General features: G+C 37.3%; 1 protein-coding gene across 2 annotated transcripts; it reads right to left on the reverse strand.

Annotated features, from left to right (window-relative positions):
* Window positions 1–97,592: 97,592 nt before the first annotated feature.
* COL21A1 (collagen type XXI alpha 1 chain) lies at window positions 97,593–225,046 on the reverse strand. Of its 2 annotated transcripts, XM_029243161.1 has the most exons (29): window positions 224,953–225,046; window positions 219,335–219,886; window positions 204,697–204,865; window positions 204,389–204,605; window positions 201,223–201,396; window positions 200,062–200,139; window positions 198,116–198,124; window positions 197,734–197,817; window positions 190,310–190,372; window positions 176,885–176,938; window positions 176,740–176,793; window positions 164,939–164,992; window positions 164,370–164,421; window positions 163,747–163,802; window positions 163,569–163,622; window positions 146,357–146,410; window positions 118,189–118,233; window positions 116,009–116,062; window positions 114,345–114,398; window positions 111,437–111,490; window positions 109,758–109,829; window positions 108,040–108,075; window positions 105,270–105,314; window positions 102,559–102,591; window positions 101,830–101,976; window positions 101,686–101,740; window positions 100,979–101,179; window positions 100,092–100,169; window positions 97,593–98,753 (listed from the first exon to the last, which is right to left on the reverse strand). In XM_029243161.1, the coding sequence occupies exons 1-29, from the start codon at window positions 225,038–225,040 to the stop codon at window positions 98,566–98,568; spliced, it is 2,874 nt and encodes a 957-aa protein (XP_029098994.1). In that variant the 5' UTR covers window positions 225,041–225,046; the 3' UTR covers window positions 97,593–98,565. The 2 variants fall into 2 exon arrangements, with proteins under 2 accessions (XP_029098994.1, XP_029098993.1); XM_029243160.1 differs by lacking the exon at window positions 198,116–198,124.
* Window positions 225,047–288,358: the final 63,312 nt, after the last annotated feature.

Consider the following 288,358-nt stretch of genomic DNA (forward strand, 5'->3'; position numbering starts at 1 on the left):
AAGAGGTTTATAATCTATGAATTTCACTACTAGGTATAGACTAAAAAGAAATGCCTACACACATACACTGAGAGACAAGATGGAAATGTTGATAGTAGCGTTATTTGCAATAGCTTTAAACTAATAATGACTCAAATTTCCATCAATGAAAGAATGTGGCTTACTCACATGATGTCATGCTATACCAAAAATTAACAATTGTAGTTATGTCCAACACTATAGGTGAATCCACCAAAACAATGTTCAGTGAGAGAAGACAAAAACAAAATATATATTGTGTAATTCCATTTATATAAAGTCAAAAAATATAATTAAGCAAAGTTAACCTATGAAGTTAGAATTCAGAATAATAGTTACCTTTGAGGAGGAGAGTAGAGATTGAATAGAAGTAGATTTGCAATGAGATAAGCTTCAGGCCCCTCACTTGCATGGGCCCCTTTCAAGGTCCTAAGGAAACATGATCAATGTGCTCACGTGATCATATGTTTTTGTAAAATGTTTAAAAGAAGCACACTTAACTGCAGTTGGTTAAGACTGATGGCTCATTCCTGTCCAAATTCCGGTCTGTCACATTTCCCCTTTCATTGGATGCCTTAAGAGAGGTAATGGGCATTCAGGGATCCGTCTAAAAGGCGGTTGAGTTGGCTATTCATTTAGTTTGACACTAGTGTCAAACTCGACTGCCTAGTGTCTAGTATATTTATTTAGTTTACAATTACTTCTGTGTACAGTTAAGTTATTGCTACCATTCCCGTGCAGGACTGGCTTCCAGGAATACTTCTATCACTCAACATGTTGACTCCTTAGCTTTGTGACCTAACGGTGTAGAGCCAGAGGTCATATGACAATATAAGTGTATCCTACAGTGCTAGGGTCTGGAAATATTTGAGTAATGGAGAAGAAACAAGGTAAAATGAACAGAGCCAGAATTTAGTCCAGGGAAACTCTTCCAATCATGATGTATAAAATTATAGGCAGAGAATTTATTTCTCAGTGATGTCTAGTCAAAACAGAAGTCATCTCTCAACAGAAATATACCAGATAATGCAACATAAACAGTATAAAGCCACCACAAATAGGTTTTTCCTTTTGTGCTGGGAATTAAAAGAAATAGAATTTATTAAAATTCTCAGATTTAGGAAACTGAATAAATCCCAAGCAGAATTTAAAAGAAAAAAAAAGGAAAGAAAACCCACTATTAGAAACATTGTGGTCAAAATAAACCAAACTTAAAAGCAGTGAGAAGGAAATGAAAGATTACTTACAAAGGAAAAAAAAAAACTAAACTTGCAGCTGAACTGTTCAACAGCAACACAGGAAATAATAAAATAGTGGAATCCCTTCAAATTTGGGGAGAAATGTCTCTCATATCTCAGTGCACAATTGTGTTTCCAACAAAACTGTTTTTCAAGAACAATGATAAAAAGACTTTTCATACAGAAACAGAGTTTTATGAAAAAAAATTCTTAAGAGTGATTCAAAAAGAAAAGAAAGGATTTCAGCAGGAAGGGTTGAGATACAGGGAGGAATGAGCAGAGAAACTGGTAAAAGTGTGAATATATACAAATAAGCCTTACCTATGAGGAAGAAAGAAAAGAAAAGAAAGAAAGAAAGAAAGAAAAAAAGAAAGAAAGAAAGAAAGAAAGAGAAGGAAAGAAAGAAACTCACATTAGATAATATCCTGAGAGAGTAAAGATGTTGATTCACTTTAAAATTCATTATTTTAGGCTGCATATTATAATTTCTAGGATACTGATTAAAAGAATAGAGAGCAAATAAATCAGCTCTAAACTAGAAAGAGAAAAAGGTGAAATAGGGGGGCCAAAAAGAAAATTTAATCTAAAAGATCACAAGAAAGAAGAAGAAAAATAGGAGTGAAAAGGAGAGAGCGATAGAGAAAAGGGAAGAAAGAGAGAAGAAAGGAAGGAAATGAAAGAAGAAGGGAGGGAGGGAGCTGTTCAAGGACAGGCCATACAGGTCACAGAGGAGATGTGCTAGAATTCAGAAACCACTCTGGATTGAAAGTCAGAGATGAAAAAAATTTCAACTGGCAGATACCAAGTGTTGGCTTCACAAGGAGGCAAGAGCTACTGTGGTGAAGATGTCACAATAGAAACAGGTCAGGAAAAAGAATGGTGTTCACCAAAAATTCTTTGGGTCTCCTCTGCTACTAATTCACGTTCCAGTCTCCTAATTACTGACAGTGCTCGACCTCAGAGTCACCCTGGGGTCACGGTTTTCAGAGCATCCTTGGAAGTTTCTCGTGGTCCCTTCATGGTCACCCATTGATGTATGAGACCTCCTATCCAACAAAATCTTAGATCGTAAATTGAAGCTATCAACCATAGATAATAACTCTACAGACCTCAGTTTCCACCAGCCCCAACACTTGCATTACATGGGATTTAAAATCAGAAGATTATTTTGAAAAATGGGAGGCAATTTCTTGAAGTATTTTTAAGGAAAACATATTTTTAGAAGGTTCCAAATTAGACAAGTAAATGAAACTGGAAAAGAATTATTCTCTTGTCTTCTTTTCTCTTTTCTATATTAAAGAGAGACAAATGATTAACATTTTTAGTTATAATTTGGGGTCAAATTCTGAGCTTTTGTAATTGTATGAAAAAAAGGAGAGAATATATTAGCAAAATATATCAGAGACAAATGATCAGATATCATAAAATATTAAGGCTTTATAAATTGATAAAGATACAAATATACCCTATAGGAAAATGTATAAATGATATGAGTAAGTAATTCTTTACAGAAATATAGATGGGCACTAAACATGATAAAATGTTATTTTCAGTAGTAACTGAAATGCAGACTAAAATGGGATATCACTCTCAAGGATCACATTTGATTAATAGAAATATACAATATTATCCAGCTACTATTTCTCATAATTACAGTTTATCATATATAAGGGTGTTTTATGTGATTAAAATAAATATGATTGAATTATGATTTATTTAACATTTTTAGTTTATGAAATCTCTTTGAAACTAAGCTCATTTCCAATTGCTTACTCTTCAACACCTGAAACTCTACATATCAAAAACTAAATTCATCTTTCCACCAAGTAGTCTCTACCCACCACTTTCTCCATCTCAGTTGATAGATACGCTATCCTCCCAGTTCTTTGGTCAAAAACCTTCCCATCATTCTTTATTTCACTCCCTTATCCAAAATGAAAAGAAATTCTGTTGGCTCTCCCTTCAAAATCTATCTTGGACTGACAATTTCTCATCACCTTCACTGCTGGTGGGATGTTCCAAGTCACCATCATTTCTCGTTAGTATAATTGCAGTAGCCTCTTATCTGGTCTCTCTGTTCTACTCTTGTACCTCTGCAGCCTGGTACCAACAAAGCAGCCAGAGTGAAATTCTTAAAATGTAAGTCAGATCAAATCACTGTTCTGCTCAAAACCCTTCCCTGGCTCCCCATTTCACTCACATTCAAAAGCAAAGTCCTTATAATTGCTTTTGTATTAGTCAGAGTAAGTAATGATAGTTTCCTGTTTAAAAAAGAAATCTTGAGGGCATAAGTGTCACAATGTGATGTAGGTTGGTTGGCTCTCCTAGATGTCTGTCCTCCCAAGGGTGACTCAGGAACCTAGTCTCCTTCCGTCATGTGACTCTGCTGTTCCCTAAGGCCATCTTGGAGCACTCTGCTGGATCTCCTCCACCCAACTGGCCAGTAAGACACACAGACAGAGACAGAGTCAGTTAGAGGAGGTGAGAGTGAACTTGCTGAGAATATGACTGTAGGGTTTAAGGGCCACTTTTAGAAGAGGTGTAAGTCACTTCTGCCCACATTCTGTTGGTAAGAATTCATTTTGTGTCCCCTCCCAGGCTACAGGGAAAAATAATCTAGCTATGTGTCCATGGGGATGGGGCACCAGCTCTTTCCTCTGCCTGGATCACTGTTCCTCAAAGTATCAAGATGATGAAATTTTTCATCTTCTTCAAGTGTTTGCCCAAATGTCACCTTCTTACCAAGAGCTTTCAGACCATCCAATTTATAGTTGCAACCTGTTATTCCAAACACCTTTTCCCTACTTTACTTTTTCATTTTTCCAAAGCATATATGTATATCATTTCCTAATACAATTTACCTATTTATTATGGTCACTGCATGACAACATATGATATAATCTCCACCAGGGCATAGATCTGTGTATGTTAAGTACTTTGACATACCTTCTTTTTTTGTTGTTATGGACCATTTGTAAAGTCTTTATTGAATTTGTTACAATATTGCTTCTGTTTTATGTTTTGGTTTTTTGGCCACGAGGCATGTGGGATCTTAGCTCCCCAACCAGGGATTGAACCTGCAACCCCTGCATTGGAAGGCGAAGTCTTAACCACTGGACCCCCAGGGAAGTTCCTGGTGTATCTTCTAGAACAGTGCTTGGCACAGAATAGGTACTCAGTAACTAGTTTGCAATAAGTATTATAAAAATGGTTATGATCTCAAGGCTATCATCTTTGATTTTAAGCTTAAGCTCCTATATGTCAGTTCTCAGAGGTGTGATCTTTTATTTTTTTATTTATTTTTGTGTGTGTGTGTGTGTGGTACGCGGGCCTCTCACTGTTGTGGCCTCTCCCGTTGCAGAGCACAGGCTCCGGACGCGCAGGCTCAGCGGTCATGGTTCACGGGCCCAGCCGCTCCGCGGCATGTGGAATCTTCCCGGACCAGGGCACGAACCCGTGTCCCCTGCACCGGCAGGTAGACTCTCAACCACTGCGCCACCAGGGAAGCCCTCAGAGGTGTGATCTTTTAAACATAACTAGTTAAAATTTTATATATTGTTTCCTATGGAAAACAATTCTCTTTACTTATTATTTCTCATTTTTTAATGATTTCTGCTTACTCATTTCTGCTTTTATGCTTCTGAAAATTACCATATTTTCTTATTTTTTAATGTTTTCTAAGTTTTTATTTCAGTATTTAATTATCTGTTAGTCACTTATTTTCATTCTTGTATAATTCCTCCATCCATTACTCTTTCTCAATCCCTGATATGCTATCAACAATATCGTCTGATATTTTAGACTCAGTTTATTATTGTTATTTTTCAGTGTATTTCACATTTTTAGCATTCTCACAACATTTGCATTTTGTACATAATCACAATAATTTTCATTTTTAATAACATTTATTGTCTTCTTTCTAACTTTACTAGCAATGCATGTTCATTGTAGACAACTAGCAATATAAAAAAAACATAAGATAAAAAGAGTCACCCATAATCCCCACCCCCTAGAGATAACAACCATTAACATTTTGATGCATTTCTTCCCGGTGTCTAAATATTATTTTTGATTGAAGTATAATTGACCTACACCTATATTATTTCCAGGTGCACAACATAGTAATTTGATATTTCAAAATATTACAAAATGGTCACCATGATAAGTCTAGCTGCCATCCATCACTATAGAAAGATACTGCAATTGACTATATTCCTACTGCTGTACATTTCATTCCCATGACTCAATTATTTTGTAACCTTGTATCTCTTAATCTCCCTCACCTATTCTCACCTCCCCCACCCTCTCCCATCTGGCAACCACCTGTTAGTTCTCTGTATTTATGAGTGTGTTTCTGTTTTGTTATCTTTGTTCATTTGTTTTGCTTTATAGATTGAACAGGTAAGTGAAATAATACAGTATTTGTCTTTCTCTGTTTGACTTATTTCACTTAGCATAATATCCTCTAGGTCCATACATGTTGTCCAAATGGCAAGATGTCAATCTTATTTATGGCTGAGTAATGTTCCACATCTTTATCCATTCAGCTATGGGTGGGCACTTAGGTTACATCCATATCTTGGCTATTGTAACTAATGCTGCAATGAATGCTGGGTTCATATATATTTTCAAATTAGTGTTTTTGTTTTCTTTGGAAAAACACCCAGAAGTGGAATTGTTGGATCATATGGCAGGTCTATTTTTAATTTTTTGTGGAATCTCCATGCTGTTTTCCATAGTGGCTCAATTTGCATTCCCACCAACAGTACACAAGGGTTCCCTTTTCTCCAAATCCTTGCTAACACGTTATTTGTTGCCTTTTTGATAACAGCCATCCTGGTGTGATGTGATATCTCACTGTAATTTTGATTTGAATTTCCCTGATGATTAGTGATGTTCAGCATTTTTTTCATGGGTCTGTGGCCATCTGTACATCTTTGGGAAAAGATAATTACAATGATTTAAACTTCATTTTACTTTTTTCTTTCAATTTTCACTGCTTACTTTTTACAAAAAGATGTATCTATAATTTAAATAAATACCAGTTCAGCTGGTAGAGAAATCCTAGATCACAAGTTTTCCCTTAAAAATATATTGTTCCACTATCTCCTTGTATTTAAAGTGTTGTAGATTTTGGGTTGAGCTGGCTTAACTTTCTTTGAAGCTGATAGTTTTATTTCATCCCCTGACCAAATGCTATAGGACTGTTTCTCTGATTTCCAAATTCAAATATTTCACTAGATTTTACCTTGATGTTAGCCCCTTTTCATTAGTATTTTTCTTGTTCCGGGAAAGACTTGTCAATGTATAGATTCAAGTCCATCTTTGGCTCACAATATGATCTTCCTTATTTCTCTATTGTTTATTACCTTCTTTTTTAATATTATTTTTTATGAGAGCAACAATCTATATTAAAGTTCGGCTCTCAGTTCATAGTTTTAATCCCTACCTGCCAGATCTTTCATGGAAATTTAATTGCCTTCATTAGATTGATCTCAGACTATAATCTTTATAGTTTTTAATGCAGGTTTTAATTAGGTTATTGCATGCTTGATTTTCTTAGATCACACAGATAATTCCCTTTGTATTTCTACCTGTTTCTAAGCAGGTTCTCACGCTTTCTCCATTCATTTTATTAGCTTTTTGTCTTTCATTACTTTGAAAGTTATGTTATCAGCATAAATCTGTAAATAAGGTTCCTATCTTAGTGGCAGATCTACAGTTACCTGGGGTCTGTGGGTCCTTAGCTGCAGGTCCTTTTAAATGCCTTAAATTTCAGTGGTGAGAGTCCAAGTGGAGTGTATCTTTCTCTCCTAAGGGTGCTCTCACCTTCTGAAGGAGTTTTCCAGAATTCTCTATGCTAACCTACTTCATCAAAAGGGAAAATTTCAAATTTGGCTTTTAGAGATCCCATCAATCTATACCATATCAAGCATAAATTCCTGAAATGTTATGGACAAACTTACAGTATTTTTTCCTAGCTGCCAGCATTAATTCTGGATTCCTCTATTATTCTGTCATTACAATCAGAATGTAAGAGGTGAAACTAGAAATCAGTGTTCAGAGAATCATTTTATCTGAAAGTCCTTCAAATAGGTTTTCACTTAAATGTTTTGCAGAGCAGGGAAGAGTAAAGTTAAATTTACAGGGAGTTCATGTCATTGACATTGGTCTTTTTCTCTTACCTTATACCTCCAGCATCAAAAAAGACCAGTGTCACCACAAATTAGTTATATTTAGTGGTATTGGCCCCCTCTTGGCTAAATTTTTCACTCATAAAATTTGGGAAATCAGCCCATCTAAATAAGCTTAAGCTCTCCTGCTTGTCATGATGATATTAAGAATGAGCCCCACAAATATTTATTAATAGTTGACAGGCAAGTCTGGCTGCTTTCACTGATGACAAGGGAATTAACCTCCTCAAAGTCAGGTAGGATCATTGCCTACTTCCATTGTTCTCTGCTATAGACTCGCGATAATCTAAGATCTTTACTTGATTAATTAGCCATTTTTTCCTTCATTCAAACATTTCCCAACATAATTCATAGAAGCTACCTCTGCCTGAATGAATCTCAGTTTTCAGTAGTGTGTCATACACCTTCGGACACAAAGAAAACAAAGTGATAACTGTAATGACCTCAAATTATGTGACTTTTTCATCTGTGCAGCTCTAGAATCAAGTGTAACATCAGACTCCTTTCGAATGCTCTGTAACTACCCAGAATCTACATGGCCACAGTTGCTTCCCATCATTAACTGTACCAAAGACATAGTCAATTCCATTCTTCTTGAAAGTTCTACCTCCTCAGTGTCCTCAAACGCACTTTAAGAGAGGGAGGAAAATTTTCCCACCCAAGGTCTAACCGTGATTCCACAAAAACAGTCATTTTGTTTTTTCTTTAGTTTATACCCATATGGTGCTTAGGAACATTTTTAAATTTTAAAAGAAAAAAAGGGGGATAACTTTAGTTTGAATGAAAATGAACTTAACGATCATTAACTATAAAGAAAAAGTCAAGGACCTATTGAAATCCTTTCTCCCAACCTACAAACAACTTTTAAAAAAGACTAATTTAATTTAATTTTTTTCTTTTCCATTATGGTCTTTCACAGGTTATTGAATATAGTTCCCTGTGTCATACAGTAAGACCTTGTTGTTTATCCATGCTATATATAATAGTTTGCATCTGCTAATCCCAAACTCCCAATCCTTCTCTCCCCCACTCCCCCCTTGGTAACCACAACTCTGTTCCTTATGTCTGTGAGTCTGTTTCTGTTTCATAGATAAATTCATTTGTGTAAAAAGACTAATTTTAGAATACTTCCCATTGTGTTATAAACTGAAAATGTTTATATTCATGCAAATAAACTGCATTAGCCATTAATGATAGTTTTAATTCCAACTGAACATGATAATATCTATGAGGCTTGGATGGTGGAAAAAAATTAGTCATTGTATCATATTATATGTACACAGAATCTTTATTTCTAGATAGCCTCAAACTGTAAAACTGGGTCAGGACAGAGAAAATAAGTTATTAACAAGCACAGTATTCTTGAACAGGGATATATAAACAGGTTTACTGATATAAGTAGACTCGCAGTACCAGCAGTTACTTTATTTTCCACTTTAGTCCCTTAGTATCTCATGCCAGAATGGTGTTTTGAAGTCCTGTGCTTTCATTTTGAAGAATCTTTACCAAAAAGTCATGAAAGGACTAGCTTTGAATCTGTCAGAATCAAATCTTTCATGAAAGTTCTAATCTTATACTATCATAAAATTCTAATCTTATTTTACACTTTCATTTACATATTACGTATCCTGTGCAAAATATGGAAGACACCATGGACAGAGTCAATAGGCCAGTGTTGTGCTAAGAAATGTTCAAAACCAGTTTTCTGGGGAGAGGAGGGGAGGGAAGCTCTGATGTGTATTGTCTGCCAATTGTTATGGTGTAAATATTTCCAGATCTATCTTTCAGCTAGGGTTCTGGATGAAAAATAGATGCCAACAATTAGATTAAATATTTGGAATGGGAAAAATGAGCCAAAGGCCAATTTCCTCCACTGGAAATCTATGTTGTAAGGGCGTGAGAAGTTCCTGCAAATGATGCCACTGTTCCCTCTCCAGTTGCTGGGAGCCCACAGTCTACTGTGGTGGCAGCTCCCTAATCCCAGGATCCCAGTTCCCTTGAGGTCTTCAGGAGCTTTGTAGTGCCCACAGAAATCTTAGAGGAAGCAGGAGAAGATTCTGGTGAGTCAATTCTGTGATGCTGTGAGAGTTTTTCCTGAAGGACCAGCGTAGGGTCCAACCCTTCAGCCCTTCCATGCATTGTGTGAATCCTTAATTCTCTCTGTTAAGCTCTTTATGCTTAAAATTTGCCACACAGGACTTCCCTGGTAGTCCAGGTTAAGGCTCTGTGCTCCCAGTTTAGGGGGCCTGGGTTCGAACTCTGATCAGGGAACTAGATGCCGCATGCTGCAACTAAGAGTCTGCATGCCACAACTAAATATCCTACATGTCACAACTAAGACCCAGTGCAGCCAAATAAATAAATATTTTTTAATATAAATTTTTTTTTTATTTGCCACACAAACTGGATTTCTTGTAGGATCCCATTTAGGACTTGAAATTCTTAACTCCGCAGATCTGGCCATATCCTCTCCTCAATTCTCTTGATGGCAACTCCAATATTCATTTGTGAAGTCTTCTTAGACAAAGGTTTCCTTTCCCTTCTCTAAAGTTCCATTACTTCCTGTCTGTTTGCTCTTATGTTACAGGAATCCCAGCTAGGTATAAATCCTTCTCATTTTAGGATTTAGAGAAGTTCAGGACAGATGAGGTAGGCACAATAATACATCTGCATAAAGACAATAATCTGTGGGAGGACATTAATCTAAGGGAAGTGAGGGTGGCACACAAGATTGGGCCAATATCAACACACTCATTATTAGAGGATCCCAGTGATTTCTGATACAGACTTCCTTTCCTACCCCTGAGGATTTATGTCTGATCCCAGGGAGAGAGGGAGCTACCAGAAAGCAAAGATAAATGACTGCATCACTGAAATTCTGAGTATTATTGGTGTACACACCATAAAGGTAGAGAGAAAGAATTTTCCATATTTTTGGTAACACACCATAGCTGTAGAGCCTGAGGACCATCAGCTCTCCCAGCACGGGAAGGGTTTCCACAGCTCACAGAGAAACTGCCGCTGTGCCAGCTCTTCATCACTGAATTTTCAGTAGGGAGGTTGAACAGCGGGGTTGGCAGACCCATGAAAATCCTGTAGGTGGTATCAATGTCTTTGCTACTCTTCTAGTTTGGGCGGTGAGGGGAGCAAAGCCATCCCAAGGCAGAAAATGAGTATCGTATCTTTTAGGATGAAAAGAGGCAACAAGGATAAAATAGATCATCGACAAGTACCTATTGTATAGCACAGGGAGCTCTACTCAATATTCTGTAATAACCTATACAGGAAAAGAATCTGAAAAAGAATGGATATATGTATATGTATAACTGATTCACTTTGCTGTACACCTGAAACTAACACAATATATTGTAAATCAACTATACTGTGATATAAAATTAAAATTTTAAAAAGAAAATAAGAAAAAAAAAAGAAGAGGCAACACGGTGTACACACGCACACACAAATGAAGCTTTTGTTGGCATTCAGTAGCTCTAGTGATTCACCAATAGTTTTTTTGAGCACATGTAACCAAATCATTTCAGGAGAAAAAAAAAAATGGCAGATGGTTACTGTACCCAAAACACCCTATTCTTAGATGGTGTTTAGCCCCCTAAGGAGTCCTATAAATAGTTTTAGTGTTGGAGAATATAGTCTAAGAAATAATGTTTTTGAAAAATATGATCCTGTATTTACTTCCAGTTTTTTGTGACTTGGCATTAAGATTAAACAAGTAATGGGTATCCTGTGGTGACATGAATATCTATTATCTTCCTATCTCATTGAGCCTATACCTTCAGGCTTAGTTATGAATTCCACTCAGTACCTAGCACAGTGCCTCATACAACATAGGTAAGAAAGATGTGTGGTAAATGAGTGAATACCTTTTACTTTTACACATTTTCTTTTCTACCAAACACTCACAAACATACATAAACCTTTCCAACACTATAACTTACATTAATTCAAATTCGACTAATGTAGAAATTGTAAGAACAGGATTTAATATTTGTCCTGAACAAACCCATAGAACTTTCAAATTTATTTTCTGATTTAAAATCACAATACTTTTCTCAGGTAGTAAAAGTAGTGATTGTTAGTTTCACACTATAAATGAAAATTTGGTATCAATCGTTTATTTTTTCTCAGTTTATTTAGTTATTTCACCCTGGAATAGAACTAGAGAAAAAAATTAAATTAAATAACTTGACAATAAGTTTTGTGCTAATTTCTCTAAAATATGGTATGTTCTTGAATGTCCACAATACTTCTGATTATGGTTTCTTTTGAAAAATATTTAGAGGGGTTAAAATGATTTTAAAATGTGTAATTATGGATGTAGCAGAAAGTCCTTTTTTCCTTTGGTAGATTAATTAGAGCTCCTTTTTGGAAAATAAAAAGGTGAGTAAATACATCAGCAATTCCAATGCGTGTCTTCAAATACTAGCGCTGCTGATTTCAAAAGAAGCAAATGGTACCATATTTTGCCTTTATGCTCTCAAGAGAGAGCAATCTCATATAAGACCTGTCTACCTTGAAGACCACCTAATGTTTTACAGCTACGGTGTCGAAAGAAAAACATGACAAAAACATGGCCTGAGGCAGTACCACTTTTTGAAAAAAATGTCCCTAAATCACAACGCATATCCTACACTTGACCAAATTTGCATGCTTTCTATATTTGCCAGTAACAGTAGCCATTTAATACTATGGGAAAATGTATACACACATATATACACACATTTCTCCTTAAAATCACGTCCTATGAAATTCTTAAAAATAATATTCACCACAGATGGACTTCTGATGAGGTTTGAGTCACAGGGACAGAAAAATCTGCTAATCTCCTATCAGGCAGAGTTAAATAACAGTGTTACTAGAGACTCTGATGATTTGGGAGGAAAATTTAATAATGACATAAATCAAATGTAAAAATAATCCTCTAAGGAAACTTACTTCATTTGGGAGAAAAATAAAGTTTCACCAGTAACCATAGTGAGTTGATATTATTGCCGTTGTTTTTATAAGTTGTTGCCATGACTTTTTTGACTTTGGGGCTAGATTTTACTTCAAATACAACAGATGGCAACGATTACATTTCTGCAACTTTTTTTTTTCTTGAAAAACTAAACAGAGCACAATAAAATAAACAGTCATACACACTAGAGAGTTTCATTTTGTTTCACATTTTATTAAAACTAAAAGTGAATAAAGTAACTCAAACCAAATATAAAATGAGACCTCCATGTATCCCAAACTTTACCCACAAATTTTAAAATATTAAAATATCCTATTTTTTACTTCTTTCATGGTTTCAAGCAAACTAAAATAAAATGGAACAAAAATATTGTAAGGAAGAAAGTTTGCAACATCAATGGCTCAAATCGGAAGCAAATGTTGAAAGCCTAGGAGAAAGTTCCTCTGTATCTGTCTCACTTGCTACAAAATTTTAGAAACCGGAATTTGATAGAATTAAAATCTGAAAAAAAGAATCTTATAATGGAATTTTTATTCCAAAGATATTCAAATTTATTTCTTAGTATTATGTGATATCTGTTGATACCCTGAATTTTCCTTATCATGGCCTCTCCAAAAAAAGAAAATTCGGGTAATTTTTTAAATTCAAACTAAACCTTAAAAAAAAAGCCAAATTATGATTACTGTTCACAGGGCATATTTTTAAATTAATTCTATAAGGATTATTTAATCAAAATGGCATAGTTGATGGGAAATGTGCTCTAATGAACAGAGCACTTAATTTGAAGTTAGGGACCAGATTTTGTTTCCAGATATTTAAAATATTGATGTGTGTCCTTGGGTAAATCATTAAACTTTCATTCTTTATTTTTCCCTTTCTGATAAATGAAGATAATAAATTCTCTGATAAGATAGAATTTGTAAATTATGCTCAAATATTGATATAATTAGATCAGGACTTTAATGCATCATAATAATATCAATGTTGAAACTCTTAGTCATTTCATTGGCATAGATAAAAGTATTTCTTCAATAGCATGTGGAATGGTTTCTCAAGTGCCAAATTGCCTTTTTAATGATCTCATCGTGATTTCATCCTTTGGTTAAGAGCTTGAGAATTTAATGAAATAAAGTATTCTGATTAGGCAATACCCAAAGTATTTGCCTATAAAATTTTTATTTTAAAAACAAATCCTGCAGAAATTCAGCAAAATTACTAAAGAAGACCAGCAAAACCAATCTTAGTAATGCTTAAAGATCTAATCCTTCTAGTAAGAATAACTGACACCACAGATCAATACTTAATTACTAAGTATTACAGACCCAAGGCTACTGATCTGAGAACAAATAGACTGAAGTTTCATATTCAAGATATGTTTCCTGACTATAAAAATAATACTTGATGGGTACTTCCCTGGTGGTCCAGTGGTTAAGACTTCACCTTCCAATGCAGGGGTTGAGGGTTCAATTCCTGGTCAGGGAGCTAAGATCCCACATGTCACGGGGCCAAAAAACCAAAACATAAAACAGAAGCAATGTTGTAACAAATTCAATAAAGACTTTAAAAATGGTCCACATCAAAAAAATATTTTAAAAAATAATAACTTGATGATTTTTAAAATTCAGAAAAACAGAAAGAGTAAAAGAATATAATAAGCATGCATAATGTTCCAAAACAAACTGTTATATTTTTACTATATATCCTTTCAAGATTTTTTTCTATGCATGTTCAGGAAGCCCTCTATTTACATATGTTTCTTTCCTGGAAATGTATTTAAAAGTTAGAGGTCTAAAATAATCAAATTTTAAAATAGTACATGTAAATAAATCAGGTTATATTCACAAAGAATTAAATTCACACATGCACAAGTGTATGCCACACACATCACAAAGCCTCCTTATTACAGTTCAGATGGGCACAGGTAGACGAGAAGATCACAGCACACAGAGATCTCCAGGAAGACCCATGCCCTCTTGTCCAGAGCTGGCCTCTTCCCTCCCTCAATCCTTCGGCAGGGCCAGAAGCAGGAACTCCTCAACCTCCCAGCCTGGATAAGCTGAGTGCCTGGATGGGTGGCGGGGAGAAGGGGCTGGTCTTCCCTTGCACACAGTCTGACCTGATGAGTCTCAGCCAGCCCTGCACGCTGTGACCGTCAACATGAGTGTCCCAACTTGGCTGCCTGTATGCAAAAAACCCAAGGCCATCTGCCACTCAGCCTACCCTCATCCTGCCCTGACTCCACCATGCAGGAATCATGTACAGTAGGAGCAAAGTTTGAGTCATCTCTTCAGATAGTCATGAGCTTCATGGAGCTCCCTTAGCAAACAAGATGGGAGCGTCAAAGATAAGGGCAGCCCAGAAGGCTGGGTCAGGGTTCTTCTGCAAGACATGGGGATAGCAGGACCACAGACCAGCCAAAACATACTATCAATGCTGTGGCAATCTGCCCTTTCCTGGCACCCTACTATGGAAGAACTCGAAAGCATTCTGCAAAAATCAACTCTGTACATTACTCGTAATGTAATTACGTGTACATTAATCATATGAACTTGTATGCTGTAGAAATGTCATATAATAGGTTTGTATACTGATATATTTATACATATATATACATATATATGTAGGCATATGTTTAATGATAACACTGGACTATGTGAGCTTACTTTTTTTTAATATTTGTTTCCCCATGTTGCTCATTGTATTGTTACTCTCACTTACATTAAGAATTTTATCTTTGCAGGGTGTGGAGAAAAGGGAACCCTCCTACATTGTTGGTGGGACTGTAAATCGGTGCAGCCACTACAGAGAACAGTATTTAGGTTCCTTAAAAAACTAAAAGTAGAACTACCATATGATCCTACAATCATACTCCTGGGCATATATCAGAGAAAACTCTAATTCGAAAAGATACATGCACCTCAATGTTCACACCAGCACTATTTACAGTAGCCAAGACATGGCAACAACCTAAATGTCCATTGACAGATGAATGGATAAAGAAGATGTGGTATATATACAATGGAATATTACTCAGCCATAAAAAGAATGAAATAATGCCATTTGCAGCAACATGGATAGACCTAGAGATTATCATACTAAGTGAAGTCAGACAGAGAAAGACAAATACCATATGATATCATGTATAAGTGGAACCTAAAATATGATACAAATGAACTTATTTATAAAACAGAAACAGACTTATAGACATGGAAAACAAATTCATGGTTACCAAAGGAGAAAGGAGGTGGAAAAATTAAGAGTTTTGGATTAACATATACACATTACTATATGTAAAATAGATAAACAACAAGGTCCTACTGTATAGCACAGGGAACTATATTCGGTATCTTGTAATAAACCATGATGGAAAAGAATGTGAAAAAGAATATATATATGAATATACACACACACACACGTATGTGTAGATACATATATATATATATATATATATAAACTGAATCACTTTGCTGTATACCAGAAACTAACACAACATTGTAAATCAAATATAGTTTTTTTTATCTTTGCATCATGGCATCCAGGGGGAATTTTATTCCTACAGGTGAAAAGGAAAAAATCACATTTTTAAAAAGCCAGGAGAGCTACTGGAGGGAGATGAAAGTGCCCACCTAAATATTCCTGATGTAACATCCTAGGCCATGGTGGGGCAGAATGGTTGCAAAACTATTTCCAAAAGGATTGCACAGGAACACCTGTTGGAATTTGGAGTTAGGAAATCCAGGGTGAGGTCAGGATCTTTCCAGCTCTTAATGGACATAAGATCTTGGAAATGACACTTAGGTTCTCCTTTCCTCTGTTTCCTTAAGACTTTTTTGTGGATTAAATCAGTCTTTAATCCACTCCTTCCTCAATACTTTAAAAATGCATGTGAGAATAGAATTCATTGATGGAGACAAAACAGGCCAGGAAAAGAATGAAGCTAGGAATGGGCAGAGGGTAAACAGATACAAGTCCACAAATGATCTCTGGGGAAATGTAGCCAGAGAGATGGTTGAGGCGACCCTGAAGTGGAGGGAGAAAAGGGTTTCAGGAAGGAGAGAGGATGTCTCAGAGAAGTCAGGAATGAGAACACAGAAAATCATCTGTTGTCATTTTAGTTTAGTCAAGAGAGAAGCTTGATGGCAGCGGAGGTGGCAATCATACACAACTCTTTTCAGAATCTTGAAAGTGAAGGAAAGAAAAGGGATGGTGTCTGTTAGCCAACTGAAATCTATAGTTTTCTTCTGAAGAGTGGAAGGGGATCTGGGATCTTCACTTAATTTATTAGTCATTTCCTCCTTTATTCAAATATTTCCCAACAGAATTCATAGAAAGTGCACCAACCTGCATGAAGCTCCATTGTTAAACAGTTATGTCAATCACACTCAGAGCTCTAAGTACATAAAGGATGATAGTAAACTCCTCAAAGGTATGTGACTTATTCATCTCTGCAGCTCCAGAAACTATTATAGTGCCATTTTTGGCACCTAACAAATGCTTAGGGCTCAGCATCATTGAAGATCCTTTATGTCACTGTGCTTAGAAAAGCTCAAAGAAGGGTTTGGAGGTTGTTTATTTTGTTTTTATTTTAGGAAGATAGCAATTTAACTTGCTTATGTACAACAATGAAACAACAAAGAGAAACGTGAAAGTGAAACAACCAAGAAAAACATACAGAAGAAAGGGAGAGATTGCTGAGAGACTAAAGATCACCAAAGAGGTGACAGAGGATGGGATCTGGGACCCAGATAGAAGAAGAATTCTTTTCACAGAAGGGTGCGGCGGTGATGGAGATAAGAATGTATGCAGATGCAGACAAGGGTCTCTGTGACTGAGTGGGAAGAGTGGAGGAGGGTGACAGGAAGGAATTTGAAGGAGTCTCAGTCCATGAAGTAGGCAGGTTATCTGCTGAGTGTGAGAGGAGGAAGGGGCACAGTCTGACTCCAGTGGAGCTTCAATGGCTTGGAATAGTTGTTGAGGGTGATAAACTGTTTGAGATCAGGAAGTGAAAGGACCTTCTACATTAAGAAGCCAGAGAGGGATTTTCCTGGTGGTCCAGTGGTTAAGACTTTGCCTTCCAATGCAGGGGGTGCGGGTTCGATCCCTGGTCAGGGAGCTAAGCTTCCCCGTGCCTTACGGCCAAAAAACCGAAACATAAAACAAAAGCAATATTGCAACAAATTCAATAAAGACTTTAAAAATGGTCTACATCAGAAAAAAAATCTTTAAAAAAAAGAAGCCAGAGACATGTGCTAACTTAGGCTCTTAATACTATATATGTAAATGTGGTCACACGACATAATATAAATGCATCTGAAATGAGAAACCAAGTTTATTAATTTAAATACATGAAGACTTCTAAATTGTACAAGAAAGGAAAAAAAACTAAAATAGTAAATTTGTAAAACCTGTGAGTATACAAATCATAAAAGAAAAAATGGAAACAAATACTGCGAAATCAAATAATATGTGTCAAGAATCAAATGTCACCATTTCTGTCTTTCAAATCAGCAAGTGGTTTTCTTCTATAAAATGTACCACATGAGTGATATATGTTCATCTAATTTAAAAAGTTAATAATGGAAAGACCCTGAAGAAAAATCAATTCAAAATCACTTGAAATTCAAACATAGGGAGATATTCACTGTTTAAATTTTGCTATATCTGCTTTCAAGTTTTTCCTACGCACACACATACATAAATGTGTGCCCACATTTAGAAATATACAGAAGTATCACATATATTTTCCCAAAACTTGCTTCTTTCACTTAATGTACCACAAATATCTTTTCATGTTAATAAATATTCACACAATTATTGTTAATAGCCATTTATTATCACAATGTAAAAACAAAATCTATTTAACAAAACCTCTTTTGGATATTTTAATTGTTACAATTCATTCCTACTACAAAGAATCCTTCAAGGAACAGTTTCCTACATAACATCTTGGCGCATCTGTGTAATTATTTCCTAAGGGAAAAAATTTTTTAAGTGAAATTTCTAAGTCAATGATTTTGCCCATTAAACCCTTTGAAACAAGTATCCTCCAGAAAAGTTATGACAGTTTCTGCCCTAAGAGCAGTGAGTGGAGTTCTTCATTTCCCTACATCCATGCCAGTACTGGATATGGTCCTTTAATCCTTGCCAAGCTAATAAACAAAATATGCTGTTACTTAATTTGCGTTTCTTTAAAAACAAATGAGATTGTAATATTTTAACTCCTTTTAATGATCATATGTATTCTTCCTTTCTAAATTGCTAATTAACATCCTTTGTCTACATAAGGTAAATATTTTTAATGGTGATAATATTCAGTGCCAACATCACCAACTATTGGTAAAGTTGTAAGTTCAATCATTGTTGCCTTAGCTATGCCTCATATGCTGTTTAACCCATTCATTAAATTTTCACCTTCAAAAATTTCATGTTATAGATGTTCCTTTAATGCTTTTTTATTCTTGCTGGTTATTTTATTTCTTTCCTTCCTGATTTTCTATTTTATCTTTGCTTTCTTCAAATAGTTCATAATTTAGATTATTAGGTCCTCAACAATAGAAATTGCTGTTGCTGCCCCTTACTTTCTGTGTCAGTAGTTTGTTTCATTTTACATTTGGTTTCTTTTGAATGTGAGCTTCTCTTGATGCAAAAAGAGCTTGAATTCAGGGAGGAAGGAAGAAAATGGGCATTTTGTAATAAACGACAAGACACAATTTGTCACTTCTTTTTGTTAGGAATTGTCTGAATTTATGTAACTTAGAGAAGTGCTCACTGCTCTTCCTTTGTTTCAAATGGAGAATCTCCCTCAGCAGGTTTGTGAATGGAAGTGACTACGGATGCTGGTACCCCAGGCCCCTGATGAGGTACCCTGTGCCCCTGCCACGCTCCTCAAGACACTGCCTCCTCTCCATTTCCAGATTCTAGAAATTTCTATAAGCTTATCAGGCATGTTTCCTCAGGGCAAAGGCAATGCCTGCATGTCAACTCACAATAATTTCATCAGTATTTTTCTTAAGTCTGTGAACCCACCATATAATTTCAGGGTTCATGCCTCCAAATTTTCCCCCGACTCCGAATTAGTTGGAAAACCATTCAAACTAAGGGTTGGAAAACCCTCTGTTTTTTGGACTTCAAACAGTAAGAGATAAAATTGACAGAGGTTTTGAGAAACAAGTCTTAACCAATTACTCTTTAAACCTGGTGCAACGATCCTATTAAAAGCGTGACTTCTGAGCACCCATTAAGTGATGAAGAAGGTGGGTAAGGGAACAAAGAAGTAAACCAGCTTGAGAATTAGGTATAAAAGAGAACTCTGAGTGTGGTGATGGGCAGATGGAAAGGGCTGGAAGCAAAGAGCTCAGAAGCCCACAGAGTTTTTGAGCAAAATGTGCTATCTAAACAACCAAGAGTCCAGATGATGAAAAAAAAAAGTGATTGATTGATACTTAAAGGTTCCTAAGGGACACTAAACTTTCACTGCCTTTAAAAACTAGGGCAGGTTATAAAGGTATATGGCCACATTTAAAACAGCCATTTCAGACATTGGCACAGAGGATGTGGATAAGGAAAATCAATACAGAGGGCAAAGGAAAGAGGCACCAAAAATACTGGATAAGAGATTCTATCCTACAGAACAGAATAGGAGATCAACCCACCTTACAAAGAGAGCTTTCTACACAGGATTTCAGTACTGCTGTGGACCAGTGACTTCCGGAGGACTTCCTTCCTCCCCTTTTCCAAGTAAGAGCCTTACTGAGTTTATCCTTTCTTGATCACTACTGTTCATCAGGTGTGGGGAGTGAGGAGCGGGAGGGATGACTTGCTATGTTAGCGTGTAGATTAAAGGATCAAGAGGAGGCAGGTGTGGTCTTGATGGAAAGGACCACAGAGCCTCATGGACCTGGGCTGATGCAGTGACTGCCTGGGATTCCACACTGTCCCCCTGGAGGAGGGGGTGAGTGTGGTCTTCGTGGCAGAGGGGAACCTGCCTGAGCTTTGGTGTCCAGAAGACAGACAGTGGCAGCCTAGCCCATACGCATGCATTGCTATCTACTCCCCAGCCTTCCTTCACAGAGGGACTTTCGTGAAAAAGTTTTATCACCTCTTGAGAGAGAAGGCACACCCTTGCCCATGTATGTGGAATTGATGTATGCTGCTTCTAAGCCTAATCCCAAGTGTCTCTTGAACCTCCTCGCCTTTATCTTCATGTCTGGACCAAAGGCTTCTAGGATGGAGTCACTGCTGGATGGAGGCCCAGTCCCTGAGTGACCGTTGTTAAGACAGCCACTCAACCGGCCTCAGACTGCAACGAGAAATAAACCACTAAGATTTGGCATAGGTGAGGATGTTATTTACTCTGAATAACACAAAGCAGATTGTTTGGCCGCTCCCAAACCAGGTCGTACCCTATAACTGAACCAATGAAGTGCGATCTACTGTAGACACTAAACTTTTAGAAGAATGTTTCTGGGGGGGCAAAAGTGAATGCAAAAAAGGCAGTAACGGACTTACAACTTCCTCCCATCATTTGTGTGTTAAACGCAAATGATGTATCAGCCCTAGAGTAGGAGAAGCAAGGTGGGGAACGTGGGGGCAACCATGGAACACAGGATGGCTGTCCTGGACTTAACATGGAATAGGTGCTCTTTTTTTCTAAAAGTCAGCTCATGCTTTGAGAGGAAAGGCAGGTCCATGGATGATATATTGATACTGGCTGGGACAGGCTAATGGTATGTAGGAGGCCACCTCAACATCCAGGAACTTCTGAGCTGGAGCAGACATTAGAGAAACAAGGCAACCAGTGTAGATGCTGCTACATTCTGGAAACTTCAGGATTTACAAAGACCTATGTGGGGTGCCCCGGGAGGCATCTGCACCATTATTTGACCACACGATGGTGAAAATGGAAAGTTTTGGAGACATAATAATAAAGAAGAGCTGTGGAAACTTCCTAAGTCTCCTCTCTTGAGGATGGCTTGTGGTTTCAAAGTTACAAATGTATCCATTTGGACTCATGGCAGCCTTATACTAAGTCCTTTACTGTGTGGTATGCCAAACACCCTAATCTGGCAAGAGCTGAAATTTGTACACACTAACGCAGATATACAAAAGAAAAAAAAATGCACTTTTAAAATTCAAAGATGATGTCATCTTTCTCAAGTTTCCATTTCTACTCAGTGGATTAAAAAACTCTTTCAAATATTTTCAAGGAACCTTGGTCCTTTTAGGCTCAACAGACTCTTTGGGGTATTAGTAACTCAGATTTTTTCATTATACAAACTCATTGAGTTTTTAATTATTCCCTTCCTCATTCTTCCTATTTCCCTCCCAAGAGAACCTATGGTTTCAGGGGGTTAAGTTACCTTCCCCTGCAATCACGCTTAACCCAATGAGTCACTGAGAATTTTCTGCCAGTATCTGCTGCGAGGTGCTTGGTCCCACCTGCTTTATTTGGTCTCTGTGCTAGCATCAGCTGAGCTGCCATAGAATGAAGACAAATTTTCGGCAGCCCCCTTATATAATCTGGTTCTTCTAAGCACTTCTGTGTCAGCTGGCAGAACACACGGAGCTTCTGGGTGGCTGGGACACCATGTTCAGTTTGTGAGGCTGTGAGACTACCATCTCAGCCTGAACCTAGACATCTGCCTCAACCAGTTCCAATATATTGTCCTGCCTCATCATTCTCAAGCCATACTGAGTAGAGAGCTTGGAATTACCCAAGGTCTATCCAGAGATGAGCGGCAACCTTGCTTCACCAGCATTGTCCTCTACCTTGTCTCCTCCCCCAGGGAGAGGAAGCTCAGACCCTCAATTCTAGTCCCTGACTTAATCCCCACCCTCCCTCTCTTTCTCTCCAGCTCCACCACCCCGCAGGGGACAGGATTTCCATTTTCCATGCCTGTAAGATAAGAATTTACCTGATGATATATTCTTCTTAGATGCAAAAAAGCCTCAGTGCAGAATAGCTTGAGGGGTTGCAGAAGAAACAAGGTAACGAAAGCTGAGGGCTCACCCTCCCTGGAGGAAGGGACTTCATGGTTCCATAGTGAATTTGGGGAGCAAGGCAAACACTGGTAGTATCTTTCCAAGGAAAATGGATACCTACTTTCCCACGTTCATAGAGGTGGAGTGAACGAATTGTAAAGTCCCAAACTGAGAGGCTACTCTGAGCAGCTTATAAGAAGACTCAGTAAAAGAGGTCAGATGCAGAGTCTACAGCGTTAAGACAAATGAAAGTGGGACAGCTGGAAGAAACACCTGACTAAATTGTCAAAGAAATTATTTTCTTACACATGATATCTAACGGCAATAAATCCTTTATGAGGAAAAAGAACCCACTATACACCCTTTTATAATTTTGGAGGATTTAATAAAAATTATATAAATATAGGGCATGGGTTCAGTAATTCTCAGTGTATCTAGAAGCCTTCAAAAATATAAGGTAAATCTCCTCTATAAATATTTTTATAGATAAATACTTGAATTGGGTAAGTATATCTGAAAATGAGAGTCAAAATTCTGGTAGCCAGTGGACCAAAACCAGGTAAATAGTACCCCCTAAAATTGTCTTAACCCTCAGTTCTCTCCAACCATTTGGACCTCAATTTTTCTCAAAAAAAAAAAAAAAAACCTGCCTCGGGGTCTTTGCACATCCTGTTCCCTTTGACTGAAAAAGTCCTCCACCCCACGTATCACAGAGTTCCCATGCTCCATTCACTCAGGTTTCTGCTCAAATGTTAGCCCATTAGAAAAGCATTTTTGGACCAAATTTTATAAAAATAGTACCTCCTTTCAGTCTTTACCTTCTTGCCTCCTTTATTTTTCTTCAAAGCTTCTATCATTACCTAATGTAATAGATATGTATGTATCTGCATACTATTTTACCTAATAGAATTAGAATCTGTACAACCAAAAACTGTATGACTTTGATGAAAGAAATTGAAGAAGACAGAAATCAATAGAAAGGTGTTCCATGCTCATAGATTGGAAGAATTAATATTGTTAAAATGTCCATACTACCCAAAGAAATCTATAAATTTAATGCAATCTCTATCAAAATCTGAATGTAGTTTTTCACAGAAATAGAACAATCTTAAAATGTGTATGGAACAATGAAAGACCTCAAATAGCCACAGCAGTCTTGAGAAAGAAGAAAAAATTTGAAAGTATGGGGGCTCCCTAATTGCCAACTATATTACAAAGCTACAGAGATCAAAACAGTATGCTACTGGCATAAAAACAGACACATAGGTCAATGGAACAGAATAGAGAGTCCAGAAATAAACTTAGAATTCTAGAATTGTAAATAATGGTAATTACCTGCATATCATAACTTGGGACTAATAGTACTTTTTCAGTTTCCAAAAGTGTTTTTGTGAGGATCAAATAAGGTAATAAATGTTAAGTTTTTCTGAAAATGTTATTTTGGTTAGTGGAAAATATTGCATAAATGTAATATTATTTAGGTTAAGGATATATGGTAAAAGTGACTTAGTAAGATAAATAACAGCTAATAAATGATATAGAATACAAACAGATTTGGGAGTCCCTGAATAATCCATATTATGTATCAGCACTTACCGGATTATCTATCCTTTTCCTTTACTTATCAGGATACAACCTTCATTAACATCTCCTTCTACTTTCTTCTCTTTCTCAGTATGACAGGTAGACTTTGAATTATTTCCTAGATTATATATTCCCCAAACCACTTCCATAAAAATGTGTCTCATATGTAAAAGCAAAACCGGAAATATATTCTACTAAATATTATGACTTCTAAATTTAATTAAACCATGTTGGAGAACATAGGAAATCTTTATAGATCACAAATTTTAAGAGGAAACAAAAACCCTATTTATGGAGGGACACAGGAAGGTTTTGTACTTGGGAAGGCCCCACAGGGTCCTGCTCGGTCTCATGCCTCCTTGAATTAGTACAACTAAGCAAAAGCAATTGAATACAAAGTAAAAGTAAAAGAAACTGATCCAGTATGGAGTCAGATTTGTTCTTCCCAATTACACATTGAGTTTCTGCAATGGACCAGGCATTGTAATAGGCAATAGAGAAACAAGGATATTCCCTGTCCTCAAGGATCTTCCCTTCTGGTTTGTGAGGAAATATATAAACTCCATGAAGCCAGACATTTTTGACTGTTTTTTACTACTGAAATCCATGGCCCTAGATTAGTTCCTGGTTCATAATTTTCAGAAGGACTGGAGCAGAGTAGAGATAAGAATGACTCTCATAGTTATAGCAGCTTGGAAATCCTGAACAGAAGCCAGTCTGACAAGATAGAAAACTGTCTGACTGGCAGGGTCTTGGTGTTCCGGCCAAGTGTCAGGCCTGAGCCTTCAAGGTGGGAGAGCCAAATCCAGGACATTGGACCACCAGAGACCTTCCAGGCCCACATAAAATCAATCAGCAACAGCTCTCCCAGAGATCTCCATCTCAACACTAAGACCCAGCTCCACCCCAAGGCCAGCAAGCTCCAGTACTAGATGCTCCATGCCAAACAACTAGCAAGGAACACAACCCCACCCACTAGCAGAGAGGCTGCCTAAAGTCATACTAAGTTCACAGACACACCAAAACACACCATCGGATGAAGTCCTGCCCACCAGAGGGAAAAGATCCAGCCCCACCCACCAGAACACAGGCACCAGCCCCCCCACCAGGAATCCTAAACAAGACACTGAACCAAACTTACCCACTGGGGGAAAACACCAGAAATAAGAGGAACTATGAACCTGCAGCCTGCAAAAAGGAGACCCCAAACACAGTAAGTTAAACAAAATGAGAAGACAGAGAAATATGCAGCAGATGAAGGAACAAGGTAAAAACCGACCAGACCAAACAAATGAAGAGGAAATAGGCAGTCTACCTGAAAAGTAATTCAGAGTAATGATAGTAAAGATGATCCAAAAATCTCAGAAATAGAGCGGAGAAAATTCAAGAAATGTTTAACAAGGACCTAGAAGAACTAAACAGTAAACAAACAGTGATGAACAACACAATAAGTGAAATTAAAAATTCTCTAGACAGAATCAATAGCAGAATAACTGAGGCAGAAGAACTGATAACTGACATGGAAGATAGAATAGCGGAAATAACTGCCACAGAGCAGAATAAAGAAAAAAGAATGAAAAGAATTGAGGACAGTCTCAGAGACCTCTGGGACTACAGTCAATGAGCCAACATTCAAATAATAGGGGTCCCAGAAGAAGAAGAGAAAGAGAAGGGTCTGAGAAAATATTTGAAGAGATTATAGTTGAAAACCTCCCTAACATGGGAAAGGAAATAGTCAGTCAAGTCCAGGAAGCACAGAGAGTCCCATACAGGATAAATCCAAGGAGAAACACACCAAGACACATATTAATCAAACTATCAAAAATTAAATACAAAGAAAAAATATTAAAAGCAGCAAGGGAAAAGCAACAGATAACATACAAGGGAATCCCCATAAGGTTACCAGCTGATCTTTCAGCAGAAACTTCAAGCCAGAAGGGAGTGGCAGGACATAGTTAAAGTGATGAGAGGGAAAATCCTACAACCAAGGTTACTCCACCCAGCAAGGATCTCATTCAGATTCAACAGAGATATTAAAACCTTTACAGACAAGCAAGAGTTAAGAGAATTCAGCACCACCAATCCAGCTTTACAACAAATGCTAAAGGAACTTCCCTAGCCAGGAGACATAAGAGGAGGAAAAGACCTACAAAAACACACCCAAATGGGACTTCCCCGGTGGTGCAGTTGGTAAGAATCTGCCTGCCAATGCAGCGGACATGGGTTCGAGCCTAGGTGAAGGAAGATCCCACAGGCAGCAGAGCAACTAAGCCCGTGTGCCACAACTACTGAGCCTCTGCAGTAGAGCCCATGAGCCACAACTACTGAGCCCATGTGTGACAACTACTGAATCCCACAAGCCTAGAGCCCATGCTCCACAGCAAGAAAAGCCACCACAATGAGAAGCCCACACACTGCAATGAAGAGCAGCCCCTGCTCACCGCAACTAGAGAAAGCCCACGTGCAGCAATGAAGACCCAATATAGCCAAAAATAAATAAATAAATAATAAAAAATAATTAGTATAAAAAAACCAAAAACAATTAAGAAAATGGTAATAGGAACATACATATCAATAATCACCTTAAATGTAAATCGATTAAATGCTCCAACCAAAAGACACAGACTGGCTGAATGGATACAAAAACAAGACCCGTATATATGCTGTCTACAAGAGACCCACTTCAGAACTAGGGACACATACAGGTTGAGAGTGAGGGGATGGAAGAAAATATTCCATGCAAATGGAAATCAAAAGAAAGCTGGAGTAGCAATACTCATATCAGACAAAATAGACTTTAAAATAAACGACTATTCCAAGAGACAAAGAAGGACACTACATAATGATCAAGGGATCAATCGAAGAAGAAGATGTAACAATTGTAAATATTTATGCACCCAACATAGGAGCATCTCAATACACAAGGCAAATGTTAACAGCCATAAAAGGGGAAATTGACAGTAACACAATCATAGTAGGGAACTTTAACACCACACTTTCACCAATGGACAAATCATCCAAAAAGAAAATAAATAAGGCAACACAATGACACATTCAACCACATGGATTTAATTGATATTTATAGGACATTCCATCCAAAAACAACAGAATACATTTTCTTCTCAAGGGCTCATGGAACATTCTCCAGGATAGATCATATCTTGGGTCACAAATCAAGCCTTGGTAAATTTAATAAAATTGGAATCAAATCAAGTATCTTTTCTGACCACAATACTATGAGACTAGATATCAATTACAGGAAAAAAACTGTAAAAAATACAAACACATGGAGGCTAAACAATATGCTACTAAATAACCAAGAGATCACTGAAGAAATCAAAGAGGAAATTGAAAAATACCTAGAAACAAATGACAATGAAAACACGATGACACAAAACATATGGGATCAATTTACATTCCCACAAATACTGCAAGAGTGTTCCCTTTTCTCCACACCCTCTCCAGCATTTATTGTTTCTAGATTTTTTGATGATGGCCATTCTGACCAGTGTGAGATGATATCTCATTGTAGTTTTGATTTGCATTTCTCTAATGATTAATGATGTTGAGCATCCTTTCATGTGTTTGTTGGCAATCTGTATATCTTCTTTGGAGAAATGTCTATTTAGGTCTTCTGCCCACTTTTGGATTGGGTTGTTTGTTTTTTTGTTATTGAGCTGCATGAACTGCTTGTAAATCTTGGAGATTAATCCTTTGTCAGTTGCTTCATTTGAAAATATTTTCTCCCATTCTGAGGGTTGTCTTTTGGTCTTGTTTATGGTTTCCTTTGCTGTGCAAAAGCTTTTAAGTTTCATTAGGTCCCATTTATTTATTTTTGTTTTTATTTCCATTTCTCTAGGAGGTGGGTCAAAAAGGATCATGCTGTGATTTATGTCATAGAGTGTTCTGCCTATGTTTTCCTCTAAGAGTTTGATACTGTCTGGCCTTACATTTAGGTCTTTAATCCATTTTGAGTTTATTTTTGTGTATGGTGTTAGGGAGTGTTCTAATTTTCATACTTTTAAAGGTACCTGTTCAGTTTTCCCAGCACCACTTATTGAAGAGGCTGTCTTTTCTCCACTGTATATTCTTGCCTCCTTTATCAAAGATGAGGTGACCATATGTGCGTGGGTTTAACTCTGGGCTTTCTATCCTGTTCCATTGATCTATATTTCTGTTTCTGTGCCCGTACCATACTGTCTTGATTACTGTAGCTTTGTAGTATAGCCTGATTCCTCCAGCTCCATTTTTCATATGGAGACCAGTATGGAGGTTCCTTAAAACACTAAAAAACGAGCTACCATATGACCCAGCAATCCCACTACTGGGCATATACCCTAAGAATGCCATAATTCAAAAAAAGTCATGTACCAAAATGTTCATTGCAGCTCTATTTACAATAGCCAGGACATGGCAGCAACCTAAGTGTCCATCACTGGATGAATGGATACAGAAGATGTGGCACATATATACAATGGAATATTACTCAGCCATAAAAAGAAACGAAATTGAGTTACTTGTAGTGAGGTGGATGGACCTAGAGTCTGTCATAGAGTGAAGTAAGTCAGAAAGAGAAAAACAAATACTGTATGCTAATACATATATATGGAATCTAAGGGAAAAAAAAGGTCATGAAGAACCTAGGGGTAAGATGGGAATAAAGACACAGACCTACTAGAGAATGGACTTGAGGATAGGGGGAGGGGGAGGGGTAAGCTGTGACAAAGTGAGAGAGTGGCATGGACATATATACACTACCAAACATAAAGTAAATAGCAAGTGGGAAGCAGCCGCATAGCACAGGGAGATAAGCTCGGTGGTTTGTGACCACCTAGAGGGGTGGGATACGGAGGGTGGGAGGGAGGGAGACACAAGTGGGAAGAGATATGGGAACATATGTATATGTATAACTGATTCACTTTGTTATAAAGCAGAAACTAACACACCATTGTAAAGCAATTATACTCCAATAAAGATGTTAAAAAAAGAAAAAAGAAAAACATATGGGATGTAGCAAAAGTAGTTCTAAGAGAAAAGTTTATAGCAATACAATCCTACCTCAGGAAACAAAAAAAATCTCAAATAAACAACCTAACTTTACACCTAAAGCAATTAGAGAAAGGAGAACAAAAAAAAATCCAAAGTTAGCAGAAGGAAAGAAATCATAAAGATCAGATCAGAAATAAATGAAAAAGAAATGATGGAAACAATTGTAAAGATCAATAAAACTAAAGGCTGATTCTTTGAGAAGATAAAAAAAAATTGATAAACCATTAGCCAGACTCACCAAGAATAAAAGGGAGAGGACTCACATTAACAGAATTAGAAATGAAAAAGGAGAAGTAACAACTGACTCTGCAGAAATACAAAAGATCATGAGAGATTACTACAAGAAACTCTATGCCAATAAAATGGACAACCTGGAAGAAATGGACACATTCTTAGAACAGTACAACCTTCCAAGAGTGAACCAGAAAGAAAAAGAAAATATGAACAGACCAATCACAAGCACTGAAATTGAGACTGTGATTAAAAATCTTCCAACACACAAAAGCCCAGGACCAGATGGTTTCACAGGTGAATTCTACCAAACTTTTAGAGAAGAGTTAACACCTATCCTTCTCAAACTCTTCCAAAATATAGCAGAGGAAGGAACACTCCCAAACTCATTCTACAAGGCCACCTTCACCCTGATATGAAAACTAGACAAATATGTCACAAAAAAGAAACCTGCAGGCCAATATCACTGAGGAAAATAGATGCAAAAATCCTCAATAAAATACTAGCAAACAGAATCCAAGAGCACATTAAAAGGATCATACACCATGATTAAGTGGGGTTTATCTCCGGAATGCAGTGGTTCTTCAATATATGCAAATCAATCAATGTGATACACCATATTAACAAATTGAAGGAGAAAAACCATATGATAATTTCAATAGATGCAGAAAAAGCTTTCAACAAAATTCAACAGGCATTTATGATAAAAACTCTCCAGAAAGTGCACATAGAGGGAACCTACCTCAACATAATAAAGGCCATATATGACAAACCCACTGCCAACATCCTTCTCAATGGTGAAAACCTGAAACCATTTCCTCTAGGATCAGGAACAAGACAAGGGTGCCACTCTTAGCACTATTATTCAACATAGTTTTGGAAGTTTTAGCCAAAAATAAGAGAAGAAAAAGAAATAAAAGGATTTCAAATCGGAAAAGAAGAATTAAAACTATCACTCTTTGCAGATGACATGATAATATACATAGAGAATCCTAAAGATGCTACCAGAAAATTACTAGAGTGAATTTGGTAAAGTAGCAGGGTACAAATTTAATGCATAGAAATCTCTTGCATTCCTATACACTAACGATGAAGAATCTGAAGGAGAAATTAAGGAACCACTCCCATTTACCACTGCAACAAAAAGAGTAAAATACCTAGGAATAAACCTACCTAAGGAGACAAAAGACCTGTATGAAGAAAACTATAAGACACTGATGAAAGAAATTAAATATGATACAAACAGATGGCGAGATATACCATGTTCTTGGATTGGAAGAATCAATATTGTGAAAATGACTATACTACCCAAAGCAATCTACAGATTCAATATAATCCCTATCAAACTGCCAATAGTATTTTTCACAGAACTAGAACAAAAAATTTCACAATTTGTATGGAAACACAAAAGATCTGAATATCCAAAACAATCTTCAGAAAGAAAAATGGAGCTGGAGAAATCAGGCTCCCTGACTTCAGACTATACTACAAAGCTACAGTAATCAAGACAGTATGGTAGCAGTACAAAAACAGACAGATAGATCAATGGAACAGGATAGAAAGCCCAAAGATAATCCTACGCACATATGGTCACCTTATCTTTAATAAAGGAGGCAAGAATATACAATGGAGAAAAGACAGCCTCTTCAATAAGTGGTGCTGGGAAAGCTGGACCGCTACATGTAAAAGAATGAAATTAGAACACTTCTTAACATCATACACAAAAATAAACTCAAAATGGATTAGAGACCTGAATGTAAGGCCAGACACTATAAAACTCTCAGAGGAAAACATAGGCAGAACACATTATGACACAAATCACAGCATGATCTTTTTTGACCCACCTCCTAGAGAAATGGAAGTAAAAACAAAAATAAAAAAATGGGACCTAATGAGACTTAAAACTTTTGCACAGCAAAGGAAACCATAAACAAGACCAAAAGACAACCCTCAGAATGGGAGAAAATATTTTCAAATGAAGCAACTGACAAAGGATTAATCTCCAAAATTTACAAGTAGCTCATGCAGCTCTACATCAAAAAAAAAAAAAAACAATGCAATCCAAAAATGGGCAGAAGACCTAAATAGACATTTCTCCAAAGAAGACATACAGATTGCCAACACATGAAAGGATACTCAACATCACTAATCATTAGAGAAATGCAAATCAAAACTACAATGAGATATCACCTCACACCAGGCAGAATGGCCATCATCAAAAAATCTAGAAACAATAAATGCTGGAGAGGGTGTGGAGAAAAGGGAACCCTCTCGCACTGTTGGTGGGAATGTAAATTGATACAGCCACTATGGAGAACAGTATGGAAGTTCCTCAAAAAACTAAAAATAGAACTACCATACGATCCAGCAATCCCACTACTTGGCATATACCCTGAGAAAACCATAAATCAAAAAGAGACATGTACCACAAGTTCAATTGCAGCACTATTTACAATAGCCAGGACATGGAATCAACCTAAGTGTCCATTGACCAATGAATGGATAAAGAAGATATGGCATGTATATATAATGGATTATTACTTAGCCATACAAAGAAACGAAATTGAGTTATTTGTAGTGAGATGGATGGACCTAGAGTCTGTCATACAGAGTGAAGTGAGTCAGAAAGAGAAAGCAAATACAGTATGCTAACACATATATATGGAATCTAAAAAAAGAAAAAAATGGTTCTGATAAACCTAGGGGAAGGACAGGAATGAAGACGCAGACGTACAGAATGGACTTGAGAACATGGGGAGGGGAAAGGGTAAGCTGGAACGAAGTGAGAGAGTGTCATGGACATATATACACTACCAAATGTAAAATGGATAGCTAGTGAGAAGCAGCTGCCATAGCACAGGGAGATCAGCTCGGTGCTTTGTGACCACCTAGAAGGGTGGGATAGGGAGGGTGGGAGGGAGGCACAACCAGGAGAGGATATGGGGATATATATATATATACATATAGCTGATTCATTTTGTTATACAGCAGAAACTAACACAACACTGTAAAGCAATTATACTCCAATAAAGATGTTAAAAAAAACACCTACTTATAACTAATGACAAAGAAATGCTCAAAATATTAACAATGATATTGAACTCTAGTGCAATGAAAGAAAGAATAGACTAAAATATCAGCTATGACAACACATTAAAGTGAGAAACACTCTACCTCATACATGACTTCATAGGTGACTCCCCAGGGTTGGAAGCAACCCCTAAAACTTGAATAACTTTTCTAAACTTTTCTGCATCTTCACATCACCCTTAACACTTCTTATTTTATATTTAGGTAAACATTTTTCCTTCTCTGGTCTTCCTATCTTTTGAACACACTGGCCTCTTCCCAGAATACATAACTAACAGCTGTAAAATCCATTCTAGTATCATTTATGGCTTTGAATTCAAGCCCATAAAGCCAAGAAACCTAAAAGTAGACTATTATTTCTTAGAAATACAGGCTTACTCATACAAAAAGGTAGTATGAGTAGCACAACCTGTGATAATGGATGCCAATGATCTAAAATAAAAAGTGAATATTTTGTCCTAGCATTGTTTTTACAACCACTACCTGGTATTCTAGTTAGGGACTATTGGGCCAATCAACAAGGTGTTTAATGGGCTTAGTGAAGTGCCAATTATGTGATAAAATGCACCTGGTGGAAAAGCTTCTCCAGACCCTCCTTCCTCCCAGGCAGACACACAAGCCTTGAGCTCATGCATTTGGATCTAATATTATTTTACTAAATGATCAATTTATCTTTTGCTTGTTATTTTTTCTCTTTACAAAGTTAGCACATGTTTATTGTAGAAAAGGCAAATTATATCAAAAGTATTGCATATCAATACAATATTAAAAGATGAATATCCTCATCTCTAAAATAGAGGTTGTTATGGGACCTGCTTCAAAGGTAGCTGAGAGGATTCAGTGAGTTAAAACATATAAAGCACTTTCAACAGTGTCTAGAGTTTAATAATTGTTCAATAAATGTTAATTGTCATAAATATTGTTAATATTACTGTTAATATCATTACATCTGGAGTACCTAAGATGGTTCCTGAACAAAATAGGCACTTAAGAAACGTTCAGTAAATTCACCATTGAATGAAAAATGGGCTGGTCATGAGCCATTTGGTTCTTTATTAATGATGATAATTCCCTATTCTGCCCTGCAGATAGGTTCATCTGTACCATTTTTCTAGATTTCACATATATGTGTTAATATATGATATTTGTTTTTCTCTTTCTGACTTACTTTACTCTGTATGACAGACTCTAGGTCCATCCACGTCTCTACAAATGACCCAGTTTCGTCCCTTACACAGACATAGAGAACGAATGTATGGACACGGCGGGTGGGGGGTGGGATGAACTGGGAGATTGGGATTGACATATATACACTACCATGTGTAAAACAGATAGCTAGTGGGAATCTGCTGTACAGCACAGGGATCTCAGCTCGGTGATCTGTGGTGACCTAGATGGGTGGGATGGGGGGAAGGAGGGGATAAATGTATATTTATAGCTGATTCACTTCGTTGTACAGCAGAAACTAATACAACATTGTAAAGCAACTATATCCCAATAAAAAAAATAATGATAATTCCCAAGAGTGTCAGGATGGGCCCCAGATTGGTGCAGAACTCTGACCATCTAGAGGTCGAGTTTTAGCAAATCAGTTTTTAGTTCTGTACACGTGTGTTCTAAGATGGTTTCAGTGATTCTCAAGGCATCCCGGAAACTGAGGTGATACTTGAATACTGGGTGCTTGCTCAGAATGCAATTGAGAATTAGCAAGATTTAGTAAAGGACCTACTCAGGGCGCCATTCCTGCTCTGTGACCTCATAGCTGGGTGGGTCTGAAGATCTTACACCCGATGAATCTGTTTCCTTACATGTAAAATAATGGAGGTAATACCAGAGATTCAAAGTGCTGGGATTATAGTGGGTGCTCAAGAAAAGTCTGTTTACTTCTTTTAATTCCACCATAGAAATTAATAACTCTCATCCCTAAACAGGTAGGGACCAGGCAGAGGCAGAATGGATCTGTTACAGTCACACTCTGTCAAGCTTCTCAACTGTGAGACAAGGGAAAAGTGTCTAATTCAATCCAGTCACAAGAACACTTGATTAAACCAAGCCTCCAGTGCCAAGAGGGATGTCTTCAGTGCCAGGATGCCAAGGCTCACACTGAAGTTGCCAAAACGCACCCACCTCACACTATTATATTTAAAATAGATAACCAACAAGGACCTACTGTATAGCACGGGGAACTCTATTCAACATTCTGTAACAACCTAAATGGGGAAAGAACTTGAAAAAGAATAGATACATGTATAACTGAATCACTTTGCTGTACACCTGAAACTAACACGACACTGTTAATCAAATATACCACAATATAAAATTTAAAAAAATTCTAATTAAAAAGATTTTTAAATGCATGGACTATAGTCAGTGATGAATGTGCAATAGCAAAAATAATAAAAGTTTAAAATTTTTTTAAAAAAGCAATGCACCCACCTCCTTCTCAGCCTGGGCTGCCTGGGAGCATCTTCATGTCAGACCTCTGCTGATCCTGGGTCACTGCTAAACGCCCACCTCTCTGACCATCTTTCCTCTTCCTGTATGGTCACTTCTACACTGTTAGGTACAATCCATTTTCCACCATCCTCTTCACAATCAACTACGGTCGATCCTTGAACAACACAGGTTTGAACTGTACCGGATCCAGTGATACACACTTTTTTTTTTTTTTTTTGACTAAATACATACTATAGGACTACACCTTCCACAGTTGGTTGAATCTGAGGATGTAGAAGGAGTTCATATGGAGGGCCAACTGTAAAGTTACATGTGGATTTTGGAATGTGCTGGGGTTGGCACCCCTAACCCCCCTGTTGTTCAAGGGTCAACCGTATTTGTTTACTGGAGACCTTCATTCTATTTAAACCAAACGCATCTTCACTGACAGCCCTCCCCACCATGCTCTGCACCTGCATTCTTTAAGGAAAACCTGGCTCTCCCCAGACATAGTTCCTGCCACAGCCTCCCTGGGGGGTGACTTCCTTTCCACACCCTAGTCCTTCGCTGCTCCCTGTTCACCTACAAATCTCTGCTCCTATGAAGCTTACAGCTCCTTTCCCGGTCATCTGATTCCTGGTCCCAAATTCTCCCAGATATTTTGCCATCAAACTCCTAGTACTCCTTCCTTCCTACCTTCCAAGTGCAGAGTTCGCCACACTGTAAATGTGAGGAGGAAAAAAAGGAAAGGAAGGAGCGGGAAGCCTGGCCCTCTGGAGCAGCTGGGGTCTGGAGATATTCCCAGAGGTCTTTGAAAACGTATCAGACCTGTACGGGCCTTGATCAAACCCAGCAGGAGAGATCAGCAACACCGTAAAGATTTAGGATATGAACCCAAAAAAAGTCTATTAGGATAGTTAATTATAGGTACTTTATTTGGCAAACAGTGGTATCACTTTTATCATGCTCACAGTGTGATAAATGCTACTCCAAGTTTCTTACATGTATTAATCAATTCGATTCTTACAACCATACAAGGCAACCATACTCGTATGATACTCATTTTTCAGAGAAGAACTGAAGGCAAGGGGAGATGACATAACCTGCTCAGGTCACACTGGCAGGGGGAGGGTTTGAATCTAGGCGGTCTGACTCTGCAGCCCATGCTCCTCGCTGCTGTGCCCATATGTCTCTTTTAAGGACATCCATTCACATAGAATCACTATCCATTACTGATTTGCACAGCTCTGTGTAGAAATTGTTTTTTATTTCATATTTGTTTATAACATGAGCTGAACAAAACACACACAAACACACACACACACACACACACACACACACAAATCAAGAACCAGCTTAGAACTGCAATGGTGGTGAAAGCATCATTTTTCATACTCAGAGCAGCCAGGAGTTAAAGTAAGGAGTGTCTAAGAACAAGGATGAAGTATTCAGCAGGGAGCTGGGGCTGGTCACTTACTTTCCTAGCAGGTAACATACTAAGTATATGGTATTATTAATATTTAGAGCCCTCTAAGAGCTGTGCTCAGATGCACACTCGACCCTTCTCTCCTCCCTGCTTGTGAGCCAAGGCATGAGACATGAGTACTCTTAGAAAGCCAACAAGTACACAGTCTTTCCAAGCAACTAGTCCAACTTGTAAGATTCTACATTACTTTTTCTTCAGTTCAAATCTCTCTCTGTATTGCTACAAATGATGTAGAGGTACTATTTCAAAGAAATGGCATTTGACCAAATTTCTACCTTTGAATTTTTAGAAAGCTTATCCAATTTTTTTTCCAGACCCACATTTAATGACTGATTAAATGGAAGATGCTCCATATTTACAGCAGATTTGTAAAATCTGTATTGCATTCATAATTGCCTTTAAATTGTCTTTCTGGAGTTAATGGAAGATATTCTGTTCTTCAAATGCTTGTTGATATGCTACAGTTTTGTAGCAAAACTACTAAAGATTTTGGAGATTATAAAGCACTTCTTATAATTTCTCAGGGTCACTTTACACAGCCTGTGGCTCAGTCAGTATAAACTTACCCACTGCCTGACCATTCACAAATTTAATAGTAACATCCATGGCATATTGCATCGAATAATTTTTGAGAAAGCACTGGAAAGCTGAAAATAGATCTTTAAAAATAAATACTTCTCTAGTGAAATAAACATTAAATACACGAAGAGATGAAAAACATAACTGATTTGTAACTTCAAAATATCTATCACATAGGGAGTATTGCATGATTTTTGTCTGCCTTCTTTTCAGAAAATATTTTTCTTTTTTTCTAAATCTTTTTTTAGTTTCCAAAACTTTGGACTTCTCTCTTACCGTGTGCACTCTCACAAGGGTCCTGTGGAGACCCATAAAAACATGTTCTTGTACCCCAGATGGCCCTCTTTTTTTTTTTCATTTTTTAGAGGCAGTACTACTTTTTTTTTAAATTTTATTTGTCTACTAGCTCCCTAGGTTATTTCAACATTTTCATGGCTTTATTTATTTATTTACTTTTATAAACTTATTTATTTTATTTATTTTATTTTTGGCTGTGTTGGGTCTTCGCTGCTGCGCAGGGGCTCTCTCTAGTTGCGGTGATCAGGGGCTACTCTTTGTTGCGGTGCGTGGGCTTCTCATTGCGGTGGCCTCACCTGTCGCGGAGCACGGGCTCTAGGCATGTGAGCTCAGTAGTTGTGGCTCACAGACTCTAGAGCGCAGGCTCAGCGGTTGTGGTGCACGGGCCTAGTTGCTCCGCGGCATGTGGGATCTTCCCGGACCAGGGCTTGAACCCGTGTCCCCTGCACTGGCAGGCGGATTCTTCACCACTGAGCCACCAGGGAATCCCCGAGGCAGTACTACTTAATAGCAGATGGTTAGCAGTTCCTCTACTGAGCGGACTGTTTTTGGTGTTTGAGAATATAATTCTCCAAGGATCCATGCTTAAAGAGAAACATAATAGCTACCTATGTGTATTTTAGTGGTAAATTCTGTATTAGCTGAAGTCTGAAGAGTGTTTATTAATGAACATCCAAGGAATACTCAGTTTAGAAGCTGTACACACCCACACCCACACCCACACTTTAATCCATGACATTAATTAGATTTGTCAATAATTTTTTACATATGGAAGAGATTAAGAAATACATTTTAAACTGTGAGTTAAAACAGGGCCAGATCTTAGCAAAACCAATATTCTCAAACAGCTTCAAAGCCTCAGCCCAGGCCTAGGTAACCACGGGTCCAGTCACTGACTCTCTTTTTAACGTGGCAACAGGACTGGGCTGGTGTACAGGATTCTTGTCCCAGGGCATATCACATAACCAGCATCAGTAACCTGTTTTCTTTAATCACCTACCTGCCATCATCCGTAGATGGCAGTATAGCTAAGTGCCCATCATGGACTGAATTGTGTCCCCCCCAAATTCATATGTGGAAGTCCTACCCACCCAGGACCTCAGAATGTGACTGGATTTGGAAGTAATTAAGAGAAAATGAGGTCCCTCCAGTAGTCCCTAATCCAATATGATCGGCATCCTTGTATGAAGAGATTAGGGTACAGATATCAGAGAGCACAGAGGGAAGACCGTGTGAGGACACAGGAAGAAGATGGTCATCTCCAAGCCAAGGAGAGAGGCCTCAGAAGAAACCAACCCTGCCAACACCTTGATCTCAGACTTCCAGCCTCCAGAACCGTGAGAAAATCCATTTCTGTTGTGTAAGCTACCCAGTTTGTGGTACTTTGTTAAAGATGTAGGTCTGCTTCCCTGGACTCCAAGCCCAAAGCATCACATGACCAGTCTTATTCCCTATTTTCTTTAATCACCTACCCAGCTAGTCATCTGTAGAAGGCAACACAGTTAAGCTAGCTTTGAGCCCTTAGCATACACTTGGCTTCAGACAACAGGAACTAATTGATTAAGAGGAATCACAAAACTATTTTTGAAAATCAAAGGCTAAGTTCTCTCTTCAGTAGTTAAGAATTTCACATCACCCTGGTTAAAAACCACATGAAGGGGAAAACAAGAAAAAGAATTCATCTTATTTCCAGTGAACATATTGTCAACAGTAATACTGGCAACATTTTCATTTTCATCTCTGTTTTCTATTTCTTAAAGATTATTTGTTCTCTAGTCTTGATGAGTACCTTGTGTGGGAGAGTCTCTTGTCTTAATCGTGCCTTCTTGCACCTCATGTGTCTACTGCAATCCCATCAGTAACAGCTAAGATGCTTGTTCTAATAACTCTGTCTTTGAAAAAGAAACTTCAGCTCTTCAATTACTAAGAAAATATCTTCAGAATTGCATGGGATTGTAAAGGCTGTTTTAGCACTGTGAAGTCAAATCTGTCTCATTTACCCATCTACAGTTGCTTAGTATAATCTATTCCCAAGATCATGAAAAGAAAGTGTGTAAATCCATAAATACTTAGTGCTTTGTAAGTTATAGTGAAAAGTGGTTCAGTGAATCATGAGAGACCCCTACTGACCTTTTCAGGTATTATGAGAAATCCATCACTAGACTAACCCTTCTCTGCATGTCCTGGTGCTTGTGAGTGTTTATATAAATCAAGGGCACTTGAGATCTTGAGATCAGTGGTCGTGTCTGATTTATCTTTGTTTCCTAGTGACTACTACAGAGCCCAGTAACTATTAGCAGCCCAGTAATATCCATTTAGCAATATTGAGTTGGACTGGCTAGAAGTGAACTGTTTACAAGTAAGAGGCTCCCCACTGAGAAGAGGTTAAATGCAAGGGAATTTATAGAAAGGATAGGGGAAACTCTCACAATTCCAAGAGTGGGACCAGAGTTGGGTCTTAGATACAAATGGAAGCTGGCATCTGAATGCAGTCAGGGCTCTCTGTCCATCTCTCTGCTTGGTTCCTCTCTGGTCATCTCTTTCATTTCTTCCCTATTCACTTCCCCAGTCCATACAAAAAACTACAGGGAGACCAGCAGAAACGTTTTAAATGTTGCAGTTTTTCACTCTGTTTGGAAAGCCTGCTTTGATTGGTACCTGGTCCAGATTCTCTATTGGGGTTTAAGCAGAGGAAGCTGCAAGCCTCAGAAGAAAATGAAGAGCAGACTTTCCCATTGGAGTCCATTCTGTAGAAGAATGAATGAATGAATGAATGAACAAATAGCTGTCAGCACCAGAATATTAAAACAACCTGAGAATACAAAAAGTATAAAAGGACCAATACTGACTCTCTCTGTCAGATGGCTGTGAAGGGTTAATGTAGTCAAGTAATTTAGCAAAGGATATATTATCAAAGTGGCGGAAAAATTTGTTAGTAATGGAAAGTGCCAGAAACACTGAAGAAACTCAAGTCTCATTCATAAACAATGATTTGATGGGGAAGCTGAACTGCATAAAAATTCTTAAAGTGTGAACATTCTTTTTCTTTCCAAAAAAAAAACTGACAGAAAACTTCAGGGTTCGCGGCATGGCAACCTTGGTGCTCCTTGTGAGCTCTGGGTTGGGGAAGCCAGGGGGTGAGGGGGTTACCTACCAAACCTGGGTTCGCTGGGTGTCACGGGTGGACGCTTGGGTCTGAGACAGAGGTGCCCCAAGAGCAGAACTGACAGGTCTGGAGCAGGGAGTTTCAGTGACCCGTTTGTAAGCGATCGCGGAACTGCGCAGGCGCACAAGGCACCGGCTGGTCCTCGGTCTTGGGTGCCACGTTACCCATCACGTCCTGGCACAGGGTGTGCGCTCGCCTCCTACACAGATGCACGCGTGCCACCTCTAGAGGCGCCCGCTTTCTGCTTTTGCCTCCTTTAGATAATAAGCCCCAAGTAGGGCAGCCAACTGTGTTTTGCTCAGTAGATGAATGACAGAATTTCTCACATACAGATCCAGCCTGGATAATAGTTGGTGCACTGATAAAACATCCATATATGCCCCATCTTCACATTCGTTGGGAGTCCCGTCCTGGCTTCCTTTTAAGAGTTATCTGGGGTCTGTAATGTCATCTCTACTCAGTAAAATACACTAATTAGGCAGACCTGGGACTGTGGGTAAGAGCAGGCCGGGATCAACCGCAAACAGTAGGGATCTCTTTGGTGTGATGGAAATGCTCCCAAACTGGATTGTGCTGATGGCTGTGCTGTAATTTTACTAAAAATCGTTGTGCACTTAAAATAGGTAAATTTTACAGTACATAAATTATCTCAGTAAAGGTGTTTAAAAATATTTTTTAAAAAAGGTTTTATATATAGAATGGATAAATAACAAGGTCCTACTGTATAGCACAGAAAACTATATTCAATATCCTATGATAAACCACAGTGGAAAAGAATATTTTAAAAGGAATGTATATATAAATATGTATAACTGAATTACTTTGTTGTACAGCAGAAATTAACACAACATTGTAACTCAACTATACTTCAGTAAAAAAAAAATACTTTTTAAATAAAAAAATTAAAATGTGCTTAATAGCCAAAAAAAAATAAAAAGAAAGAAAAGCTGACAGAGATTTATTTCAAATGTGCACTGACTACACATTTGGAATATTGGAAAATTCCAATATTTGAATTCCAATATTGGAATATTGGAAAACAGAGCAAAAATCCCCTTTCTGTTGGACATCTGATAAGTTTGCTTTAGTTTTATGTGCATTGTCACTGTTTTTCCCCCCAAGCAGAATTAGCCTGATTGGGTGTGGATTTCATGATTTTTTGCACAGGATTTCTCCCTCTGTCACAAATCTTTGAGGCATGGCTTCTAGAAGTTTTCTGAAGAATTAAAACAATATTTCAGCATCATCCCATCTCCTGCTGCATAGGTTCTCAGTAAATATTTGTTGAAGACATGAATCTCCTCTGCTTACTTTCTCAACTCTCTGGCAGCAAACTCTGCAGTTTTCTGATCATTTCTGAAGTGGAAAAAGAAGGGGGTGGCTAGTGAAGTGTAAAGAGCCGAAAATGAGAAGGTTTATATGATTTTGAAAGTCAGGGAATTCTATGATAAAATTCTAAATGGCTATGGGTTGGATATTTGGTCTGCGCTTTAGATCAAATTAGGTTTTCTGGGAAGCGCTGACGTCATATGATGGATACCTATAGGCTTCGATGATTCTACAGCAGCTGAGTGATTCCCTAATGTTCCTGTCCATCACCTAGAACTAGCAAATGTTCAAGCCACAGACTTGTGTCAGCAGAGACCAAATCATCAGAAAATAGCTCAGTTCTTTAAAATCTTTGATAGCCTGATAATTTCCAAGAATTTCTAGAAAATAAGGTAATGAAATAACCACTGGGAAATTTCCAAAGACCAACATGCCAACTAGCCCTCATCCTAATGAAATGTACATGAGATGTCTGCAAGGTTGACAAAAAAATACCATCACTTGGTCTGCGTTCTCCATTTTTCCTGTGTATTCGTAGATTGACTGTGATAAGGTAAAAATATACCTCCCTCCTCCCCTCCTTCACCTTCTCCTGGAGTTCTTGCTTTATTTCTATTTCTACTTAGTTCTAGCTCTATTTCTCCTCCTCATCTTCCACACAATGGTCGCTTTAACCAAATAATCTCTCATTTAGTCAAGAAAAATCCTGGATCATGATTTGCATTTTCCTTGTTTTTACTGAATAATAGAATTGAGGTATTACAAATCCTACTGGTTTATCCTGTAGAGCTGAAGCATTATTAGTAAGGGGCATGATTTGTTTATGTAGAGATAGAGTTCACTCCACTTCCTCTGTCTGATTCATCTGGAAACTGGGAATTCAATAACCCTTCTCTGACTAAAGCTTACATGGTTCTACCAACACAATTCAAAACAGGCATTAGGTTTATAGATCCTATATAATAAATTTTAGTTCTTAGTTTCCAAATCCCATGAACCATCCAAATAAACTTTAGATGATTTGCTTAAATGTTCCCTTTCAGAGTATTTATTTAAAGTGTACAAGAGCTAATGTGCTATGTTATACTTGATTAATGCCCAGTTAAACATTCCAAATTATAAATTTGGCATATTTACCCAGGAGTTAATTTTCCTTATAAAATAAGGTATAGAGTCTTTATTTCAGTCATTTTTCATGCATTTTATCTTTGAATTATATTATAAAACTGCACCATTGCTACTGAAGATGCACTGAGCTGTTAAATTTCCATTACACAACCATAGATGAAGTCACTATTAACATTCAGCTTAAACTCTCAGCTTCAACAGACTTACCAATTACTCATTTTTATTTTGCATTTTCTCAGGATGCTACTGATTTATTCTTCTTCAAAGGGGATTTTAAACGATTTTCATTCCATTCACCATATCTACTCAATATTGTACTGATAATCTAATAGGCTTAGGTATTGTCTTTACTTGCTTTGTTCTCCTATGTAAACATAAGACTTCAGGGCATGTTGATTTATTTGATAATACATTTTAAGTGCCTTATTAATTTAAGCTGCCGATTTTTTCCCTTCATTTAGAACTAATCCCAAATGAATCAGACCTACATTCAAACATTCATATTGTATATTAGGACTCAGGAAAGGTGTTATATAAGGAGACTACCACTATCTCTTACCTTGATAACCAAAAAAAAGGATGATATTCTCAAATGACTTAATTAAATCTTTTGAATGTAGGTTTAATTAATTTCCTAGGATAACTTCCATGCCCTTGGGTGATTTATTATTGGTTTCAGGTTTCATCTAAATATTATAATTAAAGCTAAGCTCACTAGTTTATAAAGCTCACTAATTTATAAAGTCATACAATTTAATTACTAAATTAGGAACTTTAATACATACAATTTCAAACCAAAGTGTCTTCTAAAATTCTTGCTCTTTTTTTCAACTCTGTACATTCTTTAAAAACTACTTTCTAAATGTTAAAAAAAATATTTTTATCATTTCAATAGACATATGTTGTAGAATTGGCTTCTGAGATAGTTTTTGTGATTAAATCTAGTCTGCTTCAGTTTTCCACAGTCCATCTGCATGTTTTGAACAATACAAACAATCTCACCACGGGGGACTCTGAAGAAGAGGGTGTGGAGTAAGTCCATCTATTTGGATGCAGCTGAAAGTAAAGAAAAGTAAATGGGACAAGTTGTCTCACTCCCTAACAGTTCACTTCTGGACACAAGAAAAGAAATTCTCCCAATATTTGTATTGCTTCTCAGATTGGATGTGGCTGACTCAACTTGGGCTAAGACATTTTTAGTAATCTGAGAATTCACAGAAGTCACAGGAAAATCATTGTGTATTTGATAGGATGAGGGTTAGAAGCTTGGGCCAATTGCATTGAATATTTACATTTCCAAGCACAGGTCCTTCCACACAGAAATTGAGAAAACAGAAACAAGGGAGGAAATCAAGATGGCAGCGTAGGAGGTTGTGGAGCTCACCTCCCACGGTGAACACATCAAAACCACATCAAGCATACATGTGGAGCAATACTCACTGGAAACTACCTGGAGACTGGCGGAAAGACTCTTATACAACCAAGGCTGTAAGAAGGATCCACACACAATCTGATAGGAAAGGAAAAGAAGCAATCAGGTGGGGGAGGGGACAGAGAAGAGGAAGATTACATGGGCAGAGACCAGCCCCAGGGCGTAAACAGTTCAAGCTGCATATTGGAGACCCCAGCCCTGGGGTCCAACACTGGGAAGATGAGTCCTCTTGGCTGGTGGGAGGGCCAACAGGACTAACAAGAGGGTTGTGGGAAGTCTGGATTCCTCTCAGGAAGAATGTGCACAGGTTTGCTTACTCCCAAAACAGGGCAGAAAGGGTGGAATGAAACTGACAAAAAAAAGTCACTGGCAGTCCCACGACTGCCCTGGCAGACACCCCAGCCTGAACCTAGCAACTGCTCGGACCCCACGAGATTCACGATGCAGCTTCACACTGGGGCAAGGGTTGCAGTGGCCAAGGAGAGAGAAGGGCTGTGAGGCACAAAGGGGACTCAGACCTGGGGTTGGGGGGAACATTACTGCTGCTAAAACATGCAGCACCTCAGAAGCACTCCGGGTGGCTAACTGCAGCTGGTCCAACACAGCCCGTGCCCAGACCCCCACTGAGTACCCACACCAGCCCCACTTGCTCCAGCACTGCTCCCCTCTGGGGCCAGGGTACCGGTTCTGGGAGCAGGGAGAGCACACAAGGGAATGGATCTGGCTCAGACCTGACCCTCAGGGTTTCTGCTCCAGCAACTTGGGACCTGACCCTCCCTCGTTATGGCAGTGATGGCCACTGAGCAGAAGAGTGAGCCCAGCTCACACCTGGCTCTGGCCCTCACCAAACAACAAGGGAATAAACTAAAAGAAGAAAAGAACAGATGAGAACTACAAAAACAACCAGAAAACACGTAAAGAAATGGCAGTAGGTACATACTTACCTAGCTATAATCACTTTAAATAGACTAAATGCTTCAAGCAGAAGACATGGCATCCCAGTTAATTTCATATTCACCCTAAAATGATGGAGAACCACTAAAGGATCTTTAAAAAATATTCCCTTTTGGGCTTCCCTGGTGGCGCAGTGGTTGAGCGTCCGCCTGCTGATGCAGGGGACACGGGTTCGTGCCCTGGTCCAGGAAGATCCCACATGCCGCGGAGTGGCTGGGCCCGTGAGCCATGGCCGCTGAGCCTGCGCGTCCGGAGCCTGTGCTCCGCAACGGGAGAGGCCACAACAGTGAGAGGCCCGCGTACCAACAACAACAACAAAAAGATATTCCCTTTTTAATATCCCTTTTGAATATTACTTATGCAATATATATGTATAAAAATACATCCTTCAGCACCTAGACCCACCTTCCAGGTATTTTTTTTTTTTTTTTTTTGGCCACACCCCATGGCAGGTGGATCTTAGTTCCCAGACCAGGGATCAAATCCGTGCCCCCTGCAGTGGAAGTGTGGAGTCCTAACCATTGGACTGCCAGGGAATTCCCCAGAAATGTTTCTTACACATCCATCCATAAAGAGATTGAGTTAAGCAGAATTTTGGAGTAAACACTAATATAGATCTTGTTATATACCAGATGCTGTTCAAAGTAAGGTATATTTATTAACCCACATAATTCTTACAACAGCCTTATTAGGAAGTTACTATTATCATTTCCATTTTACAAAGAAACTGAGGCCCAGAAAGACTAACCAATTTGCCCAGAGTCATAGAACTAGTAAGGGGTAGAGTTAGGCTTTGAACCCAGCCAGTACAGCTCCACGATCTATGCTGTTAACCACTAGGCTACATTGTCTCCAATACTTACATGAGTTTGCATGTATGCATGCAAAAAACATGAAATAAATATTCTAACACAACTGACTCGTACTCTACATTTTACTCTGAACCTTGTTCTTTGAATTAGTAACATACCTTACGTAGTTCCTTGTCAACACATTTTGATCTACTTTATTCTTAAGGACTCACAGTATTCCATTATGTTAACGTTCCAAACTATACTGAAACATATCTATATTGATTAATATTAACATTCCTTACAGGTTTCCATCTCAGAAATAATGCTGCAACAAAACTAATAGCAGAGGAATTGTTCAAAGGAAATATTTATTTTTAATATTCAAAATATGGCACAATCGCCTGTTTATAAATAGAGAAGTTCAACAGCCCTCCCATCTGTACCTGTTAACCCCACATTCCCATCAGTGGTGAGTTTTCATCAAATTTTGTTTTTAAATTTTCTGCCCATCTGATAAGTAAAAAGTGATCCCTACAGTATTTTTTAAATAGCCTGATGTGATGAAACATGTGTTTGAGAAAGATCATGATGAGGCAGCACAGAGGTTAGCTTGGTCACACCAAGATTCAAGACAGAAAGGACAGATAGGAGACAATGACAACAAACTGTGTAAGAGACGAGCATGACTTACACAGGGCACTGCCATGAATGTACTGGGAGGAATAAACCAGAGGAAAGGCCCTATCAGAAAGGCCAGCTGTTGAAGTAGATCAACAGACCTTAGTTCATCATATTTAATATTGTGTTAAAATGGGCGAGAAAGAGGAAGGATTTAAGAATGTTATTTCTTAAATAACAGTTATTTAAGAAAACAGCTGTTCTAGGAAACACAGAAGAACACAAAGATTTGGGGGCTTGCCAGAGGAAATGGGATGACAAAAGGTCCCTTACAAATTAAAGATTCTATTATTTACTTAGAGAAACTACCTTCATCTGTTGCAGGGACTATTTTAGAATATTCATATATATTTGACGTCACTTAACGAATCATTGAATTTTGCAGAGATATGAAGACCTTTATATCAAATTACCTAGCACATTTGTAAAACCAACTGTACCATGCCAGAACATTCTTTGAGTATTCTGCCATCTAGTAAATATCAATCACTGGTGCAACTTGGCCTGTAAACTGCTCCTTCAGAACAAAGAAACTGGAATTTTATGCCTTCTCATCATGCATCTTTTCAGTTTCCACATCATAGAAAAATAAGCTGAAAATGCCTCACATTTTTGGCAAAATCTAATCTCATAATTATTAAATTCTTAAACATAGAGGAAAGAATGAAAGCATAGAACCTATCAGCTTAATCCCAAGTTTTGACCTTGGGATCATCTTGAAAATGAGTTTCATTAAAGTCAGGGAGGGAGTTATTGTGAATTTCCTCTACATTATGCTGTCTCCTTCCATGTAGAAAAATGACAACAAAAGCACAAAAATAAAACAAACCTTTACTCATTAGCAACTTTCTTCTTTGTAATAAATATACTTAAGTAAGCAATTTTCATCCATTCCTTGAACTATGCTTAATAATATTATCAAAACTTTATCATCTGTGAGACGTCCCTGGTGTCGCAGTGGTTAAGAATCTGCCTGCCATTGCAGGGGACACGTGTTTGATCCCTGGCCCGGGAAGATCCCACATGCCGCGGAGCAACTAAGCCCATGTGCCAGAACTACTGAGTCTGCGCTCTAGAGCCTGGAAGCCACAATAACTGAAGCCCGTGCCCCTACAGTCCGTGCTCCGCAACAAGAGAAACCACTGCAATGAAAAGCCCGCACACCGCAACAGAGTAGCCCCCGCTTACCACAACTAGAGAAAGCCAGCATGCAGCAACAAAGATCCAACGCAGCCAAAAAATATAAATAAATTAATTAATTAAAATTTTTAAAAAATTTATCATCTGAAAAATTACCCTATGTGACACGTTATAGATTGTATTTGAATGTTATAGAAGTATTTTATGAAAAATTTGTTTCCTCTATATTTTTATGAAAACTTCCCTGATTTCTCCTGAGTTGATTGCTTGTTTTGTTGATTGCTAATACATATTACTTATCAAACTTTATACATATACATATTTTAATTGTTTTTTGAAAGCCTATCTCCCCAAAGAACCTTTCAATTTCTTGATTGAACAATGTCATATACAGTTTTATATCCCCTCTAACTCTCATGATGTATATAGTACCTATCAGTTTTCAATAAACATTAATGAATGAATGATTTGAAATGATTGAAAGAATTAATGGCAAATGTTTGAAGTTTCATTAATTTTAATTCAAATTATATTAATATGTAATTTAAAATAAGCAATCACTGCACTCAGCTTCCTTCATGAAGCCTAGAAGAGTCAGACTGGACATATTGTCCAAGTACCTGTGGTGCACTAAAATATAGATGTACACTCATTAGACTTATTGTATGTCGGTAGACAAAAATCCTCCTTTGAAATTTGTTCTCATAGGTCATGGCAATATTTCCAGGCTTGTCAACTTCTTTCCCTTGGCAGCTTTCTGTGGTCCACTTTTGAAGTTGGATGCTGAAATGCTCCCAAAGGGAGTATGCCTTATGGATATCTTTATTCTGCATGATTATATGCCAGCAGAATGTATAAACTTGAGCTATCTTGGAGTGTCAACTGAAATGGTTCCCAAGAGAGTATTTCATTGCCTTATGGATGACCATGGATGAAACCTCAAAATTATGAAGTTTGTCCTAAGAATTTAGTTGATATTAGTAACGTGCATTAGTTGCAAGTCCTCTGAATCCATCTACATGTCTAACCTCTAATTTTACTCTAGCCAAGCTAATTCTAAGGAGTTCAGATAAGGGCCCCATCTATTTTTGTGGTTTTTTGAAAGTGTTGTTACCAACTTCTATTCCTTTGGGCAGCATTCCTTTGCATTTTTCTTTTCATTTTAGCACCTCTGCTTTTTAAAAACAAACCTGAGCACTTTGGGGGGATCATTAATTGTATTTGTGTATTTCACAGTGCATGATCCCCTATCTTGTGGTATGAAAGCTGCAGAAAGAGAAGAAAAGCACTATTTCTCTTAAGAAACTTAGCCGATTGTAAAATTTATGCCTGATCTCTAAAATATATATTTTCCAAACCTACTGTCTCTTGGACAGCTCTGTGTCTCAGAAAATTTAGAGATGATAGAAGTAATCTTCCTGTTCAGAGTCCCATCAGCGTATCTTGACTGGTGAGCTCGGGAAAAGGAATTAAGCACACATTTTTCCCCTTCTGGGGCCTCTCTCCTTCTCCTTCTCTTTGACAATGGCTTTTCCTCAAGAAACACACATTTCTGCTCCATCAAGCGGTGATGTTGTAGGGTCCACTCCATCGTCACCGAAACCGGGGTGGGTGGGGAATGGAGCTGCAGTCATCCAACTCTGGCTATGCATAATAACTTAAATTTAGAATGAAATACTCAAAAATGCCACTTGGCCCCAGGTTCCAGCCATAGTTGGGATCTAAATTAAATTTTGTCTGTAATAAGCAGATATAGTGATAGGCATTTGCTGGATACTTGTGTCTTAGTTCTCAATTAATTCTGAAATTTAAAGGTAAACGGTGTAACATTACTAAACCCCTCAGATGCCAATATATATTGGTAATTATGCTTTCTTTTTTCAACTATTGCTACTGACCTAGCTTTTCTCTTCATAATTTTCATGAGGTACCTGATCTGTGAAATACACTGCCTACATTAGGATCTTCAATAGAAAAAGCTTGAAAAGTTGTAAAAAGAACCAATCAGCAAATACCGTCAGCCTTCTGCACCTACAGTTTCTGTGTCTGCAGATTCAACCAACTGTGGATCAAAAATATTTTGTTTTGTTTTGTTTTGTTTTGTTTTGTTGCTGCACCACACAGCTTGCAGGACCTTAGTTCCCCGACCAGGGATTGAACCCAGGCCCCTGGCAGTGGAAGCACTGAGCCCTAACCACTGGACAACCAGAGGATTCCCCAAAATAGGTTTTTTTAAAAGTTCCGAAAAGCAAAACTTAGAGTTTGCTGAGCAAGCAACTATTTACGTAACATTTACACTGTATTTACAATTACTTACATAATATTTACATTGTATTTTCAACTATTTACATTGTATTAGGTATTATAAGTAATCTAGAGATGATTTAGAGTATATGGGAGGATATGCATAGGTTATATGCAAATATTACACCATTTTATACAAAGGATTGGGTGTCTGAGGATTTTGGTGTCTTGGGGGGTCCTGGAACCAATTCCCGTACAGATACTGAGGGACAACTGTAACAGGGAAATAAGAAGACTCACAAAGTTTGTTTGTTTGTAAGCAACACATTTAAAATAATTATATGAAAGTGATTAAAGGTAATTTTTTAAAAGATTCATACATAATACTTAAGTAAAAGGAGTCATAATAATATGAGAGTGAACACATTAAAAAGAAAAAGAGCTTTCTCTTTCAGAAAAACCTGAGATAAAAGAATTCTCTCAAGAGGACCCTGAGAACATGGAAGAATTCATGGATTTAATGAATCACCAGATTCTAAAAACATTAAATTATACCTGGCAATTCAGACTCCAGAACGAATTGCTCAGTCAAGCCATTACCTCAAGGCTTCTTGGATGAACACAGGCTTGTAGGACAGTACAAAGATTACCTCTGGTATCCAAGTGTTCTCCAGACAGAAGACATCCTTGTGCCATAGAATCAGACTTAATACTGATTCAGTAGGTGAGCCCAGACAAGACCCTTTTCTCTTTCAATCCACCTATTGTGGATTTAATAGAGAAAACGCTAGATGCTAGAGTGACTGGGAATCAAAACCTGAGAATTAAGGAGCTCATCCATCAGTTAGCTAAAGAGGCCCCTCTTTGGGTCCTGATCCAACCCTGACTCTTTTTGTCAATTACCATAATTCTTCAGCAGCACCCTGCCATTTCCCGTGCCTCTTTTCGCTAGGAAAACTTTAGCCTTCTGTGCCTTCCCTGAGTTCCAAAGAGAAAATTTAATCAGAGAAGTGAGAAAATGCAGAAACAAAGGAAAACAGTCAAGGAAGACATAAAACAAAGTCAAGGACATTTAGTTCCTCCTCAAGGGCTGTAGATAATATTTTGAGCCATATATTCTGAGATAATATTCCAAGCTGTTTTGCAGGTACCAAAACCCCCACCAGGTGGAAGAAATTAAATGCATGCTGACCACAAACATGCAGACCCCAGACTGGTTGGAATCAGACGGTTGATATTGTTGACTTCCAATTACCTCACCACCAACCAATCAGAGAATTATGCACAAGCTGATAATGCACACACCCTTCAACCCTCTCCCTCACCCCGTCTTTAAGAACTTTTCCTGAAAGCCAATGGGGAGTCGGGTCTTTTGAGCATCAGTGGCCCATACTCCTTGCTTGGCACCCTGCAATAAATGCTGCACTTTCCTCCACCACAACCATGTGTCAGTAGGTTGGCTTTACTGTGCATGGGCAAGTGGACCCAAGTTTTGTTCTGTAATAGAAGGAGGTATCTCACTGACCACAGGTGAGCCTGTAGACAAATGCTGTGTAAGACCCACCTAAGACTATAAGACAGACCCAACGGATGTCAGGAAACCAAACCAGTAGCCTAGAAAAGGTGAGAATAGTTTCCTACTATGGAACAAAAAGAAGCCAACATAGGATAAACGCAAAAGTAGGCATTAGAATGAAAATGCCGAAGAGAATAAGGACATGTTTAGAGACGCTGGTCATTTTCACTTTGTGAGATCAGAGAATCCATCCTAGTAATCTAGGAAGCCACCCAGGAACTGAGTACTGAGGAAGGTTCAGCCATAAGTATCAACAAAGATACCCCTACAGACTTAGAGGATTGGCTACAAAGTAGATCCACCAGGTCTTAGAGCCTTTGATAGTGGAGATTTTCCATACACCACTGGCTGCCCTGGCTGACTAACATCAGCCTGACCTCATTTCTGTGAAGAGGCCTTAGAGTTGACAATGCTTGCTTCTTGGAAAGTGTAAGGAAGGTCAGGAACCTGTCTTGCATGTGTGTGTGTTGTAACGAGATTTTAGCTATAGCTTTTCTACATAAAACAGCGGATTTTAAAACTTAGAAAATGAAGAACATTGATACAAATTAAAAATTCAGCAAAATATAAATACAAACAAATTTTTTTTACTAACTTTTACATTAGCACAATCGATGTGATCCCTACACCAGCAACATTGGTATCACCAGGGAATCTTTGAGAAATGCCAATTCTTCTTCTATACCCCAGACCTACTGAATTAGAAAGTCTGCTGGGAGAGGGGGTGGCAATAAGGGTCACAAGCCCTCCAGGTGATTCTGATAAACACTGATGTTTGAGAGCCACTGGGATAGACTATAAAGAAATATATTAACCTCCAAGCCATTTTTTAAAGAATCTCATTCACAGTTGATGTAATAAACAGATGTTGGGAATTTAAAGTAAAAGATGTCAAAACCTTATATGGTCACATGGTAATGACTGATGCATTTGATATTACTTACAGGTGGGAGTTGAAAAGTGAATATTTGTAATTGATGTCATGAAGTTTTTATGAAACTAGAATATTTTCTTTAATCTCTTAAATGTACTCTAACTAGGAAATAATAGAACCAGTGTTATATCGTATTATATTGTATTTTATTGTTTATTATTTCAGCTCATCTACTCTTGTAAGGAAGTCAATAAAATTTTCAAAGTTTCCCTTAATGAAACTAAACTAAATGAGGAAAAAAATCAAGTACAAACTCCTTGTGTTTAAGAAGAAAATGTCGGGCTTAAGAAGAACATAGAGCGGGAGGCAGCCAGCTGGAATGACCCACATACTGAGTTCAGTGAACAAACCAAATTAAATCAGAAATCTCAGACATCTAACTTCTAGCACACAATATGAGTGAAATTAATCTGAATAATTGCACTTTACTGATGATGGAGCTTGTTACTGATTCTGAATCTCAAGGCATATCTGATAAGAAAGGAAATGGATGGAGATGAAATAAATTCAGCCAACTAGCAGACCAGTGGTGTGAGGAAATTGAAAATGATGGATGCCTCACAGATAAACACTGTAGTAACAAGAGTTGAAGATAGAGGCTATTGACAACCCCAGCTGAATGATGAGCTGTCATGTAGGGGTGAACTGAAAAACAGATAATTTGGCAAATGACATTTTTCCCTGAAGATGAGCAAAGTTTGATGAAAAAATAAATATAAAAGCTTGCCATGGGAAGTGGAGATCCTTACAGGAAACCCAGGAACAAACTGACGTGTGAAATAAACTGAATTAAGAAGAGCATATGCTAGACGGGAGGTGGCAGGTTGTAAGATACAGAGAAGAGCAGACTTAAAAGCTAAGAATTTAAGAAATAGAGGGTGAATTGCAGAAGATGAAGCGATCCTAATGAAACTGTATCGCTCCCCTCTGAAGACAATCAATGACCATGGCTCAGTGCTTCTCACAGCTCTTAAAGTGGGGGGCCTTTAAGGAAGGAAGCCTGTGAATTTCCATTCCAGCTCATGTACCTTAATTGCCAAATGATATAAAACTAAGTGCCATGAAAATATAATGCTTTTCAATAAATTTTAAGCAAAAACAAAAGAAATCCCCCACACCAAACTGTTACCCGTTATTAGCCAATTATTAAGGACGGCTGGTATAAAGAAAGACCTTGTGAATAAATCTGATAGATTTAAAAATAAATATTTATTTTAAAATAAGTATTTGAACCAATATCTAAATCTATCATATTTATTCACAAGAGGCATAAATAATGATAATTCTTAAAAGAAAACAAAAGCTTGATGATAATAATAGAAAAGTCCCCAATAGGAAGGAAGGGAGTAAAAGGGAGAGAAGTAGAAAAGGAAATAAATTTAGATTTAGTGAGAAGAAAATATCTCTCTGAAGGGGTAAGAGGAGATCTGATTGTAGCTCTTGCTTTTATCACCAAATCTAAAGGACCTGAGCCACAAGGCGACGACCAGACCTTCCCTTCCCACCAGAGCAGACAGTAGAACACAGACTTCTACTAGAACAGAGACTTGGAAAACTTCTTACAAAATTTCAAAAGACAAAGGATAAATGAGGTACTGTGCATATGTTTAATCATTCATATTGCTATTATGCTAGGTCACCACTTTTTTAAAATTTTGTCATCTTTTCTGTCAATATTTTTCTAAGCATAGCTATACTGGAACCACGCTATGCTTTTGTGTATATGATATCAGTGACATATCTTTTTTTATACAATTTTTAGAAGTTACACTGCATTTACAGTTATTACAAACTATTGTCTATATTCCCCATGTTGTACAATACATCCTTGTAGCCTATCTTACACCCAATAGTTTGTACCTCCCTCCTCCCCACTGCTATATTCCTCCTCCCACTGGTAACAAACCACTAGTTTATTCTCTGTATCTGTGAGTCTCTTTTTTTTTTAATATTCACTAGTTTGTTGTATTTTTTAGATTCTACCTATAAGCAATAACATACAGTATTTGTTTTTCTCTGTCTGACTTACTTCACTTAGCATAATGTCCTCCAAGTCCATCCATGTTGCTGCAAATGGCAAAATTTTGTTCTTTTTTATGGCTGAGTAATATGTTTGTGTATATATATATATATATACCACATCTTCTTTATCCATTCATCTGTTGATGGACACTTAGGTTGCTTCCATCCTTGGCAATTATAAATAATGCTGCTATGAACATTGGGGTGCATATATCTTTTCAAACTAGTGTTGTTGCTTTTTTTCAGACATATACCCGGGAGGGTCATATGGTAGTTCTACTTTTAGTTTTTTGAGAAAACTTCATACCGTTTTCCACAGTGGCTGCACCAACCTACATTCCCACCAACAGTGTACAAGGGTTCCCTTTTCTCCACATCCTTGCCAACATGTGTTATTTGTGCTCTTTTTGATGATGGCCATTCTGACAGGTGTGAGGTAATATCTCATTGTGGTTTCGATTTGCATTTCCCTGATGATTAATGATGTTGAGCATCACTGAGAAGTCCTTTATTAGATATATGATATATGATTTGCAAATATTTTCTCCCAGTCTGTGGGTTGTCTTTCCACTTTGTAGATAATGTGAAGCACAAATTTCTAATTTTGATGAAGTCCAACCTGTTTTTCTTTTATGGCTTATACTTTTGGTTTCTAAGACATCATTGACTAATCCAAGATCATGAAGATTTGTGTCTATGTTTTCTTCCATGAGTTTTATGTTTTAACTCTTGCACTTTGTTCGTTGATTCATTCTGAGTTGTTTTGCATCTGGTGTGAATATAGGGTCCAAATGAATTCTTCTGAATGTGGACATCTAATTCCAGCACCATTTGTGGAAAAGAGTATTTTCCCCTGTGAATTGTCTAGGTACTTTGTTGAAAATCAATTGACTACTAATGTAAGGGTGTATTTCTGGGCTTTCAATTATATTTTATTGATCTGCATGTCCATTTTAACAATATTGAGTCTTCTGATCTATGAACACAGATGCTTTCCCATTTATTTAGATCTTCTTTAAGTTTTTCCATTTTATTTTGTAGTTCTTTAGTGTACAAGTCTCAAACTTCTTTTGATAAATTTATTCCCATGTAATTTTATTCTTTTTGAATAAAATTGGAATTGCTTTCTTAATTTCATTTTCAGATTGTTCATTGATAATGTATAGACATGCAATCGATTTTTACATATTGATCTTGTATCCTACAATCCTGCTGAACTCGTTTGTTTTCACTTCACAACATTTCGATGTGGTTAGCTTTTCAAGTTAGTTCATATATACCTTTTTAATTCCCATTTTAAGAGTGGCACAGTATTCCACATTATGATATAACAAAATGCATGTATTCACCTCCCTATTGGTAGGCACTTATATTGAGTTTTCCTTTTTTGTTTAACTATCATAAAAATACTGAGATGAAAACTCTTCATCATACCTCTAACTACTCACACAGGTTCAAAGAATCTTAAAAACAGAATTGGCTGCTTATAGTATATATTTATCTAAAATTTATCAAATGCCACAAAATTGCCCCTCCAAAGGGTCCATATTTTTCCATCATCAAAAAAAAAGCTAGATTTATTAAAGATGAACAACAAAACAACCAACAGTTCCTCATAATGGTTCTTTAACTTTGATAAAAAGAGTTCCTTTCCAATAAAGCAGCAAGACTCCTCTTGTGATTGTCAGATTAACTTGGGGCTAAGTGTAGACATCCAGCAGAACTCCTGGGGGAAGCATCTTCCTTCCCCAGACAATTTTAACCACAAATAACAGAGAGGAACTAAGAGGATTTACCATGGTTTGTTCAATCAATCAATCAATTATACATGCTGTGAAGCTTTGACATTTTTGCTTACGGATCCCCAGAGGAATGTGGTTTACTAGGTCTCAGAAAGGGTAGCACGTGTTTGGAAAGCAGAAACACATGCAAACTGGTTAGAACCATATACTCAATGAGTACTTCTCTAAATAAATGATCACTCAAGTTTGTATATTCCTAAAGCACTGATATACAAACATAGATATAGCATCTCTATGAATATTGGCATGAAACAGTCAACCAGATACCCCCTTGCTGCTGCCAGAGGGGTATATTATAATCATAATCCAAAGGAAGTGTGAAGGTGGTGCCCCCCACCACGAGGTCCTTGTTAGGTTACATCCCAACTTCTCAAGAGCTTTTAAGTACTTCTCCATCACCTCCAAATGCAGGGGCCCTTGGCCATGAAGGAAAGGATGAAGACCAGAGGCCAGATGCCCATACCTTGGAGCAACACTGCCTTATTCTATTTATGTATTTATTTATTTTCTTAAATTACATAAAGTTGATTTACAATATTATATTAGTTTCAGGTGTACAACATAGTGATTCAATATTTGTACAAATTATACTCCATTTAAAGTTATTACAAAAGTCTTATTCTCTTTACATAGTGAAACTGTCCACCAGCAGTGTGCAGAGAAGAAAGAATGGAAACAAGATCTTCAATAGAAATGACTTAATAAAAACTATTCTCTAAGTAAGCATATTATAAAAGGTGGAGGTCTTTCTGCCTTACTAACATGTTCTCAGAAGCAAGAAGTCAACTGAAAATATGACCCCTGTATAAGATGACCAACAGAGCCTGGAAAATGAGAAATGTAGGCCATCCCAGACCATAAACTATAACTTTAGCCACAAGATACAAGATAAGGTTAATGAATGATTTTTTAGACAGAAAACTAGTTGACAGTAAAATCCAGGGTACAGGATTTCTAGTTGATAGGAATGTATTTGGAGCTAAGGTAACACTAGAGTAAAATCTGAACTACTATTTGTCAAGATTCCTTGTCTCAGAGATTTAAAAAAAAAATTCTTTTTCCAGTTTTTCTCTCACCCCCAAAGCATGTATCTACTAAGCAATTCCTATATGGAATCTCTGGGCAAAACAATAATGGTGATAATGGTTAATAAATAGACCAATAGCCTTGAAATGCTACATTTTTAATACCCCAAAAAAATTATAGTGACTGTCTCTAGATTTGGGGAGGAGGTGTCCTGTGTCATTTATCTATTTTGACCTTTTTAAAATTACCATGCCAGATAATGACTTTTGTATTATAATATCTTGTATTCATATTTTAAGAGGTTCCTGTTTTTTAGGTGTAGCATTCCAGCTTCTCGACCATTCTTTCATGTTTATTTTTTCTGATAAATCTTAAAACTGAAAATGGTTTTCTCCCCTAATCTCTTGGAATTGGTTCTGGGATTCTCTGAATATTGTTTAAACAACTCCACCAGTTACTTATTTTGTCTGATTTTATTTTAACACAATTTCAATAACTATGAGATTTTTTTGCAAGAAAACAGCAATAAATGGAAAAATAAGTATAATGAGAAAATTCAGAACGTCAAACATCTCGTCAACAAAGATACACGGAACTTTCCTTACTAGGGAGCCTTGGGGTAAACTGAAAAACCAAAAAAAAAAAAAACCAAACAAACAAACACTGCATTGTAACCACCAGAGGGCAGTGCACTCTAAGTAATGGACCCTAGCGCTCTTAAGATGAAGTCCTATTTCATTTATCTTGAAGATCAAATTTACATAAGAATAACATTAGACTACAAGTTTACTTGAAACTCGGTAATAATTACAAAACCTACTCCTGATATTAGCAGTATAACATTTATTTAGCATATTTAAAGAAGTATAGTCACCAGTGAATTATTATATTAATTGGTGAGATGCTCCTTCATAGACATATTGGGGAAGACCTCCATGAAACTGGAAGACCTCTGTGAAACGGGAAGTGGCTGTGTATGCATGAAAGCCACGTGGATACAGAAACTGTCCTGTCCACCCAGCTGTTTCTTCTGTACATGCATTAAGGTCCAGTTTATAGTGACAATTCAATAAATGTTTGATGAAGAAAAAAATTAAATGATCATAGTTTCAGCCCTACTCAGTTGGTACTCTCCTCAGGCTCCTGTCCTGGGCCCTGCACTTTTCATTTTAGAAGAGTTTTGGATTTACAGAAAAAAAATGTAAGCTAGTACGGAGAGATCTCATACCATCCGCACCCAATTTTCTCTATTTTTAAATATCTTAAGATCAGTGTGATATAATTGTTATAATTAATAAGGTTACATTGATACATTATTACTAGCTAAAATTTATACTTTATTCATATTTCCTTAGTTGTTACCGGATGTCATTTTTCTGTCCCAGGGCCCCATCCAGGATACCACGTGACAAATATTTATGTCCCCTCAGGCTCCTGGAGGCTCTGACAGTTTCTCTGTCCTTGTGTTTGATGACAGTTGTGAGTAGCACTTGTCAGCTACTCTGTAAAATGTCACTCAGTTTGGGTTTGTCTGATGTTGTTCTCATGATGAGACTGAGGTTATGGGTTTTAGGAGGAGATATAAAGTTTTCAATACAAAATCTCGTGGACGGAAGGGCAAGCTGGCCTTGGGCAAAGTTGGAGAGTGAGTAGAATCCCTGTTTTCTCACTTCATAGAATCACCCTCACTTCACCCTTCTCAAAATCCACACACACCTCCCCCACTTTCCAGCATGAGCACCCAGAGCTGGCTCCACCCGCTTTGCATGCCTCTCGCATTCTTCTCCGAGGGACGCTTCCGCTGCCTCCCGCTCTCCCTCTCACTCTGTGCATCCAGGCTCACTGGCTCACCTTCAGATCCTAGACTCCAGAGCTGTCACACCTGCCATTCTCTGCCTGGAGATTTCTCACAACACATCCCAGAACCCTTGATGCCCACCTGACCCCATTCCACACCCCATTTACCTGTACGTACCTCCCATTCATTCTTCAGGTCTCCAGCAAATGTCAACTTCCTCGAGAAGACCATCTGCCACCTCTGGCCAGAGCCTAGCTCTCAGAAAGCCAGATCCTTTGACTCTTAGAGCAGCTTGAGCTGTTCACAGCATCTGTCTCCGATTGCGATCAGGCACCCTGCAATTCTGTGATTCATGCTTACTCCCTCCTGTAAGCTACATGAGGGAGGGCCGAAAATATGTCTGTTTTCTTCACCCAATGTCGTCAGTGCCTTGCAGGAACGGTGGACACTCACTACATCTCTGATAGAGGGAGGAAGGGAGATGGGAAGACCATGGCAGATGCCGGATTTGTCCTTTGACTTGACTTGATTCAGCCACCATCTGGGATCTTCAAGATTGCAGCAGTGTAACTTGACAGATGACACCTCTGTTTTGGGCTGGGCATCCAGTGGGACAGGAAAGGATGCTGTTTACTAAGGGGAGAGAATGGACAATTTGAAGCACAAGGGGAAAGGGAGAAGGAATCAAGTGTTCCTAGTTCCACATGTTAAATGTGGAAGGCCTAATAAAGTGATTGTCTACAAGCAAGGAGCCCAAAGATAATTATTCAGGTAACTCGCCCAGGATCGTACACAGCTGGTACATATTCTAGTATTTGAAGTTCAGTACTTTTTCCAAAGTGAATTTGGAGGGGACTTCAGAAATTATCTTATTCATCTTGTATCCATACCAGAGAATTAGCCTACTCATTGCCAAAGACAGATTCAATCTTCTCTGTATCATTCTGGATACTTGAAGAGCAGTATTACCAACAATAAAAGCAAAAACAAAGTATGATCAAGTGGAAATCTTTCTTAAATTTGCCTAATGTTAAGGGTCACTTAGCACTTTCTAAGTTCACGATTGACTCAGTCAAGTGGAATTGTGTTGCAAGAATTTGCGTGTCTTCAGGGGGGAATTCACTAACAAGGGTAACTGGTCTAAATATAACTTTGATTGGGTCCTAGAACAGAAAAAGGACATTAACAGAGCAACTGCTGAAACCCAAATAGAGCCTGTAGTTTAGTTATTAGCACTACCCCAATGTTTATTTCTTCATTCTGATGAATGTACAATGGTTGTGTAGATGTTAGGGAAGGAGAGTGAAGGACATGCAGGAACTTGCTGAAATACCTTTGCAACTTTTGTGTAAATCTGACATTATTCCAAAATGATAAGTTATATAAAAACAACAAAAGGATACTGATGTATCTCACGGACCCAAGTGGTTGAAATGCCTCCCAAGGAACTGGAACCATAAAAGAAGAATTAAATAGAGATGGTCATACACAAAATGTTCACCTCACCAGCAACTGAAGAAACACAAATCAACAGGAGATAAAATGTGTTTCCTATGAAATCAGCGGATATAAAGATAACCAATATTGAGTAGATTTGGGGAAAATGATCCTTTATGCACTGTGAGGGATATTCATTGTAACACGCTCTTTTTATGGCAGCTAATAGAAAACTCATCTCAACTGAGACATGAGGGAATATTTTGGCTCAGGTGTCTGAAAGTCCAAAGTCAAGCAAGGCCTGGCTCCAACGAATAAAAATTTGCCTTCTTTCTGCCTCTCCTCTCTGCTTTCTGTGATGTCCACTTTACCCAAAGTTGACTCCCCATATACCACAAGACTTCCAGCAATTCCCACAGCTGTATTCTTCCTCCTTTCCATCAAGGAACAAAGAGAATGATTTTCCCAATAGTCCTGAGAAAGTACATATTTCTCATCTCAATGCCCTGAGTTAAGTCTCGGGTCCATCCCTGAGCCATTCACTCTGGCCAGAAGGATGGCTTCACAGATGGAGCCAATCTCTCCAAACCTGCTGGATGAGGATACCAGAGGGAAGGTCCATCAAAGGAAATGGACAATACAATTTCCATGAGGGTAGAGTATCCATTAATTTCATTTTTATGGAAGCCTTTTTAAAATAAGGAATTTCAAACCAATCCAACTTTTTAATTTATTTCCAGTAATCAAATTTGTACAAAAAAAAGGAATCATGCACAAGAGATGTTCTGGTAATTTTATGCATAAAAAACTCAAAACAATCTAAATTCACAGCAATAGTATGTTTGTTATATAAGTTACAATGCACTACTTAAAGGACTTTTTGCTGTATAAAAATCCATAATCATTCAGTATGGTTGACTGCTCAAAATCCATGAACTGAACCCATCACTTCCAGAGGGGTGCAGCCTTCATTTACAAGGCATCAAGGCAGCCCAGTCTTCCCATGAGTGACTTAATTACTTTTGGAGCAAGGGACTATTACATGACAGAGGCCAATGACAGCCCAATGCTTGACTGCAGGTATTTTCTACAAAAAAGGAAAGTAATTAGAAATAATATCATGCATAAACATGTTAAAATTCCTAACCAGATTCTTTTATGTTTTATTATTAATATCTTTTATGACTTTCTCAAATTTTAAACTTTTATTAAGCTGTAATCTCAAAGAAGATTTGGAGAATAAACATAAATGTTTTTATTTTTTAAAGACTCTGAAACACTCTCCAAAACCAAGGTCCATAGAACAATGGCAGTAAAATGTCTTCAGTATTGTTTTTAAATTCTTCTGCAAAATATCCTATCAATACTGCTCAGGTTAAACATAGGTATATAGAGTTGACACTCATAGCTCAGTACTAAGAAATTCAATGAGCAGAAGGTTTTGAAGATCTTCTAATGCCCAATACCAATCACAGTGCCCAAGTGGAAATTAAAACTGAAAAAAAGTTTCACTCTGGCAGCCAAAAATCACAAAGTCTCCTTTACTGCTGTAACACAATATTCTATTTGCCAACAAAATGTACAACTGCTTGGCATTATAAAAATTACCATTTAAGATCACGGAATAGAATAAACTAACAAGCTAAAACTCAGGTAACTAATTGCTAACAATCCACTAGGATGAATGTCAGTCCTGTCCTGGCCTTAATCTTCAGGAATTTACACTCTGAGACAGTTGAAGTTAATCTGGACTTTGAGCCTGGAATTAGCAAATTCTGTTATTTATAGTCTTCTACACTAAAATATATTTACTGTAACACTAGTAAACTAAACACTTCAGCATCTTTTGGGACTTCCCTGGCGGTCCAGTGGCTAAGACTCTGTGTTTCCACTGCAGGGGGCTCAGGTTCAACCCCTGGTGGGGGAACTAAGATTCCATATGCCGTGGGGCAAAAAACTTCAGTATCTTTAATGTGCAGTGTCCTTTTTCAAGGCCCTTGAAGGTTCTCTAGTCACACAGACCTCTTCCCCATCACACCTCTCCTTACACTGCGTCGTGTTGCAGGGGCATGTACATTCTGAGAATCTGGCTGAGAGGATGTACAGCTGGGTGTCCCTTTAGTTTTGGTTGATGGGTTATCTTCATGTGGGTTGCAGTCACTCTCATGTAGAGTTAAATACTCGTTAACCATCTCAGTGTATGAATGGTGTCCAGGAACTAACCCCCTCCTCCAACTCACCCAGCATCAAAGCACAAGGGTGAAAGACACAAAAGGATACAAAAATGTCCTATGGCATCTGGCACTGGAAATATGTGGGTAATAAAGGGGAAACAAAATGATTCAGCTCCTCTGTGATCTGATGAGTGGATTTCAGATCAATTCACGCATAATCTAATCTAATTAAATGGCACTCCGTTTTAAATTATTCCCATAAAAAATTTTCAAAGCATATCATCTTAATAACACACACTCAAGAGAAAAAGGAAGGCTTAGAGTTCTGTTCCTAGTATGAATGTATAGTCTGTCTCATTAAAAGGTAAAATAATGGTGATCTAACGATTATGTGCCAAGAAGCTACTGTAAATTATTTTTACTGCACAAGAGGAATATTGAAATGTAGGTTTACATCCTTGTCCTAAAGGTATGTTATGCCTTAAGATATTAACTAGTGCTAATAAGAAGACATTCTTCACAACAAGACACTTAAAAGCAAACATACAGAATAAGAAGATAAAACTACTGTGAAGATGTCTCTGAAGATGTCTGAAAATGTTTTTGATATTAGTAAATTTTTTTAATGTTTAAAATATATTACCTCAATATCTTAACTTATATGGTTATAAAGCACACAGTGTGTTAATATTTCTAGTTAACATTTATATTATTCCAGGCAGTGTCCTAAGCACTTTACATGTAAAGACTAATTCTCAAAACAAAGCTATGAGGGGGTATTATTGTCCCATTTTACAGAAGAGGAAACTGAGTACCTTGCCTTGCTTGGGAGCACACGGCTAGTACAAGATGGAACTGAATTTGAACACAACTCCTTTCCTTACTAGTATTAACCTTCCCCTTTCCTGTCCCCCATCTCCTCCCATAGCACTTTTCACCTTCTGGAACAAGAAACAAAAGTAATAATGACAAGTGATGAAATCAGTAAAAAGTATTCTGACGATGAAAAGGAAGTTTTAATTTTAAAAGATTAGATCACCCAGAGTCCAGGCTGATACGGACAAATTCCTTTACCATCTTTCTTCCCCATGTGGGTAAATTTCTTCTAGCCTTCCAAGGGACATGCTTTATCTTAAGACTTTCGTTTACACTCCATTCTTTTCATGGACCCAGTCTCCTATCCCCACTCGGATATAACACTCAAGATGCCGGAATATTGAGACCAACATCCGTGCCCGGAGCATCACGCTCTGCCTTTGTTTCTGGCTCCTCCGTACTTCCCTTACTTTCTTTTGAGCGCCTCTAGCCCCATGAAAAAAATTCTGTTTCTAGCATTTCTAGGTGTCTTACTAGGAGGATTTTCAGGCTTTCTATTCAAAAACTTGTGAGAAACCCCCGACTTGTGTGTCCCTTCATCTCCGTCATCCACGGGGTCCCTACAAGAGACGTGGTACCTCCTCTCCTACGCTTTCAGGGCATCCCCGCATCTCACTCACCCTTTCCCAGACAGAGGTATTTGTTTTTCTCCTTTCCTGAGGAAGGGCAGAATGGCTGACGGGGAACATGAATTTGGGGAGAGAAGAATGGAAAAATATCGATTTTGAAATGTTAAAATTGTAACTCTTGTGGTGGAGGCTAACTAAATGCTGTCTGGACCTGCTTCCTCTTCCTGGGCGGTCACGAAGGTGAAACTTCCCAGTCATCTTTTGCTTTAAGTGGAGACCGACCGTCCGGGTAGTTTCCAGCCAATGGGATGTGGAAGGAGGAGGAGGACCACACCCTCAGGCCTGCCGTGCAATCTTCCAGTGATGTACCCCACACCCCGCTCCTCTTTTGTGAATGTTGGCGCTTCCCAGCGGAAGAAACCTGAACCCCTGAGTTAGTGACGGCAGGAAAGCCACAAAAGCGCTGCGTCACCCTCATGAGATTGGATGTCGGCAAAGAATGAACTTTTATTGTGCTAAGTAACTGAGTTTGGGGGGTTGCTGGCTTTAATTATCCAGACCAATATATTCCCATCACAGTTATCTGAAACATCATTTTAAGCTGAAATGCTCAAATATTTGGTAAGTCCAAAAAGTGACTTTGGTAAGTCCAAAAATTGTGACTCATTAGAGTCACAATTATGTTCATGATTAAACTGAAAAATGCATTTGTAGAGTCTTATCTGTAAGTTTAGGTATAAGTTTGAATTGCCTGATTGTTTATTTCAAGCAACACATCAAAATATTGATGATAATATTCCTGGTAGCTGTACATTTATGCAATAGCAACCCCCAAAATGTTCATTTATAAAAAATAATAATGGCTTCCTGGAATCTAAATGAAACGCTAAAAACCTGAGTCAATACCAGAGAAAGCAGAGAAGGGAACCCCAACCCACCTGGGTTTTAGGCTGGCCAAAGTGTATGGCTGTGGGGAGGCCTCTCTGTATTTTCTAGAAAATGCTGTCAGATGCATACAACCAAGGTCTGTGTCAGACTAATGTTTCTAACAAATGCTTATTGTCTATGAAGGTACATATATGTGTATGTTTTAACAAAACCAAAATGTTTAAAATTGAATTCACCCTTCATAACATGGTCATATATTATAATATCTAGAATTAATTAGCTCTGGAAAAACCTATTTATGGATAAGAATGAGTTAGAATTCCAAATACAAACTACAAACCTCATTTAGTTGTTTTCATGTATCATGAGGACATGGCAGTTGTTGGAAGCTATGTCACATCTTGACATTGCTGACAGTTGTATTTTATTCTTTTGCAAAGCTTTCATAGGTTATTTAATAATGTAAGAGGATTTTCTAATTAGGAGGGAATTTAAAGAATGCAGAAACAAAGGAGAAAGAGGGGAGGGATAAATTAGGAGTTTGGGTTAACAGATACATACTACTATATATAAAACAGATAATCAACAAGGACCTACTGTATAGCAGAGGGAACTATATTCAATACCTTGTAATAAGCTGCAGTGGAAAAGAATCCAAAAAAGAATACATTCATATGCACAGCTGAATCACTTTGCTGTACACCTGAAATTAACACAACATTGTAAATCAGCTATACTTTAGAAAACTAAATAAATTAATAAATGGCTGCAGAAACAAAGCACAGCTAAATTAATTACCTTGCGCACAGCCTTAGAGAAGCTGGTGGCAAATCTGAGAACAGACTCTAATTCTTCTCCATTTCTCTCCTGCTTTATGTCTCATTATAAAGATCTTCTTATTCTGAAATAAATCTAAAAAATTTTTAAATAATTTTGTGTTCTGCTTTTTGAAACTTATATGTACATAATTTTCATGCTTGAGAACAACTTTCCAGCATCAAAATACCTTGTATATTTTCTACTTTTGTGATTTTCTAAATAAAAATATCAAATAAGAATTCCCTTAAACATATTCTTGTAGAAAACTCTGTCTCATTTCCTAATAGAATCCCAGAGTATATAAAATCTTTAATTTCAGTGAAGAGGTTTCTGGTTGTTCTTACTCTTTTTATTGTAAAAAGTGTCACAATTTAATATTAGGATGAAATGTGAGTTTCCAAATGAACAAGAAACAAGCTGGATTTTGCAAGCCAACTTGTGGAAGTCCTTTTTGATGAGAGTTTCAAGTTAGAATCCTCAAATCTCACTCACACTCAGAAGCTGTATAATTGTCATCTGAATATAATTTTCCTACAGTTCAATAAACTGCAAATTGTTTGGCTGCAGAATAAATGACTTCAGCTATTTTAGTATTAAATCAACATATGTTTAAATCATTTTCAAGATTCTGTTGATGAGGCTAGCCAAGCAATGGAAATACCTTCAATATGAAAGAAATGAATGTTTCTGGGTTTAAACTTACTATTTCATGGGCTAAATTAATTTGCAACATCAAATATTAGTAGTTTAATAGATCAGTTGAAAGATTTTTATCAGATAGGATTCACCTCCTTTGTTTCCCTGGTCTCTCAGGGACCACTGTCTTTTCTTGTCTGATATGCAGTATCTTGAAAACTTGTTTCATACATTTTGTCTATATTTTTCTTATTGTTGTTTTGGGGAGGGGGTGATAAATATGGTCCCTATTATTCATTCTCTGCTAGAAGCAAAGTGATTGAACTGATTTTAACAAGGAAGGATTCATGAAATATTTTTGGAAGAAGGAAAGCCTTATGTTGAGATAATTGTAGATGCTGACACTCCAGGCTTTGTGGAATAGCATGGAAAATAATGAATAAAATTTAACTGATTTACTGTTTAACCCAAGCACAGGAAAATGGATTTAGTCTGCTCTAGAAATGGGGAAATTGACCATCTTACTTATCAGACAGCTTAGGGTAATTTTTTCAGCAGAAACAAAGAAAACCCTCAAAGTCCACTTACTGCTCCATGACAAGACCCAGGCTGACTGAGCGCCCTCCATCTGGGACATAGCTAGTCTGATGGCAGAGGTAAATCTGAAGGCACTGAAAGAGCAAAATGTTTTATAGCTTCTGCTCAGGTATGGCTCACAGGATATTTATCCATATTTTATTGACCAAAACTAGTCCCATGTCTGGATATAGGTCCCTGTAAAGAGCGCCCCCACTTGTAAGTTTCCTGAATATTTTCAACAATTGTAAAATCTACCATGCTCAATAAAAATTAAACTAGTGGTTCTCAATCTCCTTTGAATTCTGATGACATCTTCCCAGAAAAAAAAAATATATATATGTAACAAACATGAATACTTTTCATATAATATCCTAGGCCTTGTGAAATCCCTGAACTGTCCCCAAGGACCAGAGGCCAGAGACTCTAGGTTAAGAGCCCCTGATTACATAGCTTTGATGTCTATAGCTTTAGGGCAAGGAGAAATCTTAGTCAGTTTACCATAAATTTTATAGAATTGAAAGTTCATATTTTGAGAAAACCAGAATGTACTTTAATTCTGTTGACTATAAACACAAATCTGTTTGTAAACATATCAAAATATTCCATAGAGTGAATATACATGAATGTATTAAACATTTGTAATACATGAAAATTACAAAGTCTTTGAATCTACCATGATTTATACTCCACTTTCAGAAATCTTAGTTGAGTCATTTTAACAAAACTGTTTATTAGACTGAAACCAGTCTGCTAAACTTCATCTGAACTTTTAACTCAGTCATTTGATCAGGCCTGTGAGACTAACAAAACACCTGTTGGTCAAGCAGTGTTACTTCTGTTTCTTTTAAGAAATCTGGCCAGATTTGTCAGGCTGTGAGCCTACACTTGCTCCATTAAAAGTCAGAGAAGAACTCAAAGAAGTATTATTTCATTTCTCTTTTGAAGAACAGAAGAGAATAAACCAAGAAGAAGAAACACCAAGAAAGCCCAAAGAGTAAATGATTTCTGTTTAGGACACAATTTTATCCATCTAATTTGGTATGTAAGATCTGTATTTTTGTTGTTTATACTGATAATCATGATAAAGTACATAAAAATGTGTAAGAAAATACTTTGGTTTAAGAAAAGAATATTATTTTTATATTTGTAATATTTAGCTAGATTCAGGTAGTTTAAAAATTATAATTTTGTATTTAAAAACAATTAAAACCACAAAGATTTTCTTAGGGTTATTTTTAGCATAAGGCAAGACTCAAATAAGATACAGTAAGAAGACTGAAAGACCACTGTAATAATCAATCCCAACATTCAAAATAGAAAAATTCTAGGAGTGTTGAGTTACAAAGGAACTATTTTCAAAAGGGCAGGCAGAGGGTAAAGGAAGCACAGGAACATTACAGCACTTAGAGTTTAATAAAAAGAAGCTCAAAAACAGCAGTGAGAGGACACGGAGCCCAGGACCAGAGTCTTGTAGGGAAATCTACCTGGGGAAGGGAAATGACCTTTGGTGGAAAGTCACCATCATCTCAAGATGAACCCCCAGGGAGGAAGGGGTCAATGCCTGCCTCACTGCCTGCCTCCCTCTGATCTGCTGGGGCTCCTGTTGGTAAAACCAGCTCAAAGAAGCCAGAAGTCAAGGAAACCATTGACGCTGGGAGTAGATCTCAAGGAGGATAAGGGGCTTCCCTGGTGGCGCAGTGGTTGGGAGTCCGCCTGCTGATGCAGGGGACGCGGGTTCGGGCCCCGGTCCGGGAGGATCCCACATGCCATGGAGCAGCTGTGCCCGTGAGCCATGGTTGCTGAGCCTGCACGTCCGGAGCCTGTGCTCCGCAACGGGGGAGACCACAACAGTGAGAGGCCCGTGTACCGCAAAAAAAAAAAAAAAGGAGGAAAGGGGAGGAATCTGCCCTAAAGTACGTAAGTACAGAATTGGACAGTTTTGAGAAAATTAAATATTATGATCATTTGAGTGGATTACACTCTAGATCAGTCTTTTAATTGAAAATAGCATTAAATCTTGCTTCATCATTATTTTCCTCCACTCTTCCCATGGGGGTGGTGAGGAAGGAGAACAGGCTTCCACAGAGTCTCAACAGTCTACAAACTCCTTGAGGCAGGTATCACATCTTATAAATCTTTCTATCCTAAGCTACAGCATGTATTTAGCACACAATAAATATTTACTAAATTAGTTGACTGAATAAGTGAGCAAATCATGTTTAAGTGGGAAGGGATTGATGTAAATAAATCCCAACTGTGAAAGTGGAAATCTATATAACACAGATTGTTAGTCCTAAAATGCAACTCCTCGGGTGGTTTCTCATAAACTTACGTGAAACTGAGATATTTTAATTCTGTGACACTCTGACCTATGTTTCAAAATTATTCCTTTAGGTAATCCCATGCAATTCTCTGTATATCTACTCATACAAAAGGCCCTATGTTTCCAATTTATTTTATGGTGAGATGGCTCTCAAATATATCATTACAAATTCTGCCAGTTTTCTTTGGGTGATATATGGTAACATATTCATCTCTAACTGAAAACAGGATGATTTGTTGGAATGAATCAGGACACACTTAGGCCACCCCAGAGAAATAAATCTCAACACTTTCAGGAGAGCCAGGGGAGCATTTTTCTTTTGGTCTCAACTAGGCTCACCCAGAGAGTGATCCTCTTTAAACAGCAAAACTAAAATCAAAGTCCCATAGAGACCTAAAATGTATAGCCAAATCCATTTCCAAATCAGTTCTCACTTGACTGGAAATGCTACTGCCTGTGTAACTCACTCTCAGAAAGCCCATATCCTCGGGCTAATTATGAAGTCATTCTTCTCTGTCCTTCCCTTTTCCTCCTTTTTTCTCCTATACCAGTGTTACCAAGTTTAAACTCTTTCTGCTCACTGCACAACAGGCCAATAAACCGGGAGACAAGTTGTTGGAGCAATGAATAGGGACTTTATATGGAAAGCCAGCGACCAAGAGGATGGCAGACTAATGTCCTAGAGAACCATCTTCCAGGAGTTAGAATTCAGGCTTCTTTTATACTAAAAGGGGAGGGAGTGTGGCTGGTTGTTGCAAACTTCTGGTGTCAGAATCCCTTGTTCTTGCATCTGTCCCCATAGGTCAGGTCATGATGTTCCTGTAAACCTCTAACAAGACAAATGTTATTCTCTGATCTGCAACTTTTTATCTCTATATGAATGGAAAATTGTTACCTTTAAAGGTCAGAGTCTTGAGAATGGGCTATCCTGTATATTTCAGGCTATAGGCAACATTCTTTTATAAAAGGTGCTGAGCCAGCATGACAGGCAACAGAGGACAAAGGTTAAAGTAAAAGAAACAGATCCAACATGGAGTCAGATTTGTTCTTCTCTATTATACCAGGAGACATCTATAATGTTTCATAGATGTCCCCAAGTGACATAGATAATTATACAAAGAAGGAAGGAGGGCAAGATGTAAACATACAATTTGCCAATTTATAGACTTTCTGATGGAACCTGAGGGGTTTTTGTTCAAAGTTTATGCATTCTACCTTGAATGTAGGCACCACAAAAATATCAAAAATCTAGTAGATGGTGGAGGAAGAAATTGAAGAAAGAGGAGGAGAACAGAGAGAAGAATGGAGGGAAGAGGGGAGGGAGAGAGAGAGAGAGACTTCTACTTATCCGTTCGTAATTCTTGAGTCAAACTCTTTACATCAAAGTGACAAAGAAAAAATAGAGAAAATGTGTAAGAGAGACATTGTGTGTCACCCCAAATCTTCCAGAACCTTAGATAGATCATGGTCATATTTTGATGGACTTTATACTACAGAGGAAAAGGACTAGAAAGGAAAAGGGGCTTTTATAATATAGGAACATTGTATTGACTTGGGTGAAGTTTAATATGAAGATAAAGCAATTTAGGGAAAAGATGTGACCTCCATATAAAGAAAGGTCACAGGTTTTGGAGTCACTATGTAGGTTTCAGTTGTGGCTATGACTCCAAGTTTGTCTTTTGACAAAGAAAAACATGATTCTGATCAGTTACACAATTAAGTATCCATAAGATGAACTAAAAACAGTTACTGAGAAGAAACTTCTCTTGAAACGGAGAGAATTTCTTCTGCGGTTGCTCAGTAAGAAGATATTATGTGATGCAGAGGAAGAAAAACTAAACAATAAATAGGAGGTATTGGTAGATATAACCCATAAGAATATTTCCAACTCCTCCAGAGTGTTCCAAGAACTCTGAGGTCTATTGGGTTACTTCTTTAAATCAAAGCATTCATATTTGGAAGGCTGCTTTCAACAATCAGCCAGCATACAGCTAACAGTCTTACAAAGCATTTCGGTACAGTTCATTATCAAAGGGTACATTTTGACAACTAGTTTTTCTTAGTGGTCACAACATGAAATTATAAGGTTTAAAGCTAGACATTCGTTGGATGATTGAGGCTTTAATGGTGGGCATTTAATGACATAACTTTTTTAACTTTATTTTTTTAATGTTTTCAAACATGCAAATGTCTTGGGATTTGTCAGATGCTAAGATGGGTAGAACCTAGTAGGAAAATGGAGGAAACACAATGAGAATGTCAAAGTAGAAAAAGAACTAGATAACACAGATTCTGCTGAGCCATGGTAAGAAATTGTATTTTAGTCTCAGAGCAACATGAAGCAATTAAAAAGTTTAAAGCAGAGGGATATATGGCCTGAATTATTATTTCTATATTGTTTTCGCAGTCTACTGGTTCATGTGCTAAACTACAGATTTTCTAAGGGCAGTGGAAGGAACTTGATCCTTGTTTGTTTTTTTTTTTAATCCCCAATCATCTAAAATAATGCCTGATATATGGGACTTGCTGAAGTAACTAAATACTTTTGTGGTTGATTGATAGTACTTATGGGGCATGTGGTAGACACAGCCCCCCATGATCTCTGCCTCCTGGTGCTCATACCCTCTGTAATCCTCTTAATTTGAGTGTAGACAGAGCCTGTGACTTGTTTCTAACCAACAAAATTTCCATTTGAGGTGGAAACTCATTTCCATGCTTAAGTTAGCAAGTTCCATCTTGCTAGCGGACTATGTAGCTTTTCTGTCTACTTTGGTGGATCAAGATGTTATGTTGGAGAGATCCACATGACAAGGTATCACCAACAGCCAGCTAGGTACTGAGACCTTCAACCCAACAGCCCTTAATCTGTCAGTTTCTCCTTCCTCAGTCAAGCCTTTGGATGAGACCCCAGCCCTGGCTGACATCTTGACTGCAGCCTCATGACAGACTCTGAAGCAGAGAACCCAGTGAAACCTTGCCCAGACTCCTGACCCACAGAAACTGTACAATAATATATGTATATTGTTTTAAGCCTATACATTTGTAGCAATTTATTATAGGACAATAGATAACATAGTACTACAAGGAGGGGGCACTCAATTCACATTAATTCATTCGGCTCTGAAGATGTCTTTTCCTTGCAGGTGTGGGTGTTCAGGGGCTGTATTTGGGCTAAGACAGCAGGCACTCTGGCCACAATATTAGTTAATCCATGGGTCATTTCCTGAGCTGAACTGGGCCATTTGGAATCTGTCTCCCAAGAATTTGACAGTTGGAAAAGAAAGATAATGGCACTTTACCACTGCCACTCTAGAGTAAAGGTTGAAATAAGATATTAATTGCTGAAGGTACAAGTCAATAAATTATATTTCTGTCAATGGTAATGGCAAGGTGGGTGAATTTCAAATAATGTCCTACAGATTTAGACAAAAAACTTGAATTTACACAACCTTTTAAATCATAATTCAGGTGTGAAAATATAATGTTAAAAATTTTTAGTCCCATAAACGTAGCCCTTCATTTTATATGAAGGGAACTGAGTTAGATTTGTAGACAATATTATTTTTTTGTCAACAATTTTCATTGTGGAAACTTGGGAATACAGAATTCCATCCTTAATCATGGGACTGTGGTTAAAGAAAACAATAAGTGATAAGAATTTAAGCTGGAAGTGGAGGAAGATTAAAATTACTTGTAATTTTGAAAGAATAATATGGAAAATGCAGAGGTATCTTCTTTCAGGAAATGGAAACTAAAGGAAGGATAAAGTGTGATAAAAATCCATTGTTCTATTTGTAAAATAAATAGATTAGACAGAATGTATTCCTAACCTCTTTTGAAGTTATAACTGTTAAGGACCCTACGAAGAACTCACTATAAGGAAAAATAACAAAACTGAAAAAATGAAAGTGAGAAAACTCCCTTATCTATACTGCTGCCACTCCATCCTCCACCAGAAGAGGGCAGCACTAAGGAACAGGATGGAAGACGCAACACAGTAAGCCTTCTCACTGAATACCATAAATAAACCAGGTTAAAAGAAAGATGCTTGGATCCAAGAAAAACTCAGCTAAAACATTTAGAACGTTATTTGTGGGCATAATGCAAAGGTATAAGTTTGAATTATTATTTACTATGATTTATAATTAATCCTGCATCATCCATCAACACAGTTACTAATACATGAAAATCACCAGCAATCTAATGAGGCCTTAAATTAATATCAGTTTCCTTTCTAAAAGAAGCAGTATTCTTGGTTCACAGGGAGGCATAAAGTGATACTCAAAACGTCAATGTTAATTCAAGGCACAAGGAGGTAGCAGTCCCTCTGACTCTGGAGGCTGTAATCTGAGCAGCATGGCATTCCTGGCTGGGTGATGAGAGCATGGAAATTTGAATAGCCACTTTCCTTGTCTTAAATGTGTACGCATTATCACAAGAGATGGAGAAACTGACTTGTAAAGTTGAAATAAGATGCAAGATTGTTTTTCTGTGTGGTCTTTCTTCTTGAAGTCTAATTCAAACTATTTGCAAAGTCTACCGAAAACATAGACAAGAACAATGGTGGAATTAAATTATTTCAACCTCTTCTGTTTTTACCCCTCAGGCTGTACACAGACGTAACCACCAAAATCTAAATTGTGCCCTTAATTGTGGAAAGGATGCCTTACAAAAAGTCTCATGTGTGGATTTATGGTAGAATTTGACCCAATATCCTATCTTAGGTGGACCCAGTTTTGTTTGTTTGTCACATTTTTCTGGTTCAACAGCCATTGCCTTAACTGTCATTTGTTGGCATATCTGTTAGTATATTCTGGAAAAAAAGCTAGAATTATGCAACACATTTTGAAAATAGGAGATATTAAGAATTTATTCAGTTCAGACATATTTTTCTATAGTGTATGGGCATGTATATATTTTAATCATCACTAGCTCATGTTTATGCAAAAACATTTTGCCTGTCAGTAAAGGTCATAGGGTACCCAGTTATTTAAGGGGTCTGTTGTTAAAATAACTCAAGAAGAGAAACATAATTCAAGAACAAAATTATTCAAGTGTCATATAATTCAAGTGTAAAAACTGGGAGGCAGAATTCTAAACTTTATTTTTTATCAATGAAATAATTGTGCTTGAGAATAATGTGATACAACAAAGGTAGTTTGATTTATAGAAAACATTCATAGAGCCTGAAATAAAACATCTAAATCATTTGTATAACAGTGAAAATTGCAGTGTAGTAAATATAAAGATACTGGACTACAGTACAAAAGACAAGGAATTAGACTAGATCTGGCTTCAGCTCAAGTATTAATTCCAAATAACAGGAACCACTTGGAACATTTTGTTGAGAATGAGTTATGGACCATAGCTGGGTTCAGTAAAACAAATACTGATGCTGAATCCAGCCTCTGTACAGTGACACCAAATCAAATCCTGGAGACAGAGTTTTGGGTGAAGTAGAAAAGAATAGTTTTATTGCTTTTCCAGGCAAAGGGGGCCACAGCAGGCTAATGCCCTCAAAACTGTGTGGCCCAACCTGGAGGGGGAATTGAGACATTTTAGAGTAATGGTTCAAAGAGGGTGTGGTCAGCTTGTGGACATTCTTCTGATTGGTTGGTGGTGAGGTATGTGGGAGTCAGCATCATCAACCTTCTGGTTCCAGCTGGTCTGGGGTCTACATTCTTGTTGGATGCATACAGTTAACTTCTCCCACCTGCTGAGGGTTTCAGTACAGTAAGTCCCCTACATACAAACCTTAAAGTTGAGAACTTTCAAAGATGCTAACGTGTGTTTGCATGTCCAACCACATAAGTTAGTTCATGTGTCTGGCATTATCTGTAAAAGTTGGGTACATAGGCTAACTTTGCTGGACTTATGAACAAATTGGACTTACAAATGCACTCTCCGAATGGAACTTGTTCGTATGTAGGGGACTTAATGTATTTGCAAAATAGCTCAAAGATATTGTTATCTGTATCCCTTGAGGGGGAACCAGGACCCTGCCCCAAGGCTGCACTATTGTTTCTTGACTGCTCCTTCCTTGTTTCTGTATCCCCTCCCTTCCCTGATTAGCAACTGTTTGAATCTGCCCTTTGGAACTCAGGGAAGATCATGGAGGCTGAATGAAGCCTATCTCCTACAAATAAGAAACGGGGGACACAGAAAGAATTTTGTGCCTAGGAACCCCACAGGGTCCTGCTTGGTTTCAAACTAATTAGCAATTTCTACCACAGATAGGTATCGGAAGAAGTATGTTTATGGGTGGAGGGAGGGAGTCCTGAATGTGTGGCATCTCTATCCTAAGCAACATTGCCCACAGGTGATCAGCTCTGTGATTTTCCCCATGTCTTTTTTTCAGTTTCACTAGCTGTAAAACAACAGTGTTGGATGATCTTATATCTAAATTTTTTTTCAGTTTTATCATTTTAAGTCTGTGCAAAGTATACCCATGCATATTAAGGAATCAACACTTAAGAGTATTAAGAATATGAAAACATTGTAAATATATAACCCAACATGATGTTTTTTCTTCGAAAAATTGAGTGAGAAGACATAATTCAGGATGGTCATAAAATCTGATTGAAAAGCCTGTTAAGAGTTTTGCTTACTGGGAACATTACAATCATCCTCCATATATGGGTGTACAAAAACAAAATGTCAACGTGTTTCAAGAAGAAATCATTGTTTATTGTTTTCACATCAGTAGCTAGAATAATTCCATAAAGAAGTCTCATGACTTAACAACATGAAAGGTTGAGCACAGTTTAGAGATCTGCCTAAGTGTTTACCTACTCCTCCAGCTATTAAGGATTATATGCCATGTGTAACATGTTTGGAAGACATTATTAACCACAGATACAGATCCATCAATATTCTGTTTATGTACAATTTTAAAAAGGAGGAAAAACATGCTCTCAAGATATGACAGGAGGGGGCTTCCCTGGTGGCGCAGTGGTTGAGAGTCCGCCTGCCGATGCAGGGGGCACGGGTTCATGCCCCAGTCCAGGAAGATCTCACATGCCGCGGAGCGGCTGGGCCCATGAGCCATGGCCGCTGAGCCTGTGCGTCCGGAGCCTGTGCTCCGCAACAGGAGAGGCCACAACAGTGAGGGGCCCGTGTACTGCAGAAAAAAAAAAAAAGATATGACAGGAAAGAAAGGCTGTAGTGATTATGGTAAGACGTCTTAATATGGAGTGTTTTAAATCAAACCTGAATCCTTGGTATCTTGATCTGTGTTAACCCATACCTGAAATTATGACTCCAACTTAAGCCCCAACCTATTGAAACCTTACTGGTAAAATGGAGGTGATGGGGGCGGTTGCCTCTATTACTTTGATCTTCTTTTTTCTAGTTCTTTTACAGAGGAAAGGAGTAGAAGATGTGGAAATAACCACATTTTTCTACCTAGAAACCGTTTTATTCAAAAATGGTTCTAAGATTCAGAAAGAAAACCAGAAATATTGAAAGAGAGAATCTGTGCTAAATGCACCAAATGATTTGTAAAACAGCTGTAATTCTGCTCCAGCAAACGATTGTTTTTATTTAAGCATAGATGGCAATCTGGATTAGTTAGTTGGAGAAAATAATTTAGACATACCGTCGCCAAGGTAACTTTTTCTCATTTGGACAAGATGTTTACAAGTTCTAACATGTAAGAAGGAAACAATCTTCCCCTCTCTTCATTCTTTGTTGTGAAAAGATAAGTGAGAACATGCAATTGAAAGGTGAATTTAAAACCAACCACATAGACCAGAAAAAGACATGTGGCAGACAGCTAAGTTTTCTCACAAAGAGGGTTAGTAAATAATGGCAAGAGATCCAGTGAGGAGGGTTATAAAATCTGTAACTTATTTTTCTCTTAAGTCTTAAATAGGTTGCTTCTCAGATAAAGTCCTTGAGCCCACACAGCCAGACAAGGCATATTCTCTGTAGTTATTCTGACTCTAAAATGCAGAATTTCTCCTCTCAAGGAAGATTAAATGGTAACCGATAGTATTTGTAGATTTTTGAGCAATGAAGAAAATTGTACATAGGTATTGATGTCTTATTAAATCATTCTTTGTACGCAGTTTTCAAAAAGTCCCTTCAGAAAAAATGGCTGGTTTTCATCAAAATCTATTCCTTCTTTATTCCTCAGCAAGAAAGTTGAAGCTGGGCTCATTGCTGGGCTGGAAAGACACTTCCCAGATGCCCTTCCAGTCTTCTCTAGCGATGGGCATCCATTCTTTCTGGTCTGCGTCTTGTTTTAACCTTGCAAGTTCATGGTCTTTTCTTCCCTCCTGTGAGCTGGAGTGGACACACCTGTGATCCAGTGTGCACTGTGCCAGTGAAGACAGAGCCTTGTAGGAATAAGGCCCTGCGTGATTCTGTGGAGCAGAGCTTCCCCAACAACCTGGACTGTTTCTCTAAGGATTCTTGTGTGAGAGGAATAAATTAATTTTTCTTTAAGCTGTGGCATTTTGTTCTAGCTCTTTGTTGTAGCAACTGAAGTTTTACATTACAAGATTTTCTGCAGGTATTTTTATACGTATTGAGCAATATCATATATATGATAAAACAGTGACCACCCCCATACCCTTCATTCTTATAATCAATGAAACATTACCAATATGGTTATGGTTCCTTTGTGCTCTTTACCAGTCAAAATTCTTCCTTTACCCAACCTCTGAAGTAACTATCAAGTAATCCTGAATTTGATGTTTATTATTCCTAGATACGTCTTTATAGTTTTACTAAACATGTCTGTTAAATTAAACAGTATATAGATTTATTTGCATTTTATAATATTATATAAATAGTATCCTCATCAGCTGAGAATCTTAGTTTCAAATGCAAAAGAATCTACTTAGGTTCATTTAAGAGGAAAGGAATTAAGGTTGAAAATTAAGTAGTTCATAGAATCCTCCAGAATTCTCAAAAATGCAGAAACTACATTGTGAAACTACACAATCCAACCACATCACTTAACTTGCTTTAATGAAAACATCAATGTTTCTAAGCAACACCTGTGATACTGTGGGATCTAGAGAAAATACTTTTTGTGTTTCTGCATCTTTTGGGCTTCCTGAATACATTTTGCTGAAAACTTGGAATCCTGGGATATTATGGTGAGAGACTTCCTGAAAGATTGACCTAACCCCGAAGGTATACGTTTACATTTCAAGAGAAAATGAGGCTCAGGACCTTGGAGGCATCTGTAGGTCGTTAAAAGTCAGAGAGATACACAAGGCTCATGCGGCCCCCTGGAGAGATGTGTGTACATTCCAGAAGGTTACAGTGAGAACCTAGGGTCCTCCCCATCCCATCTCCACAGAACAGAGGTTTCTCTCCCTCCTTTCAGGGAAGGCAGCTGCCCTGTGTATAAGGAGAGAGTCCACTCCACTCACCAATGGAGTGTCCAGCTGCTTATGGAGGAGGATTTTCCATCTGGCTCCCATCACATCACCTCATGGGTAAGGACTGAAGTGAGAGAGAATCACACTTGTATTAATGGTAAGGTAATAAACATGAAATCTGTCTCTGATCAAAAATACCTCATGTACACATTCAGAATTAATAAAGATGACTATTAAAATCTCAACAAGTGCCTGAGACTAGATTCTGGAAAGTCCAGCACTACTTCCCACAGAACACTGTACATAGATGCTGTACTAATCTGATGCCTTAGGTCCAGTTATTGGGGAAAACCCTTGGTCAAAGATTTTGGTGCAGGAAGTTTATTGGGAAATACACTAGGGAGCAGCCCCTATGAGAGAGTGAGTGCAGTCATACTGAGCAGAGAGAGAAGTTGAACTGTAATAAAGTAGCAGCAGAAACCTCACTCCATCCCTTAGGGAGCTCTGGGCATTCTGAACTGTCCCAGATTCAGACCAAGAGATTAGACCTTTAGAATCAACCAGTCATCACATACAAAGCTGTCTCTCAGGAGGGGGATTTGGCTGCCCACTGTGGGTAATTCCTGGAGACAGAGTCGGCTGACAGCTATCAGCAGCAACATCCTGGCCACTTGTGTTATTACTGAGTCCAAGCTCATACTGCTGGCTGCACAAGAGGCCAATAAATGAAGAGGTGAGTTGTTGGGGCAAGGAATAGTGACTTTATTTGGAAAGCCAGCAGACCGAGAAGATGGGGGACTAGTGTCCCAAAGACCCATCTTGCCCAGGTTTGGATTCTAGTCTCTTTTATAGAACAAAGAGGGGGAGGTGAGGAGGTAAAGTAGAAAAGGCAATAAGTTGTTGCAAACATTTTCTGGTTCCAACCAGACTCTGGAGGGGATGCGTTAATTTCTTCTTTCCTGCAGCCATTCACAGGAGGGCTGGTCAGGATGCTTCCTGTGAGCTAAACAAAGGTATTTTAGCTTAATACTCAGGCATGGGAGACAGGGTTCCCTGAGATGGGACATTATGTATACTTCAAGCTATAGGCAACATCCCTTTAGTGATTAAATTGTAGCAAAAGCAATAGTATACAAATCTTAAAGTAAAAGAAAGGGATCCAGTATGGAGTCAGATTTGTCTGTCCCTGTTACACTTGGAGACTTAGTCTTCAAGGGTGGGATCTGATCACTTCTTCTTCACATTGCTCACTTCTGAATCCAAGGTCCGCATGGGCGTGTCTGATGGGAGGAAATTTTCAGAAGTATGGTAGTCAGGAAAGGCATACCTAAATCCAAATGTGTATTCCATTAAAGACAAAGTGCTTTCCTGTCCCTGATAGAAGGTGTCATTATACTCAGCCTGCCCTCAGTTGACAGCCAGTCCTCCATGTTTTGCGTAGGGCAGGGTGGAGGTGGCAGGGACAGGAAGGAGAGGGTTGGCGTCAGGGTTGGGTGCTGCTGCTGGAAACCTAGGCACTTAGCAGTGCCAGTGGCCTGGCCAGCTTTTATGGAGGAACATCTGCACTGAACGATGAGACCACCATGTTAAAAAATATGAATAATAATTTCAGATGGATGATGAGAGCAGACACAGACATGACATAGGGAAATAAAATAAGGTTTACTTATCTAGTAAAGTTTACTCATCTTGCCATAGAAAGAAGTTAGTGCCATCAGAATATTGCCAAGAAATCAGTAACATCATCTTTTAACAGATTTCAGTATGAATTTGCATGATCTCCTAAAAACGGGAATAATTGCAGGTGAAAACTCTGATTGAGAGTTGAGCCAAACTTCCTGAAAGCTCAAATGCTCCCCTTTATCCCAATGTCATATATTTAAACCTGGAAAAGCTCTTCACATAGGCTAGTCTGGATATGTACCAGGAACTGCATCATCTGAGCCAGTCAGACTTCATTAGTGTGGGTGCTACACAGTATAAAACAAGATCATAGAATAGAGCAGAGTTCAATCAGAGGGTTCATTGTCACCTTTTTCACTCATCACCTTTGACCTCCCTGGTTCTCTCCCAAAATGAGAGCTAAGAAACAATGATTATTATTAAGAAGCAAAGATTACGTCTGGGTGTCATGGTACCAGATCCTACTCCTGTTGAACTTGAAGTGGTACGGCTGTCTCTGCAGGGGAAAAGGCAACTCTTTCTGGTTCAATTATTGAAATGAGGGTGAGGAAGATGTATTTTGCAGATCAATAGCTGCATATCAAGTACCAGGGGCTCTGTCAATTTACTCTGGTAAAAGGACTACATCTTTGGTGGAATCCGCACTTGATTAAGCTTATATTCAAACCCTTATTCTCCAAGGCCCAAGTACAACAAGGATAATCACACCTACATCTTTCAAGTTTTGATAGAGCATCTAATCTCTGGGATTCCCCAGGGACACAATATTTCTTCAGTTTATATTTTGGTGGGAAACTAATATTCCAGTATTTACCACTTGACTCCATAACAGTCTTCAAGCCATTTTGGAAATTGGCTGATTATGTCTAATACGATATACTTAGGAAATAGAATGAATAATGGAAAGCTGTGTTTTCACATCTGACTGGCCCACAGTGATGGTCCTGAGCCAAAATTCCACTTATCACCTAACCTCTGCTCCCTTTTAGCCCATCATGACTGGTGAACCAAAAAGATGTTCTGGGTATCGGTGTCAGTTTTCTTTTGTTGATGTAAAAAATGATCACATATTTAGATGCCTAAAACAGTGCAAATTTATAATCTCTCAGTTTAGTAGGGTAGAATTATGACAGAGGTCTCAACAGGTTAAAATCTAGATGTCACTTCCAGGCTCTATTCAGTTGTTGGCAGAGTTGAGTTTCATGCACTTATTGAACTGAGGTCCCCAGGTCCTTGCTGGCTTTCATGCAGGGGTCACTCCCACCTTCTAGAGTCCACCTGCACTCTCTGGCTCATGACCCCCTTCATTTTCAAAGCCAGAAATGGCCAGTCAACACTTCTTATACTTTGACTCTCTCTGACACCCCCTCTGAAGCAGCCCTCTCCTGTCATCCTCTTGTGGTGGTATCACAGTGTACTTTCTCAAGGATGACTGATTTTTTTCATTACAGAAGCTCTGGGTTTTTGAACTAACTATGGGTTGGGAAACTGGTAAGATGTCAAGCCTACATTATGTGGCTAAATTGAGTTAGACTATTGGAAAGTAGCACAATATAAACTTGGCTAAAGCAAATCTCTAATTCTAATAAGGTTTTAAAACATCAGTTTCCTGTAATAAAGCAATACCTTAAAATGTTTATAATTTGTAGTAATTTAAGTGAGTTGCAAACTTTGTCTTACATGAGGGCTGTATGGTATCAAATACAGAAAGATAAGACTGTAAGCTATTTAAAATTTGGTGCATATATATATATATATAATACTATATGGTGTGTATGTGTGTGTGTACATGTGTGTGTTAATATAGGAATAACAAGCAACAGGTACGACAGAGGACACAGAAAATGTGTTTAGTGTCATATGCAAAGTGAATAAAGTAATGTCATGTAAAAAGGTAGTATGGTTCACATGAAAGAACAATTGTTATTATTTGTATATTGACAAACCAAATATTTTGGTAAAGTTAATGTTTATTAGAATATACATTCAGGAGTATACAGTAGATTTCTAAACTAAGCAAGAAATTTATTTCTCTGTCGTCTTGTAACAGTCTGGCCATGAATGGTCCAAAGCCGGTATGAAAAATCTGTTTCACCAAGTCATCTGTTGGTCTGCTGTCTCTAGCATATTGGCCTGATCTACATAGTCTGAGGACTTGCGATTATGTCCACATTCCAAGAAACGGGATAGAGGAAGGTGACAGAGAGGGCAAGTTCTTCCCCTGTGTGAGCACAACCTACAAATAGCCCCTGGTCACTTCTGAGCACATCCCAGGGGGCAGAGCTTGGTCACATGGCCACACAGAACCACAAGAAAGGCTGTGGGGTATAAGTGGACAGTAAGACCTGCATTTATGAAGCACCTACTTAGTTACTATATAAGCCCTTGATGTGGAGTTTTATTTCTTTTCTTTTAATCGTCACAAGGAAGGTCCATATAACAATTGGTTTGTCTGGAGTCACAAAGTTGAAAAATTAGTACGAGCACTCAAGTTCCCTGATTCCTGGTTCTTTTCTCTTTTTGCTCTAGCCCACATTGGTGGCAATGTGATGATTTTGGAGCCTAGGGCAGAAGAGGTGTATACACACACTACAGTGTAATCTCAAGTTCCAGGAAATCCAACATGAAATTAGAACACCATTTGAGATGTCTTTAGACTATTCCCTTGAGAAGAATAATAAAAATGGAAGGCCCCTTGATCTACAAATGATGTTTAACCTGAAGATTTTTGCAACTAAATTCCACACGAGGGAATGAGCTTCTCTAAGTTTCAGGACCAGCTGCTGACTGGATGATGCCAACTAAATCATCATGAAAATGAAATTGTGCATTTTCAGCCTTTGTCTTGGGCTTTCTCTACAACACAAGACCCTTTAACAAAATTCCTGCTGAGATCCTTGATCCCAAAGATTTCCCTCCTCGGTGCAAATTAAGTTTCCCTTTAAGCAGCTCTTTCCATTTTTGATTAGTGGGATGTTTAACAACGGCAACAAATACTTTATTAGCATCATGATACAGAAAGAACAATGGTCCAGAGAGTCATTTTTGGGGAGCATGGTGCAGCTTAGGAGTTGAATTGGGACAAAGATGACAGTTTATAAAAGTGATGTTGGATTTTAAATATCTTTAAAAAAAAAAAAAGCCTTGAGCAACAGCAGTTTACTAAGCTTGCATCTTTCATAAGGACAGAAAATTTAGCCAAACATCAAGGGTCAAAAACTCACCTGGGAAAGGTTGGTAAAAGAGAAATGGAAAGCTCATGGCTCTGAGTAGGAAAGGTGATGTTACAAACACGTTCAGAAGCAAATCGTCCTGGTGACAGAGCTCTATCATCTTAGGTGCCTTCAGATGTAGAAATGCATCATACTTCCCAGTGGCTCCTTTCTCTACTTTGAAAAAGAGAAGAGAGAAGGGAGTGGCAAAGTGCTAGCAAGCTGGGACAAATTCCTTTCCAGGGAAGGAACTGTCTCCTCTGACATCTCATTGCACTTGGATGGCCCTTAACTCTCGTGGCAGAAGGGAATGTACGTAACTAGAAGCAAAGACAAGATTTCTCCTGCTGTAGCTACTCATCATTCCACTTCATGGGAGCAATTTCTTCTTTTGCAACCCTTTCCCCTCAAGTAGCAATTATCAAAAGTGGTGAGCGGGATTAGAAATTCTACCAGGGACACGAAGGGCTTGATCTGAGCACAAAACCATGGAACATCTCATGCCCCCTGGCTCTTCCGAGTTTACTGGCCTCTCATGCAAGATGCAGAAATAGACTGAGGAGATTTTGTGATCTCTAACACAGATCCAAAAGTGTTTTTAGGAGGGGGAAAAATTGGATGATTTTGTCATGAGCAAAGCACACTGGAAATCTTCAGATACACAAATGACTACACAAAAATCTTTGCCTACTGTGGTTTTACATTTTGAGGTAAAACGTAAGTTCAGAATTCATCTTCAGAGGACGGACATGATCTTCATCCCATCCTTCCACCCCAAAAGCTCTTCAGTGGAGAGCAGCTGTGTGGGCAAAGGGTGAAGTGGCTGAAGCTGAGATGCTGTGACATTATCGAGATGTTTCTTATTCCAGTGCCTCCTTTCTTTTTAGGAAATAGGAGACCCCCTTCTCTGTCAATGATTAGATGAATCATTTTGTCTGGAAGAAACATCTCCCCTCCCGGACAAACACAAAAAAAGAGGGAGAAGGGGGTGGGGAGGAAGCCGTGGGGGCAGGGCTGTCTCAGGGGAAACACACCTGGTTAGTCTCTGCCACCTGGCCCAGGTAGGGGTGGAGTGGCCAGAGGACAGCCAGGGCCAGCTGGCCCCTCCTCTGTTCTCACAGGCAACTCCTGGCAGCCTTAAAAAGCTTAAGTTCTTGGTTATTTTGGAGGCAATGCTTTTGAAGGCCATGGCGATGCAGATACTCAAAGTGAACCTCGTTGAGAGACCTCCCACGCTGTTTGCACATCTGTCTTCTGCGGCAGGAAATCCTCTGGGCTCTGCACCATGCCTGCGCAGCAACGGGGATTTCTATCTCAGCTGAGCTGGCAACCCTGGCTCATCTCCCCAGTCATCTCGTTGGGCTCCATGGGCTGGGGATTGTCATATTACGTGTAAAGTGCAGTGAGCACAGGTACCCTCTGAAAACTCCTTTCCTTCCGCTCTTCCTCCTTCCCTCCCTCCCTCCCTCCCTCCCTCCCTCCCTTCCTTCCTTCCTTCCTTCCTTCCTTCCTTCCTTCCTTCCTTCCTTCCTTTCTCCTTCCTTCCTTCTTCCCCCCCACCCCAATCATTGTCTTGGCATCCACCCCCTGAGTTTGGAGCATCTCTAATTGGTCTGTGGTTTCAGGTTCATTCAGGTTCCTTCTGGCAAACCTGATACATAGATTTCTGGGTTTAAACTTGAAGCTGAACTTGTTGAAGGAGCTCTCAACAGCCCCCTGCCAGACTTGGCTGTTGTCAGAGGGAGAGGGTGGGGTCACACCACAGGGCAAATCCTGCTGGTCACTCACCTGTCTCAGCTGCCCTTGGTGAGGTTACCTCCGTGAGGTTACCCTTACTAATGTTCTTGAGAAATCAGGGGCTGCCCACATGGTTCTCCTCTTCAGCAGATAGGGTAGCTGAGAGGCACTGCAGCATGTTGGACTTAATGTTGACCTTGGAGTCGTGTCCCAGGGTCATCTTAAAATTTGAAAAAACTGGTAAAAAACTTGGTCCAAATCACCTTAAAAGAAAATCACTTCCAAAGCCCACTTGATGAACTGATCTTCATAATGGAGTCAAAACAATGTAATAGCAAACTAAATTTTAAAAATGAGAAAAATGAAAATAAAAGATAAAGGGAAAAGTGAGAAAAAGAATAAAGATAAAAATTTTTAAATTAAGAATAAAAGAATAAAGTGAGGAGAAAAAAGAGTAAAGGAAAACCACAAACTAATAATAATAAAACAGACAAGAGGGGCTTCCCTGGTGGCGCAGTGGTTGAGAGTCCGCCTGCCGATGCAGGGGACATGGGTTCGTGCCCTGGTCCGGGAAGATCCCACATGCTGCGGAGCGGCTGGGCCCGTGAGCCATGGCCGCTGCGCCTGCGCGTCCGGAGCCTGTGCTCCATAACGGGAGAGGCCACAACAGTGAGAGGCCCGCGTACTGGAAGAAAAAAAAAAAACAGACAAGAAACCCACCATGCCAAGGAGGAGACAACCTGACTTGAATCAAAGTCCCTCAGATCATCAAAAACCAGTTAGAAGGATAACACACCTAGTCCTAACCACGGCCTTAAAACAGGGGCTTGGAATTCCATAACAATGGTCTAGAAAGGAGCAGGGAATGGGCCTTTCAAGCCTGGGATAATCCACAATGGTTTTCTCATATTTTGGTCTCAAGGACACTTTACTCTTAAAAAATCAAGGATCTCAAAGATTTTTTGGTTTATGTGGGTTGTAGATATCAGTATCTCCTTTATTGGAAATTAAAACCTATAGGATGCTTCAGTGGTATTTTCATTTCTAGATTGAAAATCTGTAATAATTTTTGGCTCTCAAAGAGCTCATGATATCTATACTTAATATTTTCCATTTTTTTCTCTGTAAACTCTGAGTGATTGGTGTCAAAATGATGCCAACATTTAACTGGCATCATGATGCCATATGAGAATGTTGTGTTGCAGAAGGTGCATGACTGACATCCATAAAGCTGAAGGAAAGACAGCTTTCATCATAGTTTCATTTTTTATTTACAGATTTGCCAGTTGATTTGGAATAGATTACTCCTTTCCAAGAGCCAAAGAGCTCGCTATGTATGTACATTTCAGTATCTTTAAATATAGAGTTTACAGCTGTAGGTTGGGAAAGCAAGTCTTCTACACTTTCTTCTTTAAATGGACAATCCATCATGCCCCACATCCCTTTTATTCAGCATGGGTAGCAGGGTCATGGACATGGCACCGGTACCTCAAGGGAGGGAACCAAGATGCTCCTACATGATTTTTTTTACAACTGTTTATTGACGTATAATCTAGATTCAGAAAGGTGCACAAATCATCAGTACAGCTTGATAGCTGTTCACACATAAAACTCCCTATTCAACCAGCATCCAGGTCAAGAAATAGAAATAGAACGATACCAGCTCCCCAGCTTGCCCCAGCCTCCTTCTCAGTCACATCCTCCCCAAGAGTATCCACCATGCTGTTAACAGAATGGACGATTAATTTTTAAACTTTACACAAATAGAATCACACAGCATTAAGTCCTTTATGTCTGTTTCCTTTGCTCAATATTTTTGTGAGATTTAGCTATACTGTTTACTTGGCTATTCTAAATGCTGTGTAGTAGCCCATTTTGTGACTGTAATGCAATTTGTTTATCTATTCAACTGTTCCTGGGCATTTGAGTGGTTCTCAGTTTGAGGATATTAAGAATAATACTGCTCTAAACATTCTTGTCCAGCTTTTTCAGTTTGCACAGCTGTTCTTTTTTGTTGGATATATACCTAGCAATGGAATTGCTAGTTTATAAGGATGCATATTTTTAATTTTAATAGATACCACAGTTTATACCAATTTAAACACCCAACACCAGTGTGTGAGAGTTGTTTCCTCTCTAATACCTAGTATTGCCTGCCTTTCTAATTTTAACCTTTCTGCATATGTGTCCTGATGTAGCATTGTGGTTTTAATGTTTGATGTCTAATGAAGCAGAGAATCTTTGCATGTTCCAATTGGCCATTTCCTCTCTGTGAAGGGCCTGTTCAAATCTTTTGCCCATTTTTGTGTTGGGTTGCCTGCCTTTTTTTCCCTCTTGGTTGGAAATGTTCTTTATATGCATTGGATATGCACTCTTTGTCAGATGTAATCTTGCATGCGTTTCCTCTCCTCCCCACCCACCCCTGGTAACTCTTCAATGCCACCTCCTACTAATTTACCTGTTACTTGCTCCTGTCCAGCCACTGGACTTCCTGTTTCTGGAATATGACAGGCCCACCTCCACCTCAGGGCTCTGCACGAACCCCTCCTTCTGCCCAGAACGTCCTTCCCCAGAAATCCACACAGCTCCCTTCTTCAAATCTTTGCTTCAAGGTCACCTTAGTGAGGCCTCCCCGATCTCCCTACTTGGTCTTGGAACACCTCTTACCCATCCCATCACCCCCATTCATTGCCTTTTACTTTTTAAAAAAGCTTTGTATTATAGAAATTTTCAAACATATACAAAATGAGAAGGAATAGTATAAATACTCTCCCTCATGTATCTGTTATCCAACATCAATAAGTACCAACTCTTATAATTCTTTTTTATTTATCCATAAATACTTCAGTTTGCATTTTTAAATAAGTACTTTAAAAAAATCACAGACACCAGGACATCGCCAAATTTAACACATCAACAGTATTGTGTAATACCAGTCTGTATTCAAATTTACCAGTTGTCTCAAAGACATTTTGTTTCAGTTATGTTTGAATAAAGGTCCAAACAAGGTTTGAAAAACTAATCAATGACTACTTTTTTACCATTTATTCTAGGCTTCAAGATCTATTCATTGTATCTTTTAATTTTATTTCAAAAACCTGAGAGATTATATGCTTTTCAGAGGAATTGTGAGTACATGTTCTGGAAAAGCAGAAGCCAAAGTAAAAATTAGTTGCAAATATGATCTTTCTTCAATATCATGATTATCCAGACTATTTATTGGAATGCAGAGCTACAGATGATGTGCCAAGATTCTCAATTCTTGAAAATCCAAGTGAAAAAATAATTGTAATCCCCAGAGTGGATAGCTTCAAAGTTCATACAAATGTGCTGTAGTGTGAAAAATATGTCAATAAAAATAATCAAATATGCTCTAATCTTCATATTAAGAAAGAACAGTGTAATGAAGTTCACAATTGGGAAACATGACTATTTCAAGAAATTAACTTGCATGCATTAAAAGATATGTATTAAATTCTTATTGTTCAAATCCAAGGTCTACATTATGTGCAGCTATTCAAAGGCTATTAAAACTAATAAAATGTTTATTGATATTGCCTTAGACTGCCTTAGACATAGATTTACACAAGATTTTTAAAGGTTATTTTGATATGGGCACAGAGTAAGGCAGCAGAGATGAGAAGAAAGAAAATACATTACACTGAGAATTAAGAGATTAAAGCATTGGCATATTCTCTATTTTTAACCAGATACTTTATATTCATGACGTTGACAATTATTTGCCTCAGCATCCTTCTCTAAAATGAGTTTAAAATCCTCACCCTATTGTTTTCATAGGGGGTAAACTTTCTTTGTAAAGAAAACTTCTCTAAAGATACCAGTAACATTTTCCTTCCAAACATATCATTTTTTTTGACAAGCTGTTTTCAACAAATACAAGTGTTTTCTAACTTACTCCTTTTCTTTCCTTTTCTTTGCAAAAACTATAGATACGCACATTTAATTTTGAATTGAAAAGAAAATCTCGTAATGTTGAGTTTTCAGTACATGGTGCGTTTGGTGGCTATAAACATTGAGGGAAACATGGCCTTCCATATTGGAGTAAGGTCTTTCTTCCCAGCTGCGGCCACATCCAAGTGGATTTCACCATTCTCTCCACACACCAATTGAAATACAGTGTTGTGGAGTTGCAGCAACTTTAGAGACACCCAGTGTCCTCATTTCAAAGTTCAGCCAGCTCCACTGAAATCCACAAACAGGATGGTACTTCACTTGACTTTCCAAAGTACTTCCATATAAATGTTTCTCTCTCCCTTCTTTCTTTCACAGTCAATTTTCTCTCTTCTTCTAATACCTAAGAGAAATGAAAGCATCTCCATCCAGACTTATAAATGAATATTCATAGCAGTGTGACTCAGAAGAGTCCCACACTGGAAATAACCCAACTTTCTATAAACAGGTGAATGAATAATTGAAATGTAATCATACAAAGGAATAGTATTCAGCAACAATAAAGGGAATAAACTATTGGTAGATACAGCATCATGGATGAATCTCAAAAATGTTATGCTTAATGAAAGAAGCCAGAAACAAAAGAATATGTAGTGTATGATTCTGTGTATATGGAACTCTAGAAAGTAAAATTCTCAATCAATAGTGTCAGAAAGCAGATCAGGGGTTAATGCAGCCAGAAGAGGGGTAAATTATCTAGAGAAAGGCTCAAGAAAATGTTTTGGGGGTGATGCAAATGTTCTATAGTTTAACTGTGATGATGGTTTCACAGGCACATACGTTTGTCAAAACCTATCAAAATATAGACTTAAAAACAGATGTATGTTATTGTATGTAAATTATCCCTCAATCAAGTTGTTTTTAAAGTTAGCCTATTATATTTATTAAATACATACAGTAAACAAAATCAAGTTTTAGTTTATATTTTGGACTTTAGGAAGAAAAGAAGAGAAAAGAGAAAGGCAGGAGATAAAAAAATAGAATACAGATCAATTTCAGGCAGGTTTGAAATTGTGAAATGAGGGGAGAGTGAAATAGTTATTTGATTTGTTTATTTCTATTTGAGGGTCTTTTGTGTACTCAGAAATACAAAACCATTGCAATTATTTTTGCCCTCAGAATTTTCTTTCCCCTGAGTAATATTATGCACAAATTTCATTTCATAGGCTTTCATGCAGATTTTCATATAAATACATATATTGGGGAAATAATGTTTCTTTGCCAATTTCTAACACAGAAATTACATAATACTAGGCATAAAAAGTTATGTGGTTAAATACTTATTTTAAATTCCATGCCTAAAGACCAGAATCTCTAAATTCAACAAGCTCTTCTAATTTCATCAGCAGTTAGTCTTGTGGAATTCAGAATTTGGCACCAGAAAACCACATTATTCCACTGACAATTAGATAACGTGGTCACGTCCTTAGAAAGCAGCAACATTAAACTTCAGAAAAAATGAAACTAGAAATTATGATTTTCCTTAACAGCATGTGTATTTTTTTCCTATTATCCACCATCCCCTCCTTTTCCCCAAGCTGACTAATTTTCTATCTAGTGTTCAATGTTTTCAAGGCATTTAATTAGCTTGAATGCTTAAAATTCTTCAGAGCCTTATTTTCCTATTGACTTTAAAACAATATGGGATTTGGGTATGTTAACAAAGACATCACAGTGCTTTTTGCTTTTCACAAAATTTAAAATGGAAAAAAATATGTTCAAGTACATTTTTTGTTATCTAGATACAGCACGTTTCACTCAAATAATAAAAACCAGTTTCACCAGAAGCACAGAAGAAAGTAAGTACTCTACTTCCAAGGAGTTATTTAATGAATGAATTGAATGAGTAAATAGATGAAATAGGAGAAATAGTGGCAATTATCAACAACAATGAGGTTTGATTCCACACAATCTTAGTTATGTCAGATGCATTTATTCAGGAAAAAATGTTACCACCTCTTCCAGGAACTGTGCAGCATTGCCCATTGGCACTGCTGACAAGGGACCACAGAAGCCACAATCTGGACTGCAGGCAGCCTGTTTAGTTAGTGTAAAAGAGAGCAGTTCCCTAGCTGGCTAGGGCAACAGGGGTGTTACCAATGGTTTTGCTGGCATTAAAGTAGCAAGGGTGAAAAACAGGAATTCTGTTCTACACATTCACAGTTGCGTGATGGCAGGTTATTCCTAGGAAGCCTGTTTCATAAGCCCTCACCTTCTTGGGGTCACCGAGGACATGGTGGGTAGATTCTGGGAGTTTTCCATGATTTTAGTAGGACTAATACTGAAACCAAGCAGGACCCTCTGGGGCTCCTGGGCACTGAAGCCTTTCTGTGTTTGGTGTTTGCGGAGAATAGGCTTCAGCCTCCATGACCTTCCCTGAGTTCCAAAGGGCAGATTCAAACAGTTGCTAATCAGGGACGGGAGGGGGATGCAGAGACAAGGGAGGAGCAGTCAAGAAACAATAGTGCAGCCTTGGAGCAGGGTTCTGGTTCCACCTTAAGGGATACACATAATAATATCTTTGAGCTCTTATGCAGAACTAAAGCCCCTACCAAATGGAAGATGTTAACTACTTGATTCCAGAAAGAAGGTCACAGTTTGATAACCTCAAGGACCACAGCTCATCAGGAGACCACCTGAGGCCAGGTTTAAGGAATACAAGCCCTGCACACACCCTGATCCTTATTAGCAACCCTGCCCTTGAACCATTGCTATTAAACTCCTCACCAAATCCCCCCCAGGTTGGGACACAGTTTCTGAGGGCACCAGACCGTTGTGTCCCCCTTTGCCTGGCAAATCAATAAAGCTATTCTTTCCTACTTCACCCAAAACTCTTTGATTTCAATTCAGCACTGGTGCACAGAGGCCAAGTTTTGGGCATCAATATGTTGATGTTCTTTTCCCCTATCCCCTCTGCCTCTGTCTTATCCTTTTATCCTCAGGGCCACTGGAACGGCATTTAATTAGCTTTTCCACTTCCAATCTTGTCTGGTTTCATCTATTCTCAGTGCAGCCAGAGTGTTTTATCTGCAATGCACACCTCTTCCTGCTATTTCCTCATTACAATCTTGAAAGATTCTTTGGTATCTGCTTTCTCCTTCCCCAGCCCTTTTCCCATTCCCTATATCTCTACTCTTATCTTTTGCCACCCTCAACACCAGCTATCCAAAACCTAAAAATATAGAATGACTATCACTCCCATGGAGCTGTGTTCTCTGGTTGGAAGCCTCGAAGGCAAGGCAGTGATCCCAAAATGTCTGGTGGAACCTCAGCAAGGGAATTTTTTAAAGCTCTCCTGGTGATTCTAATGTACAGCCAGGGTTAAAAAACACAGTAACTTAAACCCTTTGTTTTAAAGATTAAAAAAACAAATTCAGGGAAGTTATCAGATTTATCCAAGGTCACATATCACAGACCACTCCTTAACTTTTTTTTCTTTTGTCAAAATGACTTATTTCAAAATTTCACTTTAAATTTCACTGTATAAGATCTATAGATACTTTTCAAATTTGATTTAATATTATTTTGAAATGGCAACTGAACTGGGGACACGACAGAAAAACCTTGTTGCTGCTTGTCATTCTCGCTTATTCAGAATGACACTCCAGTCAGCTACTTTAAGTTGTCCTTTTGAAATCTATTTACTCAAAATTTCTCTGTGAAACCTACCTTGGGGAAGGCAGAACCCAGGCATAATTTAGTGAGTAGGAACAGTAACGTTCCTTATTTCAAATGTGTTATGCGGGGCAAAATAAGATTCTATATGTAGCTTTTAAGATAAAATTTTGTTAAAACCTTTGCAACTCCATTTTACTAAAGTACAGGTTTATTCCTGGTCTTTGTAAACTACAGACAGACTGTTCATTTGAATTTCCCTCTGTCTCCCCATCATGCCTCAGAGCCTTCGGAGATTAGGCTCTCAGTGTCTCAGCCACAGAGTGGGTACTTCGCTGTGTTGACAGCTTACACCATGTACTGTACCAGACCATACGATGTGCGGTTTGACTCTTCACTGTAATAACAATAAGGACAGTTTTCTACCTGCCTCAGACACAACACAGCTGAATAGCAGCTAAGGGGCTGGATCTACAACTGAGGAATCCCAGGAGGGAGCTTCAGAACAGCTTCCTGACAATAAAGTTACCACTCTGAAGCTATAATCAAAGGTCCTAGCCAGAGCACTTTAAGTCAATAAACTAAATCATACCAAGGTAAAGCAGATAGGCAAGATATCAAAATATAAATGGCTTCATGAACTCTGGCTTAGGTGTTCAATTTATAAAACCCTTGTGATTTTTTTTCTCCTTTGGAATAATTAAGGTTTTAAGGATATAAATCTAACTATGCATACAAAACTGAGAAAATGTTCAGGCTAAATATACACAGTGATAGTTTATATGATTAATATAATGAGAGGAAGTTATCATAGCTTATTTCTGTGTATGTGGGTATATATGTATTTTGCTGCCCTCTACTGGGGATAAAAAGAATGATATGCAGCTCCATCTCAATTGAAAATCTCTTCATGATGGAAATGAAACAATTACCCGGTAAAGTTCTAAGAACCAAGGATAAAATACAGTTGATATAAATATAGCTAATAGAATAAAATACAGATAAAATAACTAAAGACTATAAACCCCAGGGGTTTGCTGATTTTTTTCCCACCTAAATTGTTCCCACTTTACGTTTTAGACCAGGATGAATCAAAATCTGGTCAAGAGAGCCTTTACTGAGAATTGTTGTTATCCTTAAGACTCAGTGTTTCATTCTTAATGGCATTGAATCAAATTAACTTTATCAGTGTTAGTTGCACAGATATAAAATGTTTTGAATAAGTTTTTTAAATATTTCATCTCAAAATTTGCTAATCTCACATTTTCTGTGTGGCTCTGGTAGATGATCAGAATTTATTCTATGGATTAATATTTTTGTTTTATCTCATTGAATCCTCATAATCCTAATCCTTACTATTAGGTAAGTATTATTAATATTCCTTATTTAATATATGAAGAGACTGAGGCACAAAAAGATAAATACATTTTCTGAAGGCTCCTACTGGAAAAAAACAGTGGGAATTTGAACACAGGCAACCTCACTATGGAAGCCATGCCCTTTTAACTACGCTAAAAGGCCTTGCATGTAAGATGCTGGTACACCATTATGGTGAAAATGTATTTGCAGGACAAAACCATTCACCTTTTCATTCTTAAACATCAGTGTTTTATGAGTTAGTCTCGAATTTGTACAAGGCAAAAATATGTTAGGACACATATACCATGATAAATTACAGAAATATTTCATCTTGAGTTACCAATTTTAAAAGCAGATACTGAAAGTAAATACGATTTATATTCCCTAGTGATTCCTCTGTGCATTAGTGACTAATCGAATCTTGGAGACAGAGTTTTGGGTGAAGTAGAAAAAAATAGCTTTATTGCTTCGCCAGGTAAAGGGGGACACAACAGGCTCATGCTCTGAAAAACTATGTGTCCCAACCTGGGAGGATTTGGTGAGGAGTTTTATAGCAATGATTCAAAGGTGGGGTTGCTGATAAGATTAGGGTGTGTGCAGGCCCTGTACGCCTTTAAACTGGCCAGGTGATCTCCTAATCTTGATAAGCTTCTCTGGTTCCTTTCATCTGGCCTCAGGTGGTTTCTTGGCTGCTCTTCCCTTGTCTCTGTATCCCCCTCCCTTCCCTGATTAGCAACTGCTCAAATCTGCCCTTTGAGACACAGGGAAGGTTGTGGAGGCTGGAAGCTGTTCCCTACAAACAAGAAATAAGGAACACGGAAAGGCTTCCGTGCCCAGAAGCCCCACAGGGTCCCACTCGGTTTCACTAGTTTTTGTTCTCAGTTCTCCAGGCCTTTTCTAATCCCCTAGACTTTGCTCATTTTTATTCACTTGACATGACTTGGTGGGCTGCTAATGTCTCCTGGCCTTTCAAATCTCAGTTTATAACTATTGCTTTAGGGAAGCTTTCCCCACACTCATCTGTTTTATGACTTGGGCTCCCACACAAAACACCACACATGGGGTGGCCTACACAATAGAAATGGATTTGCTTTTAGTTCTAGAGGCCAGAAGTGCAAGATCAGGGTGGGTGATCTTCCTGGCTCTTTTTTTTTAATGCAATTTTTAAAAATTGAAGTATAGTTGATTTGCAATGTTGTGTTAGTTTCAGGTGTACAGCAAAGTGATTCAGCTATACGTATGAATCTATTCTTTTTCAGATTCTTTTCCATTATAGGTTATTACAGGGTATTGAATATAGTTCCCTGTACAATACAGGACGGCCTTGTTTGTTATTATTTTATATACAGTCGTATGTGTATATGTTACTCCCAAACTCCTAATTTATCCCTCCCCCAACCTTTCCACTTTGGTAACTATAAGTTTGTTTTCTATGTCTGTGAATCTATTTTTTTTTTTTTTTTTGCTGTACCTGGGCCTCTCACTGTTGTGGCCTCCCCCGTTGCGGAGCACAGGCTCCGGACTCACAGGCCCAGCCACTCCGCGGCATGTGGGATCCTCCCGGACCAGGGCACGAACCTGCATCCACCGCTTTGGCAGGCGGACTCCCAACCACTGCGCCACCAGGGAAGCCCTCTATTTCTCTTTTGAAATGAGTTCATTTGTATCATTTTTGTCTTTCTGTGTCTGGCTTACTTTACTTAGTATGATAATTCCCGGCTCTTAAATCATCGCCTTATCACTGTGTGCTCACGTGGTCTTTTGTCATATGTGTGCATGTGGAGAAAGAGGGATTTCCCTCTTCCTCCTTTTATAAAGCCACCAATCATATAGGATTAGTACGCCATCCTTACGACCTATTTAACCTTAATCACAGTCTAAAAGCCCTACCTCCAAACAGGATCCCATGAGGGTTAAGGCTTCAATATATGAATTTGGGAGGAACACAATTTAGTCCATAGCATCACCCTATACATTTCTATAGCACTTCCTCCTTTCTTAGAATGTATAGCAATCACATGTTTTCCTACCTGTGCCTCATTAGACATGAGTGTCCTCAGACCAGACCACATGACTATGTCACCATTGTATCCCTGGCCCAGTCCCAGGCATTACATGGCCATGTGAAACAGAGCAGGACCCTGTGGGGCTCCTGGGCATGGAAGTCTTTCTGTCCCCCATCTCTTATTTGTAGGGAATAGACTCCAGCCTCCATGACCTTCCCTGAATTCCAAAGGACAGGTTCAAACAGTTGCTAATCAGGGAAGGGAGGGGGATGCAGAGACAAGGGAGGAGCAGTCAAGAAACAATAGTGCAGCCTTGGGGCAGGGTCACCTTAAGAGATACACATAATAATGTCTTTGAGCTCTTTACAGAACTAAAACTCCCAATAAATGGGATATGTCAGCATTCTTCATTCCAGAGAAGACCCCCTAAGGCCAGATTAAAGCAACCAGAGAAGCTCATCAAGAGGCCAGATTAAAGGAGTGTAGGCCCTGCACACACCCTAATCTTATCAGCAACCCCACCTTTGAATCATTGCTATAAAACTCCTCACTAAATCCTCCCAAGTTGGGACACATAGTTTTTCAGGGCATGAGCCTGTTGTGTCCGCCTTTCCCTGGCAAAGCAATAAAGCTATTTTTTTCTACTTCATCCAAAACTCTGTCTCTGAGATTCGATTTGGCACCAGTGCATAGAGACCAAGTTTTCAGCATCACATGTGCTCAAAGGTGGTCGAATGAACAAGGGGCAGAAGGAAGTTCCTATTCTGCCCCTTCACCAGGTCTACCAGGAAATGCTGTAATTACCAGGAGTAAGTTGGTCAGGTCTAACAAATATCTGGGGCTTTGCTGGAGACAGAACATCAAAACAAGCCTTAAGCTAATTCAGCTGCTTAATGTATGGGCTTCAGTCGCCTCCAAGGTTCTCATCAAAGTCACAGAAGGACACGTCATCAGTTAAGCTAAACTCTGATGACCAGCCATTCCTGGGCCAGGGAGCAGATGCTGTACCCATCCAGGTGAGGAGCACCCAACCCAATTTCTAAGTTCTTATTTCATATGAATCAGTGATTTAAAAATAAGGTAAATAATTTAATAAATTATACCCATTGAATAAATGACCATGTCAAATGGATAATATACTCAAGAATCAGTTAAAATTAAGTATAAAAAAAGACACTGCATTCAGGCCTGTACAAAACTTTATTGTACTTTGAATAATAAGCAAAGTAAAAAAATTTAGAGCATGATAAAGATGGAATATCTCAAATTATGTTCCTTACAAAAGCATTAAATACAGTACACAAAGACTGTTTATAATATTTTAAAGTCTGCTAAAAATATCAAGACATCCTAGGATTTGTGGAGTTACCTTTCCTGTCAACTAGAGCATTGATTCCCACTAGCTTTGCTATAATAAAAGTTAACATATATGAATGTACACATGTAATAACTGAAATGGAAAATGAAGGCATGCAACAAACATTCCAATTACTAAGCAAGTATGAAGAAGAAAGTCTTTTTGGTATTTCTGAACTTACAATTCCTTTGAACATATCGACCAGGTCCAGTGAAACTTTTTTTCCAGAATGTTCAGAGGTGATATTCAAAACACTGAACAACCCCAACAGTCCATCACCACTGTCTGGTAAGCACAGACACTGGAGTAAGGGCTGATATGGCAATACGGTCTGTTCCCAAACCGAATATCAGCCCTGATCTCATCTCCCATGTCCAGATGCACATTTGGACTAATGTAGAAGTGTGAGCTATGAGCTATGAAACATGAAATTCACACAGACAGGAAGTTGAACTCAAATACTCTGCCGCATGGAGGCTGAATGTGAAATTTTTCACAGTGACTGAAACTGACTGGCTGACAGGCAATGGTGTTTTTTTATATTTGACTTTGACTAAAATGAATGGACTTACAAGAAACCCTTGAGATTTAGTTAATGCTACTAATCTAAAGGCTCTGAAGAACTGAGGAGCCTTTAAAATCGGTATATGTGACCTTTTCTATATTTTTCCTTAAGGAAAGAAACAATAATAAAAACACCGAGGTACATGAGTTTCTTTTCAAGGGATTACTGTTGTTATCTTCCTGAGATGCAAAGACCACAAAAGAAAAGCACCATGCCTAGGCTGCTGAATGAGGCATCAGACACTAATAGTTTGGTCCTTTTCTAAAGGGATCTCTTCTGACAATGACACTAAAACACAGTGATGGATCACAGATGCCCGGGGGTCCTGGCTGCCCTTGGATTCCAGGTTTTCCGTGGTCTCCGTCTTTGCCGGGGAGACCTGGGTCTCCTGGAGGACCTTCTTTGCTTATTCCAGGGGGGCCCTCTGGACCTAGGATGGGACATTAGCAATACATGAACAGATGAGTTTGGTTTTGTTGCTGACACAGCTGAATCTGCAAAACATGTAAACTGGTAAAAAGACTCCCTTGAAACTTTTACGTATTTGCACTAAGGTGAAAAGAGGAGGTATCCTCTTGCTAATTCTATACACCTTCCATTTTGAAAAGAACTATCCAAAAGTAATTTTTGTACAACTAGGCCAAGCTATGTTAATATGCAATCATGCTGCTGGTGAAGACACAGAGCTAACATTCTAATATTTCAATTTGTGGATTGTCCAAACTATTTCTTCCTCTCAGCTTATCTTTTGCCAATATTATTATAAATTAGTAGGTAATATATCAGTAAGCTAAAACTCTAATAAAGCCACTTTTGTGCCATATTTGTAGTCAAAATGACTATTTCCATTATATATATATATCTATATATATATCTATATATTTTAGTTTCCACAATGAAATACATTGTCATTACCATAGTATACTAGTAATCAATACACAGAGGTATTATAACACTAATTTGTGAACCATAACTTAGTTCAATTAGCATGTTCAAAAAAAGAAAAATTAACTCAAGATATTGGCCTTTTAAAGTTGATGACCCAAAATAACAAAAACAAAATATTTAGGTTTAGGGATGGAGCAGAGTGGACTGGGCACTTTCTACCACTAATACTTCCTGCTACTACTACTAATAAACATTTATTCAGCACTAAACTACAGTTGTAGGTATTGTTCAAAATGCTTTACATACAAAGTATTAAATCATTTGATCCACCCAAAAGCCTTGAGCAGTAATAACATCTAAAATAATAATGATAGTACACATTTATTGAAAACATAACTTTTTCATGCACCGTTCTGATAGCATGACATGTATTAATTCATTTAATCTTCCACCAATGTCATGATGCAAAAGACATCTCATCACTATTTTACAAATGAGGAAACTGACACACGGAGAAGTTAAATAATGCAGCTAGCAGAGGCTGGCTTACAAGTCCATCTCAGCATTATTCTGCTTCCCTGCGAATCATAAAGATTAAAGGTGATATACACTAGGTAAGCCTGGGCGACTTGGAACCATCTGAGAACTATTCTAAGGAGTGGTATTCTAAGGAGTCTAAATGATAAGTGAGAGAGAATCCTGAATGATTAATGGATATAATATAGGATAAAACTTCTAGCAGTTAGAGCTCAATGTGTTGAATGTGAATCACTCAAAAAAGGAAACGAAAGTCTTGGTTTCAAATCTTTGGACAGAGATTTATGATGATTTTCTTAACGTAAAATGTGCAGCAACACTTATGAGCATCATCAGTTCATACCTGGGGGACCAGGAGGACCTTGTACTCCAGGGTACCCAAGCCCTTGGCTCCCCTTTGCCCCATTTCGTCCTGGTAAGCCTGCAGAGTGTCAGAGAGGGGAGTAAGCTTACTTTTCCCATAAAATCATTTCCTCCTAGATTGTTTCTTTCAAAGCTGTTAATACACACATTAAAAGAAAAATAAATCTTTAAAAATTAGCCAGCCACCTATTTATTATTATTAACAGGACACAGAATTTTTGAAGTGAAACTTTATAAAATGATCAGTGGTCTAGAAAAACTTAATGAAGATTAAATATTAAGAAAGGAAAATGGTTTGGAATTATTAGCTCTTTTTGTTACTCATAGTTGTTCTTTTATTACTTTGATGAAACATCTAAATTGTTCCTATAATATTAAATTAAAAGGAAAGAATTATCAACCAACGTTTCACATAAATATTCAAAAACAAAGAGCAGTAAGTTGTGGGCTATTAGGAAGTTTGGTCGCAAAACATCATTTTTCTTATAGAAATTTATAGAAAACAATTTTGAATATGGTTACAGAAGTTACCAAAGTCAAAATAAAGGAAATGGTGTCTGTGATGTTCTATTTAAAGACCTAATTAGACTCAAGCAAAATTTCTAAGTACATTGTCAACATTTTCTGATTTACAGGTTCACATGCTTCATAACGTTGACCTCTCTCTTGACTTTAGGATATTCTTTCATGAAATAGAATGACTGTTCTTTAACTCAGTTGACAAATTATTTAAAGACTTAGGGATAGAAAAATTTTTTGTCTTCAAGAAAACAAACAGGAACTCTTGCCTGTTAAATAAGTTTAGGATGTGAATACAAAAAATACCCTTTTCTGTTATTTATTTGCTTACACATACAAACTAAGTACCTTTTAATCCTTTGGCACCTGGGCGTCCTGGAGCTCCCATTAATCCAGGAACACCATCTCTTCCTGGCAAACCAGGGAATCCTTGGGGACCTTCTGGGCCCATGGGACCAGGTGGCCCAGGAATACCAGGAGAGCCATGCTGGGACTGGCAGTGATCACAACTCTGAATTCTTCCACTTTGAAGTAAGACAGGTAGCTGGGCTTAAAAGCAAAGAAACCCATCCCTTATGTTTAAATGGTGAATGGGCATTAATAATATCACTCATATTTTTTCTAAATTTACAGATACATATCTCTTGGCCAATAATTTCACTTCTAGAAATTTAACTATGGAAATATCCATTGCTCTGTGCAATAATTTTATTGTGGCAATTGCTTCAAGTAAGGGAAAAAAGGAAGTGCCCCTCTAAAAGAAACTGGTAAATTAAATTATAGACATCATATTTTGAATAAAATTACCAGAATTATGTCAGGGAAGAAAATTTAATCAATGGTGAAATAATGATAAATTGCTTTATTAAAAAGGTTACAAAGGGTACATATAATATTTTACCTTTATAAAAATACTTATCTGGAAAATAAAAACGAGAGGTTGATAAATGTCCTTTATTTTCTTCATCTTACTTATATCTTTTATAATTTCTACAAAGAATTTGTATTACTTTTGAAATCTGAAAGTTATTAAAATCTCTATGTTGGAGACTTACCTCTTAATACATCAGTGCAAACTTGTCGAATAAACTGTTCTGAAAATTCTCTCCCCTGCATCAAATTATTAAGGGTTATAACATTGACATACCAAGTAAAAAGCAACAGAAATATGAAAACTGTGAAAGAAGCAGAATACATACGGGCTTCCCATCTAGTCCTGGGGGTCCCTGAGGACCTGCTTCCCCGGGTTGCCCCTGGGGACCCGTAGGCCCCATCAGACCATTCACTCCAGATTCTCCTTTGGGTCCAGTGGCACCTCTGGCACCAGGCTCTCCCTTTTCACCTCTCTAAAAACAAAAGAAATCTTCAAAATTTCTATTTAAATATTTCAGGAGGTATAAATGCATCATAAAAGCCTTAAGGATATGGATATGAAAATATATAAACATATAACTAAGTTATATAGGAAATTGTTGGGAAACACCGTAATTGATCAGGAAGGAAATTTCATATTATATTAAACTGTCATTTATCCATCCATCCAACCCTACAAATAACCACTACCTAGTACATATATTGATTAAGCAATATGCATAGTGCCAGAGATACAATGATGAACGTGACACAGTCTTGTCCCCAAGGAGTTTAAATCCTAGAGAGATAGATGTAGAAATACACAATATTCTTCATTGAGAAACATGCAGAAAAAAATTAGCTCCTAATTTAGAAGAAGAATCAATATTACTGGCAAATATGTAACATTTCATACCTAATTCAGTGAATCTACATATTCTGAAAATCTCTATTTAGGAACTACTAAAGAACATGAAAGATATTTTCTGTTTGTGATGTCAATAGCTAGATTTATACAGTATTAAAAATCAAGCCATGAGGACTGAACAGACAGCATAATACATGAAGAAACATACCTCTCCTTTTGTACCATGATGGCCTTGAATTCCCTTTGAAAATTAATAGGGAAAAAATAAATAAATAAGTAAATGTGCAAGCTACAGTACTAGCAATGTGGCATGCACCCTTTACCACACATTTAATCAAACTTTAGTTTTCAGTTTGGATCTATGTTCATCGGTGATATTGGCATGTAGTTTTCTTTCTTTGTAACATCTTTATCTGGTTTTGGTATCAGGGTGATGGTGGCCTTGTAGAGTGAGTTTGGGAGTGTTCCTCCCTCTGCTATATTTGTAGTGAGGTGGATGGACCTAGAGTCTGTCATACAGAGTGAAGTAAGTCAGAAGGAGAAAAACAAATACCGTATGCTAACACGTATATACGGAATCTAAGAAAAAGGAAATGCTCATGAAGAACCTAGGGGCAAGACAGGAATAAAGACGCAGACCTACTAGAGAATGGACTTGAGTATATGGGGAGGGGGAAGGGTAAGCTGGGACAAAGTGAGAGAGTGGCATGGACATATATACATTACCAAACGTAAAATAGATAGCTAGTGGGAAGCAGCCACATAGCACAGGGAGATCAGCTCGGTGCTTTGTGACCACCTAGAGGGGTGGGATAGGGAGGGTGGGAAGGGGAAACAAGAGGGAGGAGATATGGGGATATATGTGTATGTATAGCTGATTCACTTTGCTATAAAGCAGAAACTAACACACCATTGTAAAGCAATTATACTCCAATAAAGATGTATAAAAAAAATCGATCAGCAAGTAAAACACTCTCTGTAAGGCCATTCTTTAAATATGGAAGTTTCTGAAGAAATGCAGGGGTTTCTACCAGACAGAATATTACAAATGGAGCCAGAGTAAGAGGAAAGATAAAATAGTAAGCTCTCTGGACTAGAACCAAATGAGAGCTAAAACTGAAAACAGCTGTCATCTGAGAATCCACTAGGATGATTTCATGAGGGAAACATTCTCTTGGACACCATTCACAATGTGAACGCCAGAAAAATCACACACGTGCAGCCCTTGGTAGGATGACAGTTAACTAGGACTTTGTTTACTTTGAGAGATTGGGACAACTATTCAGCTGTTGAGAGGCAATGGCTGTTCTGCTCCCCCGCCCCTACCCCGCCCCCTGCCATTCTCCCTGTAGACTCAGTTCCTGGTGGTGGAAAACGCAGCTTCCAACACACCCAGGACAGAAGCTTTCTAGGGAACCCAAATCCTGCCTTGGGGGAGCAGACTTCCTCTTTTCCTTGAGAAGTGAGATAAAAGAAAACAAGTTAGGGGAAACTTGCAGAGAGTGTCATCTGTCAATCAGTGAGCTAACCAAGTTGTGAACTCAAAATCCAAAGAAAATATCCTTCTATCAGAGAGTTACTGTGAATAACAATTTGGGGTAAAAGGCCTGGGTTGCGGAGGGTGATGGATGAAGGGGTGAGGGTCCTCCTATGAGTAGAGCTGTTTAAAGATGCTGTGTGATTAACTCAGGGAAACAGAGCAGGTCAGAGGGGAATAGGGACAGAGCTGATTGTCACCCAGTGGTGTGAGTGGAGTGAAGGGACAGGAAAAGGAAGACCTTTTGTATTGCACATAACTGTACGTAGGCAAACTCTGTCCATTTCTCCTTTCAGTGATTCTTGCTCTGAAGTTCACTTCTAAGTTCTCAACTTTTTGACATGTAACACTCACCCTCCATCTTACACAGCCTTGGGGCCATGTACTTTCAAAGACTGCCCCCCACACCAATGGTCTCCCCCATTCCTCCAAGTGAGGGACCCAGAGACCCCTGTCCTTGGAGACATCACCTCACAGTTTTATCCCCCTACCTCCAGAGTCAGTGTAATCACTGAATCTTTCTCCCACCCACACTCCCTAATCAGTTGGATGCTTTTCTTTTTTTTTTTCTTTTTTTTGTGGTACGCGGGCCTCCCACTGCTGTGGCCTCTCCTGTTGCAGAGCACAGGCTCCGGACGCGCAGGCTCAGCGGCCATGGCTCACAGGCCCAGCCGCTCCGCGGCATGTGGGATCTTCCCGGACCGGGGCACGAACCCGTGTCCCCTGCATTGGCAGGCAGACTCTCAACCACTGCGCCACCAGGGAAGCCCAGCTGGATGCTTTTATTTGTCCAATATGGCTCTGACTGAACCTACATGCCACTTGGCAATCTCACCAAAACATGGCTTCATGAGGAGAGTTTAGTCAAGGAAGAAGCAAGGCAATCTTATTATGTATCTACTGCACAACACAGTTCCTCAAGATGGCATTTTAATTCATCTCTAGTGTAGTAAATTATATCTTTGAACAAACTAGAGGGAAACAAGGACATTCCTTCACTATGTATGGCCTCAACTACTCACATTTCAAGGAGAAAATCAAAACTCAACAGTAGGTACAGAGATGCTGCCATGTATGGCTGCCTTGGGCCAATACTACTCCAAGAAATGGGTGGAACTGTCTACCTTTAGTCATTTATTTGGTCAGAAGAAAGCATTGAAAATCAAGTTTCACAGCCACTGAGAGTATCAGCATGGGAAAATGAAAATATAAATCAAAAGATTAAAGTTGTGATCACCATCACCACTAGAATTCTCATCCTTGGGCACTTAGAATGCAGGCTACATCTCCCCTTCTCCCCACCCATTTTTATTTGCAAGTAACCCTCTCTCAGTATTGTTCATTATGTGATTCATTATTTCATTTTCCATAAAAAAAAATACCTGTGGCCCTGGAATCCCTGGTCTTCCATTCTCTCCCTTTTGACCCTTTAAAATTGAATAAATGTTATTCATTAGTTTGCACACATATGATGCAATCACATATACAACACAAACTATGTACTGTGCTGTCATCTAGAAGAAAGGTCACAAGAGCAGTGATGCAAATATGTAAAATGATGTAAGAGAAGAAAAAAGAAGTGAGAGGAACGTCAACCGAATCTTACAGCTAAAATGGATAAAGACAAGGAACAAACTACTGACTTTGGGGAACATGTAAATAATGTTAGACAGTTGAGGATGTTCTGCTGAGTCCATGTTCACAGCATGAAAATAATTTAAAAATCCAGTGGCTGTGGTCATTTTCTTAATTTCAATGACATTATTCATGTTCGGTGTTGATTATACACATGACGGCAAGAATATCACTTGAAGGACATTTTTAAATTAAAAATATACTGTAAAATACATTTTGAATGAAAATCTTTAAGTTAGGACAAATAGAGAAAAAAATTAATAAAGATATAAACACATTTGTCCATTCAATTAATATTTTGGGACATCCTCCTTGTATAAGACATTGGGCCAGACCCTGAAACTCTAGTATTTCATCCCTATGTTGAACAGGATAATTAGCAGTTTCTAGCAAAACATACACCTAGATATACAATCAATTAAAGATCTAGTGACTGAAATTGTAAATCACTCCTGCATAGAGGTTTTTTCATTTACTTACTTACATCAATGAATTCCCAGGGGCCCTATTTGCTGTAGGGACACTGTTGCAGTGTCCCCATGTTGCCTTCAAGTTGCTTACTATGTGGTGCAAAAGCTAAGCAATTAATCTCTTTAATAAGCAGTTAAATTCTAAATTTCAAAGTGCTAAGATACTAAACCTTAACTGTTCTCAACACATGAACAAACTAACGTGACATGATAAAGGTGTTAGCTAACCTTACAGTAGTAATCATATTGCAATATATAAATTGCACCTTGTACACCTTAAACTTACACAATGGTATATGTTAATTATATCACCTTAAACTTGTACACCTTAAACTCGTACACCTTAAACTTACACCTTGTACACCTTAAACTTATACATTATTATATATTAACATTGTGCCATGTATACCTTAAACTTATACAATGTTGTATGTTAATTATATCAATAAAAATATATACAGCTAAATTCTATTGGAATTCTATTTAAAAAAGAATAATGAAAATACTGTCGATAAGGATGCAGTGTATAATTATATATCTGGAACGGATACTATTGGGACATACAGTGGGGCATCTGATAAAGAGGGTAGGAAAAATGACTCCACCTTGAGTGCAGCCCTCAGGGATGTGTAAGTGGTACCCAACTGGAGAAGACGGGGGTGTGGCAGGGAGAGAAGACACAGGACAGAGGTGTATAATTTCTTCCAGCTAAAGCAGCAGGGCAGGAGCAGATAATAGTGGGTAGACTGGCAAAGAGATAAGACTAAAGAAGATTCAGTCCAACAAGGAGGCACTTTATGGGCTGGACTTTATCTTGAAATGTGTGTGGAGCATCACTGAAGGACTCCTAAGCAGTTGTGTAACTTAGTTACTGATGCTGGTAAAAGTGTGGGGGGAAGGTGTGGACTGAACTCAAGGAGACTAGTTAGGATATTACAGTCACCCAGGACCCATGACAAGAAATGAATGGTCAGGACAGTGGGATGGGGGGGAAGGGGCTTAGTTCAAGTTTCATTGTCTGAAACAGTGTTCAGACTGTGACCTTAGCAGATTTTGATGCTATTATTACCTAAATTTGAAATTTCCTTTTATGCCACCAGATATTCTGGAGCTTTCAAAGTTCTGCGAATTTTGCAAAGTGTTTTACGTAGCAAGACTCAGCCACTATAGCTGAACTTTTTTTTTTTTTGGCCACACCGCACAGCATGTGGGGATCTTAGTTCCCGACCAGGGATAAAACCTGTGCTCCCTGCATTGGGAGCACAGATTCTTAACCACTGGACCATCAGGGAAGCCCCTATAGCTGAGCTTTGTAATCTTAAAAACATCATTAAAGTACTGTCTGGACACTTGATTTGTAATTGATGATTGGAAAAGTCTTACATTTCTAGAGCTTAAAAGACTGAAAGACCAACAGATATAGTTTATTCCTGATCAGTGTGTCACTGATTCAGCTAGCGGCGTCCTACTCACGGGTCAGGGTTCAGTTAATGAAAAAACCATCTGAGGGCTACTCGGACTGAGGTGAAACTGTCCTCATCTCCCAAAGCTGTAGCATATTTCTCCTCTTTGCCTTTGTTGCTAAGCCACCCAAAAACCAAACGTCCTTCTAAATCTCCCTAGATTTCCTCAGACTGATCTAATTTTCTGGTATAATTCTCCTGTTTATTAGTTTGAATATGTTTTATATACGGTGTTAACAGTTTCTTATCAAATTTATTTATGCCATAAGCCATGTCAAATCATTTGTGGAAACCAACACACCATAAAATATGTAAATAAATATATATTACAAGCATGTGATAAAATCCGTATGTTATTTTGTTGAATCGCTTGGTTCCCAAGTTTCCTACAATAGTGGTGTAGTGACGAATGTTAAAGTTAGATTTGATGCGTTTTGAGAAATTTAGTAAAATGAGAAAGCTGGGATTTAACAGACATTGACGGTAAAACAGGAAGGAGCTGGAAAAGCCATGTAAGAATTAAAAAGAATGAAGCCCTGAGTTTTTTTGCCAAGCCAAAAAAATAAAATAAGCCAGTAGCATACCTGAATGCCCTTTTCGCCTTGATTTCCTTTGTCCCCCTGCAAAAGGCCGTTTAATATATATCATAATGTCATATATTCTGTATCCTTTCAAATAAACATGCTTTTCTTCTACCAAGAAAAATATATGGTCTCATGCAAATTCGACAAGTGCCTTATAAACAAAAGTTGACTCCAACATGATATTTGAGAAGAGAGTAAAAACACATTATGTCAAGATGATGTTCTAAATGAATACTTTCTTGTGCTCTTACATTCAAAAGAAAATTAACTACAATTTCTATTTTATAAGGAAGAAGAAAACTTTTCTATATTGATCACAATCTGAAGTTAAACAAAGAGAGGACTATATTTTGACAAATCTCGTTTTATTAAATCAAACTGAAAAGTCTTCTACTATTAAGCTAATAATGGCCACAAATTTATAGGAAAAAATGAAATAAAACAACGTTGAAAAAGTATTTTAGAAAACATATGCTTCAAAAATTAACTTTTGGGGGGAAATTCATATTCCATAATATTGTTTCCTGGAATTTCTCAGCTAGAAGAGATGTTTGAAACCAACTAGTTCAGTGTCTTTGTTCTTATAATGTACCCACAGATCAGGAAAGGTAAGCGTTTGCCCAAGGTTGAACTTGGACGCTCTTTCCAAATTTCCTTTCTACCATGCTATCCAAACATAAAGAGTAGAGTTTTGTGTTTACAGTGAATAAAATACAGATTTTCTTTTAACTGGTAGGTTTCTGAACAAGGAAATTCTCTAAATCCAAACATATTCACAGTAGTTTACTTAATCTTCACTGATGGTCTAACACTTAATTGCTGCTATGAGGGTCATTCCTGTGTCAGCAAGTACTGCCTGCCACTCATCAGAGCAAAAGGGATCACACTAGGTACAGTAATCTAGGGGCTGAGCAGATAATACATGAGGGATAGAAAAAATGAAATGGTAGAAAAACTGAAAGAGCAAGGAATACAAAGATGGAGACATAACAGTTTGTATCCTTTGCAGAACAAAAGCCAACACATCCACTTTTAACCTGAACTGTATACATCTGCAGGGGCATGGACTTCTCTGACAGGCGGGCAGTCAGTTCTTGCTCAAAGACTTCAAGCCAACAATAATATTTGTATAGATACAGCTCAGAGTTCCTTTACTTAACAGGAGAGAGAGAGAACCCAAAGTGATGCTGTTTTATCTCACCAAAACATTTTATATGAATATATATGTTTTGTGTTTTAAATTCCTTAAATTAATTTTAAGTGAACTATTATGTAATATAATTGTTTCACAGATAGGAATGCCATGGTCAAGCATTCTGGCTGTAATTTTTATTGTTTCAGACTTTTGCCCCAGTTTTGGTAAGAGTGATATTCACATTTTGGTAAGAGTGCCTCACATGGAATACTTTCCCTAAAAAGTTCTTGACACATCTGGATTGACCACAGAACAATCTGAATTTACAAGATATTATGTAATTGTACGTTTATATTTTTTGATCTGTCTCTTCGAAGATCCTCATCTAGGAGACAGTACCTATGCGGGGACATGAAAGGTGCCACAGCTCTTAGCATGAGGTCGAACACATTATATGTACACCAAATACATAGGTCAGCTCATCATTGAATGCATAATTGGCCCTTCTACACTACATGCACAAAAAGAAAACTTACGTGGTAATAGCTGATTAACATTGAATTATATGTCCTAAATATCATACCTTTTTCCCTTGAATTCCAGGTAAACCCAGGTATCCTGGTTCTCCTGGCAGACCCACTGCTCCTGGTTCTCCCTAAGTAACACAGAATTCACATGAAGATCACAGGCTTACTGCTTGTGAAAAACCCCACTGTTTTTATCTCTATATACATCTCAAATTTAAAACTGATAGTTAAAAATTTTGTTAGAGTTATTACTATAGAAATAGTAAAGAATAGTAAAGTTCACTGAAGTCCCAATAAAACTTCTTATATTTTTTCCTATCTTTGCTAGTTAAGAAATCCTGAGATCATATCATATTTTAAAATTTTATAAACATTTGGTATTTTTATTATAATGTCAACAATAAATAATAAAGCAGTGAAAATAATAAACACAGGTATCTCTCTTTGTATTTACTAATACTTTCCCATCCTCTTGAAATTGCTTTTTCTCATAATCCTCCTTTAAAAAAACTTATTTTATTGTTACAAAACTGGTAAGTAAATAGAAGTAATAAAATTATTGAAAATCTCATTACCCACTATTTTTATTTGGTTATATATTTTTCCCTCTACCTCTCACAAACACATACACAACTTAGATACTAAAATGTGCTGTGTATGCATAACTTAAGTAAGCATAATCATTTACTTCAAAACATATTAATATTTTGAGTTCTTTATATGCCATTATGTTTTTTTAAATTTTAAATTACAGAATAGTATTCAACTATATTGATTTACCATATTTAATAAAATTTCTATTGTTAAACATTCACTTTCACAGTTTTTATTTTTATAAACAATATTGGGGTGAACACCCTTGTAGTTAGATATGCAAATTTATGATTTTTACTTTATATATATGGAATATTATTTTCTTAGACATAAATTCTTGAGCTGTTTTCAGAACAAGGAATAGTCCATAAGTTATCTTAACTCAATTTTTCTACTCCCTATCATGTCATAGGGATTATTTCCTTTTTTAAAAAAAGACTTACAATGTGAAAGTATATAATGATGATGTATCAACAATATTTAGGTTAAAATTGTAAGAGATAGGACATGCTCCTGAATATGCTTCATGGAGTTTTGGTTTTGCTTTATTTGCTTTACCATTAGTCCCAAACTCTGTCATATTAAATAAAAACAACTCTCTTCTGTGGAAACTAAGTTCTGTTTTCTTTGCTCACTGTGCGCTGTTGAATATTACTCTAGATTTTTAAAGGCTAGAAGAGAATTGAAAATCTGATTGAAATAAACATCAACTATTTGGTTTGGAGGAAACTGGTAAAGGCAACTGTGACTCCCAGACTGAAAATAAAGTCCCATCAATCAGCAAACAAAGAAACGGCACCACCAGGGGAGACACACTCATTCAGCCACATAAGAGCGTGATATTCTCTGGACCAGAGAAGATGTTCATATTAGCATCCAAATTTTACTAATTCTAGAAAAACCAAACTAAAGCATATTTCATGCCTTTATTACCCAAACTTTGATAAAATATCCAAAAAACAGAAATGAAATTGGCCCACATTCACCACTGGCTTTCAGGCACCCTAATTTTATGTTAAAAGGTAATCCTTCATTTCATCTATCTTTTCTTAAAGGATACAAATGTTAATCTCATCAAATAATGAGAGGAACTCATACTTCTTTGAAAACATTTCCAAATGCTTCAAAACAAATTAATTACCTTGAGCCCAGAAGACCCAGGCAGCCCTTGAAGTCCAGGTTCACCTTTATTTCCCTGTCAATGCATCAAAGCCATTTGAAATTTTTTGAATTTAGTCACCATATATCTGATACAGACACTTAAGGGAATACATTTTAAACAACTTTTGCATTTTCAACTTTCCAATTGTTTGAAATATAGAATCTATATGTGAAGCCTACTTATTAAGAAAAACCCTTTTAAGCAGGGAAGTGAGTCCGCATATTTATAAAGCTTTCTACCAGCCTGTTTGATGCTGGCAGCTCGAAGTAAAAAGGGAGATTCCAATCTTTAGGGACTGGCACTAATTAGCTAGGTCTTTGTGCTGCACAAGCCAGACACATGTATCTTAATAGCATCTTCTAGGCTTGAAATCTTCATCTTTCTCTGTTTTGCTTTCTCTGTGTGACTCATTTTCAGTATGCAACTGAAAAAAGAAAATTAGCCTCAAATGCACTTTTGAGTGGCTTTTGGAAGAAGCATGAATCAGAAAACTTTTAGTTTGCGTTCTTTTTCAGGATTCCAGTGCAGTCCTTGCTAACAGACATTTGGAAAGCAAGACCAAGTTGTCAGAGCAAAGAGTGTAAGATAGGAAAAGAGGATTGGTTATAAAAGACAACCTGCCTCCTGGATCATCAGGAGAGATTGTCAGTGGTGGTTCTGGCTTTCAAATATACTTGGACACCTGAAATCACAACCCAATCAATGTCTGGCAAAAACCTATAATTAAAGAGGTTGGTGTGACACCTAGAAGTGGGGGGTGATGATCACCCGGAGCCAGGTCAGGCTCACTGATCGTAAAGGGAACCACTTTCATTCTCAGCTTACGTTGAGAACCACGTGAGCATACTATTTGGACTTAATTAAAGCATTTAGCACATAAAAGCATGATTATACCATAGAACAATGGTTCCTTAAATTTTCTGATTTTACAAATGATTAAGCTGAAACTCAGAGGTGACAGGACTTGCCAAAAGCTACATGACCTGATTATGTTAATATACCCTGATGTCATTTAGATAATATTTTATAAAACTGGAATATGATAGGGTAAAATAGACTTATAAATGGTTCAATGGCTATTTTACAAAGAGGTATTATAATCTAAATTGGAAGTTTTCTAAAGATCTATCACAGAATTTCAGCCTCATCCCTGCCTTGCTTAACACAGCTTTTTTTGTCTTACTCTTGAACTTATATCAATTGTTACTGAAGGCATAGTTCACAAATATATTAGTTGACAAAACCAGAGGGGTAAGGTAACATAGAGGCAAGTAAACTATGGCCTGTGGGCTAAGTCAGCCCAATGCCTCTTTTTGTAAATAAACTTGTACGAAACACAGGCACATCCACACCGTGGTGGCTGCTTTTACATTTCAATAGCAGAGTTGAGTGGCTGCAACACAAATTATATGGCCCTCAAAGACTAAAACATGTCCTATCTGGCCCTTGGCAGAAAAACTTTCTAAGACCTGAGGTAATATACTGCATGAAAACAAGTTGAAATGTTTCACTGAAAAGATTACATTTAAGAGGTATAATTTTAACATCTTGAATCTATTTTTAACAAAATAATCGTAGAAGGACAAGATGAGGGAAACTTTATAGTAATTTATGTAAGAACAAACTGTGATGTTAGAATCAGCCACTTGACTCCCCAGCCACAACAGCAGACCTACCCAAGTGGTGGATGACACAAGTACATTGTTCTAACGTCTTTTATGGAAAATCTAGCAGGTTTAGTTGACCTCCAGCTCAGTGTGAGCCAACGATGCTAAGTGGCTAATTAAAAATGCTGACAAAATCTTAGGCTGCGTTCTTAAGAATTAGAGGATCCAGAACGTCATGGGAGAGTCCATTGTACCCAGTTATTTAAGGAATATACAACTACTCTATTTTTTCTTACAACATGACCTTGCAACATGATGGAGAACCTCCACTTGGCAAGTGCACACTTACTACTGCTAGGACTCACAGTGTTCCAAGCACCCACAGGGTCCACCTCTGGTGAGAGGGCAGCTACTTTTCCCTAATCACTGGGCTCCCAATGACATTTTATCCTATCTCTTTCTAGGTACTTTAGAATTAAAAGTAGAGTAGATTAAGCCATGTACTCATTTTGTATGCCAGGATCTATTTCCCTGGTCCAGTTAAAGGTTGAATGCTTCCAAAACAGCAATTCCGTCACTTCCTTTCAGAAGGCTATCCTAGAATCTACTTATTAAGTAGTCAAGAATAGTTTCTTGCGTTGAGCCAGAAGGTACCCGGTCTGATCCTCTAATAAAAAGAAATTCTCTTACACATGACTCTGTACACCTAGAAAACGGTCGAATCATGGTACTCAGAGTGCCAGTTCTAGCTTAAGAATAACCTCACCTGACACCTAAATATATTGTCAAGCGTGCCTTACTTTTTAAATGTGAAAGTTAAGATAATGTGCCATCTTATCCACAGTCCCAAGGGAGGATAAAACTCATTACAGGCATTTTACAAATAAAAATCCCACATACATTCCACTAAATAAAAAACCAAGAAGAGGACTTGGAAGTTGGTAAAGTTACCCTCAGTGGTCACTACAGATACTCTAGATGGTGGGCTGGGTACAGAGCCCCATAGAGCTCTGGGTATTCCTCAGTTCCCTGAGCTGCCAGTAAGGGAAGAGGGCTGAGTCATGCAGGATCTTGGAACTTTTCCAGCTTAAACCAGGCCTGCTTTACGTTAGCATGTTTTATATGCTTAGTTTTTGCCTAAGACTTCATTCCTACAAGTGCTTGTTCATAGACTTCAAACCACATTCAAAATAAAATCAATGTAGTTAAAACTTTGACTGAAGTACCTAAATGGTCATTTTGCACAAAGCCCTCAATCTTGTTAAGTTAATTTTCTTTACCTTAGATCCTGGGGCTCCAGGCTGACCTGGTGAGCCATCGCTTCCCATCAAACCCTACATTTTAAATGGAAATTGCAAGAGCAATTTAGAGAATAATATTTTTAAAATATTCAATCAGTTTTCAAGTTATACATTACCATCATAATCAATCCACTAAAATATAATGCAAGATATGGGGAACATCCCTACACACATCCAAATAAAGGATAATAAAGAATCAAACTATGCAAGGTAACATGAAGGCTGGCAAAGCCCTTGTAATTTGGTTACTTAAATCACCTACAAATAGCAAAAATGACTGGAGAGCTAGTAAGAGACAAATGTAAAGAAAATTTTCTTTTTTCTACACTCTACTTTCTTCCTTTCTCATGATGGCCAACAATTAGATTACTTCATAGATGTTATTTTGGTCAATTTTACTTACATTTTCTATTTTCTTGAATAATGATTTTAAAGAATTAAAATCTAATAATTTCTCTGAATGTAAGAATGTCTATTCAAGTTACAAATGGCCATATTTTTAGTAACCATATAATTCAAAATAAGACACTGATAACTATTCTAGCAACAAGGAACTAATTTAATTTAGATTCCATTTAAATACTATTACATATATAAAAAACATTTGCTTTCTCTTAATCACAGCAAAGGAAATGTGATGAGCAAAAAAATATTCAATTAGTATTATCAGAAAACAGAATCTCAGTATAGTCACATTGAAAACAGCATGTCATCACTACTATGGTTTGCTATCAATTCAGGATTTATTACAACTATAAAATGTAAAATACACTAATCATAACATAGTGTTTGAAATATTGGAAATATTAAATATAGATATTCTTGAAGTTCAATGAAGTTCTAGTCAATGCCTTCATTTTCTGGAGGCTAACTTAAATACTGGTAAATAATCAAGTTTCATTTAATATTTCAATGAAAAAATAATTTGGTCTTGATGATGGAGGTAGAGGAAGAATATTCCATTCAAATCTTTCACCAAGATCTTATCAAATCTTTTCACTGGGTAAAATATCTGCTTTTTTAACTTACATAATTAAATGAAAGGTCATAAACTGTCCATTTTTTTTACTTAAAAAAAAGCTATTACAGGCAATTTGATTCATAGATCAAAATACACATTGCTTCCAACAATTTACTTTTAGAAATTTTTTATGGAGTCCTATACACCATAGGATTATCATAATTTCTAATATCATACTCATATGTCCCTTTACTCCCCAAACTTCCAAAATTACTTGTTCACTAATTTAGGATCTTCCTATACTACCTGTTCTGAATATATTCTCCCTCATTAGTGTAATAAATTTGTAAATTTTCTAAAAAATAACAAAGAATATTATTGAGTTTTAGATCTTCTCATGGTACTCAGTATTTTTTTTACCTAGGATATTTGTTTTCTGGTATAGCTACAGTAAGCGTTCTTAATCCTTACTTGGGTAGCCAACTTTTTGAGAATCTGAAGAAATCTAGACTCCTCTAGAAAAATGAACATAATCTTTTTCATACAAATGCATGGAATTTGTGGATCCCAAAATTCTCATTGCTGAATCCTCCCACCAGTTTTGTGAATTTCAGAATAAGAACCTCTGGTACATAATGACAATATTTCAAACACCCCAGTAATAATAATGACATTAACATACAGGTATCCCCGGAGCTCCTTTTTTTCCTAGTGGTCCTGGAGGCCCAATTTCTCCCTAAAAATCAAATACAGATCAAGTTTAAAATTGCAGAGTATCAATTCATCTTTAGAAATTTCCTACAAAAGCATTATGAAATGAAAACTCAATATCAATCAGCCCAATGTGTCTGCCTTTCCTTCCTATATTGTAAGACGAAGCAATGCAAGGTAAAAAATCAGGAATCTAACATCTTAAAGACGTAGGCCTAGGGTCTGTGGAATTATTAAGGAAAATATTTTCATTAGGAAATCAGGAGCGGCACTCTTATTCTTTCAAAGGAAGACCTAGCAGTTCACACACTGTTGGTGAGGTGAAACAACAGAGGGAAAAAAAATCAAGTGAAAAAATTTCTTATTTACCATAATTTAAGAGCTATGATAGTAAGTACAGATTAAGAAAAATTAGGACACAGTTTAATAGCATTTAGACTTCAGATTTTGGGATTGTGGCTGACCTGATGCTCCAAGGGATTTTCTGATTCCAGAACAACAACCCTGGAAAGAATATCCTCTTTGAGAAGCAGGAGAAGTCTTCAAAGATCCCTCACTTTAATAAAATATACTCTCGGTTATGATTGTGATTATGAGGATTTGGAAGTGTGCAGAAACCTCGCTAGAAGTTGAGCAGCGGGAAACAAGAGGGCTGGAGGTGTCTGAGGGGACATGCTCAGCTTTTAAGAAACTGAACACTGGGCCAGCTATGGGGAGGGGGCAGGAATCTTTAGTACCTACAATGGCTCAGGACCCTCAAAGGGCACTGAAATGGTACCCGTGGTTACCAGCAGGAGGCTCTCCATGACCCAGTTAGGCTGACAGGACGCCCACTAACTAGGATGAAGCAACAAGCTCAGCATCAACAATTAAGACAGGAGAGGCAGAAAACCACAAGACTGAGAATCAAGAGGAATAACAATGAACTGCAGCTGTCAGAATGGCTAGAAAGAGAATTTAGAACTACATGTGAAATCTTTACAAATGAAAGAATGGAATCATGAAAGACTACTAGGACTGAAGATAGAACAAGAGACTAGACTATCAAGAATAAAAAGATGTTATAGCACAGGGATGTATATATATATATATATATATATATATATATAAATGAATCATTTTGCTGTCCCTTGAAACTAACACAACGGTGTAAATCAACTATACTTCCATAAAAAAAAGAATAAAAAGATGTTATTAAAATTTGAAATTCTAGAAATGAAAAATATGATTGTTTAGATTTTTTAAAAAATCAATTGATGGCTTAAACGGCAGATTAGACACAGTAAAGGGAGAATAAATAGACTGGAAAATATATCCAAAAAATTTAACCAGAATTTAAGAATCAAGGATATGGAAGTAAGCAATTTAGAGATGTAGAGGACAAAATTAAAAGGAATAAAATATGTCTAACTAGAATTCCAGAAAGAGGGAAGAGCAGAAGATGAAGAGAATTAGCATGGAGATTAACAGCTCATGTCTTCCAGAGATAATGGAAATAATTCTACAGAGCCAAGAAGCAAACTAAATTCCCACCCGGATGAATAAAGAGAATTCCATATCTAGATACATTGCAGTGAGTTTTAAGAACACTAAAAACAAATAAAATACCTTAAAAGAATCCCCAAAGAAGGGACAGGTCACTTACAAAAGAATGATGATTAGAACAAGAGCAGATTTTTCATAGTGAACCATGGAAGCCAGGAGATGACAGTAGAAAAATTTCAGTGTATTAAGAGGAAATAATCATCAATCTTGAATTGTATACTCTACAAAATCCTCTCTCAAAAACATACTGGTAATTGAATAAAAACTGAATGTTTATAACCAAAGTATTTGTACTAAAAGAGTTTCTAAAAATACAGTTTAGTAAGTAGTACAATTTTCCCAAAAGTATGGTCTAAGAGCACAAGATAGAAAGTAGCTAAGTAAAATAGAGAGCATGTATGTAAATCCAAATTCATATCTGTATAAAACAACAACAAAAACTAATTGTAAGGTCAAAATAATAGCTTCTGAAATTATATCATGTTTGAACCATTAACTGTTGCCATGAATGTGGTAAAATGTATTCTATGTGAAGAGACATCACCACTTTGCCCTTTTCATAATCAGATTCCAGGCCCAAATCTTTCAACTTTCATTAGTACTTACTTTTTGTCCCATTAATCCTTGGTTTCCAGGAAATCCTGGGATTCCCTAAAAAGAAATAAAGTAGATTTTTAATTTTAAAAATTTAGACTGTATCATTAAAGAAGAATAGGCCATAATTGGAGTTTTAACTTGTAAATAATGCAAATCATCAAACATATCTCTTGACTACATGAAACCACTACTTATATTAATCAAATTTTGGAAAAGAAAAATTTATGAGATTTATTATTATACATCTGATATTTAACGTTTTAAATACTGGCTTTAAAAAAAAGAAGCTATGAAGATATTAATCTTGGCTCTTCTTTCAGACCAACATAAGTGATAAAATAAGAAGGATATTTCATTTGAACACTTTCTTATGTTACTTATAATGATTAATGCAAAAAGACTGTCAAATCATAGGAGTTCAGATTCAGTACAACAGTTCCAAAGGCCCTCATAGTCTCACCACCATAACTGAAAACTAATGAAACTAAATAATTTCCTCCAAATTGAGCCTTGAAACACCCAGGAACCTAACTCCTTGTATAAGATATGGCAATCTTTCTCCTAATGATTCCCTTGCTGATAAAATTGTGGAGCATATGCAGACCCGTTTGTAGAGAGACAGAAAGAAAGAAATAGAGAGCTCTTTCACATGGCTGAGCCCAAATGTATGAGTTCTCTAGCAAGATTCAGAGAAAATTAATGCTAATTGTCTGAATTTGAGAATAACATGAGCACATTTAATAATGGGAAAGCAGTTCTATTGTCATTCACTGCATTTTCCAAAATGATCATTTATCACCCCAAACAAACAGAGGTGGTACTAATTAATTTTTATTTCCTATTCATTTTTCTTAGCTCCTTTCTTGATGATAATTCAATTGAAATAATGAATAACATTTGTTTATGTATATATATATGTATTGACTTTGGCAGAAAAGGAAATTCAAATGACAGGGAAATTGGGCACCATCAGTATTTCTTTGAAAGCTCTCTGCATCTTTAGGGCTTTCAAAGAACAGCAGTGGTACTCAGTAAATCAGGGCAACTAGATCAAGTATCTTCAACAACAGGGAAAGTCTGCCATTGTTTTGATTTTCAAATCTTGACTATTAATACAATACTGGTCCATGTGGTAGCCACAATTACGGTGCAAGATATGGCACACAGTTCTAGTTTTAAGATCCAAACTTAAATGATAAATTGGAATTCAGTTTGATCCTATTTGGCTCAATTAGTTCTCCATGGCACTACCTCCTTTGCAGAGAAAAGTTGTATGAGAGCAAAGCCCATCAACAAGGGACTAGCATTCTGGTTGCTTTATAAACATACTAACTAGAGAATAACATAAAACGATATAAAAATTTAAAGTAACATTATAAAACATGAGCACAGAATACCCTATCAGCACTCTAAACATAAAGCAAGAGTAAATAATTGAGTTACGAGTATAAAGAAAACAGAGTGAAACGAATTGTATCCTTTCTAAGGCAGAAAATGCATACTGTCAACACAATCAAAGTCAATATTGTTCAAAATAAAGGCTTCCATTTCAATAGACCATGATTTGGCATGAAACCACCCAGAACCAACTCCCATTCAAATACACACTCATACCAACTCACCATAATGATTAAGTTCTGAATTTAAATAAAATTCAAATAAAATCTGTCTGTAGAATCTTATCAGACACAAGGTGGCCATACATGGTTCTGCAGCTGTGTCAATGCCGTGTTGCTTGGCTCCAAGAATCTCTAAAGTGATCCTGCAATTGCCCCGATACTTCTCAGACCTGAGAAGCTGAATTTCGTGCTGCACAGAACTCTTTGTTACTTAAGGTTTCAACCCTATTCAAGTTTCTATGCTCTTACACGATCTATATTAGTAGGAATTAGTTACTCCTGTTTTTGCAGCCAATCCCACTGTCAGCAAGGCTATATTCTCACTCTGGGGAAAAATAAAATTATGCCCAAGCAGTGCCCTGGCCTCACTTCCCAGGAGATCTTGAGGGCACCCCCCCACCCGGGTCACTCCCTGAATTTGATTTAACACCTTTTATCTGAATAATTCTAATTCTGAGCATGGTCTTCATTAGGACATAGCCACAAATCTTATATTATTTCAACATATCCGAGATATTGAGAGTATTTGGGGGGATCTCAGATTAGGAGAAAAATAGATTCCTTTTCCTACTGCCTGTGTTCATAAGTTAATAAAACATGAATAGATGTCATAGATATGAAAAAAAGTCATAATGTCTTCTAGGTCCAACTATACCAAGAACTACTAAATATTTTATAAATACCAAGCAAAAAATACATAAAACTATATAATATTAAAAAACAAAATGTAAAACTGATTTATAAAAGCAATTTTTGGCAAAACTAATATAATGCCATGAGCATGCATGGAATAAAAAACTGTTGAGAGAGAGGTTCACCAGAAGAACTGAAATCACTCAGAGCTATATTAGTTAATAAAATTCTCCTAGAAAATATTTTCCTGGGTTCCCAATACATTCATTGAAATTGACTAAACTTTGCCAATTTTACATTAGTAGAAATATTATTCAAAACCATTTGAAAGTTACCAGTTTGTTGATCCAAAAGTATTTAGCAACAGTTACTTCATAGGGTAAATGTTTTTCCAAGTAAACTATTTTATATTTCATTTTCGGCCTGTGTGGTTTTGGGTTCAGGCAACTGTGAACATGTGTAAATAAAGACAGAAGCGAGAATTTCATCTGGTGAGAATAAAGGGACATATTTCCTCCATTTCTGTGATTTCAGTTTGGATTTGAGGAAGAGCAGAAAGTCAAATGGAAAATCCTGTGTAATGTTGTGGTGAAAGAATGCTGGCATGAAAAAATGTTCTAGAAGCTTCTCTGTAACCACTAAACCATTGTTGTATAACAAAAGAGTCATTAAAAACAGAAATGCATAATTTAGAATAAAGGGTTTGGCCCCTATTTCCTAGAGATCACTTTGTAATGAAGGAAATGTGTCTATGATGCATTACTTAGAAAAGACAGGATATCACTCTATACTTTTCCACATGCAATGGAATACTTTACTCCTGAAATTAAAGCATCGTGGATCAAATCTGCTGTTAAGTAATGCAATAATTTCAATGTGCTTAAAACAAATCTAATCAACTAATGGTATTTTTAAATCAAAAATTTCAACCTTTCTACACACTTGTAGAGATATTTAATATCATACAGTTGTCAAAATATTAGAAGCATATTATGTTTTCTTCTATTATATCAAGAAGTGACTTGTTCATTATTAAAGATGCAATGAATACAAAACACATATGTTGAAAGTATCATTCTTATTAGCTACAAAGATTACACTCATTATTAATAAAGAGCATAGAAGAGGCAGTTAAAAGTTTAGATGCTGGAGTCAGCTAGCCAATTATCTCGTGCTGATTGACTCCAGGCCAGTTATTTAAATTGGAATCTCAGTGTCCCCATCTTATACGTGGGGAAAAAATAACAGAACTTAGCTCTAGGGTTGTTACATTATATGAATTAGCTCTCACAAGCACTTAGCTCAGTGCTGGGACTAAAATGAACAAATTTTCATGACTTTTCACAGCTCTTCCCTGACCTTTGAAAGTTACAAAATAGATGAAGTCAATTCTTTTCCATGTCTCAAAATTTGTCCTCCTCCATTTTGAGGATATCTTTTTTTTTTTTTTTTTAACATGTCTTTCCACCTTGCCTATGTCTACCTCATTCCCCAAAGTTTACACTGTATTCAAGATGACTTTGGCAATCTAAGGCTTCCCACTGGGAGGCACCAACAGGTTTTCATTGCCCCTCATTCATTATCCTTGCCTCTTCATGTTTGGCTGACTTTGATTATAGAAAAATACTACTGTGGGGTTCCAGGATCAAGATGGAAAATTGGAAAGATCCTGAGCTCACCTCCTCTCATGGACACACCAAAACCACAACTACATATGGAACAACCATCTCTGAGAACAACCTGAAGACTAGCTGGACAGACCTTCTACAACTAAGAACAAAAAGAAAAGGCCACACATTGAGAGGCAGAGAAGCAGTCTAGTTAGAACCCACATCTCCATTGTGAAGACCCACAAGCGGGAGGGGTATCACAGCTGGAGAGGTGCCCCTGGCGAGTGAGGGGTGTGAGTCCCATGTCAGGCTTCCCAGCCTGAGGCCCTGCGCTGGGAAGATGAACCCCATAATGTCTGGCTTGGAAAACCAGCGGGGTTACACTCACTCCAAATCCCAGCACAGACACAGCAGCTTAAAAAGTATCTGGGTCATAGGAGAAGGAGATTCACTGACTAATTTTATGGCAGGTGCTGGAAGGACAGGGATCTGGTCGAACTTCCTCTGGGGACAGAAGCACTGACAGGCATCATTCTTTTTTACTCTCCTTCTACCTAGCTGGCCTGGGGGGGCAGGTGGGCACCACTTCTGTCATTCTCCATCAACCTAGCTAACACCATGCGTCCCAGCCCAGCATTCCCCAGAGGACCTGCCCAGGCTAGCTCCTTTAAAGCAGCTCCCACCCCATCATACCCAGCAGACTGCCCCAGCTCCCCTCCAAAGCAGCTCCTACTCCAGGGGGCCAGCCATGCACACCAGGGTGCCTGCAGCAATCACAGCCCAATCACAAGAGGGCACATGTGACCCACACAGGGGATACTCCAGGAGCACCTGGCTCTGGTGAACAGAGGGGACTGCACTGCTGGGCCCCATGGGACATCTTGTACATAAGACCGCTCTTTCAAGACCAGGAGATGTAGCTGTTATACCTAATACATAGAAACAGACATCGAGATTTAGGCAAAATGAAGAGATGAAGGAATACCTTCCATGTGAAAGAAGAAGACATAACCTCAGAAAAAGAACTAAATGAAATGGAGATAAGCAATTTACCAAATAAAGTGTTCAAAGTAACAGTCTTAAAGCTGCTCATTGAACTCTGGAGAAGAATGGTTGAACTCAGTGACACCTTCAATAAAGAGACAGAAAATATAAGAAAGAACCAATCAGAATAGAATAATACAATAACTGAAGTGAAAAATATACTAGAGGGAATCAACAGCAGATTAGAGGATGCAGAAGAATCAGTGATCTGGAAGACTAGGCAGTGGAAATCACCCAATAGGAACAGCAAAACACACACACACACACACACACACACACACACACACACACACAAATGAGGATAGTTTAAGGGATCTCTGGGACAACATCAAGCATACTAGCATTTGCATTATAGGGGTTCCAGAAGGAGAAGAGAGAGAGAAATGGATAGAGAATATATTCAAAAAAATAATGGCTGAAAATTTCCCTAATCTGTCAAAGGAAAGAGACACCAAGTCCAGGAAGCACAGAGAGTCACAAATAAGATGAATCCAAAGACACACTATAATTAAGATATCAAAAATTAAACAGAGCATCTTAAAAGCAGCAAGAGAAAAGCAAATAGTTACACACAAGGGGATCTCCATGATACTATCAGCTTTTACAACAGAAACTTTACAGGTCAGAAAGGACTGGCACAATATATTCAAAGTACTGAAAGGAAAAAAACTTACTACCAAGAATACTCTACCCTGCCAGGTTATCATTCAGAAATGAAGGCGAGATAAAGAGTTTCCAGATAAGTGAAAGCTAACGGAGTTCATCACCACTAAATCAACCTTACAAGAAATGCTAAAGGGACTTCTTTAAATAGAAAAAAAAGGTCATCACTAGAAACAAGAAAATTATGAAAGAAAATCTCACTGTTAAAGGCAAACATAGTAAAGGTAGTAGATCAACCGACTATAAGGCTAGTATGAATTTTAAAGACAAAAGCAGTGAAATCATAATATCTAAAATAGTTAAGCGATACACAAAATAAAAAGATGTAAAATATGACATCAAAAACATAAAACATGGTTGGGGGAGTAAAAATGTAGTGCTTTTTGAATGTGCTCCAACTTAAGCAACCATCAACTTAAAATAGACTGCTATATACATACGTTGTTATATATGAACTTCATGGTAAATACAAACCAAAAACCTGTAAGAGATACACAGAAAATAAAAAGAAATGCAAACATAACACTAAAGAAAGCCATCAAATGAAAAGGGAAGAGACAAGAGAGGAAGAAACAGAGAAGAACTATAAAAACAACCAGAAAACAATTAACCAAATGGCAATAAGTATACCTATCAATAATTACTTTAAATGTAAATGAACAAAGGGGCTTCCCTGGTGGCGCAGTGGTTGAGAGTCCGCCTGCCGATGCAGGGGACATGGGTTCGTGCCCCGGTCCAGGAAGATCCCACATGCCGTGGAGCGGCTGGGCCCGTGAGCCATGGCCGCTGAGCCTGCGCATCCAGAGCCTGTGCTCCGCAACGGGAGAGGCCACAACAGTGAGAGGCCCTCGTACCACACACACACAAAAAAATGTAAATGAACAAATGTTCCTATCTCTAAAAAGTGGTTATAGAGGGAACATATCTTAACGTAAGAAAGGCCATATATGACAAACAAAATTTACATGGAACCACAAAAGACCCCGAAATAGCTGAAGCAATCTTAAGAAAGAAGAACAAAGCTGGAGGTATCATGCTCCCTGATTTCAAAGTGTACTGGAAAGCTATGGTAATCATAACAGTGTGGTACTGGCACAAAAGAGCCCAGAAAGAAACCCACACTTACATGGTCAATTAATTTACAACTAAGGAGTCAAGAATATAGTGGGGAAAAGAAAGCCTCTTCAATAATTGATATTGGGAAAACTGTACAGCTACATGAAAAATAATCAAAGTGGACCACTTTCTTACACCATGAATTGGAAATGGATTAAAGACTTAAATGTAAGACCTGAAACCATAAAACTCCTAGAAGAAAACAAAGGCAGTAAGCTCTTTGACACTGGTCCTGGCAATATTTGTTTGGACCTGTCTCCTCAAGTAAGGGCAACAAAAGCAAAAATAAACAAATGAGACTATATCAAACTAAAAAGCTTTTGCACAGAAGGAAACCATCAACAAATTGACAATGTCACCTACTGAATGGGAGAAGATATTTGCAAATTATATATGTGATAAGGGGTTAATATCCAAAATATGCAAAGGACTCATACAACTCAACACCAAAAGAAGTAAATAATGCATTTAAAAAGACCTGAATAGACATTTTTCCAAGAAAGACCAACAGACACATAAAAAGATGCTCAACATCGCTAAACATCACGGAAATGCAAATCAAAATCATAATGAGATATCACTTCACACCTGTCAGAATGGCTATTACAAAAAAGACAAAAAATAACTGTTGGTAAGGATGTGGAGAAAAGGGAACCCTTGTGCACTGTTGGTAGGAACGTAAATTGGTGCACTCACCATGGAGAAGAGTATGGAGGTCCCTCAAAAAATTAAAAATACATTACCATATGATCTAGCACTTCCATATCTGGGTATTTATCCAAAGAAAACAAAAACACTAATTTGGAAAGATATATGCATCCCTTTGTTCACAGCAGCATTATTTACAACAGCCAAGATGTGGAAGCAACCTAAGTGCCCATAAATAGATGAATGGATAAAGAAGTTGTGGTATGTGTACACAATGGAATATTACTCAGCTACAAGCAAAGAATGGAATCTTGCCATTTGCAACAACATGGATGGACCTGGAGTATAGTATTATGCTAAAGTGAAATAAGTCAGACAGAGAAAGACAAATATCATATGATTTCACTTATACAAGGAATCATAAAACAAAACAAATGAACAAACTAAACAAAACATAAAAATTCTCATAGATACAAAAAACAAAGTGGTGGTCAGCAGAGGGGAGAGGTGGGGTGCTGAGCAAAATAGGTGAAGGGGATTAAGGGTCCCAAACTTTGAGTTATAAAATAAATAAACCACAGGGATGTGGGGATGTATTGTACAGCACAGGGAATATAGTCAATAATGTTGTAATAACTTGGTATGGTGACGAATGGTTATTAGACTTATTGTGGTTATCAACTCATAATGTACATAAATGTCTAATAGTAATATAGTATATTGATATTGTACACCTGAAACTAATGTAATATTCCATGTCAACTATACTTCATTTTTTAAAAGGGGAAAAATACTATAATAACTTTTGCTTTTTAAACATTGTAAGTATATTTCATTACTATTTTTTCTGAAAGAAATATGGCTAAAAGCTTCAAACATGTAAGTCCACAATGTTTTCCAATTTTTTTAAATTCCACACTAACTGACAGATCATCATGAATGATGTACAAAAGATTATTTTGTGGTAAGATAACTCTAAAGAGAAGTAATTCAAAATCATACCTGCCAGACCAAAAAGAAACCAATATACAAGTACTTGCAATAAACCCTTAATAAGGAAATTACCAGTTTTACTACTCCCTTTAATACTTTAATACAGTTTTACTACTCCCTTTCATCTTTAAGGGGAAAAAAATAACCTAAGTAATAATGGGTGAATTTATTCTCCCCAGCCTACAGACAAGGACTCACATGGGACTGGGCCCAAATTACCCAAAGATAAATAACTTTAATAGAAAATGCCTTGGTAAATATTTTTGATCTACTTGTGTTTATAGACAACAGAAGTACCACCAGTTTGACATAGTAAGTTACAGAATGAGACCAGGGCTATCATAGGAAGGAAGACTACCTGGTAGCCCATGCAAAGTTGCTTCATGTTACTTGCATTTCTCTTTTGCACTTAAAGTCATCTCTACATTTTTTTTCTTTTTAAATTTTTGTTGGAATGTAGTTGACTTACAATGTTGTGTTAATTTCAGGTGTACAGCAAAGTGAAGATACACATATGTGTGTGTGTGTGTATATATATATGTGTGTGTGTGTGTGTGTGTGTGTATGTATATATATATATATTCTTTTTCAGATTCTTTTCCCATACAGGTTATTACAGTATATTGAGTAGAGTTCCCTGTGCTATACAGTAGGTCCTTGTTAGTTATCTATTTTATATATAGTAGTGTGTATATGTTAATCCCAATCTCCTATTTTTTATTAAAGCCAAGAAGATATTCTAACCAATTTTGCTGTTGTAAAAATATCATTTTTCAAGTCAAGAAAAAAAAGAAAAATGTTTAGCAAATTAAAATAACATACCTGAAAACCCAGAGGGTGCGGGGAAGAGGACTGAGAGTGCCAGGGACAGAATCTGCACTGCCATATAGTGGGAAAGTCACATAACTGCCCTGAACCCCCAAATCTGGGAAAGTAACTTACCCCTTTACATCAGTCAACTGAGATCAAGCACGTAAAGTACTTTAGTGAGTTAAAGGAACATATGCATGTAGATGTATGTAAAACTGAAAAACAATTCCACTTGAAAAAAACCTCCAAAATCATACCAGAGTTGTTCTAAAGTTAACTTTGACCCTCTGAAAACCTGAAAAGTGCAGAGTATACTTTTGGGTCCATGGAATGTTACTGTATAACTCAAAACAAATCATGGTGAATTTCTTCTTAAGGAGAAAACTGAAAATGGATGTTTCAAAGGCCTTTCTAGCTGACTCAGTAACTAAGTAGAAGTTGTACACCATTTTTCAGAGAAATCTGCAAATTGTTTTAAGTTTTTTTGCAATTTCACATATGATAGAAGGCACCAAACAAAAATATTTTAAAACACCAAATCAAAGGTGAAGCTAGTTTGATGAAGAAAACAAACAAATGAATTTTTAACCTTAGTTAATTTATATGGTAAAAAGTAAATAACCAATTATTTGAAAATTGTATCTAATTTGCTATCTTCTATAACCTCATATTTTTGAAATATGTCTATCTATACTGTTACATCTAAATCACTGTATTTTTCATTGTGTAACTCAGCCCATTGTGAATCTTTTTATGTTTATGTAATACATATCTCCATTTTTCCTATTGAAAAATAATGAGATGATAGATTCACTTAAGGAAAAAAATTTAAGGAACTCATATTACTTTTCTATTAACCCATGAAAATTACAACAACACACATTTATTATCTTACAGTTCTGTAGGTCACAAGTTCAGCACGGAGCTAAATTCAAGGAGTTGGCAAGGCTGCACAGCTTTCTGAAGTCTCTAGGGAAGAATCTATTTCCTGTCCATTCAGGTTATTGGCAGAATTTAATTCCTTGCAGTTGAAGGGACCAAAGTCTCCGTTTTCTTGAAGGCTGCAAGCAGAGCGCCATTCCCAGCTTCTGGAGGTATCCACATTCTTTGGTTCATGGCCCCTTCCTCCATCTTCAACACCAGCAATGGCCGGTCAGGTCCTTCTCAAGTTGAATGTTTTTGACCCATTCCTCATTCAGCTTCTTCCACGTTTAATTAGTCATGAATAGTTTGGGCCCATAGATAATCCAAGATAATATCCTCCTCTCAAGGTCATTAACCTTAATTATATCTGCAATGTTCATTTACCATATAGGGTAACATATTCACATGCTCCAGGGTTCCAGGGATTATGATATGGATATTTTTTTGGGGGAAGGGGAGTCATTATTTTCCCTACCACAGAAATATTATCTGATATCCTAGGACCAGATAGTTTCCATGTTATTTAAACTTATCCAGGGCATTAAAAAAGATGGAGCTCATCGAAATTCAAATTATGAGGCCATCATAACCCTAATAACAAAACCAGTCAAGAATAATACCTAAAAAAGAAATCTACAAGCTAAACTAATTTGTTAATACAAGTGCAAATGGAGTTACTATGATGTTAGTAAATCAAATATAGCAGCACATGAACAAAAGTAAAGCATGATTAAATAGGGCTTGTTTCAGAATGCAATGAGTGTTGAACATCAAGAAGTATATTCAATTAATATGTTATGTTCATGCAAGTTACTATATTAATAATTTAGAGGAAGAACAATACACAATCTTCTCAAAAGATACTAAAAATGCATTTTGTAAAATTTATCATGCATTATTTAGTGAAAACTCTTACTAATATAACATTAGAACTTTGTAAACCTGAATCTGAATCAATCAGAAACCAACTGTAAACATCATACTTGATGAAACACTAGATATTCCTGCTTAAAATCAGGAATAAAGCATAGGCTATATTTTGAAGTCATAAATTCGACTTACAGGAATACTTCCTTCCCCAAAATATTGCATAAACTTTTTTATGCAATAAAACCCTAACCCTAATCCTAAAAGAAGAAAAATTTGGGGGCTGACTGTGGCCTCAGGCAAGGAAAACATACGTGACATCAATAGAAGTTGAATGAAATGCATCCATGCTTAAACAAAATGACATGAGATTGATTTTATATTCTCTTTTATAACCAGATAGGGTAGAATGCCCATAATATTGTGAAGTTAAAGTTTCAGTGGACACAATTTTTATTTTAAAAATGTGTGCTTTGTTTATGTATTTTTTAAAAATATTTTCAACTTTACTTCTAATCTTCTTTCATTGCATATGCAAAGAAAAAGTTTAGAAAGAATCTCTTTGAATGAGTAACAGTTATTATCTTTGGTGATGGGAATAGGATTTGGGTAAGTGAAGGCAGATTTTCAAACTTACCACACAACTTCTTTATTTTTGGCCCATTTAAGAGCAGTTAAATAAATAAGAATGTATAATAAATAATATAAATAATAAATAAAAAGAATAACTATAACTATAGAATAAAATATAATTAAAATGTACAATAAATAACAGTTAACCTGTAAAATTTTTATCTTTCAAAAAATTCTCAGAAAAAATTCTAAGATTTTTTTTCCTCACACTTAAGTCATCCAAGAAACTATTGTTAAACATTAGTCTTTCAAGTCTTTTCATGGTTGTGGCTATCATTTGCTTAAAAGAAAAATAACAAAAAATCTAAAACAACGAGCAAGAAGTATACTGCAAGCTGGAAGATAAATGCTGGAAGCCTCTTAACATGACTCACACTTGTGACCTCAGAGACTAATAACACATTTGCTTAGTTTTCATGCCTCGGGAGGTTATTTCCACAGACAATTTTTCACACATTGCTAAGGATACATTGTTAGACAAAGGCATCAATATTTCTTAGGAAAGGACAACACTGTGTTTAAGAAGCAACTTCTTTCATTAAAAAAAAAAAAAAAAAGGCTAGGAATTTAGCATTTGACAAGATTAGCCTTACCAGGGAGCATGTACCTATTTCCCTACAGTAAGAGTGGTTAACTTTACCCAAATAAAAATGTTAATACATCAGATCTAAAGATTGTTATATCTTTAAATACTACATAATATTTAAAGTAAATTTCCAGGAAAATTGATAGCCTAAAAACTCATGTAAAATTGAAGATATAATAAAACAAATTTAAATGACCAAATTCCTATCTTTATCTATCCTCATATAAACAAATTTAGTCTTGTTCAATTGCATATAGATGCATCTTTGTTGTACAACACAGAATTGTGATTTTGTCAAAAATGAATAAGGTACTTTAAACATACCAAGAGAACTGAATCTATTTGGAAATATAATTTCATAGTCTCATTTATGGCAATATTAAAGTTTATTTAGCCACAGAAAGATATTAAAGCACATATGGCCTAAAAGGATAATAAGATAGCATGATTCCATTTTCCTCTACCAATGTCACTATAATTAAATTTAGTGACATTAATTAACCTACTCGAGTAGGTGACTTTTGTCTTTCTACTACCTTCATATTCCTCTTTTTGGATCATTCTGTAAAATAGCCTCTATTTCACTTGTTATTAAACTTTACATCAGACCCACATAGGGAAGCCATTAACAATGCAGTTGCCGAGCAGGAGTTTCAAGATGGCGGAAGAGTAAGACGCAGAGATCACATTACTCTCCACAAATACATCAGAAATACATCTACACATGGAACTGCTCCTATAGAACATCCACTGAAAGCTAGCAGAAGACCTCAGACCTCCCAAAAGGCAAGAAACTCCCCACGTACCTGGGTAGGGCAAAAGAAAAAATAAACAGAGACAAAAGGATAGGGATGGGACCTGCACCAGTGGGAGGGAGCCGTGAAGGAGTAAAGGTTTCCATACACTAGGAAGCCCCTTCGTGGGAGGAGACTGCGGGTGGCGGAGCGGGGAAGCTTCGGAGCCGCGGAGGAGAGCACAGCAACAGGGGTGCAGAGGGCAAAGCGGGGAGATTCCTGCACAGAGGATCGGTGTCGACCGGCACTCACCAGGCCGAGAGTCTTGTCTGCTCACCCGCCGGGGCAGGCGGGGCAGGGAGCTGAGGCTCGGGCTTCGGTTGGAGCGCTGGGAGAGGACTGGAAGCGTGAACACAGCCTGAAGGGGTTAGTGCACCACGGCTAGCCGGGAGGGAGTCCGGGAAAAAGTCTGGACCTGCTGAAGAGGCAAGAGACTTTTTCTTGCCTCTTTGTTACCTGGTGGGCGAGGAGAGGGGATTCAGAGTGCCGCTTAAAGGAGCTCCAGAGACAGGTGCGAGACGCGGCTATCAGCGCGGATCCCAGAGACGGGCATGGGACGCTAAGGCTGCTGCTGCCGCCACCAAGAAGCCTGTATGCAAGCACAGCTCACTATCCACACCTCCCCTCCCGGGAGGCTGTGCAGCATGCCACTGCCAGGGTCCCGTGATCCAGGGCCAACTTCCCCGGGAGAACGTGTGGTGTGCCTCAGGTGGGTGCAACGTCACACTGGCCTCTGCCGATGCAGGCTTTCCCCGCATCTGTACCCATCCATCCCCCCGGCCTGAGTGAGGCGGAGCCACCGAATCAGCTGCTCCTTTAACCCAGTCCTGTCTGAGAGAAGAACAGACGCCCTCAGGCGACCTACACGCAGAGGCGGGTCCAAATCCAAAGCTGAACCCCGGGAGCTGTGCGAACAAAGGAGAGAGAGGGAAATCTCTCCTAGCAGCCTCAGGAGCAGAGGATTAAATCTCCACAATCAACTTCATGTACCCTGCATCTGTGGAATACCTGAATAGACAATGAATCATCCCAAATTGAGGAGGTGGACTTTGGGAGCAAAGATATATATATATTTTTTTTTTTTTCCCACTTTTCTCTTTTTCTGCGTGTGAATGTGTATGCTTCTGTGTGTGATTTTGTCTTTATAGCTTTGCTTTTACCATTTGTCCTAGGGTTCTCTCTGTGTTTGTTTTTTTAATTACTTAAAAAAATTTTTTTTAATAATTATTTTAATAACTTTATTTTATGTTATTTTACTTTTTTATTTTATTTTATCTTCTTTCTTTCTTTGTTTTTCTCCCTTTTATTCTGAGCCGTGTGGATGAAAGGCTCTTGGTGCTCCAGCCAGGCGTCAGGGCTGTGCCTCTGAGGTGGGAGAGCCAAGTTCGTACACAAGAGACCTCCCAGCTCCACGTAATATCAAACGGCAAAAATCTCCCAGAGATCTCCATCTCAACACCAAGACCCAGCTTCACTCAAGGACCATCAAGGTACAGTGCTAGACATCCTATGCCAAACAACTAGCAAGATAGGAAAACAACCCCATCCATTAGCAGAGAGGCTGCCTAAAATCATAACAAAGCCAGAGACACCCCAAAACACACCACCAGACATGGACCTGCCCACCAGAAAGACAAGGTCCAGTCTCATCCACCAGAACACAGGCACTAGCCCCCTCCACCAGGAAGCTTACACAACCCACTGAACCAACCTTAGCCACTGGGGACAGACACCAAAAACAACGGGAACTACGAGCCAGCAGCCTGAGAAAAGGAGACCCCAAACACAGAAAGTTAAGCAAAATGAGAAAACAGAGAAACACACAGCAGATGAAGGAGCAAGGCCAAAACCCACCAGACCTAACAAATGAAGAGGAAATAGGCAGTCTACCTCAAAAAGAATTCAGAATAATGATAGTAAAGATAATACAAAATCTTGGAAATAGAATAGAGAAAATACAAGAAACATTTAACAAGGACATAGAAGGACTAAAGAGAAAACAAACAGTGAGGAAAAACACAGTAAATGAAATTTAAAATTCTCTAGAAGGGATCAATAGCAGAATAACTGAGGCAGAAGAATGAATAAGTGATGTGGAAGGTAAAATAGTGGAAATAACTACTGAACAGCAGAAAAAAGAATGAAAAGAATTGAGGACAGTCTCAGAGACTTCTGGGACAACATTAAATGCACCAACATTCGAATTATATGGGTCCCAGAAGAAGAAGAGAAAAAGAAAGGGACTGAGAAAATATTTGAAGAGATTATAGTTGAAAACTTCCCTAATGTGGGGAAGGAAATAGTTAATCAAGTCCAGGAAGCACAGAGAGTCCCACAGAGGATAAATCCAAGGAGAAACATGCCAAGACACATACTAATCAACCTATCAAAAATTAAATACAAAGAAAATATATTAAAAGCAGCAAGGGAAAAACAACAAATAACACACAAGGAAATCCCCATAAGGTTAAGAGCTGATATTCCAGCAGAAACTCTGCAAGCCAGAAGGGACTGGCAGGACATATTTACAGTGACAAAGGAGAAAAACCTACAATCAAGATTACTCTACCCAGCAAGGATCTCATTCAGATTACATGGAGAAATAAAAATCTTTACAGACAAGCAAAAGCTAAGAATTCAGCACGACCAAACCAGCTTTACAACAAATGCTAAAAGAACTTCTCTAGGCAGGAAACACAAGAGAAGGAAAAGACCTACAATAACAAACCCAAAACAATTGAGAAAATGGTAATAGGAACATACATATCACTAATTACCTTAAATGTAAATGGATTAAATGCTCCAACCAAAAGACATCGACTGGCTGAATGGATACAAAAACAAGAACCATATATAGGCTGTCTACAAGAGACCCACTTCAGACCTAGGGACACATACAGACTGAAAGTGAGGGGGTGGAAAAAGATATTCCATGCTAATGGAAATCAAAAGAAAGCTGGAGTAGCAATTCTTATATCAGACAAAATAGACTTTAAAAGACTATTACAAGAGACAAAGAAGGACACTACAAAATGATCAAGGGATCAATACAAGAAGAAGATATAACAATTGTAAATATTTATGCACCCAACATAGGAGCACCTCAATATATAAGGCAAATAATAACAGCCATAAAAGGGGAAGTCAACAGTAACACGATCATAGTAGGGAACTTTAACACCCCACATTCACCAATGGACAGATCATCCAAAATGAAAATAAATAAGGAAACACAAGCTTTAAATGATATATTAAACAAGATGGACTTAATTGATATTTATAGGACATTCCATCTAAAAACAACAGAATAAACATTCTTCTCAAGTGCGCATGGAACATTCTCCAGGATAGATCATATCTTGGGCCACAAATCAAGCCTTGGTAAATGTAAGAAAACTGAAATCGTATCAACTATCTTTTCCGGGGCTTCCATGGTGGTGCAGTGGTTGAGAGTCTGCCTGCCGATGCAGGGGACACGGGTTTGTGCCCCAGTCCGGGAAGATCCCACATGCCACAGAGAGGCTGGACCCGTGAGCCATGGCTGCTGAGCCTGCGCATCTGGAGCCTGTGCTCCGCAAAGGGAGAGGCCACAACAGTGAGAGGCCTGCATACCGCAAATAAAAAATTATATATATATATATATATTTTTTTTTTTTTTTTTTTTCTGACCACAACGCTGTGAGACTAGACATCAATTACAGGAAAAAATCTGTAAAAAATACAAACACAAGGAGGCTAAACAATACACTACTTAATAACCAAGAGATCACTGAAGAAATCAAAGAGGAAACCAAAAAATACCTAGAAACAAGGCTTTCCTGGTGGTGCAGTGGTTTAGAATATGCCTGCTAATGCAGGGCACACAGGTTCGAGCCCTGGTCTGGGAGGATCCCACATGCCGCAGAGCAGCTGGGCCCGTGAGCCACAACTACTGAGCCTGCGCGTCTGGAGCCTGTGCTCCGCAACAAGAGAAGCTGTAATAGTGAGAGGCCCACACACCGCGATGAAGAGTGGCCCCTGCTTGCAACAACTTGAGAAAGTCCTCGCACAGAAACAAAGACCCAACACAGCAAAAATAAATAAATTAATTAACAAACTCCTACCCCCAACATCTTCTTTAAAAAAAAACAAAAACAAACCTAGAAACAAGTGACAATGAAAACATGACAACCCCAAACCTATGGGATGCACCAAAAGCAGTTCTAAGAAGTTTATAGTAATACAATCCTACCTTAAGAAACAAGAAACATCTCAAATAAACAACCTAACCTTACACCTAAAGCAATTACAGAAAGAAGAACAAAAAAAACCCCAAAGTCAGCAGAAGGAAAGAAATCATAAAGATCAGATCAGAAATAAATGAAAAAGAAATGAAGGAAATGATAGCGAAAATCAATAAAACTAAAAGCTGGTTCTTTGAGAAGATAAACAAATTGATAAACCATTAGCCAGACTCATCAAGAGAAAAAGGGAGAAGACTCAAGCCAATAGAATTAGAAATGAAAAAGGAGAAGTAACAACTGACACTGCAGAAATACAAAGGATCATGAGAGATTACTACAAGCAACTGTATGCCAATAAAATGGACAACCTGGAAGAAATGGACAAATTCTTAGAAATGCACAACCTGCCGAGACTGAACCAGGAAGAAATAGAAAATATGAACAGTCCAATCAGAAGCACTGAAATTGAAACTGTGATTAAAAATCTTCCAACAAACAAAAGCCCAGGACCAGATGGCTTCACAGGTGAATTCTATCAAATATTTAGAGAAGAGCTAACACCTATCCCTCTGAAACTCTTCCAAAATATAGCAGAGGGAGGAACACTTCCAAACTCATTCGATGAGGCCACCATCACCCTGATACTAAAACCAGACAAAGATGTCACAAAGAAAGAGAACTACAGGCCAATATCGCTGATGAACATACATGCAAAAATCCTCAACAAAATACTAGCAAACAGAATCTAACAGCATATTAAAAGGATCATACACTGTGATCAAGTGGAGTTTATCCCAGCAATGCAAGGGTTATTCAATATACACAAATCAATCAATCTGATACCCCATATTAACAAATTGAAGGAGAAAATCCATATGATCATCTCAATAGATGCAGAGAAAGCATTCAACAAAATTCAACACCCATTTATGATAAAAGCCCTCCAGAAAGTAGGCATAGAGGGAACTTTCTTCAACATAATAAAGGCTATATATGATATACCCACAGCCAACATCGTCCTCAATGGTGAAAAACTGAAACCATTTACACTAAGATCAGGAACAAGACAAGGTTGCCTACTCTCACCACTATTATTCAACATAGTTTTGGAAGTTTCATCCACAGCAATCAGAAAAGAAAAAGAAATAAAAGGAATCCAAATAGGAAAAGAAGAGGTAAGTCTGTCACTGTTTGCAGATGACATGATGCTATACATAGAGAACCCTAAAGATGCTACCAGAAAACTACTAGAGCTAATCAATGAATTTGGTAAAGTAGCAGGATACAAAATTAATGTATAGAAATCTCTAGCATTCCTATATACTAATGAAAAAACTGAAAGTGAAATTAAGGAAACACTCCCATTTACCATTGCAACAAAAAGAATAAAATATCTAGAAATAGACCTACCCAAGGAGACAAAAGACCTGTATGCAGAAAATTATAAGACACTGATGAAAGAAATTAAGGATGATACAAATAGATGGAGAGATATACCATGTTCTTGGATTGGAAGAATCAACATTGTGAAAATGAGTATAGTACCCAAAGCAATCTACAGATTCAATGCAATCCCTATCAAACTACCTCTGGCATTTTTCACAGAACTAAAACAAAAAATTTCACAATTTGTATGGAAACACAAAAGACCCTGAATAGCCAAAGCAATCTTGAGAAAGAAAAACGGAGCTGGAGGAATCCGGCTCCCTGACTTTAGACTACAAAGCTACAGTAATCAAAACAATATGGTACTAGCACAAAAACAGAAATATAGATCAATGGAACAGGATAGAAAGCCCAGAGATAAACCCATGCACATATGGTCACCTTATCTTTGATAAAGGAGGCAAGAATATACAGTGGAGAAAAGACAGCCTCTTCAATAAGTGGTGGTGGGAAAACTGTACAGCTACATGTAAAACAATGAAATTAGAACACTCCCTAACACCATACACAAAAATAAACTCAAAATGGATTAAAGACCTAAATGTAAGGCCAGACAGTATCAAACTCTTAGAGGAAAACATAGGCAGAACACTCTATGACATAAATCACAGCAAGATCCTTTTTGACCCACCTCCTAGAGAAATGGAAATAAAAACAAAAGTAAACAAATGGGACCTAATGAAACTTCAAAGCTTTTGCACAGCAAAGGACACCATAAACAAGACGAAAAGACAACCCTCAGAATGGGAGAAAGTATTTGCAAATGAAGCAACTGACAAAGGATTAATCTCCAAAATTTACAAGCAGCTCATGCAGATCAGTATCAAAAAAACCAAACAACCCAATCCAAAACTGGGCAGACGACCTAAATAGACATTTCTCCAAAGAAGATATACAGATTGCCAACGAACACATGAAAGAATGCTCAACATCATTAATCATTAGAGAAATACAAATCAAAACTACAATGAGATATCATCTCACACCAGTCAGAATGGCCATCATCAAAAAATCTACAAACAATAAATGCTGTACAGGGTGTGGAGAAAAGGGAACCCTCTTGCACTGTTGGTGGGAATGTAAATTGATACAGCCATGATGGAGAACAGTATGTAAAAAAACTTTAAAAAGTAAAAATAGAGCTACCATATGACCTAGCAATCCCACTACTGGGCATATACCCTGAGAAAACCATAATTCAAAAAGAGTCATGTACCAAAAGTTCTTTGCATCTCTATTTACAATATCCAGGACATGGAAGCCACCTAAGTGTCCATCAACAGATGAATGGATAAAGAAGATGTGGCACATATATACAGTAGAATATTACCCAGCCAATAAAAGAAACGAAATTGAATTATTTGTAGTGAGGTGGATGGACCTATAATCTGTCATAAAGAGTGAAGTAAGTCAGAAAGAGAAAAACAAATACCGTATGCTAACATATATATATATGGAATCTAAGGGGAAAAAAAAAAGGTCATGAAGAACCTAGGGGCAAGATGGGAATAAAGACACAGACCTACTAGAGAATGGACTTGAGGATATGGGGAGGGGGAAGGGTAAGCTGGGACGAAGTGAGAGAGAGGCATGGACATATATACACTACCAAACGTAAAGTAGATAGCAAGTAGGAAGCAGCAGCATAGCACAGGGAGATCAGCTCAGTGCTTTGTGACCACGTAGAGGGGTGGGATATGGAGGGTGGGAGGGAGGGAGACGCAAGAGGGAAGAGATATGGGAACATATGTATATGTATAACTGATTCACTTTGTTTTAAAGCAGAAACTAACACACCATTGTAAAGCAATTATACTGCAATAAAGATGTTAAAAAAAAAAAAAACAAAAAAAAAAGCAGTTTCCTGTGATTCAGTCCCTGATTCTGAATCATTAGGATGGGGATGGGCCCAGGAAACTGAATTTTAATAGCCACCTCTGGTGATTCTGGCTAAAGTTCTCTGAATCACAGTGCTCTCTATTTTTTTTTAAGACTCTCTTGAAAATTATTTGTGTTGAGGGCTAAGCTAGGATAGTTACCAAGGTGTTTTCTTGTTTGATTTATAATTTTCTACCAATTGAATTTTCTTATAATTTACGTATGCCTCTGGTTAAAAACTACTACAGTTCATTTTCCTACCAGTCTTTAAACCTTCATCAAAAATTTTAATAGTCTGCCTTTCATGATTAACTTCACTTGTCTTTTTTTTTTTTTTTTTTTTTTTGCGGTACGCGGGCCTCTCACTGTTGTGGTCTCTCCCGTTGCGGAGTACAGGCTCCAGACGCGCAGCCTCAGCGGCCATGGCTCACGGGCCCAGCCGCTCCGCGGCATGTGGGATCTTCCCGGACCGGGGCACGAACCCGTGTCCCCTGCATCAGCAGGTGGACTCCCAACCACTGTGCCACCAGGAAGCCCTTAACTTCACTTGTCTTTAATGGCTTTTAAGAGTCTTAATCCACTGTAGGATTTTGATATACACCTCTGTACAGTATGTTTCTTGAGTGAATTTTCTACTTCCCTAACTGGAGAATAAATGTCCCATCCAAAACTACCTGGTACAATGTTGTACATTCTGTGATTATTCAGCAAATATTAGCACCTGACTACACGTCTCAATAAGAATCTGCAACAACTTTAAAGCTCTCTACTGGCGGTTTCAGTCCCTTTTTGAGATACATTGTTCAGAAGTTCTTCACATTTCACCTAAATCCACCAAGTAAGTGCCTTCTTTTTATGTAGGCAGCAGAAAGGAAGAAAATTCTATCACAACAAAGAAATTATTCGTAGTTCTTAGAACAAATAAATCATCATTCAACTCCTTTCCCCTGGTTTAATTTTAGTTCATCAAATTACTCTTTATACTTCATTTGCAAGAAATATTTTCATTGAAAAAGTCTAGTGCCTATGTTCTAATTACTTACTAAAAGAAATTTATATTCTAATATCTCGTGTTGATAATTTCCATTGGATTAAATTCATTGTGAACGATTAGAGTACTACAGGACTTCTGGAATGTATTCATAAATACTAGTCTACTCATGATTAATCTTTTTTTAAAACATACCATGTTTGTTTGTTTTTCTACAACCCCCAAAGTGTGTATCTTTGCCAAAACCATTTCAAAGCCATAATCTTTTAAAGAAACAAAATTAAAACCGAGTAACACACCTAACTATGACTTAACTATTTCTACTTCAAAAAATGGAACACTTCAGTTCAGTATTCAAAGTTACAAAAGTCATTTTATAGATATCTAAGTATCTAGAACTATTGGCAATCAGTTACCTAATTATTAGATGCTTCCCTGATTCTCAGAAATAAAAATGTATTTTGATATAAGCAAAAATTTTCAAGTGCTCTTTCCCAGAAATTCCCCATCTGTGTTTTTACATCACTTAAACACACCTAGAACATCAGTGATTTTCTGGTGTCAACTTTCAAAGGCATCAAACATTTGTGTAGTGATCAGTGTGGTACACACTGAAGCATTTTGAAAATATTTTTTAAACATAAAAACCAAGAAAGAGAGCTTTAGAATGAAACAATCTAGTTACCAAAGGGTACATTAATCAAATCATATAAAAAAACATAATTTCCACACTCATGAAAGTAGACTGAGTGCAAAACTTTCTAATTTCATCTGCTAACATAGCCATCTATATGGATCATGAACCGAGTATTAAAATAAAATATGCCTTGTCTTGAACAACACTGTTTTGTTAATTCTGTATTTTCACGTTTTGAAAATGGAGAACGTATTTGGACTAATTCAAGAATATCGTATAAGGACCTTATACCAAAGGTTTTTAATGAAAGTGTGCAAAACCACCCCGGCCCCCATATGACTACAGAACATAATTTTAAAGTCGAAGTCCTAAAAGCTTGAAATCTAGACTCAATATCTTGTACCAATTTTCCTCTCACCCACTCTCTTCAAAACAGAGATGGGCATCATCAATCCCCATGCCAACGGGAACACAGAGCCCCTGGAAGCAGCAATAACATTCTGTTGACTCAGAGGATATGTCACCTGTTCTGAGAAATAATCATGCATCATTTTATACGTTCGATTGAATTAATTCCTCTTGTCATTTCAAGGTTCAATAAAGCCTCTTTCAAATTACAAAGAAATGAATAAAGAAGATTCATATAAGTATTCTTTTAATGCTTACTAATGGTTTTACAATGATCACAATTAAAAAGATTTCTTCAGAGCAACAGTAAAACAATGATCAGTACCATAGGCACTGAGCTTCTAAATTTAAAATCCATGATGTTGCTTTTTAAAGTCATTTGATGGTGGTCTGTTTTTACTATATCAATAAAATCATTCATGGTAGAAAAGAAACAGATCCATAAGTAAACCTAGTGGGACTTGATTAATTTGTGCAGATAATGGGCCAACAGTTGCTTAGTAAGGTTAAAGAAAAACATATAATATTTTTGCAGTCATGACAATGCCAAATGCCATGCTTTGGGAGACCAAAAAGTTGTAGATATTGCTTACAAATGTAGTCACTCCTGTAGATAAACTGGACATTTACATTGTTTAATTCAAAATGCATTCTAAGAGTTATTCTCAATCAGGTTTTAAAACATAACCCTGGAACTAGCATTATTACAATAATAAATACAATTGAATTTTCCAAATTTTCTTAGTTGTTAAATGTGGGCTGCCTTCACACTAAGTGCCATATGAAATTCTTAATGGCAGATATCAGGTTAAGATTCTTTTACTCAACACATACGGAGGATGTGCCCCTCCTGGTTCCTGAAAGAGGAGTGGGAAAAAAAATCTTACAAACATGTACCAACTTTAAAAAGCTTGCCATACAATTGCAAATCAAATAAGGACAGCATCACAACTAGTGGGGCTTCTTCCTCCTACCTTTCTCCTCAATCGAAATAAAAAAATACAGTGAAGTGGGTAAATAAAGACACCTCCACAAAGCTAGTATAACAAAGTGGATTATTCCACATGGGAAACCACCACAGCAAGTCAACATTCACTTCCCCCAAGGATTTTATGCCTTTGACCTCTATGCATAACATGGCATATCACATAACTGCACCATAGAAAAGGTGATTAAACAAAAGATCTACTTGTCTCTTAACTAAATGACGACTTGAACTGCCTCAGTAGTTGACACACACCATAAAGACAAGCGTAAGCTATGGTTTAGAAAGGCATGCCTTTCTAAAGAATTTGAAAGGCATGAGGAGAAGGAAACAAAAGCCTCTATGAGCCAATGTCCTCAAATACAGTACAGTGATCCCCACATCTGCATGCCTGGAAAAATGATACAGCAAAAGTGTCCAAAATAAAATGACTTAAGGCATCCTTAACTAAGAAAGATGTGCTCACCTCTGTAGGTCCAGGAAATGTGGCATCCTTTCTCTCTTCATGGGGCTCCAGGGATCTCAGCTCCAAGAGTAGAACACAAGTCCTGCCTACAAGTCTTCACCATGAGTCATCGTGCCCTGTGCACAGTGGGCGGGCTGGTGATCAGAAAACTAGGGATTGGGCTTCCCTGGTGGCGCAGTGGTTGAGAGTCTGCCTGTGGATGCAGGGGACACGGGTTCGTGCCCTGGTCCGGGAAGATCCCACATGCCGCGGAGCGGCTGGGCCCGTGAGCCATGGCCGCTGAGCCTGCGCGTCCAGAGCCTGTGCTCCGCAACGGGGGAGGCCACAACAGTGAGAGGCCCGCGTACCACACAAAAAAAAGAAAACTAGGGATCTGATGGATCAGAAGCCTGAGAAGAAATGCTACACTAAACACAGGACGTCATTGGGCTTGGACCAGCATAGAACAGCTATGATGAACATCAGGGGAAATGATGACAGTTCAAGTAACTTGGTCAACAACCACTGGCCAAAGCCAAGTAGCTGTTCAATGTGATAATTTGGTCGATAAGCGGATTTGATCAAAAATGAATGTGTGCAGTTATTGTTTTTCAACTATGAGTAAATTTGGTGTGCTGCTGCTCCTGTATTGCCCTGTCTCCCCATCCACCTAACTGCACAAGGTAAAATCAGAATGGTTTTGCAAGTTAGGAAGACACATTTCCAACAACTGAGCATTCCTTGAAGCAATCTGATGGTTCTCCATTCCTTGGCACAAAAATGGAAATGCAGTCTGACAAGCTTAATATGTTTGAAAAACAAAGAAACACTGCCCAACACTCAAAAGCCATGCCTTAATTTTTAAGTAATGTATTACAAAAACAATAGCATGCTCACAGGAGAAAATAAAACACAGACAAGCAAAAAATGGAACATAACAGACATCAAAAAGCAACATGGCTGGAAATAAGCAAAGTAACCAAAACATGATTAAACCACATGTTTGCCATGTAGATCCTTCCTTATGCATACATATTCATAGAGTATTATATTTTTACATGACAGTTTACATACCTGATACATTAAGTATCAGACATTTAAGTTGTTCCAATTTTGCAATATGATGAATAATAGTACAGAGAAGACATATGGGCTAAAAGTTACTAAACAGAATAATGCAAAGATGTAGAAAAATATGAAGTGGACAAAAGAAGTTTTGCAAAACATATGACAGTTTAACAAACTGAAGAATCAGAAAATATTAGTGATTGAGGAGTCTCACATTTAACAAAATTGTCATTTAAACCTGCTTATCTACTTGCTTTAAGTCCAAATATTTTCGATCAACACATGTGCTACAAAGAGTTTGATATGTATCAGTAGGACTCAGAGGCTTTTTACATAGATTCATTACATAAATGATTGTTAAAGATTAGACTAGATGAGAAGCCCAGTGTACTCGTCTACCATGGCTGCTGTAAAAACTTTCCAGAAACTTGGTAGCTTAAAGCAACAGAATGTTATTCTCTCACAGTTCTGGAGGATGGAAATCTGTACTCCCCCAGAGGCTCTAGGGGAGAATCCATCCCTTGCCTTCTGGCAGCATTCCTTGACTTGCGGCCACATCACTCCAATTTCACTGCCTCCTCTGAGAAAACTCAGTTCTGCTCTTAAGGACTTTCAACTGATTAGATCAGCCTCCCTTCAGACAAGCCAGGATAATCTCCCCAAGACCCTTAATTTAATCACACCTGCAAATATTCTTTGTTCAAATATGATAACATTTATCAGTTTTAGTTATTGGGATCTGATATCCTGGTGGGGGGAACACTTTTCAACCTACTACACCTAGTATTCACAGAAATTCTTCTAAAACTGTCTTGAATTTGACCCACTATTTCTCATCGGAACTATATTAGTCCCCATGTTTCCATGTCTACTCTAAGGATGCAAAGTATAGGCCTCGTATTTGAATGCCTTTGCTATTGTCCCACGTGAAAATATCATAGGATCACCTCCCCAGACGAAATTAATTCCTCTTGCTCTATTTCTTGTTTATTGCTTGGTCTTCCTGTGCCTCCATCCACACAGCAAGACTTTGAGAGTCATCTTTTTTCATGTTACCCACATCCAATCGATCCCTGAGCTCTGCTGATGCTTTTTTAGTTCATTTCAGATCAGCCCCACTCTCCCTCTCCCAACTCTGAATATTCTTGCCTTAGCTGGAGGTGGAGGGGGCAGGGCTCAGCTGGCCTGCTGCTGGGCTCTGCCCTCCACATCTGCCCCCCTTTACCCATTCTCTTTTCTGCTGTCAAGTGACCTAAAACTTTCTAAATCTGAACACCTCGCTTCCCTACTTAGAACCTTTGAATGCCTCCGATTACTCTCAGACTTAAGTCCAAATAGCACAGACATACAAGGCCTTTCTTGATTTGGCCTCTCCCTACCCCTGCAACCTCATCTAGTATTTCTATCCCACCCCCTCCATCTATCCTAAGCAATTTGACGTAATTTCAGTTTTCCCAAAGTATCATGATTTCTTTCATTTCTATATTTTGGAACATGTTACAGGTTTCTGCCTTAGGGGGCAAACAAGAAGACAACTCCTATTTATACTCCACAATTTGGCTAAGAGAACATCTTGTTTAAGAATGTATCCTTATACTTTTTGAATAGGTAAATTTTATACAGTAGTATGTGAATCATATCTCAATAAATGGTTATTAAACAAGAAGAATGCATCCTTTTCAATGATGTACCAAAACTCATTTAGCATCATATACATCTCCTACAACTTTGCAAGCCTCCCGCACCTCCCTCTATAACATTTATATGATATTTGCATCTATTGGCCATCTGACTCCTGAGGGCAGGACCCTGACAAATTCATCTTCATTTTCTCCTCAATTAATATAATGTCTGGCACAAAGCAGACAGTAAATGCTTATTGAATGAATGACTAAAAGATTATAATCCTTAAACACAGTGATACACAGTTGAAACAAATTCTAATAAATCCAGCAAGTGTTAGAACTGAGTTTATCACCTGGATTGAAGTCAACTGGGTATCATTTGTCACTTAGAATGTAAATTACCCTAAGGACTAAATTACTCTTAGGATTGATCAATAGCAACCTTTAAATTTCAAAGCACAGGCATGTACAGGTAATTGTGCTTTAAAGCAATGTAATCATTTCCCAATGAAATACATCCTTTGTCCTCAATTTTAATTCTAAGAGTTAGTATTCATATTTACCAATCTGCATGCAGGAATGAATTACCATCTGGCTACTATAAGTTGTGTTTAATTAGCTTTAAAACGTTTTTTCTAAGAGTGTCCGTCCTTCCAACTTAAGCACCACTAATTTTCTTGGCTGCCACATTATAGAGTAAATAAAGTAAACATATCCTTTTTAGTGGGGCCAAAACATTCATTACAAACACTTAAAACCAGCATCCACACCCAACCCAAGCGTCTTCATTTCTTTGCATCACCAAATATATAAACTTTCTTTTTCTTTTTTCCTGTTTTCAAAGCTTTTTCATAAATGGTAAAGATCAATCTTCATGAGATATATTACTAACAACCAAGTTTTCATTAATTGTCAAAATAACAGAATAACATAATGCTATATGTTCTTAGTTGGAAGAGAGTACAGCCCAGAAGAATTATATACAGATAACATGGGCAAACTTTAGACACATAATCTACTGATTACTTTCCTAACAGAGTACATCTCCTGGCACAGCAAACCTGGCTTCCTCTCCACCATTCAGCAGGAAAGACAGAGGAGTCAGAGAAAAAGGAATAAGGGATCTTTTCTTGCCTTCTCTGAGCTGATGGGGTGGGGCGGGAGAGGGGATAAAGTCTCACTCAGTAACTCCCAGTTTTCTATCTGCTGGTTTAGGAGGAGAGATTGTATCTAAATAACCTCCACTATCTCACTGCCATAATTCCTTGTCTCAGCACCGTGCTTGTCTTTTTTTAGAACTTGGTGATTTAGACTCATCACATAAATTTCCTGCTAGCAAAACTCTTCTCAGTTTGTAAAAGAGGATTGAATATTTTAATATTTTACAGTATTCCACAAAGAGCTTCTACAATCCTAGTCTGGAAGTCGCTGAACAAGCATAGGGCATCTGGAAGGAGAACTTAAATAGTCAAAGGATTTCATGACAGGAGAAGGACGTCATCCTTTAGAACTGAATCGAGAAGGTACTCACAGGCTCACCCCGTGATCCATCCTGCCCTGGAGCACCTGGAGGTCCTGCTTCTCCCTTTTAATGATAAAAAGAAATAGAGAATTCCGTTTGCACATATGCTCACTAAAATAATAATATGTGACATTACATACTAAAGCATGTTAAATATAGACAAAAACAAAAATTACTTCTGCATTATTTTTTTTCCTTTCCTTTCCTTTAAAAAAATTGAAGTAGAGTTGATTTACAATGCTGTGTTAGTTTCAGGTGTACAGCAAAGTGATTCAGTTATACATATATATTCAGTTTTATGTATATTTTTTTCAGGTTCTTTTCCATTATAGGTTATTACAAGATATTGAATATAGTTCCCTGTGCTATACAGTAGGTCCTTGTTGTCTGGATTATTGATATCAACTTTTCCTGACATCAGATAACTCATTCTGAAATTCATAAGGTGACTATATAAATATCAAATCTATACATGACAGCAGATAATTGAGTTGTTATAAAATAACTGGGGTACTTGTATACTTCTTATGAGAATAGGATTATTCTTCTCTTCAAAGTAAATGTGACTTATATCACATTTATATCAGTCTTTTTCATATCTATTTTTATTTTTACTTTAAAATTTTTCACCTGTCGGACATAATGTGACCTTGCCTCTCAAGAGTTGCATTTTAAAATCAAAAGAAAACTTTCATTAAGAATGCAGCTATTTATAGGTTATTACTTGAAATTATTTAGCACTTTAATCCAGTATCTATTTAAAATAAACATCTATAATGTGTATTTTAAGTAGCTGTTCAAATTATAATAGTTTTCAGTTACATATCTTTAAATTACTCTGCTCAAATTATTTACGCACCTTATTTTACACCCACTTTCTGGAACTCTATAAGTTTTTCCCAAATGAATCAATTGCTAGCATGTAAAAACGTATCTGACACTATGCCTACTAAAACAATAAGTACTAGCTGAATTTAATCCTAAAATGTATAATATCCACAGATCAATACAGCTATTAAAATGCCTGGACGAAAATAAACAGCGGTTGGGGAGAGTCCCTTGAAATAGACACAGACACACACCACACACACACCCTCAAACATTTAGACTTTTTGAAACCTATCAGTCATCAAGAGCCTTGATACTGTGTGTCTGCCCAGCAAAGTATTACATCTTAACAAGCAAAGTTCTCTGCAAACAATTGTGCCACACTTGGCATTGTACCAGAGAGAACATTTCATCCTACATGAGAGCAAGAGAGAAAGTAAAACAAAAATGAAAATATTTTTCTTGTAAATAACTCAAATACCTGAGTCAAAATAAGTTTAAGGGGGAAAAGGTCTCAGAATACATGTGCTGAAGCATATGCCAACACCATTTTCCATAGTTTCATATTCTAATGAACTCCCCAAATTGTACAAAATGAACCACAGAGGGAAGGACCAATAATACTTGGCTAACACAATCAGCCCTTAGGAAAAAAAATCCAGCCTTATCACATTATATAAACACTGCTTCCCCCACTTTTATGAATCCTTGCAATTCATTAGCACAGGGAAATACCAGCTAAAGCCAAATATTTCATCTGTTCCAATTTTATTTACAAACACTAGATGACAGTTGAGGATAGAAGGGGAAAAGGATAATGTTTTCCTGTAAATTAACCAAACTAGAGGGCAGGGAGGTCCTGCCTACCCAACGGTTCTACAGAAAATCTTATGAAAATATCATAGAAACAGAGATGGATGTTAGAGTCACAAAAGCCACAAGTTAAAAAGCCTAAACGATTAGAGAAGAGGGCTATGGCAGGTCCTAATGCCAGAGGGAAATGATACAATAACAATCCTGAACTCGACACTCACAGCAGTAGTCAGTGCAAGCAGCTTCGGGCAGGAAAAAACTCTTTGCAGGAAAGAGCTTTCTGCAGGGGGCACCCCTTTGTCTGACACTAACCTTACACCAGGCACCCCTGTGCTCTACTCATCTCCGGCCCTAGCACACCTTTCAAATCTTTTGATCACATAATACTTTGCCTAACTTGTTGGTTCTTTCCGTAGATCAAAGAAGTAGAAATGAAGAATAAGTAATTACCAGATGACCAGAACTTTTCCCTAGCTTCCCATTCAGTAATCTTGCAAACGTGTGAACGAGATAGGATCTAAAGAAAGATCACGAGGAGTTGACAAGTCTGCACTCAAGCTGGCATACAGTGGGGGATGGCAACCACTCTGACCCCCTAGTCCAACGATTAACTGAGATTACTTCCTGTTTCCCTTTAAAAGCTTTCATGGCTGAGCAGAATCTTCGGAGGTGGTTTTTGGGAGGACACTGAGTCCATCATCTCCCCAGATTGCTGGCATTCTGATTAAAGACAACTTTCCTCTCTACCAACATTTTATGAGTATTGATTTTGTAAGTGGTGAACAGCAGGACCAATTTGATAACATCAGGTGGAATCACCCGTGTCAGTGGTTCTCAAGGATGGTCCCCAACCCAGCCAGATCAGCTTCGCCTCACTGGGGAACTTCAAAATGCAAACTTTCAGGCCTTGCTGCAGACCTACTGAGTCAGAAACTCTGCATGGCAGGGCCCAGAAATTTATGTGAACAGCTAATTCTGATGATTTGAGAACGATGGCAGAGTTGTAAGTCATTAGGTCGCTTAACTTCTCTCACCTCCAGGTACTGTCATATGTGACTGTCATACTTAAGCAAATCTGTAGTTTAGATCATTGTTCAGCAGGTGTCTCTATGTAGGAACTGTTTTCCTGGCTTGCACATTCTTTAAAGGCAAGAAACACATCCAATATGAGGTTTTTTTGTTTTTTGTTTAATCACCCAGAATACTTAGAATAGTGCTGAACACAATATACGAATATATGTAAGACTATATGTTCCCTGCTTTACAACCATTGGAGCACATCAAGGAAGGAGGAATGGATGATTTATTCTTAAATACTCGATTTTGAGAAGATAAAGGAAATGGGAAAAACATTTGCAGGTAGGGCTATCGCATATGCTGTTGGATGATTATGCGGTGTAATTACGACAAGATGATGGCCAGTAATCTTTACGTAGGAATGTTCTCTTCATTCTTTTTTCTTTCTTCATTCTTTTAATAATGTTTCATTGGGATATGAAAGGATGATTTCTGCTTAGTCATTTTCCATACAATTATCCAGTGTGATACACAACTAGTATATGAAATTCAATACTGTCACCAGAACTTAATCTGATCACTTGATTGCTTTTATGACCTGGAGATCCTGGTATAAACCAATATGTTTGGCTGGTGGAGAAAAAGGCATATAGCATGTCCTTACCTCTAATTTATCATTTTGCTATTCTATTATTAATTCCTTCTTGATATAAGATAATTGAGAAAGTGTCATGCTAACATTATTCCTCAATCCAGTCTCTGCAGCTAATGTCAAAGATGATTTATTCCACAAGAAACCAGTTATTTTTAAAAAGCAAATTTAACCCAAAACAGATGTGAAACTTGCATTGCTTGTGTATTTCCTTTCATGTGGTGGTCTTTGGTACTCACCCAGAAAAAAATAAAAGAATGGGGACTAATTTAGTTTGTGGCCATTGCAATCCTCAAAATCTGGTGGAAGGTGTGTGACCATTAAAATAAGAGCCTTTGTGAAAGTGCCTTGCACAGCTCTAGAAACAGAAGGAGAGATCCAGAAAAGTTAGCTAGTCTGCTGCCACCAAAGAATGGGAGTTTTAACGGTTCTTTACTCGTACGATTTGTTTCAGGATACACTATTTTCAAATAATGTTATTTTTTAATTTGTACCACTATGGTTTGGCATTATAATTTAGGCAGAGTGAATTATTTTTTAACTGCTTGAAACACATATTGATTATTTCATAATTTCTGGGGCCAGAAGTCTGGACATGGCTTTACTGAGTTCTCTGTGTAGGGTCTTTTTTTTTTTTGCTGTACGTGGGCCTCTCACTGTTGTGGCCTCTCCCACTGCGAAGCACAGGCTCTGGACGTGCAGGCTCAGCGGCCATGGCTCACGAGCCCAGCCGCTCCGCGGCATGTGGGATCTTTCCGGACCGGGGCACGAACCCGTGTCCCCTGCATCGGCAGGCAGAATCTCAACCACTGCGCCACCAGGGAAGCCCCTGTGTAGGGTCTTATAAGGTGCTAATTGGGAGGTCTGCTGGGCTGTGTTCTTATCTAGAGGCTTGACTGCAGAAGTATCTTCGTCCACATTCACTCACTCTGTTGGCAGAATTTGTTTCATTGCCACCAATGGCTACTTACTTCATCAAGCCAGCAAGGAAATTCCCCAGAGCAAGCAGGCTCTAAGTGGAGCTTTTCATAATGTAACATCATTACAGGAGTGACATCTGTTGATTAGAAGCAAGTCATAGGTCCTGGGCACACTCAAAGGTAGGGGTTTATGAAAAGGCTGGAGCACCAGGAGGTGGTGGCCACTTTCAGTTCTGCCTGGCACAATTATTGTCACATATCCCTGTAAGGGTTGTACTATTTTGCTTTGCTTCCAGCAATGTATGAAAATGCCTGTTTACTCACAGCCTTGCCAAGCAGACTGTACTATCAAGCTTTTGAACTTTTGCCAAACTAATGGGTGGGTTATTGTATCTTAGCATGGTTTCAATTTGTCTTATTATGAGTGAAGTTGAACATCTTCATACATTCAAGAGCCATTTTACATCTTTTTGGTTTTGAGACTTATATATTCATGTCTTTTTCCCTCTCATCTATGTATTTATTTTTATTGAAATATAGTTGATTTACAATATTATATTAGTTTCAAGTGTACAGCATAGTGATTCAATATTTTTATAGTTTATACTCTCTTTAAAGTTATTCCAAAATAACAGCTATATTTCCTGTGCTGTACAATATATCCTTGTTGCCTGTCTACTTTACACAGAGTATTTTGCATCTATTAATCCCCTACCCATATCTTGCCCCTCCTCTCTTCCTTCTCCCCACTGGTAACCACTAGTTTGTTCTCTATGTCTGTGAGTCTGTTTCTGTTTTGTTATATAAATTCTTTTATTTTATTTTTTTTAGATTCCACATAAAAGTGATAACATATAGCGTTTGTCTTCCTCTGCCTTATTTCGCTAAGCATAATACACTCTAGGTCCATCTACATTGTTGCAAATGGCAGAATTTCATTCTTTTTTATGACTGAGTAATATTCCATTGTGTATATACACCACATCTTCTTTATCCATTTATCTGTTGATGGACACTTGGGTTGCTTCTATATCTTAGCTATTGTAAATAGTGCTGCTATGAACACCAGGGTGCATATATCTTTTTGAATTAGTGTTTTAACTTATTCAGATATATACCCAGGAGTGGAACTGCTGGGTCACATGGTAATTTTATTTTTAGTTTTTTGAGAAGCCTCCATACTGTTTTCCAAAGTGGCTGCATCAGTTTACATTCCCACCAACAGTGTACAAGTGTTCCTTTTTCTCCACATATTCTCCAACATTTGTTATTTGTGTTCTTTTTGATGATAGCCGTTCTGACAGATATGAGGTGATATCTCATTGTGATTTTGATCTGCATTAGTCTAACAGTGATGTTGAGCATTTTTCATGCGCCTGCTGTCCATCTGTATGTCTTCTTTGGAAAAATGTCTATTCAGATCTTCTGTCCATTTTTTAATTGGGTTTTTTTTATATTGAGTTGTATGAGCTGTTTATATATTTGAGATATTTATCCCTTGTACATCATATCATTTGTAAATATTTTCTCTCACTCAATAGGTTGCCTTTTCACTTTGTTGAGGGTTTCCTGTGCTGTGCAATAGCTTTTAAGTTTAATTAGTTCCCATTTGTTTATTTTTGCTTTTGTTTTTTTTTTTTTTTGCCTTAGAAGACAGATCCAAAAAATATTGCTATGATTTATGTCAAAGAGAGTTCTGCCTATGCTCTCTTCTAGAAGTTTTGTGGTTTCAGGTCTTACATTTAGGTCTTTAATTCATTCTGAGTTAATTTTGTATATGGTGTTAGAGAGTGGTCTAATTATATTCTTTTACATGTAGCTGTCTAGTTATCCCAGCACCATTTATTGAAGAGACTCTCTTTTCTCCATTGTAAATTCTTGAGTCCTTTGACCATAGGAGTGTGGGTTTATTTATGGGCTCTCAGTTCTGTTCCACTTATCAGTATGTCTGTTTTTGTGGCAGTGCCATGCAGTTTTGATTACTGTAACTTTGTAGTGTAGTCTGAAGTCAGGGAGTGTGATACCTCCAGCTTTGTTCTTTTTTCTCAAGGTAATCTTGGCAATTCAAGGAACTTTGTGGTTCCATATAAATTTTAGGATTATTTGTTCTGCTTCTGTGAAAAATCTCATGGGTATTTTGATAGCGATTGCATTATACTTGCAGATTGCTTTGGGTAGTATAGATATTTTAACAATATTCACACTTCCAATCCAAGAACATGGAATATCTTTCCATTTCTTTGTGTCATCTTCAATTTCTTTCATCAGTGTTTTATAGCTTTTGGAGTATAGTTCTTTCACCTCCTTGGATAAGTTTAGTCCTAGGCATTTTATTCTGTTTGGTATAACTTTAAATGGGATTTTTGTTTGGTTCCTCTTTCTGCTAGTTCATTATTAGTACACAGAAAAGCAACAGACTTTTTATGCATCAATCCTGAATCCTGCAACTGTACTGAATTTATTTATTAGTTCTAATAGCTTTTTGGTGGAGACTTGTGGGTTTTCTCTATATAGTATCATGTCATCTGGAAATAGTGAGTTTTACTTCTTCCCTTCCAATTTGGATGCCTTTTATTTCTTTTCTTTTCTTTTTTTTTTTTTCTGATTGCTATGGCTAGGACTTCCAATACTATGTTGAATAGAAGTGGTGTGAGTGGGTATCCTTGTCTTGTTCCTGATTTTAGCAGGAAGGCTTTCAGCTTTTCACTGTTAGTATTATTTTGGCTGTGGGTTTGTCATAAATGTCCTTTATTATGTTGAGATATATTCCCTCTATATTCACGTTGATGAGAGGGTTTTTTATTATGAATGGATGTTGAATTTTGTCAAATGCTTTTTCTGCATCTATTGAGATGATCATATGATTTTTGTCTTTCCTTTTGTTAAGGTGGTGTATTATATTGATTGATATGTATATGTTGAAGCTTCCTGTGACCCTGGAATACATCCAACTTGATCATAGTGTATGATCATTTTTATGTATTGTTGAATACAGTTTACTAATATTTTGTTGAGGATATATGCATCTACATTCATCAAAGATATTAGCCTGTAAATTTTTTTTTTTTTTTTGCAGTGACTTTGTCTGATTTTAGCATCAGGTGGCCTCATAGAATGAATTTGGGAGTGTTACCTCCTCTTCAAATTTCTGGAATAGTTTGAGAAGGATAGGTATAAATTCTTCTGTATATGTTTGCCAAAATTCCCTAGGGAAGTCATCCAGTCCTAGGCTTTTGTCTACTGGAAGTTTCTTTTTTTTTTATTACAGATTCAATTACACTTCTAGTGATCAGTCTGTTCAAATCATCTGCTTCTTCTGACTCAGTCTTGAGAGACTGTACGTTTTAGAAATTTATCCATTTCTTCTACGTTGTCCAATTTATTGGTGTATAATTGTTCATAGTGTTGTCTTATGATTTTTCTCTCTCTGTGAGTTGTTATTTCTCCTTTCCTTTCTTATTTTATTTGGATCCTCTCCTTGTTGGTGAGCCTGGCTAAAGATTTATCAGTTTTCTTTATCTTGTTTCCATTGATGTTTTCTGGGATTTTCTCTTTCTTTCTTCTTCTTTTTTTTTTTCTCTATTTTGTTTCCTCTTGATCTTTTTTATTTCCTTCTTTTTGCTGACTTTGGGCTTTATTTGTCCTTCTTTTTCTTATCCTTCTAGGTGGTAGATTAGGTTGCTTATTTGAGACTTTTCTTGCTTATTGAGGAAGGCCTATATAGCTATGAATTTCCCTCTCAGCTGCTTTTGTTGCATCCCATATCTTTTGGAAAGTTTTGTTTCCATTTTCATTTGTCTCAAGGTAAATATTTTCTGATTTTCTCTTTGATTTATTCATTGATCCATTGGTTTTTTAGTAGAAAGTTTAGTCTCTCTGTGTTTGTGTTTTTCCCATTTTCTTTCTGTAATTGATTTTTCGTTTCATACTATTGTGGACAGAAAAAATTGCTTGATGCAATTTCTATCCTCTTAAATTTGTTGATATTTGCTTTGTGGTCTAGCATGTGATCTACCTTAGAGAACATTCCATGTGCACTTGAAAACAGTGTGTATTCTGATGTTTTTAGATGGAATGTCCCATAGATATCTATTACATATAAGTGTTTTATGGTGTCTTTTAAGATCAGTGTTGTTTTATTGATTTTCTGTCTGAATGATCTTACATTGATGCAATTGGTGAGTTAAAGTCCCCTAATATTGTTGTATTATTGTCACTTTCTCCCTTTATCTCTCTTAATATTTCCATCTAAGAAGGATATAAAGATTCAGAAAGTGATAGTGGTAGAAGACATTCAAAGAAGTCTTGACATGTCTATAATTGGAGTCCTTAGATGTAAACAAAAACAATGTAATAGAATGTCTATTTAAAACTATAATCCAAGAGAATAGTCCAGAATTAATAGTCCTGAATCTACTTATTGACAGGATTTGGGATAACTGAAATTCTTAATTCTGAGACACAACTTATACTATTAAACTTTAAACATAAAGTATTTTTTTTAACACTGTGGGCTTTCATACAAAAAGACATAGCCACTTACAAGGGAAAGACAATTACATTGGTCCCAGAAACATACAGGACAGCAATGAAGCAACATTTCAAAGAAATTCAGAGAAAAGCAGTAAAAAGCAGCAGATAAGGGTTTAAAGGGATAATGGCAATGGCAAAATAGTGACAGGCTGTTTTTAAAGTAACAAGAATATAGAAAAACATGTTAAAATATAAGAATTCAGAGAATACTGTATTCACAAGCCCTTCCTAAGGAATATACCAGAGGAGAAGTTTCATCCAGCCCAAATGATGACTATGGGATATTGGTGAAGGGGCTGGTGATGAACACTGAATATATTAATTGCAAATTTGAAACAAAGGTGAGGAAAGAGTGGAAAAATAGTTTATAAATATTATATGATCTGACAAAGTAAAAGTATGATTAAACAATTAAGAAGAAAATAGAATAAATTGATTAATTGTCACATAGATGATAGGGTATCATTTAAAGGTAACAAAACAAATTATATATGCCTAAGTAAGGCAAAGGGGCATAAAGGAACTCTAAAATGTATTCTTTATAGACTACTAAAGGTATTAGTATAAAGACCATTAGTAGTTAACACTGCTGTATAGTATACTTGAAAGTTGTTGAGAGTAGATCAAGAGTTCTCATCACAAGAAAAAATTTTTTTTCTATATTTTTGTATCTATATGAGTTGATGCATTTTCACCAAACATTGTGGTAAACATCTCACAATATGAAACTTAGTGCTGTGTCAATTATCTCAATAAAACCGCAAGAAAAAAAAGACCACTGAGAAAAATATACAAATTTTCCTAAATCCCAAAGAAAATAAAAGGAAAAAATAACAGATCACATTAAGAAGTATAGTAAATACAGCATAATGCACATAGTAAGTATAATAAAATTATAACATAATCATTATGCAGACATAAGACCAATCCTATCAGTCAATAATAAAAATATTTCAGATTGCTTTAGAAAGGAAAGACCAATTCTATGCTTGATAGAAGAGAAAAAACTACAACAAAGTGATTCAAAAAGTTTAAAGCTACACAACAGCAGGATGGGCATTGTTTCTGCAAACAATACAAATAATCAGAAAGGAGGAATGTAACCCTGGTAAAGACAAGGCAGAATTTAAGCTAAAAATTATTAAAGGAGACAAAAATGACATTTTATAATGCTAAAGCCACAATTCAAAATGAAGTTATAACAGTTGCAAATAACTATGCAACAAACAACATAAACTCCGTCATGAAACAGAAGACGGAAGGAGAAGTAGATGGAAATGCATTAAAAGGGACACTAACAAATCACACTCTGTCTAAAGTACGTCAAACAAACCAGAAATTAAGTATACAGATGATCTCAAAAAGATAGTCAGTGAAATAGGTCTAATGAATGGATACTGAGTTTCACATCTCAAAATAGAGATTCACCTTCTCATATGCACAGGGAACACTCCTGAAAACTGATAGTTTTAAGTTATAGTTCAAAGACTAAAATTATAGCTATAATAGTTAGTTATAGTTATAGTAGTTATAATAGTTATAATAGTTCAAAGACTAAAATTCAATAAATCCCATAAAGAAGAAATTATACAAATAATATTCTCTGAGGCAGTGTAAGAAGACCAGAAATTGATAACAGAATCAAAATTAAATGCCTCTCAACCTAAAAAAAACTTTTTTTTAACTTTTAAATAACTCTTGGAAAAACAAACATAAAAGCAAAATTGCAAAAATTCTAAAAAATAATATTAATGGAAACATTACACATTAAAATCAAGGGGGTATAACTGGAGTAATGATCAGGAAAAAATTTATAATTTAAATACTAAGAGCAAAAAATAGTGAAAGAATGATAAATAAATTTAATTCCCGATTATGAAATATAGAAAAAATATAAGAAAAAAGATAGAAAGAATATAGATTAACAAGTTTAAAAAACTGGAAATATCAATGAAGTTAATAATTAAATTACAATGTTTGATCTTTAAATAAAAACCAACATAGTAGAGAAACCAAAAGCTTAAATAATCACACAAAAAAGAGTAGAAAGGGAAAGTATAAATATTCAAAGAAACAACAGAATAATCATTGAAACAGAAAACTTTTTAAAAATCATGAGAGGAATTTGCATAATTTGATAGAAATCACTTGAAAAATCTGGATGGAATGGCTAATTTTCTAAGAATATGAAGTTTATTATCATTGCTTAAGCCAAGAAATTTTCATGTAAGGAATAAGAGGAAGTTATCAAGGAAAAAACTCAACAAAAATGCACCAGGCCCAGATGAAGGAAAAACCCTGTAGTGTTTGATTTCAACTGTAACTACCAATAATAAGTCATTATTACAAAATATATAATATCAGGAATGAAAGATAGGACATTACAAATCCTACATCAAAAGGACAAGAATAATGCAACGTTATAAACAAAATATGGCAACAAATTTGAAAATTGAATGAAATGGACTATATCCTTGAAAGGTACAAATTACCAAAACTTAATTGAGAAGAAAGAGAAACTCTAAATAGACCAATATTTAGCAATGGAATTGAATTAGTAATTAAAATCTTCCTCACACCCACAAAGCCCAGGTCCAAATGGCTTCACTAATGAATTGTACTGTATAAGGAAGAAATGATACCAATTCTATAAAAATTCTTTCAGAAAATAGAAGACAGTATTATTTTGATATCAAAGCCGTACAAAAATATCACAAGAAAACTACTGACCATATATCTCATAACATAGAAACAAAAGTCTTTTAAAAAAATATTTCCAAATTGAATCCAACAATATGTAAGATTAGTAATATAAGATGAACAATTGGGGTTTATCCCAATAATGCAAGTTTGACATAACATACAAAAATCAATGTTATACATCATATTAAGGAAATAAGGGAGGAAAACAATATAATCAACTCAATAAATGTAAACAAGGTTTTTGATGAATTTCAACACCTAGTCATAATTAAAAAGAAAAAAAACGCTCAAGAGAGTAGTAATAAAAAGGAATTTCCTCAACTTGATGTAGGGTTTCTATGTAAAACCAGCAAGTAACACTGCTGAAAGACTGAACGTTCTCCACCTTGTCAGAAACCAAGGCAAGAAAGTACATTCTCACCACTTCTACTCAATATTGTATTGGAGGGCTGGGTCTGTGCAATAAAACTATTAAAATAAAGTCATATCAATATAAATTGGTATAGTAGAAGAAAACTGTCTTGACTTGCAGACAGTATGATCATCTATGCAGAAAAGCCTAAGGAATTTATAAAGAAAGTTGCAGGAACTGATAAACAGATTTAGCAACATTGCAGGATATATGATCAATATGCCAAAACAAATTGTATTTTCATATGCTAGCAACAAACAAAAATAAATTAAAAATAAGCTATTCGTAAGAGTATAAAAAATAAAATACTCGGGTATTAATTTAACAAAAGACATACAAGACATGTACACCGAAAACCACATAACATTGCTGAGGTAAATTAAAGAAAACCAACATAAGTGGAATGATATGTTGTGTTGATACTTCCCCATCTTGAATAGGGGCTGGATTTGTGGACTCGATTCCAAATGGAATGTGGAAAGGAAAAAGCAGTAACTTCACAGTGGAGAAACCTGACAAATATATTTGGCCCTTGAACAACACAGGTTTGAACTACAGGGGTCCACTTCTATGCATTTTTTTTCCCACAATAAATAGTATAGTACCGCGTGATCCCTGGTTGGTTGAATCCACGGATTCGGATCCATGGATACAGAGGAACCACATATACAGAGGGCCAACTTTAAATTATACTAGGATTTTCAACTGTGGGGAGGGTCAGTGGCCCTGACCCCCACGTTGTTCATGGGTAAACTGAACATGGATAATACCATAGCCAAGGGACCAAGGTTAACATACCAATGATCAGATATGTGGATAGTATTTACTCTCTAATATGATGAGAAGGGCACTGACCTTTGTGTTATCCTTCTCTGCCACTCCCAAAATAATTCCAGTCTAATCAGACAAACCCAAATTGAGTGACATTCTACAGAAAACCTAACACCCTGCAAAACTATCAAAGTCATAAAAAGTAAGAAAAGACTGATCATCACGGATTAGAAGAGACTAAGGAGGCACGACAAAAAAAAATGCGATGTGGTGTATCCTGGATTGGATCCTGGAACTGCAAAAGGGCATTAGAGGCAAAACTGATGAAATCCAAATAAAGTATGGAGTTCCATTTACAGCAATTTGACAATATTGATTTCTTACTTTTGACAAATGCATCATAGTAATATAAGATGTTAACATCAGGAGAAACTGGGTAAGGTGTATAAGGAAACGTCTCTGTACTATTTATCTACAACTTTTCAGTAAATCTAAAAGTATTCCACACTAAAAAGTTTCTTTAACAAGTTTCAGAAGGCGTTTTTGGTAAGAAACTTTCAAGCTGATACTAAAGCTTATATGAAATTTATATCGACCTAGACTATTACAATTTTAAAAAGTAAAACAAATTTAGATGCTTATACTAACTGATTCCCAGACTTAATTTAAAGTTATGATAATCAATACAGTGTGTTGTTGACAAAACGATAGAGGTATAGATGAGTAGAACAAAATCAAGAGTCCAAAAATAGGTTCACACGTATATTGATTAATTGATACTTGGCAAAAAGGCTCACGTAATTCACTGGGAAAAGATAGTCTCTTCAATAATTTGTGCTGGAAAAACCAAGTCTCCAAAAGGGGAAAAAAAAGAACCTTAACTTTTACCTCACATCATACATAGAAATTAAAATCATCAAAATGGATCATAGAGCTAAATTAGTAAGCTAAGATGATACAGTTTTAGAAAATATGATGTTCTATATGTGTGTTTAGAAAATTTGAAAATATTTTCTTTTAGAAGAAAAGATACGAGAAAATCTCTGCCCCTAAGTTAGGTAAAGATTAAATAGAACACAAAAGGCATGAACCAAAAAATATTTTAAGAAGTTAGACTTCATCCAGAGTAAAAACTTCTTCCCATCAAAAGACACCATTAAGAAAGAAAGGCAATCCAAAGGTCGGGAGATAATATTCACAAATACATATCTGATAAAGGACCAATATCCAGAATATACAAAGAACTCTTACAATTCATCAATAAGAAGACAGACCACCCAAAGTTTTTTAAAATGGTCAAGTGTTTTGAATAGATAATTCACAAAAGAAGATATACAAATGGCCAACGAGCCCATAAAAAGATGTCAACACTGTCAGTCTTCAGAAAAATGCAAACTGAAACCACATGAGATGCCATTATCTACCAACTAAAATAGCTAAAATACAAAATATTAAGTGTTGGCAGGTTGTGGTAAAACTGGAATTCTCTTGAATTGCTGATGGCAATAGAGAAGAATGAAACCACTTTGGAAAATAGTTAGGAAATTTCTTAGGAAGTTAAATATGCATACACTAACCATACAATCCAGCAATTCTACTAGGTATCAACCCAAGAGAAATGAAAACTTGTTCAACTCAGATGTGCGTAAGAATATTCATATCAACATTATTCATAAATGCCAAATATAGGAATTCAAATGTTCATCAGCTGACAGATGAAGAAACCAACTGTCATATATCCATACAACTAAATACAGTATGATTATATTTAATTGACATTGTGAGAATGGTAAAACTATAGTGACAGAAAGCAGAGTCCCCAAAATTGCATGAGACAATTCCTTTGAATGAATCAATTAATCAATCCCCATCCCTCCCTGTCCCTCACCCTTTCCCTCACCAACACCCCCTTACCCCTCTATATATAAAAAATATATATATATATACACACATGAAAATATAAATATTTATTTTGATATATATGGTATATAAATATACATTTATATATTGACAAATACATTATAAATAATGTAAATACACACACACATCCTATTAGTTTTGTTTCTCTGGAGCAACCCTGACGAATACACAACCAAATGCAGTGCACAAATCTTGACTGTATCAGGTGAAAAAATAGCTATTTAGAACAATTTTTAAACAATTAGAAAAATTTGAATATGGGCTTATATTAGAAAATAGTGTTGTATTGATATTAAATCTCTTGGGCATCATGATGGAATTAAAGTATTCTTAGGAGATATAAGCTAAAGTGTTTAGGAGAGAAATGCACGGTGTCTCATTTCACTTTCCAGTGGCTCAACAAAAAAAAATTATAGAAATAAATGTTCATATATTTATGAGGTTCAATTTTCTGTAGGACTGAAAAATTCCAAAACAAAAATCTGGGTGGGAGGAAGAAAATAGATTTTAATACGGTCAGAGAAAATTAGGTATGATTCATTATCCAAAGATTCCAAAAAGGAAATATAAACTGTGGACTATCCAGACAAGAATATTATTCAGTACTAAGAAGAAATGAGCTATCAAGTCATGAAAAGACATGGAGAGGGCATCCCTGGTGGCACAGTGGTTAAGAATCCGCCTGCCAACACAGGGGACACGGGTTCAAGCCCTTATCCGGGAAGATCCCACATGCAGCAGAGCAACTAAGCCCGTGTGCCACAACTGCTGAGCCTGCGCTCTAGAGCCCGCGAGCCACAACTACTGAGCCCACGTGCCACAACTACTGAAGCCTGCACACCTACAGCCCATGCTCCACGACAACAGAAGCTACCGCATTGAGAAGCCAGTGCACCGCAACAAAGAGTAGCCCCCACTCGACGCAACTAGAGAGAGCCCACACACAGCAACAAAGACCCAACGCAGCCAAAAATAAATAAATAAATAAATTTATTTTTTTTAATATAATAATAATAATAAGAGGGAGGAAGGAAATTTTTGGAGGTGACAGATATGTTTATGGCATTGATTGCAGTAATGGCTCACTGAATATACTTACATACAAACTAACCAAAATTCCTACATTAAATATGTACAGGTTTTTGTATGTCAATCATACCTCAATAAAGTGTTTTTTTAAAAAAAGCTCAAAAAGGCACCTTAAGTCTATGTTCAAATCAAAAACTAGGCAGTAAACGAATTCCTTATTGAACACTTATTCCTCTATCTTACTCTGTCTCTACCATACCATTCTAAGTAGGTAACATTTACTCCATTTTTGAAATGGAGAAAACTGAGGGTCAAAGAATTTGACATACGATATACAGCTAGTTAGAAAAAGTCATTGAGAGGTGGAACTCCAACTCGCTTCTATTCTCTAAACTCTACCACCCCAAAAAATGTATAATCTCATTTCTTGGGGCACAGGGCCTTTTGACAACAGAAGACAAAGAAAAATTAAATTAGATGAATCCCTAATCTGCAGGTAAGGAGAAGAATCTGTGTTCTCTAACATAGAGAAACTATATTATAAGCTCCATGAGAGTTTTGCTTTCTTCTATATGTCCAGCACCTAATAAATATCAATAAATATCTGTTTAATCAACAAACAAATGGGAAATAAAATACAAAACCAGTGAAACATAATTAACAACAACACATGACTAAGTTCTTGAAAATGGGCCCCCATATTTTACATTCAGGAAGTACTATCTATAATCTTTAAGGAATCATTGATATTTGGAGAACTTTCATAATCTTTAAGTGAAAAAATGGACAATGTTTCCAAAGGAAGGGAAAACATCTATAGACCAAGAAAATTTGGACTGAATTTCTGAGCAAGTTTGGCCTTCAAAGTGCTGACCATTAGGAAAAATGATGACATTTCTAAATCCAATGCTTGATCAAGTGGTCTCGGTGGTTGATGGATTTACACAAATTCTCTCCTTAGGGATCAAAAAAAAACAAAAACAAAACAACGTACAATAGGACAATGATGTGGATTGTTGGCTCACTCTAGATACACTGACTTGAATACATATACCTACCTGATGTCTTTTTATTTAATAAGCCACACTATAGAAAGCCTGTTTCTATTTGATAATTGACCCAAAGAAGTTTCTTTATGTAAGAATAAGATGATGTTAACCCACCATTGTAAGGGCATGTGCCTTTGAGTTTTTTCAGGACTGGTGAGTAATTGGCACTTTTGCTGTTCTTCTTGCTCTAATTCTCCCATATTCACACCACACAAGTTGTCAGGGTTAAAGTTGAAATTGTTAGGGTTAAGGGTTCTGTCCCTACTCTCTGAAAAAGAATGTAATCCCTTGGGAGACACAGCTAAGTACTTCTGCCTCTAATCCACCAAACAAACCCATCTGAATGGCTCATCAAAGAAGCTCAACCTTCTAATATCCTGGGATTTTATTTCCAACACAGAAGAATTCATGATAGACTCAAAATAAATTTAGAATCATTTTAAAATTACACTAAAACAACTTTTAGTTCATTCATTTTATACCAATGTCATACATTAAAAAAGTCTAATATCTGTACATTTTTCTCATATTCACTCACAAGTTACAGAAATCTTTTTTTTTTTTTTGTAAATACCTTGTAACCAGGGCTACCCATTAATCCATCCTTTCCATGTCTTCCTGGTTCTCCCTGAAAAAATAAATACAAGTATTTTAATATATTTTTTGCACTAATTTTTCTTTTTAAAAGAAGATAGTAGAGGTTACATTTTATTTAAAGTAAAATACTTAAGAACTTTTTCTGTCAAACTCACAGCACGTCCAGGAAGGCCAGGAAAACCAGCATTCCCCTTTTCACCTTTTGCACCCTGTATTAAAAATAAAAATTTTAACCCTGGAGTTAAAATTCCAACTCGAACTTAAATAGGAAAGTAAGCTAACTTCCTTATGGAGTGACAGAATTCATAGAACCACAGCTTGCGTTGACCCTGCAGCTTTCAGCAAAGCATTATTTTACCAGGACACAACATGACATTGAGGATAAGATGGATGCAGAATTACAAGCATCTAAACACAGAAACCACTACTTGGCAAAAGTAAAAAGCAATGAGCATCTTAAATATAAAGAGACTAAACATTTCCTTCAATGTGAAAAAATAGGATTCTCAATGGACACTGTTAAACAGCTATCACTTCCAAGGAATCTCTCTGTAAATATTTTTAAAGTTCAGAAGGCTCAATAACACAAAGTATTCTTATAGAATACCATGCATAACAGTCAACAGTTATTTTTCCATTATTCTGGATAAATCCCCTGAGAAAGGTGAACAAAGCTAATTGCTACAACAGTGTGGGCTGGGACTGAAATTCAAATTTTCTATTTCCATTGTATTGAAAGTTCAATATGGATACTTTGTTTTGGGATCTATACTTCCCTTTTTGCCATAAAATCCAGGTGATCCTTTATCTCCCTTGGGACCCATTTCACCCTAAAAGATAAAAATATAAATCCTGAATTTTAGAGAAATTAATATTTTAATTTCTCTAAAATTAATATTTTGCTTATATATTAAACAAAAAACAATTCCAATTATAAACAACAGAGTTTAATATGCCCACATCAAAATAAAATAGAAATAAATTATTTAAAGTTTGTTTAAAAAAATCCTATTTCCCAGGCTTTATAACAAAAAGCAAGGAAAAATCAGGGCATTTGTTACTATAACAGGGCCTTAGAGTAAAAGGTTTATAGTTAAGAGAATTTCTATATAATGAAAACTACTCATCAATTTTTAAATACTATAAGATTTATGGCTGAAAATTTTAAAGGAAATTTGTAAAAGCTTTATGTAAACTATGATTATTAATCTTAACCCAGTCATTTACTTTAATATACTTTAATTTATATATCAACACTTATTTATAACCCATTTATAACATAAAGTACTTTCAATTTGAAATAAAATATGGCATTGCTTAATTTTAAGAAGAACAGATTTCTTCAACCTTTGATCCTGGCATTCCATGAAGCCCAGGAAAACCAGGAAGTCCACGGTCACCCTGAAAATGAAACAAATTAATTAAAGAAAACACATTTCAGTCTAAAAAAAATCAACATATATTCTTCCACCTCATTCTTGTCAAAATTCATTGGAAATAAATCTGCAAACTGTTCAGTGCACATCTACATTAAAACCCTATCCCTATGAAAGACCAATCCTCATTTATCAGGGTTTCATTTATAATCAGAGAAGGAAAGTATTTGGGGCCAGGGGAATCTCATCAGCAATGCTGACTCCACCCTTAGAGAGTAGCCACCTATTCTAAAAATATTTAGGCTCTTACAGTGGCAAGGCCTAGGAGTTAATAGAAATGATCAAGTGCCAAGACTCTGTGGAGAGAGCCATCCTCTGAGGTCCCAGCTCAGTGAGGACAAACCCTGAGCTGAAGGTCTCAAAACACTCTAGGATTCTGTGGAATTTTCTTCCAATTGCTGATATTAGGAAATTGTTCATAGTAGGTATCTATCCAGATGAGTTTATGAAGAGGAAAGGCTATCTCTCCAAAGGAAGAGAGATGGAGAAAATCACAACAGCTTGATATTTAGTGGACATCGTTTTAAGACTTATTTCTGTGGGACATACTGGGTGCTATTGCCTTAGATTCAAAAATCTTAATTGTCAAGACACAGTTAAGAGAAGCCCAATGGCTGGCACAGCAAGATTTGGGTCAGTTCACTTTTATTTAGTCAAATTAAGACATTACCTACAAACAATTCATGATCTTCTTAGCTTGTCTGGTAGGGAGAGAAGAGGATGTGACCAGTTATCTATGATGGATGTAATTCTTAGAAATCTTAATTTAATGAGGGTTATTTATCCACATATTTTAAAGAGTGACACAGTTATTCAAGGTATAGAACCCTTCAAAGGCAACATTACTACTCCATTTTCAGTTTCCAGCACTATCTAATAAATTAATGGTGAAAGAACCACCTGCGCTAACTCAGGCTGAATTGAGATGAGCAGTTGAAGGCCAGGTAGACTAAGATACACCTTGATAAGATGGAACTTAGCTGGGCAGTGAGTACTTAATAAAAGTACAGAAGAAAGGGGCAAAGCAGGATTCCCTTTAAGGATGAACCAAGTCCCAGCTAAGACTTCCCTTCTCTGGCTACAGTTTATAGAAGACACCATCTTCAAACTTTATTTTCCTGGAGATAAGATAAACTCATCTCAGATGAACTGAAAAGACCAGGAGCATTAACCCACATTGGAACCAAAAAAATATATAATCTGGACAAAGCTACCCACATAGTCATAAGCAAGATTTTTAAGTAAAATAAAAGGCACAGCATCCATGTTAACATACAGCAATGAAATGGGGGAGGGGCAGAGAAATTTAGCAAAATGCTTGGGGAATACTAAGAAAATACCTACAAAATACAAAACACGAGAAAGTGTGACCCAAACACAATATACTCAGTCAAGTTGTGTCCAAGGTTTAAAAGTAATGGGTAACAAATAAGTGGTAAATTTTAGCCAACATCTATCTACAATAGGCACGTAACATGAAAGACAAAAAAATGCTCTTGTGTTGGCCATTGAGCCATTGGATCATCAGTTACTGCAGTAAAACTTAGCCTAAGTTAATTAATATAAAAATTGGTATACTAGGAAAAAGGAGGCTGTCAAACAATAACATTAAAAAATACATTTGGCAATGGCTTTGGGACTAGGTAGTGGGCAGTGAAAAATAATTTTTGGAGGTTGGAAATACAATGATTCATGGAATGCAGTGGTGAACAATTGATTTTAAAAAACTTTGCTTTTAATAAACTGCAAAGGCAAATAATGCATCCAATAAACATAGCTAAAGAACTGAGAAAAAAAGAATGTTGGTATCATGAATCAATTAGTGTTGGCTGTATTTGACAAGGTAACTATAAAAGAGATGAGCTCAGAAAAGAATCGGCCAGTTTGCAAGTCATAGTTAGAAGGCATAGACCAAGTCCCCAAATACTGGGATTGGGAGGATACACCTTTTTTTTCTCATCTCTGACAGGTAAATAATGAAACTGGAGAAGGCCTTTAAAAGAAGTTCAGTCAAAGGACCAATCAAGAGTGTGGCCATAAACACCATTCTCAAATTCTCTAAATCAGTTAAGGTGGGTCCAAAACATTCTCTCAGGATGGACATAGTGGCTCAAGAAAAAGAAATTATTAATTATTAATCACTAATTAATTAATGTAGAAAGGGCCATGACTAAAACAGGACTGTGGATGATGTTACTGGCTGGAATCAAAAGTCAAAGATACAAAATTACAAATATGTATTTTGCTGTTGAGAGAATTATTCTTCCAAAAGAGCCACAAACCTGGACTAAAAGAGATTGTGACTGTTTGAAATTTAAAAACAATGTTGCCCAGTATTACCACTATTTTTAATGTTTTTCTAGCCAGTTTTGACTAGCCTATGAGTTTAGACAAAATATAAAAATAAGAGAGGTAAAGCCTAGAAGGAAGAAAACAAATTATCTTTATTTATGATCACATGTCTAATATGCCAACATACCTAATACCCTGAAATAATTAGTATGAGATATCAGTTAATTGCTGTCTTAAAAATTAATATACAAAATAGTTTTTATATGTATAAACAATAAGCAATATAAAAATAGATTAAAGTAAAAGTTACACTTATAACAGGACCAAAAGAGATAAAAATTCCTACATATAAACTTAGGTAATGTTGAGAACCAATAAAAAATAAAATTTTAATATTATTCCATTGAGTTTTAAGTTTGAAATAAAAAGAAAGATAAATCATAATCTTGAATAGGAAAATTCAGTATTGAAATTACGTCAGTGCTTCTAAAACTAATCCATAAATTCAAAGGAATCCTAATTAAAACATAAATAGGAATTCCCAAAAAAATTTGAAGAAAAGATACTGAGCTTTATCTGCAAAAATAAACATGTAAGAATAGCCAAGAAAATTTTGATCATAAAGAATAATAAGGAAGAACTAGGCCTGCCAGTATTAAATCATATTATGAAGTGACAATAATTAAAACTGGCAGTGGAGAAGATATAGACAGGTAAATGGAACAGAAGGGAAAGCCAAAAACAGCAGACCCAAATGAGAATGGAAATTTAGTGATAATGATGGTTTTTCAAATAAATGAGAAAAAAAGTGAAATTTCAAAAATACTGTTTAGCAACTGGCTATCCTTTTAGGAGAAGAAAGGGGAAAATATGAATACTCATCTAACTTTACTCCAAATATCAAAAATTTTAAGATTAAAATATAAAATAATAAAAATTCCAAAACTCAAAGCAGGAGTAATTATATTCAAAATGTTAGAATGTTGAACCTTTCTATACAGATACAAACATAGGAGAAAAGAAGTAACACTTTATATATATATATATATATATATATATATATATAAATAGTTAAAATTTCTGTATGTCTAAAATTCCAAAACCCAAATCAAAACACGTAAGCCAGAAAAAAATATTTTCACACAATTTATGACATGCACATAAAAATCAATTTTTAAAAAGATGAACAACCCAGTAGGAAAAAATAAAAGATATAAATAAAAAGCAAATTACAGAGAAGCAACAATATTTCCAAAAATCATATGACAGGTACTTTATACCTTATTCACTAATAAAGGACTGCAAATCAAACCAGTACCATTTTTAACATATATTGATGAAAATCAGAAATTTAATGAAATTCAGTGCTGATAAGGGTGTGAAGAAAGATATTTCACACACTTGTTGGGGGAATACACACTTTCTGGAAGGTAAATAGGCAATTTGCCTCAAAATTTAATTATGAACTTAACACTTTGATTCTCTAATCAGTTCCACTTCTGGGAAATTTTCCTATGGATATACTCAGAAAAAGTTACTGAGAAATATATACAAAGATGTTCATACAGTCTTGTTGATAATACACACACACACACACGCACACGCGCACGCACACACACACACACACACACACACACAGTACAGTAAGGAACCACAGCCTCCCTAAGTTAGAGGCTTCTTAAACTGGGTAAGAACAGCCCCTATAAGTCTGTATCTATGTTTAACCTTCGGTTTACAATTTCTTTCATGAAGCCTTTTTGAATTTTCAACTTCCCTCTCAACTCCTAGAGTTTTATTCAACTCTCATCTTTGGCACTTAACAGTTACTCTCTTAAAATAGTTGCTTTGTATATGTTTTGTGCTTTATTAGACACCAATCTCTTTGAAAAAAATCCGTTCTTGATGCATTCTTATTTCGTCTTAGTAGACATGATTATTATTCATCAATATTCAGATTCTCTCTACTTCTAAGCATATGGGGAGGCGGAGGGAATCATGCTTCCCTGACTCTTGAAGTTGGTGTAGTTTACAAAATTTGCTCTAGCTAATTAAAGATGAATGGAAGTGTTTTATGAGCCACTCTTTGATTCTCTAGGGACCTGCTACTGTAATTAGTTAAAATCTAGAGGGTGAAACTTTTGTTAGCCTGAGTCTGCTAATAAGTGTGTAGTTTGATGAGCAATAAACCTTTTTTGTTTTAAGGCATTGGCATTTGGCATTTGTGTGTTATTGCAACATAACCTACTCTATCCTAGCTGATGTCTCGCTTGTGATTAATGATAATTTACTGAATATGCAAATACTTTCATTTTCTAAAATATAGTACACACTCTTGAGTCCTCCAAGAAAATTCCAATAAAAAAATTATTTTGAGGAGTCACACTCTTGATTCCCACTGAGTTTACAAGAAATTAGAATAAAAGAGAATCCAAGATTTGCGGTAAGTTGGTTCCATTTTCCCCAGGTTGCCTCGAAGCTTCCTGACTGATAACAAGCCTTTGATGAGCCTGCCAATCTCACAGGTTGATCTAGAGTCTCAGTCTCCAAAGTTACATCAAGATTATTTATTTGAGTAGCAAGAGAATATGAAAACTAATATTTTAAAAATCTCATTCTTTCAAAATTTCTCAGTGCATCTGTGTTTTCAATGCACATAATCCTTTATTCAGTAGCACAGCATATAATTCATACATATATATGGGACTACATGCCCCAAAGACTTTCAATGCAAAGATTTTGCAGTTTAAAAGTTTGATGATCTACAATCTACAGGGAACTATCCCTCCTCCCTTGAGAGAGTTTTTTTTTTTCTTTCTTAAAGGCTTTATTTTTGAGACACGGAGGAAACATCTCACAGGTACACATGCAAAAGTAAGACTATGAATCCACTATCACGGCACAATCACTTCAAACCATCACTCATCTAGCCAACCTCCTCCTCCCTCCCCTCCTCCCCCGCCTTCTTCCCCCCTCTCCTCCCCCTCCTCTCCCTCTTCCCTCCCCCTCCCCTCCCCCTCCTCCTCAGCTGCTCACAGGCATTGGGCCTTCTCATGGTGCAGGCATAGAGCAAAAGAGGAAGAAATCACACTATTAAAAACAATTCTGGCCAAAGCAGAAAAATATGGTGAAAAGAAAGGAAAAGAAAGCCAGACTGAGATCCAGACATTTTATTTCAATCCCTGATCCTTGAGTAACTTCAGACAGATGACTGAAGTTCCTCATTTCTCAGTTTCGAAACTGTACAATAGGGTTCATTTACTTTACAATTAATGTAAAACGGGCAGAGCATGACTTACTCTACTAACCTCAGAGGACTTTTTGCGAGGATGGCATGTGATAGGCAATGCATGTGGATAATATCCACACAAGACATGTCTAAAATAAAACAGAAAAACATACACACAACAGGAAACACCTTCAGCACCCAACATGTCAAAAGCCTTACACATCTTCCTGTTCCTTCTCTTCTCATTTAAAAACCACTAAGTGTCACACAGGACCAGGACAAATAATGATTTCCTGGGAAGTGTTTAAATCTACTAAAATGTTCCCTCTCTAACCCCTTGGGTTTGGGCATCACCATTGGACTACTCAGGTCTAGGAAAAAAGTAGATTCCTAAGCTCCTAATATACAGTCCCTGCCGCAGTTTATCAATGACCATAAAACAGAGCACACCCAAAATGAAGATGAGAAATAAGAGTTTAGAACCAAGATGAAGCATCCTGTAAAAATTCAATAAAAGTTGTAAGTTTCCCAATGATGCCAGTAGAGAAAAAGGAAACAGGACAGAAAGCAGCAGAAGAGCCAAGAAATGAGGCAGGACATAGAATGAATGGTTCATCATCATAAACTGAGATGTTGAATCCATTACAGGACCCTAAAAGAAAAGAGGCTGAAAGATCAGAAAACAATCAAAACTTTGCAAAAACATCCACAGAAGTAGTGAAGACCTGAGCACACACAGGTCAGCACCACATGGACAGACAGAGGGATGCTCAACCAAGCCTGACTTTAGAAAACATTTTGGGAGGCCCTGCTGCTTTGGAAGAAAAGCCTCTGAGGAAAGGAGGTAGGAAAGAAGGAAAATGTGGTACCACTCCTTCCATAAGAAGGAGGGAAAGTTTTCTGAAAAATCCCTGCTTGTAACAATTTCACAATTTCTCCAGATTCAGATGAAACAAAATATTTATTAGAAAAAAAGAGTGTGTAGATATGTATTTAATAATATTTTATTATTTATTATGTGAATTATACCATTAATTATACCAATATATCAATTATTGCTATGCTTCTCACAAATATGTATATATATTTGACACATACATTTAAACTCATATACATTTATATTTAATAATATTACAATAAAAAACTCAAAGGAGGAGAGGAAGATGGGGTACATATACAATGGAATACTACTTAGCCATAAAAAAGAATGAGATAATGCCATTTGTAGCAACACTAGAGATGATCATACTAAGTGAAGTAAGAAAGAGAAAGACAGATATCGTATGATATCACTTATACATGGAATCTGAAATATGACACAAATGAACTTATCTGTGAAACAGAAACAGACTCACAGACATAGAGAGCAGACTTGTGGTTGCCAAGGGGGGTGGGGCAGGAAGGGGTTGGGAGTTTGGGATTAGCAGATGCAAACTATTATGCAGAGAATGGATAAACAGCAAGGTCCTACTGTGGAGCATAGGGAACTATATTGAATACCTTGTGATAAATCATAATGGAAAAGAATATGAGAAAGACTGTATGTGTGTATATATATATGTATGTGTGTGTGTGTGTGTGTATGTATAACTGAGTCACTTTGCTGTACAGCAAAAATTAACACAACATTGTAAATCAACTATGTTTCAATAAAATAAATTTTTTAACATCTTTATTGGAGTATAATTGCTTTACAATGGTGTGTTAGTTTCTGCTGTATAACAAAGTGAATCAGCTATACATATACATATATCCCCATATCTCCTCCCTCTTGTGTCTCCCTCCTACCCTCCCTACCCCACCCCTCTAGGTGGTCACAAAGCACCGAGCTGATCTCCCTGTTCTATGTGGATGCTTCCCACTAGCTATCTATTTTACATTGGTAGTATATATATGTCCATGCCACTCTCTCACTTCTTCCCAGCTTACCCTTCCCCCTCCCCGTGTCCTCAAGTCCATTCTCTACATCTGCATCTTTAGGACAGGAATAAAATAAATTTTTTTAAAAAGAAAGAAAAAACTACTGACACAGAAGAGAGGGGCTAATGAATAACACAAAGTAATGGAGAAGGATGAGACCCAGAGCACAGAGGAGGGCTGGACATTATACATGGACAGTTCATCCATATTAACAGAAGAGAGGGTAGAATATAGGTACACACACAGCAAAGAGGGTAAGTGGGGTGGGAAGAGGTTTAGGGAATTCCCGTCTGATTGCTTCATAAGGGGCACTTCAACACTGTGAGAAACAATAAGGGATAAACGAAAGATATTTTCGGAAACATTTACAAATCGCCATCATCATCATCACTGACTTACAGTGTTTAATTTGGGCCACAGGTACATGCATGATTTTATTTAGACTTTACAGCAAGGCTATGAAGAAATACTTATAGTCCCACTTTCTAGATTTGGGAAACCAGGTTTAAAGAGATTAAGAAGTATGACTAGGAAGGTTAAGCAGTCTGAAATCAGGGCACAGCCTGGAACCTGTGACTGCATTAAGCCTCCCCCTCCTGCAAAACACACACACATAACCCCGTGTTTGGGTCATGGTGCTATCAGAAAGATACACGGGTAGATTACTCTCTCTATTCGAGAAATAAGAGAAAGATGGCCACTTTCCTAAGTTAGTTCTATTTCTCCCTCTTATGTCATTACTGGCTTTCTTTTATTTTTTTTGTCTTCAGGAACTCTGCAAGAAATAAAGCCCCTAGCATGTTAAATTTTTTACATATTATTCCCTAATAACACTTTTCAGCTTGGTCCTTTATTACTGTTCTCTCAGCATATATATTGGAGTTCCTTGATTATGACCAACTATGTAATAGATATCGCTATAACATCACTTCAGCTTTTGCCTTTCAAAGTGCAGATAATGGGGTTTATTCATGTAAGAAAGGCTCGCTCATTACATGATACTCTGTACTGGATGCTGAGAGCAACGGGACAGTGAGATCTTGAAAGGACAATTCAAATGTTTAATACTCTAATGAAGAAACTAAACAAAATGTATAATTGGTTCCATAAGGATACCTTAGATAGAATTAATATATTTTATTTCTTAAACCCAGAGAAACCAAGTGATGAGTTGGTACAAATCTGGCTAGATTAAAAACATTATTAATACTTCCTGTGTCTCCAGAATTGCATTGCCATAGAAAGTTTCATACTCAATTACAAAACCCATATAACCAATTAGAAATACTCAATTAGAAAACCCATAAAAACCAACCCAGCTTAATGTACGTTTTAACAAAATATATTTCTCCACACGATTTAAATATATTAGGTTTCCTTAAAGCTGAGGAAGTTCTTTGAAGTACTTAAAGTATTTCTTAGAGTCCAAGGAATATGTTTAAAGCATGTTATAAAATGATTTACCAATTGAAGACAATTTGGTGGATAAAGGGTCCTTTTAATTTTGTAAATTCAGGGGAAAAAAACCCCATGCAAAATCTATACACATTCTATTTTCTGATATGTGAGGAACAAAGGTTACAGTCAGCAAGAAAGTGAATATAATTTTAATTATCTTAAGTGGAAACTCCTATGGGAGTTTCAGTGGAAATCCACAAAATGGAAATTATTCTGGGAAAATATCCTAACAGAGAACATTATGGTGTGGAACAATCCCCTAAAGGCCATGGGTTATGCCTGGAAAAAATGCCCTGAGCAATCACAAGTCAAGGCCATCTCCAGGGTATGTTTTTAACCTTCCCATTTCTGAAAATTAACAAATTGTATTCTAGAGGAACACCCAAGGAAACGCCTTTAACTAACTCACTAAATTATTGTAGCTCTAAATAAAGAAATCCCTGCAGCCAGAAGGAATGTAAGGAGGGAAGTTAGAGGCAGCATGTGGTGATTTTAGGCCCACAATGACTGTGTCAATCAGAGCTGACACCCAAACAATGAACTTCAGAAAACGACACTGAATGAAATCACTACTGGTCTGAAAACAAAGAACTTTACATAAACATACATCTTATTCACCTTATCTTCTTTAATAGAATGTGTGGCTTTGTAAAAGTCATCCACTTCTATTTTAAACACAGTGCAATGACCCAAAACAATAGAGCAGTTACCTTAAGATGTGACTAATAGAAGTATTGTTCTTTTTAAAAAATTTTTGTTTTATTGAAGTATAGTTGATTTACAATGTTGTGTTAGTTTCTGGTGTATGTCAAAGTGATTTTATATATATATATATATATATATATATATATATACTTCTTTTTCATATTCTTTTCAGTTTGGTTTATCACAGGATATTGAATATAGTTCCCTGTGCTATTCAGTAGGACCTTGTTGCTTATCCATCCTATATGTAATAGTTTGCATCTGCTAATCCCAAACTCCCAGTCCATCCCTCTCTCCCTTGGCAACCACAAGTCTGTTCTCTATGTCTATGAGTCTGCTTCTATTTTATAGATTATTGTTCTTTACTTTTAAATAAGGTATTTTACTCCAATTCTTTTAAGATAAATGAATAAAAAGCCTCCTTTTTATTTTGGGTCTCTAAAACCCAAGTCAACACAAAAACAAATAAAGGTATTCATCCATCCATTCCTAAATACACTTATTCATACATGCATACTTTTATATATTTCCCACATCCCCAAATCAGGCTACTTGTGAGACTGTTAAAGAAACAGCAACAATCTTGTAGACTAGAATGTGGGTGAGGTGCCTGGTATGTGGTCTCCTAGGAACAGGTATCCACACCTTCCTAGTGGAATCCCCCATTCTCCTAGAGGAGGTTGGAGGTCTCTCATGATACCTCCAGAACATACAAATATAAGACATCTCCATTCCTGTGGGCCTGGCCTGCTCTCCAGCACCTCTTAAGATGCACCTCCATCATTTTAAATAGGCAGAGATTGCCAGTGGCTAAAAAGATTCATAGAGGCCCAGGGCCATTGAGGAGAAAAGAGGATTTTGTAACACTTCCTCCAGAGTTCTATCAATTATTGCTGTTATTCTGCCTTCCCTGGCTCTCCCCACATTATAGAGCTGTCCTGACCTATTCCATCTTCTCTGTTTCTTTTCCAGACGCTAACCCTTCTGTTTGCTCTAACATTTCTTGCCCATGACACACGCCAGCCCACCCCATGTGACATCCCAACCACAACCTCACTCCTTGATAAGCAAAACAGAACAACAAAACAACAGGCAATTATTTAAGGAAAACCCTGTTCCAGGGACCACACTAAGTATTTTTCATATATTATCGCATTTAATCCTTACAACAAATCTATAAAGAAATCCCCACTGAGTCAATGTAGAAAATAAGATTCAAAGACATCAAGTCACGTGCCAAGATCAAACAGTTTGAAAGCAGTAGACCCATCATGAGATCTTCCAGGGGTCCATCCAGAGATGGTACTTGAGCAGCTACAATTTTCTATAACCAGCATAAGCAACCATAAAAGCATAAAATAGACAGAGCCCAGATCAGTGTTTCTCAAGTGTGAATGCTGTGCACACTATTTTTAAAAGGCAATCATTTTGCAAGAATTGGAGCTAGAAAATTAGTTCAGGTTTTTATCAAGAGCAAACAGAAGGCCTTCAAAGAACATAGAAATAAGACTGTGCTTTAGGAATTAAGCTAACAAATCATCATGGGGATTCGAGCAAATTCCAATGGGCATCTTGGATGTGGACCAGCTACCTGGATGCAGGACTAGATCCCTGGGGAGGTGCTAAAATATTGAACATATTTAAAGAACATGGCAAATCTCAGAGCTGTAAAAAAGGAAATCAGACAAATGTTGTCTGTACCCACTGAATCCTTACAAGAGAGAGAAGTCCAGTAAGGCTAAGACAGATTTCTGCTGTGGAGATGGACATATGGCTGTCTGCAGCTAACACGGGAACACATTCCATTCACATGATGCTCTTCCCTCTAAGAAGGTAGCTCCTTACAGAGCTTAATCACAGAGAAGGAACATGGTACCAGGGCAATGCCAATACCTGTGCCATCTGACAGTGGTCATCTAGTGATAACCACTTTGATCTAGTGATAAAAGCCTCCTGTGAGCTTGATCAGCCAACGGCCACTGACACATTTCTGAGCTGACATCTTGGAATTCACCAAGACGAACATTATTGAATGGGAGTCATCACAGATTGCATCCTTTGTCTTTGAGTGACTAAAACAACTGAACACACCTTTGCTTGTACATATTTACCTTTTCTCCATCTCTCCCCAGTTCTCCTTTATAACCTGGTAGTCCTCGTGCTCCCTAAATTAACCACAAAATAAAATTCTGTTAGTTATGTGTTTTGGTTCACTAGAAATGGTATTTCTAAAATATGTATATACAGATCACATACTTGTATTCCTGGGGATCCTGGAACACCTGGTGATCCTGCCATTCCCTGATATCCCTGAAGAAGAGGAAACAAGAAGTAATTAATATTTCATCATATTTACACAGAGCAGCCCTCCATTTCAGAATTCATTCCTTCTCACATTTCTCACACCTTATGACTTCACTTTGTGACTGTTTAAGAAACCAAAATAACAAAGTGGCAAAATGCTTAATAAGGAATTCACATCCTTCAGTCTTTAGGAAAAAAGGCCTGAAATATCTCTAACTCAATAAAATTATCCAGAAATGCTTTGATTAAAAGGAAGGCTCTGGGAGGGAAATAGAGAGACAATGTTCACAGTTGCTGGAGAAATGTTCTGCACATTAGAAACATATTCAATGTATTCAAAAGAAAAACATCTAGGATTGGAGGATTAAACAAATGTAATACATTTTTAAACTACCTGATTATGGTCATCCGAGTTAACCTCTGGAATAAACTACACCTGGATGAATATTATTCTTCAAGGTAAGTCTATAACAGCCTTTGGTTTGCCCATTTTAGAAAGTTTACCCCCCGAACATGGCTGTGACATGTCCCCACACCTTCCAAGGCTGAGCCATCTGCTGAGGTCACTTTCATCTCCACTTCTTCCTACACATCCCTCCAGAATCTGGAGCTTTGGTAAAACAGCACAACTTTTTCAGACAGAGGCAAAGTGTTCAATCTTCACTCAGCACACGGCAACTAAACTCCAAAACAAACTTGCAGTCCCTCAACATTTATCTAGGTTTACCAGGGTCAATGTCGGGTTGACTTGGACCACTTGGCACCTGCAAACATTTACTTCTCTTATTCACATCCCATCTTCCTCGGATCTTACGTTTGGGTACAGTATTCTGTTGTCAAGAGTTACTTACACAAATCTCATTAATGTTTCCAATAACATCTTCATTCTTGAATCTAAAACCTTCATTTCCATGTGGCTATTCATGGATGTCTGCATGGATCTTTGTATTCACCCACTCACTTGTCAGTACATTTTTAGCTGTAATTTCAGAAACATCAGAATTCCCTGCTTTTCCAGTCCCATTTTCAAATATTCCTCTTACTATTCTTTGCTAGCTATACTAACAATAATAGCAATACTAATGGTTGTCCCAGAAAGATCAGTCTTAGATTATTGTTTTTCTCCTTTTATATGTGCTTGAAGTTCTCATTTCATAAAATGCTCTCAGCTACTCCCAGAATGAGGATGACTATATAATTTCCATAACCAACCATCAGCCTTTCCCCATTCAGTTGTTCACATAATTATGTTTTCTCCTGTATTCCTCAAACTCAAATATTTCTCGAGTCCATTGGCCCCATCCTTAAACATTTTACCTCACTGTGAACAAGTCTCATAACCAACCTCTTCATACTCGATACAAAAACAACCTGCAATTTTCAAACTTATCGTCTGCTCTCTGGGCTGGCACTGTCTCTGTGTCACTGGATTATGCTCCCTTGAGATTAGGGACCAGCTATCATTTATTTCTATATCTCAAGCATTGAACAGAGCATCTGCTAAATATTCTGTTAATCAAACGTTGGAAGAATTCACTTCCAAGTCATCCATGCTGCACGCAAGTGTGAAAAAAACTCTCTTTCCCCAAGGACTCACGTTTGCTTGAGCTGCTTCCGGTGGCAAATTGAAACTGTTAGTGATACTGCATGGCTCACGTTCTCAAGATCAGTGAGGAGAAAGAAGAAAGTCAAGCTACACGGTTTGTTCAGCCTGGTACCTCTGTCAGTCTAGTTATCACTGAATCTCCTTCACTCTGGAATCAGATGGGCCTAGAATTGTATTTCAGCTGTCACTGCTAGCAGATGCCTACACAGAACCAGGTTATTTATAAATGCCACCTCCTAGGATGTTCTTTAGATCCTTCAAAACCCATGTGCACCCTCTGGATAGTCTGACATGACTTGAAACATGCTATTGTAACTGGAATAAATAATAGTAACAATGATTTATAAAGTATTTATCATGTTCCAGACTATGTATTTCATATATGTTAATTCACTTAATCCTCATAGCCACCCTTTAATGTAGGTTCTACATTATCCCCATTTGCAGATGAGGAAACTGAGAACTTGCCAAAAGTTGCATAACTAGTAAGTTGACAGAGCAGGTGGAAATACCTTCTTATCAGAAAATGCATCATGGTGCATCCAATCTTAGGATTCTAGAACAATACATCGGATTCAAGGGAGTCCATTTGCCAGACTGGTTTTAAGTTGGTTAGAATTCTGAAGACCCAGAGGAAAGGAATGTTCATAAAATTCCTCAAAAGAAAGTTACTATGTATCAAAATGGTTGGTCATCAGCAAAGTTCACATTTAATGAATTATTTTCTTTCACATTTTTTTCGAAAGTTAAGCCAAATGTCATATCTGCTTTATTACTTTTTTTTTCAGAAAGTTAATCTTTTGTAGAAGATCAAAAGCTGCCATACCAGGCTTCCCTGGTGGCGCAGTGGTTGAGAGTCCGCCTGCCGATGCAGGGACACGGGTTCGTGCCCCGGTCCGGGAGGATCCCACATGCCGCGGAGCGGCTGGGCCCGTGAGTCATGGCCGCTGAGCCTGCACGTCCAGAGCCTGCGCTCCGCGACGGGAGAGGCCGCGGCAGTGGGAGGCCCGCGTACCGCAAAAAAAAAAAAAAAAAGCTGCCATGCCATCTCTCCCCTTCGAAGAAGAAATAAATGAACGTATTGCATTTGTTAGAGAGGGCACATCATATTTTAATGGATTAAAGCAATGTGGAGATGCCCCAAACAATGTTCCCAGCTCACCTCTGACTTATAATGTGACCTCAGGCAGACTCATCACATCCCCAAATCCTGGGAGGCAGCACAGTGAAGTGGAAAGGCAATGAAGTTTGAAATTGGAAAAGACCTGGGGCTGAATTTTTCCTCCTCCCTTGACTTTCTGTGGGACTTCGGCTAAGTCATTTTGCCTAGCTAAGCCTCAGTTTCTCACCATAAACTAGGATAATAATACCCACTTTGCTTCTGAAAAGAAACAAATGGACTCACAGGTGAAAAAGTCTTGCAGGCATAAGGAATTCAGTAAAGGTGAGCTTCTTTCTTGTCTTCAGACTCAGTGACTATTGTGCAAAGCCATGAGAACACTTCTGCAGAATGTTATTTTGTAGTCTTAATGGCCACCGTTAGAGCATGAAAAATGGCATGGCTGGGCATCACATCATGACAACCTTTCTTCAGAATGCATACAGATCTACTGCTGAATGTCTGAACAAGGTCTCTGTGTATTTTTTAATGGCCCTGTTTGCTTTGTCTTTAGAAGAACTGCAATACAGGAATAATCAATGCTTCCCACACTATAAGAACCAGCTTGTTGTTTTCTTAACGTACAATGAGATGCATTCTTGAAAACTTAGTTGTATCAAGATATTCAATGATTATTTTAGAAGCTAGAGGAAGCGTGATTAGCAACAAAATAAAGAAAAACCAAAACCACGTTCAAGCTGGGAGATCCCAGGGCAAATCACCAGAAGAAATTGGATGAAATTCAGAACAACAAATTTTGGACTAAAAATCAGGAAAATAAAGGTTAACGGGCAGGAATATTACAACACAGAACACTTTCCGAGAGGAGCAAAAAATAAAACATTGGTTGACTCATAGCAGGGTACATTAAAACAAGAAAAATGCCCTAAAACAGGAAAAATGATAAGCTTTTTATATAGCTTACTGAGTTTTTCTTTTTCTGAATATAAAAGTGTCTGTCTTTTCTTGTAGAACTGTAACTTTCACATGATCATTGACCAACTAATCCTGTTCAACATTAATTTTGCCATTTCGCAATTATTAGCAGGCCCAGATACCCACCCTACCCCCAACTGCAAGATTTCTGAGAGTATGTAAGTCTTTTCCATGTTCACACAAAGTCTCTTTGTAAATGAGTCATTTTTAGGAAAAAAATATTCTCGCTGCCAAATTGTAGGGTTGAAGAATACAGAATCAATTTACTTTCTTCCATGATTCAGAGTTCCGATGCTCCAGGAAAGATGTATAGCTTTGAAAAGGAAATTAAGAAAATAAAATCATCAAATGTGCAAAGGTCACAGTCTCTTCTGAGCCCAGTTCTAACCATACCATAAAATATTCTGCCAATCTAAATGTACAGATTTGTTTCAGTAGTGAGGATAGAGTCATTGGTTTCCTTTAAATATTCTAAACTTAAAAATGAGAATGAAATCTAGAGAAATCTCTTTGGATGTCACTCTCCTTTTTAAAATATAAGAAGGTGATTTAAATTTTATACTATTACATAATTTTCTTCAATGTTTCCCAGAGTTCCAACAGAGTCTCTTATGTACCCAGCCAGGGTAACTAGGTAACCAAAATTAAGTGTATACTTCTAATGTGCACTGTGGATTCCTCTAGGCACTGGCAGAGTTTATAACTCTACACAACTAAATTCTAAGAATATTCATAAATCTGTCTTTCCAGGTATATCTACTACAGAAACTAGTTTTTTTGTCACCTAACCCAACTATGAGTCAAGGAGTTTATAGGCTTTAACTGATTGCTCAAATTATTTGAGTAACAGATCACATGAATATCTGTAAAATTTCACCTGCGCTGAGATCTAAGAAAGAACTGTGATGCCATAAGGGTCAAAGGGTAGCAGTCAGGGGAAGCTTCTGGAAGACACAGGCTCAAAGGAACAGTCAAGGAAGCACAGTGCAGCAGAGGGAGCCCTTCAACGTGTCCTGCGGTGTGACGGGATGAGACACATCCACGGAGAAGAAAGAAGAGAGAGAGCATGAGGAAGCAGCCTGCAAAACAGGACCAAAATGGGAGGATGGAGGCTATGCACACAGCATTGTGGGTCTGATGAAGGACTTTGATCTCTATCCAAGCCACTCAATCAGGGGCTCACACAATCAGACTTGAGCTTTGCACATGAAAGGAAAACACTGCCTGCCTTTGACAAGTAATCTCTGCAGATACAGTTCTGTTCTCAGATTCACAGATGCAATTAAACTTAGCTAAACTGCCCCATTCCCTGAGTGAGGCAACACTTAAAGTTATACTAAGCTTATTTCAAAAGGAGAATGCACAGCTTTTTAAGTTAACTGATACCTTCTTAGTAATTCTTATTTCCCACCCTAAATCTCTATAGTTATGCTTTATGTTTAAAGGACGATGACCAATAGCTAAACCTCATTCCCTCTCTTGCTGTCCTATCTTTTTTCATAGTACTTCCCACCATCTGATATTATTTACGTATTTATTATTTTATAATTATGAATTTATTACCTTTCCTTCCCCGGTGGAATGTGATATTCAAAACAGAGGATATTTTTTCTGTTTTCTTCACTGCTATATTCCCTTAGCCTAGAAGAACACCCAACAAATATCTAGAATGTGAGTGGATGAATGAAAGAATAAATAAATAAGCAAATATATAAATATTGAGTCCAACCAGTCACCAGTACCTAGGACTCTAAAAATAATAGTAGAAACAGCCCTGCATTCATAAAGATTACAATCAAAAGAAGACACAATGTCAGCATGAACTGACCTTTAAAATCACAAGTGCTAGGTGTGCCACCAAACAATTCCTTGAATAATTTAATTAAATATACAGATAGCATTCATATACATGTAATGATTATGCACATATTATTATTATTGTATATACTGCCTATATAAAATATAATGTAATCTATTTAAGAGACGCATGACATAAACATGGAAAGATCCATATATGAGATTTACATAAGGGGTGTGTTGAAGAAAAATGAAGTAGCTAATCCACTAAGCTTTGTCTAGGAAAACTTTATAGAAGAGATGAGTTTTAAATAACGTTTTATTAGAGAAAAGGAAGATAAACTGCCAAAGCAGTGGATACTTCATTTGACACAAATGGTCCACATTTTTTTTTTTTTTTTGCGGTACGCGGGCCTCTCACCGCTGTGGCCTCTCCCATTGAGGAGCACAGGCTCCAGACGCGCAGGCTCAGCGGCCATGGCTCACGGGCCCAGCCGCTCCGCGGCATGTGGGATCTTCCTGAACCGGGGCACGAACCCGTGTCCCCTGCATCGGCAGGCGAGCGCTCAACCACTGCGCCACCAGGGAAGCCCAATGGTCCACATTTTAATCTATCAGTGAGACGTTCATAGGTGTGTGTGTGGGGGGGGGGTTGTTTAATGGCAGCGGGAGACAGGGAGACCATAAGCACTTTTGGTAAGGAACCAAGACTGAAGGGAAGTGAGTTCAGGTGGAAACTGTTCCCTCTAGAAGGATGTTTCATATACTTCATAATGAGGCTGCTTCGTGTTATTGTTTTTTCCAAGCTACATCATAGCCATTTCTTTGGCCTGTATCCTAATGTATCTCATTTTCCAGGTCCTTCATCTTCATGGCACTTGGACCCCAAACCCCCACAGCTCTTAAAAGACTGAGTCCACAGTTGGTACCATATTCAGTTCAGAGTCGGGAAAGAGGAAAGCATAAAAATCTTGTCTGCTGGGTCCTATTGTTCTATTACTAATTATCCACCCCCCAACAAACTTACTCTACAAGCCTAGTTCTCCTCCCTTTCCTCCTTCTCTCTAACACCATTCTGGAGGATTTTAGAATTTGAGAAGAGCATCTTTGCTGGGATAACACCTGAAGCTCAGTAACTGCCCCCCCCACCCCCCGCCGGCTGTCTTCTGAGTTTACTCTCTTCTTCAGAATGAATTCCAGATCCTACGTACTCCTAAAGTGTAGTATCCCAAACCAAATCCAACACTCCAAAAGCAGGATTGTAGTCTTCCGTAATACATACATCACATATTACTAACAAGACCAAAAATTGCATCAGCCTTTGAGGCCACACATTACATATGTTAATTCCTCTTTCGACAAGGTTAAATTTAAATACCGTCTCACAGGCAAATATTCTGGTTGAATTTCAGTTTGTTAGAATGGCCATCCTCCAAGTTGACCAGAGCTTTTTGGATCGTCATGTCACCCCAAATGCCAAAATAAATTCCCAAAATGAAATCAAGAATCAAAAATTCTTGAAAATCATATTAAATCAATGAACATAGAGTATCGAATGCTCAAAAAAAGAACACTGGAAGAAACAGCAAGAGAAAATATTTAATTGTGGGGGAATTTTACCTTTCTAAAAATTAAAACCAAATAAAGAGAAGAACTATTGACAACATCTATAGCAAAGGATTCATTATCTTAATGTATAAGAAGTGCATTAATTGAGATGCAAAATACAAGAAAGGACAGTTCACAAAGAGAACTCCCTCTGAATGCCAGACTTCTGTCCTCAATCACCCACTTACAATTTCTACTTGAACGTCTAACATAAAAATCTGATCTATCCAAAGGCAAACTCCTGACTCTCCTTCCCCGATTTTCTCTACCACATCTCACTGGAGTCACCCTTGACTGCTCTCTTGCAAACTCACATCTGATACCTCAGTAAATCCTGGGGGCTCTAACTTCAAAATATCCCGAGAGTGTAGGCAATTCCCTTCCTCTCGCTCCTACCATCCTGACGCCAGTCGCCCTCATCTCATTCCTGGATTATTTCAAGAGTCTCCTGTCCTCATCTCCCTGTTTTTGCCCTCATCGCCCTAACATCTATTTTCAACTCAGAAGTCAGAGTCATTTCTTTTACAAATAAGTTATGTCACGTTACAGCTTTATTCAAGACCCTCCCATGGCTCCTGAGTTCACTCCAACTGAAACCAAAGTCAAGTGGTCACAAGGGCCTGAAGGCTCTAGGAGGCCACTCCTTCCTCCCACCTACCTTACACCTTCATCTTGAGTATGTGCCCCACCCCTCTATGTGTGGTTTAAGAAGGCCCTGTAACTTTGAAATTCCCCACCTGTGCTGACTACCACTTCTACAAGGTTTAATCCCCCAGAGAAAGCGGGCCCCTTCTGGCATCTCTGGACCATCCAGGGGCACGTTGATGGGTGTGGGGATGGAGAGGGGCACTGCATCACTGAGGTTGACCTGTTGACCAGTGCACTCTTGTCTATTGGAAGTAGTGCATGGTCAGGCTTCCTGAGTCAGTTCTTAAGGCCAATATGGAAAATCATCTCCAAAATGCTGAAGCTTGGTCTAGCCCACCTTTCTCTCTTAGCAAATATGACTTTACTGAAATCTTAGAAAATCAGCATTGGAGAGAACCTTCTTATTTTCCAGATGAAAAGACTGAGGCCCATAAAAGCAAACCAACTTTCAAAAGCAAAGAAGAAGGCAAAACAGCCCCAGATCTCTCCAACAACTAGCTGAGGCTTTGGGTTCAGGGAAGTACTTTCCTTCATGAATAGTAATTAATGACGACAGAAAAGAGGTGGAAATGAGCACCATAAAAATACAAACTTCTATAAAATCATAAAATAGTCCTATTATGTTTCCATAAATGGCCTTCTTTAAAAAAAAAATCAATGTCATAGCAGTGCAGTGCCTTTCACAGCTGTCCTACTCTGAAGTACCTAACAGGATGTATAAATATTTCCTCTGCCTCTTTTTTGATAATGATAAAATAGTAAAATAGTAATATGCTCAGATACTGTGCTGAGAGAAGCTATTTAACTGATAAAGAAGTTAGAAAGCAGTGGAAGGATTTGAAAATAGTTCTTTAATTTTGGTTGAAGGCATATTCCTTATGAAAATTAGTATTTCTCCAGAGTGGAATAATTTCCTATTTAAAGCTTCAGTTGACTTGGCCCGGTTATGTGAAAAAGATTCAAATTACTGATTGAGGGGGGTTGCACAGAGCCAAATCCAAACAAAGCAGAATTCCCTTAGAATTGTTCCATCCAAGTTTCCTTGGCCAGATGGCTTCAATCACCAGCCACAGGCCCCACCCACACTGCCCCACTCCCGCTGCGCTGGCCCTGGACACACACTAATGACCCTCAGCTGTTCTGGCTCCCAGGCTCACTTTCTCTTCCTGCCTGGTCACCTAACCTCTTATCTCCTGCAGAGGGAAAAAGACAAGGGAAAAGGGAGATATTTAAGAAAAAAGTCATCCCTTTAGGTAAACAGTATTGGGGTAGTGTATCAGTTTCCCACTGCTGATGTAACAAATTACCGCAAACAGAGTGGCTTAACACAGCACATACTTATGTTTCCGGAGGTCAGAAGTTCATAATGGGTCTTAGGGAGCTAAATTCTTGGTGTCACTGGGAGGTTGAATTCCATCCAGAGGCTCCAGGGGAGAATCTGTCTCTTCCCTTTCCCAGCTTCTAGATGCTGCCTGCATTCCTTGGCTCACAGCTGCTTCCCTCTGATCTCTGCTTCCATCACCCACCACATCTTCTCTGACTGATACTCCTGCCTCCCTCTTATAAGAACCCTTGTGATGACACTGGGCCACTCAGATTAACCAAGAAAATGTCTTCATCTCAAAGTCCCTTTTGCCATGTAAGGTACCATACATATTCACAGGGTTTGGAGTTAGGATGTGGACATTATTCTGTCTACTACAGTAGGTTTCTTCTTTCTCTAACATCAGTTATTACCTAATAGCATCTAACATCTAATGTCAGATACTACAGAGCTATATCTATACATACACACAAACACAAATATACATGTACTGAATGAGATGAGACAATAAGCCTACTATAGCTTAAATGAGAGTCACAGAGTATAATATCCATGATTATTGTATCAAGCTAATTATAACTAATTTCCAGTACTTCATTCATGGCAAAAAGGGCAAACTAGAGCTGATAGCCTGTGGAAGGCACTCACCTCTCAATATTGCCTAGGACTTTGCACCACTAGAAAGACAAAAGCCTAAATAATTTGGCAGTGCTGTCAGGGGAGCTCCGTGTCATCACAAGAGGCCAGCAGGTGACAAGTCGACATGTGAGGTGTCTCTGCTTTGGAGTTGAGACAGCACTGCAGCTGCCAGCAACAGAGAGAGCATGTCCCATGGAAGGGGTCTCCAGGCAGAGGGCTCATCTTCATAAAACCCATCCCCCTCAGTATGATCAGGGCAGAACTCCCCCAGGCCCTTGGGCAGTATCTTCAGCGGGATGAAGGGGTTGCAGTGAGGGAATTCACCAAGGTCACATGACACCTGCAGTTATCGCAAGAAAGGGATGGGCTATAAGAGAAACGACAAGGCAAGTGTTGGCACATAATGGGAGTTGAAGATAAAGGCAAAAGGGGGAGATGCTAGGTTTGGAATCCATTCATTTCATTCAACTCAAATAGAATCAGTCTGATGATAAACTTCTTATCCTTGCACCTAGCAATTTCTGTACTTTTTGGCTTGGCCCTCTAACCCCCATTTGAAGCTTTAACTGCCTAGACTCTTATCCAGGCCACACTTTTCCTCTTGTGACTGGAACCAATGCCCTCTTACCTACCCAAGGATTTTCTTCCTGTAAATATCCCTTATCTCCCAAATCACCGAATTTTCCCCTTCTGCCTCATTTTCATCATCATATAAACATGTTCTAACATCTCCTATTGTTTCAAAAACCCCTTTATCCCACATCCTCCCCATGCTACTGCTCCAGTTCTCTGTTCCCCATTACACCCCTCAGAAGTATCTATGTTCACTGTTCCAATTTTATCTCCAACTGTCTCTCTTGAACCCATTGTTTAATCCTGCTTTTCCCTGAAACCCCATTTATCAAGGTCCCTAATGACCTCTATCAAGCAAATCCAATGGTCTAGGCACAGAGCTCATTTTTATCAACCTCATGGCAGCAGTGACACAATGAATGGCTCCCTTCTTCAAATACGTTCTGCACTTGGCTTCTGGGATTCCACACCCTCCCTGTGGTCCTCCTACTTCACTGACTATTCTTTCCCAATTTCCTCAACTGGATCCTCCTCCTATTTTTCTCTGTAACAGAGCCCTAAGCTCAACTCCCTGCCCCCTTCTCTTCTCCCATTATCTGTACTTACTCCCTTAATGATCTCATCGGCTCTGGCAGGCTTAGATACATCCACATGCTACAGAGTCCTAACTGTGTGTTTTCATTCTCCAACACATTCCTGACTCAAGATTCCTGTTTCTAATATCCTAGGAGACACCTTCAGCAGGTCCACAAATGCATTCTCGATGTCTCCTCCCAAAACTTACATCTCTGCCAGTGTCGCCCAGCTCAGGAAATGGCACCACAATTCACCCGGCTGCCCAAGCTAAGATCCTCTGAGGCTTCCTTGGCACTTTCTCTCATGCTCTCACATCTAACTTGACAGGGATTCTTCTCAGCTTCACATTAAAAAATACTCCAGACTCTGACCACTTCTTCTCTCTTCCAGCACATCGCCCTAATCCAGGCCACCCTTACTTCTCACTCAGAATGTTGAAATAACCTCCTCCATGGCCTCCTGCCCCCACTCTTGCCCCATGTGAATGAAAAATGCCACCTGCCATGTCAGTAAACAAAGGATATTGCAGCCATCAAGCCGTCACATTACAACCACCCAGACTGTAATCCCTGAAGCAACTCAGGATGGAAACAGGATGCCCACCATCAAGCCCTCAGCCACTGCAGCCGCCCCCAGTGATGTACCCTGAGGGGACTCAGGATGAGAAAACACAGGACACTGGCCCCAGATAGCTGAGGTGCATATCAAAGGAATGATTTCAATGAGCCTGGACTCTTGCATCTTCCCATACATAGAAAAGCACTAAATCCCTTAACTTGAGATGTCTTGTTTTCTTTAATGAACGGTAATCTTTTGATGTTTGGACTCCCTGACCTTTGTTGCAAAAACCCCTCTATATCCTGGCCCCTCCCTCACCTCTTCCGAGCAGTCCCTTAGAGCTCTCTGAGACACTGCCTTCCAGGCTTGAAGTCCTCAGAAAGTCCGCCGAATACAACATAATTCTCAACTTTTAGGCTGTGCATTTTTTCAGTTGACACATATAATCTGCTGTCCACAGAATATTCATATTTATCTTTCTAAATAGTAAGTCAGACCACGTCACTCCCTTTCTGCAGGCCCCCTCATGGATCCATCACACTTGGAGTGAATCCCACTGAGTCGGCTCAACAGCACCACCCCCATCTCCTGGCAGTGCTTCAGCTCCAAGCTGGCCACCACTTTGTCACCTCTTCAGACTCCTTTCTTTGACATCTCTCTCAGAGAGGCTCACCTGTATATTTAACCCCTTTTCCATGCAACACGGGTGTGAAAGGTGCCAGCACACTGCCACTTTGAAAGTTGGCTGCATTTTTTTGTATTAAATTTGTCAGCAAACCTCTCTCAGGGACTGAACAAGCTCCCTTCTATCCTGATGGTTGGGGTGTTGGTGGTTTAACATGAGGCCTGTGGTTCTTTCTTGCCTTGAAAATTATTGACGCACAGTATAAACCTTCCCATGCTTCATGGAAAGAGTTAACATCTTGTGATAAAGTCTCTCAGGAGATACTTTTTTTGGGCGACAATTATTTAACATTCAAAAGTTATTACCGCATGTTTATTTACTGTGATAAATATGCTGACTTACCTGTAAAAATTTGCCTAAGTTGCTTTAAAGTGGTTTTGCTTTATGTTTCCTTAATTCATAAATATCCCTAAAATTCTCTTGAACCTTAGAGGATATTTGTTTAAGTCAGATTATAAGTATACTCCAGTGCATATATTCTGAGGAAAATAACATCACCTTTAGAAAGATCTTTAACTTGAAAACTTTAAGGCACGAAGGGGAAAAAATAAAAGGATTTCTGAGCCCATATATTCACTGATATTGAGAACTCACTGGGCAATTTTTTAATGTAGCAAAGATGTATGCAGTTGTGAAGATACCTAAAAGGAGACTAGAACACTACTTCTATCGACCAAGCTAGCCTTAATGAGGCCCTCAGCTTGACTAAACTTTAGCGGCCTTCCTCCCAAGTCTACACCCCTGATTTCCCTTTTCCTACAGCATTTACTTTAGAAAACTGAAAATCAACCGTAAATTCTTTATCTGCCCCTTTGAGATGTAAATCTTTTTAAAAGCTTCTTGCCAGTTTTACAACCCAGGTCTTTCTCCAGGACCTGAGAGCCATCCCATTGAAATGGAACCATTAAGGAAACAGCACCCCAAAATCCATTAAGGAAACAGAGGAGATGACCCTAACTTGGACAGGTGCCAAGTAGCAAACACAGATGGTCTAACCTTGAGGAAGACGTTTGCCATGCTCAGGAATAACTCCATTTGCTCCTCCCATTGATCAATCTCCCCTTAAAGTCCTCCAGTACTTTTCTCCCAGCTCACCCAGCCCTCAGGAGGCCTCCCTCCCCCTGTTTCAGCTGTGTAGAGTTGAGCCTCTCTCCCCTATTACAATAGTCTTGAGTAAAGTCTTCCCTGCCTGTTGAATTTTGCCCAGTGCAATGTTACATTGACCCTATAATCCCAGTACTGGAGATGACTAAGCTTTCAGTACTCACAGGCTTACCATCTTGACCAGGTTGTCCAGGGTATCCAGGGTTCCCAGGCTGTCCAGGGTCACCCTAGAGAGGAAAAAAAGTTCTCAGTCCAAAACAACCAACCACACTGATTCAGCCAGAGTCCATCAAGGTTCAAAGCCAATTCCATTATTTGCAGCTTTTTGTATATTGAAAAACAAACAAACAAAAAATAAACAAACAAAGATGGAAATCCCAAAATAGGGTTAGAAAAATGCTATCATATCTACCTTAAAAATTAAAGGCTTTTTATTATGTAAAACTTTCAAGGATTTAATTCTGTGAGCACAACAGGTATAACAAGGAAAGTACTTTTCACTGATGTAAAACATCAGTATTTATAGCAAGAGACATTTTTAGAATTCTGAACAAACTGTGCAATGTCAGAACAACTATGGTTTCAACGACAGTAGTATTTCACTCAGAAATCTATAGATTTAATTCTATTCTAGATGTTACACTACAGATATCCATGACCTATGATATAATAATTCAATTGATAATTATTTTTTAATATGATATCACTTACAGGTGGAATCTAAAATATGACACCAATGAACTTATCTATGAAACAGGAACAGACTCACAGATATAGATAGAGGACAGACTTGTGGTTGCCAAGGGGAACGGGGGTGGGGGAGGGATGGATTGGGAGTTTGGAATTAGCAGAAGCAAACTATTAGATATAGAATGGATAAACGACGAGGTCCTACTGTATAGCACAGGGAACTGTATTCAATATCCTGTGATAAACCATAATGGAAAAGACTATGAATAAGAATGTGTATATATATGTGTGTGTGTGTATATATATATATATATATATATATATATATATATATATGTTTCATTGAATAAGTTTGCTGTATAGCAGTAATTAACACAAAATTATAAATCAGCTATACTTCAATAAAAAACAAGAATAATTTCTACCTTAAAAAAAGTATTTTTTTAAAAAACAGCCCATAGGCTATATGATCTTCCATGTGGGACTCAAGTTTACAGCTGCACAACAGTTATTTCTTTCAGTCCAGTCAGTGTGTCTCTGCCTATATTTATAATCTCATTTTAACATAATGATAAACTTCTAGATTTGAATATTTTCATGAAAGTGAGGCCCAAGCCAAAGAACTCTGCCCAACCCCCAGATTCCCTGAGTACATTTCACACCTAAAAACGGACCTTTGTCCTCACAAACCAGAGACCTTCAAGGAACATTATTCCATACAGCCTGGCAACGAGCCCAGGCCCAACGGTCAGTACTGACCAATCAGATGGTCACCACCCATGAAAAAAGGCAATGAAAGCAACATTTTTCGTGAAGTGAGGGTGTTTTATAATTTAATTCTAAGAAATACTTCAAAAAATAATATGAGGGAATTCCCTGGTGGTCCAGTGGTTAGGATTCTGTGCTTTCACTGCCGAGGGTGCAGGTTCGATCCCTGGTCGGGGAACTAAGATCCCACTAGCTGAGGGGTGTAGCCAAAATAATAATAATAATAGTTGTAGTAATAATAATAATATCATATCCATGTATTATGGAGTCCATGAGGTCCACATGCGGTATCTCCCCTAAAAACATCACGTCTCGGCCATCAGTATTGGTAAACTACTACAGACAGACAACTGATTTCAATTCAGTGCTTCATATCTACTTCAAGAAATCATTCACACATACCACAGTGATTATACATTAACTAAACACCAGTGCTAAGGGTACTTGCACAGAGCCAAATATGCTGATCTGAAATTCTACTTCAGGCTACTGGCGAGGGAGGTTTGTTCCTGAAACATAACAGGAAAAATGGAAAGAACTGTGTGAACTCTATCAAGGAACCAATGAAGAAAGGATGGGTTTTTCACCTACGATTGCCCAAGAGGTTTAGCTTGTGGAAAGGTTGAGAAGAAGGGAAATGCCATTTTTAAAAGAGATCGAAAAAGAATAGCTGTAAATCCAGGGAGAAAAATAACACAGGAACATGTAATTTCTTGCTGAAGAGGTACAATTTGTAATTCTAATCCAAAGACACCCAGTGTCAGCTGGACATTAAGGGAGCAGCATTCCTGTGCTCTAGGGTATTACAATTTTTTTTTTTTTTTTTTTTTTTTTTGCGGTACGCGGGGCTCTCACTGTTGTGGCCTCTCCCGTTGCGGTGCACAGGCTCCGGACGTGCAGGTTCCGGACGCGCAGGCTCAGCGGCCATGGCTCACGGGCCCAGCCGCTCCAGGGCATGTGGGATCTTCCCAGACCAGGGCACGAACCCGTGTCCCCTGCATCGGCAGGCGGACTCTCAACCACTGCGCCACCAGGGAAGCCCCTAGGGTGTTAGATTTTTTTCTTCTTATTTTGAGAGGTTCCACACTAATCTCTGGCCTCCCTGCCATTTTTATTTAACCATGTTCAGATTGGCCTCACTGCCTTTTAACAGATTCGATCTTTTTTTTAACTTCTGGGAAGACTCTTTCTTTTCCATTTGAGTTAATATAACAAAATTTCCAATCACTGCACCTTCCTTGTTACTGCATTTTCTCCTGATGTCTTTTTCTACTGAAATGCTACAGCAGCTCCCATATCACTGATCATTTATTCATAACAAGAGTTTTCTCAAAATTTTCCCTTGATGGGTCTTCATTTATCATTTGGATTGAGACTCCTTGAAAACATGGTCAATATTTTCTCCTTTTTTGGACAATGCTGGGTACCAAGTAGAAGTTCAATAACTATTTGCTGACTATTTCCAATCAGATCCAATCTCCTGTTAACGACCTCTTTACTTGCAGAATATTAATTATCAGCAAAATCTAGGACATCAAAAGGATCTGAGAGGCTTTAACTTCTACAATGATGAGGCTGAAATAAAACTTTGGCATGAGAAGAAACGGGATTTGTGTTTTTATGCTGCATAAAAGTACAAAATATACTTAACAATAATATTTTAAATGAATCAAAACTAAGTTTCCAAGGGAAAAAAATCACCCACAAGATAAATCCAGTGTGACTTCTTAAGGCACAGGTCAACAGCCCCAAGATGGAAAATAATCTCTTTTGCAGGTTCTATTATTTCTAGTAGGTTTTACTGGTTATTTTGACTATTGTCCTACTGGTTTATTTGCAAAAACTCGGGTAGGTTTGCTGTTGTTGGAAGAATAAAGTAAAACCCTAACTGATTTTCGAAGAGAAGCCCAATTAGAATAAAAATTCAATTTTATTACTGTAATAAAACCAACTTTTATTGACTATTTATTATATGCTAAGCACTGCTCTAAGAGATTTACATGTATTAAATTACTTAATCCTCACAATAACCCCACGAAGCAGGTAATTTTACTGCTCCCATTTTACATATAAGAAAACTGAGACCCAGGAAGGTTAGGTGACTTGCCCAAGGTCACAAAGCAGCAGTAGAGATGGGAACTCAGTCAATTCAGCTCCAGACTCCATGCTCCTAAACACTGCTCCCTCTGCCCACATCAAAATGCATACACTGATCAGAACCCAACCCAGGGAGAGCTAGCAAATTTAACATGGAAAACATTTTCCAAATACATCAAATTAGACATATGACCTATAATTATATAACTGTGACTAAATTCTCAATCTGCTTTCTTCTAATTTAGTTGAAACATTTGCAATTTAAAAAAATAAGTATTCAGCTGAAAAGCAATTCTTACTTATGATGAATTGATTTTGTGCCACAGGATTTCTGAGTTGCTGACAGCAATGGAAACATCATGGACTAAGTTAAAACATCCCTGCACATGGCCTTGCAAGTGTGCAAATATGAATAATTAAAGTGAGAAACAGTAATGCTTTCAAAAGTAAGCTAATATTTTAAGTTGCTCACCTAAAACAAATATCTCCTAGGTCCAAATCCCATGTTTTCAAGCTCTCTTCTCAAAATGCTTGTGCCTTCAGACTAACTACTGGCCTCCACAAAAGTATCTGACCTAAGACCTATTCCTTTCTCCAAAACCAACCTCTCCCCTCCCTCTCTTCAGCTAGAAGGAATCCACTTAGTTTGGGAAAATTAACATAAAAATGTGAATGCCCAATGGCTTCTGAAATTTTCCAAAGGCTTTTGTACTTTAGACAGAGGCTACTTTGATAATCCAAAGGAGTCTCTAATCAGAAGAATTATCAGAGTGGAAACAAAGGGCATCAATATAGTTGTAGAAAGAATGGTATTTCAGAGAAAATAAGTTATTAAGAAATTGCTCCTTCCTAAAAAAAGGGAAAAAAAGGCTTTCTTTCCACTTCTGCACTCATAGATCTAACATTTAAGATTAGATCAAATGTGGGGAGTTTGTCCCCATAAATGTTCTTCCAGCTATGAAGTGGGAGAAGAAGCTGCCATTTGCATGCATAGGTCTTTTGGAAGGGAGCTGTTTGTAAATTGGGGATTGCCTGGATCTTTCACATAGAACAAAGGTATTCCATATAGGTTCATCAGGAGGAGGGGTGAACCTTATTTCTTCAATGATTTCATAATTTTTAAATAAAAAATATATTATTATTAAGCACTGTGCTAGACAGTGGAATTCCAAAGGAGAATTTAGTTTGTATTAACCTTCGTTGTGAAGTGTTTGCATATAAAAATCATTCCCAGAGAGTCATTAATTTAATCACTCCTTTTGACATTAAGGACACAGGATAAATAAGCCAGCCTCATACAGGGGCTCACAGCCCCATGACAAATATATTTTTCTATGCATATTAAAGAGTTATAATGCCATGAAAAGTCCAAGTATGGGATACCTTAGTTAATTTAACCTGGTTTTGCAATAGGCATGTCATATTTGTTGGAAATTGAGAGAACTTGAAGCAGATGACCGACTTTATCTTAAAATAAGCACTTACCCACCTATCCACACACAAATTTCTCCTCTGTTTCAGTTTCATGACCAAACTCTCAGCTCCGAGAACCCAGTTTCTGGCTAATGGGAAGACTAGCTTCTCCTGCACAGGTAAGTCTGCTTGATGGAAATCTGTAAAACTTTCCAGAGAGCATCTCACAAAAACAGCCAATACGTCTCAGTTGGATCTATAGTAAAATCCATTCATCTGTTTTAGTTCTGATTCTGTTGAACTAATTAAAACTCTATCAATTTCCCAGGGCAGAAATTCTTTAAAGGAAGAACAACTCAGGGTGTTGCTAGGGATTCTGTTTTTCACATGCAGGTCTCCAATGTGGGTAAGGAACCACCTCCAGGGGAAAGAGCCCTAAAAGGATGGAAGAGTGTGTGTGTGTCCTGTCCTCCTGCCAGATTTTCTGAAGAAAATGGAAAGCAGATTAAGAAGGCACGCCAACTTGAAGATCTGTGGAAAACTGCAATTTCACTTAAAGTAGTAGGTGGCAGTGGGGCTAGATGATGACTAAGAAAAGAGAATGAAAATGAGGAACACATGAAACTTGGAAATACTGAAAATCAGAGGCTTTCCCAGATAAGACAAAGGATGTGCTAAAAATTTGCTATAGAAACATACAGGCATAAAAATTGGTGTCACTTCAAGATGCCTAATGGATCACTAATGATGAATCAGGAAACATGAGAGGCAACAGGTGCCCCACACCTGGAAGTGGACAGCCCCTTAGAGTCCCTGGGGGTGGCCTGAGGGGCTGGAAGGTCCTCTGGGCTTAGAGAAGTCAGATGTCATAGGACTCTGATCTCTTGCAGATCAAATCATTTCTATGTATAACAACCCAAGTTGAATAAGCTGTATAACTATGTTTCAAAAGATAGTCTGCTGGTAGGTCACACCATGCTGCCTTGTAAGGTAAATTCTCCCAGAAACATCTTATAGGTATTTTTCCTTTGTATCAGGCATCCTAAATAACATGGTTACTTTAATAGAAGAACACTTGGATTAACTTTCCTAAAGGCAATCTAAAAATTGTTTACAATAGTAAACTGATTATAATGTAATGAAGTCAAGTTCCAAGCCAAACAGACTTACTTTGAATGAAGTATTGAATGTATTCTTTTATTTCTTTTTTTTTTAAGATTTGTTTTTTGATGTGGACCATTTTTTTTGGAAGTCTTTATTGAATTTGTTACAATATTGTTTCTGCTTTATGTTTTTGGTTTTTTGGCCCCAAGGCATGTGGGATCTTAGCTCCCCGACCAGGGATCAAACCTACACCCCCATATTGTAAGGCGAAGTCTCAACCACTGGACCACCAGGGAAATCCCATTCTTTTAATTCTTAAATTGCATTTCTTTCTTGATTTTAACAACTAGGTTTGAAGTAGGTTATGAACTATCAACTGAAAATAGATGGGGAAACATGCACAAAAGTTAGGAAGAATCCGACTCTCAGATTACCAGTCTAAAAACTGAAAATTTTTAGTTGTGATGATTAAAACTCTCAGAAAATTCCACCTAAATGAACATTACAACTCATATTTAACAGAATTTATTATGGTCACTTCAAGTAATAGGTGAGCAATACACAAAACATTCTTTCTGGCTAGGAAGTCATACTTGCTTTCAAGTTAGTCATTATTTTTATCTAGATGATATTTTTAAATAATATTAAATAAACAAGATTTATCTATAGTGGACAAACCACTTGACATCTCAGTATCTTAGGCTATGTCTAAGTGATGCCACGATTAGTATCAACTTACTTTAAAAACTTTAGTCATTCATATTTAATAACACAGAAACATAGTCAGAGTATTTGTTATGTTAAAAAGTGACTAGTTTTAAAATAGTATGCACATCATGGTTCCAATCATATACAAATGTGTACACAGATGAATATATGTTTTCATATATATACACACACAAATAACACATATACACACAAATAATATATATACAGATACACACACAAATAAATATGTAAATGTAACTGGGAGATATGCATGTATGAATATGACTAAAAGTAATTATTACATGATTAAGTAAAATAAATAAATCAATACACATGCACACACATACACACACTTGCCTCTCTTTTTAGAATTGGACATCAAACACAACATTCCAACCAACTTTAAATTTTTTACTTCATTTTTCTATCTGAAAATCATTTTGACAGAATAAGCATTTAGACATTTAAGAATTTAGAACGTATTTTAACAAATGACCTTTCTTCATTTTTTACCAGGTTGTAAGGAGGTATCATTCTTGGGATACAGTAGTGGTATTAGGGGAAAAAACAAACAGACAAACAAGCAAACAAATAACACTCCCTCACTTTATGTGGTATCAGTTTTAGGTTCAAAGGCAATTACAGATTAGAAACACTTTTTTAAAAAATCACTAAAATTCACATTTTAAACTATTCTAAGGTATTAGGCAGACATTTCACAACAGAGTCAATGGTGATTAGGAATTTGGTGTCTACTCAGCTCTTATTTGTGTGTTTTATCAAAAGTAGCATGTTAGGTATTACTCACTTTGGGGCCTTGTAGTCCTGGTTTTCCTGGAGGACAAATACAGGGAGCTGCCGTTGAACCAACATCACTGGGACCATTGAAGCACTAAAAGACAAAAATGGAGATAAAGGCACATGGCAAGACATACATATGTGCACATATGGCTGTGTATGTCTGTATGTGTGGGTGAAATGGTAAAGATATCTTATATTTACTGTCCAATTTTATTTAGTCCAATCCAGTAAGAAATTCAGAATCACAAAAAAGCTATGAATACTAGATACATTCAAACTACATAAAAATGGGTTCTATTTATCTAACATACTTACAATTGTTGGAAGGAAGTTAAACAGTCCTACAATGCAAATACTACCTTAAGGAGAATAATAGTATCCAGGCCTACCTCACCGTTCTGAAAGAAAAACAACAACAAATGTGTTTTAAGACATGTTTCTAATTAAATCTCTAAATGATCTTCCTAATTTACAGATATTTCCTTGTCCAGGGTAGAGATAAATGAAGTATCAAAACCAGCAAGAGCTAAAACATTTGCTTGCAACGATCCTAAAACATTACCTATTTATGTTATTCCCACATTTATAATAGGATAAAGGAAGGAAATTAGCAATGATGGAGAGTGTGCTTGGTATAACGGCCACACAGGAACAAAAATACCTCAAGGTGGGGTTTATACGCTCTCTTGAACTTTCTGGGAATCACTTAAGAACCAGAGAAAAAGCCAAAACACATCTAAGCAAGTCGCAAACTGCATGCATTCAATTTATTTATTTTTTTTGCAGTACACGGGCCTCTCACTGTTGTGGCCTCTCCCATTGCAGAGCACAGGCTCTGGACGCGCAGGCGCAGTGGCCATGGCTCACGGGCCCAGCAGCTCCGCGGCATGTGAGATCTTCCTGGACCGGGGCACAAACCCGTGTCCCTTGCATCGGCAGGCGGACTCTAAACCACTGCGCCACCAGGGAAGCCCCCCTCCATTCATTCAATTTTATGCAATTTACTTTAGAAAAGCTTCTTACTAAACCATCTATTTCTTACTGAATGACACACAATTTTAAAATAGGTTAATAATCTTTCCAAACAATAACAGATTAGATCAGAAAATGAGAAGGTGGCAATGAAGATGAAAAGGGTAAACGAGCCTGAAAAAGTCATACCTGAGAGTGAGGAAGGAGCCATAAAAACACAGAAAAAGCGGATGTGAGAACACAGAATCTACAATCTCACTCTATGCTTCTATTATACGGGGGGTCATAGTCATGGCATAACATCAGTGGATAAATAGCAATAAATCAAGTATGTACAATGGACTCTCAAAATGAAATAACTTCTTAACGCTTTTAGGAGAGATTTATATTCCAAGTTATAAGTAACTAAAATAAATATTATGGTGTTTAAACAACTACTTAAGTAGAAAATCAAGAATGAATCATTTCTAGAAGCTTCCATCTTTGATTTTATTACAGATCCTTCAAATGTGCTGCTCTATGTCCTCAAATTTTCAGAATATGGATCCATAATTTATTCAGTTTGATAGGAAATAAGAAAATGTTGACAGCATGACTATACAAATGAAAAGAACTACGTAGGGTTCAAATATGACTGGAAATCCACATTGTCAAAAAGTTTTATGACATTTTACCTTATTTTCACTAGCAACAATATACTGTTTCTTGCCCAGGGGAAAAGGGATTGATCTCACACACACACACACACACACACACACACATACTCACACACGTATATGATCAGACTCTATAACATTTTAGCTTATAATCTTTTTCTTCCTAACGCATTAATGAAAATAGCTAAATAAATAGAAAGTTGCTTATATCCTAGAACTATAAGAAAATCCTACTTGGGTGGCAACAACAACAAAAAGAAAAATTTATACTCATTATGGTTTGAGAAAACGTGCTAGTAAACAGGAAAATGAATAATTTTCCATTCTTCAGAATTGTGCCACGTGAGGTATTTCACCCACACATTTAATAAAGTATAGAAATGTATTTTACTTACTGGACATTCAGACAATGAATTCTATGTTTTTCTAGAGCAGGTCTATCCCTGCTTCACTTGAGTAGTGGAACAATCAATCTGAGATGAGAAAATATTTCCCGTGGTCTTCCATTTACACTTGTACACATTATAATTTTATTTCAATTATGAACCTCAAAATATGTTTTAATCAGTGTCATTTTATTTGCATTGACAATGAAGAAACAAACTAACTCTAAATGTTAAATTAAAGCTCGTATATTATCTGCGTTTTATTTCTTGCTTTGAAAGTACTGAAGCAACACTTAGGAAAATATAATTCATCCTACTCACAAATCCAGGAATCTCACATGCTGTCTCCCGGCTGTTCTGCTCTGGGTCACAGTAGATTCGTAACTTTTGGACATCAAACTAGAAACATAAAAGCAATCAAGTTAAAGTTGAGGCCCAAGCAAATTGTTTTATAAAAGCAACTCACATACACAGAAGCAGCCAGTGTAGTTAGCAATCATATAAAATATAGATCGAAACACTTAGCTTCGTTAACGATAAAAATACAATAAGCAATATACATACAAAATTTAAATACTTAACATATAGTGTAAAGATGTGACGCAACAAAACTCCTAAGAAAAACTTCCCTAGCACCAAAAACAAACCTCTGACTTCTTTGGGAAACCCAGTGGAGCTTCTGTGGTATCCTTCTATTAAGAGCTCATCTAGACGGCATTTCCTAGACAACTTAAAAGCTTTCCCAGGCTTTCTGTGTTTACCCTACATCTCTCCACATCCCTGATTGCATAGAGTCGGGTCAAGAAACCATCTTTAGTTTCAGAGATTTAGTTCTTGGCACGGAGTATTGTGTGATGAGTAAGCCCAGCACCTGTCACTATTTAAATATTTACTACAATTTGACGTGTAACATTAATACATAGAGACCATATGTGTAATCCTACATTTGAATATGACACAGTCTTCCCTTAATAGAAACAGAGTAGGAAAGACATACCTTTTCAAATAAAGGATTTTTCAAGAAATGGCTATCTTTTACATACACACTTCTCAACCCGCACACAGATATTCTAGTTTAAAGAGATACCAAAATAGTCACCGTTTTGTTTATGAAGAACACTGACATGCATTAATCTAATTTTATCCTCACAGCTGCAAAGAAATTTTTACAGCCCCCAATCACAGCTGTAATCCTTTCCCAAATTCATGATATATTCTATGCTTCTCCTGGGAAATATGAAATTGATGGTCCATAAGAACATAGATTCTACCCTGCACCTAGGGGAACAAATTTCTAAGAATTATTATATTGTTTGATTTTTCATTTTCATACACACACACAAACACACAATTTCACTAATGAACTGACCACATTTTCATTAAGTCTCTTAAAGGAATTAAGTTAAATACAGTTAAATGGAATAAATACTATCACCAAAGCTCCATTTTATATAATACGAAAAGCAGATCATTTTTATCCACCTGAACGGTTTCTTCTTTCCCAGAGTATTTTCCAATTTGGGTTTGCCCACTGATGAACATCCCTAAAACTGGATGTAAGGGCTTGTTTTCAATTTGTTGATCATCAATATACAGAGTTACATCTTGTTCAGTTACTAAGAGACGAATTTGATGCCAGCCTTCATCAAATAATGTCTGTAGGAAGAAAATACAGCAGATTCATAAATAGAGTTCCAAACAATCTTTTCGTTTCTTTGTTTCTATTCTGTTGTCATCAAGTGTAAATCCATACCACCCAGATTGATCGTATCATATTCTAACTCACCCTGACCCAAGCTGGGTCTCAAAGGCCACCCAGCAATTATTTTAATCCCTAGCTGCATTTCCATTTCACATCTCAAAGTGGCTGTACCAAAGTATTTACTGAAACAACTCCCTCAAGGTCACAGATAAGTTCCTAATGTCCCAATCCAAGTGGCTTCTTTCATTCCCTCATTTTATTTACTTCATGGCAACTGTGGACCCTGTAACTAGTCCATCCACATTGATGGTCTCAGCTTCCATGATTCAAACCATCTTGATCACCTTCATTCCTTCTTCTACAACTGTCCATTCTCTATCTCTTTGAGGGTTCATTTTCCTCAACCTGCCTTTTAATGAGGGCATTCCCCACAGGTCGGTCCTTGACCTTTTCCATTCTCCCCTTGATGATCTCATTCATTCCAACAGTTCAGTTATAACTTTTATGGAATATCTCCCATATCCACATTGACAGCCTGGACCTCTTTCTCACATATGGTACCTATAATTCTAACATTGGCTAGAATAATTTTGCCAGGAGTTTCACAGTCAGTCTGACAGAGTATGTAACAAAATGAACTTGAACTATCCCCCAAACTTTCTTCCTCTCCCGATTTCCCTGGGATAATAGTATCCTCAGTTTCTAAACCATACAAGTGCCTTTACCTCTTTCCCCTTCCCTCAGTTGCCATAACAAATAGATGCAAAATTCTACCAAGGATGTGTCTTAAACACGACTCAAATTCACTTCTCCATTGCCATAATTTAGACTCATAGATGTCTTGTTTTATTTGAATAATTTTCAAACACATCTCAATCCCTATCCCTTCCCTCTCCAAGCCAACCTTCTTACCTCTACTAGAATTAATATTATTAATTTCTGTATTCCTAGGACCTAGTCCAATTCCAGGAAAGAGTCAAAAGTATTCTTTACAAAAGAAGAAGGGAAAGAAGGAGAGGAGAGAGCTACTTTGACCATGACACGCCTGTGATCAAGACCTTTTGATGGAATCCCGTCATCCACTGATTGAAACGCAAAACCCTTTGTACGGTTCCCACGTCCATGCAAACTGAGTTTATACCTTTCTAGCTTTTGCTTTCATGTATCTTATACTCCAAACACAAGGGGCACCACGTTCTATTCTATAAATAAAAACCCTGCATTTCACCACACATAACTACTCAATAATGAACCATTGACTTCCGTGTCCTTCTCTCTCTCCAACAAAATCCTGTACATCCTTCAACCTACATTCCAAAAACCATCTCATTTATGAAGACTGGCCCACATTTTGTATTAGAATCCACTTTTCCTTCCACAGTCCACTAACTTTTCGTACTTCTTTTAGATACCAGAAGCACTGAATATCCCATTATAAATAAATTCCTTGAAGATTAGAAACATGCCTTATTCATTTGTCATTTCTTACAGAACCTAGCACATTGCCTTTAATGAAAATAGTAGACAACAATTTTTTTTAAAATGTATTCTTCTTACCAAATGAAGAAATTGGATAAATGCATAATTTCATGTACAGCCTTGTATATTTCCTAAATTATATAATGTAGAATTTGACTATCATAATTACAGTAATAATCAAAACGTAACTGATTTTATCATGGCATCTATTTTCTGAACACATTTGACTTGAAAAATACACTTTTGGTTTATGAATTTTGTTAAATATATGCTCCTTTTGGGAATATAAGCTGTCATCCAAATAAATGTGAATTCTGTACATACTTCCTACCTGTATTTAATGTTCTGACAAATATGAATTTATCTCAATATCCTGTAGGACATGGCAGTACAAAATAGACAAACACAGATTTTGAAAGTGACCAGACCTAAATTAAATTCCTGATGTCACCACTTACTAGCCATGTTACTTGGAAAGAGAATTTAATATCCTTGAACTTTGGTATTTTATCTTTAAAGTGAGAGCAATAGCTTCTTCCTTGGGTGATTATTATAATTAAATGTTCCTGGCACCTAGAAGCAGGTACTCAAAAATGTTAGTTCCTGCACCCCTTAATCTCATATGAATTAAAAAACAAATTTTCACTAAAAATAGAGTTGCCATATATGATCCAGAAATCCCACTCCTGGACATATATCTGGACAAAACTATAATTCAAAAAGGTACATGCACCCCTATGTTCCTAGCAGCACTATTTACAATAGCCAAGACATGGATGCAACCTAAATGTCCATCGACAGATGAATGGATAGAGACGATGTGGTACATATATACAATAGAATATTACTCAGCCATAAAAAAGAACAAAATAATGCCATTTGCAGCAACATGGATGGACCCAGAGATTAACATACTAAGTGAACTAAATAAGACAGAGAAGGACAAGTATCATACGATATCACTCATATGTGGAATCTAAAATATGACACAAATGAAATTATCTACGAAACAGAAACAGACTCACAGACACAGAGACCAGAACTGTGCTTGCCAAGGAGAAAGGGGGGTGGGAAAGGGATGGGCTGGGAGTTTGGGATTAGTAAATACAAACTATTATGTATAGAATGGATAAACAACAAGGTCCTACTGTATAGCACAGGGAACTGTATTCAATATCCTGTGATAAACCACAATGGAAAAGAATATGAAAAAGAATACGTATATATATGTATAACTGAATCAGTTTTCTGTACAGCAGAAATTAACACCACATTGTAAATCAACTCTACTTCAATTAAAAAAGAAACAAATATTCTTCCTTTGTTCCTTTTAGTCAATGAAGCAAAACTAAAATATGAAATCAATATTTTTTCAGTCAGGTTCAAATTATGGCTCTCCTCTCCCAAAACACACAAACCTGATGGTCATTCCCCGTGAATACCATAATCATACCCAAGCATCTTTACCTTAACTCGAGGGTCAGCAAAGTTGACCAGTTGTGAGCCATTAATGATGCTGGTTGTTGTAAATAATAAAGTTTTATCCACTCCATTTAAGGTAACTGCTATTTGTGGCCTTCCGTCAATGGTTAAAATTCTCCATAAATCCCACACTTTCTTGACCTTAAATCTCTGAGTGGAGACAAATACATATGACGGAGGAAGACCTTCTGGGAAAACGTTGCTGGAAAAAGAAGAACATGTATGAGCTTAAAGAATTCTCAACATGTCTACGGAAACATCAAGAAAACGCTGTATCAACATATAACGTTTACCTTGTGAGTTCTGATAAATCAACTTTTGATGTCACTTCATATCCTTTTATCCTTGTTGGTGAAAGCTGAATTCTTTTCTTAGCCTTTTTCTTTACACCCAAGCCTAAAAGAATATCAAACCCCTTCTCATCACGGGCTGCCACTGGAATTCGTGTTGGACAGACAGATTCTATAAAGCAAAAGCAAAAGGGGTAGAAGTTGATTAATCATGGGTTACTTCAACAAAAAGAAAATCAAGGGAGGAATATTAAAGAACATAGAATTATAAAATTTCTATATGCACACATATGTATGTAAATGCATTTCTGAGAAAACACGTGGGAGTGTATTTGGTATTTGAGAATGAAGTCTCAATTGTCTTCTTTCTCCCTAAAAGGGGATGAAAAAAAACAGAAATGTAAAAGGCACATTTGTTCATGGATTGTTTTAAGGGCAACACTATGCTGAAATTTACACTTCACTATTTTGAATATGAGGCAACCTAACACCTGGCCAGTAGGAGAGGGCTGGAGCAGGATTCGTGATTCTCATCCAAGATTTGCTGGTAGTCACGCACCCTTGAATAATGCTCTTAAATTTCTTGGATCTAGGAGATGAATTCTGATTGCTTTCTTGCATTCCCAGCATTTGAGGGGTAAGAAATGTGTGTTGTTCCCAATGTTCTTTCCAGTTCTAGCAGTTTATAATCCTACAGTTCAAATATCTTGGTTCTCTCACTCTGGAAAAAACTTAACTGTACATTTTTTCTGTTCATGGAAATTCTTCAAATGGGCCTATTATCTCATCTATGATTAATCAGATTATATATTATATTAATCACATTTATAAATGAATAAAGACTTTTTCCTTAAGAAGAATCATTAAGGTTTGCATTATACAGTCATTTTTTTTAATTTAATTTTATATTTTTATACAGCAGGTTCTTATTAGTTATACAGTCATTTATATAAATTATAAAAATGTGATACGCTTTTCAATTCTCTGGGAAACCAGTGTCTCAAATTATGTGGAAAATTCTGTTTGGTTGCCATGCTATTAAACTGTCATACTGTAGGAATGTTGCAATATTTTCAGATTCTTCCAAGGCCATCATATAACATACACATTGAGCCTGACTGCTTATATTTTATAGAGCAGCTAAGAGAATAAAAGAACAAACTCCACTAAAGGTACTTTAAGATAATCACTCTCTTACAAAACATTAAGAAAAGGGAAAAGTATCATATTTATAAAACAGTAAAAAGTAAAGAGATGAATTTTATTAGCCCAGTAATACTGTCATAACTTGTACCATAGACTATTAGAAATTAAATAAAGGTTTGATATAAATAAAATTAACTGTATTCCTGGGAAGGGAGGGGCATTTTTCCTCTTCAGGTCTGAGGATGCTGAGTTTTTGTTTGTTTGTTTGTTTTTTAAGTAGCTTTACTGAGGTAAATTGATACTCAGTAAACTAAACATAAAGTTTACCATCTGATTAGCTTTGCAATATGTATACACCTGTAAAACCATCACAACCGACAAGATAACGAACATATGCATCACCCCCAAAAGTTTCCTCATGTTCATTGCAATCTCTGTCTGTCACCATTCACTACCCCACTCCCATCCCCATTCTCAGGCACCACTGATATGCTTTCTGTCACTACAAATAAGTTTGAATTTCGTATAGTTCTATAAAAAATGGACGTATATTGTATGTACTCCTTCTCGTTTGGCTTCTTTCATTCAGCATGATTATTTTAGATCCACTCTGGTTGTGTGTTTCAGTAGTTCATTCTTTTTTGCTGCTGATTAGAAGTCCATTGTATGGATATATCACAATTTATCTGTATACTTATTGATGGACATTTGAAACATTAATATTGGAAATAAAATAAAGGTTTGATATAAATAAAAGTAGATGTGTTCCTGGGAAAGGAGGGGTATTTTCATCTTCAGGTCTGAGGATGCTGAATTTTGAAGGGACCTATTCAATCACATTCTTCTTCCTCTGGGAAGCTTAGAGCTAACTGATGGGAAGATACAGGAACCAGGCAAACAGAAGATGCTGGTTAGAGGCGTGATCCAGTGAGTCTGATGAGACTGTACACTGTAATTAACCACCCCCGCCTGGCAGCCCAGCAGGGCTGATTCAATCCCCACCCACCTCAGGAGCAGGACTGCCTGTTAAGTTCACATATGATCTAAAGAGGAAAGGGAACACCAGCTCCACAGACCTGCTTATCCAAAGGGAAGAACATCTAAGGCACTTCGCCAGCTAGGACCAGCTTCTTTGATCAAACTCCCTTATCCGAAAATGCCTCTTCTCATCAGTGGTAAAGAGTGAAAGAAGGTGGGGAGAGATCAGAAAAGTCAATCTATATACTCATTGCAGCATCGGTTTTAATTTTGAAGAATGAGAACCAAAGAGAAATTGCCTGAGTCAAGAAAAACGCCAATTCAGGTGAATTTTGAGCAGAAGAGTGACAAATCAGACTTCACTATTAAACCATCTTTGCATTTTGAAATAATCCCTATTCTGACAAATATTATTCCTTTACTACATTACTGGACTAGTGTTTTATTTAGCAAATCTTTTCATCTCTACTTAAAACTGAGATTTGTTATAATTTTAAAACTTTTTAATATAAAATCAAGATGACTTATTAAAAAAAAGTCAGTCTGGCTGAAGTCCCTCCACATGAAAACATAAGAAGCAGAAAATAAGTGTCCCAATAATACTGTATGACTGAGTTGAAATCATAAATCAATAAATTAAATTTTTCCTGTCATTATGATGCAGGGTTTGTTTCTAGCAGGGGGCAGGGTAATATAGAACAATAGGAGGCCTCACTTCAAATGCACTTGATTTAAAACTGCAAAAGAAAGAAGTTCAGCTGAAAAGAAAATGTGTTAAACATGACATCACATAAATATTCAGATTTGAATTGCTCCTCTGATTTGCTTTACAAAAGAGAAGTTATAAGATGGTAAACAAAGAGCTCCAACTGAAGACCAGAATCTGAGGTTTAGACCTCAGCCTCTCTCTTAACCTCTCATGAACCTCTCTGGCTTCTCATCTGTGACAAGAGAATAATAATCTCCTTCACAGGGATTTTTTTGGGATCAAATGTGATGAAGTATGTAAAAATGCTTTGTAACTTCAAAATAGCATGCAAGTGGGGGGGATAAAGCAAGTATTGTGTTCATCCTTTCTCTTTAATCAAATTTTTGCACTGTATTCTAATCCCCTGAATTGTATAGGAAACAGTGTGGCATGGTTCGTGAAATCAGGAATGTAAATTAACAATCACGTTACAGCCACATTTTCATTACCACTTAGTACATTTCATTAGGAGAAATGTATTTAGATAATTATATTTTCCTTTTTTTTTTTTGGCTTTCAATTTTTTTAAATTGTAAAATATACATAACATAAAATTTACCATTTTGACTATTTTTAAGCGTAAAATTCATTGCCATTAACTACATTCAAATGTTGTATAACCATCACCACTATTTCCAGAAAAGTTTTATTATTCAGAAACAGAAACTTTGTACCCATTAGACCATAACTCCCCATTCCTCTCTCCTCTCAGCCCCTGGTACACCCATAGTTTTTTGAAGAAATAATTTTTCTTCCAAATTTGCTCACCTACAAGAATAATAAAATACCCTTACACATGGAAACTGAAAAGTAAAATGTAGTTAAAATGCTCAAATACAGTTTGTATGTTTGCATATACCTCGCTATAGGAAACAGATAAAAGAAAGTTTCCATATATAAAAAGCTACTTTGATTGCCAACCAACAATTCTTCCACAAACTTCTAGGGAAACAGAGGTCAATAATTAACTTCCCTATTGTGTAGGAAAAAAGAAATCGATGTATAACTATACAAACACATACAGAGAGGGGAATGGATACTGGAATTAAAAACTGGAACTTGGAAGCTGTCATTTTAAGTACCAGGAAAATCAAATGGTAAGAGAGAGTCAGTTGGGACTTGCTATAACACATACAACAGGTAAGTAGAACAATCTAGATAAAGCAAGTTAGTTTAAAGGAGTGCATTCAGGAGCAAGAACCAAAAGAAAAACCTCAAAGCCTTAAGTTCACAAATGGTTTCCTACACAGACTACACAGTTATAATTTTATTTGCCTCTAATACGTTCAGAGAGTATTCAGAAAAGGAACACTTTCTGGGGTGGAGCACACATTAGTCCACTTATTTTAAACACTGGGGTCCAGTAATAATTGCTTTTCTGTTAAATCCCAGGGCTTAGTAGTATAAGTAATTCAGTCTTATTAGGATCATAAAAATGTGTTTTATTTAAAATCCTGCCATGGACAAGAACACAAAAACTGTGTATCTCTTGAGTCTAACCAGGGAAATCACATGTGTCTAGCTACAGCTTTCTACTTATAAGTTAATATGATAGGGGGACTATCACATTAATTAATAATGAACACATTATTCCAGATCACACCTAGCCTAGTTTATAAGTGCCTACTTAATCCAATTGCAAGATTGTTTGTAAGTCCACCCTCTGCAGAAGTCACATATTTTAACTGACAACTGGGAATTTTATAAGGAGATTTGTGGTCAGAGACCAAAAGTAATTTTAGTGATCCAGACCCGATAATCCAATAAAACATAGTTGTCTACGGTGCCCCTGGTACAGTTTAGGTCTGTGCAAGCCAACTTCTTTAAACTTTCCTGGATTGAACTTGGTTTTAATGGTAAGGCAAACATGAGTATAGGTGCCAAAGATAGACAATCCTCAATGGCATGCAGTGGCAATTTAAAACATTTGCCTTCCTGAAGGTCTATTATATCACCATGGACTTTAACATCATGTACAAATTTATAAAAAAGGAGGCACATTCACCAAGATTGTGATAACTTAGACTCCATCCCATCATATTGGAAATACACTAAAATAACAATAGCAAATCTGAAATAAATTATCCAAGCAGAAATTCTCTTACTAAAGCCCAAGTTCACAAAGTTTCTTTTCTCATCACATGACTGAATGATCTTATTCTCTTTTACCAGCAAGTAATCCCACTGTCCTGAAATATAGGTTGATTTAGAACCCTTCATCAGAGGAAGATGTCTGCCAAACATGGCTGACAGTGGGACATAGTAAGTGTAGATTTTTATAACACTCCTTTCAGTGGTGAGTCAATGGGATCAATAAACTCCAATTAGCCTTAAGTACAACTTATGCACAAACCAGAAAAGTCAAAATCTTTTTCACCAGTAAGTAGCCTCACCAACATAGAAGATATTATTTTTCAACACTAAGAAAAAAATATAAGAAATGGAAACCCATCCTTGCCTTAAAAAATAGCTAAGGAGAATACAATTTTAAAGGCTTACAAAATTACAGAATAACTCATCTGGTTTTGCCATTTTTCATTGTAAAGCCATTGATTATGTAATGAAATGCTTTTTTTTTTTTTTTTTTTTGGCTGCATTGGGTCTTCGTTGCTGCGCGTGGGCTTTCTCTAGTTGCGGTGAGCGAGGGCTACTCTTCATTGTGGTGTGCGGGCTTCTCATTGCAGTGGCTTCACTTATTGTGGAGCACGGGCTCTAGGCACACGGGCTTTGGTAATTGCAGCACATGGGCTCAGTAGTTGTGGCACACGGGCTTAGTTGCTCTGTGGCATGTGGGATCTTCACAGACTAGGGCTCGAACCCATGTCCCATGCACTGGCAGGTAGATTCTTAACCACTGTGCCACCAGGGAAGTCTGAAATGTTTCTAAGTTATTTTTTCCTTTGATCAAACACTATAGATGAAGAAAGGTAGTGTGTCTTGCCTTTACACGTATCCAGACAACAGTCTGTGTCCAATTCCTGTAACTCATTCTTTACTCCTTTTCTTTTCCATTTTTAATTTGAATTGGAAGAACTTTTGTCAGATATTACATTTATGCATCATTTTAACATACAAACTCTATTTTTTTAAACAAACATAGATGCATCTTAACATGTTCCTCTGATGCTCTAATATCTAGCATACTGATATTAACGTTCATTAGATGTGGTCTCTCTCACTGACAGGGCTAGCCTTCATAACCAGTAGGATATTGTAGAAATGAAGGGGTGTGGCTTCCAAGTCTAGACCATGAAAGATGCTGCAGCCCCCCCTTGCTCTCTTGGACCACTCACTTCAGGGGAAACCAGCTGCCATGTTGCAAGGATGCTCCAGCAGCAATTTGGAGACGTCCATGTGACCAGGAACTGAAACCGCCTGCCAATAGCCAGCACTGACTCACCAATCTTGTGAGTGAGTCACCTTAGAAGCAGACCCTCTAGCCCCAGTCATGCCTTCAGCAGTCTGCCGCCTCAACTGACATCTTGACTGCAATTCCTTGGGAGAACCTGAATCAGGACTATTCAGCCCAGCTTCACCCATGTCCCTGATCCACAGGAACTGTATGAGATAATAAATGTTACTATTATTTAAACTGCAAAAAAATAAAATGAGATAAAATAAGGTCTCTATCACCAAGGTTGGAGTCAGCCACTTAGCCTAAGATTTCACTTCAAGAAAGTGATGTTGACAAAGTCAGGAACCAAACCTGGATCTCGTTCTGACTCCAGAGATTGGGCTGGACCACCATATTCATACAGCCTCAGGTTTAAAGAAAAAACATTCAAGTGCTTTACTTTAATAGACATTGTGCTTACTGAATTTTTTTTAAACTTTTTTATTAAGATACAACCTACATTCAGTAAAATGACTTAATCTCAAGTATACAATAGTTCAATTGCCACACATGCCTACACTCACATAGCTAGCCTCAGACAAGACACAGAATCTGTCTAACACCTTGAAAGCAACCTCATGATCCTTCACAGAGGATAACCACCACCACCAGAAGCCACCACTGTTATGATTTCTGTCCCCATTGATTAATTTAGTTTTGTCTGTTCTTGAACTTAATATAAATGAACAATGCAGTATCTTTTTTTAAAATTTGACTTCTCTTGCTCAACATAATGCCTGTGGATTTATCCGTGGTTTTGCACATAAGTTTTTGTTGATGGTATTGCTGTGTAGTATTCTACTATATGAATTATACTATGATGTACTTATATCCATTTTTCTGTGGGCAATCATTTGAGTTGTTTCCAGTTTGGGATTATTTTAAATAAAACTGCTATGAACATTCTTGAATAGTCTTTTGGTGAACATATGAACTTATTTCTCGTAGTTAAATATCTAGGATAGAATTACTGCTTCATAAGATAGCAGTACATTTGTCCTAATAGATAATGTCAAAGACTTTCCCAAAGTGGTTGTAACAATTTTCACTCCTACTGGCATGCCAACTGTTACTTAAAAAGGTTGAAGCTGTTATGAGCATAAAATAGGTAATTAGGTGATAGCTATTATACATCATATTTTAGAGAGAGAGAAAGGATGGGAGAATGAGCATTTTATACAAGCTTTAAATATTCCTAAGAAAATTATTGTGAATGTTTTCTTGTTTATTCCTTTCCTAGAAATAATTAACTTATACAGCTGCATCTAGATCCAATCATAAACACTGAGAGAAAAGTCTGTATGCTGTAATTTGTATATTTTCTGAATCATGCCATAGTCATCCTACATTTTCCAATTTAATACCCAAACATTGCTTTGCACATAAAATATAAACATATCATATTCCTTTATTTGAAACATAGCTCTAGCCTCTCTAATTAAATGAATGGAAAATTCATATTTTTGGATATACTACAAGCCGTTGACAATGTAGGTTGTCACCAATTCAGATTAGATTTAAATTCTTTTAATCTACAGATAGAATACAAAGTTATTCTCCTGAATATTCTATGAGGTTTAATGAAATATTATACTCCATCATATCCCATCTGCCAAACTTCACCCCACCTCCCACCTCTCATTTTTTCATGCCCCATCTCTGTGGTTGTGAATTCAAGCATATGTGTACCAATAGTGGAGAGGCAGAAGGGAAAGATATGAGTTTCATGTGAGGGCAGACAAGTAAATCACATACATGTTATGAAATCATGTAAGCTAAAATACTCACTACCTCCAAAAACAACTCAGTTGTCCTGGCCATGGCACCTGACATGTGTACCTTTACCTTTTATGTCTTCTACTGAAATGGAAGTTAAACTGAGTAGGGTAGAGTAACATACCAGGCCATTATTACAAAGTATTATAAAGTATTATAAGACTTAAATTAGATAATCAAATTATCCAGCAATCACCAAGCAAAGAGTCATAGAAAATATGAATAATTTTCGGTGAGAGAAAAAGAAATTCAGAAGTCGTGAACATCATTCCAAGTTAAAGTGCATCATGGTGGAAAGCACTGGAGGGAAAAAAGTCACTAAGTTTTTGGAATGAAAGACACCAAAGTTCCACTTGGGCAAGTGGTATCCCTCTCTCACTCTCTCAGTCTCTCTCTCTCTCTCTCTCTCTCTCTCTCTCTCTATCTCTCTCTCTATCTCTCTATCTCTATCTCTATCTCTTTATCTTTCTCTCTGTCTCTCAAGATATGGCTACATTTGCACAGCTAATTGCTAATTCTGACCTCTGGTCCCTCTTGAGTGAACACCATATACTCTTTTAAGAAATAGATAAGTTTCCTGCTTCATCAAAAAGTCAAGATAGTGGAAAATGGAACAGTAAGAATACATAGGCAGTTTTCCAGGACCTGCTCTTTTAACTACCCACACCTGTGCACAGGCAAGTTCAGCTCACCTGAATCAAACTATGGGCCTTGAAACCCCATCATTCAAGCCACAAGCTGTTGGAAGCCCTTGAACACACCTAAGGAAAGTATCTTCCAGAGAACAAGGGGAAATTACTTTCTTTTCCCTCCTCATTCTGTTGCACCAAGCCCATGCCTGGTTGACTCATAAAAAGAACAGAGGAGTGAAGTCAGCAAGATGGCAGAATAGAAAGTCCCAACCCACATTCTCCCACTGAAACACAGATTGGACCAAAATACCTTTGTGAGATTCCAGTTAGGAAGCTGAAGTTCCCCAGGTGAGCGCAAAGCCAAGAACAGCCTCAATGAAACAGGTAATTGAGAATAATTTTACCTTACCCACATCAGTCCCTCTCCAAGCTGACACAAATAAGTGCAAGGAGAGATGCCCTAGCTTATAATGACTCCCTCAGGAGGGAAAAAGAAAAGTGGAGCATGCATCCAATGCTCCAGCTTTCAGCTTGTCTTGCCTCATTTGCAGCACTGAAGGAACCAGAATCATTTGGATACCTGTGGACTGCTCAGAACAAATAAAAGTGGGAGGGTGGCTTGTTGTGGCTGGCATGGCTCAGCATGATCAGGAGAAGACACACAACCTGAGACTTCTCCCTCAGAAAGAGAAAAGAGTGGAGCATGTATTCAGCATTCTAGAATTTCAAAGGCTGCCTGAAGGACTGATACTGGTCTTGCCTGACTAAGGGTGCTGACAGGGAACCAGCATACCTGGACACCTGATGGCCACTGAGAACAAAGGAGTGGGTGGGAAACTTGTGGTTAGAGAACTAGAGAACTTGAAGTATTACTGACAGACACCAAAGGGACAGATACCAAAGGGAGGGAAAGATTATGAGCTCCTGAAAAAGAAACCAGTCTCTCTAATTAATGAATTGCTCACACAATTCCAGAGAAATCACATCCCTCCAAAAAAGGTTTCAGAATCTCTAGCCAGAGTGATTGCTGAGGGATTTCCCCTGTGCAAAGCCAGTTGGTAAAGACTGGGAGAGGTATCGGTTTTTTCAAATGTGTGAATCTTGAAACAAACTATGAGATACATGACCCAATCAAAGGAACAAAATAACTCTCCAGATACTGACCCTAAAGAAAGGGAGGTGTATCATCTGGCAAAGAATTCAAAATAGACATCATAGGATGTTCTATGAGCTCAAGAAAATGATGCATCAACAAAGTGAGAAAAAAGACAGAAAATGTAAAGGAGAACCAAACAGAAATTTTTGGAGCAGAAAATAATAATTGAACTGGAAAATTGACTAGAGGGGTTCAAAATCAGCCTTGATGAAGTAGAAGAAAGAATCAGCAGACTTGAAGACATGTCCTTTGAAATTATCCAGGCAAAATTTTAAAGAATGACAAAGACTGAAGAAAGCCTAAATGTCTTATGCCCACCATCAAGTAGACCAATATATAGATTATGGGAGCTGCAGAAGAAGAAGAAAGAAAGAAGCAAGCTTGTTTAAAGAAATAATAGCCAAAAACTTTTCAAATCTAGGAAAGGAAATGGACATCCAGATTAAAGAACTCAAAGATATCCACATCAAGACACATTACAATCAAATTGTCGAAAACCAAAGACAAAGAGAGAACTTTGAAAGCAGCAAGACAAAAGCAACTCATTATGTACAGGGCACCCCATGACACAACCACCAGATTTCTGAGTAGAAATCTCACAGGTCACAGGGGAAAGGGATAATATATTCAAAGTGCTCAAAGAAAAAAAACTGCCAACCAAAAATACTATATCTGGCAAAACTGTCCTTCAAAATAGAAAGAGAAATAAATACTTTCCCAGATTAAAAAAAGATGAGGAAGTTTATTACCACTAGACCTGCCTTATGAGAAATACTAAGGAAGTCCTTCAAATTGAAAGGAAAGAATATTAAACAGCAACACAGAAGCACTGGAAAGTATAAAACTTGCTGATAAAAATAAATATATAGACAAACTCAGAATACTGTAATACTGTAACAGTGGTATTTAAATCACTTTTAATTCTGATACAGAAGTTAAAAGACTAAAGTATAAACTATAACTGTGAAATTGTATTAATGAATACACAATATAAGAGGATGTAATTTGTGGCATCAATAAAAAAGTGTAAAGAGGGCAGGAATAAGCAAAAATACAGAGCATTTGAAGTTATCAACTTAAAATAGATTGATATAACTATATGATGTTTTATGTAACCCCCATGGTAACCACAAAGAAAATACCTATAGAAGATATGCAAAAGTATATTTAAAAGGAAACAAAGCATGTCACTACAAAAAAATCAATGAAACACAGAAGACAGCAAGAGAGAAAAGAGCTATTAAAAAAAAGCTGAGTCAGAAAACAATAAATGACAGTATTAAATCCTTCCTTATCAGTAATTACTTCAGATGTGAATTGATTAAAATCCCCAATAAAAGGCATAGAGTAGCTAAGTGGACTTAAAAAAAAACAACAAGATCTATACTATCTGCAAGAAATTTACTTGAGAATTAAGGACACACACAGGATAAAAGCAAAGGGATGGAATAAGATACTCCATACAAATGCTAACCAAAAGAGAGCAAAGGTGGTGACACTTATATTAGTCAAAAACTGTCAAAAGAGACAAAGAAGGACATTATACAATGAAAAATGGTCAATTCACCAGCAAAACATAACAATTATAAATACATATGCACTCAACATTACAGCACCCAAATATATGCGGCAAACATTGACAAAACTGAAGGGATAAATAGACAGCAACACAATAATAGTAAGGGACTTGAATGCTCCACTTTTAATAATGGATAGAACATCCAGACAGAAGATGTGTCTGCAAACAGATCTGGAAACAGAGAATTTGAACAACACTATAGACCAAATGGATCTAACAGACATATATAGAACAGCGACCCACCACCACCCACCACCACCACAGCAGCAGAATACATATTATTCTCAAGTACAAATGAAACTTCTCCAGGATAGATAACATGTTAGGTCAAAAAAAAAAGTCTTAACAAATTTAAGAAGATTGAAATCATACCAGGTATATGTTCCAACCAAAATGGAATGAAACTAGAAATTAATGTCAGGAAGAAAACTGGAAAATTCACAAATATGTGGAAATTAAACAATATGCTCTTGAACAATCATTATGTCAAAGGGGATATTAGAAATTATCTTGAGATAAACAAAAACTAAAACACAACATACCAAAACTTATGGGATGCTGCAAAAGCAGCAGTAAGAAGGAAATTCATAGCAATAAAAATCTACATTAAAAAATAATAAAGATCTCAAATAAACAGCCTAACTTTACAAGTCAAAGAACTAAGAAAGAACAAACTAAGCTCAAATTAGAAGAAAGACTCTCAGATAAAGAAAGAAATCATTGCACATCACTCTTAGGCGGTCCTGAAATAAGCAGTGTATTGCAGAATACACCTCCGAGGAAACAGTAGGTCCATGAAGATGAAATAATCTATGTGGGAACAAAGAGGTGGATAATATTTTGTACATCATGGATCAACCACAGTACAGTATAAAAGGGAACGATATTAGGAAATAGTAATCCTATATGCTAAACACCTCAAAGTAGAAGTTAACTATTTGTCAAAAAAAAATGAATTTGTTAAATAATCAAACACAAATTACATGATTTGAAGAAGCTGCAATACAGCAATGCATTAATTTAGTGCATTAATCAATCTAATACAGTACAAAAAGTCAAGTGCAAAAAAGCCCATATCTCCCACAAGTACAATTTCAAAAAGTACATTTTAAAAGATGTCTATTGTACAGTGAACATGCGAACTGAATAGACACAGACATTACTTACATTCTTTTTCTGAGTGTAGATGAAGAAATATTTGGCAAGATTTTGAATTTGATTTTTTTTTTTACAGATCATACATTTTAGCTGAAAGAATTTTTACCCGTTTTCACACAGCAACTCTTTCGTGTGTATTTTAAAATTTTTATCTAGAGAGAATGCATTTACCAAAATACAGATCTATAGGAAAAGTCTCTGAAGCAAATATTAAACAGACATATTTAATCAAATCTAAATTTTGGATTAAGATGAATGGTAAGTGGGACTTCCCTGGTGGCTCAGTGGTTAAGAATCCACCTGCCAATGCAGGGGACACAGGTTTGAGCCCTGGTCCTGGAAGATCCCACATTCCATGGAGCAACTAAGCGCATGCACCACACTACTGAGCCTGCACTCTAGAGCCTGCAAGCCACAACTACTGAGCCCATGAGCCACAACTACTGAAGTCCGCGCGCCTAGAGCCTGTGCTCCTGAACAAGAGAAGCTACCGCACCGCAACGAAGAGTAGCCCCTAACCTAACGAAGAGTAGCTCACTGCAATTTGAGAAAGCCCGTGCAACGAAGCAACGAAGACTCTACGCAGCCATAAATAAATAAATAAATAAATTTATAAAAAAAGAAAAAAGATGAATGGTAAGTGAAATTTCACCATGAAAATTCTATTTTAATAATGAAATATACCTAGCTTGAAAGCCAAAAATTTCTAACAACATATTAAAAATCTAAATCCCTTTGGCCTGTTCAACACAACAAAAGTCAACACAGTCTTACTGTTAGAGATTCATAAAAAGAATAACTGTAATGACCATTTGTACTTACTTGTTAGTACCTTTTTTAAAGTTTTATTAAAGAAAATGCTTAATCTTCTACGCTTTTTTTCTCTTTGTTTTGAAGTAGTTGTTTAATATTTCCATGCATTTTAAAAGAAATAATCCAAAAAGCTTTAAAATGTTTTTCTCTACCATACCTCCCAAATATGAAGAAAATGAAGGAATTAATTTGTTTTCTAAGCCACAATCATTTAGAAATTTTTCTATCAAATGTGAACCAACCTATTTGTATATTATTTTGTAGGCAAACTGGGAAAAAAGTATTTCCATCTACATGAACATTATTTTTAGGTATACAGTATATTAAATGCCTATAATATTAAAATTAAAAGATATGAATAAATTATTCTTCCCCCAAAATAATGTGAACACAAGCATGTCTATACACTAATAGGATTAATGTTTACCAAAAACTGGAACTTTCCCATGGGGACCTATCATACACATGAAGTCAGATTTTATGAAATGATATAAACATAATGACTGGTAAGTACTATATTTTCAAATGTTCCCTCATTGCTGGTGGGAGTTTAAGTTTTTCTCATGTGGAATTTTTAACATTCTTCCAAAGTTTTAAAAATGTTAGTAATTTGATCTTTGTTTTCTGAAGAAATGATGACAGATTCCCATTCAGAATTAGGTAGAGGAATATTCACTGTTATTTGTATTAGAAAAACTTAGAAATAAACCAAACATACAAAAATGGAGAAATTAAACAGATTATCTTAAAAGATTGTCCACTATGATATTAAGAGTATTAAAATTATATACACAATAAGAGTATAAATAATATGAAAATAGAGTATGAAATTATATATACAATATTATCCTTATTTAGGCACATGAATAAACTCTCAGACACACTGAAATCAAAAAAAGAAAAGATTAGGATGAAAAAGACAAAAACTTGTTAATAGGAGCGATATGATCATGTGTGGTTTACATATATTTTAATTATTTAGGTGTTTTATTTTCTACCATCTCCACAATAAACATATTGTAATTGAAAGGAAAACACAAAATATTATATTTCCCAACTGTAGATTTTATAAGAAAGCAATTGTTTCTAAAAACAAAATTTATCCAGAAAAATATAGCACAAAAATGTGTGCTCACCTCATTTCTAACTTAAATAATTTGACATTAAATATAACCATCTTCCCCAGTTCCCAAATGAACAGGTTATACCAAAATGTAAGAAAGCATCATTATTACTGTTTCCACATTATATTAAGGCTTACCTTCACAAAGTTTCTGCTTCATCACCTCCCTTATTTTGGATATTGCAATATAGTCTTCCACATAAAACACGTAAGTAGATGAAGGCTTGTTGGCAATAGCTCTAAGTTCTGCGTCTTCTGTTTCTGAACCAACACCGATGGCGAATAATGTTATTTTACTGTCTCTTGCTGCTTCTGCCACATCCTTGACTTCATCTTGGGATTTACCATCCGTAAGGACTACTGCTATCTTAGTCAGCAATCGTGAAGACTTGGCAAAAAGGTAATCAAGGGCAAACTGGATGGCCTTTCCAGTCTTTGTGTTTCCTCCCAAGTAGTGTATGGACTCCATAGCTGCCATCAAATTCTCTCCTGATTCATGGCTCCCAAGGGGAATCTCCAGGACAGGGTAGTCACTATACTGAACCACTCCAACCTGAATAAACTTCGGTCCTATGTCAAAGTTTTTTGTGATATTGACAAGCCACTTTTTCACTATTTCAAAGTTTTCTGGGCCAACACTGTAAGAGCCATCCAAGATGAAAACTAAATCTGTTGGAGCAGTACGACAACCTAAGTGAAAAAGAAAACCATCAGAGTGTATGTGTTACATAAAAAACAAAAATTAGAGGTTTTAAATGAATGAATTTTTAATTAACCAGACAGGGGGAATCCTTTCACATGTATATACATGAAGTCGCCACAATGTATAGTTTAACTATCTTATAATTTTATACGTCAATTATACCTCAATAATGCTGAATTTTTTAAAAAAAGATAATAGTAGCCAGTTCATAAGAGCTTTGTGAAGATTAACTATGATACACTGCCTAGCTTATGAAAATTCTTTATAAATGAGGGCTATGATTTTTGTTGATATTTTTTATTAGCTTGTCTTAATTTAAGTATTAATGATTCAGCTTTAAAAATAGGGAATAGGGATTTCCCTGGCGGTCCAGTGGTTAAGACTCTGCACTTCCACTGCAGGGGGCACAGGTTTGATCCCTGGTCCGGGAACTAAGGTCCCACATGCTGTGCCATGTGGCCAAATAAAAAAAAATAAAAATAGGGAATAAAAAATGGATGCTGTATATGAATATGATATCTAGATATCTCTTTGTAGGGGCAGGTATTACTATAAAGCAACATTTTATTGTATTTCTCCACTGAATAAATGAAAACACAAAAAATTTTAATAAATGAATGATTTTCAGCTATAGACTAACATCATTGCTTTAAGTTATCAGTGAAATATGTTTAGTTTAATGCTAACCTGAAATATTTATAAAAATTTATGTAAACCAATGAATGGGGGTAAGAAATTAAAAACAAACTTTCTGCTATCTTCAGGACAAAAGTAGCCAGCAAAGATCCACATTCTTGATATAGTTGAGAAAATGTAAATGAACCAAGGTTATGAAAGCAGTCACTCTTGCACTACATGCAAGTCACAAATGTATCCAAAACAATAGCTCGTGTGAAGTGAATCTATGTTCAAGGGCATAAAGCTATTCCTTTCTCTGTAAAGATTCTTGTTTCAAGATACCAGGAAAGATGTGATCAGCACATCTTAGAGTTCTACCAGAAAAAAAAAAGACTATCTGTGGTGTAAGTTATACCCAGACAAGTTCTAAGCACTTGTGAAAAGAAAAAAAAATCTTTGCAGCCACTATGGAAAACAGTAAGGAGGTTCCTCAGAAAACTAAAAATAGAGTTGCCATACGATCTAGCAATCCCACTGGGCATATATCTGGACAAAACTATAATTCAAAAAGATACATGCACCCCTATGTTCATAGCAGCACTATTCACAATAGCCAAGACATGGAAAAAACCTAAATGTCCATCAAAAGATGAATGGATAAAGAAGATGTGGTTCATACATACAATGGAATATTACTCAGCCATTAAAAAGAATAAAATAATGCCATTTGCAGCAACATGGATGGATCTAGAGATTATCATACTAAGTGAAGTAAGTCAGAAGGAGAAAGACAAATACCATATGATATCAGTTATATGTGGGATCTAAAATATGGTACAAATGAGCTTATCTATGAAACAGGAACAGACTCACAGACATAGAGAACAGACCTGTGGTTGCCAAGGGGAAAGGGGAGTGGGGGAGGGATGGGCTGGGAGTTTGTGATAAGTAAATACAAACTATTATGTATAGAATGGATAAACAACAAGGTCCTACTGTATCGCACAGAAAACTATATTCAATATCCTATGATAAACTATAATGGAAAAGAATATAAAAAAGGATGTATACATATTTATAGCTGAATCACTTTGCTGTACAGCAGAAACTATCACAACATTGTAAATCAACTATACTTCAATTAAAAAAAGATTTCCTTAACTCTCTTTTCCACAGTACACAACATGCTTCTAACCCTATCTCATTCTTTCAGTATGTATATATTGAATACCTGTTCTGTCCTTGATATCATGCTAGGTACTGGCTTCAAACATACTTGAGATATCTCAAAAAGCTCCCAGCCTAGTTAAGATGGACAACTGGCTGGTTAGAGAAAGTACAAAGAATTATGAGAACATTGAGGAGAGGGTGGCAACCTAACTATGTCAAGCCAGGGGCAGTTTTGTTGGAAGGCTGAGATCAGAAAGCAGAGTTTTAACCAGGTCAAGAGGACGACATTCTAAGCAGAGGGAGCAGCAAGTGCAAAGGCCCAGAGGTGACAGACAGACACAGCCCCAAAGACAAACTGGTTTGTTTGGGTAATTCCAATGGTTTTGAAACTGCACTCCTTCTCGGGTAGGACTTGAACCCACGCACACCTCAGACTGGGACTTGAACCCGTGATCCCTGACTAGGAGGGGACTCGAAACCACTGTCTTTGGATTAAAACCACTCACCTGGGGTCAGGACTTACTGAAGCTCAGGTTCTTCTGTCTCCTCACAGAAGAAATTCAGCGTGAGGCAAAGTGGAAGGCAAAGAGTGAGTTTATTGGCATAGGACGCTTGTGAGAGATAAGCGGGCAGGCAAGGGAGCACAACCCCAGGAACAAAGAGCCCCAGGAACAAAGAGGGCTACATTTTTATAATCAAAGAAAAAGTGGGGAGGGGAGAAGACCACCATCTTCCTCATCCTTGGGCAGACGTCAAGACTCATATCACTAGTTCCTCCTTTGGCCCTATACAGTCTAAACAGGTCTAACTGCCATGGCACTATTTAAATCATATGTATATTAGCAAAAGGGTGGTGACATATACTAAAATATGGTAATTCATCTCAGGTTTGGGTATAATATCCCCTTTCACCTGGTTTCTTTCCCTTTTCACCTCTATTTCTGTCTTGGTTACATGCAGAAACGCTACTCTGCAAGGACTATTAACTCCCTGACTTCATGTAATAAGATCCAGAGCCCATATCTATTGTCTTGTATTTTAACTATCAGGGTTTGTGGCTTGAGTGTGCCTGGCACTTGGATGCACCTGGTCTTCCTTCAAGGTAGGGTAGATTGTTGCTAGGTTACTGGATTCTTTTCTTGAGTGGTCATTAGCTTACAATGGTCTCCCAAACTCCCTTAAAATTCCCTTTCTGTCTTTAATCCCCCTAGTGGGATTTCTAAACTGACTATTTAATTATCCTACTCTATCTCTATCAGTTTGAAGTGGCCAACAGGAAGGAACAGCTGTACTTGCTGGCTTCTTCTCTAACTTCTGCACTCAAAGCAGCCAAAATACTACATGGGACAAGGATCCCATCCATGTCCTTGGACATGATGAGTTAGAAGAGGATGAGGTGAGTCACGGTAATGAGATAGCAAATTTTACATCCTGCGGTTTTACTCAGGTTAATGGTCTCCCTTAAGTAGTGTTTGGATGCCCAATTTAAAGTTATAATAAGGATGGTTTATTTTCTGTATATATTGCAAATAAGATACTATAATTGCAAAGATTGGTATCGGAGAAAAAAATGTTTGGTGACAATTAGTATTTCTGCAACTCCTTGGAGTAAAGCAATCAATCAACCAATCTCTCCCTCTCTTCACCTTCCTCACTTCCTCCTTTCCTCTCCTTCCTTTCCATTCTTTTCCTTATCTTTGTCCACTTGCATATTTGGGATGATGACAAAGCTCCTATGAAGAGGCCTCAGTTTCACCATTATCTCAACTCACCTATCACAGTAACTAGCAGAAGTAAACACTATTGTCAGGTGAACACGTATCACAGTCAAGAAGATACCCCCCCCAGGAAAAAAAAATTGCCAAAACATGGGTTTGTCTCACAAATATAACTGTGATTATGACACCATCTTAAGATGCTATATGGCAGATGGTGTTTCAGTGCAGGGGGTGTGAGGGACACTATTCCAACAACCTCTGTCATGGTGACCACTGCCAGACGCCAGGGTAGGGATGGCAAAAATGGGATTCTGCCCAAATGCATATTTTTTAACCCAAGGGAATGAAGTTTTCCTGTTATTTTTGGAAGCTGAACAGGGATGACAGGGTTATGCTTTTATTGGGGTTTCGTGAGAGAGACAAAAGGACAGGAAGGTTGTGTTTGCAGGACTCTTCGAGGTTGCCCTTCCTCGATGCTATGAGGCTCGTTATTGCCTGGACCTGCGAGTGTTTGTGTATCACTCGATTCAGTGGTTACAAATTCTTACAGGGTTATTCTTGGCCCTTTCTACCCCTTTCCAGAGCCATGGGGCATATATTTCATAACTGCAAGGTTATCCAAGAGCACGGACACAAAAGCAAGTACTGCCATTTATAAACTGCAGACAAAATACCACTCCAAGAAACCTCCTCCTCAGAGAGGTGAATCACCAGTGTCATAAGAAGGGAATGCACTGAGGATGAAAAGAAGTGTTCAAATACTAGTTACAGCTCCAACCAGATGTATGACACTATGCAAGGCCCATACATTTTATGCATCTCTTTTCCCACTCAAAAAACAAAGAGTATCTACCCCATAAAGTGCTTGGGTGGATTAAACTATAAAAGGGTTATGCAAACACTAAATATTTTTTTTTTTAATTTTAAGCCAAGTTGAATCAAATTGTCAAATCATCTGATTTAACTGTTAGAGAAACCATAATTCATTTATAGTTAGGGGGTTTATGTTTATGAGTTTTAAAATATGCATATAAGCACACTTTTAAAAAGAAGTAGGCTATCTTTTTAAAAGTGTCTTTTTAAAAGTAGGATGGCCTACTTCTCTCATGCAAGCTTTCCTACAGGCAATCAGAATAACAGTCACCACTTACTGAATGTCACCATGCTAAGTCATTTATATGCATTATCTTATTATCTCTATGAGATAAGCTCATAGGATGGTCCTGATAGCCATCCTGTGAAGGAGGTACTTTCTTTATCACCATATTATGAAGCTTATATAAATGGCTGAACATGGACTCAATACCAGAGTGTTTATTCCAAAGCCTGGGTCAATAAAATGCACTATTACCATAGAATTTTCTCAAAATGACTTCTGATAGCTTTTCCTCCTAGTTAATGTGTAACATAGCAATTCATTCATTTTAGGGAATCACAGCATCAAAGACAATAAGAATAAGATCCTTAAAGCCATTGCTAGAGCTCCTCTAACTTGATTTCCACAAACAATTTATTGATAACAGAAAGACAATGCTGATAGTTCTTACTTGATCTTATTTCCCCATCTTCAGCTAATACAGAATTCTGAAGAAGCAGGACCAAAATTATCCAAAGAAATGTAATATGGTGAGCCATGTTTCTGTTTTTGTTCTAATGTTTTGGTTTTAGGATTCCTAAAAAGAAAGAGAGAAAAAAAAAAGAAAGTTAAATGTATTAGAAAAATAAGACAAATACCTAATAATCATAAGTTTGAATTTTTAAATTGCAATACCCAGTCAAAGCACAGTTAATTTTTGCTAACCTTAAAATTAACTCATGTGCCCAAAATAGCCACATTTCAAATATATAATACAAGACAACAATGAATGGGAGCTGAGGATGAATGTGATAAGTTTTTAATTCATGATCATCTTGGAAAAGCAAAAACTTTTCTAAAACTTTAAGCTTTGCTCATATTTACTAGAATTCCCCTTTTAGCATAGCCTGCAGAGGCCTATCACATTCTTTTTATTATCTCAGTGGTAGCACATATCCTTCTTTTAAATGTGTATTTGCATTTAAGAAACACTCAAAGGGTATCTGGTAAAAAATATCTATAGGATAAAGCTGAATAATAGGATTTAATTTTTTAATGGGCTGTATTATAAACATTAAGATCTATTTTATTTAATTCATCAACACTCAGTTATGAGAGTAATATGTTTTCTAAGTTAGTCCAAGGACTTCATTCCTGGTTAGAATGTGGAACATTGCCAAAGACTGTCACTCTCAACAATGAGAACATGTCAAATAAACTATAAAACTATAGGCTTTTAAAACCCAGCAGAAAAGACAGGGTTTAAAGAAACCTAAAAGAGCTAAATTCCAAAAGTTATTAATACTTTATAGGACAGAAAAGATTCAAGGCTGCTTTTGTCCCTAGTAGAAAGGGAACCCTGTTCAGGAGGAGGAAGAATTTGCTACAGTACAGAAGCAACCAGTCAAAGCTGGAGTAACATATTAGAATCCCAAGGGGTCCCAGCCTCAGAGCAAGGATGCCCCTAGCCAGCAATTCTTCCCCAGGAGCCTTAACTGGGTACACGGAATAGACAAGTAATACAGAGAATATTGAAAGCAGTATAAAACAGTCTAGAGAGATCCTCTCCTTCCCTCTCCCTGTTCAAGTCCCCAGGGAATTCCTCAAATACAAATCCTTGTCTTGCTGAAGGTTAGGGGAGAAGCCACAGAACTGAGAAAAGTCCCTCCAAGGTACTCCAGTCCTTCACTACAGTGGAGAGACATATCTCAAAAAGCAGAAAGGACAAAAGAGAAAAACAGAACTCAAATACAAAAAGCTGGAAACCTGACAAGCTGAGAGAAATCTCCCAAGGGTCTCCCAGAATATGAGAAGAAACAAAGTTTTATGTCTGATCAGGAGAAAAACACTCTATATATGCAGATCCAGAGATTATCTAAATGTCAGAAGTATTAAGCAGGGTTTATAAAAAGGCTATGATGAACATGTTAAAGGATCTAATGAATAAGATGGACAATTGCAAAAATATGTGAAATTTCAAAAGAGGGATGGAAACTATTTAAAAAAAGATACAAGTGAAATGCTTGCAATGAAAATATATATCAAAAAAGAAATCATGCAGTGAGCATGCATACGTTAGAGGGAAAGATCAGTAAACTTGAAGATAAGTCAATAGAAAGTATCCAAAATGAAACCCAAAGTCAGGGGAAGAGGGGTGAGAAACAAAAGGAACAGAGCATCTGAAATCTGTGGGACTGTATCAAGTGGTCTTGATTTAGCTTCTCAGATGGAAAGGAGAAAGTGAATGAAGAAATATTTTTAAATATAATGGCCAAGAATTTTCCAAATTGACAAAAGCTACCAACAATCAGATCAAACACACCCTAAGCAAAATACAAAGTAAGTCATACCTAGGTATATCATAATCAGTTGAAAGTCAAAAGAAAAGAGTAAATTCTTAAAACAAACCAGAGGAAAAAAGACACATGACATATGGAGGAACAACAAAAAGAATTTTAGATGGAAATTTCATGGTAATAAAATAGGCAATGGATCAGAAAGATATAAAAATCCTAAATATGTAGATATCTAATAATAAAGCTTCAGAATTCCTGAAGAAAAAATGGGAAAAAGAAAACTAAGAAATAGACAAATTCAAATCATAATGTGAGATTTTAAACATCCACTTTTCAATGATTTTTGAAGTAGATAAAAAAAATTTAGTAACAGTGCAGAGGTTTGAAAACTTTATCATCCAACTTCACCTAGTTGACATTCATAGAATGCTCCACCTAACAACAGCAGAATATATATTCTTTTGTAATGCATATGAAAGTCATCAAAATAGACCATATGCTGGAGAAAAAACAAGATTCAAATTCCAAAGAAATGAAATCATGCAGATTATGTTCTTTGACCTAAATGGTATTAATTAGAAAAGGAAGAAAATCCCAAAATCCTTGGAATTAACCAGTATACTTCTAAATAATCTATGATTTAAAAAAATATCAGAGGGGAAATTTTTAAATATTTCAACTGATCAATAATTGTTTTAAAAAATCAAAATTTTATGATACAGCTAAAGCACTACTAAGAGAGAAATTTTGGCTTTAAAACCATATACTAGAAAAGAAGAAAAATGAAAAATCAATATCTAGGCTTCCACCTTAAGAAAATAGAGAAAGAACAACAAATTAAAACTAAAGAGTAAAAAGAAGAAGAAAAAAAGAAAGAAAGAAAATTATAATCAATGAGTTAGAAAATTGAAAAACAATAAAATTAAAGAGTTAATTCCTTGAACAAATAAATATGCTTATAAATCCTAGCAAGAATAATCAAGAAATAAGAAAGAAAATGTAAATTACCTAAGTCAATATTGAAACAGGAGATTCCACTACAGAGCCTACAGACCTTAAAAGGATAATAAGTAGACAGATGAAATGGACAAAGTCTTAAGATAAACTATTTATTGAAACTGGTCTAAACTGAAATTATTAAAGAAATAGAATTTTTAACCAAAAATTTTCCCACAAAGAAAACTCCAGTGCCAGATAGTTTCACCAGTAATTTCTACAAACATTTAAGGAAAAAAATAATAATCAAACATTTTTATGAAATAACATTAAATGAAAATAGAAGAAGAGGGAACTCTTCTCAACTTTTAGTATGAGGCCAAAATAAAATGCTATGAAAAGTCTACAGCTTAGATCACATTAAGTGGTAAAAGACTGAATGCTTTTTCCCCCAAATCAGTAAAAAGTTAAGGATATATTCTCACATCACTTCTATTCAAAAACGTATAGGAAGTCCTAGCCAGTGCCATATTCAAAGCAAGAAATAAAGACTATAAAGGAAGAAATAAAACTTTAATTATTTACAGACAACATGATTATCTACATAGAAATTTGAAATCTACCAAAACACTATTAGAACTAATAAGTGAATTTAGCAAGGTCACAGGACACAAGGTTAATAGTTTTTTTTTTAAGTGTTTCTATATAATAGCAACAAAATGGTGGGGGGGATATAATATATTCAATAGTATCACAGCATCATAAACTTAGAAATAAAGTGAATGAAAAATGTGAAAGACCTCTACACTAAAATATATAATGCATTGTTGAGAGAAATTAAAGAAAGCAAATAAGTGGAGAAATCTACATTCATGGGTTAAAAGACTCAATATTGGTTCCATCTTTATCCTCAAATTGATCTAAGGATTCAACACAATCCCAATCAAAATCCCAGCAGATTTCTAAAAGAAACTGACAAACTCATTCTAAAATTCTTATAAAATGCAAATGATTTTGAATTAGAAGAACAATCTTAATGAAGAAGAACAATCTGCATAAAAAACAATCATGATTGAGAAGAACTAAATGAGAGACTTTATACTATCTGATTTTGACTTACAGTCATCTAGCTACAGGAATCAAGAAAGTGTGTATTGGTGTAGGGATAAATATATTAAATGGAACACAACAGAGTTCAGAAATAGACCCACACTTACATGGTCAGTTGATTTGCAATAAAAGTGTCAAGGTAATTGAATAGGAAAGGAAATTCAATAAATGGTGCTGGATCAACGGGATAAACAATAAAATTAACCTTGACCCCATCTCATTCCATATGCAAAAATTAGACGAAGCATATATCTAAGTATAAAAGCTAAAACTATAAGGCTTCTAGAAGAAAACATGAGATTATTTTCACAACCTTGGGATTAGGCAAAATTTCTTAGGACACAAAAAACACTAGCAACTTTAAAAATAGATACACATTAGATTTCACCAAAATTAAAAGATACCATTAAGAAAATAAGTCAATATTCAGAATAAAATACTTACAAAAATGACTCTCATAAAGATTATATATTTTTTAATACTCCTACAAATCAACAATAAAAAAGAAAACAATCCAATTTTTTAAATGAGTAAAGGTCTTCAACAGACTTTTTAAATTATTACTTAAGGAAATCCAGAAATGGCCAATAAGCATATTAAATGGTCCTCATCATTAGTCATCAGAGAAGTGTATGCTAAAACCACAATAAGATATCATTTCACACCCACTAAAATGGCCAAAATTAATTAAAATTAAAATGGCTAAAACAGTATCAAATGTTTATGAGGCTATGTGGAGAAATTGGAACTCATACATTTTTGGTCAGAGTGAAAAATGATGTAACCCCTTCAGAGAAGTGTTAGGTTCAGTTTCTTACAAAATTAAACTATGACTAGTAATCCTTCTGCTAAGTATATAACCTAGAGAAATGAAAACATGTGCCAACAAAAAAACTTTAACAGTGTTTATAGTAGTTTTATTCATAATAACTCCAAACTAAAAATAACTCAAATGCTATCCACAGAAAAATATTGGATAAACAAGTTGTGTGGTTATATTCACATAATGGAAGAGAGCAACAAAAAAATAATAAACTTTCTTTATACCCAACAACATGAATAACTTTAAATACATTCTATTTAATGAAAGGAGCCAAACACAAAAGAATACACAGAGCATGATTTCAGGTATACAGAGTCCCAAGATAGAAAACTAATCTGCAGTGTTAGAAATCAGGAAACATTTGCTCTTGATGGGAGAAGTCAACTGGAATGTGGCACAAATAAACTTACTGGGTGTTAGAAATAGTCTACATTTGCAGTGATGATATTGGTGTGCATAAATTTGTCTAAGGCCTTAGGCTGAAGGCTTAAAAACTATATAAACTGTTGTATATAATTTATATCTCAGTGAAAAACAGTAAGTCCAAAATCATCATTGTCAGTTTTTAAATTAGGCTAGCCCTCTGGACAAAGAGCTATAAAGGTCAAAAGATGTCAGTGAGAAGCAGTACCAGGATGTACTGTTTTATGGCAACTATGTGTACTAATAAATACTGACTAATTTCCTCCCCAAAAGCCTCAAAATTAAGTTATTCTGCTCCTCTACAAAAAATATCCTCATTATTTCTATATAGTATCTAATTCCTTCAGAATCCTTGGGCTAAAGTGAATTGTTTACTTGTATTATATTCTAGATTGTATTATATTCTATATCATTAATGTAGACCATATGAAAAGGGCACTAAATAAATACTGCCACCATGTTACCTCACCACTGAAACATAACTCATATACTTCATAAATATATTTTACGGCTATTTAATTGTACATATGCTTATGCACGATGCATATAAACTGAGGCATATCAAGTTTTACCATTTACTTTAATCACCTGGGGAACTTGTTAAACATATGGATGCCTTAGCCCTACCCATTAGCTTCAGATTGCAGGGCAAGGAAAGGGCCAAACATTTAAAATAAAATAAAGTAAAAAGCTTCCCATAAGCTAATGTCCACCAAAGTTCTAGAAATTCTGGTATAAGGCAATGCAGAAATGATAAGAAAAGAAAAAAAAAAAGAAACTCCTATTCCCCCAGTAGAGAAGTAAGTTAGCAACCCCAAATAGGAAAGCATAACTCAGAGAATCTCTACAATCAAAAATTTCTAAAGATTGGCTACTCAGAGAGTAGTCAGGCAACCTTAGCATCCGCAATTTTCAAATGTTAATATGCATACAAATCTGTTAGAAATTCATTAAAATGCACATTCTGATTCAGTAGGTTTGGTTTACCACCTAAGATCGTTCATTTGAATGAAGGCCTCTAAGGAATATAGGAACATATGCCATCTTTCAACATAGAAAATTCTGTTTTGGAAAATTTTAACTTTTTAATGCTAAATAAAGAGCTCTTCGTGGATAATGAAAAAGGAAATTACTTTTAACAAAATGTAGGAATGTAGGAATTTAAACTGAGCTCACCTGCTAATGAGGAATATATACTAGACTAACTATCCATCCACCAGGCAATCCAGATTATAGATTTAACACTGCTCCCAACCCACTTTCTTATAGTGTTCTAGTGTTCAAAAAAAAAAGGAGATGAAACTGGTGATCTGTAATCTTCCTTTCAACTACAGAGACAATAATCCATATTCTACGGCCTCATAGGATTATTGTGATAAGGAACGTTTACAATGTACAGTGTGTGAGAGAACACTATGTCATTTAATCTCAGCAAGTGTTCGAGGAAAATAAGGCTGACTTAGAGAACACGGCTTGCCTCTAAGAAACAGACTCACAACTTACACTCAGGTTCTCTCACTCCAGAATTCTTTCCACTCTATTCATTCAATGACAAACATTTATCAACTACCTATTATGTGACAGATACTCTTTTAGGTGCTGGGAATTCAGAAGTGACCCAGATAAGCTAGATAAGGAATCTGCTTTCGTGGAGTTTATGTGCCAGGTTTTAAATATATGATTGAGTGAGATCATTTCAGATAGTGGTGGGTGCTATAAAGTAATGAAAACAATAATGTAAACTTGGGCCAGGAGCAGAGGAAGAGCTGCTTTCAATTTGGAGCTCAGAGAAGGCATCTGAAAGGATGACCTGTGAGCTGACACTTGAAGGAATGTGAAGGAGCCATCCTTGCCAGGAACGGGGAACCAAACTTTCCTCTGTGGATGGAGCAAGTTTGCTTGTTCTAGGAACAGAAGGAAGGTCAGTGAAGGAGTGAGGGAGGAAGAGGAGGAAGAGCAGGAGCTACAGGGAGGTAGCAGGACCCCATGAGGTATGTTACATTTTGAACTGTTTCCCTTAAATGCAAAGTGAATCCATGGAGGGTGTGAAGCAGTTGTGCATCATGATGAGGTTTTCACATTGAGTAGAGCATCCCACTTTCAAAATCAAAGAGCTGTCTAAAATTTAAGAATTAGTGGTTTCTCAGAGAAACAAGATCAATTGATAATTATCCTCTTTTAATTTTCATCTCTCTTCCATATCCTAAATTTATCTGTCATATCATATTCCACTGCCACTGTCACTAATATTTTATTAAAATCAACATAAATACTTGTAAGTCAATTTCTGAGAGCAGTGGGTACAAATGAAAGCAACTTCCTTGTCTCCTTGCAATGAATGCATCTTTCATTGGGTCCACTGGCTGGAAAGGCATGGGAATTCACGTGAGGAGCCACCAGGAATGCATAAAAGCTTTGAAAACGAGGGACTGTCAGGAAAAATGCCATCTCAAAATGTGGTTGCTGAGCTTAGTTGTAAAACCTTCAAGTAAATTTGAAGACTAAAAATAGTCCCCTCTTGAGACACTAATACTCATGCTTCTTTATATGCTCTGTCTTTGAACTAAATTGTAAAATAGGAAAAGGTGGGGAAACTGAAATTCTGGTCCTCACATTTTTACACACACACACACACACACACACACATACACACCTATTGTGTTCTATATTTTTAACATTAAGGTGGTAGGAGGAAGCATCAATTGGGACAGGTAGAATTGAGAAAAGCAAAATGCTGGCAAACCAGTGAAAGAATTAAGAATGCGTTCATGGAGGCTTCCAGGAAGATGGTGGAAGAGTAAGACGCGGAGATCACCTTCCTCCCCACAGATACACCAGAAATATATCTATACGTGGAACAACTCCTACAGAACACCTACTGAACACTGGCAGAAGACCTCAGAACTCCCAAAAGGCAAGAAACCCCCCCCCCCCCACGTACCTGGGTAGGGCAAAAGAAAAAACAGAGACAAAAGGATAGGGACTGGACTTGCACCAGTGGGAGGGAGCTGTGAAGGAGGAAAGGTTTCCATACACTAGGAAGCCCCTTCACGGGCGGAGACTGCGGGTGGCGGAGGGGGAAAGCTTCGGGGCCACGGAGGAGAGCACAGCAACAGGGGTGCAGGGGGCAAAGAGGAGAGATTCCCGCACAGAGGATCGGTGCCGACCGGCACTCAGCAGCCCGAGAGGCTTGTCTGCTCACCCGCCGGGGTGGGCAGGGCTCGGAGCTGAGGCTCGGGCTTCGGTTGGAGCGCAGGGAGAGGACTGGGGTTGGCGGCGTGAACACAGCCTGCAGGGGGTTAGTGCACCACAGCTGGCCGAGAGGGAATCCAGGTAAAAGTCTGGACCTGCCAAAGAGGCAAGAGGCTTTTTCTTCCCTCTTTGTTTCCTGGTGCGTGAGGAGAGGGGATTTAAGAGCGCTGCTTAAAGGAGCTCCAGAGACAGGCCTGAGTCGCGACTAAAAGCGTGGACCCCAGAGACAGGCATGAGACGCTAAGGCTGCTACTGCCGCCACCAAGAAGCCTGTGTGCCAGCACAGGTCACTATCCACACCCCCCTTCCGGAGAGCCTGTGCAGCCCGCTACTGCCAGGGTCCCGGGAACCAGGGACAACTCCCCCGGGAGAACGCATGGCGTGCCTCAGGCTGGTGCAACGTTACGCCGGCCTCTGCCACCGCAGGATCACCCCGCACTCCGTGCCCCTCCCTCCCCCTGGCCTGAGTGAGCTAGAGCCCCCGAGTCAGGTGCTCCTTTAACCCCGTCCTGTCTGAGCGAAGAACAGATGCCCTCCGACGACCTACACACAGAGGTGGGGCCAAATCCAAAGCTGAGCCCCTGGGAGCTGTGAGAACAAAGAAGAGAAAGGGAAATCTCTCCCAGCAGCCTCAGAAACAGAGGATTAAAGCTCCACAATCAATTTGATGTACCCTGCATCTGTGGAATACATGAATAGACAACGAATCATCCCAAATTAAGGAGGTGGACTTTGAGAGCAAGATTTATAATTTTTTCCCCTTTTCATTTTTTTATGAGTGTGTATGTGTATGCTTCTGTGTGAGATTTTGTCTGTATAGCTCTGCTTCCACCATTTGTCCGGGGGTTCTATCTGTCCGTTTTTGTTTTTTCTTAATAATTACTTTTTATTTTAATAACTTTATTTTATTTTACTTTATCTTCGTTCTTTCTTTCCTTCCCTCCTTTAGACAATGAATCATCACAAATTGAGGAGGTGGACTTTGAGAGCAAGATTTATGATATTTTCCCCTTTTCCTCTTTTTGTGAGTGTGTATGTGCATGCTTCTATGTGAGATTTTTGTCTGTAGAGCTTTGCTTCCACCGTTTGTCCTAGGGCTCTATCCGTCCGTTTTATTAATTTTTTTCTCTTAATAATTATTTTTTTACTTTAATAACTTTATTATATTTTATCTTATTTTACTTTATCTTCTTTCTTTTTTTCTTCCTTCCCTCCATCCTTCCTTCCTTCCTCCTTCCCTCCCTCTTTCCCTCCCTCCCTTCTTTCTTTCTTTCTTTCTATTTCTACTAATTCTTTCTTTCTACTTTTTCTCCCTTTTATTCTGAGCCATGTGGATGAAAGGCTCTTGGTGCTGCAGCCAGGAGTCAGTGCTGTGCCTCTGAGGTGGGAGAGTCAACTTCAGGACACTGGTTCACAAGAGATCTCCCAGCTCCACAGAATATCAAACGGCGAAAATCTCCCAGAGATCTCCATCTCAACACCAGAACCCAGCTTCACTCAATGACCAGCAAGCTACAGTGCTGAACATCCTACGCCAAACAACTAGTAAGACAGGAACACAACTCCACCCATTAGCAGAGACACTGCCTAAAATCACAATAAGTCCACAGACCCTGAAAACACACCACCAGACGTGGACCTGCCCACCAGAAAGACAAGATCCAGCCTCATCCACCAGAACACAGGCACTAGTCCCCTCCACCAGGAAGCCTACACAACCCACTGAACCAACCTTAGACACTGGGGACAGACACCAAAAACAACAGGAACTACGAACCTGCAGCCTCCAAAAAGGAGACCCCAAACACAGTAAGATAAGCAAAATGAGAAGACAGAAAAACACACTGCAGATGAAGGACAAGATAAAAACCCACCAGACCTAACAAATGAAGAGGAAATAGGCAGTCTACCTGAAAAAGAATTCAGAATAATGATACTAAAGTTGATCCAAAATCCTGGAAATAGAATAGACAAAATGCAAGAAACATTTAACAAGGACCTAGAAAAACTAAAGATGGAACAAGCAATGATGAAAACCACAAGAAATGAAATTAAAACTACTCTAGATGGGATCAATAGCAGAATAACTGAGGCAGAAGAATGGAAAAGTGACCTGGAAGATAAAATAGTGCAAATAACTACTGCAGAGCAGAATAAAGAAAAAAGAAGGAAAAGAACAGAGGACAGTCTCAGAGACCTCTGGGACAACATTAAACGAACCAACATTCGAATTATAGGGGTTCCAGAAGAAGAAGAGAAAAAGAAAGGGACTGAGAAAATATTTGAAGTGATTATAGTTGAAAACTTCCCTAATGTGGGGAAGGAAATAGTTAATCAAGTCCAGGAAGCACAGAGAGTCCCATATAGGATAAATCCAAGGAGAAACACTCCAAGACACCTATTAATCAAACTGTCAAAAATTAAATACAAAGAAAGCATATTAAAAGCAGCAAGGGAAAAACAACAAATAACACACAAGGGAATCCCCATAAGGTTAACAGCTGATCTTTCAGCAGAAACTCTGCAAGCCAGAAGGGACTGGCAGGACATATTTAAAGTGATGAAGGAGAAAAACCTGCAACCAAGATTACTCTCCCCAGCAAGGATCTCATTCAGATTTGATGGAGAAATTAAAACCTTTACAGACAACAAAAGCTGAGAGAGTTCAGCACCACCAAACCAGCTTTACAACAACTGCTAAAGGAACTTCTCTAGGCAAGAAACACGAGAGAAGGAAAAGACCTACAATAACGAACCCAAAACAATTAAGAACATGGGAATAGGAACATACATATCGATAATTACCTTAAATGTAAATGGACTAAATGCTCCCACCAAAAGACACAGATTGGCTGAATGGATACAAAAACAAGACCCATATATTTGCTGTCTACAAGAGACCCACTTCAGACCTAGAGACACATACAGACTGAAAGTGAGGGGATGGAAAAACATATTTCATGCAAATGGAAGCCAAAAGAAAGCTGGAGTAGCAATTCTCGTTTCAGACAAAATAGACTTTAAAATAAAGACTATTACAAGAGACAAAGAAGGACACTACATAACGATCAAGGGATCAATACAAGAAGAAGATATAACAATTGTAAATATTTATGCACCCAACATAGGAGCACCTCAATACATAAGGCAAATACTAACAGCCATAAAACGGGAAATCGACAGTAACACATTCATACTAGGGGACTTTAACACCTCACTTTCACCAATGGACAGATCATCCAAAATGAAAATAAATAAGGAAACACAAGCTTTAAATGATACATTAAACAAGATGGACTTAATTGATCTTTATACGACATTCCATCCAAAAAGAACAGAATACACATTTTTCTCAAGTGCTCATGGAACATTCTCCAGGATAGATCATATCTTGGGTCACAAATCAAGCCTTGGTAAATTTAAGAAAATTGAAATTGTATCAAGTATCTTTGCCGAACACAACGCTATGAAACTAGATATCAATTACAGGAAAAGATCTGTAAAAAACACAAACACATGGAGGCTAAACAATACACTACTTAATAACGAAGTGATCACTGAAGAAATCAAAGAGGAAATTAAAAAATACCTAGAAACAAATGACAATGGAGACACGACGATCCAAAATCTATGGAATGCAGCAAAAGCAGTTCTAAGAGGGAAGTTTATAGCAATACAATCCTACCTTAAGAAACAGGAAGCACCTCGAATAAACAACCTAACCTTGCATGTAAAGCGATTAGAGAAAGAAGAACAAAAAAACCCCAAAGTTAGCAGAAGGAAAGAAATCATAAAAATCAGATCAGAAATAAATGAAAAGAAATGAAGGAAACAATAGCAAAGATCAATAAAACTAAAAGCTGGTTCTTTGAGAAGATAAACAAAATTGATAAACCATTAGCCAGACTCATCAAGAGAAAAGGGAGAAGACTCAAATCAATAGGATTAGAAATGAAAAAGGAGAAGTAACAACTGACACTACAGAAATACAAAAGATCATGAGAGATTACTACAAGCAACTCTATGCCAATAAAATGGACAACCTGGAAGAAATGGACAAATTCTTAGAAATGCGCAACCTGCCAAGACTGAATCAGGAAGAAATAGGAAATATGACCAGACCAATCACAAGCACTGAAATTGAAACTCTGAATAAAAATCTTCCAACAAACAAAAAAAACCCAGGACCAGATGGCTTTACAGGCGAATTCTATCAAACATTTAGAGAAGAGCTAAGATCTATCATTCTCAAACTCTTCCGAAATATAGCAGAGGGAGGAACACTCCCAAAATCATTCTACGAGGCCATCATCACCCTGATACCAAAACCAGACAAGGATGTCACAAAGAAAGAAAACTACAGGCCAATATCACTGATGAACATAGATGCAAAAACCCTCAACAAAATACTAGCAAACAGAATCCAACAGCACATTAAACGGATCATACACCATGATCAAGTAGGGTTTATTCCAGGAATGCAAAGATTCTTCAATATACGCAAAACAATCAACGTGATACACCACATTAAGTAATTGAAGGAGAAAAACCATATGATCATCCCAGTAGGTGCAGAGAAAGCTTTCGACAAAATTCAACACCCATTTATGATAAAAACCCTGCAGAAAGTAGGCATAGAGGGAACTTTCCTCAACATAATAAAGGCCATATATGACAAACCCACATCCAACATCGTCCTCAATGGTGAAAATCTGAAAGCATTTCCACTAAGATCAGGAACAAGACAAGATTGCCCACTCACCACTCTTATTCAACATAGTTTTGGAAGTTTTAGCCACAGCAATCAGAGAAGAAAAGGAAATAAAAGGAATCCAAATTGGAAAAGAAGAAGTAAAGCTGTCACTGTTTGCAGATAACATGATACTATACATAGAGAATCCCAAAGATGCTACCAGAAAACTGCTAGAGCTAATCAATGAACTTGGTAAAGTAGCAGGATACAAAATTAATGCACAGAAATCTCTGGCATTCCTATCCACTAATGATGAAAAATCTGAAAGTGAAATCAAGAAAACCCTCCCATTTACTACTGCAACAAAAAGAATAAAATATCTAGGAATAAGCCTACCTAAGGAGACAAAAGACCTGTATGCAGAAAATTATAAGACACTGATGAAAGAAATTAAAGATGATACAAATAGATGGAGAGATATGCCATTTCTTGGATTGGAAGAATCAGCATTGTGAAAATGACTCTACTACCCAAAGCAATCTACAGATTCAATACAATCCCCATCAATCTACCACTGGCATTTTTCATAGAACTAGAACAAAAAATTTCACAATTTGCATGGAAACACAAAAGACCCCAAATAGCCAAAGCAATCTTGAGAACGAAAAACGGAGCTGGAGGAATCAGACTCCCTGGCTTCGACTATACTACAAAGCTTCAGTAATCAAGACAGTATGGTAGTGACACAAAAACAGAAAGATAGACCAATGGAACAGGATAGAAAGCCCAGAGATAAACCCACGCACATATGGACACCTTATCTTTGATAAAGGAGGCAGGAATGTACAGTGGAGAAAGGACAGCCTCTTCAATAAGTGGTGCTGGGAAAACTGGACAGGTACATGTAAAAGTATGAAATTAGATCACTCCCTAACACCATACACAAAAATAAGCTCAAAATGGGTTAAAGACCTAAATGTAAGGCTAGAAACTATCAAACTCTTAGAGGAAAACATAGGCAGGACACTCTATGACATAAATCACAGCAAGATCCTTTTTGACCCACCTCCTAGAGAAATGGAAATAAAAACAAAAATAAACAAATGGGACCTAATGAAACTTCAAAGCTTTTGCACAGCAAAGGAAACCATTAACAGGACCAAAAGACAACCTTCAGAATGGGAAAAAATGTTTGCAAATGAAGCAACTGACAAAGGCTTAATCTCCAAAATTTATAAGCAGCTCATGCAGCTTAATAACAAAAAAACAAACAACCCAATCCAAAAATGGGCAGAATATCTAAATAGACATTTCTCCAAAGAAGATATACAGACTCCCAACAAACACATGAAAAAATGCTCAACATCACTAATCATTAGAGAAATGCAAATCAAAACTACAATGAGATATCATCTCACACCAGTTAGAATGGCCATCATCAAAAAATCTAGAAACAATAAATGCTGGAGAGGGTGTGGAGAAAAGGGAACCCTCTTGCACTGTTAGTGGGGATGTAAGTTGATACAGCCACTGTGGAGAACAGTATGGAGGTTCCTTAAAAAACTACAAATAGAACTACCATATGACCCAGCAATCCCACTACTGGGCATATACCCTGAGAAAACCATAATTCTAAAAGAGTCATGTACCAAAATGTTCATTGCAGCTCTATTTACAATAGCCCAGAGGTGGAAACAACTTAAGTGTCCATCATCGGATGAATGGATAAAGAAGTTGTGACACATATATACAATGGAATATTACTCAGCCATAAAAAGAAACGAAATTGAGCTATTTGTAATGAGGTGGATAGACCTAGAGTCTGTCATACAGAATGAAGTAAGTCAGAAAGAGAAAGACAAATATGGTATGCTAACATATATGTATGGAATTTAAGAAAAAATACATCATGAAGAACCTAGGGGTAAGACAGGAATAAAGACACAGACCTACTAGAGAATGGACTTGAGGATATGGGGAGGGGGAAGGGTAAGCTGTGACAAAGCAAGAGGGAGGCATGGACATATATACACTACCAAACGTAAGGTAGGTAGCTAGTGGGAAGCAGCCGCATAGCACAGGGAGATCAGCTCGGTGCTTTGTGATCGCCTGGACGGGTGGGATAGGGAGGGGGGAGGGAGGGAGATGCAAGAGGGAAGTGATATGGGAACAAATGTATATATATAACTGATTCATTTTGTTGTAAAGCAGAAACTAACACACCATTGTAAAGCAATTATACGCCAATAAAGATGTTAAAAAAAAAAAAAAGAATGGGTTCATGTACATATGCATGTATGTAAAGTTTGGTTCGTTTGAGTGACCATTAAAACAACAGAACTAAACGTAATTTTTGGAATTTCATAGGTCAAAATATGCCCCCCAAAATATGTAATTAATCAATGCCACCTTGATTGTGTAAACAATTCATGGTCAACTAAACAACTGACATTTGTTATCATACTTCTCTAAACAAAAATCTAATATGGTAGCCAGACAAGTAAATATAAATCCCCATTTTATAGACAGGAGGCTAAGGGATTCCAAGAAGCTATTATTTTACATTTTGCACAGTTTGCTCTCACACTGCAGAGTGGATGACTGCTTTCTTGATCTGTTTATAGAGTATATCATATAGCATCCATTAAAGCTGCACAAGAAAAAGTGAATGGCAGTAACTTGGTAGAGTTATTGTAGATTGGTGGAGAGGTTTAAAATCCCATCTCTTCTTTAGAAGCCATAGCAGCTTCTAAATATTCAAGCAATGAAAAAATATACATGTCTGTGTAATCATTTGAAATGAGACCAGTAAAAAATAGTCAAGAAACATGGAGTACAGTGTACTTTATTTGCCTATGCCAGCAAATCCACTAAAATCAGGCCATTGGATTCTGTTAGTAATTTTATGCTGTGCTTATAAATATAGCTCTTTTTCCTATTCCTAAATTCCTTTTATATTAACATATATTAACCTAATTTTTATTATTTTTTTTCTTAACTCAGCTCTAATTTTTACAATAAAGTATCAGGAAAGCAAAGACATCATTCAGAAAGGGAAAGCTAATAACATTTTGATCTTGGAACTCAGGTCAAATTGTTCTCCAACTTCCTAATCTTCCAATTCTTCTATGATACACAAAAAAGAATGCTGGATAACTAGTCATGCAATGTGAGTTCCAGTCCTAGCTGTGCCTTGTTTACCTGCTTAGAAAATAAAATGTAAGCATTTACAAAGCTAAATAGCAATAATACAGGATAATATATGGAAAATAAATGGATAGATAAAAGAGGAGCCGGGGTGAAAGAAAATGGGTGGAAATAAGCAATTAATGTTCAAGTGATATGAAGAAAATCATCAATAAGCAACTCTAGCACTCCAATTATGATTTCTAAATACCATTTCCCATCAAAAGAAACAAGGCTGTTTAGGAAGAATAGCAGATTCCAGATCTGGGGGACATGAGACATGAGAAAGAGAAATCTTGTCATTCTAAAAACAAGGAATGTCTCAAAAGCGACTGGGATTAGATCCAAAGGACCCAAGAGCTAAGTTGAGGGGCTCCCATGAGCTAAAGAGAAAACCATCTGATCATTAAAAATAATAGTTACTACAATGGATTGATGTACAACAATTTACTAAACCTATGAGTTCATGATGATAAATACAAAAAACAGAAAACAACCATTGGTCACCTTTGGAGATTGCTAGGGTACAAATAAAGAAAAAGAATCAAGCATTTGTCCTACTTTTCCTACATGGATAATACTTCAGGGTAATAAAACAGTTAATGATAAATGCCAGAAGAATATAATTAGAAAATCATATTTTGCAACCACTAATGAAATATGGATGTAGGCAAAGATCACCGGTGTGCCGATATGACTGGGTGAAAGGTTAGAGAGGAAATCAGGACAGATGCATTACTTGACTACACCTGAACCCACTCACCTTCCTTAGCATCATTAAAGTAGAATAAGACGTATGTTCCTCCAGACATGACCTAATAAAAGCACATGTCCATCTGTGAATTTTTTTTTTTTTTTTTTTTGGCGGTACGTGGGCCTCTCACTGTTGTGGCCTCTCCCGTTGTGGAGCACAGGCTCCGGATGCACAGGCTCAGCGGTCATGGCTCATGGGCCCAGCCGCTCCACGGCATGTGGGATCTTCCCGGGCCGGGGCACGAACCCGTGTCCCCTGCATCAGCAGGCGGACTCTCAACCACTGCGCCACCAGGGAAGCCCTGTGAGTAATTTTTCGTCAATAAAAAGTAACACCTGAATCTACTCAATTCTCTGTATCCGTCCAGTTATAAGAAATTCAGGCATCTATTAAATGACACCAAGAGGATGAAATCAGCGAAAGTGAAAACTTGTGCAATTAATATATAAGTGGCAAGAAAATAAAAGTAAGGGGACTTAAATTAAATGCAGTTGTGGACTCTGTTGGAATCCTGATTTAAACAACAAACTGTAGATACTTTTGAGACAGACAAAACTGAACATGGACTGGGTATTAGATGATATGCACCATTTTAAAAATTCATTGGGTGTGATAGTAGCATGGTGGTTTTTTTGCTTTAGCTTCTTAGGTTTTTGAAGAAAAAAAGATATAATAAAAGTATCAATATAAACCACCCAGTGGGGAAAATATTTGTAACAGATATAATCAACACAAAATTGTATCCGGAACACAAATTGTCTATTCTAAATGTTTTCTAAGATGAATAGTAAACCCAGTTTGTTTCGTCTTATTCTTACTTTAAATCTTTTTAATGGCCAGAGTTTACTAAAAAATATGCCACGAAATTCCTAGGTGAGGCTAATAGCAGCATTGTACTAACAGAGCATGTGTGATAGTAATGCAAACACCAGCCATGGCAGGGAAGAAAGCAATATATTGAAGTATTTACCTCCATTCAAAAAAAGAAAAAAACCCTCATCTAGTTTGCGGTGTTTCTACTCTAAACTAATTAACCAAATTGGGGGTAGGGATTGGGAGGGCTGTAGCTTAAATGTATATGTGATATGCATAGTAATTAGTGTAATTATCCTCCCTTTTTTAAAACAAATGTTATTTCAGTGGGTCACTCTCTGAAAATACAAATTTATTTTTCTTCATTAAGTTGCCCCCCTCTCACAGTTACTAGTTTCAAATTAAACTAATTTAAAGCTGCCTAATTAATAAAATACCTCTATACTTTTATCAAAACTCAATGACTGTTTATGCTCACATCAGCAATTCTAAGCATGATGCTATATGAGTAGTTATTTTACTGATTTTTCTAACTAAGTTTGATGAGTTTCAAAGATTGTAAAATGGTCAAGTGAACACTGGAGAAAAGGACGGCACCAATTCAAATTTCCTGGAGAGTTTAAGAGACTTGGTTTAACCTGAATAATTTACTCCTAAATCATTCTTAATTCTAAAAGAATTAGTGTAAGCATTTCATTAACATTCCTTATACTCAAACTGTAGTTATGATACACTAGAGGGTTTCCTGGAAATGCATTATAATATTCACAAAATAATATTTCTATAATGAATATGAACCACTTAAGTGATTTTATACTATAGTTTTGCTACAAATACAATAACTGATCCTACTCTGAGGTATTCTAGGTTTAGAGAAGAAATTCTAGTTTTGTTAGACAAATAACACGTTGATAAAGACAGCAGTTAAGTAGAATATGATTATAATTACCTCTCTGAACTTACAATTTTTCCCTTTCAAGGAAAACAACTAATCACGGAAAATAAAAATGCATGACACTTAGCACGGAACCCAAGAGAAGACACAGGGAAAAACTAAAATTTAAAGTCATTGACAAAGAAACAAAATATCACCAAGGAAAAGGCATACACACACAAAAAAATAGGCAGAGGAAAAACACAAAGCATCATTGTCATCTAATTTAATACAGTACTTAAAGTTCTTAGTGATCTCTAAGAATATGTTGTATAAAGATGTTACACGCATGGTTTCCATAGTTAGATATTTCTACAGTAGCTTATCGAGGCATGGGAAAACAAAGGATAGATACTCAAACATTATTAGAATTTTCTTTATCCATTAATGATGTATACCTACCTGCTACAAATCAATGAGTGAAAGCATTATGTGGCTTAAAAATATTAGACTGGGTGTTGGAAGACAATATTTAGCCTGATTCTGCCATCATAAGAATTTAAACAAGAGAGAAAGAAAAAAATCAGCTGGAACTGCTCCCTGGGACTTGGTTTCTTTTCTATAAAAAGAAAAGGATTGACCAGTCTGAAATTCTATGCATCTGTGATAATCATCAAAATCAATTTACATGTATTCCTTTGTGTTTTTTTAATATATTTATTTATTTATTTATTATTTTGGCTGCACTGGGTCTTAGTTGCAGCATGAGGGATCTTTGCTGAGGCATGCAGGATCTTTAAGTTGCAGCATGCGGACTCCTTAGTTGCAGCATGTGGTTAAACAAAAGTATAATTATACCATTGCATTGCTGCTTTACAAAAAAACAAATCATAGACATTTAAGAAACAAGTATCAGAGCCAAGATACTATATTCCAGTGCATAAAATACAAATATGCAGTGTTGATTAGATACAGTTTAAAGTTCACCATGTAGTAGATAGTGCTTTCACTTACAATTATTCATGATTACTCTCATCCACCTCATCGTTCCTTGTCTGAGCTCCTCCCAACCAGTAACATCTCCAACTTCACTAATGGTTTTCTGTGTAGAAGAATCGTCTCTCCAACTAGTACATGTACTTAATGCAGGGCTGGTATTCAAACCCTGGTCCACCAGTCACTAGCTTGGGCATGTTCTCAAACCCTGCTTAGTCAGTTTCTTCATCTGAAACAAGAAACACCCCTTCTAGGACTATGGTAAAGATTAAATGAGATAGTAAAACTCTCACTCATGTGAGGTTAAATAGCGAGTCACAAGCACTTTACATTTCACTCTTTACCCTCCCTAGATTCCTAATTACAAACAAGAAAGTATTTTACTTATGTCTTTTGTATCCTGCAGAGCCCTCAACAGCACTAAGTTCTCAGAAGGCAATGAAATATTTGTAGCATCATTGACTCATTAAGAATTTGAGAATAAACTTGTGTCAGGCTTTGGGGTAGGCATGGGGAGAAAGTAAAAATGAACAAGAATGTTACAGCTCTTTCACTGGAGATTTGTAAATCAGCTAGATACCATATAAGGATATTAGAAGTATGAAGTAATTTTCACATAACTTGGAACAATTTTAACTAGAGGTTGACCAGAGTATTTAAAAATACAATACAGAAAAAAAAATACAATACAGAAATAACAAAAATGCATATTAATACCTAAATAGGAAAGATTTGAGGTTATAGCCATTGTTTATAACCCTAGATGAAAGTCCCTTAGAGTTAAACTCTAATGAGCAAAAAGTGAATTTTTGTCTAATTGGAAACCTGTTTTCTTTTTCTTGGAGTGGGACTCACAGGAAAAACATTGCAGCGATTCAAGTTCCGTGATAAAGGAGAAAAAACAAAATGAGTTTTCATAGACGGGATGAAATCATGTTTCCATAGAAACCCTGAAATGGTTTGTTACAGCCCAACTTAAGTTGGCAATTTTGGCTAATTTCAACTATAAAAATAAATGTGGCAACTTAAAAAAATTTACCCCATCTTATCATGAATATCATTTTCAAAATATTTAAATACATAGAAATCACCTCACTGGATTAAAGACATATCTTTAAATTTCTTTAATCATTACCAACTTCACCTGGCAAAGATATTATTTAAACTGGAAACAAATCCAATGAACTAACTTGTGCCAGAATAAACAGAATCTAGAATATGGTTCTCCTCTGATTCTAATGTTAGAGCAAGAACAAGGACAAAGACTTCCTCTATTACAGACTAGCAGAGTCTGTGGGTTTAACAGCTTTCACTGAATCATGATAACCAAAATAGACTCACAATCCTATCCCAAACAGCAAGGCTACTTTTTTTCATTTAGATTATTTTCCTCAAATTAGAGATCCATTTGATCACGGGCATATTCGGCCACAAATAAGTCATCAAAATGTTTATGTTTTATAGTAATGATTTTAAAAATATTTTTGTCCTATTTTTTTACTTTCATTAAAGACTTTACTCTTATTTAAGGACTTCACTGTCATACAGGGATTGGCCCCAGCCTTTGAATTTGCTTCTTATGAATTTCTTTTGCATGACTCTATGCTTTCAGACATAAGTCAGAAGAGTCAAAGCCCAGGCAAATATGTACCCAAACAATCAACTCTGAATGTACACACTGCTATATAAAAAATAGGTAACCAACAAGGACCTACTGTATAGCACAGTGAACTCTGATCAATACTCCGTAATAACCTAAATGGGAAAAGAATTTGAAAAGGAATAGATGCATGTATATGTATAACTGAACCATTTTGCTGCACATCTGAAATGAACACAACATTGCTAATCAACTATAAAAAATATTTAAAAGAAAGAAAGAAAGGGAAAGAAACCTGTCCAGTCACACAACCTAGCTCAGCTCTTCACCACATCCAGTAACCAGCTCACAATCATACGTAACTAAAGTTGAGCCTTCTAGGCTTTATCCACCCAACAATTTCAAAGCTGGGAAACTAACAATTAATTCTCAAAGGGTCACTCTTCCCTTGACTGTCTTGCGTGCATGCTCCTTTCTCTCCTTCCCTTCATGGCCAAGTGTCATGAGCAAGGTCTTCATCTGTTTTCCTCCATTTCCGCACCTCCTGCTAAAGCTTCACCCACTACAATCCAAAGTCTGACTCCAGTATGCTACTGCTACACTGCTCCTGTCAAGGGCACCACTGATTTCCTAATTGCCAAAGTAAATCAACACTCTCTCGCCATCTTTCTTAACCTCTCTGTGTTAGGCTCATACAGGTGTTTTTTTTTGTTTTTGTTTTTTTTAACTTTCTCCCTAAGTCTTCCTGACATCATTCACCCTGGGAGTGACTTATTTTCAGACTCCTCTGAGAGTCCCTCCTACTATCTATCCACTGTGTGTTTAGGTTCCTGGAGTTTAGCCAGAGTCTCTACATTTCTTATTCTGCAAACTCTCACTGGAGAAATGTATCCTCCCCTACAGCTTTAACATCCACTTTGATACCACTGGATCACAAATGTTTATCTCCAGAGCACACTTCACTCTTTCATTCAAGAGTCCATTTTTAAATAATTATATCCAAAAGTCTAGTGAACATCAACTTTTATACAGCGACATCCATCTCAGTTTCAAAGTTTCAACAAATCTTGAAGTGAGCTCAAAATCTGTTCCTGAAAAATGGCTATTGTCTTTCTATTCTCTATTCAAGTAATGACTCTACTATTTACCCAGCTATCCTAAATCAGAACCATGAGTATCTTCCCAAAGCTATTTTCTGTCCATCCTCTCTCACAACAAACAAAAAAAACCTCAAGACTCTGTACTCTACATCCACTGTCACCATTGTAGGCTTGGGGTTTATCATTTCATATCCACCATACTACTGAAATAGATACAGAAGAAACATTTGGGAATTTAAATACATTAATTATATTGAAATATACAATACCCATTCTTTATTTTAAAATAAAAAGACAAGTTTTTTTTAATATGACAAAGCCAAAAACCAATAGGAACCATAATAATTAATGGTAAAATGTTAGAAGAATTCTCTTTGAATAAAGTCAGAAGTAACACAAGGAGGCCTGCAATCATCTCTGTTAAGCACTTAGACGTTCTATCTAAGAAAATAAGATAAAAATAAGGTGTAAGGTTTGAGAAAGAAATAAAATTATCAACATTATTGGGGAAATAAACTAAATTTTAAAATCTCATTAAAATAATTTAAAATAACAACAGAGTTCAGCAAAGTTGTTGCATACAAAACTGAGCTTTTTAAAATCAAATACCATCCCTTATTCTAGCAGCAAGAAATTCAAAAATGCATTTTTGAAGACTTTATTCACAGTAGCAGTAAAAATAATGGCACATCTAGGTGAATAAGACAAAATTATAATTGAAGGACAAAATGTTATAAATATATGGAAAAATAAGTGCATTGATATGGCAAGACTTAATATAAAGGTGACAGATTTTCCCTCAAATTAATCTATAAATTCAATGCAATTCTCAAGATTGTAATAGGGAAGAACAAATCTGACTCCACATTAGATCTGTTCTCTTGCTTGTGCTTAGTCATGCTGGCTCTGCACCTTTTGTAAAAGAATGTTGCCAATAGCCTGAAATATACAGGATAGCCTATTCTCAGGGCTCTGACCTTTAAGGGTCCATTCATACAGAGATAAAAAGTTGCAGAACAGAGAATAATATTTGTCTCCTTGGAGTTTTGCAGGAACATTGTGACCTGACCTACATGGACAGCTGCAAGAACAAAGGATTCCTACACCAGGAAGTTTGCAACAAACAACCACACCCCTCCCTCACCTTGCCTTTAAAAATACTTTGTTGAAACTCTTTGAGGAGTTTGGGGTTTGGGGGGCATGATCCACTTGTCTCCTTGCATGGCCCTGCAGTAAACCTTTCTCTGCTCCAAACTCAGACGTTTTGGCCTCACTGTGCACTGGGCACATGAACTTGCATTTGGTAACGTGAGTTCCTAGAGGGCAAGGTTTAAAACCACTAATTCCCTAAACCACACTATGCTTTACATGTTAGAGGCCATCAGTTAATATTTTGATGGCTCATCCACCACTGGTATTGAGTTTTATTTGTTTTCAAAATGGTGATAGATTTATGCTAATCCCCCTGCACCTTCTGAGATGATTTCTTTTGGGGTCACACATCTATGGAACGATTGGCTAGGACAGAGTGTACAGAATGCAGTTGTGGAGGGCTACAAAGTCAACTGGCACATGGGACATTTTCCCACACCAGTGGCCATGTTCCAACCAACCAACCTAGCCAGCCCAGATACCATCCAACTCCACAGAGAAGATCAACATTATTATATTTGGAGAAGAATTTATTTTTATAAAATGTATATTTTACCTTTGAAATTGTAAACCAACTAGAGCCAAAAGGTAATACAACAAAATATAAAAACAGAAAAAAGATATCCATTCCCTACTGACATACACATAAACTTCCTTTTTGGCCCAGGATGACTTAAAGCCCAATCCACACTAGGATGACTCAAAGTAATGCTGAGAATCCCATTCTCTCTCCTTCTACTCTGTGCTCTGTTATCCCAATAATTCCCATTGGAATACTCACAGAGCCTCTTGACCACAGTCAACCTCACACAGATGTGAGGGTGGACAGTTGGACATAGCCAGTGCTGGGTCAGCGTTATTCACTGCCTCTGATTATAGGAAGATTCCAGTTCAAGTCCCATCCCTAACCACCTGCAGAGTCTTGAAGCTATATTTTCTTGACATTGTCAAAACTTCTTTTTTTTTTTTTTTTTTTTTTGCGGTACGCGGGCCTCTCACTGTTGTGGCCTCTCTCATTGCAAAGCACAGGCTCCGGATGCGCAGGCTCAGCGGCCATGGCTCACGGGCCCAGCCACTCTGCAGCATGTGGGATCTTTGCAGACCGGGGCACGAACCCGTGTCCCCTGCATCGGCAGGCGGACTCTCAACCACTGCGCCACCAGGGAAGCCCTGTCAAAACTTCTTAACACATGAGAGCTAAGCTGCATTCTTCCACATGTTTGCATTTGTAAACAAAAAACCTGTTAAATTATGAAATCATTTGCCTCAACATTTCTCATATTTTTATTTTTTATATTTTAAAAATTGTATTGAAGTATAGCTGATTTACAATGTTGTGTTAATTTCTGCTGTACAGCAAAGTGATTCAGTTATACATAAATATATTATTCTTTTTTTTTGCGGTATGTGGGCCTCTCACTGTTGTGGCCTCTCCCGTTGCGGAGCACAGGCTCCGGACGCGCAGGCTCAGCGGCCATGGCTCACGGGCCCAGCCGCTCCACGGCATGTGGGATCTTCCCGGACCGGGGCACGAACCCGTGTCCCCTACATCGGCAGGCGGACTCTCAACCACTGCACCACCAGGGAAGCCCCCATAAATATAGTCTTTTTCATATTATTTCCCATTATGGTTTATCACAGGATATTGAATATAGCTCCCTGTGCTATAAGGTAGGACCTTGTTGTTTATCCATCCTATATATAATAGTTTGCATCTGCTAATTCCAAACTCCCAATCCATCCCTCCCCTACTCCCCCTCCCCTTGGCAACCACAAGTCTGTTCTCTGTATCTGTGAGTCTGTTTCTGTTTCATATTATTTTTAAAATTGTAAGATAATTACAGTCATTTCCTTCTGAAAATTAAGAACATGAGAAAATAAATTTGTGTATTTAGAAGAAGAGCCCTAATTACATATTCCAAAGCAACTTACAAGTATTTCCTATATTAATCAAACATATCATATTCAGTGGTACACATATTCTTCAAATGTGTAAGTTCTTATAAAAATAAGGCCAGTCCGTTTTTTAAGGTGTAGAGTTTGAGTGTCAATTATAAAATATATTAAGTTCCAAAATAAGAAGAACTAGTGTTGGAGAATAGTCTCAAAAGTGATCAAAGTATGATGTTAGGTTTTTAATTAATATGAGATTTCTATGAATGGACACTATATAAGTTTCACTGAATGGTGTCTTCTATCTGGACTCCATTTGGTGGGGTCCCACGGCTGGGTCATCTGAAGACAAATTACTAGTGAAGTCCAGACTTTATCTCAGTTAACTTCATCACAAGGTTAGAATAGAAATCCAGTCCAACTGTAGGCACCACAGCAGTGACAACCAAGGATTGACTTTTCTCAGACACTCAGAAGAGTATGCATTAAATACATTGAATGAACAAGAAATTCCCTAGGAAGGGAAAAATAAAGGGAATGGCCCTTAAGAAAAATTAACCAAAGGACTGAAAGGTACTAGAAAGTCCCTCATACCCAATTTCATTGTTTTAAGAAGTTGGAACTCAATGAGGTTAAATATTCTAACCAATATTAAATGCAGTGACAGAGCCAACATCAGAAACTGTGTTACCAAATAGGGTTCTCCCCAATCTACCATACTGCCCCCCTTAACTGGGAAAAGGTTCAATATTCTTGTTCTAGAAGCAACCTGTAAGAGTCAGACTATGGTTTATACACCTGTAGTATCTCAAGATACCTCAAGAAAACTCCACCCATTCCTTAAGACTGAGCAGAAACATCGCACTCTAGCCCAGGCTCTGCCAAGCATAAGATCCCTGATCCTCCTGGTCATAGGGCCCCTCTAAGAGCTGGAGGCCACAGGTGCATCCAGAGATAGGAGGCAATCCTAGACCATGAGGACCAAAGGTGATAATCTTAGTTTCTCATATGGTGACATGCTATACAAAGTATTAAATATTCTGCATCCCCAAATGAGAATATACCCAGTCCTTGATCTGTAATATAAAACTATCTGAATACAATTTAGTACCTTTTTCTTTAAAGAAGAATGCATTAAAAATATTTATAGGATCTTCCCTGGTGGCGCAGTGGTTGAGAGTCTGCCTGCCTATGCAGGGGACACGGGTTCGTGCCTCCCGGTCCGGGAAGATCCCACATGCCACGGAGAGGCTGGGCCCGTGAGCCATGGCCGCTGAGCCTGCGCGTCCGGAGCCTGTGCTCCGCAGCAGGAGAGGCCACAACAGTGAGAGGCCCGCGTACCGCAAAAAAAAAAAAATATATATATATATATATATATATTTATAGAACACTAGCTTGGTACAAAATACTAGAAGGGTACCCAAACTTTTCTAAGGTACCATGCTTTCAAAGTACAGAGAAAACATACTTGATGAATATTCAGTAGTTTTATACGTCTAACTGTTCTCTAATATTATTTCCAGGCATAAAAGTAAAAAAAAAAAAAAAGCAGTTTCTTTGTAAAAAAAAGAAACCGTAAGTAAAACATCAGAATAACTTCATGAAAGTTGTTCATCGTATCATTATTTTGTTCTTAGTACCTTTCCCAACACCTCTTAAAATCAAAAGCTTTTCCTTAAATTAACTGTGCAATAAAATCACCATATGGGTTGTCATTGCTATAGATCTACAAGGTAACATCTCCCTCTTAGACGGAAATAAAATGCATCCCTCATCATTTCAATTACAGGGAAAACACCAGATATATAGTACTCTGTAGCTCCTATCACCATTTTAAAATAATTGTTTTGGGCTTCCCTGGTGGCACAGTGGTTAAGAATCTGCCTGCCAGGTCAGGGGACACGGGTTCGAGCCCTGGTCTGGGAAGCCTGCTGTGCACCACAACTACTGAGCCTGCGCTTTAGAGCCCGTGAGCCACAACTACTGAGCCCATGCACCTAGAGCTCATGCTCCACAACAAGAGAAGCTACCGCAATGAAAAGCCCGCACACATCAATGAGGAGTAGCCCCCACTCGCCACAACTAAAGAAAGCCCGTGCACAGCAACAGAGACCCAGTGCAGCCAAGGATATTAATTAATTAATTAATTTTAAAAGTAAAATAATTGTTTTTCCTTGTATGAAGTGAAGGTTGTTACATAACTTCTTGAAATGTCTTTTAATTCTTGGAGTATTATGTCTCCTTTCTTTATGTTGCATATAGTATAAAATATTGAGCACATCTGTTTGGGGCTTTTGAACTGGTATTTTCTATTTCATACTTGTTTTTAAATCTTGGAATTGTATTATTTTCAGAAGTAACACTAAAGGGATTCTCCTTCTTGTGCTGTCTTTATCTCAGACATAAGTTTAGTATTTCTATCTGTCCACATAAAGCGGGAAGAAAAAAATTAAATTGGTTTAGGTTTAAGTATGTATTTAAGTACTCCAAGTGACTGACTAAAATCAGTGATTAGGTTAATGGCAGGGTCATCAAACTGATACTTTACTCTTGGAGAAAAACCATTCTAGAGGAAGGAGGTTGTCCCCATTATAATTTTGCTTTGAAAAGTCAACTTACATGGGCAGAGTTTGCAAGCCAAAGTGGTGAAAGCTGTTACAAACTTAAATCATTTAAGATAAAGAAATCTGATTTGGTTTACAAAAATGTAATTAGCAAAAATTTCAATACAACATCTATTGCTTTATTGAAGCATATCTATCCTTTGTTATATCATCAGGATAAATTCCATTTCATTACACAATTATGATACACAGTTAATATTTGTCAAGCAGCTGACCTTTATTGCAATGAATATTTTGCTGATCTATCCACTGAATGGCACTTTATTATTTTTTTCTTGAGAAAACATTTATCAAGTACCTGATTTATTTAATACCTGACATTTACTGAAAGCCTGATAAGCACTAAGGTATTATGAAGATGTAGTAATCACATTTTAATCAAAGCACTTAACTGTGTAGAGGAAGTTATTATGAATCCATCCTGTTTCTACGATAAAATTAAGAGCTTTTAGGGTATGGGCTGATATGTGTCATTTTTTTTGATTTTTAATAATACTACATAATACATAGTAAAGACTTAATTAATATTGTGTTTATTGTTAAAATATTTGTTAATTTATTCACTCAACAAACATTTATTGCCTGTCTGACTAATGATATAACACATGTATAGTGCATTACATGGCACCTGGCACACAGGGGAATTCAATAAATGTCATGTTAGATGGTAAGATAAATAGCCAGCCATGACTTGTATCAATACTAGGCAAGGGGCACACAATAGATGTACAAAGAAATGTGATGATGTAGAAACACAGAAAATAGCCTGGGGGAATCCAAGCAAATAACTAACACTAGTTAGCAGAGGGAACTCAGGGAACATATGTGCAAGGAATGAGAGTCATCATCTCAGTATCAAAATACAAAGCAAGTTTAATATCACTGAGTAATACTGTAACAGGGAAGAACAAGTCTGACTCCATATTAGATCTGTTCTGCTGCTTGTGCTTAGTCATGCTGGCTCTGCACGTTTTGTAAAAGAATGTTGCCAATAGCCCAAAATATACAGGATAGCCTATTCTCAGGGCTCTGACCTTTAAGGGTCCATTCATATAGAGGTAAAAAGTTGCAGAACAGAGAATAACTTTTGTCTCATTGGAGGTTTGCAGGAACATTGTGACCTGACCTATATGGACAGCTGCAAGAACAAAAGATTCCTGTACCAGGAAGGTTGCAACAACCAACCACGCCTCTCCCTCACCTGGCCTGTAAAAGTGCTTTGCTGAAACGCTTCAGGGAGTTTGGGGCTTTGAGGAGTGCGATTTACCTGTCTCCTTGCATGGCCCTGCAGTAAACCTTTCTCTGCTCCAAACTCTGACATTTCAATATTGTTAGGCCTCCTGTGTGTCGGGCACACAAACTTGCTTTCAGTAAAAATATCAGTGCTGTCTATGCTTACTCAACCTTACCTAAAATTTCTTAAAGACTCAAGGAAAACCAATCATTTTATGTTTTAGCTAGTAATAGTCTTGTAATACTAAGAAAAATGGAACATTTTATAGAGTCAGAAGGAACACAAGATGTTGTCCACACTCTGCTTGAACTTATTCAAGAACAGGAAAACTTGCTGCCTCCTAAACATCAATCTTTAGACAGTTCTAATTGCTGCGAGGTTCTTCCTGATAGTTCCTGAATAATAGCTAACTTCACTGAGATCCTATAAAAACCAGGCAATGGACTAAGCAACTACATACATTACTTCACTTAATCCTATAAGCCCTTGAAGTAGCAACTATACTATTGATTCCATTTACAATAGCACAGCGTGCCTCAGAGAGATTTTTAAAAGCCTAGTCACACAAAGGGAGAACTAAAAGTTTGAGCGAAGTCCCTCTGAGGCCATATGGCCCCTGCTTTCTACCACACCCATCAATGCTGCATTTGAGGCAAAAGTCTGCCTCTTGTTAATTGATATGCTGTGGTTCCTCTTTATGCAGTAAATGCACTACTATTTATTTAGTCCAGGGTTTCTCAACCACTGGACATTTGGGACCAGATTAGTCTTTAACACGGGCTCTGTCCTATGCATTTAAGATGTTTGCAGCATCCCTGGACTATTACCCACTGGATGCCAGTATTACCCCCTCCCAAATGTGACAACTACAGGTGTTCCCAGACATGGCTAGGGGACAAAATCAACCCCACTGAAAATCACCGATTTAGTAAATACAGGGCTTGCCTCAAGGACTGGCACTTAGAAGACCTTGATGATTGAAACTGCATTTGAACTTTGTAAGTCTCAGATTTCATACTAGGAGTCAACCACCATGTTCATAATCATTTGCCCCCAAAATAAAGCAATCGGGTAAAAACAACACTTTGTTTAAGACATTAAAAAGAATCTGTTGGTTAGCCTTTCTGTTTCAGACTTGTCATAAGCTCTATTCTTTTACTAACAGGGTTTCTGGGGTTTTGCTTGTATTTCAGAATCAAATGTTCTTAAAACAGCAGATACGATATTTCAAAAAATAATAATAATTTAAAAGGAAATAAAGAAACCTACCACACACAGTTCCATCGCTTGTATTTGCTTTTCGTTTTTTGACCATGAACAAGAGCGTCCTTTTAAAATTGAAAGTATTTTCCTTCTATTTTATTCTGGTTTCACAGACAATTAATTGTAAAACATTATAATAATGTTGCCTATAAGAATTTTTTTATACTTCACTCACATGATAATGGAGGTTATATTTTTCATGTTTCTCAATCCATACGTCTGCAAAGCTTTAAGATATCATGCCTAGAATAAAATTGTTATATTATCTGAGTCTTTAGTATATTTAAAGAATATAATACAAAAGAGGTACTGCTGTCTACGGAGTAAAGTTTAAGGCATGTAATCCATCTCTGTGATGAAATGCAGATTTCTCCTTGGAAGATGTATTATTCATTTAAATCAGCTGGGTAGGATAGTACTAAACAAAAATTCATCTGATTACATTTAAGTTTCAGAAAAAATCAGGTACAAAAAGATTCTCTGGCTTTGAGCCTAGAGGATTTTCGTGTGATTGTCAATTGGATATATTTTCATTCAGTTTAAGCCCATATTTTTTTTTTCAAAAAAAGGGACTTTCAGAGGTTTTGGAGGAATTTCAAAGTGGATCACACAGATTAGAGTTACCAGATTTCAAAAAACTAAGCTTACTTGATGACTTTGGCAATGGTAGGTGAGTGAACTACAGTAATTCTATGTCCTTTCCTTTTTCCATCCTTTGCATTTTTGTTCTCATACCAAAGAGATCCCACATGAATGGCTCATATTTTTATTATTTATTTATTACTTTTTTATTTTTTACAATTTATTTTTGAGAGCTTTTTTTGTTTTGTTTTTTTGCCACACTGCATGGCATGTGGAACTTCCCCAACCAGGGATCGAACCCGTGCCCCCTGCAGTGGAAGCGCAGAGTCTTAACCACTGGACCACCAGGGAAGTCCTTTATTTTTCATTAAATGCTGCGAAGGTACATACTGAGTTAAGATATATCCTTGGTCTATTCAGAATTAAAAAACTGTTGCAATCCCTAGCTAAGCTATGGTGTGGCCAGTCATCTCTGGCATAAACAGTAGTCCTACCAATATTACTTTCCATGATAATCAATCCATGTATTAGTTGTGTTCATTTGAAGAAAGGCTGACGGTGACAGTAACACAGTGGAAGGGAGGACAGTAACATGTTTTCTTCTATACTCTTTGCTTCTTTAATTATCATCTTGATTTTATCTTTCCCTTTCCACTGAAGCGTATGTGTCCTCCATGAAGGCAATATGAAGGAAAAGGCCTGTAATTTCTTATTGTATATTTTTATTCATGCTTTATTTGGATGTGATAGGCAGTAGTCTTTATTCTATAACATGCTTTGCAGAAATACTGGTTTATTTGCTTTTCCAAGAAACTAAATCACTAAATTTTAATATAAAATTATATGAAATTCTTCTAGGAATTTAGGTACTAGGTTTATGTCATTTTCTGTATATGTTGGTGAACAAAGTGCAGTAAAATTTTCTGGAGGCCACCAGTAAATGGTTTCTGGTACAGTTATTACATTGGTTTTCACAGGTAAAGGAATAATTATAATTTCAAAAACTCTAACATTTTTAATCAGTGTAAAACTATAGTTGCATAATGTATTCATGGTAAACTACCTTTAAATCAAAGATACTCAGGAATATGATATCATTAGCCAATGCCAGAGTAACAAAATGCACCATGGTTCCTCTGGACAATCACCAAAAACATTTCCACCTGATCAGAACTAAATTAATTGACATATATTAAAATTTTGAATTTTAATTTTCAACTGTAAAGCACTGAAAGACAATTCTGCGTGGTGTTTCTATGCCTCTTGAATCAGCTTTTGTCCAGACTATTTCCAAGGATGCTGGGAATATCTCAAATAGCCTTGGGTGATAGATAGTACCTCCCTCCTGAGATGAGGGGTTTGTTTCCTGACTGGTTTAGTAAAGATGATTTCTTCCTCCAGTACAAATGTTGGGCAAGTTTTCTAGCATCCTTTTTATTAGAAGTATTTCTTAAGCTCAGAGTTCCTCAGCTGTGGCATAAACCACTGTGTAAGCAGCATCTACCTGGATCCCTCCACATTGCTCTCATGGGACTCAGGGGACCAAGAGGAACCAATGCAAATATGAAGCTCATACTGTCTGCTGTGTTGTAAATAATAAAGTCCTTTATCTCTGACCCAAGAGTCTCCAGTCTGCCAATCTGAAACTATGGCAGACTAACTTCTTAGATTGCATGTAGGGTAAAATCTCAGACTCTTCACAATTTTTGATGTAAGCAGAGTAGACACACAATAATTATTGGTTAAAGAGGCCAAATTACTGCGTCTAACTGAACTCCATTATTTATTATGTAGATTTACAATTTTCTTTAGCAAAGGTATACATTACAGTCTATACTTTTAGGCACAATTAAAACAAAATATACTGACTATTTTAATATTTTTCATTCTGATATCTACACACTTTATTTCAATAAGTGACTGGTACTTAACAAGTCTCAATCTCTTTGGAAAATGGCAGACATAAACAAAAAAATCATATTTAATACTCAAAATTAGGATTGTTTCTAAAAATCAGCAGGTTTGACCAAATCAAAACATAAAAACAGTTGACACTACGGGCTATTGTTTTCGTAACACTGCTCTATTTTACCAAGTCCTTTACTGGAGAAAACACATCAGGATGAGCCATTTGATGAAAATAATGACATATTATTGATAGATTTCATTTGGACAACTATGCTGAAATGTTATAGCTAGTATCCCATTCTATGTAACTCCATTATTTAAATAAATGTATTTAACAAAAAGTACTGCTTTAAACATCACGACTAGTGAACCAAATCACGCCAACCACTTTTCCTAACTCTCTCAGAACTGACAATGATGGAGGATAGCAGGCTCTTGAGTAAGACACCACGCAACGTAAATTATAGCATAACACAACTACTGAAGTCAATAAACAGAGAAAAAAAGACAAAATCCTGACCCTCCAGGATTTCTTTTCCTCAAAACTCCAAAAATGATCATTCTAACCACTAAATTTGTTTAAACACCACTGACTCCTTCGAAGCCACAATTTAAATTTTCCCCCCAGAAAACCCTTAAAAGATTCCATTTTCCTTTAACATTATGCAAGTTACAATAAGGCTGCTATTTCAAGCAAACAACTTCCTCTGTACTAAATGACCATTTCTTTAAATCATTTTGAAACCCTGAGCTGACGAGAAACTATCTCACCACTGGGTCAACTGATCACTATTGGTTCAGAACACCTGCCGTTGAGTGAGACAATGACTCAAAGTTTCTGAAACCCTTTACAGAGCTTCACTTTCAGTGGTTGCTACTGGTTCATCAAGTAAGGAAACTGGAAGGCTTTAAGTAGCTAAGTTCTCTGCTCAAGTACAGAGAGAACCTACAGTAATTGGTAGAATGCGGGCAACCAAAACCTACTCTGACCACAGAGCCCTGGCACTTGGCTGCCTCAAGTTGCCAGTTGGGAGAATTTTCAGCTTTTTCCTGGCCAAAGGAGGTACTGTTTTCAGGTACTTAATGAAAAGAAAATCAACTACATTATACAAGAATCTGGTCAAGACTCAGCACAAAAAGACCTTTTTTAAAAAAAGGACTTCAGATGGTAAGAAGGGATCACCAATATGAATCACAGGCAAAATTTTGAAAATTTTAAATATATTCATGGCTTTTAATATTCAAATACATTAATCATTTAACAGAACATCTTATATTTTTCAAGGTTATACTTATACAAGTTAGCATCAGTATTATGCCTGCTATTTTGTGCTTTTTTCTGTCATATTTTAAATACTCTTCCCAAGAATAGACAGAGTACAGATACTAAACAGAATTGTTTATATAATACAAATACTAAACAGAATTGCTTAAAGAATCCATATGTCTTGACTTGTACTTTTCAAACCCAACATCCAAAAAGTTACCAATTGTTAATTCACTCACCAAATAGAAAAATACTGAAACAATCAAGCATAGCAGAATACCCAACTGGGTAGCTTCAGTCAAGTCTACACCAAGATCAGTCACTTTGATTCCCTCACTTGGAATAATTGTAATGTTATATTATTTCTTTCTAGAAACTAGAGAAAGGTAACTTCCTACCAAACTTCCCTCATCCTTGAATTTATATGGATGCATCTACTAAATGATTCCACTTTTCAAGAGATAAGTATTTGTCCTTCTCCTTCATAATCCTGGAGGAGAAAAGATAACTACTATGAAATGTTTTAACTGCTTTCTGAATTAAAGCAATATAAAACAAACCAGTTCCTCAATTATTTTGATGTTATCTGGCTTTTCAGGACAGAATTCATTGGGGATGTTGAGAATATAAACAACACCAAAATGTTAGCCTTCTAGTCTAACCAGCAGACTTGCTAACTAGCAGGTCTGCTTTGAGTCACATTGTATTCAGAAAACCCCATTTTCCTAACTTAATTTAGCTTGAATTGTTTTTGTGATGGTGTTCTTTGGTTTGCTTTGCTTTTATGGAATAATTTACTGCTTGGTATCTCTACTATTGCAGTTTATATGAAAATCAGATGCTCTTCACATTCATGAAGTACAGAACAAGGTGTCAAAGGTAAATTAGGCAAGATTTAAGTTAGTATTGAGAATGAAACTTTTTAAAAAATTTTATTGGAGTATAGTTGATTTACAATGTTGTGTTACTTTCTGCTGTACAGCAAAGTGAATCAGTTATACATATACATATATCCACTCTTTCTTAGAGAATGAAAATTTGATGAGAGATCAGACATAAAAATGGGTCATTGAGAAAAATTGAGAAACATTTTCTGGAGAGATTTTTTTTTAAGGAGACAAGATTCTCATCCCTGTGGGAAGGCTTCAAACAGTTGAATGGGCTCTGAATCACCCAAGGGCTTTTCCAAGCCTATAATGGCGAAATGGAGGGTCTTCAAAGAAACTAAGGGAGCAAATTTCTCAATAACTAAAAGCAGAATGCAGCTCCAGATCACCAAAATTCTGCGACGCTGGTTTTGTGACCTTGACTCAGAGCCACGGGGATGTATCAGGAAACCACAATGCTTGGCAGATACACATTTCATGTGCAAACGTTTACCAGATGTGCAGCTCATCCTATCCATGCTGAGCAATAGAAACAAAAGTGAATTTGCTGCGTAATCTGACATGCCAGCTCCTCCGTGAGCCAGCAGGTGATAAGTCTGGTCTCACATTTAAGGTCTGAATTTTGAGCAGAGAGAACTTCTTAAGCCCCACCCCCAGCTCCAATTAAACCAATCCCATATGCTTGTTAAGCTTGAAATTCCACCAAGAAAGATTTGTTTTTGTAGATTAAGAATTCTATTCTTGTTAAAATGGAAATTCCCTTGGGAGACATAAACTGTTAATCAGTTATTTATACTTCAGTGTAAATGAATTTTAAATCCTGTCTTGACAGCTGGTTTTGATAAGGAGAACACATGAAGTCTGGTTGTTTGGATTGTAAGAGAGAGGGAAAAAAATCTTCAGAAGATAAAAGTTAACACATGAATAACTCTTTTACCACTATTATTCATCTATTCATTCAACAATATTTATGGCCACCCCATTTCAGGCAATGGGGCATTCATCCTAAGCGCTGGGGACACAAAGATGGAAAAGCATAATTAATGGCCTTTAAAAATGTAGGGTTCACCTCCTACATTGTTGGTGGGAATGTATATTGGTGCAGCCACTATGGAAAACAGTATGGAGGTTCCTCAAAAAACTAAAAATAGAGTTGCCATATGATCCAGCAATCCCACTCCTGGGCAAATAGCCAGACAAAACTATAATTCAAAAAGATACATGCACCCCTATGTTCATAGCAGCATTATTCACAACAGCCAAGATATGGAAACAACCTAAATGTCCAATAACAGATGAATGGATAAAGAAGATGTGGTACATATATACAACAAAATACTACTCAGCCATAAAAAAGAATGAAATAATGCCATTTGCAGCAACATGGATGGACCTAGAGATTATCATGCTAAGCAAAAAGTAAATCAGAAAGAGAAAGACAAATACTATATGATATCACTTATATGTGGAATCTAAAATACGACACAAATGAACATATCTACGAAACAGAAACAGACGACAGATGTAGAGAGCAGACTTGTGGATGCCAAGGGGGAGGAGGGGAGGGGAGGGAGAGATGCACTGCGAGTTTGGGATTAGCAGATACAAACTCTCATACATAGAATGGATAAACAACAAGGTTCTACTGTATAGCATAGGGAACTATATTCAATATCCTGCAATAAACCATAATGGAAAAGAATATGAAAAAGAATGTACATATACATGGTATAACTGAGTCACTTTGCTGTACAGCCGAAATTAACACATTGTAAATCAACTATACTTCAACAAAATTTTTTAAAAACGTAGGGTTCAGTGGAAAGACGTCAACTATGCAGTTGCCATAGAAGAGGAGAGATGTTAATGGAGGTATAGGTAAGGTACCCGGGGTGCTCAGAGAAATGAAGACCTAACTCCACCTGGTAGGGGAGATGGGAAAGCCTTCCAGGAGGAGGTAAAGTCTGACCTCTGACTTGAAGGAGAGCCAGGGATTTGTAGGTAACCTTAGGAGGAGAGGAAGATAGTACCTGATTATGCCCGGAAAACAATTAAAGAGCAGGATGTGCTCAGTGAAACAGCTTTCCTAGAGTTAAGATTTCTGGAGTGAAGTACTTGTAGGGAATGAGGGGCAGTGTTTTCATCAGCTCTGGCTGCTATTACAAAATTCCAGAGACTGGGGGGCTTAAACAACAGACACATTCCCTCACAGTTCTGGAGGCTGGAGGTCCGAGATGAGGTGCCAGCATGGTGGGTTCCGTTGAGACCCCTCTGTAGGTGGGCTGCCATCTTGCTGGCTGTGTGTGTGTTGGGCGGTGGGGTACCAACCCTCTGGTGTCTCTTCATTTAAGAACACAAATCCTATGATCTCACCCTTATGTCCTCATTTAACCTAAATTCTCTCTCCTTAGTGGCCCTACCTCCAAACACAGGTGAGGGCTTTAACACTGCCTCACAGCAGGCAGTGAGGGCAATGAATAACAGTGATGGAGAGGGTCCTCAAGAAACAATCCATGAAAGCCCTTTTAAATCAAGGGAAGAGCAATGGATTTTGTCTTTAAAGCTCTTTCTGGGATTCTACAGAGAGATTTTCAGTAGACATAGTCTGATTCACATTTTAGAAATTTCACTGTAGCAGCAAAAGAGAGAATGATGTACAAGAAAACAGAAAGGCCTCTGCGGTCAGGAGGGCCTGAGGCAGGACATGGGGTGGGACTGGAGTTGAGAGAAATTCAGGAGTTGAGATAGGCCATGTGCTGGATCATGTCGGTGTGGAGGGGAGAAATGAGAATTACCCAGCCTCTGGTCCTTTCCTAAGTGAAAGAACTCAGAAGCAGAACCAAATTAATTGTTTGCTGGGAGATGGAGGAGAAGAAATAAAAAGCTTCTTAATTTTTAGAAAATTAAGTATAAACTTCATATGAGGTACATACATATGGAACTGTTTACTTGACAGCTAATATGTAGACCCACTACGTGCCAGGAGTGGGATTATGAGAAGATGCAATTGACGCAAAGCAGCATTAGTGGGTGCGGGTCCTACTCTGGCTTAACTATTTGCTGTTGGGTGCCCAGGGCTGAGATTTTAATACATTGAAACTCTATTAAACCAAACTGAAATGTCTAACTGTATAAGAATAACTTAATAAACCCTGGTTCATCTATAGGATGGATATACATATATACAGAGGCATGGTATTTGTGTATTCCAAGAATATTTAATGACATAAAAAAAAGTAAGAAAAAAACAAAACTACATAGTAAGCTAATTTTGTAAATATATACATATATATATATATATCTTTCATAAAAATGTCAAAATTGTTTTCCAGGTAGTAGCATCATGAATATGTGATTTTTTTATTATGGTTTCCCAATTTTTCTATAAAGAACACATATTGTTTTAAAATCAGAAATAATTAACTTATTTTTAAACTTCTATGTGTTTTTAGGCAAAGTTAATATTTCAAATGGTGGTTCTTTCCCACCGGCACAACACGTAATTGAATTATCATCTACTGAACAGGAAAGGTTAAGCTACACTGAATAGCAAATATATCCAAAAACTGTAGTGCCTTTTAACAACAAAGGTTTATTTTTTGCTCATATTTTATGTCCACTGGGGGCTGGCTACAGGCTCTAATCCACATTACTCATTTTCAGACCCATTCTAAGGAGCATAGCCATTTTCCATGACAGACGTAAAGAGCTCTGGGGGGTCTCAAACCAGCAATTAAATGTTCCAGTCCAGAAACATATGTTGATTTCCACTAAACTCATTGACCAGAACTAACAGGGGGTCAGGAGATGTCAACCGATCATGTACCCAAAATATATTTGGCAAACAAAGTTAATAATAATCACATATAACTTCAAATTCATCATCCCCCCCAAAAAAAAATTATGGAGGTCTTTTACAGCAGTTATTCAAACTGCAAACCATGATCCATCAGTCAATTGTGAAAACAATTTAGTGGGTCATTACCAGTGTTTTCTTAATAGAATGAATGGAAGAGAAAATGTCAGAACATCATACATGTAGAAAAGGTAGATATTTATCATGAAACATTTGGTATACATCTATCAAATAATACAGATGTGCCACAATATAAAATACCTTCCTATGGGTCCTGTAAAAAAAAGTTTTAAAGTCATTGTTCTACGGAGCCCCAACTAAGCCAGAGACATAGAAACAAAATAATATCCACACTGGGCTCTTTTAATCCAGTGTTCTATGACTACCATGGAAGACTGAGGGAAACATGGTGTTACATCCATAGTATCAATCTCAAAGAACTGAGTCCAAGTTTTACTCTTTCTTTAATATAATGTTCTCTCAATAATAAATCAATTAAGAAATACCATAAAGAGTGGGGGAGGAAAGGATTGGGAGTTTGGGATTAGCAGATGCAAACTATTATATATAGGATGGATAAACAACAAGGTCCTACCTTATAGCACAGGGAACTATATTCAATATCCTGTGATAAACCATAATGGAAAAGAATATAAAAAAGAATGTATATATATGTATAACTGAATCACTTTTCTATACAGCAGAAACTAACACAACATATATGTACATATAGTTGTACATCAACTATACTTCAATAAAATTTTTTTTAAGAGAAATGCCATCATGAAGTGACATATTTTTAGCACCTTCCAAGGTTTAAGAGTTCCATGACTTTTTATTTCTCCTAAAATAAAAAATTTCAAGCTTCAAAAGATTTTCCTTAATTCTACAGAGCTTAATTATATTGGTGAGGAATATATACAATTCTTATATTAATTTAAATGGCACCCTTGACCAAGATGAATGGTAATAAAAATTATTTTACTTTGTATTGCTATTACCTTATTGTCATGTATGATTTTTATCAGGCTTACTTACATTTTGATGTTTAAGGGCAGAGCACATATTTCAAAACTGCAAAATAACTACTGCATCTCACTCCTTGTCACAGACTTAATATTCCGAATTTCCAATATTCTACTTTTTATCTTCAACTAAGAAAATACAAATGTGAAATATGCACATTCTATGTGTTTGTTTATGGGGCAAATGAAGTATTTATCTATTTAGTTTCAAATTTCTCCTTTCCAAAATGAATTCATCTTAATTCTTACTTTCTATCTTCCATGTGAAATGTTTGTAAGTGCTTATTTAAATGCAAGAATTTCAACAAATTTCAGTGTTTCCTTACCCTTTTCCCCAAATACACTGTCATGCTCTTTTCCTATGTACCCTTCACAGCACTGCCAGTCCAAAAGCCAGCCTTTTGTTTCTATGGGGGAAATGACTGCTAAACAGCCAAGAATAACAAATAAATATCTCATGCAGTACAATCTTCTTTTACCTCCCAGATGGCTCCACTACCTCACTAGGTATGCCAGAGATGTTTCCTGAGGAAAGAAAAGAGCCAACGTGAACAATCTACCATCCCGACATTGAAGAGAACCAAATAAAACATGATTAACTGCATTAAAAGAATGGAAAATGAAAAGCCCATCCTCAAAAATACACTAGTGTGCAATTTTTTACCATATAAAAGGAAGCTCTGGCATGGAAAATGAGGAACATCTGCATTTGCCAATTAAAGAAGCATTATATTGAGTTCAATAACAATAACTTGTTTAAAAGTGATGAGTCAACAATATTCAGTTCCTTCCTGGCCTTATTCAGCTAGGTGTGGGGAAAAAGAGATTGTACTGGCAGCTGGACCATCTGCATCCCAGACCCAGCAAGGCCACGAAGACACCATAGGAATCTGGGCAAGAAAACAAGGCTGGCTGGACTTCAGTATCGCCTCTATCAAAACAGAGGGGAAGAGAGGAGTGAGCTGGAGGATCTCTTCCATTTCAAATTAGCCACGGTTCTGTTCTCTTAAATGATTTATCGAATTATTTATTCCATTAAATACAAGGTTAACAATTAGCTTCTTAAAACAAATCCCTCCAAAAAGTTATTTCTTTCCATTATTCCAAACTGAATCTACTAGATCTAATATACTCTGAATTTTCTCTAAGTTAGTATTTTGTAATCAAAATTAGCATACCTATTTCTATTACATTTAAAGAGCTCCAAAGATATGCACAATGTCACTGATCTTCTCTCTCCATGAAAGCTTTTTTTTTTGTTATTGCTAAGTTATCAGACCAAAAAATAATCCCTTGAAAGTGGTCGTCCTTTTAAACAAATGACAAGTACTACACAAATCCAACTGAATGCTTGCAGTAGGGTTTTGAATCCTAAAATGTGGCATTTCTTAAACTATTTTGCATTGTTCTCCTCAACACACACACACACACACACACACACACACACACACACACACAAATGTTAGCAAACAAATACCACAGTCGAATTTTGATTTTCTGCCAACTGGGATGGCAGAGACAACTAGTCCGGATATTCTTAAATGGCAGTGAGTGGGGGGTGTGGGTGGAGGATGTGCAATTGGACATCGAAATGTGTTTTATTCTTACAGTTTAATAAAACTATACCTGGTATTCTGGAAAGTGACAATACTGTACCTCAAACTGAGTAAATATGAAACTTTCCTAGGGAAAAACCAACCCAAGAGAACTAGAAAACGTTCTACTTTGTAAATATTTTGGTCCACACCTTGGCAAACGAGAACAGTGTGCAATGTTTAAAAAGATATCTTTAAATCCCTGTTATGTGAGATGAGTCTGTGTGTGACGTTATGTGTGATGAATTATAGGAAGTGACATTGTCATTAAATACTTATAAAAAATTCTTGCAGAAAGGAGCCCTAAAAGGTATCATAATACCCGAACTCAAGATAGTATCATTACTATCAAATTTGCCATCTACAATGCAAGAAATTCATAAGGTGGGAAAATTGTTCACTCCCAAACTGGTTGGTTAAAATCTCTTATACAGGCTTCCAAATTCCATGGTGAAAGCAGAAACAGCTGCACTGGACTTTGTTCTTGCTGGAAAACTGATATTTCTCTAGCAAGTGCCAAGTGCAGACTCAGAATTACAGTATGTCAGACATTGTTCAAAAGGAGATGTTCTTTTTTTATAGCATCCAAATGCTGTTCACAAGAAATTGCAAATATCCCTAAAGCCATGTCACCCAAGAGCCCAAGGAGCAATTATGGCTATCCAGATATTGCTTGGTCCAGAATGTTCACTTCAGAGAGGAAGTAATAAAGCAGGTGCCAAAATGACTTTTGTTCCTTTCCACAATTACAGGTACTTTAAAATATTGTCAGAGTAACACTGGACATGACCCTTTCAGAACCCTATTGCCTATACTGCTGGGGAGGTCAGAGGAACAGCGTTGCTCAGAGCTGGAAGAAAAAGGATTCTCAGAGCAGGAGGAGGAAGAACACCCTGACAGAGATGGATACCTCTCAGACTGAGGAAGTGATTTGTGCAGATGAGGAAGAACATGGCCTCTTGGACATTATGCAGCTCTCTTCCTTTGGATCCCTGGGAAGCCATGAGTCTGGGCTCTTGGATTGGATGGGCAGAACCGGTCTCAGTTAGGTGTGCCACGAACAAACCCAGGAGGAACAGAAAATAGCCATGTCCAGATGACATGGCACCAGTATGTTGCCCAACCCACAATCATTAGCAGTAAGCTACAGTAAACAGAAAAAAAACCTGTACGGTGGTAAACACAAAACTGCAAACACAAAGATGTGAACAATAAAAACCAGCACTGTGGAGGAAGCCCACAAACTCAGCAGGTGTAGTAACTAACACCCATAGAAAGAGTTAATAACAGTCTGAAGAAGACAGACTAGCTTAAATGTCATTCATATATTTAGAGATATGCGTAAGAATATTTGAATATGAATATTAATATATTCAGAGATGTATGTGAAAATAATTGAAGAGGGAAGTAGCTAGATGGAAAACCAAGCTGAAGAATTCTACCAGACCACAATGCAAAGGACACAGATCTTACAAAATATTAAAAAAGAGTTTTCAGAAGGAAAAAAAATACAATGACACCTAAGTAGAAATAATGGAAGAAAAGGTAAAATAAAAGCTTTTGGAGCTAAATAAAATTTGAATCTTCAGATTGAGAGGGTCTCACAAGCACCAAATTTCTTGAATGGGGAGGAAAAAGACCTTTTATACAAATACTGGTGAAAAATCATAATTCAAAGGATAAAGCAAAACATCCTAAGAGGTTCTGTAAGGCTGAGTGGTAGGGGGCAGGAATGGGGAAGATATCTAAAAGGAACAAAATTCAGATTTCTAGAGCTTTCTTATCACAAAAGTGAAGGTAAACGATAATGGATCAAAATCTTCAAAGTTCTGAAGGAAATAGTTTTTGTTGTTGTTGTTTGGTTTTTGTTTTGTTTATTGGAATACAGTTACTTTCAATGTTGTGTTGGTTTCTGCTGTACCTGAAGGAAATAGGTTTGGACTTAACCAAAGAAACTTTCATTTTTGGATATTTTGAACATTTGAACTCTTCAAAACTCTACTGCCTATTCACTCTCTTCAAAAAAATTACAAGAAGATAAAACTAAGAGCTAATTGTGGGACAGAAATATTTTTTAAATCAACAAAATTTGCTGGCCTCTGCTAACCATTCCTTCAAAATAAACTTCAGTCTAAAATCGTTACCAGAAAAATATTAATAACATTCTGGAAATAAAACACAAGCCCTCAAACTGGGAGCTGGTTGTGGAATGGGGGATGGAGTTCAGTGAAGGTGATAAAAATCATGTAAATAGAACAAGTAAGTTATCTTGGGGGAGGGGGATAGATACCAACAGCTATTAGTAAGAAAATACAAGTTTTAGTTGATATAAAGAAATGTAATAGTAATCACTGTTATATAAATAAGACTATAACTTCCAGAAATAACTGGTAGAGGAAGAAAATTAATTCCAAATAAAGACAGAAAAACTAAGAGTTACAATCATAATAAAGAATAAGAAAGCATGTTAAACATGGAAAATATAAAGTAAGATGCAGAGAAAGAGTTCAAACATATTAGCAATCATAACAAAATTCAATGAGTTACATTTGACTCTTTAGAATTCAGAAATATTTCAGATTGTGGGCTTTCTTTAAGTCCACCTATATATGGGTTTCTTACAAGAAACCCACCTAAAATTCAGTGACAGAAAATGTTGACAATAAAGAGGCAGAATAATAATTCACTAGGCAAATGCTAATAAAACTAAATAGGTACACAACGTAAAATAGAATTGAAGGCAAAAAAGTATTAGCAGGGCCAAGAAAGGAATATTTCATATTTATAAAAGATCCATTTCCTAAGAAATAAGTTCTAAAACTGTATCCATTTTTCTCTGAATATTTTGACATGAACATTTCTGTATAATAATTTGTTTACTATTTCCTACCTATTATATCTAAAGACATGTTTACTGTTAAACATCATTTTTAATGCTGTTGCATAATCAATGCAAATATCAACCTTCTCTCTAGTACTGAACATTTAGGATATTTTCTATATCTTATACAAATAGTACAATAATAAACACTTCTAGAGATACTTTTACTAAAAAAAAAAAAAGAAAGAAAGATAAAGAGGCAGTGAAATTGATAACCCAACTGACAGATCCACCAACCAAACGAACCTCAGACTCTCAGACCCTCAGGCCACCAGACAGAAAGAGAAATGGATGCTGGTTACATGGGAACTGACTGATATTGTACAGCTCAACGCAGACACTTTTGAGGAGCCTGGAACCACAACATGCACACCAACCAGTCCACAGTTAATGCCAGACTCTGCTCTCCCCTATTAAATGTATCATCTCTGTGAATGAGTTGACAATAACCTGAATAATGTGTTACAAACCTTTGTCTTCCCTCTCATATTTCTTTTAATAAGAATACCAACTCCATAAAATAAATGCAAGGCAAATGTTACGGAAGAAGAGCTCTCTAACTTAGGTTTTTTTTTTAAATTTTGTTATCAAAGTATAGTTGATTTACAATATCATGTTAGTTTCAGGGATACAACACAGAGATTGAGATATATAGATAGATATAGATATAGATAACTTCAGATTCTCTTCCATTATAGGTTATTACAAAATATTGAGTATAGTTCTCCATGCTATACAGTAGGTCTTTGTTGGTTATCTATTTTTATAGTAGTGTGTATCTGTTAATCCCAACCTCTGATTTATCCCTCTCCCCACCCCCCTTTCCCCTTTGTAGCTCAGGTATTAAAGTGAGGTACAATGATAGCCTAGAACCATCTGGAAGGTCATATTTGGAATTCACAATGGTCCACACAAAACTTTCCACAGCTTCTCCAGTGTGTCCTCATACATACCCTCCTTCTTCTTTATATTCAAAAATCCCTTCCCCTTCACAGATTCAGAGATGGCCAGGACTGAATATTTCTAAAATTGGAGGAACACAAATCTTTGTACTTTTACTTGGAGGATATTCCGCAACTTAATTAGCACTTGAATAATAGAGCCACAAAGGTTTTCCAAGTGCGGTATGGTACTTAAGGGGGAAATGTGCATTCACACTGACATATTAAGTATTCTCTTTAATGAAGGAATATTTTGTAACAATGAAACTGTAATGGTAACCAGAAAGGCAGAAAGGTTATGTTTCTCTGCTTAAATCTGCCCCTTCTAGATTCTTCCCTCCTGTTTTCCATTGACCATACATTGCAAGCAATTATTATACACGTCTTACAGCTTCAAAAGCTCATCATTCATTTTTTTCTAAAAGCCAGTAAAATTGTGCTTATATCCTCATCACCAATGGAAATGCTCACCTGAATATCCATGATCTCCTTATCTCCCAAATGAATGGCTTCCCTCACCCACACCCCATACCCTGCTCCTTTATCTCCCTCTGTTTAAGATCATATCCTCCACAAGAGTTATTCTACTTTGAGATAATCAATGCTTTTACAGTGCCCTTGGCAATTTTTCTTCAGTGATCTCTTGAAAGATATCCCTTGTCTTGATTGGTCTTCTTCTTCTGGACTTTTTCTTTTTGGCCTGTGATTAACAGATCTGTGCTCCGCCAATTGGCCACTGTCCCTTGCCCAGAAACAAAGACACCCTCACTGCTTCAGTGACCGCTTTCTATGGAAGGGCTCCAGGCCCCATGTACCAAAATATCTCATTTCCTACTCTCCCCACTGTAAGCCCTCTCTTCCCATCAAGCTCCTTAAACAAGCCATACCCATTCTCAGTTCTAAGCCTCTTTCACAACACATTTTAATTTGTGAAATATAAACCAGTGCTCAGGGTCTGAGTAATAAACATCAGGAACTTAAAGAAAGGAGAAAAGAAATAGCTCTGAAGGTCAAGAGCACATATGCCTCTGGTAAACCCCCAAGGCTGAGGGTTTAAAACAGTGTCAGCTGGCAGGAAGCAGTGCTGCCCTGCCATCTTTTCTGACTGCCCTGTGCCCAAGCTGGGAGGCTGATGCCCTGGCTTTTCTGGTTGCTAGATATTCTAAGCCTCACTCCTGTTTGTGAGCGCGCACTTACAAAAACTTACAAAAGGAATGAGTCCTAAACATTACACGATGTTTGTCAAGTGCCAAGAATAAATCACATCAAACAGACCTGTACTTTTTTTTTATTTCATTTTTTTAATTTTTTAAAAATTTTATTGGAGTATATTTGATTTACAATGTTGTGTTAGTTTCAGGTGTATAGCATAGTTATTCAGTTATATATATACATATACTCATTCCTTTTCAGATTCTTTTCCCATATAGGTTATTACAGAATACTGAGTAGAGTTCTCTGTGCTGTACCGTATGACCTGTAGAATACTGTACTTAATGGTATTTCAAAAGTGAAAGCACATAAATGTAATTTGGATATAAAACTTATCAAATGGCTCCCCCATGGAGAGTAACAGCAGATGTAGGAGGTTTCTAGTGAGATGTTTTAGAATTCTGGCATGCGCCCTGTCCAGTTTATTGGTTATTCACAATTCAAGCGAGGAAAATGATGACCTGCAAATCAAATTTCTAGACAAAGCAAAGCTGAGAAAGATCTCTAACTGACTGAATGAAAGCCTGTGGATAAGATCTCACCTGGATAAATAATGGGACAACAGCAATAAGACAAAATTCAAAAGAAACACATAAAAATTCTGGGATCCAAATTCTGGATTGTGGAATGCTTAAAAGGAACCTGTTGGCCTAACAGCAGGAGAGCTGAGGAGACAAGAAGTCCTTAGCTAATGATAAACTGAAGTTATTAGTGTGAGCTGGCTGCCAAAAATTAGTTTGGGCTACAGTGAGAAAAGAACAGGGCTACACCCTTTCTACTCAGCAACCAATGGCCAGAAAGAATCAAAACTCAGTGTGTCCAGGGAAGGCCGACAAGACTGGAGATCATGTGCTCGTCAGTTTTGTTATAGGGAGAGGTTAACGCATCAAGCATCATTGGTATAAACAACATTTGTATTATAAACAACAATTACTTGTAAGATAATTTCCAACCCTATGATTTAGGTTGACTATGGTGTGTGTGTAAACTAAACCACACTTCAAGAGCAGGTTCAAGCCACACATCCTCCATGAAGCAAATCATGACAAAAACAGACCATGTCTTCCAAGGTGCCTACCTCCACTATTAGACCATTTGGAGCTCCGTTACAGAGTCTTATTTGCTCCCCAGAATTACATTTGAAATAGTCCATTTCCCAACCGTATCATAAGCAACCTGGGACCATGGCCAACCTCAGTCTACTCGGTACCCAGGGAGCCACTGAAATTTAACTTGCTGACTCATCACTTTTTTCCCATATAGCACAAAATCAACGTTTTTATAGTTATCAACAGCTCCTTGTGATGGGATGAAAGACACAGTAACAGCTTCCTTGGGAGTTCTTGTTTCCCCTCTGCCCTCTTGATATATCAAAATTCCTTATTTTGCATTTAAAACTTCCCAACTCCCTAATGAAGACAATGGTTATAGAAACTGAAACCCATTCTCGCTGCTTTTGCGGAAAATAAAATACACCGTCTTCCCTTTTGCCTTAGCACATATCAATAGACAGCTCTGAGAAAGTGGAAATCCCAGGAGAAAGATTTTGAAGGAAAAAAAAAGTCAAAATTTGAAATTCTCTAGAGTCTAGAGTAATAGTAGCAAAGTCTTACACTCTGGAGAAGCAGGGCTATGTCTCCTCTTCACTGAATTTTGGGAAGATTGCCGTCCTGTAACAATCGGATTCCTTGAGGACACTGTCTTGAGTAAAGTAGATTGGCCTTGCCTAAGGATTGGCAATATGAAAACGATGAAAGAAAGGAAAACGAAAAAGTTTCTTCTTGTAGCTACCTTTATGATATGTGCTCATCTTTGGGGAAAAACTGGAAGAGGGGATAAAGGGGAAAGCGTGCACACATTTATTTTTAAATTAAAGTCATTAGTATTCATATCAAGCTTGAAAATATGAAATCATAATTGCTTCACTAGTCTTACTTAGACTGCTTTAGGCCCAAAGATCTAAAACATGGCAGGTTACTAGAAGGAAGATGTGGAATTCAACTTGGCAGCCTTATCCGAGACAACGTAGAAACATTTAAAATGCACAAACTCATTGCCCTACTCAAGCTTAGCATTTAATGAAGTAATAGGTCTGGCCAAAAAGTGTCCGATGTGACATTACACTATCCAGCTAAAAATTAAAATTATTTCGAGGCACAGTTAAGGAAACACAGATGCACAAATGGCTCTCAATATCCTATATTGGTAACTGGCCAGACATTCATTTAATTAACTAATAGAGAAGAATCAGAGCTCAAAAATATTTACACTTTTTTCCAGGGCTCTGACATGTGTAGTCTAAAAATAATCGAGTCTGATTTTCCCAGTATCTCCATAACTTCCTTCTGTCAAACCTCAGTCAATTCAATTCAGTTCATCATGTTTTTTTGCTTAGTTTAGTTTTTGGATTGGCAGGCTATGTGCCTAAACACTTTGTAGAAACTTACTGATGCACGTTATATATGTAAAATTCATCGCAGTTTTGAGGAAAACATAGATCCAACCAGGGACCCTAATAATAAACCTTCAGATTAGTGGGTGTGGGAGCAATTAACATATGAAGTCAACCACTTCACCCCCCTTGAAGCACTCTACTGGGAGCAACATTGGACTAGGGTTAGGAGCTCTGGGGTATAACAACCAACCCTGACATACCAAGCAGTCATGGGGAAATTTACAAACAGAATGTGAGTCCTTGAGGACAGGGATCATGTCTCATTTTTGCTGCATCCCTAGGATCTAGATTAATCTATACAAAGAGCTGGAGAAACTGTTTGCCAGACAGATGAATTAATGTATATCCTATACAGATGCACCAGAGTCTGGGCTGCAGCTGCACAAAGGCCCCTGGCTGAGGAGGGAAATGGGTACTGAAACTCTGCCCAGAGACAAAGCGATCTTCTGATTTTCCCAGAGCCTAAAATGGACAATCCAGGGTCCTGACCAAAGAGACCTCTTCAACTGCTAAAATCCAGGAGCTCATGAAAAACCACCTGCAGCTGCAAGACAGACCTGAGGACACCCTCAACCTCCCACAACAATCGCAGTGACCAGGGACCGTGCCATATGGCAAAGGGTGCCAGACTCCCAGACTCCAGAATCAGCACTTAGAGTCATAGGAGTTGCTCTCCAAAGCCTCTGTCATCGCCCCTAGCACACTCCTAGCTTCAGGAGACACCCTCCCCTGCATCTCCCAGCACAAGTGGAGAAGGGTAAAAATCTGGATTTGCCTCTCCTCCATGGCCCAGGCTGCCCAGAGGATAGCCTTATCTGAAGAAACAACCCCCTTTCCACAAGGTAGATATCCAAATCACACGTGTGAACAAGCTTAGAAGTAGGGAGAATACTTATGATAATAAATAATTTGAGCAAATTTGAGGACTTTTACCTGCCAGGCACTATACTAAAGGGTTCATGTGCATTATTCCATTTACTCCTCCTGACCACAGTATGAAGAAGGTCCTATGATCCTCTCTTGACAGATGGGCAAATTAAGCTTTCAAAGGTTAAAAACCATGCACAAGGTCACACACGTACCAAGTGTCAGGGCCATAACTATATAACGCCCACCCCAATCTCAGCTATAATCTTCAATGGCTTTAAGGTGTTAGAGTACATAATATTCTTTTGGCATTCACAAGGAGTAATAAAGTGATCTTCTGATTTTAAGAAAAATTACTTGTGTCATTTTAGCCAGATTTTACTGTTATTAGTGTGTCTGGTATTTCAAAGTACATCTGGCACAACAGGTACTTTGTGAATTATAAGAACATAAATGAATCACACTGTAACATCATTCTCTCTCATTTGTATGGGAATTCAAAATTACCATTTCATATGTTTCCTTCTACAAAGTGTGTAGTTATGCATTTATCTTTGCATTATAAGTGTAATACATATGTATTAAAAAATAGAGAAAACAAAGAAAAGCAGGAAAGAAAATATCTATCATGCTACCTCCCAAATGCAACTGTTAACATTTTGGGAAACATGCAATTTTGAGCTCAAAAATATAATTTGATTACTCATATAAACATGATTCCCCTTACAAAACCCATAATTAAGAAAGAATCAGAAATTTTTTTTCAAGTGTTGAAAAGACCAATGAATATTTTTTACATAATTCCCACATGGAGGCCAAAAAAAATTTGTTTAGGCCTCATGAAAAGGAAAATACAATTTTCTTGAAATAAAAAGATCTGTTATTTCATTATTTCTCATTCACAGTAACGTCCATCTTCAGTGAACATTCAAGAACATTGTTATAAGAATTTTAGGAATGAATGCTATATTTCTCAGGAGACTAATTCCCTAAAGGACGCTACTGCACATTGATTTAAACTCTGGGCACAGATGCTCTAATCTGCTATTCCTTACATGTTCCATGATGGTCTCAAATGGTGCTTTTCACCAAGAAAAAGAAAAATATGTGAACAGCAAAATGAAATAAGACTAAGCCTTTACAATCACACCTTCTCAGCTCTCTCTTACTGCAGGTTTTTCTGATAAGCTACCAACTTAGTAAGTTGGTGGTGGGCTGGAATGAGAAACCAGGTTTCCCATTTCCTGGTCCATAGCCTTCTTGGAAATAATGAGGGTGTCTATTTATTTAGTACTTCATATATAAATACTATTCTACCATACCGTTACTCATACAGTAGAACAGAAATGACACATAACTTAGGTTGTGGGTACTTCCTTGCACACACTCCACACTGACATGCTTGCTGCCACTAAATATATAGGAGTTTGAATAACGTTCCATGTGCCTCCACATCCCATCAAGAGCTCTGAATCCCACCTTTACTTTTCACCTCTGCTCCCTCCTCATTCCAAAGGGACCTAAGTAGGAAATGCCTAGACCATTCTAGCTAAGACAGTTACCGTGGCATCACTGCCCCCCACAGTGCATCTTTCATTCTCTCTCATTTCAAACCTTAGTCCAGAGGTGCTGTTTAACAAGTGATTTGAACAGGGAATGAAAAGCGAAGGAACTGTGAAAGGATGGAAAGGCAAACTGCCCGAGGGAAAGGGGGAGTTTCTACAGGGAGGTAACAGAGTTGCCTGCATTCTCAGGATCGTGGGTGTTTCTCTTCTCTGCAGTGACTCTCTCTGGGATAACGTCTCCACTTCTTGCCAAGATACAAATTCAAATCATACTCATCTGCCGATGGAGACTTAGGTTGCTTCCATGTCTTGGCTATTGTACATAGTGCTACTCTGAACATTAGGGTGCGTGTATCAATGGAAAAGAAGATGTGGTATATACACAATGGAGTATTATTCAGCCATAAAAAAGAATGTGATAATGCCATTTGCAGCAACATGGATGGCCCTAGAGACTATCATACTAAGTGAAGTAAGACAGCAAAAGACAAATATCATATGATATCACTTATATGTGAAATCTAAAAAAAATGATACAAGTGAACTTATTTTACAAAACAGAAATAGGCCCACAGACACAGAAAACAAACTTATGACTACCAAAGGGGAAAAGGGGGGAGGGATAAATTAGGAGTTTGGGATTAACAGATACACACTACTATATATAAAATAAACAAGGATTTACTGTATAGCACAGGGAACTATACTCAATATCTTGTAATAACCTATAATAGAAAAGAATCTAAAAAAGAACATATACATAACTGAATCACTGTGCTGTACAACTGAAAGTAACACATTATAAATCAACTGTAATTCAAGAGATTTTTTTTTTAATTCATATTCAACCCTTTCTAAAGATTGCTTCAGGACATTATGTTAAATGGGAATCAAAAATGATTTGAGAAGAAACAAAGTGACACATCATGCCATGCTTGCTGATTTTTCTAAATTTAAATCAAAACCATTTTTGCCTTATACAGTTTTTCACTTAAAAATATGTACAAAATGTTATTTTTATATAATATATTAAAGGGATTTTTCCATTTAAAAAAGAAAACTGCCAATTGGCTATTAATAGACTTACTAAACCGAACATAGCAACTTCTCTGAATCCCCCTGGGATAGCCAAGCACTGGGTAGGCACTTCAGTGCTTTGTGATAATTGGCTGAACACTTACAAAGAATGTTCCTCCCTGCCTTATCTTTAACATTCTATCTAATTCTGGGTACTGGTATGTGCCTAGACATGCCCTCGAGGTGGAATCAAACTCTCTCTTCCTAATAAAGTAGAAAAATACATAAACAGCAAGGTTTACCATTTCTAAAAGTATGTAATTCAATAAGTTGTTTCAATCATTGAATCACATGTGGATTTGAAAGTTAACATAAAAATATAAGACATATATTCCGAGTGTTTGTTTTTATTTACCTAATAAAAAGTTACCTAATAAAAAGTTAAAAGACTAAATTTCTGAAAAATATATTTAGAAGAACTTCCTATAAAGCTCAAACTTCACTAGAACTTCTTTTCACTTTGAATTTAAAAAGAAAATATTGTTGGTCCTTAATCTTTTCTTCTTGACACCAATAACTGTAAAATCAAACAGTTAACGGGTAACATAACACTGCAATCATGGCTATATTGACCTAGATCAAAACAAGACAAGTCAAAACAAAAATTAAACAGTGAATCAAACACAAGCAACTGGCAGGATTCCCAGAAGGTCACCAAACTTGGACTTGAGAAAATTCTCAATGTTTCCTGAAATTTTCAAAGATACCTCTGAGTTTTTCATTAGTAGAAGCCAAAATGCTAAAGAAACAGCAAAGAGGTAAAACTCAGTTGAATCCTTAGAAATGGTAAACTTAGTGGAAAAAAAATCATCCTTTTCACAATTGATAGCTATAGGTTTATTTTCTTACAAGTTGGCCATATTGGTGTCAGTGGTTTTTCATTTAGAAAAGCTTTTCAATTAATAACCCTGAAATCAAACTGGGTCAAGGGAGACAGGCAGGTGAGTAGCATTCCCAGGACACCCTATCTTGGATTATGTGCTTCTGTCACATTACCTGTTTTCAGAAGACAAGGTAGTTGAATGAAAAATGTACAGAGTAGAACACAGGAAACCTGTTGTCATCTGGTGCCACCACTGACTATTCCTGAGCCCTTAGCCAAGAATGAGGTCTCCAAGACCCTGTTTCCTCATTTAGATTAAACAAATTCTAATATCCCTAAAACTTCTATCAGTATATGGGAATTCCATGTATACAGTTAATGTGTACTGTTACACAGCCTCTCTTTTTCAAAGCACATTATTACTACTTTCACAATAAATTAACCCAACTGATTAACTTTTTAATCAGTTTGAGGATCAACATGCTAGAACACTGATCTCAGGTAATTCCAGTGTGCAGTCCAGTTTGGGAACTCGTGGAGTGAAGCAGTGATTCTCAAAGTGTGGTCTCAAGCCAGCAGCAGCAGCATTTGGGAAGCTTTAGAATGTTGTTCAAAAGCTTGTATTATTTTCTGAGAAACTTGAAGGACCTCACTTATTCAGAAGCAAATTCTCCCACTAGCTAAAACAGAAAAAGCATCAAATGAACATAACCTAAATTAGGACTGCCTTTTCAGGATCCAATTTTCAGAGGTGAAAAGAGAAAAGAGAGCTTCAGCTTAAACTATTTATTAACGTCCAAGGTGAAAGAATAACAAATTCCTATTAAGCTTTGACTGTGAGCCAGGCACTGTTGGTAGAACATTAGAGACATTAACTCATTGATTCCTCATGAAAATCCCACTGATGTAGGTACCATTACCCCAATTTTACTAATGAGGAAACGGAAGTAAAGAAAGGTTACGCAACTTGTCCGGGTTCAAACAACTAGTAAGTGACAGAGTCAGGATTCAAGGCTTAGCATTTTGGATTGAGAGTGAGTGTCCTTTACCCTGAGATGGAGAAAGTTCGAGAACTCAGCCTCCATGGCTAATTCTCTTTGCGTGAGACTGGATCACTTGCCAGAAATAAATATTTCAACTTGTTTCCCACAAGAATGCTAATGAATCAAACTAAAGAATCACTACTGCCTGCTGAGAAATATAATCCAAAGATAATAAATACAAAATAAAAACATATAGCCCTTTCCTGTGATTTGTTTTTACTCACAAGACTTTCCAGATTGGCCTTAGTGGTAAAACCATCAACTTTGGAACAAATGGGGCCCTCAAAATAAATGCACTGAAATGAAAGCCATCAAGATCTTTCCAAGTGAGCCAAATTATGAAAAATAAATGCAATTAGCTAACTTCTTTTTGATTATCTCTGCCCCAGGATTTGTGGCTTCAAGTGGAGAATCACAAAATCATTGTGGGGCATTGCAGTAGTGATCATTCCTAATTGACCACTCACTGGGCCGCCACATCTTGTCGCTGAATTGCGACATCACAGATGCTCAGCTCTTCAGTTAAATTATCCAGGATACATAATTTGATTACTAAGCCTTTGAATTGGCTTCCACACGCCTTCATTTTTTCCATCAAGAGAGGTGCCTCTGATCTTCCCTTTTCATGCCCAGAGGCACTCCTCATTTCATACATAGTGAGCCTAAGAGAAAACCCTACTTACATTAAATTGTAATTACATTTAATTTAATAACCTTACATTCTTATTATATTGAATTTAATAATATTACATTGTAATTTTAAAAGTGTCCTAATGAAGACCTCATTTCCTGAATGGAGGAGTTACTAAGATGTTTATATGCTGAAACTTGCATTATGTTTAGTCTTCTAGAAGTCACAGAAGATTGGAAACTGCAAGGGTACAACCTCTTACATTTAAAGATGGGAGATGAGTCCTAAAAAGGCACCCTAAGTTAGAAATCTAATATTCAATTTATAACTGAAATTAAAGGTGAATCAAGACTCATTTCAAAGTACGGAATCATTTGGTATCTTTTTTGGAATTAATACCCATAATTTTTTTTTTACTAGAACTATTTGGTCCTAAGAGGATCATCCAGATCAGTTCCAATCAAACTGCTTTTTCTGTATGTGGTTTTGAAGCATTTTGAAATTATTGCATTTAAGGAGGAAAAGGACACTTGAACTACCTCACCTACCCTTTTTGCCAGTTTAGCCCTTGATGTGTCCTCAATTTGCTTTCTTTTACATTATCTTGAACAAACCTTGATGTAATTGAATAAGGTTTCATTTCTTTCTCCCTCTCAATTACCTAGGAAACACCAGATAGTACTTCTAAACTGGTTCTCTTGGGGGATACAGCATGCCATGCCTACCATTTGAATTTTCTTTTATAAGGAATGATACTCTGGAGAGCCAGATTTTAAGACTATTTATACCTGAATGTGACTAGATTATAAATTCCACCAGATGGTAAAATTCTTTACCACAGACAATGAGTAGATACATAACTGGGCTGTTGACTTGAAGATAATCTACTAAAAATATTTTTCTAAAAAGTTCTATATAAAACATGTCATAAAATTAGGAAGATAATTGGAGGACATCCATATGTTCACATTCTAGTAAGAAGGAAAAACTGTAAATTCTAAGGGTGAGGTTGGTATGTAAATATGTGTAGATAAAATATGCGACCATGTTATCAACACAGTTTTCATTCCAAAGTGTTTGGGGATTAGGTTTTTGTTTTGTTTTAAGTGTGTGTGTGTGTGTGTGTGTGTGTGTGTGTGTGTGTGTGCGCGCACATTTTGAGCTAATAAATATTTCACTGACTATGCTGGAAGCATTATTTCCTTTAACTCTGACAACATAAGAATTATGAAGTATGCATTGTACTACTGCCGTCCCCATTTTACAGATGAGGAAAGTGAGGCTCGCAGAGTTATGCCACTGCCCCAGAGTACAGAGAGGCAGGAGAGTAGGTCTTGAACCTGCAGCTTGGACCTCAGATCCAGGCTCCTAGGCCTCACCACTACCTATATTTCCCCCCAGCATCTAAACACAAGCTTAGGACCTGTCCCTTAAAGGTCTCTCTACCCCATTACAAGTTGGCACGGAAAATAAATGTTCTCTGCACAGGAAGTCTCTGTACACCGAGCAGTGTTCACCCAGCACACATGTTCTAGGACCACAGTCATGCCTATTCTAGCTTTTTTATCCAACGTCAGCTTTTTGAATCCATTTAAGTCTATTTGCAAAGTCATTCTATTTCTGTAATAATGACTTAGGAAGAGCTGGAATTCTTTTTCGCCAAAATTTTGAAATCTCAGATCTCTGTTAAAAGAAAAAAAAGGAGGGCTTCCCTGGTGGCACAGTGGTTGAGAATCTGCCTGCTAATGCAGGGGACACGGGTTCGAGCCCTGGTCTGGGAAGACCCCACATGCCGCGGAACAACTAGGCCCGTGAGCCACAACTACTGAGCCTGCGCGTCTGGAGCCTGTGCTCCGCAACAAAAGAGGCCGTGATAGCGAGAGGCCCGCGCACCGCGATGAAGAGTGGCCCCCGCTTGCCACAACTAGAGAAAGCCCTCGCACAGAAACGAAGACCCAACACAGCAAAAATAAATTAATTAATTAATAAACTCCTAACCCCAACATCTAAAAAAAAAAAAAAGATCCTTTAAAAAAAGAAAAAGAAAAAAAAGGAGCCACTCAGAGAGTACAGAGACCTGCAATGCTGAATTCCCTTTCACTCTGGAGAATTGGCATGAATCCCTGAAACCTCCAATTGCTTTTAAAAAAAATACTTTATATGAGCCTTGTAGCATGCACTGATGACAGGGGTGATGGGAGCATCGAATCAGGGGCCAAACATTCATGTTATTACAGCCAGGAGATTCTTAGGTACATTTCTTCTTTGGCTTCAACTCTAAAAAAAAAAGAAAAGAAAAAGTTCTCTATGACAAAAAATTGCTCAAGAAGATGGCTAAGTCTCTGCCCTTTATAGGATCCTCCAAAGTCCACGGTATTTTTTTTTTTTAATATGGGCAAAATCCTACTGATGAACACCCAAGATTTTCTGAAAACGGATCTGTTCCCTCCTCCCTCTGAAGGGGAATTCGAAGGTGTCTGCCCTTTCCTCCACTGAGATCCAGCCCTGAGTTCTCAAAAGTGAGTAAGTGCTAGCATCACCTGCACAGTCCAAGAAAAAACAAAGGTCTGGGTCCCTACCTCCATAGTTTCAGATTCAGGAGGTCTAGGCCTCCTTGGCGGGCCCCAGATTTTGCATTTCTAAAAGTTCCCAGGTGACGCTGCCGCTGCTGTCCAGAAACCCTCCCACTCCTTCCTTGGAAAACCACGGCTCTCACTCACTGGTTCCCAAACTACTCCACCTAGCAATCACCTGGGAAGTTTTGAGCCCCACTCCTGGAGATTCTGATTTAATTGATCTGGGTGCTGCCGCAGCACCAGATTTTTTTAAGCTCCCCTGAGTGAGCTTCCTGGGCAGCAGCCTCAAAGAGCCTCGGGGGCACCGCGCAGCCCATCGCCCCGTGCGCTCGCGCCCCACGTGTGGACAACAGAGCCCCTTCCAGAAAGACCGACCGAGGACCAGGGGGTTGAGCTTAGGGGTGTAAATCACCGCGCATTATTCATTCCCAGAGTCCAAACACTCCAAACAGAAATCAGAACCCAGACAGGCTCCCAAGATTATATGACCACCCAGTAACCTTGCCAGACTAATCCTGCGTCCCAGCCTCCAGCCTGGGCGCGGATTCTACCTCGCAGTTCACCCACCGCCTCCGCGCGCGCGGGAAGAAACTGCACCCTCGGGAGTGCAAACTGGAAACTGCAGCCGCGAGAGGGCCAGCCTTAAGTCCCCTGTTTGTCATTCGGGCGAGGACACTGGAGGAGGAGGTGCCACCTTACCTGGCGCGCGTCCCTTGTCAGGTGTGCCGTCGCAGCCTCTACGCGCTCCGCGTGGGCCCGGGGTGTCCCGGGAGTGAACGGTCGCGGCCCGAACACGACCTGGGCTAGAGCGGATCAGCAGCCCTCCCGGAGCCCGGAGTCTGTCTGCCCGCGGCGGCCGGTGCAGCGCGCGAGGGACACTCCCGGCCCCTGGAGGCGGAGCCCGAGATAAGGTTCGCGCCCCCACCCGCCCCCTTTCCGAGGGCAGCGGCCAGAGGGTGGGTTTTGGATCTGGATCCTCAGTGCAAGCTCATAGGGAACCCTGGTAGAAGTCAGCTCAGTTCTCCTCCCGCTAGGACTGTGGAGAAGCGGGCTGAGGCACTCCGGGGAAGGAGGAGAGGTCAAGGCCACCCAGAGATGGAAAGAACGAGGGCGACGACGGGAGGCAGGACCTTGAGAGCATCACCTGCGTGGATCCAAGGAGGCCCCCTGCCCGGCCTCTGGACTCCAGGGTCAGTCACTTGGTCCGCCCAGTAGCTGACTGGTGGACCTGCCTTTGACCTAAGCTGCCGGAAAACCTGAGGGGAAGTTCATGTTCAAATAGGCAGTTACCTTCGAGGACTTAGGAGTGACAGAGAAGGTCTGGAATAAGGTGACCGATAAGTGGATGCTCTGCGCTCTGCCCCTTTTAGTCCATCGGTCACAGAGCAGCCAGAAAGTTCTCTAACAATCATGCGCTTAGACCCGCCGCCCTCCCCTCCCCGCCAACGTGCTCTGGCCCCAGCTGGCTCTCACCCATCACTCGCCCCACTTCTCACGCTGCTCCGCCCCGCCCCCCATGGGACTTTTTGCCCTTCCTTATCCACAGCAGTGAGTTCTAGTCTCACTTGCTATTTCTTCTGCCTCCAAAACTCTGTCCAAGACCTTATTACAGGTGCCTGCTTCTCTTCATTCATGTCTCAAATGTCCCTTCCAGAAAGTTCTTCCTGCCCCCCTCCAGACGGAGCCACTCACAACCATTCCCATCCCCTCACCCCACTTTATTTTCAACAGATCTCTATCTGAAATTTTACTAACAAGTCATTCTTGTGTCTTGCATCTGTCTCAAGGTGAGCTCTAAGAGGACAGGGAATTGGTCTTGCTCCCAGCTTTATCCTCTGCAGCTAGACCCATACCTGGAATATAGTAGGTGCTCAATAAATCTGGGCTGAATGAATGTGTGAATTAATTTCTCCCCAGGGGAGAACCTTCACAAAGAAATGCCTTCATTTGTAGCCATCAGTATGTCTTCTTTGGAGAAATGTCTATTTAGATCTTCCACCCATTTTTTGATTGGGTTGTTTGTTTTTTTGATATTGAACTGTTTGTATATTTTGGATATTAATCCCTCATTGGTTGCTTCTTCTGCAAATATTTCCTCCCATTCTGAGGGTTGTCTTTTCATTTTGTTTATGGTTTCCTTTGCTGGACAAAAACTTTTAAGCTTAATTGGGGCCCATTTGTTTATTTTTGTTTTTATTTTCATTACACTAGGAGGTGGATTGAAAAGGATCTTGCTGTAATTTATATCAAAGAATGTCCTGCCTATGTAAGCACATGAAAATATGCTCAACATCACAAATTATTAGAGAAATGCAAATAAAATACCTCATTGTAGGTATTACCTCACACATGTCAGAATGGCCATCATCAAAAAATCTACAAACACATCTACAAAAATAAATGTTAGAGAGGGTGTGGAGAAAAGGGAACCCTCCTATGCTGTTAGTGGGAATGTAAATTGGTACAGCCACTATGGAGCACAGTATGGAGGTTCCTTAAAAAACTAAAAATAGAACCGCCTTATGACCCAGCAATCCCACTCCTGGGCATATATCCAGAGAAAACCATAATTTGAAAAGATACATGCACCCCAATGTTCACTGCAGCACTATTTACAATAGCCAGGACATGGAAGCAACTTAAATGTCCATGGACAGTTGAATGGATAAAGAAGATGTGGTACATATATACAATGATATATTACTCAGCCATAAAAAAGAATGAAATAATGCCATTTGCAGCAACATGATTGGAACAGAGATTGTCATACTGAGTGAAGTAAGTCAGACAAAGACAAATATTGTACAATATCGCTATGAGGAATCTAAAAAAGGGTAAAAGTGAACTTATCTATAAAACAGAAATAGAGTTACAGATGTAGAAAACAAATTTATGGTTACCAGCAGGTAAGAGGGGTAGGGGTAAATTGGGAGATTGGGATTGATATATATACACTATATATAAAATAAATAAGTAATAAGGACCTACTGTATAGCACAGGGAACTCTACTCAGTACTGTGTAATGGCCTACATGGGAAAAGAATCTAAAAAAGAGTGGATATATTTCTGTATATAACTGATTCACTTTGCTGTACAGCAGGAACTAACACAACATTGTGAATCAACTATACTCCAATTTAAAATTTTTTTAATAAAGTAAAATACAAATCAGAAGAAAATAAATGCCTTCATTCAATTACTGAATCCTACTGAATTCAGGTAAGACATGAACGTCTCGGAAAGTTCACCGTTTCCCACATTCCCTCATCCATTAATTCAGACATTCCTGTTAGAGTCCGTTGTCATGTAAATATGTTTCTTCATGGGTCATATCAATGAATATTTAATAATTTTCCAATATGAAGACCTGGATAGCAAAATGCATTCCCATGAGAAGTACAAACAAATATTTACTGCACAAAGGAATGAACCTAATGCAACAAGCCCAAGGGTCCTGAAACTAGGCTTACTTCCAGGTAAACCCTCTTTGTGTTCATTATGCTCATTTGGCTTGGGTTTCTGTTGCTGTCAACTGGAAGAGCCCTAAATTGAACACCCAAAGCAATTCTGGAGATGAAAGACCCTTAAGAAAACAGAATGTCTAAGTCCTGCTTACAGTTATAACTTTAAATACTATCAAAGCTTAATATCACAGCTGAGCACCAATATGGATATTTTTATAAGTCCCCTTAAAAGCCCAAGCACCAATAATGGATATTTTTGTAAGCCACTTTAAAAACCCAAGGAAATTTGACTTATAGTCTAGTTGGGTTGGATTATCTGCATGTTTTATTTCTGAGGGCATGTTCTTAGGTCCAACTATAAGACCCTCACATTGTCAGGTAAAGATGCAAGAATGAAAATTACAAGTATACACAAAAGTGCAGTCCAAGAGAGTTTGGAGATAATCTTTCTATTTTATAGCTTCTTTCTTCCTCAATTTCAGAGTCCCAAGTGTTCCTGACCAAGAGAACACTGAATGAATTCATGTTCCCCAGGGTTTGGGTCACATTTCTTATATTTTTATCTTAAGGCTGACAGGCAAATTCAACTTTCCTCAGATTTAAACCTTAACATAGAAGTGAGAAACTAGCCTATTTCTAACCAATGATTTATTGTGAGGTCTTTTCCCACAGAAACTCTTCAAAAGATGCTTCATTCTAGTTCTCCCAGTGAAGAAGGAAGTGGAGATGTGGTTGGCCTCTGTGTTGGAGTCATTTATATACGGCCATCTTCAAAAGTAGAAGGAAAATAAATGTTTTGTTGGTTCATTCATCTATGACTGAAATTTTGTATCTGAAGTGAAAGTACATATTCAGGACTGGTTTTCCTTTGAGTTACGATTAAAACTTGGAAATAGAGTCCGATCAATAGGATTCTACAAGTGCCTGAATTCTTAATAGAAATTGTTAGTAACAGGCTGGGATAGGTAATAAAGAGTTCAATTTCCGTTAACTTTGACGTTAATATATCAATATATAACAAAATAATTGTTTCAAGTTCCAATGGGTGTGTGTGTCAGTATGTCTCTGTGTTTGTGTCTCTCTGTGTGTGTATCTGTGTGTGTCTGTGGGGGGGTGGTGGGGAGAGAGAGACAGAGAGACAGAAAGAATGAGAAATGTTTGAAAATATTGAAGTTATTTAATATGTTTTACTAAAAACTCTAATAATTCCAGTTCCTTAACTTTTCTTTTTTACATCCTTATTGGAGGATAATTGCTTTACAATGGTGTGTTAGTTTTTGCTTTATAACAAAGTGAATCAGTAATACATATACATATGTTCCCATATCTCCTCCCTCTTGCGTCTCCCTCCCTCCCAACCTCCCAATCCCACCCATCCAGGTGGTCACAAAGCACCGAGCTGCTCTCCCTGTGCTATGTGGCTGCTTCCCACTAGCTATCTATTTTACATTTGGTAGTGTATATATGTCCATGGCACTCTCTCACTTTGTCACAGCTTACCATTCCCCCTCCCCATATCCTAAAGTCCATTCTCTAGTAGGTCTGTGTCTTTATTCCCATCTTACCCCTAGGTTCTTCATGACATTTTTTTTTCTTAGATTCCATATATATGTGTTAGCATACGGTATTTGTCTTTCTCTTTCTGACTTACTTCACTCTGTATGACAGACTCTAGGTCCATCCACCTCACTACAAATAACTCAATCTTGTTTCTTTTTATGGCTGAGTAATATTCCATTGTATATATGTGCCACATCTTCTTTATCCATTCATCCGATGATGGACACTTAGGTTGTTTCCATCTCCTGGCTATTGTAAATAGAGCTGCAATGAACATTTTGGTACATGACTCTTTTTGAATTATGGTTTTCTCAGGGTATATGCCCAGTAGTGGAATTGCTGGGTCATATGGTAGTTCTATTTGTAGCTTTTTAAGGAACCTCCATACTGTTCTCCATAGTGGCTGTACCAATTCACATTCCCACCAGAAGTGCAAGAGGGTTCCCTTTTCTCTACACCCTCTCCAGCATTTACTGTTTGTAGATTTTTTGATGATGGCCATTCTCACCGGTGTGAGATGATATCTCATTGTAGTTTTGATTTGCATTTCTCTAATGATTAATGATGTTGAGCATTCTTTCATGTGTTTCTTGGCAATCTGTATATCTTCTTTGGAGAAATGTCTATTTAGGTCGTCTG

Source organism: Monodon monoceros, unplaced genomic scaffold (genome assembly GCF_005190385.1).
Source record: "Monodon monoceros isolate NGI ecotype Baffin Bay Population unplaced genomic scaffold, NGI_Narwhal_1 Super_Scaffold_3, whole genome shotgun sequence".
Lineage (NCBI taxonomy): Eukaryota > Metazoa > Chordata > Mammalia > Artiodactyla > Monodontidae > Monodon > Monodon monoceros.

Excerpts from the sequence above, each read along its gene's own strand:
- COL21A1 (XM_029243161.1), bottom strand. The coding sequence starts at position 225,040 with ATGGCTCACCATATTACATTTCTTTGGATAATTTTGGTCCTGCTTCTT. Across the intron at positions 164,422-164,938 it reads ATGGAATGCCAGGATCAAAG|GGTGAAATGGGTCCCAAGGG; the intron begins GTTGAAGAAATC and ends TTTATCTTTTAG. Across the intron at positions 108,076-109,757 it reads CTGGAATTCAAGGGAAAAAG|GGGGACAAAGGAAATCAAGG; the intron begins GTATGATATTTA and ends GGCCTTTTGCAG.